This window comes from Dendrobates tinctorius, unplaced genomic scaffold, assembly GCF_039654945.1.
Source record: "Dendrobates tinctorius isolate UK_male_01 unplaced genomic scaffold, ASM3965494v1 ptg000070l, whole genome shotgun sequence".
Lineage (NCBI taxonomy): Eukaryota > Metazoa > Chordata > Amphibia > Anura > Dendrobatidae > Dendrobates > Dendrobates tinctorius.
The window spans coordinates 74,084,060-74,372,417 of record NW_027361738.1 but is presented as its reverse complement, the minus strand read 5'-3'; the positions used below and the strand labels follow the sequence as shown (position 1 = coordinate 74,372,417).

Here is a 288,358-nt window from a genome sequence, read left to right as displayed (position 1 = left end):
ATAGGACATTTGACTAGCATCAAAGTTGAAGAAAGAGGTAGGACAGGATGGACAGATAAGACTAGGTGTGAAGAGCATGGGTATATTTTGAGTTGGAGCTTGGTCTTCTGCAAAACTACACAGTTGTTGGTGGCCATAGACTAGATGAGACAAGATTTGGGAGCAGTGTGGTAAATTAAAGAGAACCTTTCTCTAGATTCATACTGACCGAATCACAAGCAGCATGAATCAGAGCCTGCCTGAACAATTGCAGACCTGACTGGTCCGGCGTTGCCCCCAATTGACTTTCCCCCAGTTGATTGACAGTTCTCTATCATGTATTTACAGAAGGAGAGACCTGTCAGTCACTTGGAGCAGTGTGGGGAGGAGTCGGCCGAGGACTACACCGGATTAGTCATGTTTTTCCTCATAGTACCCATCTTGCTGTTTTGGATACTTGGATACAATCGAGCAGTCCGGCTCTGATTCATGATGCCCTTGGTTTGGGCAGCAATAATCTAGTGACAGGTTCTCTTTAAATGGTAATACACGTATATTAGAAAATGTGCTTTATTTTATTATTTAGACATTCATGACACAACCCCAAAATATGCCATAAATTTCTGATAGATGGAGGTTGAGAATGGTTTCATGTGAAGCTCTGACTGCACCATTTAAATGGCTGGGTGGCCGGTGTATATACTCCCACTGGCATCCATCACTCCGTCTACAATGCGATCATGGAGGGCATATGGCATGGCAGCTAAAAAAAGATCAAGAAGAGCAACAAAATCGAAACATCATAATGGCTATTTTTTGATCGCAGCAGTTCCCCCAAAAATGTAATAGAAAGTAAGTAAAACATCATAACTACCCCAAAATTGAGTCAATAAAAGTGTTCGCTTGGCAGCCAAAAAACAAGCCCTTACACAGCTCCATTGATGGAAACTTATAAAAGTTATGAATTTGAGAAAAAAGGCCAGTTTTTTTTTATTTTTAAGAATTTGTTTCAAGCAGTACAATATGAAACCAAAATAAAAAAACATATAAGTTTGGTATCCCCATATCCGTACTAATCGGAAGAATCATATTGTCACTAAACGAACTCTGTTCTCGAGAAAAAGATTTGCTAGGTAAAATGCAAATTTGCTTGTTTGTACAAGCACCTTGTAATTGTAGCCATTAACAAAGTTGAGACAAACCCTTTAAATGTAAAGTCTACTGGCGAGCTGTCTGGTCTGGGAACAGAAAGGGGAGATATTTTACCAGGAGATTAAAGGGGCCTTTACACATAGTGATATCGCTAAAGCGTCAACGATTTTGTGACGCAGCAGCGATATCGCTATGTGTGATACTTACCTCCGACCGGCTCCCCCGCTGTCTGTCGCTGATCGCGCGAGATCGTGCAGCTCCATTTCTCGTCGGGCGCTTCCTGCTGGACTTCCTGTGGCGCCGGCGAGCGACGCGTGGACGCGGGTGGGAGGATGTCAGGATTGCCGCGTCTGAAAGGTAAGTAACGACCGCTGCTGCGTCGCTACATCGCTGTGAGATCTGCCTGTGTGGCAGCTCACTAGCGACCATTTAGCGATGCACCAGCGATCCTGACCGGGTTGTATCGTTGTCGGGATCGCTGGTGCATCGCTAAATGCAAAGGGGCCTTAAGTTTTAGAGGAAAAAAGGTAAAATGGCTAATAAATTAACAAATGTCGATTATCGATGCTTTTATTATAAAGTGAATTATTTAGGGTTCCCGGATAAAAACATGATTGCATTTCCTTTCTGCAGGACTGGATTTGGGAGAATAGAACTTTTCTATATAGACTAAGCACACGGTGCCTATTTTTACACCGTGACCATGTACCATGCCTCTACCAATAGTCGAATTCCTGTAGAGATATGAATCCTGTTACCTTGCCCTGGGCCTCTACCAATAGTCAACTCCTGTAGAGATATTGATTTACGTAAAGCAAGAAACAAAAAGCAACTGAATACAGTCCAGTATTCCGGATCTACTATTGGCATCTTCTCAGTTTTCCCAAAATCAAGAATAGCATACAAAGAGAATGTCCTGTTCTTTTCTCCCTCTTTCTTTGTCTCTCCTTTATTTAATAGGACTACTCATTGTGAAACATCTGTAAAGTAATCAGTGCTAAACACAAATTGTATAATTTTCTACTCCACACTGGGTGGGATAGGACCATTGGAATAGAACAAGTCACGTCATGCCTTGCCCTATCAGAGCCAAAGTGTCCCTAGGAAAAGTTTTAATATATTAGTAACTATTAATATGGATAGGACCATTGCATGGCGAATAAGTCTCCTTACATTGGCATGCCAGGACCAGTATGTCATTCTCCACAAGGAAAATTGTTACCCCTTATACCTGATTAAAACCAAACACAGCACAAACACCTCAAGTGAAGCACGGTGGTGGAGGGATGATGTTTTGAGCTTGTTTTTTAGCCACAGGACCAGGGCACCGTGCCATCATTGAGTCAACCATGAACCCCTATAGACAACAAACCGTTCTAGAGTCGAATATGAGGACAACTGTGCAAAAGCTAAAGCTTGGCTGAAACTAGGTCATGAAACAGGACAATTCTCCCAATCTTACCAGTAAATCTACATTAGAATGGCTGAAACAGGAAATAATCAAGGTGTTACATTGGCTGAGTCACAGTCCAAACCAAAATCTGATGTAGATGCTGTGGCGAGACCTTAAGATGGCTGTGTGGAAATGAATGCCCACAAACCTCAACGTGCTGAAGCAACGCTGTAAAGAATGGCGGGACAAAATCCCTCCAGAAGGATGAGGGCAACTGATAAAGTCATACTGAAGACATTACTTAAAATGATTGCCGAAGAAGATTGTTCTACAAGCTATTGGTAAATGAGGTCTACTTCATTTTTCATACACTGCTTCTGTACTTTGGATTAATTGGTAATTAAATAGTGACTTGGTGTATTCTGCAATGTGCTGTTCATCCGAGGTTGTATTTAAATTATTTTAAGATTTTGTAAGGGCCCAATTTTTTTCTTGATGTTCTGATATGCAAGGCTATTGACTTCAAAGACGGTCCATTTATATATGTAAATAGTCACAAGAAAAACTATCCATCTATTATCTATCTATCATCTATCTATTATTTATCTATTATATAGCTATTATCTATCTATCTATTATCTATCATCTATTATCTATCTATCTGTCTATTGTCTACCTATCTATTTATCTATCTATTATCTATCTATTATCTATCTATTATATATCTATTATGTATCTATCTATCTGTCTATTGTCTACCTATCTATCTACCTATTGTCTATCTCATCTTTCTTTTTATCTTTGTGTTATATGTACCTTCTATCTATGTCATATCTTTCTTTTTTCTATGTATCGATCGCTGTGAACTATAATATTATTCCAAGCAGCAGTACATATTGAGCAAAAAAAAAAATAGGTTAGTTCATCAATATCAAATCAGTGGGGGAACCCCCACAATCAGCTTTTTGTAGGAGACATGGTGCTAATACAAGAAGTGCAGCCCTTTTAATTTCACATAGCTCTACATACCTGCATATCATCTACTTAAAATGGTTACCCGGCACTATTTTTTTTCTCCAACATGACTAACTATCTGCCTTTTCTGCCCAGCGCCGATGCGGAGTGGCCGGTAACCACTCCTGCATGCAATTCATCGGCAAAGGAGCTGCTTCTCTTCTAGTCTGCTCTGTTGATGTGGCAAGATTGCCAACATGTTGCTAATTGACAGTCGGCACCCTGCTGGCTAATTCTGGGCATCCTGGATGCCGAAACGGTTCAAAATAATGATGAAAGAGGGGGAGTCCATTGAAATTTCCTCCTTGATCACTTTTCCTCTGCAATGATGTGTCAGTGCAGCTGAAATGTGCGGCACATCAGAACGCTGGCTGCAGAGACTGGAGCATGGAGAAATGAGGAGGAGAGGTGAGTATTGTTATTTTTTTTTCAATTGTGGTGGCCTTAATATTGTATGAAGGACTATGGGGAATGCATTATACTGTATGGAGGATGATATGAAGTCCATTATACTATGTGGTGAATTATACTATATAGAGGACTATGGGGTGCATTATATTATATGGAGGAATATGGGGTGCATTATATTATATGGAGGAATATGGGGTGCATTATACTATATGATGGACTTTGGGGTGCATTATACTATTTTGAGGACTATAGGGAATGCATTATACTACATAGAGGACTATGGGGTGCATTATACTATATGGAGAACTATGGGGAGCATTATTCTATATGGAGGACTATGGGGTGTATTATTCTATATGGAGGACTATGGGGTGCATTATACTATATGGAAGACTTTGGGGTGCATTATACAATATGGAGGACTATGGGGAATTATACTATATGGAGGGTATAGGGTGCATTATAATTTATGGAGGTCTATGTGGCAGCTATTATATTTGAGGAACTATGTGGAGGCCATTATAATATTTGGAGGGCTATGTAGGGGCCATTATAATATTTAGAGGGCTATGTGGGGGCCATTATACTGTATGCAATCAATTATACAGAGTGAAGGTGGGTGTGGGGTCCATTATACTGTGTGGAGGGCTCGCGGGGACCATTATACAGTTGAAGAATCATACTGTGTTGGGGTCACCATACTTTGCAGGGGGACTTGAGTAGGGTCATCATACTGTGCGTGTGGAAGGTACTGTGGAGGAATTAGTTGTGGGGGTATCATACTGTGTTTCGGGGACACTATAGTTGGCATCATTCTTTATGTGTGCAATGAAGGACTTCAGTAGGAGGACAATTACTTTGTAAAGGCTGCAAAGTTTTGAGATATTCTCTTCTGTGACCCAGCCAAAAATGTATTATTATTATTATTATTATTATTATTATTATGGAGGGGAATTAGAACTTCTGCTATGGGGCCCCATGATTTCTGTGTGAGGCTGTGTGCACACGGTGCGGTTTCTGCTGCGTTTCCGAAGCGGTTTTGCCGCTGCGGAAACGCAGCAGTTCCGCTGACCAAGTACAGTACAATGAAACCCTATGGGGTTTCAAAAACGCTGTGCTGACGGTGCGTTTTTTTCCGCGCGGTTTTGCTGCGGTTTACAAACCGCAGCATGTCAATTGTTTGTGCGGTTTCCGCAGCGGTTTCATACCTCTACCATAGTAGAGGTGTGAAACCGCAGGGCAAAACCGCAGACCAAAACGCAGGAAAACCGCAGGTCACTTTACCTGCGGTTTTACCTGCGTTTCCGCGCGGAAAAAAACGCAGCGGAATCCGCAACGTGTGCACATAGCCTAAGCATTTGACTGCCCCATTTACTTTCATGGCAAACTGTTGCAAAATCTTGCACTGCTGCCACTTGAGCCCCATCTTACACCACTGGGAATGGAAAGATGACCGTAATTGTGTGTCTCCCTTCATTTACAAATGCTCTTGCTTATCAATCTTCATAACTGCCATAAACGTGAACAGGGAGAAACTCTCATGTGATGCTGGAGCAAAACCAAGCGGCAATAGAAGAGGGACCTAGAGGTGAGACCCCAATCTACCGCACATTTAGGCCACATACTTATATGCTATAGATACCTTAGATGGAAATACTCTTTAAGTTCCCAGCTCAATTTCTCATTAAACTGTATGGGGCAGAGTTACTAAAACTGTGTCTAAGCGAAACTGTCTTTGCTACCCATAGCAACCAATCATAGTGCAGCTTTTATTTTTCAAGAGGACAATAAGAAATGAAAGCTGTGTTGTGATTGGTTGCTACGGACAACAAGAGTATTGTTTCTTTTAGACAGTTTCATCAATCTATCCTGTATATTAGATCTGGAGATATGTATTTCCACTGTCGCAAAGATATATGAAGAAATTATTTTAATATGTCTTGGAAAAAAATGAAGATTTTAAGTACAAAAATTAATTAAAGACGTTGGCCCAAGACAAACATTTCATTATTCATCTATCCACAATATAGTGAATATATTTATAATCACTAAGAAAAAAAGAAAAAGGTAACACTCACCGTTCCTGATGCACTCCTTTTTTCAAAATAATTAAAGCATGGCGGTGGGAGAAATGTACACAGACAAGATAGGACTACATCCATTTCTGTGCATGTGTGAGACATGTAATGACTGACAGTCTGCTCTCCTGATCTACATGTCTCACACTGGTAACAAACTCTTTCATTTAAAATAAGCTCTGGAGGCAGATTCTACGGAAGATTTATGTCCTGTCCATAGATCTTAACAGCTCATTTACATATTAAGAAAAACGTGTATTTCTTGGGAATCAAGCATCAGATCCCAGATATCAAGGTATCATTTTTAGGTTATCTTATATGCATCCTTTATCTTTTTTTCCCCATATTTTGAAAGATTTTAGTTGATAATATTTTTACAATATTTTACAATATTTTATATATACAGTCATATGTAAAAGTTTGGGCACCCCTATTAATGTTAACCTTTTTTCTTTATAACAATTTTGGTTTTTGCAACAGCTATTTCAGTTTCATATATCTAATAACTGATGGACTCAGTTATATTTCTGGATTCAAATGAGGTTTATTGTACTAACAGAAAATGTGTAATCTGCATTTAAACAAAATTTGACCGGTGCAAAAGTATGGGCACCCTTATCATTTTCTTGATTTGAACACTCCTAACTACTTTTTACTGACTTCCTGAAGCACTAAATTGGTTTTGTAACCTCATTGAGCTTTGAACTTCATAGCCAGGTGTATCAAATCATGAGAAAAGGTATTTAAAGTGGCCACTTGCAAGTAGTTCTCCTATTTGATTCTCCTATGAAGAGTGGCATCATGGGCTCCTCAAAACAACTCTCAAATGATCTGAAAACAAAGATTATTCAGCATAGCTTTTCAGGGGAAGGATACAAAAAGTTGTCTCAGAGATTTAACCAGTCAGTTTCCACTGTGAGGAACATAGTAAAGAAATGGAAGAACACAGGTACAGTTCTTGTTAAGCCCAGAAGTGGCAGGCCAAGAAAAATATCAGAAAGGCAGAGAAGAAGAATGGTGAGAACAGTCAAGGACAATCCACAGACCACCTCCAAAGACCTGCAGCATCATCTTGCTGCAGATGGTGTCACTGTGCATCGGTCAGCAATACAGCGCATGCATAACGCCTTTTTGTATGACCAAACAACTCAATCTTTGTTTTATCAGTCCACAGGACCTTCTTCCAAAATGTAACTGGCTTGTCCAAATGTGCTTTTGCATACCTCAGGCGACTCTGTTTGTGGCGTGCTTGCAGAAACGGCTTCTTTCGCATCACTCTCCCATACAGCTTCTCCTTGTGCAAAGTGCGCTGTATTGTTGACCGATGCACAGTGACACCATCTGCAGCAAGATGATGCTGCCGGTCTTTGGAGGTGGTCTGTGGATTGTCCTTGACTGTTCTCACCATTCTTCTTCTCTGCCTTTCTGATATTTTTCTTGGCCTGCCACTTCTGGGCTTAACAAGAACTGTTCCTGTGTTCTTCCATTTCCTTACTATGTTCCTTACAGTGGAAACTGACTGGTTAAATCTCTGAGACAACCTTTTGTATCCTTCCCCTGAAAAGCTATGTTGAATAATCTTTGTTTTCAGATCATTTGAGAGTTGTTTTGAGGATCCCATGATGCCACTCTTCATAGGAGAATCAAATAGGAGAACTACTTGCAAGTGGCCACTTTAAATACCTTTTCTCATGATTTGATACACCTGGCTATGAAGTTCAAAGCTCAATGAGGTTACAAAACCAATTTAGTGCTTCAGGAAGTCAGTAAAAAGTAGTTAGGAGTGTTCAAATCAAGAAAAATGATAAGGGTGCTAATACTTTTGCACCGGTAAAATTTTGTTTAAATGCAGATTGCACATTTTCTGTTAGTACAATAAACCTCATTTGAATCCAGAAATATAACTGAGTCCATCAGTTATTAGATATATGAAACTGAAATACCTGTTGCAAAAACCAAAATTGTTATAAAGAAAAAAGGTTAACATTAATAGGGGTGCCCAAACTTTTACATATGACTGTATGTGTATATATATATATATATATATATATAATGTAAGACAGCTAATTAAATAATACAATCTGATTAAATATCACATGTACAGGTGGCAGTGTTCACCTTTTATGTAAATTAATGAATAATGTGAACATTTTATTAGTTTGTACTACTATGGATGTGGAAATATTTTTTTTTTCCTGACAGCTTTTGATTTGTTTCTCGTCAGCCATAATACATCTGTCTACTCTTCTGTCTGGAAGTCTGCTGACTGTCAGTGATTGTTTCTTTTACTCCACTTGCAGTACAGGTTATTGTTTTGTTTTTTGTTTTTTAATTTTACCATTTTACTAAATTTGGAGAAAAGTAGGCTAGTTTAGGAAAAAAATCACACTCCTAAAAAGTGACTTAAAGGGGTTGTCCAGTCTAAAAATATAGAGGCTATATTCTAGGTGTAAGATGCCCAAGCGAGGTAGTCGTGGGCGAGGTTCGGTCCCCCGCTCACTCTGGCATTCTACAGACAAGCGGTGTCTCAGTCCTGGTGTGCTGCTGTGTATGTGGTGTTTCCCACTTCCTTCTGGCCTGCCGGCCTCTTCTGACTACAGAAATCCCTCTTCTGGAACCAGGGCAGCAAACAATCCAGGAGACACGTGGTTAATAAAAAACAAACTTTTCCCACAGGTACTGAATATAACTTTAGCCCTGGTTCTCGGGATAGTTGGCATATCCCCCTTTCTGGTTTTCCTAGCTCTTGGGGATCTTCCTCACCTCTAGCAGCATTTCCGGATTGCAGTACCTTTTGCCCCATGTGGTCTGAGTTCATCTTTTCCTGTAGCTTCGTAAGCTGAGTGTGTCCCTGGCCCCCAACGTCCATCTCAAGGTTGCTCTTGGTCATTAGACGGAATCACACGAAAGGTATTTACGGATCCCGAATATTGAGCTTACGATGTCCCTAGCAGCCCACTATTCCTGATGCATATGCACTCCTGCCCTTGCACTAACTAACTTGTCACTTCCTGCCTCTATCTGGCCACTTCAGTTAACTGCAGCCTCAGGGGGTATTCTACCTGTACCACATACAAGTACATAAACACATTTAACCCTTTGGGGATCTGGGAACAATCTATGAACTCTGTTATGATTGAGTCAACGTAGGAGGCAAAAATAGTAATGCTAGCTAAGTCCAGAAAACCAGAGAAGTTGGCAGCTATCGGATTGCAGACCCCTGATCCTATCCACAACAACTAACAGTAGCCGTGGGGGGCTCCTACGATGCCCTAGGCCCCTCGATCACAGCCGGAGGACTACATAGCCTAAAGACAGAAAGGGGAAATCTAAACTGCCCCAGAGCAGACCCCAAAGTAAAAGGCAGCCCCCAACATATAATGACGGTGAAGCAAGAAGAAAGAACAAAACACAGACAGAAAGATAGACTGAGCAAAGATGGGGCCCACGCTAGCTTAGATAGGAAAGGACAGGAAGGCTGCTGTCTGCAATCCGTGAAAAGCCCTATGAAAATAAGAGCCAACAAACTGACAGTAAAAAAGGCCCTGAAGACGCTAGGCTTCAAAAAAGCTATGTCAGTACTCAGGAATATTCTGAAGACAGAGCAACAGGCAAAAGGAGGTTCAGCTAACCCCAGCATGGAATGGCAGAATCCAGAAAAGCAAGGAAAACAAAACACTAATGCAAAAAGGCAAGGCAGAAATCTTAGCTTTAGATGAGCAGGAATCAGACTGGTTTCCTAAAAGTCCACAGAGAAATCACCCGCAGGCCAGAAAAGCGTCGGCAGCCTTATATCCAGTCATCAACTCCACTCAGCCAGTCATCATCATCAGCCCCAGGTGTTTGACAATCAGGCTCACTACCTTTCTTCACCAGAAGAGGGAGTTCCTCGGGCCTCAGTAGTGAAGGGGAAAATGAACTCACAACAGTACCTCCCCCTTGAGGAGGGGTCACCGAACCCTCAACCACGCCACCAGGGCGATCAGGGTGAGCCCGATGAAAGGCACGCACCAATCTTTTGGCATGAATATCAGAGGCAGAGACCCAGGAATTATCCTCCTGACCATAACCCTTCCACTTAACCAAATACTGGAGTCTCCGTCTAGCCAGACGGGAATCCAGTACTTTCTCTACCTCATATTCCATGTTACCTTCAACCAATACAGGGTCTGGAGGTGCAACCCCCGGAACAACAGGTTCAACAAACCTCTTCAACAAAGATTTATGGAACACATTATGGATTTTAAATGTGACAGGAAGAGCCAAACGAAAAGAGACCGGATTAATAATCTCCAAAATCTTGTAAGGTCCAATAAATCTAGGCTTAAACTTAGGAGAAGCCACCTTCATAGCAATATTTTTTGATGATAACCACACCATATCACCAAACTTAAATTGGGGACCAATGGTCCTATGTCGGTTGGAAAACCGCTGGGCCTTTTCCTGGGAGAGAGATAACTTATCCACCACTTGGTCCCAGATCTGGTGCATTCTCTCCACCACAGTGTCAACCCCTGGGCAGGCAGAGGGCTCCACCTGCCCTGAAGAAAATCGAGGATGAAACCCAAAGTTACAAAAAAAAAGGAGACATCAAAGTGGCAGAACTAGCTCTATTATTTAAAGCAAATTCGGCCAAGGGCAAAAATGAAACCCAATCATCCTGACCAGCAGAAATAAAACATCTCAAATATGACTCCAAGGTCTGGTTTGTTCTCTCTGTCTGCCCATTGGTCTGAGGGTGAAAAGCAGAGGAGAAGGACAACTGAATTCCCAGCTTGGAACAGAAAGTTCTCCAAAATCTAGACACAAACTGGACTCCTCTGTCAGATACAATGTTCTCAGGAATCCCGTGCAAGCGAACCACCTGTTGTAAAAACAGGGGCACCAATTCAGAGGAAGACGGCAACTTAGGGAGTGGTACAAGATGAACCATCTTAGAGAACCTATCACAAATCACCCAAATAACAGTCATCCTTTGAGAGACAGGCATATCAGAGATGAAATCCATTGAAATATGGGTCCATGGCCTCTTGGAGACAGGCAAAGGCATCAACAACCCACTAGAGCGAGAACACGATTTAGACCGGGAGCACGTCCCACAGGACTGCACAAAATTCCTGACATCACGAGACAAGGAGGGCCACCAAAAAGACCGACTCACCAGATCTCTAGTACCAAAAATACCTGGATGACCAGCCAAAGCAGAGCACTGAACTTCAGACATCACTCTCTTCTTCCACTGGTCAGGAACATACAACTTTCCACTGGGACAACGCTCAGGTTTGTCCTCCTGGAACTCTTCCAGAGCACGTCTCAAATCGGGCGAGATGGCAGAAAGAACTACCCCTTCGCCTAAGATGGTAGCAGGCTTGGTCACCACAGGAGAATCAGCAAAGAAGCTCCTAGAGAGGGCGTCAGCCTTGACATTCTTAGTTCCAGGAAGAAAAGAAACCACAAAGTCAAAACGTGTAAAAAAACAAGGCCCACCTAGCCTGTCTAGGGTTCAAGCGCTTAGCTGACTCTAGGTAAATCAAATTATTGTGGTCAGTGAGGACCACGACTTGATACTTAGCTCCCTCCAACCAATGTCTCCACTCCTCAAATGCCCATTTCATGGCTAACAGTTCCCGATTCCCCACATCATAGTTACGTTCAGATGGAGAGAACTTTCGGGAAAAGAAAGCACAGGGATTCATTTTAGATGTTACAGGATCCTTTTGGGACAAAACAGCTCCTGCACCAATCTCAGAAGCATCCACCTCTACATGGAACGGAAGTGAGACATCAGGTTGCCGCAAAACCGGGGCGGAGGTGAATCTTCGCTTCAGCTCCTGAAAGGAAGAAACAGCCTCCGGAGACCAATTTAACACATCAGCACCCTTCTTAGTCAAATCAGTCAATGGCTTGGCAATACTAGAAAATTTTGCTATAAATTTCTGATAAAAATTAGCAAAACCCAAAAACTTCAGGAGGGCCTTCAAAGAAGTGGGCTGAACCCAATCGTAAATGGCCTGTACCTTGGCCGGGTCCATTTCAATAGTTGACGGGGACAAAATAAATCGCAAAAAAGGAATCCTCTGTACTCCAAAAAGGCATTTAGATCCTTTGACATACAGGGAATTCTCCCTCAAGATCTGGAACACAGTCCGAATATGTTCCACATGAGAATCCCAATCCTTGGAGAAGATCAAAATATCATCCAGATAGATAATCAAAAATTTATCGACAAAATCTCGGAAAATATCGTTCATGAAGCACTGGAAGACAGAAGGGGCATTAGTGAGCCCAAAAGGCATCACCAGGTACTCAAAATGTCCCTCCGGAGTATTAAACGCCGTCTTCCATTCATCCCCATGCTTAATGCGAATAAGATTATACGCCCCCCTGAGGTCAAGCTTGGTAAACCAGCAAGCACCTTTAACTCTGGAGAATAGATCAGAAATCAGGGGTAACGGATACTGATATTTAACAGTAATTTTGTTGAGAGCACGATAATCAATACAAGGTCTTAATGATCCATCCTTTTTGGCTACAAAAAAAAAACCCGGCACCTAAGGGTGAAGAGGATGGTCTAATATGACCCTTCTCCAACGCTTCCTTAATATAGGATTGCATAGCCTCGTGCTCGGGTACAGATAAATTGAAGAGCCGACCCTTGGGAAATTTACACCCCGGGCTCAGTTCAATAGCACAGTCATAACTCCTACGAGGAGGCAGAGACGCAGACTCATTCTCACTAAATACATCATAAAAGTCCGCCAAATAATCAGGAACATCATGCGACTGAGGAGAGGTGGAAAACACCGGAGCCTCACTAAAGGCACACCGACAACCCCAACTCACCACAGACAAAGATTTCCAATCCAAAACTGGATTATGAATTTGTAACCAGGGAAACCCCAGAACAATAGTATCATGCAGATTATGTAACACCAAAAACCTGCAATTTTCTTGATGGTCTGGGGCAACCCGCATTACCACCTGGGTCCAAAACTGAGGTTTATTTTTAGCCAAAGGAGTAGCATCAATCCCCCTCAAAGGGATAGGCGTCTGCAGAGGTGTCATCGGAAATCCACAACATTTAGCAAAATCCAAGTCCATTAGGTTTAGAGCTGCTCCCTAATCCACAAAAGCCTTGGTGGAAAATGTGGACAGGGAGCAGATCAGAGTAATTGCCAGAAGAAACTTAGGTTGAACACCACCAACAGAAAACGTGTGTGCAAAGCGTTTCTCGCGTTTAGGACAGACAGAAATAATATGCGAGGCATCTCCACAGAAAAAACACAACTTATTATGCCTTCTGAACTCCTGACGCTGCTCTCTGTAAAAAACTCTATCACATTGCATAGGTTCAGACATCTGTTCAACAGGTGGCAACACCTCTCGTGCAGCTCTGCGTTCGCGTAAACGCCGATCAACCTGAATAGCTAAAGACATAGAATCGCCAAGACCAGAGGGAACAGGAAATCCCACCATAGTATCTTTTACGGCTTCTGACAACCCCTTCCGAAAGAGAGCAGCCAAGGCACTATCATTCCAGGTAGTAAGTACCTCCCACTTTCGGAACTTTTGACAGTACCACTCTGCAGAATCACGACCCTGGTTCAATGCTAGCAGGGTCTTTTCAGCCTGAGCAATGGCATTAGGTTCGTCATACAACAACCCCAAGGCCTGAAAAAATGCATTCACATTAGTCAGAATAGGATCATCTGGTTTCAAAGAAAACGCCCAATCCTGGGGATCGCCACGCAGCAAAGAGATGACAATTTTAACCTGCTGCGCGGAGCTCCCTGACGAGTTAGGCTTCAAGGCAAAAAATAATTTACAATTATTTTTGAAATTCAAAAATTTAGACCGATCCCCAAAAAATACATCAGGCGTAGGAATCTTTGGTTCAGCAGCATGTGAATGAGCAAGGTAGGCGGAAATTCCCTGCACTTCCGCAGCGAGCTGCTCCACACGATCAGACAATTGCTTTATCTCCATTGAGAGAAAAAAAAATTCCCCCTACGGCCTCAGAGATATAAAGGAAAAAATATACACACTTTTTTTTTTTTTTTTTTTATACAATTCTTTCCTGCTATTGAGTACCCTAGAATCTGCGGTATGGCGGGTGATTCTGTTATGATTGAGTCAACGTAGGAGGCAAAAATAGTAATGCTAGCTAAGTCCAGAAAACCAGAGAAGTTGGCAGCTATCGGACTGCAGACCCCTGATCCTATCCACAACAACTAACAGTAGCCGTGGGGGGCTCCTACGATGCCCTAGGCCCCTCGATCACAGCCGGAGGACTACATAGCCTAAAGACAGAAAGGGGAAATCTAAACTGCCCCAGAGCAGACCCCAAAGTAAAAGGCAGCCCCCAACATATAATGACGGTGAAGCAAGAAGAAAGAACAAAACACAGACAGAAAGATAGACTGAGCAAAGATGGGGCCCACGCTAGCTTAGATAGGAAAGGACAGGAAGGCTGCTGTCTGCAATCCGTGAAAAGCCCTATGAAAATAAGAGCCAACAAACTGACAGTAAAAAAGGCCCTGAAGACGCTAGGCTTCAAAAAAGCTATGTCAGTACTCAGGAATATTCTGAAGACAGAGCAACAGGCAAAAGGAGATTCAGCTAACCCCAGCAGGGAATGGCAGAATCCAGAAAAGCAAGGAAAACAAAACACTAATGCAAAAAGGCAAAGCAGTAATCTTAGCTTTAGATGAGCAGGAATCAGACTGGTTTCCTAGAAGTCCACAGAGAAATCACCTGCAGGCCAGAAGGGCGTCGGCAGCCTTATATCCAGTCATCAACTCCACTCAGCCAGTCATCATCATCAGCCCCAGGTGTTTGACAATCAGGCTCACTACCTTTCTTCACCAGAAGAGGGAGTTCCTCGGGCCTCAGTAGTGAAGGGGAAAATGAACTCTCAACAGAACTCCCACCACTGTTACATAGGGATAGGTCATCAGTATCAGATAGGTGGGGGTTTGACTTTTTGGCATCCCCACCAATCTGATGTTGCAAGCTCCAGCGTCGGTCAGATGTAAACACATTGAATTAGATCTGGTCTGCAGTACCCATCAACAGCAGCTACACTTTGAATTGATCTGGACATTTCAGCACCATGCAATGTGTTTACATCACGCCACCGGAGCTTATTGTGGGGGCTGTGGGTGTTGGATTCCAAAGATCTGATATTGATGACCTAATCCTAAGGATAGCTCATCAATGTCTTTAGACCAGATAACTACTTTAAAAAATTCCTTTGATACTACATGACCACCTATGTTTGAGAAGACGTCTCAGCATTATTTCATGGGGTAGTATTTACTAAGACAGACATGTCAGGAGCGGTGACAGGTTTCCATTAATAACATTTTCTGGCTACCATCCCAGTAGCGGACACAGATTAGATCAGGGTTTTGCGTACAGAAAGTGTCCAACTGTTCTAAACACAATTGGTTTTCCGTTTTATAGTTGATTCTGGCAGGAACTTATAAAAGGGATGTGCAGAAACAATATAGTTATTTCTGAGTCAAAATATTCATTCCCTAATATTATTTTAATACTAGGCTGTGTCGTGTCTATTTATTTAGGAAACACTGGAGGACTTTCTTTGGTTCACATCATTGTAACATCGTTCTGAAAAAAATAAAGAGTTCTCTCCAACATAGTTACCCTCTTCTGAGGCTGCCCCCCAAAGGTTAGACAGCAACACTTATCACCATAGAGTGCAGCAGCCATTGTGAGTGCCAAAATCTGTCTATCAATCTATGAGTAGCACAGTTTTCAATTAGGGCTGGATCCGCCTCCCATTCAAATTTGTAGGCTTTTAGCCAGAGATTCATGTTTATATATATTAGGTTTAGGGTCCTATCAGAAAAAGGTATGCCTAGTCCTGGCTGATGGGCTCTCATGAATTGGCCAACTTGTGCTCTAATACTTTAATTTTATAAGTATGTTCTATATAGCAATAATACAGCCCAAACTTTATATATTCAATGCTTGCATGCATCTTATCTGACGGAGTGCTGCTGTATTATTTTACTTGTATATTTTACAGTCACAGAAGCTTTCAGCTGTTTCCATTTTCCATAGTCTGTTCAGAAGTGCTAATCAGTTTTTTTGTACTATACTCTAGAAGGTGATGACTGTCCTTATTTTGCTGAGAACTTCTCCCATCATCCTAAGGCCTCATTCACATATCAGTAATTTACATCAGTATTTATATGTCAAAACAAGGAGTATAATAAAAACTATCATTGAAAGATTGACACCTGTCCCGTGTTTTGCAAATACTCCTTGTTTTGCCATACAAATGCTGATGAAATACTGATACAACATACCTCTGAGGTGTGTGTAAGGGGTTGAGATAGAATTACCTCCTTGCTTCCCTTCCTCTAATTGTCTTCCATCTGTTGATGTTTACATATGCTAATATTGAGGCTGTGTGCCCACGTAGCGTTTTATAAGCATTTCTGCAGCGCTTTTAGACAAGCGATTCTGCTGCAGAAACGCTTAGGAAAAGCATCCAATTGATTTTTAATGAAAAACGCACATGTTGTGCCAATGGTGCGTTTTTAACCGCTGCGGAAACGCTTAGCGATTAAAAACGCAGCATGTTCATTAATTTTTCGGAATCGCACGCGATTCCGCATACCAACGATTATATGGGCAAAAACGCTTAGGAAAGCGCATGCAAAAATGCTTGACCAACGCTTACAAAAGCGCGTAAAAAAACGCATGCGCTGTCCCGGGAGCAGGGTGTGCAATTCTGCTCAGGTTTATTCTGCTTCAGAATCACTACGTGGGCACATAGCCTAATAATGTCTATGATAAATATTTGTGGTACTGCTACATAGTAAGATGTATTATCGCTCACATTTATGGTACTGCCACATTCATACATGTGTTACCATTCTTTAGAGAACTGTATTATATTGTGCTGTGTTCCTTTAGTGCAGAGTTCCCCAACTCCAGTCCTCAAGGTCCACCAACAGATCATGTTTTCAGGATTTCCCTTGTATTGTACAGGTGATGCAATTATCACCTGGGCTATATTAAGGAAATCCTGAAAACATGACCTGTTGGTGGACCTTGAGGACTGGAGTTGGGGAACCCTGCTTTAGTGTAATACTGTATATATTATACTGTATATATGCTGTCTACTGCTGTCTACTGCAACATTTCATTTCATGGTAGAATCTCTGCTACAATCCCTGCTTGCTGTCTACTGCCACATTTCATTTAATGGTATATAACAGTGCCTGCTGAATGTTTGCTAAATTAATTTGTTGCATGTAACTCAATACTGCTGTATAGCCATGTTGGGGCCAGTAGAGATGTTATCAGGTGCAAGGTGTTACTAGCATATGGATGTAGCCAGGGCCTGTACATATGATTGTCTAACTGTCTAACATCCCCTGGTGTGCTAGCCAATTGGTAATTTATCCCAAATCAGTTCCCACAATCCCTCTCACCTGATCCTCTACTCAGTCCTATATATTCAGATGCCTTCTAGGGGGGCACGTGTGTGGGTCAGGCACGTGTCTCCCTGCAGCATAAGTATCACGACAGCGAAAGTATCTTGAAGATGCAGTTATTACTACGGCAGTTAGTCACGGCAGGAGTCAGGACCCCACACTATATACCTGTCTCCTTCGGGTATGTCTGCTGAGTAAGCACTTCTTATTACTTGAATCAAGCTTTTCTATTAACCCTCCTACTCCTTCACCATGTTTACATATGCCCTCACGGTGTTTGCTCCTCTAATCCTCACTCTCCTTCGCTATCCCCAAACCCCAGCACCCTCTAACCAAATAATCATCTCCCCTTCCCCCTTTCCTCCCCACCTGCCCTCCTCTGCTGAACTGTTCCTCAACCTCAAATCTGTCCGAATGAAACATAAAACAAGCTGTCCACTCTCTTTCTCACATCTGCTCTCCCTTTCTCTGCTTCTCCTCACTGCTGGCGACATATCCCCCAATCCTGGACCCCCACAGCTCATACCCCCTATTACTACCACTTCCTACTGCTCCCTATCTAATAAAAACCACCGCATTCTTTCCAAATTAAAACCTGTGCCATTGACACCCAACCCCCTTCTCCCTCTCTCGGGAGCACTTTGGAATGCCCGCTCCATCTGCAATAAGCTCCATGTGATTCATGACCTCTTTCTCTCTCGCAATCTTGTCTTCCTCGGCCTCACAGAAATATGACTGACACCTTACGACACCGCCTCCCCTGCTGCGCTGTGTTACGGCGGCCTGCACTTCACCCACACTCCTCGCCCTGGCAATAGACATGGTGGACGAGTGGGTCTTCTCCTTTCTTCCAACTGCACCTTTAACCCAATTCCACCTCTTCCCTCCCTAATCCTCCCCTCTTTTGAAGTCCACTCTGTCCGCATCTACTCTCCCTCCAAGTGGCCATCATATACCGAGCTCCAGGCCCCACCACTGCCTTCATTGACCAATTCTCTACCTGGCTTCTTCATTTTCTTTCAACTGACATCCCCACTATCATCATGGGTGACTTCAACATCCCCACTGATACCCTTCAGTCAGCAGCCTCCAAACTTCTGTCCCTAACTTCATCCTTTGGACTTACTCAGTGGTCCTCCTCAGCCACCCACACAGACGTACACAGATTAGACCTGGTCTTCACCCACCTCTGCTCTCTTTCTAACTTCACCACCTCACCTCTCCCTCTATCCGACAACCATCTACTCACTTTCTCATCCCTGTCCTCCTCTCCTGGCACCCATGTCCAGCAACATGCGTACCCCCACAGAAACCTCACACACCTAGACACCCACACGCTCTCTGACTCTATTCTACCACTGGCATCCATATCCTCACTCCATGACACAGACGGTGCCACTGCTTTCTGCAATGCCACGTTCGCATCAGCTCTTGACACGGTCACCCCTCTCGTTCATGGCAGAATGCGACGTATCAACAGACAACCCTGGCACAATAACACCACTAAAAAGCTCCGGCAAGTGTCCAGGATTGCAGAGCAGCGCTGGAAGAAAACAAATTCGCAGTACGACTTCACTGCATTCAAACAGGCAACACTCGCTTTCAAATCTTCCCTCACCTCTGCTAAACAGGCCTACTTCACAACCCTCGTATCTTCCCTATCCTACAATCCCAAACAGTTATTCAAAACTTTTAACTCCCTCCTCCGCCCACCACTGCCCCCTCCAACCTCCCTCATCTCTGCCGAGGACTTTGCCACACACTTCAAAAATAAGATTGACAACCCCTGTGTATACCAGACCAATGCCCAAACCCCATAACCTCACTCTCCAACATCACTGAAGGGGAGCTTAATTGTCTCTTCTCCAAATCGCACCTCACAACCTGTGCACTCGACCCTATCCCGTCCCACCTCCTCCCCAACCTCACCACCACACTTATCCCATCCCTAACCCACCTCTTCAACCTATCACTAACTTCCCTTCTGCTTTCAAACATACCACAATTGTGCCTATCCTTAAAAAGCCAACCCTCGACCCAACCGCTATGTCCAGCTATCACCCAATATCGTTGCTCCCATTCGCTTCCAAACTCTTGGAGCAGCACGTCCACGCTGAACTTTCCTCCCACCTCTCATCTAACTTGATCTTTGACAATCTACAATCTGGTTTCCGCCCCCATCACTCCACTGAGACAGCCCTGACCAAAATTACTAGCGACCTACTTACAGCCAAAGCAAACGGACAATACTCTATACTCCTACTTCAAGATCTGTCCTCTGCATTCGACACAGTTGACCACTGCCTCCTACTACAGATCCTCTCCTCCTTTGGCATCAAAGACCTCGCCCTATCCTGGATCTCCTCATACCTTTCCAACCACACATTCAGCGTCTCCACACTCCCACACCACCTCCTCATCCCACCCTCTCTCTGTTGGAGTCCCCCAAGGCTCTGTTTTAGGACCCCTACTCTTCTCAGTCTATACACTTGGTCTGGGGCAACTCATAAAGTCCCACGGATTCCAGTAACACCTTTATGCTGATGACACTCAGATCTACCTCTCTGGCCCAGACGTCACCTCTCTACTGTCCAGAATCCCAGAGTGTCTATCAGCCATATCCTCGTTCTTCTCCTCTCGCTTCCTCAAGCTCAATGCGGACAAACCTGAACTCATCATCTTTCCTCTATCTCACAGATCTTCCTTACCCAACCTAGCTATAACAATTAATGACATCACGCTTTCCCCAGTACCGGAAGTTCGCTGCCCCGGAGTAACCTTTGACTCTGCCCTGTCCTTCAAACCGCACATCCAAGCACTTTCTACCTCCTGTCGCCTCCAGCTCAAAAATATTTCCAGAATCCGTCCTTTCCTTAACCCTCAATCTACTAAAATGCTTGTGCATGCCCTCATCATCGACTACTGCACCATCCTTTTCTGTGGTCTCCCTGCTAACACCCTTGCACCTCTCCAGTCCATCCTTAACTCTGCTGCCCGACTAATTCATCTTTCTCATCGCTACTCCTCCGCTTCTCCCCTCTCAAATCTCTTCACTGGCTCCCATTCCCTCAGCATATCCAGTTCAAATTACTAATACTGACCTACAAGGCCATCTATAACCTGTCTCCCCCATGTGTCTCTGAACTAATCTCCCAATACCTTCCCTCACATAATCTCCGGTCATCCCAAGACCTCCTTCTCTCCTCCACACTTATTCGCTCCTCACCCAACCGCCTCCAAGACTTCTCCCGAATTGCCCCTATCCTCTGGAATTCTTTGCCCCAACAAGTCCGACTATCAAACACATTTGAATCCTTCAGATGGAACCTGAAAGCCCACCTCTTCAAGAAAGCCTACAGCCTGCAATGACCCCACTACCTCCTTCTCTCTCACCACTACCGGAGATATCACCTCAACCAACACCGGAACTTCTGCAACCCACCAACCTACTGTCACCTTCCCCACCATCTTGTAGCATGTAAGCCCCAAAGGGCAGGATCCTCTCCCCTCTGTATAAGTCTATCATTGTTAGTTTGTTTACTGTAAGTGATATCTGTAATTTGTATGTAAGGCCTCTTTCACACATCAGGTTTTCGCCGTCAGGCGCGATCCGGCGCTTTTGACAAAAAACGGATCCAGCAAAATGCAATGCCGGATCCGGTTTCCCCCCATTGACTTGCATTTGCACCGGATCGTGCCGGATGGCCATGCGTTTCATCCGGTTTTCCCCGGATCCGGCAATGTGTCGCAATCCGGCGGCTGGAAAAAACGGCTACTGTAACGTTTTTTGTCTCTGGCGAAAAAGCCGGACACGCCAGATCCAGCGCGTCCGGCTTTTTCACACAATGAAAGCCTATGAGCGCCGCAATGCGCCGGATCTGGTTTTTTTGGTCTGAGCATGCTCAGTAGCTCTGCCCACAAGACACATATATAAAAGCATGACAGTGGGACCCTCAGCCACACCCAACATGCCACCCAAGACAGGAACCAGGCGCAGGAGAAGGCAGGAGACCACTGCAGCAGCACCATCAGCACCACCACCACCCCAAATGGAGCAGCATGCTGAACAACAGGAGGGGAGTCCAGCAGCAGATGAGAGATGGTAATTATCAAATCCCCCATTCCTCCAAACTAGGGCCATGGAATATCAAGATATTCATTGGCCCTTTGTTTCTCTTTATTCAACAGCCGCCCAATAGATGCAGCAGCAGCAACAGTGGCAGCACTGGCAGCAGCAGTAACACCACCCACAGGCATGGAGTGTGGCCACCAGGAAGACAGCACATCATCTTCTGGGAGCCCTCCCTCGCATCGTCAGCGTTTGACGGTAAGTTTTTATTTCCAAAATCCATCATCTCTGTAATATATGTGTATTCATTGCCTTTTATTTCAAAACAGGAATCACAAGATGAAGAGGAGCTCCCAGAAGAAGAAGGAAGGGGTGGACAGACACCTGGAGTGGGCTCACAATTGGTAAGTTTTTTGCATCAAACGCAGAAACACAACATCACACTACACACAACACATAGAAAACAATGTTCTGCAGACCACACACAGCAAACAAATGCCTACATCCAAAGACATAACATTTTTTGTTTTCTTCTCTAGTCTTCCCAATCTGGTGCTCGGCCAAGAGGTACTCGCAGTGCCTCCCAGGGTCGTCGGCGACAGCAACGCGGCGGTCACCAGCGTGTAAGTATAAATATTTTTCCTTTTTTTTTTTGCACTTTTTATTTCATTTTTTTTGTGGAGGCTAATTATGTTATTTTTGTCTTTTTCTTTAACAGCCTTCACAGCGTGCTCACGACTCTGACTGTGAGGATGGAGGGATTGACGTGGACCACCTCATCGATCTCGTCAGAGAAAGGGAGCCGCTATGGAATATGGCTGACCGCTGCCATGCTGACCTGATCGTTACCCGACGACTCTGGGAGGAAATCTGTTCGCTCCTTGTGGACCGCTGGGAGGACCTCGATGCTCGGGCCCAGATTAAAGAGCGTAAGTATATACAGTACCGGTTGCTTGATGTAAAGCAGTGTTTCCCGAACTCCAGTCCTCGTGGTCCCCACGGATCATGTGTTCAGGATTTCTATTTACTATGGAAATCCTGAAAACATGACCCCTGGGGACCATGAGGACTGGAGTTTGTGAAACACTGATGTTGTATACTAACCACTCCTTTCTCGTTTCAGGGGAGAGAATTGTGAATCGGTGGCGGTCTGTGAGGGATCGTTTCAAGAAGGAGTTCAATAAAGAGATGCGGGCCCCGAGTGGATCTGGAGGACGCAGGAGCAAGTACAAGTACGCACAAGCCCTGTCGTTCCTCCGGGAAACAATGGTCACTAGAAGGTAAATATTACACAGCACATGTGAAAAAAAATGTTTCTATGTAACTTTTTTTTTTCAGCCAGGGCCATACCATGTCACTATTTTAATTGTTTTTTTTTCTCTTTATTCCACAGCACGGTGAGCAGCACTCGGGAGCCTGCACGATTGGACCCTTCTGAGGCGATCCCTGAGGAGACCGGCACCGAGGGACACTTCGACCGCCCCGGTACATCTGCACCTTCCCAACCTTCCCACACATTCGACCCATCTGTCCCATCCACCAGCACAGGAGCATCGTGGCCGCCTACATTATATGAAGCTGCTGGTGAGGAGATCACTTTCCCTTTACCCCACCCTTCTGCCCCTGCCACCTCTAGTACACCTGCGGGTACTGGGCGGCAGCGGCAGAGGGGTCAGGAAAAGACTTATGCGCCAGAGTTCTTGCATCTGAATGCATCTTTCCAGAACTGTCTAAAAGTCTTGTCCGAGCAAATCTCCGCAGGCTTTCAGCAGATCAACTCCAGCATTCTGGAGGTGAAGACACTTCTGCAAACCATGCATTCAGAAGCAAGATCTTCGCCAAACCACACCTTTTTCAGGTCTGTTGTGGAGCACATGGAAACGCTCTCTCCTACCCAGCAGATGCATGTAATGCATTCATGCCACGATGCTCTCCAGCACGTTACCTCCCAACCTCCTCCTCCCACCACAGTAGTTCCTCCACCTGCACCCCCTCCAGCCACTTTCCATCCTCCCCCTCCTATTACATACCATCCACCTCCCCAGCACCAGCCACCTCCCCAGTACCAGCAACCTCCCCAGTACCAGCAACCTCCCCAGTACCAGACATCTCCCCACTTCCAGCAACCTGCCCCGTACCAAACTCCTTCCCCCTACCAAACTCCTTCCCCATACAACTTGCCATCAACATCATCTGCTCCTACAGTCCCTGCCCAACCCTCCACTCCACCGCCCCCACCTCTTCTGCCTCCCACATGTCCACCCATTCTGTAGTTTTTTCCACACCTTCACCTCTAACTGTTCCTTCCCCACCACGATCCCAGTCCTCTCTCCACACTCCCAATGTCCAAGTGTCCCGCAGCCCCTCCAGCAGTATTTCCACCCCACACTACACAGATTTGTAATGTGTTTTTTAATAAAAATGGCTATTGTTTTTAAAACCTTTATTAAAAAAGTTTTTTGCACATTAAAAACATTTTACAAAAAAAAAATATTTTAAATAAAAGTTAAATTATCGTTTCACAATGGTTGTCTGTCATTTCTTTCTGCGGCGAACTATGTTTAAACAAAAGGTTAAATACAGGGTATTTCAAAGGTAAAAAGGTATTCAAAACCAGGTATATCACTGTGGGTAAATTTTAGCTTTTTGCCACAGTTGTGTTCCTGGTTGTGTTTGAAGCAAAGTATTTCACCTAAAAAGTTGTGTTTATTGTTGGTGATTTCCTAACAATGTACACAACTTTTGTTACAAGGTGAAATACTTTGCATAAAACACAACCAGGTACACACCTGTGGCCTAAAGCTAAAAATAGTAAGACCATGACAAGATAGCCAACTTTGGTTGGCAAAGGTATATACTGTTGGTACAGAAGGTACACAAGTTTGGTTAGGGCACAAATCTTTCACACTCTGTCATCCTGCCAGTGTACTCTGCCTTGAGGTGACATAAAGTATAGTGCAAAATTGTCCCTCATTACTGAAACCGTCACAGAACTTCTAGTGGTAATGTCATGGTAATCTTGCAAGGTGGTTTCTTCAGAGGTGTCCTCAATGGAAATGGGTTCCTTGCAGATAACAAAATTGTGGAGTACCACGCAAGCTTTGATCACCTCGTCCACAGTTTCTGTCTTGAGGTTGATCGCAGTCAATAGGACCCGCCATTTGGCTGTCAGAATACCAAAGGTACATTCAACCATTCTTCTTGCTCTTGTGAGGCGGTAATTAAAAATGCGTTTTGTTCTTGTCAATCCTCTGCTAGAGTACGGTTTCAAAAGGTGTTCTGACAGCTGGAAGGCTTCATGCCCTACACAGACAAATGGCATAGGTGGACCAGATGTTTGCGGCAGCGGTCTAGGGGGTGGGAACTGGAAGGTGTTTCCATACAGTTTACGCCCCATGGCAGACAGTTTGAAAACTTGAGAGTCATTTGAGCGACCATAGGCCCCAATATCAACAGCAATAAATTTGTATTCCGCGTCAGCGATGGCCATGAGGACAATGGAAAAATATTTCTTGTAATTGAAATATTCCAATCCCGATCCGGCTGGCTTTACAATGCGGATATGTTTCCCGTCCACAGCGCCCAAGCAGTTGGGAAACTGACATATCTGTTGAAACTTGTCAGCAATTTCAATCCACCTCTCTGTTGTGGGCTCTGGTAAAAACTCTTCAGCTAAGGAGTCCGACAGTGCACGGCATGTGTACTTCACTATTCCAGATATGGTGGAAATCCCGAGTCTGTACTGGAAATGCAGTGACGAAAGGGATTCTCCAGTTGCAAGAAATCTGTGGGGAATTAAAAAACAATAAATTAGTTTTAAATCACAGCATTACATACCAAAACTGAGCTATAACACTTGGAGATACAAACTACCACCAACAAGATTGCAGTGAAAGTGTGCTCTGATGCGAGCACATCCAATAAATGTGGCTTACCTTAAAGTCACCATCAGACGCTCTGCGGGTGAAACAGAGAAGCGGCAATAGGTGTCTGCTTTTCTTATGAGGTGTGCAATGCGCTCCACCAAGTAATCAAAATTCTCCATTTTCATCCGAACATATCCAAAAAATTTATCCGGGTTTCGTCTAAGGTCCATGCAGAGTGTAGAATAGACCCCACGCGTCATTCTCTTGGCTGTGATGGGGTGGATCCACAAACGTCGTCTACGATGCCTGATGCGCTGCTGTCTCGCTCTCTCCTTCTCCAGAACAATCACCCTCAAACGATTCGCCTCCGCTATAAAATCCGCCAAATTCTTCAAAATATTTCCAATGACAACATCCATCTTCGCCAGTAACTTGCTCTTCTCTCCAACCTGCACTTTCTCCTCTACAACCTGTCAAAGAAGGGCTGTAGGAACATGCTATATATAGTTTTTCAGTAGCCAATCCCGTTCGGAAGGCCACAAGGGTCAATTTTAAAAACCGGATCCGGCGTAATCCGTCAAAAAACGGAACAAAAACCGGATGAGACGGATCCGGTTTTGTCTGTCAAGAACAAGACGGATCCGGCAGAAAAACGGATCCATCACATCCGGTTTTACGAAATATTTGCCGGATCCGGCGCTCCGGCACGACGCCGGATCGCGCCTGACGCCGAAAACCTGATGTGTGAAAGTAGCCTAACCCCTTCTCATGTACAGCACCATGGAACCAATGGTGCTATATAAATAAATAATAATATTATATGTGAATTGTACTAATGTTCATGTACAGTTTTAGGGAAAGTAAGGTGCATCCTTTTGGGACATTAGAGGAGGGCACATTAGTATATAGTTCTTATAGCTAAGGGTAGGTGTAGTTCCATTATGGGCCACTAGATGGGAGCATACTAGTGTGCACTGTAGGTATAGTTTATAGGATGGTTATAGAGGGTTAAGTGTAGGAAGGGCTGCTGGGTGTAAGAAAGGAGTTTCTAGGAAGTTAGTTCAGATGGGGCCAGGGTGCACGTAGTGTCCACATGGGCTATAGGCCTGGACAGCTTGGCAGCCACATAACGTTAAAGCGCTGCAGCCCACGTTATCCACAGCCACTGTGCATCATTGCAGTGGGCCAGAACAGGGAAGGAAAGATGTGGCGACTCATCGCCTGGGTGGATGCCTTTAGGGCAGGAGTTGGTTGGACTGAGGAGATGAAGGAAGTTGGAGCTTCAACGAGATTGGTACAGACGGGCCGGATGCTTTACCAGAGGCAACCAAACCTGGTGACTGATGATTTTGAGTCTGAACAGACAGATGGAATTGTCATCATGGTGAGGTCAGGCCAGGAAGAAACTGGGGAGCAGTCTAGGACGGTCCGGTCCGGGCGTGTGCTGCACAGAAGCGACAGCAAAGCAGGGAAAGATGAGGAACCAAGTGAATTCCATGATGTGCCAACTGTGGATGTAATGTGTGAAATATTCAGTAAAGAGAATGTTAAAGTTATCTTGGCCTGTGTCTCCATTGCTGGGGGTGGCCTGGAAGAGGGACCGTCGTTGCCTGGGAAGTTCCCGGGGGATGCTGAATTTGGAGATGCAGGTACGCTGAAGAGAAGAATACAGTTTTCTGTAGGGGAAGGACTGGACATAGATGTTTCAATAATTCAGGTCACGGCTACTGTCCTGTCCTCCCCTTACATGTGAATAAGGCCTAAGGCTGTTTTTACTTAGTGCTGAATCCTACCTGCCCTGTAAATTTGTATGCTTTTAGCCTAGTTTGGGTATGTCTGATACATATTAGGTTTACGGTCTCATCAAAGAAAGGTCACCTTGTCATGGCTGGTGGGCGCTTATGAATTGGCGAATAAATATTTAACGTTTGCATACATATTAGCGCTTACAGAGTGCTGTTGTATCATTTTATTTGTAGATAGATAGATAGCTATGTAAAAGGAAAACAGCACTCTGTAAGGGCCAAGATATATAGAAACACCGGAAACATTACATCTAAGCTGTATTGTTACTCAGTAAGATGTACATGCAAAAAAACAAAGGTTCTTACCGCATAAATTGGCCAATTCAGGTGTGCTCATCAACTACGGCAAGGTGACACTTCTCGGACGGGTCCTATCATACCATTTTCCTATCCTACTGAACATGCCACTCTCGGGCTAAAACGTCTACAATTAAATGGACAAACATGTCTCTCTTGGGCCATAAGCCTACAATTTAAATGGGCAAGTAGAATTGGTTAAAATCACCTGCAGGTTAATGGGAGGAGTGCAGTGTCAGACTAGATAAGACTCATCAGAGAAGTGTCACCTTGTCGTGGTTGATGGGCACGCATGAATTAGCCAATTTATGCGCTAAGAACCGTTTTTTGTAAGTACATCTTACTGTAACAATACAGCTTAGATTTAATGTTTCCTTTGTTTCAATATATCTTGACCCTCACAGAGTGCTGCTGTGTTTTCTTTTTACATATTGTGCAGTCATTGCAGCTTGCACCTGTTCACACTAAGATGGTGCTGGTCAGGTTTTCTTATTATAGTCTACTATTGGAGGTTGTTACTGCCTCCTGGCCATAAGATGTGAGATATGATTCCACAGTATATTTTTAGTATTTTCTTGTAAAGTGGGTGCTGATGACTTCATATCTTACTCAGATTTGGCATTTCTCCAAAAACTCTATTAGTCTGTGCTAAGTGTAATGTGTATGAGAGCATCGTGCATTTCTTCATTACTAAAGGACAAGAGAAATTGACCCTGTCCCTCATGTCCACGGCCTCCTCTTTTATAACGACAAATGTCCAACCACAATTCCTCGATGCGTCACATGTCACTGAGGAGGTCAGCATTTCTCCCTTACATCAGTGGTGACTAGATGTCTTTCCATTGTCCTTTTTTATTATTTTTGGAGGTATGAGAAAACTCAGTGACAAACAATGGAGCCCTCATGTAGTACGGATTAATTGCATGGATTCTAAACAAAATAAATGGCAAACTATATGGGAAATGTAATAACTTCAGCCGGTATTTTGCTTGTCACATGGCTAAATATCAGCTGGAAATATGTACACTAGCCAGACAGGAGAGGGCATTGGGTGACCCATCCAGGAGGATTTTGGTAAAACTGGAGACCTCCCAGACTCAGAGAAAAGTTGCATATGCAATAAGAAACCTAAATTAAAAAAAACAGCGCTCCTGGATGGATTCTTGTGTGCAATGCTCCATCATCAGGTGGGCTAAAAGTCAGACAAATTTGGTGACGCTTATCTCCTTCATGAACAATGGATGGTAATCCTCAACATGCCAAACCTGGCAGACACTGATGCACATGTAGGAATCGACCAGGACGGTAGTCGTGGCTGGTGACACCAGGGCCTTGGTGTCCTGGCGTCCTCCCACAGAAAAATTGACAGCTTCTGCTGGCGTATCTGCTTGGGGTCCTGGTTCACCGTCAGGGATTCCACTGCGGCACAACTCCTGTACACTCAGTTTCGGTGCATAGGGTGGAAAGAACGGACACAGATACCGGTTCAGATGCCAAACAAACGTTTTTACTTTTCTCCTCAACTGTCCCGGACACATCAGTAACATTACAGTCCACACAGCATTCCTCCTGCATTTTCCCTTTGCTACCTTCCTTGTCCTCACGCACATCACAGGGTAGTAGCGCCCTAGGCGGTACCGCAGCATCACTTCTGTAGGACCTCAGCACATAGGGGATCCTGTTCATCTGTTTCACCCTGGACTTACAAGTTTCAGCCCTATTTAAGATCTGCCACATTGTGCCCCCTGCACAACTCTTGGACCACTTAATTCTCTCCTTTTCTTGCTGCTGTGAGACACCGTAACTTCTGAGGTGCTTTGGTATCATCCAGCACCCGTCTGACTGTGCCTGTGTACTTTTCTTCTAAAGAACGTTGCGTCGCTGCTATGGCGTCCTGGGCCTAGAGCCCTTGTGGACACTTTGGGTGTGCTCACCCTTCTAACCTGTTCCTTTGTCTTACACTCTCTTATCCCATAGCAGCTCCTCCTATAATTAACCCTCTAAGATCTACCTACAAAGCCCACTAGTATGCCCCATCTAGTGGCCCACAACAGAACTACACTTACCCATATCTATGAAAATATATACTAAAAGTACCCCCTATAATGTTCCAAAAGGAAACACTAAATTACCCTAATGTGTATATAAATATGCAAAACATATCACATAATATATTACAATATCTACAACATGGTAACACACATACTCATATAGCAATGCTGCAAGCATTTAGCACATTCAGTACTAACGTATTTAGACTAGGACTTCTTAAAGGGAGGTGACATTATAAGGGCATCATCCTTCAATCCCCTTCAAACAACCAATAGCTTAGCTACTGGGGAGGCAGAGGGGGCGGCCGCCCAGGGCCCCGTGATCTGAGGGGCCCACTCGGAGCTATGCTACCATAACTGTATCAGCATGCACAGCGCTCCCATGAAGTTACACTCTGCGTCAGAGCAGGGAGACTCGATCTTGCTGCTCTGCCACCCGATCGCTTTAGGGTCCTTGACCTGGAGGGGAGAGTCCGGTTGATAGAGAGGGAGCGTCACGCTCCCTCTCCCATATCAATCCCCCTCTGCGTCTGACTACATTGACAGCGGGTCATTACTTGGTGCTCGCTGTCCTGAGATGTGCAGGCGCTCGGAGTAGCGGGGGAACAAGAAGGAGAGGTGAGTATTGTATTTATTTATTTTTTCATGGGGTGCATTTGTGAGCAGATTGTGGGATGCAGTGATGGACAAGAGACAGAGCAAGGGTTAACAATTTTAATTAAAACAGGGATACTCCACGCAGGGAGGTAAACAGTTAGTCATATGTAAAAGTTTGGGCGCCCCTATTAATGTTAACCTTTTTTCTTTATAAAAATTTTGGTTTTTGCAACAGCTATTTCAGTTTCATATATCTAATAACTGATGGACTCAGTTATATTTCTGGATTCAAATGAGGTTTATTGTACTAACAGAAAATGTGCAATCTGCATTTAAACAAAATTTGACCGGTGCAAAAGTATGGGCACCCTTATCATTTTCTTGATTTGAACACTCCTAACTACTTTTTACTGACTTCCTGAAGCACTAAATAGGTTTTGTAACCTCATTGAGCTTTGAACTTTCAAGCCAGGTGTATCAAATCATGAGAAAAGGTATTTAAGGTGGCCACTTGCAAGTAGTTCTCCTATTTGATTCTCCTATGAAGAGTGGCATCATGGGCTCCTCAAAACAACTCTCAAATGATCTGAAAACAAAGATTATTCAACATAGCTTTTCAGGGGAAGGATACAAAAAGTTGTCTCAGAGATTTAACCTGTCAGTTTCCACTGTGAGGAACATAGTAAGGAAATGGAAGAACACAGGTACAGTTCTTGTTAAGCCCAGAAGTGGCAGGCCAAGAAAAATATCAGAAAGGCAGAGAAGAATGGTGAGAACAGTCAAGGACAATCCACAGACCACCTCCAAAGACCTGCAGCATCATCTTGCTGCAGATGGTATCACTGTGCATCGGTCAACAATACAGCGCACTTTGCACAAGAAGAAGCTGTATGGGAGAGTGATGCGAAAGAAGCCGTTTCTGCAAGCACACCACAAACAAAGTCGCCTGAGGTATGCAAAAGCACATTTGGACAAGCCAGTTACATTTTGGAAGAAGGTCCTGTGGACTGATGAAACAAAGATTGAGTTGTTTGGTCATACAAAAAGGCGTTATGCATGGAGGCTAAAAAACACAGCATTCCAAGAAAAACACTTGCTATCCACAGTAAAATTTGGTGGAGGTTCCATCATGCTTTGGGGCTGTGTGGCCAATGCCGGCACCGGGAATCTTGTTAAAGTTGAAGGTCGCATGGATTCAACTCAGTATCAGCAGATTCTTGACAATAATGTGCAAGAATCAGTGACGAAGTTGAAGTTACGCAGGGGATGGATAATTCAGCAAGACAATGATCCAGAACACCGCTCCAAATCTCAGGCATTCATGCAGAGGAACAATTACAATGTTCTGGAATGGCCATCCCAGTCCCCAGACCTGAATATCATTGAACATCTGTGGTATGATTTGAAGCGGGCTGTGCATGCTCAGCGACCATCAAACTTAACTGAACTGGAATTGTTTTGTAAACAGGAATGGTCACAAATACCTTCATCCAGGATCCAGGAACTCATTAATAGCTACAGGAAGCAAATAGAGGCTGTTATTTTTGCAAAAGGAGGATCTACGAAATATTAATGTCACTTTTATGTTGAGGTGCCCATACTATTGCACTGGTCAAATTTTATTAAAATGCAGATTGCCCATTTTCTGTTAGTACAATAAACCTCATTTGAATCCAGAAATATAACTGAGTCCATCAGTTATTAGATATATGAAACTGAAATACCTGTTGCAAAAACCAAAATTGTTATAAAGAAAAAAGGTTAACATTAATAGGAGTGCCCAAACTTTTACATATGACTGTAAGTGGGGGAAAATAAGCAGTTCAGTTGTAAAGGATATACTGATTGAAGGAACAACATATATAGTAGCTGTAATAGTTCTGGTAGGATTAACTTATCCAGTCAGTCGTTTTTCAGGCTGTGGTGGTTGCAAGGCAAGTGATGGCGCCACAACGGCTGGTGTGGGGTTGGTGAGGACAGGTCCTGGAGGCAAAGCACCATTGGAGCCTAATGTGGCTCTGCAAATATACACCAGAGGGTCAGGGCGCAGATATTGGTCACACACCCGGTTTCGCTCAGGTGGCATACGCACGATACTCACCGGGCCCAAAGCGTTTGGCACCTTGCTCTGGGAGGGCCATCAGGCACACTGCACGTCTCTGTACACAGTCTCTGTGGGTGGCAGCGGGGATGCTCGGGCGAGGGCCTGTGCTACTGCAGTGCTTGAGGGACAGAGCACTCACTTCTCTCTGCTGCGCGCTGTCTGTTCCCGCCAAGTCTGACTGCTTCCGCATGCGCTGTGGCTTTTTTAACTTGGCCACATCCCCTGCTCCCGGATGTAAGGGATGATCCATTCCCCTGAGCTTGCCCATGGACAACAGAGGAGACAGCCCCGACAGTTCCGGACCCAGTGCAGAGCAGGTATCCATGGATCGGTCCTTTTCTTACACATTATATTATAGAGGCCTATGGGGAGTGCATTATACTATAGAAGCCTATGGGGATTTCATTATACAATGTAGAGTGTGCCTATGGGAGTGCATTGTACAATATAGAGTCAGCCTGTAAGGGGCCGCATTATACTATAGAGCTTATCTATGGGGAGTGCATTATACTATAGAGTCTGCCTATGGGAGTGCATTACACAATATAGAGTCTGCCTATGGGGGTGTATTATAGAATACAGAGTCTGCCTTTGGGGGTGCATTATACTATATAGAGTCTGCCTTTGGGGGTGCATTATACTATATAGAGTCTTCCTTTGGGGTGCATTAGACAATATAGAGTCTGCCTATGGGGAATGCATTATACTATACTGAGGACTATCTGGTCTTTCTAGTCTATGGAGGCTATTTAGAGGCCATCATACAGTGTGGTATTACAGTGAAGGGACTATCATACAGTGTGGAAGATAATGTGGGGTCTTTGTAAAGTGTGGGGGCCATCACACAGTGTTGGAGCCATCAAACAGTTTGGGGAACTACTAAGAGGTCAGTATACTGTGTGTGGGGTACTATACAGTGAGGAGGCATTATACTGTGTATAAGAGTGCATCATATTCTGTATAGAGGAGCTGTACAGAGGGGAGACTCGGGACATTATTAAATGTAAAGTGAGCACTTACTGTTAAAGGGCAACTCAGGCTATTGTGACTGTCATAGGGGCACACAAAGGACATTATTACTTTCTAGGGGGCAAAATGTGGGCAATGTTTTCTAGGGCACTTGCACCCGGCATTGCTATATTCTAGAGGTTTGTTTTACCATTTAGAGGGCACATAGTGCCACACAGCAGGTGCAGTAATAGGGACACATACGGCAGCAGCGGCTCAGCATTGGGGTATCAGCAGTACAAAGAGTTTGTGCAGGTTGGGAATAGTCCCGTTTTGGACAGTGCTGAAAATATGAGATGTGAAATGAGTTTTTGTTGTAATCTCTGCAGCCGAGTCCTGGCTGGAAGAAGTTGTCATGTCGGTCTGGGCCAGATGGAAAAGACGTGAAAAGTGAACGATTCCATCAGAAAGAACGTCAGCGGTAAGCCATTATCTATAACTGAACTGTAATCACTTGTATGTTCTGCAGGACTGGTAACTACCACTGACCATATGGCGGCAATATCCATGTTGGTCTTTATGTAGCGATTATTTTCAGTGACAGCGCGGTCATCTGCTGAGGTTCTCCTTCACTATTAGTGTGCATGACCCAGTTGAGGTTTCCTGGTTAGGGGTCCACTCAGAAGTTTCGCCCCTCCCCCCCCCCTGGAACCAAAACCCTAGCTATGCCTCTGTGCACAACACAATGGTGTATCGGATCTTACTGATGTCATAAATCATGTTGTTGCAACACAATCACCTGTCGCCGCTCTCGTGTCTGTCACTGGTGTTATATGCCACCACTCTGGGTCTAGTAGTGGCACTGATAAGTGTCCCCTCTGATGCTGGGTGGTGTATATGCTGCCGAACCAATGTGATTGACAGGTCTGCGAATGTCATGATGTCCTTCAGGCTGGGTAATCACTAGATCCAGTCAGTGGGTCAATTAGGGGGTGGGTTAAACAGTCTATGGGAGTGCGCCACACATTATTTAAATCAGTACACCTGTTGCCATTAATTATTATGTTCGGTTGGCTTAGAGCTGGCACCACATTTCCACAATGTGCAGGGGTGTAGTTAGGGTAATGGAGAGGGAGCAGTTACACTTTTGCGGGGCTCAAAAGTCTATTTGAACCCAATAGTTGTGGACCTATTTGCATTGGGGCCCAGAAGTTTTTCGCTATGCATTTCCCATCGAGTCTCTCAGTCGCTCACCTTTCCTGGCTTTAGCGCCAGGCTCACCTTTTTCTTCCTGCCACGCCTGACTACCTCTGTTCTTCAGAAAGTTGTGGGAAGCAGGGTGTGTTGCAGTCCGCGCTGCCGAGATTCACAAATCACCTGGGATACAAGATGTTGTAGCAGTGTACTCCTTTATTTCCTCCTACACGCTTCGGCGCCCTTCCTGGCACCTTCCTCAGGGATATTACATCAGTCATAGGAGCAGGGAATTTATAGCCCCTTACATTAGCAATTATGGGTGTGTTCTGTTTACATGTGATGTCATAATGATCATCACTGGGGGAGGGGCCAGCATTTTTGGCGGAATTTCACATAAATAGCATGATAAAACAAGAAAATGGTCCAAAACACTTGCTAAAATGTACATAAAAATCTTACAAACAGAATGATGTAAAAATTTCCATGAAAAATGCAGCAGAAACGTTGCTAAAATATCCAGACTATCACTGCAGAAAAAATGTTTTATAAACCCATTGTCACCCGACTTTCAGGGTAGTAGAACCCATGTATTTGCTGGTTTCAGTGTTTTCTCTTGTGACTAATGTTGAGCGCCACCATCTCACTGGTATCAGTGCCGTTGGATCAAAGGTTCTATAAACTGCTTTTTCATGACACTATCCTGTTAAATGGTCCTATGGTTGTTATAAAAGAATTGTTATGAAAAATTATCAAAGAAATATGTCAAAAATATTATTATTATGTTGACAAACAATCTTCTTTATTTTTGTTTTAGGCGGGGAGCAAAGAGTGGTGCTGCTATTAAAATAAACTTCATAAAATATAAACCAGATTATTCCTAAGATCAACTGCTTCTTAAAAGATTTTATTTTATTTTAATTATTTATTGTCAATAAAAAATTATCTAAAAAATTGTATTAAAACTATTAAAAATGACTTAAAAACTGTGTTTCTCATCTTCCGTGTGTTTATGGTCACTATTTTATATATTGGTTGTGGTGGTATCACCCATAGATCGTGTGTCTGTTTGTACAGCAAACCTAGGTTCTAATACCCAGGAAGATCACAGGTCTCCATACAGGCGCAAACAATATAGCATAAAGGGGCACTACATACATTCATACCAAGCAGTGTGGATGCTATTACTATGTGGGAGTAGAGACAGATATATTAAACCATCAGTTGATTATTGTGAATTCGTGTATCTTGTGTTCGAGTGAACATTATTCTAACAAATACTAGTGAGTTGTGATTGCTATATACCAGTGGGAAAAAATAAAAGTAAATACAAAACTGTGGGTGAAACAGATTTGAAAATAACAGATTTTAGAAAGGGATTGGGAGTGATCTGGTGTGTATGTGTTTATACTGATAGCATCAATTACCTGTGATTGTGTCACCCACTTAGATAAATGTCAGGAAGTGAGTGTGGTGTGGGAATTCATATCAATTCAGAAATTATATTCAAGCCTTTTGGTTTTAATGTGTCCAGCTTAAACATCCAGTATTTCTCACGTTTTTTTAGGTGTTCGAACCTATTTGGTACATTGTCTGCTATGTGATCAATTGGGATTAGTTTGATTGCTCTTATATCTCTGTTGTGATGGGTGTCATAATGGAGTGACACACCATGGGCTCTATAACCATTCTTTATATTTGAACGGTGTTTATTTAGCCTTTCGTGGAGCGGTCTGATGGTCCTCCCTATATATTGCAATCCGCACGGGCATTCAAGCAAATAGATAACGAATTCTGTTAAACAATTCTTATCATATTTGATGGAAAAGGATTCTTTTGTCGAGGTAGATTGGAAGGTGGTTGTCTGTTGTATACTTAGACAACAGAGGCATCTATTTCTTCTGCACTTTGAGACCTTTTTCAGTGGTTCTTTGCTGGGTTTCGTGGTCATTTTTTGTTTAAGCCGACTTGGAGCTACTATTCCTTTTATATTTGGGGCTCTGCGGAATGTTATCCCTGGTTTCCCAGGTATGATTGATTTCAAAATGGGGTCACTCTGAAGCAGATGCCAATGAGTGTTCAAACATTTCCTGATGGTTTTGTGGCAATTATTGTACGTTGTTATAAAATTCAGTGCTTTCGTTTCCTCGGTCTTTTCCTTATTCTTCTGTGTTAGGAAAATTGCTTGAGGGATTTCTCCACTGTGTCTCTGCGTACTGGATATTAATTCCTTCGGGTAACCTCTCTCTAAGAATCTATCTTTGAGGATTTGGGACTGTGATGTATAATCTTCTTCTGAAGTGCAATTTTTCTTTATTCTTCTGAATTGGTTTGCCGGAATATTACGCAACCATTTTGTGTAGTGTCCACTCATATAGTTGATGTAGGAATTCTTGTCTGTCGGTTTAAAATATGTTTTTGTGTAGATCTGTGTATCAACAGAAAAGATTGTAAGGTCAAGGAAATTGATGTTGTTTTCATGTATTGTTGGCTCGAACTTGATGCCCCAGTTGTTATTGTTCATATTATCAAAGAAATTGTCGAAATTGCCAAGCTCAGTGTCTCAGATGAGGAACAGGTCATCAATGTACCTTTTGTATAGGACCAGGCCTTTCTTATGTTCGTTGTCATATATATGTATTCCTTCAAAAAGACCCATAAATAGGTTTGCATAAGAGCAAGCTGTTTTTGAGCCCATTGCTGTGCCATGTTTTTGATGATACATTGCACCATCAAATGTGAAATAGTTGTTGTTAAGTATAAAGTCCAGCCCATCGAGGATGAAATTGATGGTTCCTTTATCCAATTGTGTATCCTTTTTCAGGTAGTATTCTGTGCACAAAAGTCCTATGTCGTGTCCTATGTTCGTATACAATGAAGTAACATCCATAGTGACAAATCTGTAAGATTTCTTCCATGTCATTCCTTTTAGGATCCTGATCATGTCTGTCGAATCTTTGATGTAGCTGTCTCATGTCACCACATATTTCTGTAGATTTTGGTCAATGTAGGTTGCGAGATTACTTGTGAGAGAGTCAATACCTGAGATTATTGGTCGTCCAGGGGGATTGACCAAATTTTTGTGAATTTTAGGTAGATGGTATAAAAACGGGGTGGGGGGTTGCCTTTTTATCAGAAATTTCTTTAAATCTGCAGTGATTATTTCTTGTTGGAATGCTGTATTTATTTTTTGGTTGTAAAGTTTTGTCAGAGAGGGATATGGGTTGTCTTTAATTTTTTCATAATATTTCGTATCTGATAATAATCTTGATGCTTCTTTTTTGTAGTCATCAATATTTTGTATGACGATGCCCCCACCTTTGTCGGCTGCCCGAATCACTATTTCTCTGTTCTTCCTCAGATTCTGAAGTGCTTCTCTTTCTTTTTCCGTCAGGTTGTTTTTGTCCTTCATCCTGCCTGTGTAGGTGTTGTTATTCTTCATAAGAATATCTTTCTTGAGGTCTTTCAATAGTAAATCTTGGAATGTCTCAAGTATGTGGCCCCTGCTCTCCAGGGGATAAAAACTGGACTTTGCTTTTAAATTGGGATTGGATTGTATTATGTCTCTATTATCACTGTTGTTGTCAGGTTTAAGTAAAAAGTGTCTTTTGAGGGTCAACCTCCTAATAAATTGATGCACATCTAAGAAAAGTTTAAAATCATCTGGCTGGTTAGTGGGGCAAAATAGTAAGCCTTTATTGAGAACCCTTGTCTCCTCTTCTGTTAGTGTATGGTCTGACAAATTGATGATGTTCTCATTATTATTGGTAATTTTTTGTTTCAATCCCGAAAGCTTATTCTTACTTTTTTCCTTGCTTCCTTTTCCTCTTTTTCCCCTTTTTTTCTTTTTCCTGTAGTAGGGCTGAAAAACTTCGTTATATTTTGGTTTGTTCCTTTTACGGCGGCTAAAAAAGGAACTATGCCATTGTTGTCATTTTTCGAGTTGTCCAGTATGACTCTTTGTGTAGGTGTGTCACTGTTCAGTTCTATCGCTGTTGGTGTTGTTATGTTAATTAGATCTTCCTGGATTTGATTGGTGTCTGATTGACCATCAAATCTGGTTCTGGATTTTTGTTATTGTTTGTTGTAATGGCAGGACAACAAACAATACTGGACAACTCGAAAAATGACAACAATGGCATAGTTCCTTTTTTAGCCGCAGTAAAAGGAACAAACCAAAACATAACGAAGTTTTTCAGCCCTACTACAGGAAAAAGAAAAAAAGGGGAAAAAGAGGAAAAGGAAGCAAGGAAAAAAGTAAGAATAAGCTTTCGGGATTGAAACAAAAAATTACCAATAATAATGAGAGCATCATCAATTTGTCAGACCATACACTAACAGAAGAGGAGACAAGGGTTCTCAATAAAGGCTTACTATTTTGCCCCACTAACCAGCCAGATGATTTTAAACTTTTCTTAGATGTGCATCAATTTATTAGGAGGTTGACCCTCAAAAGACACTTTTTACTTAAACCTGACAACAACAGTGATAATAGAGACATAATACAATCCAATCCCAATTTAAAAGCAAAGTCCAGTTTTTATCCCCTGGAGAGCAGGGGCCACATACTTGAGACATTCCAAGATTTACTATTGAAAGACCTCAAGAAAGATATTCTTATGAAAAATAACAACACCTACACAGGCAGGATGAAGGACAAAAACAACCTGACGGAAAAAGAAAGAGAAGCACTTCAGAATCTGAGGAAGAACAGAGAAATAGTGATTCGGGCAGCCGACAAAGGTGGGGGCATCGTCATACAAAATATTGATGACTACAAAAAAGAAGCATCAAGATTATTATCAGATACGAAATATTATGAAAAAATTAAAGACAACCCATATCCCTCTCTGACAAAACTTTACAACCAAAAAATAAATACAGCATTCCAACAAGAAATAATCACTGCAAATTTAAAGAAATTTCTGATAAAAAGGCAACCCCCCACCCCGTTTTTATACCATCTACCTAAAATTCACAAAAATTTGGTCAATCCCCCTGGACGACCAATAATCTCAGGTATTGACTCTCTCACAAGTAATCTCGCAACCTACATTGACCAAAATCTACAGAAATATGTGGTGACATTAGACAGCTACATCAAAGATTCGACAGACATGATCAGGATCCTAAAAGGAATGACATGGAAGAAATCTTACAGATTTGTCACTATGGATGTTACTTCATTGTATACGAACATAGGACACGACAGAGGACTTTTGTGCACAGAATACTACCTGAAAAAGGATACACAATTGGATAAAGGAACCATCAATTTCATCCTCGATGGGCTGGACTTTATACTTAACAACAACTATTTCACATTTGATGGTGCAATGTATCATCAAAAACATGGCACAGCAATGGGCTCAAAAACAGCTTGCTCTTATGCAAACCTATTTATGGGTCTTTTTGAAGGAATACATATATATGACAACGAACATAAGAAAGGCCTGGTCCTATACAAAAGGTACATTGATGACCTGTTCCTCATCTGAGACACTGAGCTTGGCAATTTCGACAATTTCTTTGATAATATGAACAATAACAACTGGGGCATCAAGTTCGAGCCAACAATACATGAAAACAACATCAATTTCCTTGACCTTACAATCTATTCTGTTGATACACAGATCTACACAAAAACATATTTTAAACCGACAGACAAGAATTCCTACATCAACTATATGAGTGGACACTACACAAAATGGTTGCGTAATATTCCGGCAAACCAATTCAGAAGAATAAAGAAAAATTGCACTTCAGAAGAAGATTATACATCACAGTCCCAAATCCTCAAAGATAGATTCTTAGAGAGAGGTTACCCGAAGGAATTAATATCCAGTACGCAGAGACACAGTGGAGAAATCCCTCAAGCAATTCTCCTAACACAGAAGAATAAGGAAAAGACCGAGGAAACGAAAGCACTGAATTTTATAACAACGTACAATAATTGCCACAAAACCATCAGGAAATGTTTGAACACTCATTGGCATCTGCTTCAGAGTGACCCCATTTTGAAATCAATCATACCTGGGAAACCAGGGATAACATTCCGCAGAGCCCCAAATATAAAAGGAATAGTAGCTCCAAGTCGGCTTAAACAAAAAATGACCACGAAACCCAGCAAAGAACCACTGAAAAAGGTCTCAAAGTGCAGAAGAAATAGATGCCTCTGTTGTCTAAGTATACAACAGACAACCACCTTCCAATCTACCTCGACAAAAGAATCCTTTTCCATCAAATATGGTAAGAATTGTTTAACAGAATTCGTTATCTATTTGCTTGAATGCCCGTGCGGATTGCAATATATAGGGAGGACCATCAGACCGCTCCACGAAAGGCTAAATAAACACCGTTCAAATATAAAGAATGGTTATAGAGCCCATGGTGTGTCACTCCATTATGACACCCATCACAACAGAGATATAAGAGCAATCAAACTAATCCCAATTGATCACATAGCAGACAATGTACCAAATAGGTTCGAACACCTAAAAAAAGTGAGAAATACTGGATGTTTAAGCTGGACACATTAAAACCAAAAGGCTTGAATATAATTTCTGAATTGATATGAATTCCCACACCACACTCACTTCCTGACACTCATCTAAGTGGGTGACACAATCACAGGTAATAGATGCTATCAGTATAAACACATACACACCAGATCACTCCCAATCCCTTTCTAAAATCTGTTATTTTCAAATCTGTTTCACCCACAGTTTTGTATTTACTTTTATTTTTATTTTTCCCACTGGTATATAGCAATCACAACTCACTAGTATTTGTTAGAATAATGTTCACTCAAACACAAGATACACGAATTCACAATAATCAACTGATGGTTTAATATATCTGTCTCTACTTCCACATAGTAATAGCATCCACACTGCTTGGTATGAATGTATGTAGTGCCCCTTTATGCTATATTGCTTGCGCCTGTATGGAGACCTGTGATCTTCCTGGGTATTAGAACCTAGGTTTGCTGTACCAACAGACACACGATCTATGGGTGATACCACCACAACCAATATATAAAATAGTGACCATAAACACACGGAAGATGAGAAACACAGTTTTTAAGTCATTTTTAATAGTTTTAACACAATTTTTTAGATAATTTTTTATTGACAATAAATAATTAAAATAAAATAAAATAAAATAAAAACTTTTAAGAAGCAGTTGATCTTAGGAATAATCTGGTTTATATTTTATGAAGTTTATTTTAATAGCAGCACCACTATCTGCACGACTTTCCTGCGTTATTGCTGTTTTGAACTGCTTGGACCATTGCATTTTATGGATTTATGAATAAAAAGAAAAAAAATTTTAACAGCATCCTGGATTGCTCACGTTATTGCTGGACTTTGCTTTGTCGTTGTTCACACATATATATATATATATATATATATATATATATATATATATATATATATATATAACATTTAATTTTGCACAGTTTTTATGATCAGAAGTGTCAGGGTGCGTAGTTTTTAGGTTACTTTGGATTAGATAGCAGTGACTCATCAACACCTGACCTGTGCAGGTAGGAAGCAATGACAAAGAAGTAAAACTTATGCAACCACAAACATAATTTCCTTTTCAGGACATAAAGATGCAGTGTAACAGGAGGAGCTACACTACAAGCAATAGATACAACATTTACTGGATGGTTACCATATTGGGCATGGTTGTGACATGTCTACAGTAATATGTCCCAATTAGGAAGGGTTATTATAATATCACTTATCGAGGAGGCAACATTGGCCTTTACCATTGGTGTGCAGGAAGGATTGAGTGTATATGATTACCACTATCTGTTCCTGGTTAGGTAGAGCAAAGATGCCGATTCCATGTGGACATTTAGTCAATGACCTCCGCAACTGAAGATTTTCTAGCATGATGGTTGTTAAGGCGGTTACTGTCCATGTTGCTTGGCTGACCACGGTCCAATCGAGTAAATGGTTCTGAGGACTCACACTTTAGAGCAAGTGCATGCTTAAATTTTACCCCTTGGTGACCAGCCTATTTTGTTTTTTTTTTTAAGAGGTTGTTCCACATTCATTACCGATCCACAGGATTGCTGTGGATACCATCATCAAGTAACAAGAATGGAGCTCCTGAACCACCAGAGTAGTAGCTGACCATACTTACTGCTGCTGCAGGAAAAGTTCATGTGTTTGATGGATGTAGTTGAGCACAGTTCTTGGCTATCTCCATCATCTCCATAGGCTGTTATGGAGCATGGTCCACTGCCACTCCATTCAATCCCAGGATCCTCATTCGCCTGATTCATGGGGGTCCCACAGGTAGACAGGTGACAAGTCGTGATTGTGGGACTATCCTTATGTAAGGGAGGGCCAGGACTGTAGTCGTGACCTGAGATACTGTACCATCAATGTCAAGTTCTTCCCCTACAGAAAACTGTATTCCTCTCTTCAGCATACCTGCATCTCCACATCCAGACTCCCCTCGGCACTTCCCAGGCGGCGGCGGTCCCTCCTTCAGGCAACCCCCAGTAGCGGAGGCACAGTCCAGGATAACTTGAACATTCTCTTTACTTAATACTTCACACGTTACATCCACAGTTGGCACATCATGATATTCACTTGCTTCCTCTCCTTTCCCTGCTTGGCTGTCACTTCTGTGCAGTACACGCCCGGACCGGACCGTCCTAGACTGCTCCCCAGCTCCTTCCTGGCCTGACCTCGCCATGATGACAATTCCTTCTGCCTGTTTCACCCCAGACTTGAAATCATCAGTCACCAGGTTTGGTTGCCTCTGGTAAAGCATCCGGCCCGTCTGTACCGATCTTGTTGAAGCTCCAACTTCCTTAATTTCCTCAATCCAACTGGCTCCTGCCCTAAAAGCATCTCCCCAGGCGATAAGTCGCCACATCTTTCCTTTCCTGTACTGGCCCACTGCTATGACACACAGTGGCCGTGGGGAACGTGGGCCGGACCCTAGGGCACCCTGGCCCCATCTCACCTAACTTCCTAGAAACTTCTCTCTTACTACCTGGCAGCCCTTCCTACAATTAACCCTCTATAAACATCCTATAAACTATATCTACAAGGCCCACTAGTATGCCCCCATCTAGTGGCCCACAAAAGAACTACACTTACCCTATGTATAAGAACTATATACTAAAGTGCCCTCCTCTAATGTCCCCAAAAGGATGCACTAACTTACCCAAACTGTACATGAATATCAATATACATCACTTTACATTATATACAGTATAACATTAAGGAACGCAGTCTCAAAAGCATGGTGACACATATACAAATGTGGCAGTACCAAAAATGTCAGCGGTAATACATGTTATGTACGTAGCTGTACCGCAAGCATTCAACATAGACATTACCAACATTAGCAATATGTAAACATCAATACACTGAGAGCAATTAGAGGAAGGGAAGCAGGAAGGTAATTCCATCTCACCCCCCTACACTTACACAGGGCTTGCATGGATGTCTGTGGTCTCTCTACTACGAAGCATAAGAGCCTCCTCCATTACCGTGCTTGTTGCGATAGAACTGATAGACCTTGTGATGAGCCGACTTGTTGACTCTGACATTTTACCTGAATGTCCACCTCTTGGCTTCTGAATGAATGAACGGACTTCATTTCATATTCTTCCAACTGTCATGGTGCTCACATGATGCAGTTAGGCAATTGTCTTTGCCGAGTGACCGCTATCAATGAGCTGGATGATGCTGTTTTCCTTGGGAAATTGTCTTCATGACTGCTCCTCGACTGTAATCAGTGATATTTCGCTTGGGAATCAACCTAATAACACACTGAGCTAGTTACGGGATGTGTGAATGAGGTCCTGGGAGAGACAGGATGAGGGGAAACAGAGGGAGAGCGCTATCTAAGCCTAGTAGAGAATCTTATTTGGGGAGATAAGTACAACTTATATCTTGCTCACCTGTTATTGTTGTGCAAGGAGGCACAGCACTGAGAAAAGTTTGCAAACAAGGGTGATCCTTCCACCGGTATGCTGCCCGTCTGTAATAACATGGAGATGATTTTCCTCTCCCAGAAAAAAATTCCCTCCACGTGGATATTGTGAATAAGGATGTTTCAGGGCGCTTCCTTCAGAGGATCCTTAACCTAATTTGGAATAAGAGGGTTATATAGCCAATGAACTAAATATCTCTGATGTTGAATCAGATGATATTTTATTGGCTGTATATAGCTAATACAAAATTTTATAAAAGACAATAAAAACTTATAAAAAAAAAACACAACGCGTGATTCAACATCAGAGATACTTGGTTATTTGGCTATAGAACCCTCCAAACTGGGTTAAGGATCCTCTGAAGGAAGCGCCCTGAAACACACTAAAGGTACTGTCACACTAAGCGATATCGCTAGCAATATCGCTATAACTTGTGACGTTATAGCGATATTGCTAGCGATATCGCTGTGTCTGATACTTACCTACAACCCGCTCCCCTGCTGGTTATCGCTGATCGCGCGAGAACGTCCTGGACTGTTTCTCGTCATCTGCTTCCTGCGGCGCGAGCGACGAGCGTGGAGCCGGGCGGGAGGACGTCAGGATTGCCTAGTGTGACAGGTAAGTAGCGACCCCCGACCCCTGTGATGTCGCTGGTGACATCTGCCTGTGTGGCAGCTCACTAGCGACCACTTAGCGATGTACCAGCGATCCTGACCGCGTCATATCACTGGTCGGGATCGCTGGTGCATCGCTAAGTGTGACAGTACCTTTATTCACAGCTAGTAGGGGATGTGAGAACAGGTTGTAATTTGTAGTATTCAGGAAGAAAAATATATTGCCACCACTAGGAGCAAAACAATAACACTGCAGTGACACAAGAAGAATACAATATGCATAACTAGTCATATGCTAAACAAGTCTAATTTACGTATGTGATAGTCAAGATGATTGTCTATAAATTGATGGCAGTCTCACGTTAGAAGCAGTAGTGTATGTCCCTCATCCTGGTATATATGTCCCCCATCCTGGTATATATGTCCCCCATCCTGGTATATATGTCCCACATCCTGGACCCATCCTGGTATATATGTCCCCCATCCTGGTATATATGTCCCCCATCCTGGTATATATGTCCCCCATCCTGGTATATATTTCCACCATCCTGGTATATATGTCCCCCATCCTGGTATATATGTCCCACATCCTGGACCCATCCTGGTATATATGTCCCCCATCCTGGTATATGTGTCCCCCATCCTGGGCCCATCCTGGTATATATGTCCCCCATCCTGGGCCCATCCTGGTATATATGTCCCCCATCCTGGGCCCATCCTGGTATATATGTCCCCCATCCTGGGCCCATCCTGGTATATATGTCCCCCATCCTGGTATATATGCTCCCCATCCTGGTATAGATTTCCCCCATACTGGTATATATATATCCCCCATCCTGGTATATGTTTCCATCATCCTGGTATATATGTCCCCCATCCTGGTATAAATGTCCCCCATCCTGGTATATATGTCCCACATCCTGGACCCATCCTGGTATATATGTCCCCCATCCTGGTATATGTGTCCCCCATCCTGGTATATATGTCCCCCATCCTGGGCCCATCCTGGTATATATGTGCCCCATTCTGGTATATATGCTCCCCATCCTGGTATCTATGTCCCCCATCCTGGTATATGTGTCCCCCATCCTGGTATATATGTCCCCCATCCTGGGCCCATCCTGGTATATATGTGCCCCATCCTGGTATATATGCTCCCCATCCTGGTATCTATGTCCCCCATCCTGGTATATACGTCTCACATCCTAAATAAAAAATTAACGTCTCTTATAAAAAAAAAAGATTCTACTCCTCTTCTCCATTCCCACAACGTGTGGCCTCCTGTTCAGTAGTTGGCACAGAAGCCGGTAACTGACTAACGTTCAAGCAACGGACACCGCATGATGTCACTACCGCGCGCCACTAGTGATTGCACGCCGATGTCAGTTGCCGTCCTCTGATTGGTCGCAGCTAGTAATACAGTGTAGGGACCCAGCGAGTCTCTGCACCGCAATGCTTTTCAGATTAAAGTGCGTCCTCAGACACGTGTAGCAGAAATATGGTGGGCCCCCTCGGGCATGGGCCCGCTCACCCCTGTTGGGATGCCAATACCAGGGGTCCTCAGTCCAGCCTTGAGGCACAGTTCGTCATGATTTGGAGCAGGAAAACAATAGGTAACATGAAACACGATGATTGTGCTCCGTACTATAAGGCTTGGAATAAGGCATGGAAACTCAGTCTGTTTTACGGTCACATAGCAGCACAATCATAATGTAAACTGGTCAAATGAATGAATGTTTTGCCAGGGACTATCGAATCAACATGTTCCTTTATATGACAAAGCTACGGTAAGTTACAAAAAATCATTAATCGTAATTGTCCACAAGTCATATTTATTTATAACCCAGGGCTGGACATAAAAATGTTCAGAACAAGTACATGATATCTATCGCTGCCAAGACACCTGGCAAGGGGCCGAGCAAACAGGGAAGAGTTCAGCTAAGGCCACGTTCTCGGTCACATTTTGAGTTTTTGCGCTATGGATGGAGAATCCAGACCGTCTATGGTTTAACTAAACAGAACTTAGATCACGGTGAGATTTCATGTGTTCGAGTATTCAAAACTCTCGGTGTTCCTGACTCCCTAAATGCAGCCCTGTTATGATAATCTAACTGTGGCCCAACTCAGTATAACATAATTTTCACTTCGGGGCTGATTCATTAAGACTGCCTTTCCGTACGCCAATCTCAATGAAGAGATCGCTGGAGTATGATGCATCGAACTCATGAAGAAGTGCACTTAATTAGTTCGGCACATCTTCCCAGTAGCATTAACCTTGCCAGAAATGCTACTCCAGTTAGAAACTGGAGTAGCATTTTTTGGTGTAAAAAAACTCACTGAAAAAGGAGAAAAAATGCCAGCAACCTAAAAAGTAAGTATATTAAAACATCACATTTATTATAGTACATAAAAAAACAAAGAGGAGATTAAAAATGCATATAAAGTATGAGACACTGCATGCTGGGAATACCCCACAAGACCTACCATTTTGGAAATCCTCTAACTCAGTCATTCAGCCATCACATTTGCTCATTTTTCCTGAATCTAACATGTCATGTCCCCACATGCTATTTACCCACAGATATGGGGCTAATCTGCAGGTTAACTGCATTCTAAAGCTGTACTGGCTGTTGGGAGGAAATTAACTGTAATCCTCCTGGCAGCCTCCGGCTTTCAGTCATTGATGCCCGGCCGGCACAGCTTCAGTCACCGCTCAGTATATAGTGACCAGCGGTTGTAAGGATGTTCGAGCATATTAGCATATTGATTGACAGCCTTTTCTGTACTTATTCACCGCAGAGCATGAAGCCGTGCTGGTACGCCTCTATGATCTACTGGTCAAGTCACTTAAAGGGACTAAAAAAAAAAGTAAAAATAGTTTAGAATTAAAATCCCATAAAATATATATATATTTTTTAAAACTAAATTTAAATTAAACATAAAAATGTAAATATACATGGTATCGCACCATCTAAAAAAAAAAAAAATTTGAATTTTAAAATAAAATAATATTCACCCTGCACAATGAATGCAGATTTGCTTCCAAAAACAATGGTATAAAAATCAATCAAAAAGCCGTATAAACCTCAAAATGGTACAAATAAAAAGTACATCTCTTGCTGCAAATAAATAAATAAATAAATTTCCCCAACCAGCTCCATCAACGAAAAAAAAAATGTTCATAGGTTTTATGTTTATAGGTATACATTTTCAAAGTGTTTTTTTTTAGCCGTAGTAAAACAGTAAACTATATTTCGGTAAGTTGATAACACAGTAAAATGCTCTCTTTACTACACAATAAATGCTTTAAAAATTAAACTTTTTAACTATTTTTACTCCATGACACCCACATTTTTTTTTCTTTTCAAATTTTTCAGTAAAATATACGGTAAATTAAAACTTATCCGGCAAAAATAAACCCGAGCCATCCATGTTTGGTTTAAGCTTCTCGAAGTTGATCGACATCCGACTTTTGCATTTTATTTATTTACAGTAATGTTACAGAGAGAAGAAGATTCTTATTTACTAGGTGAAATTCACAATACGACTGATTCATAGAGCGGAAGCAGAAGGCGTGATCCTCCCATGGTGATTTCTCTTGTGCAGTGCATAAGGTGAAAGGTTTGGGGACTTTTGTTAATGATTGACTTATATTGAGAGTGATTGTAGTTACTTTCTCAGGTCAAGTTACTGTTTTGTTTCACTGCCTCAGGAACATTGATCTGAGTGCACCAGCAATTAATGCAGCAATAAAAAAAAAACAGTGTTATGAAATTACCAGAAATTCATAAAACCTATTTTCTTGAAAGAACTCCACAAGGACTTGATGGTTCATCTGTGTTCACAGGAGCATTCGGTTCATTGCCTTTAATTGTCCTCCGTCTTTCTATTCTCACTATTCAAACGTTGTAAATGACTACTACGATATATACGTACAAATCAGCCGTGTTCATAGGGTCATCTCTGTTCGTGATGTATTTTTAAAGGGGTTTTCTAATGTAAAATACCCTTGTGGATATACCAGATGTGCCCCATTAGAGACGTTATCCATCTTCTACAATAATGTAAAAACAGCTGCAGATTTAATATAAAAAACAAAAACTATATTCTCTAGAGTTGGTAGTCCATGACCACCAGACCAAACTATGGATACCTTCTCCTACTAGGCCGCATCACTGCAAATGTCCTGATCAGTAGACCCAGCACCAGGGCATGGACACTCGCTGGAGTATTAGAGAAAGAGTGTGCCAGGGACACCGGGAGGTTGTAGGAGGTTTGCAGGGCTCTGGGCCAATGGCCATGGACAAGTGACTAGGCCATTAGATCAGAGTACTGTGAACCTTTTTGAACTTTTTGGTCAACTCTAGCTACCTCTTATTTTTCCTGACCATCATCTGGTGGCATATGGTCCAATATGTCCAATACACATGCATCTCACAAAATTAGAATATCATCAAAAAGTTAATTTATTTCAGTTCTTCAACACAAAAAGTGAATCTCCTATATTCTATAGAGTCATTACAGACATAGTGATCTATTTCACGTGTTTATTTCTGTTAATGTTGATGATTATGGCTTACAGCCAATGAGAACCCAAAAGTCATTATCTGAGTAAATTAGAATACTTTATAACACCAGCTTGAAAAAATAATTTTAAAATTCGAAATGTTGTCCTACTGAAATGTATGTCCAGTAAATGCCTCAATACTTGGTCTGGGCTCCTTTTGCTTCAATTACTGCATCAATGCGGCGTGGCATGGAGGCGATCAGCCTGTGGCCCTGCTGAGGGGTTATGGAAGCCCAGGTTGCTTTGATAGCAGCCTTCAGCTCATCTGCATTGTTGAGTTTGGTGTCTCTCATCTTCCTCTTGACAATATTCCATAGATTCTCTATGGGGTTAAGGTCAGGTGAGTTTGCTGCCAATCAATCACAGTGATGCTGTTGTTTTTAAACCAGGTATTGGTACTTTTGGCAGTGTGGACAGGTGCCAAGTCCTGCCGGAGAATTAAATTTCCATCTCCAAAAAGCTTGTCGGCAGAGGGAAGCATGAAGTGCTCTAAAATGTCCTGGTAGACGGCTGTGTAGGGAAGTGGACTGACCTATGAACCTGTCTGCAGCAGGAAGGTCAATACAAGATGTACCGTAAAAGTACTTGACATGGACTGGTGTATACATGTGGGGAGACAGCTAGAAACAGGGAAAAGATGGTAAAGTACTGGGTTTTGGCCACTAGGGGAAGACAAAGAACAGCAGAAAAAGGAGACAGTGCAGTACTAAGGTTTGGCCACAAGATGGAGGCAGGGAGCTGTGAGAAAAGGGCTTAACAGCAGCTTAAAGCTAGGAAACCACATAGTAATTGTGGGCGAAGTTGTGAGAACTCAAGAGGGGAATTCCCAGGGAGGGGAATAAATAGGGAGAGAGAGTTCCAGAAGGGAGCCAGTCCAGGAGGAGGAGTTCAGCAGAGAAGGAGACTGAAGTAGGAAGAGACTGAGAGAGGAAGAACTCCAGGAAGGACTGGAAGGAGAAACGGTCAGGGGGGTGGCCCTGACAGGAGAGCCGCAGGACAGAGGAAGCCCGGGGGTACCAAACGGACGGACTCGGACAGGTCAAGCTCTGTGGTGGTAGGCCTAGGGCAACCACAGCGATAGAGCCACGAGGGATGTCAATTTCAGGAAAGAGAAGGAGGTGAAAGCTACCCGGGCCTGTGTATGCGGAAGCTGTCGTGCTGCTGTGGTCGTCGGCAGGACGGCCAATAAAGAAGACCTGTTGAACATACATTGGTTTCTGTCTCCAGTCTGTTCGCGGTGCAAAGGGACCACCCCCCAGTTGGCGCACGTACCTACAGCTGCACTGACTTTGGTCTTGATAAAACACAGTGGACCTACACCAGCAGATGACATGGCTCCCCAAACCATCACTGATTGTGGATACTTCACATTAGACCTTGGAAATCAAGGTCTCAGAGTCTGGAGAAAAAGTGGAGAGGCCACAATGCAAGCTGCTTGAGGTCTAGTGTGAAGTTTCCACAATCAGTGATGGTTTGGGGAGCCATGTCATCTGCTGGTGTAGGTCCACTGTGTTTTATCAAGACCAAAGTCAGCGCAGCCGTCTACCAGGAAATTTTAGAGCACTTCATGCTTCCCTCTGCTGACAAGCTTTTTGGAGATGGAAATGTCATTCTCCAGCAGGACTTGGCCCCTGTCCACACTGCCAAAAGTACCAATATACCTGGTTTACACACACCAGTATCACTGTGCTTGATTGGCAGCAAACTCGCCTGACCTTAACCCCATAGAGAATCTGTGGAGTATTGTCAAGAGGAAGATGAGAGACGCCAGACCCAACAATGCAGACGAGCTGAAGGCTGCTATCAAAGCAACCTGGGCTTCCATAACCCCTCAGCAGTGCCACAGACTGATCGCCTCCATGCCATGCCACATTGATGCAGTAATTGATGCAAAAGGAGCCCCGACCAAGTATTGAGTGCACTTACTGAACATACATTTCAGTAGGCCAACATTTCAGATTTTAAAATCTTTTTTTCAAGCTGATGTTATAAAGTATTCTAATTTCCTGAGATAATGACTTTTGGGTTTTCATTGGCTGTAAGCCATAATCATCAACATTAACAGAAATAAACACGTGAAATAGATCACTCTGCGTGTAATGACTCTATAGAATATAGGAGATTCACTTTTTGTGTTGAAGAACTGAAATAAATTAACTTTTTGATGATATTCAAATTTTGTGAGACGCACCGGTATATATCTATAATCTATCTATCATCTATTATCTGTCATCTATTATCATATATTATCTATCTGTCTATTTATCTATCTATATCTATTATCTATCTCTTTATTCGTCATTTATCTATCATCTAGTATCTTTCTAATATCTATTATCTAATTAATTATTAATCATTTATCTACCTATGTATCTTCTATCTGTTATCTATTATTATCTATCATCTATCTATCATCTGTCTATCTTATATTTATCCGTTGATTATTTATCCGGATCACTACTATTTATAGCATGCAGTAACCTTTCGTATACATTGTGTATATCTAATTTTAGGTGACTTCCAGTCGGTGCCATATGTAGGACGGTATAAACTGCCTTCACCTGGACACTTGTTATCAGTTGCACTTACATGTTCAAACACGAAGGTTGTAAAGTTATAACAGTAATGTGTCTGACATTCCACACCGTCATTCATTCTATAAGTTATAGAGGACCAAGAATGAAATGGTAAAGCTCTGTGAATAGTCACATTTCCAAGCCCCCACTTCTGGCCCTTTGGATTATTAGTTTACTTAAAGGGGTTGCCAGTTAAAACAAATTATCATCTATGCAAATGATAACTGATACCTTACTGATCATTGGGGGGGGGGGTAATATCAGCACCGATCAGCAGAAGAGGAAGGGCACTTTTATCCCCAGTGAGGAACGTTTATCTGGATGTCCAAAGGGGCTTTATTCATTCTCTATGGGGCTGCACAGTCCTCATCAGCCCCATAGGAGAGTTATTTCTCGATTCTAGACACTTTAGTCTACATTTACACCACCTATTAGTTAGCTTATTTTGCAGCAAAAATATTGGTGCAACTTAGGCACCCGCTATCCAGTAGTATTTCAGCGCACATCGCATTCCTGTCAAGTCGCATCACTTCTCTCTAGACCTTGGTGAGAGTCTAAAATGTCAATGAAAAGCACAATTAAATGAAAAACACAATATAAGTATGGAGCGCGGCATGGACGGCAGCTTTTGGGGCAAGTTGAGACATATAGCTTGATAAATCTCTTGCAGGTGTGCACAGGAGCCCTTTGATGACGTGGTCAGAAAAGTAAAGCCTGACTTCCTAAGGAGCTTTGCTGGAGAGGCTGTTGACTGGAGTAACATTTCTGGCGAGGTGCATGGAGGCAAATGCATTCGGTGCATCTCATTCTTACATTTTCCTCTGATGTGTGAGGTCTCATTTTTTTTATATTTTGGCAAGTACTTATTTTTTTCCATCCAAAATGTTGTTTTTTTTTAAATTAAACTTCAATTATATTTTTTTTGTTGGTTCCACGAGGGAACTTCTAGGGTATGTGCACACGACATGCTGTGCATGTATCCTGACTTTTGATCGTCTTTTAACAGCTTCAGGTTTTTAAAAACGCATAGCGGATAAAAAAAAAAAAAAAGTGACCTGATCATTCTCCAAGCGTTTTCTCCTCTAATGACGCTCCGTACTTTACAATACAAGGCAATGGAAGAGCTAAAATAATACTAGGACATGTTTTGGAGCGTATGCCATTGCTGTTGTTTAAAAAAAAACTTTCGGTTATTCTTGTGTTATTCATTGGAGTGAAAAAAAGACAGCAAAAAGACATCACAAAAAAACAAAAACCATGGGAAAACTCTCCAAAAAAGTCAAAATTTAAAAAAAAAAAGTTTCAGAAACGACAAAAAAAAATTATCGGGTTTGCTTGAGTTAAAGAGATGTCTTCTGAACACAACCTTTTCTTTCCAATATCATTTTTTTTTCTTAAATACCTTGCCATATTTAGGGGTAACATTTCTCCTTGCAGACATGACATGCCAAGGCGAGGAGACTTTTAATTCTTGCAATGCTCCTCTGGGAAATATACAAATTGTCTTTTCAGAGGAGAAAAGGACTTGAACTCTAGTGCCACCTATTGGAAGTAGCAATCCTAAAAGTCACGATCGACCCTCTAACAAGCCTTGCTACATAACTTAGGATAAAAACCAAAACCATAATCTCAATTTGCAGACACTGTGTTTCGGGGTACTGCCCCTCGTCAGTGCAAAGTGTGAGCTCTGGTTTGGCTGGGTGAGAGGCGTCTGACCGTAATCTAAGGGGTAACATTTCTCCTTGCAGAGAGCGAGATGTCAAGCCTGACATGCCAAGGTGAGGAGACTTTTAAGCCTTACAATGCTCCTCTGGGAAGTCTTCTCACCTTGGCATGTAAAGTACACATTATACACAACAGACGGGACTTTGTGTTTCCTTTGTGGGGTGCCAGGGTGTGGTGACGTAACAGCTCCTCGCCACGACTACCACCCTGGCCTCCTCACATCATACTTCTCAATCATAATAATAATATACAGTATTAATAATTCCAGCGATGTGTCACTTACTGTGCTGTTTGCTGCAGTTTTGATTAAAAGTTTTCTCTGCTGCAGATGTACACACTCAGCTATAGTGTGAGCTTTATAACACTATTCCAAAAAACTCTCAGGGGTTAAATGTTGCACACAGCCTAGAGAGTATCCCAGGTAAAGTAAATTAAAACATAACCTTTAATGAACCATTAAAAGGACATAACACACAAAAACATTACAAAAAAGTGCTCATGTGAACCAGTGCTCAATAAAAAATGGTTTGGTCTCACCATTGGTATTAGATATAGCATTGCAGCATCAGGGCGTATCCTGCTGGAGAGACGATCCACTCATGGGGAGCCGAGACATGGGAAAACCAGTGTTAATGTAAAGTCCCTACACTCCCTGTCGTGCCCCAGCGTTACTCCTGTCCTAACAAGGACAGACCCCAAGTGGATCCTGTAGTGGACATGGGATGCCCTCACACCCAGGGCTGAGGGGTACTCGGTACCGGGCCCGATGGTCCTCAATGGGAGATGTCACGGTAGCTGGGACCCGGCCCGTGGCCCTGGGCGCCCATTGTAAATGTTCAGTGTGAATGTGTAAGTCGTGACGCCACCTGTGGTGTTCGGCAATGAAGATGTTAAGCCGACACTGCAAACAGATCCTCTGGGACAGATGATGTGGTGCAGCAGTGATGATATAGCCCTCCACAGGCAGGGCTGTAGTCCCAGGGCAGAGTAGGTGAAGTGACACTTAGATGGTGTAGTGTCGGGAGCAGGGAATGTAGCAGTGCTGGACGGGTTGACGCAGGAATAAGTGGAGGACACCAGGGCATGTAGTTCCAAAGCTTTACTCACAGTCTGTTGTGGCACAAAAGCCCGCATCCGTGCCGTGTCCTCCGAGTCAGGAGCTCAGCCAACTTCCAGGCAAAATGAAGTACTCCTTTCCAACACTCCGCCAACATATGTGCCTTTTCTGAACGTCTCCCTTTTGCGCCTTTTAGTGAAGTACCCTCAGTACTGAGTTACACTGGAGTTCCTCCTGTCAGATGTTCCTATGAACTCTACTTGTACGGCAGACAGCTGTAGCCTGCTTCGGGGACTCCTTGCTACTAAGTCCCGGCTCACTATCGTTGCTGTTGTGCCCACAAGTCTTGTGTGGGAATAAAGTGGTCACTACTTCTATTCCTCCGGTGTCTGCTGCAGGACCATTAGTATCCATACAACCTCGGGGACCGGACCCCGGCCTTGCGCTCAGGACTTGGGAAGGGTTCTCTCTTCCAACCCTGATCCTTAGGCTGGAGTCACACTAACCAGCGCAAAATACGGTCAGTATTTTACATGCGTAATACGGATGACAGACCCCTAAATAGAGCTCCGTATGTCATCCGTAATCAAGGTGTGGTCGCATATTTTGCGCATGTCAGCATCCGTATGCAATCCGTATGGCATCCGTATGGCGAGATTTTCTCGCAGGCTTGCAAAATGGACATATAATGGAGCCCTATGACAGGGTTTCTAAAAGACACCTGGTGCGTATTTCTCGCAAGTCACATGTGTGGTCCGTGTGTAATCCGTATTTTTTGCGCACCCATAGACTTGCATTGGCGTTCTACGGGCGTAGTACGCTGACAATCGCAGCATGCTGCGAGTGGCACGGAGCGTAGGATACTGAGGAGAAATATACACCTGGTGCGAGTGACCCCATAGAGAATCATTGGTCCGTGTATAATGCGTGCTTTTTGCGCCTCTCACTCTCCCGTATTCCTCGCCAGTGTGACTCCGGCCTTAGTCCTCCTATTCTCCTTACGTTCTGTACTAATCCTTCTTTCCAATGGAGAATCAAGCTTCCTTTCTCAGTCTCCTTCCTGTGCCAGCAGACCCAGATCACTGTGTCCTGCTGCAGTCACTTCCTTCTTCCATCCCTCTCCCAGGGATCTTCTCTTTCTCACTCTCTGTCCTTCTACATCCTCACTCACTGACTGAATGAAAGACTGACTGACTGACTCAATTCTTCCCGCTCTTTTATGTGAACTAAACCTCACCCACCTCCCAGCACACTTCGTGTTCCAAGAACGGAGCCACCAAGGGGTGCTATGCTACACTCCAAGCAAGGAGCCGCAGAAGGTGCTTTGCTACACTACTTTGTGGTGTGGGAGTGCAGGTGTTGGAGTGTGGTCAGGTGTCTCCACCTTACCTGGATAGTGGGGCACCACACCTCAGGAGGAGGTGCAGTACCTCTGTGGCGACTGAACCCTCAGGGGTGCCACATCCCCCCCCGTTAAACACAGCACGTCCGCAAGCTGCAAGAAAACAAAAGTTGACAAATACAGGAACATACAAAATTTTTGTAATGCTTTGTAACAATTCTTATCTAATCTCAATATGAGAGGCACTGTTTCTTGAACGTTGCAAACAATTCTAACTAACTATCTATGTCTCAATACAGTACCTAATTCAAAAGTGCCTTTGACAATAACTCACTACCACTTCAAGTATTCTGCATCAACACATTTCTTCATCATCTTTCTTTTCACATTTTCTACTTTCTATTATTAGCCTTAAGCGATAACCGCTGATGCCTGGTTCATCACCTACATTTTTCAAATCTTTATCTTTATTCAAATTTCTCATCTCTTTATTAAAACATTACTATAAAAGCGGTTTTCTATCTATTAATACTTTCATAAAGCACATTATCAAATACTTCAATAATTCTTGTAAGTGCTGGACACCGCTTCCAGCTGGGATCTCTTGCAGTGTCCTTTAGGTAGGAGCTATGCTCCACGATGAGGTAGTTCTTATCCATAAAAGGGGCTATGTAAAACCAAGAAAGGGCACCTAGAGAGGTGCAACTATTTACAATAAAGTTTTGGATCATTCAGCGTCCATGATCTCCACAGTTCAATAGGAAATATGCTGCCAACGCAACTAGGCAAAAACTTGTAAAACCAAAGAAAACATGACAACAAAAAGAAGGCACTACGGTGCAAATACCCTCCTGGGTAATAACTAGTCAGCTACTGGAGTGTTTCTTTATTAGGGGTCCCCTCCTGGGGTTCTGGAAGCTGGTTGCTTGGGTTGCTTTCAGGGGAGATGCTCTGGGTGTCCACCTCCTGGTGTTGGCAGTCTACAAATTGCAGGTACTCCTCTCCTGGAGTGAGGTTGTCATCTGCTGGTGGTATTTCCGTTACCAGTGATTCTGCAGGAGTTGCAATGGGTACCAATGGATGTGGTTCCTCAATTTCAGGTGGTACTGCTGCCAACAAGTCAGCAAGGGCTGTGGCCGGTACCGATAGTTGCTGCTCTGCAATCTCCAGTGGTACCACAGTTGACGGTACTACGGCCGGTTGTCGCCGGCTGGATGTAATTGGAGTGCCACCACTCGTGGTCCTGACAATCACCGGACCATTTCTGTCCACAGGTATGGTTCCTAGTACCAGGATCATGGCAGGGGCGGCGACCATACCTGGTGCTTCCCGGTGATGTTCTGACTCCTGCTTAGGTACCGGGTGGCGAATGATGGCAGCCGCAACCCCTGGAGTGGGTTGAAGAACGGCCGGTTGCTGCATCCGTGTCGGCACAGGACAGGGGCATGCCGGTAAAAGCCTGCGCGGCCACGCCAGATCCGGGCTGGGACTCAGCTCCTGTCCCACAGCCTCCGGAACCCTCATGTACCTTCTCCTGGCAGGCTGCATCCAGTGACAGCATTGGCCTAAAGGTAGTGGTGGGCGCTGCAAAGGGTGCAGCAGTGGCCGTATGCTCCGCAGGTGTTGCCTGGGAGTGGGTTGCTTCTCCCCGACATTTTCTCCTGGCCTCCGCGCTCCTTCCATCATGGCATTCTCTCCTTTCTCTTCCTGTCTGGCCTCTTTTCCCGCCACCGGCTCTCGCTCCTCCTTCTGGGGGCGGCGTCTTCTTCCTACTCCTCCATACCAGGCCAGTATACGAACCCCTCGGGGGGTGGGCCATGTTGCTGTCGCATAGAAGTTCAGACAGGGGAGGCCCAGGACAGTTCGCGGTCTTAGGACCACCCATGTTGTCACGCCCTTCTTCTCCGCTCTGGTGGCCATTTTTAGCATTCATTTTACAGTCTATCAATTTGGGTCTTTTGCACATTTCCACAAACTTTTTAAGTCCAATAAATCGGAGGTACACAGAACCCGGTGGTACCGGGCTTCGTCATCCTGTTCATGACGCCAAGTTGGGACACCCTCACACCCAGGGCTGAGCGGTACTCGGTACCGGGCCTGATGGTCCTCAATGGGAGATGTCACGATAGCTGGGACCCGGCCCGTGGCCCTGGGCGCCCATTGTAAATGTTCAGTGTGAATGTGTAAGTCGTGACGCCACCTGTGGTGTTCGGCAATGAAGATGTTAAGCCGAAGCTGCAGACAGATCCTCTGGGACAGATGGTGTGGTGCAGCAGTGATGATATAGCCCTCTACAGGCAGGGCTGTAGTCCCAGGGCAGAATAGGTGAAGTGACACTTAGATGGTGCATTGTCGGGCGCAGGGAATGTAGCAGTGCTGGACGGGTTGACGCAGGAATAAGAGGAGGACACCAGGGCATGTAGTTCCAAAGCTTTACTCACAGTCTGTTGTGGCACAAAAGCCCGTATCCGTGCCGTGTCCTCCGGGTCAGGAGCTCAGCCAACTTCCAGGCAAGATGAAGTACTCCTTTTCAACACTCCGCCAACATATGTGCCTTTTTTGAACGTCTCCCTTTTGCGCCTTTAGTGAAGTACTCACAGTACTGAGTTACACTGGAGTTCCTCCTGTCAGATATTCCTATGAACTCTACTTGTACGGCAGACAGCTGTAGCCTGCTTCGGGGACTCCTTGCTACTAAGTCCCGGCTCACTATCGTTGCTGTTGTGCCCCCAAGTCTTGTGTGGGAATAAAGTGGTGACAAACTTCTATTCCTCCGGTGTCTGTTGCAGGACCATTAGTATCCAAACAACCTCGGGGACCGGACCCCGGCCTTGCGCTCAGGACTTGGGAAGGGTTCTCTCTTCCAACCCTGGTCCTTAGTCCTCCTATTCTCCTTACGTTCCGTACTAATCCTTCTTTCCAATGGAGAATCAAGCTTCCTTTCTCAGTCTCCTTCCTGTGCCAGCAGACCCAGATCACTGTGTCCTGCTGCAGCACTTCCTTCTTCCATCCCTCTCCCGGGGATCTTCTCTTTCTCACTCTGTCCTTCTACATCCTCACTCACTGACTGAATGAAAGACTGACTGACTCAATTCTTCCCGCTCTTTTATGTGAACTAAACTCCACCCAGCTCCCAGCACGTTTCGTGTTCCAAGCAGGGAGCCACCAAGGGGTGCTATGCTACACTCCAAGCAGGGAGCCGCCGAAGGTGCTTTGCTACACTACTTTGTGGTGTGGGGGTGCAGGTGTTGGAGTGTGGTCAGGTGTCTCCACCTTACCTGGATAGTGGGGCACCACACCTCAGGAGGAGGTGTGTGGCGCTCCTGAGGCTTCAGTCGCCACAGAGGTACTGCACCTTCTCCTAAGGTGTAGTGCCCCACCATCCAGGTAAGGTGGGAACTCCTGACCACGCTCCACACCTGCATTCCACACACAGGATAGTTCAGTGGGGCCACCTAACAGCTTCATGCTGGGGGTTAGCAGAGCACCCCTCGTGGAACCCTGCTTCGTAACATGAGATGTGCTGGGAGGCGGGTGGAGTGAGATGATATAAAAGAGAGGGAAAGTGTAGGATTTGAGGTCGGTCGGTCAGTCAGTCTGACAGGAGGTCAGTGAGACGAGGGTCTGAGAGAGAGCAGGCTGACAGCAAGTCAGCCTGAGAGGAGCTCAAGGCGGAGGAAGGCAGTCAGTCAGGAGAGGCTGAGGACTGGTCTTAGTGGAACGAGCTCCACAGGGAAAGAAGAGGAGAAAGAGACATAGACTGAAGACTACAGATCCCATAAGAGAGAGAACAGATCGGAACGAAGGAGAATAGAAGGACAGTGGGAAGAAGGTTCAGAAAGAGAGAACCCTTCCAGTCCAGAAAGCACAAAGGCCGGGGCCCGGTCCCCGAGGTTGATTGGATCTTTATGTCCGGCAACAGACACCGGAGGAGTAGTGAGCCGCTAACGCCTTGCTCCGACCATAGACTTGAGGCACAACAGCAACTGAATAGAGAGCCGGGATGCAGAGTGGTGTCCCCGAAGCAGGCTACAGCTGTCTGTCATACAAGTAAAGACTAGGAACACCTAGAGAGAGGCATTCCAGGGTAACTAAGTAGTGGAGTGCTTCGCACCTAAAGGCGCATTGGAGGAGTCGTTCAGTGAAGGTACATATTGGCAGAGTGTGGAAGGGAGAACCCTATCTGCCTGGAGGTTGGCTGGAGCCCTGACCCGGAGAACACAGTACGAACTGCAAACAGTGAGTAAAGCTTTGGAACCGCATACTCGGGTGTCCCCCAGTTATTCCTGCACCGCTACACCTGGCTAACAACATCCATACCATTCTGCGCCTCTCCTCATCCATTGCACCTACGCTGCCCTGGGACTACAGCTCCACCTGTGGGGAGCTACACCATCTCTGTTGCACCACACCATCAGTCCCAGCGGACCGGCATGCAGCGTTGGCCTAACACCATACTTGCCAAATACCACGGGTGGCGTCACAAACTATCTTAATAAACTAACACCATTAAAATCACCGCCATTGATATTGGGCGCCCAGGGCCACGGACCGGGTCGCCGCTGCTGTGACACATTCCCGCCTTGACACCGGCCCGGTACCGAGTACCCCACAGCCCTGGGCGAGCCCTGGGAGGGCGCCCCAGGTGCAGTACCTCTGTGGCGACTGACCCCTCAGGGGCGCCACAGACACCCCCACTGATAAGGGGAAAAATAGACAAAACTCCCTTCTGCTGCAGATGTAGCAGTTCTCTGAATGCTGAGCTGTGTATAACCCCGCCCACACTGCTGATTGGCAGCTGTGTACCCTGCACATAGGCAGAAAGCCACCAGTGGTGGAGGCGTGGTTATACCGAGCTCATGAATATGGAGGGCTACACGGCAGTAGCTTTACTAGTCCTCCAATGATAATCTCCTGCTGATAAAACTATAATTTAATCAAAACTACAGCAACATGGCAACATGGATCTAAGGGTTAACTGCTCTCCTTTTGGAGTCGCCGTCAGAGGCCTCTCATCCAGAAAATCAGACCTATTGATTTACACTGATGAGCGACAAATATCCCTAAACATGTGTCTGAAAATAGAGGGTCTGGTTTGGCTTTTATGCTAAGTTAAGTGGCAAGGCTCATTAAAAGGGTCGCTTTTAGGATTGCTGTGCCCAATAGGTGGAGCTAGAGTTCAAGTCTTCTACCTCTCTGAAGATACAATTTGCACACAGTTACATGTATTTGTATGGTGCTCATCAGGTAAATGGAGCAGGCTCAGGAGGTTTACTGAAGACCCCTATCCCTGCCATGACAGTAGTCATGTGAGAGCTCGCCTGCGACAGGGTTTCAGAGGTGACCATAATTTACTTATGTATTATCTACACAATGACCTTTCGTGTACACTGTGCACCTCTAATTCTAGGTGAATTCCGGTCTCTGCCTTATGTAGAGCTGTATAAACTGCCTTCACCTGGACAGACTTGTTATCAGTTGCACCAGCAGGTTCAATCATGAAAATCATAAACTTATTAGAGTAATCTGTCCTCACACCGTCAGTCATGTAAAGTGCTTTGTTATTACAAGTCTCTGCCAGAATGGCAATACCCCTTTGAAATGTTCTTACATGTCTTTTGTGGCTTATATGTATGTGGTTTTCCTCTACGTATAATAAATATTGGATAAGGTGATCTCTAGTGTGTGCATATCTCTTTTTCTTTTGCTTATGCTATTTAGTATGCACTAGATTGATCCCTGTAGTATATATATTTAATTTTGTGGTGCCCACCTTCACAAGAATCCGACACGACTGCGGTGATCACAGTGCCATACAGGTGCTTCTCACAAAATGAGAATATCATCAAAAAGTGAATTTATTTCAGTTCTTCAATACAAAAGTGAATCTCCTATATTCTATAGCATCATTACACACAGTGATCTGCCGTATTTTTCGGATTATAAGACGCTCCGGATTATAAGACGCACCCCCAATTTTGAGGGGAAAAATAGGCAATTTTTTATTTTTCTTTAAATAAAATGGTGGTGCATCTTATAATCCATGCGTCTTATTGTTTACTGGGGGTGGTGGCTGCAGTGAAGCAGGGTCCCAGGGTCACTGCTGGAGGAGGCAGGAGTGGGGTGATGCTGCAAGCCGCAGGCTGGGATGAGGGAGTGTTCCGATGTGTGGTGTGCCACTGCAGGTGTCCGGCGCGTTGGGGGTGTCCGGCGATGCTGCCCAGTGCTGCTGCGGCTGTCTCCGGTGCTGTGAGGGGCTCTGTCGACTTTTTGTGAAAGGCCAGAGCCCCCCGCAGTTCCATAGTTTCCTGTGCGGTGGACTCCAGGAAAATGGCAGCCGGGGCAGCGCATGCGCAGATGGATATTCTCGGCACCAAGATCTCAGGAAATGAGATCTCAGCGCTGAGAATCTATGGGGTATTGTCAAGAGGAAGATGAGAGACACCAGACCCCAACAATGCAGACGAGCTGAAGGCTGCTATCAAAGCAATTTACTGAGATAATGACTTTTGGGTTCTCATTGGCTGTAAGCCATAATCATCAACATTAACAGAAATAAACACGTGAAATAGATCACTCTGTGTGTAATGACTCTATAGAATATAGGAGATTCACTTTTTGGATTGAAGAACTGAAATAAATTCACTTTTTGATGATATTCTAATTCTGTGAGAAGCGCCTGTAACTCCATGATGCTGGGCACTAACCCCATGCTTTTGGCACTGCACAAATAAGTAAAAGGCGTTTAGTTTTGTTTTCTAGATATTTTGGTAACTAAAACCTATTTACGATATTAATGATAAATAGGGAATTTTCTAATAAGCGTTGTTTTGCTTCCTTACAATTTTTTATAGATTTATTTGCTGTCAGTGAATGAGAACACTCTTGTTTACAAGCTGCCAAAGACCAAGTCCCCGGTCCTGCTCTTAGGCTAAGTTCATGTGTCCAGTAATCATCCAGTAGAGGAACAAAACAATCAAAAGGAAAAAAAAACGGATGGTTATTTAACAGATCCATTTTCAATAGACTTCAATGAAATAAAAAAACAGATCCAGTTAAAATCCGTTTTTTTTTTAGCTGGACGCACAACTTTTTTGTCCAGCTAAGATAACTGGAACTGTTTTGAATGAATGGTTACTGGACATATGAAGTCTGGTGGGAGGAGGATACGACTACATCTAGTTTAGGCAATGCCCTGATAGATTCTAACAAATGGGAAGAGAATCGTTCAGCTGATGTAATGCTACAGGCAGGACATGGTGCAGAGCTGGTTCTAGCCGTATAAGGACTCGTGCACACGACTGATTTTCTCTTACGAGTGATATCTGCGGTTTTCACAGATAGCACTCGTACCTATGACATTCTATGGGGCTGAGTACATGTCCGATTTTTTTTCCTTGGAGTCTGTGGTCAACTGAAAAATTGGAGACATGTCCAATTTTGATCCGAGGGGTGGGATCAACTTCGGCAAAGCAAGTCTATGGGTGCTTGAAAAAAAACCGTACCGCACTCAGATGACATTTAACTGTCGTCTGATTTTCGCAGACTGACACAAACGACAAGGTGGAGAAATTTTTTTCTCTCTCCACATACAAGAAAAACTGATGCTACTCCGATCAAAGTCTGATCAGAATAATTGGTCAGTGGAGAAATTGGTCGCGTGGACCTGCCCTTAGGTCCAGCGATCCCGACAACGATACGACCTGGTAAGGATCGCTGGTACATCGTTACATGGTCGCTAGTAAGCTGTCAGACAGGCAGATCTACTCAACGACACAGCAACGATCCGTATAACGACCTCGGCGGTCGTTGGGACCTTGTCACACAGCAGCTGTTCTGATGACTCACGCCTGCGTCCATGAGTTCTGAGTCGCCAACGAGGTCGCTCGTCATTGTTATGGTGTCAAACTCAGCGATGCATGCTGGCCAGCGGGACACCAACGATCAAAAAATGGCCTGGGACATTCGAGCACGATCAGCGATATCGCAGCCGGGGGCCGGTCGCCGCTATGGGTCATACGTTGCGAGATCGCTGGCGAGGTTGCTGTTGCGTCACAAAACCTGTGACGTTTCAGCAATCTCGCTAACGATCTCGCTATGTGTGAAGTACCCCTAAGAGTCATGACTGGGGTCATCTCGGTCACCCAACCTGAGACTAGAACACCAATGTGCCCAGAATAAGACAAATTATCAGTGCGACTCGGCGCCTCCTCAGATCTGTTAATTAAGTCAGGGTCAATGGTGTTAAATGATGTAAGTCTGTTATCTGCTCCATCTTTACAATTCTTCTTGTCATTCATAATATCAAGACATGCATTGCTCAGCACTTACAGAGAACTTACTTCACCCGACTACTGCGGCGGTGTGTGCTTTACATACCTAACATGGCTATTACCTGCCAACTTTGTACTGCAGAGAGATAAGATATCATTCCGCTCTTTATTGCCAATCTTTGATCCATTGTTTTGCACACATAAAATATATTTTCACCCATCTGTGTGTGGCCAAGTAAATAAATGACAGCGTTCATAATGTGCAAGTTACTACATGACCCTTGTGAATGCCGCGTATCCTTGCAGTAGTGTTGCTGGAGAAAGCTTTACAGTTATCCAGTTCTGAAAATCCGCTTTTTTTTTTTCAGGCAACCTATAAAAAAAACCATTAATAAATAGAAGTACTTTATGAAAATAGTGTCATATTTAATTTCCTGTGTGGTAGCGCACCAGGGAAACTTGCTGTAAAGTAGAGCCAGACTAAGATGAGGAGGAGATGTAGGGTGGTGGACAACTATGGAGAGATTTGTGGGTGAGAGAGATAAGTTTGTATTGTATTTTGTGGAGAATGGGTAACCAGTGCAATGACTGGCACAGGGTTGGAGGCATCGGTGTAGCAGCTGGACAGAAATACAAACCTGGCTGCCACATTCAGGACGGATTGCAGAGGAGAAAGTTCATTTAGAGGGAGACTGATTAATAGAGAGTTGCAGTAGTCCAGGCAAGAATGAATAAGAGCAATCGTAAGAGTTTTTGCAGTTACAAAAGTCAAAAAAGGTCTGATTCTGGAGATGTTTTTAAGAAGCAGGTAACATGAACGAGTAAATGATTGGATATAGGGAATAAAGGAAAGTTCTGTGTCAAATACGACCCCAATATAGCGAGCGTATGATCAGCGTGGACAATTTTCCTTTTCCTATTTATTATTTCCAAGATCCCAATAATTATTTTCTTGTAGCCTCAGCTCTGCTGTACTTCTCCACCCACTGACGGCATCTGGTCACTGATTGACAGCTTACTCTTCCCTCAGTGACCTGCCTCTACTGGCAGGCGCCAACACTGCTCGGACTTGTGTGTGGAAAAATAAAAAAAAATTATTGGTCTTGGAATTCAGTAACCCCAAAATTATGTTTGTTTATTACATGTAATTTTTTTTTTGAGTAAAAGAAGTAAAAAAATATAAAAATTACAAAAACTTGGTCATCGTCATTATTGTATCGACCTGAAAAATTATGTAAATGCCAATTAAACTGAATAGTGACCAGTGTTAAAAAAATAAATAAATCCAGAATTTCTGATGTTTTGTTCATTATACCTCCGAAAAAATGTTATAAAAAAAATCAAAATGTCAAAAGTTTCTACTTTTCTCCAAAAGGGTGTAGGAAATTTGTGTAAACATTATGTATTCCTTCTGGAATCTTCTGATTGGAAGGTCTGCCATGGCGTCATCATGATGCAAAAATCACTATGGCGGCAGGCGTAGATCTTATAACATTATTAAAATTTTTAAAAAATAACATTTGGCATCTCCACATGTAACCATATATTTATTTCACATGGTAAATGCCAAAATGGAGAAAAAAAAAATCGAAATGGCTGAATTATTGTTTTTTGGTAATTTAGTCTCCCCCCCCCCCCCAAATGGAATAAAAAAGAGATCAAAAAGTCATATAGAACCCAGTATGGTAATAGACAAAAACTACAGCTCATATGACAAAAAAAACAAGCAGCACAATCCTGGAGCCGGCCTGGACTGTCTGGTCTGGGTATTACTCCACTGTATAACAATGCGTTATATAGGGGTCACCATGAGAAGGTTCTGTACAGGATATCATCAAACATAAGGTATGAAACGGACCCTCTCGTGCTGTTTATACCAAGAATCCATCTCAGGGACATGTTAAATGCTGTTTCGTTTGTGTTGCAGAAAGTAAAGTTGCCATAATAACATAAGAGCGTCCCTTACTAACAGGGCTAGAGTGCCCCCCATTAACTGCGACACACAATAGGTTCCAATTCTCCTTTCCATATTTTCTCTTTTTTACTCTAGACTCCAGGACAATCCAGGCTGGACAGAGACGGACTATTGGAGCTCGCTGACACGAGCGTATAACTCGGCCGAGAGCTGCTATCTGATGTCTTGTCTGATAGCAATCAGCCCAATGTTATACTATCAGGCAGTGCTAACCAGCGCTTTTTGCTCATGCATTAGAAAACGATCGAGTGCGTCTAATAATCGGACCATGAGCACCCATACAAGTCTATTGGTGCGTGGGAAACATCGGACTGCACTCAGATGTCATCCGAGTGCAGTCGATTATCGCAAGCTCAGGGAATGGAGAAGATGGAGAAATTAAGTTCTTTGTCTTCTCCGCACCGGTGATCTGATGTGAAAGAATCGGATTAGGAGGGGCGTCCACATATGTTCAAGCTACAGCTGCAACATGAGCTCACACTCAGCGTAAGAACTGGCTCTTCCCTCACTCACCAGACTCCTCTATCTGCACCATTTCTATCTGTTGTCCCTTCCAAAAAGATCCAAGCAGCAGTTGCATGATATCACAAGATCCATGGAATCATTGGGACATGTAGATCAGCGAATTCCTGGTGCATGTCTCAATTCTGCACTCAGCTACAATGACAATTGTTTTTTTTATTGTGTTTTCTTTTTTTCTTTAACCAGTAATTAGTATTAGGCTGGAGTCACACTAAACGCTAAAAAAAATCGGTCCAATTTTGACGGACCGAAATCGCACAAAGGTTTCTTCACCAGGGATCCGTCTGTCAGCCGCATCTAAGCATCCGTTTAACATCCGTCTGGCGAGATTTTCTCGCAGGCTATCAAAATGGACATCTAATGGAGCCCAACACAAACGAAAGAATGGATAGAGACATATATATATATCTTATACATGTCATTGAGACACATTTATATATATATTTCTAATTCATACAGTTCTTCATAGCAGAATAGCCGCTGAAACATTTCCCGGCTTTTGTAAAATCATTCCCCTACCCGACATGAAATGACACATGGTTTACATACAGTTAACCATTTCATTTCATGTTTTTTTTTATGTCTATCACTAGTAATTAGATGAGGGTTTGTGGGTAAAATTGTGGAGTTGTAGGGGTTAATTTAAGGGGTTAATTCGTTGTATAAAATTGCGGGGACTCCCGCTGACGTCACTGAGGCTGCAGGGAGTCCCCGTAATTTTTAATGAAATGGTTAATGTATGTAAACCATGTGTCATTTCATGTCGGGTAGGAGAATGATTTTACAAAAGCCGGCAAATGTTTCAGCGGCTATTCTGCTATGAAGAACTATATATATATAAATGTGTCTCAATGACATGTATAAAATATATATATATATATGTATTCTATGTGTCTCTATCCATTCTTTCGTTTCTTTATTTAACCGGTCAGTGTGATTTTACTGTATTGTAAAAAGAATTGCCGGCTTTTTGTAAAGGACACCGGGTGCGATTTTATCGCAACTCACATATCTGGTCCGTTTGTAATCCAATTTTTTCTCTCCCCCATAGACTTGCATTGGCGAGTCCGATCCGAAAATCGGTGACAATCGCAGTATTCTGCGATTGTCTCGGTCCGAGGAAAAGATCCGACAAAAAATCAGATAATGGGAGCTGCCCCATAGAATAACATTGGGATGAATGCAATGCGATTTTTTTATCGCATTGCATTCGTCCGATTTATTCGCTAGTGTGACTCCAGCCTTAATGTGATTTTCACCAACTGGCTGCAGTTAGAAAATATACCACTAGATGTCACTCTGGTCATTCTTTGTAGAATTCTGTAACAAATTTTCATTTACATGGTCAGAAGTATGTGAACCCCTGACCCTCATACCTACACAGAATAGAGCTTCTTACATGGTCAGAAGTATGTGAACCCCTGACCCTCATACCTACAAAATAGAGCTTCTTACATGGTCAGAAGTATGTGAACCCCTGACCCTCATACCTACAAAATAGAGCTTCTTACATGGTCAGAAGTATGTGAACCCCTGACCCTCATACCTACACAATAGAGCTTGTTGAATATAATGTACCATTCCAAAATCTTGTCTGTAAATATGAAGTCGGTCCCCTATTTTGCAGCAGTTACAGCTTCGGCTCTTCAGGGGAGACTTTCTACAATGTTTTTGGAGGTGTTTTTTGGGAATTTTTGCCCCATCATCCAGAAGAGCATTTTTTTAGGTCAGATACTGATGATGGGGAGAGGCTTTGGGCAGCGTGGCCCACCAGTCATCTGCAGTTAGGCAGATGACCAGTCCAGACCTGGAAGCCATCCTTATAGAAGAAACAAAATAAGCTAAATTTACCACCAGAGTCCACCCCTTGCTTCAGAGCTAAACTCCACTAAAAGTCAGGACACCATCACTTCTGGTCTGGTGCAGACCTTCAGAGAAGCAGCACAGGAGCAAGAGATGGTGTATTCCAACTTTTGTTTTATAACTATGCCTTCTCTTTCTTAAATGGGTTTTCCAGGATTAAAATATTGATGACCTATTTTTGGGATCAGCTAAATAAAAGATCAGTGGTGCTTCAACATCTGGCATAAAGGTCGCTCTAAGCCTGCAGTCTACAGAATGGTGGAGTCAAATACATAAAAACACAGTAAAACAAACATATAAAAATACTCTGCTGTAAAAAAGTAACAGTAAATAGCAAATGCTAGTAAAAAGATAACAAAATAGCGTATTTGGTTGATACATTTTTTGCAAAAAATGTACACTTAGCCGCTCTACCAAACGTCAAGGTAACCCCATCAGAGCAATCCCTAACCGATGTATTTAAAAACCTGATCATGTGTATAGTAGCTATATGAGCAGGATTCAGACAGGTAATGTCCGATGTGGACACGCTGTAGAAGACAGCCTTTATGTGCATGGCCCACAAGGGAGGGGTGGAGACCTCCCTAATCTTTCAAAAACAAGAAACCAATTGAATATAAACACATGGGCCATGCACACAGTGAACAAGTCTGTAGGACAGTGTTCAGACCACCAGAAGACTGAAACACATAAAAACACAGTACAACAAACGTATAAAAATACTCTGCTGTAAAAAAGTAACAGTAAACTGCAAGTGCTAGTAAACAGATAACAAAGCAGGGTATTTGGTTGTATTAGAATGGTGGAGTCGCTGACGCACGCACCGGATGTCAGAGTCCCGAAGCGGTGATGTCAACGCGCTGCGCATGCGTCGGCACTATCACAGCGTCTTGCCTTGCTACTGGACTCGTCATCATCCTGGGATAGGTGAGTAAATGATTTTTTAACGCCTTAGTGACCGAGCCAATTTTGATCTTAATGACCAGGTCAAGTTTTAAACCAAAACACAAATGCAAAAAGCAGAACAGAAAACTTAGCTTTTGAGGAGCAGGAATCAGACTGGTCTCCTAGAATCCCTCAGAGAGATCACCAGCAAGGCAGAAGGGCGTCGGTTGCCTTATATCCAGCCACCCAGTCATCATCTAGCTGCCCAGGTGTTTGGTAATCAGCCTCACTACCTTCCTTCACCAGAGGAGGGAGTTCATCAGACCTCAACGGTGAAGGGAAAAATGAACTCACAACAGAAGACTTCCATTGAAGGAGAACTCACCACCTCTCATGGCAGCCTGTTCCATCACAGTCTGCAGATCTTAATCATGTGGATGATCTTTAAGATGAAGTAGAGCATGTCAGTACCTGTATATAATTTGTGACAACTACTAGAAGCGATCGTGCCCACGGGGGTCAATATTCCTTCTGCATGGTATCAACGCCGAGTGTAGTCTATGCCACAATGAACTGCTTTGGTTCTGAAGGTCAAAGAAAGTCCAAAGTATTACTGGCTATTCTAAAGAAAGTCAGACGGCCATATAAATCAGAAAGCAATGCTCGGACTGGCCGGCAGCACTGTCAACCCGAGTGTGACAGCTTCATGTATTTCTATCTGGTCAGGTCTACCAGGTAGGGAGGGTGAGCCGCCGGCCAGTCCGAGCACTGCTTTCCCATCTCCGTCCGATTTATACGGCCGTCTGACTCTGCCCTAATAATGTGGCCATTAAGTGTGCACAAGATGCAAAAGTATAAAATACCCTTTAAAGTAGAACAAAACATGATGGAAGCACAAAATAGTGCAGCAAGATAGAAATGAAAAGGAATAATAAAAAGTAGCAATAATTAAATCCAGTACCTCCTCTGAGAACAGCCGGTACCAAACCCTCCAGCACTGAGCGCCCTGTTATCATCTGTACGGCAGCTTAAACACCCACTCAGGTTTTTAACATGAGATTTCCATCATGTACAGACCCGCCTGTGCTGCGCCTAAGTGCAGCTGGAAGAATAGAAATCTAACTCTATGTATGAAATTGTTTGCTAGACTGAAGAGCACCTCTCCAGAGACGATAGCACTTAACGCTGCACCTTAATTATGCCGATTGTTCAGCTGGAACGTGCGTTACAGTCTCAGCGTAATATTCGTGGAAAATATGAATAAGTCGTCTATGAGAAAAATTCACATTTCACGATGCGTCTACGAAAACTGCGATAAGGCAGAGAGAGATGAGTCCTGCAGCTCTTTACTGCCGGCTGTGGGGTTTACGTACAGGCAAAGAGTTATAGATGGAGATAAGATGAACAGAAGGAGACATTACAAGCAGAGGAGGATAACAATTTAGCATTAAAGGAAGAGTAAACCGAGAAATTACTGTTTAAATATGCATAAAATATAGTTGTCCTCACTGTTTGTTAGTTTGCAGTATTTTCTTCATGATCTTAAAACAGTCATGGAGGCGGGGCTTAGCAATCTGCAGTCAGGGCAAAGGGAGAGGCTCCTGCTGCAGCCAAATGACTTACAATCACAGACGGGACAGTGGGGATGGTGAGAGAGAGTTTGATCTCCTGATTTCTTTATAGAGTTTGTATATTGTTCTGTTTTTATTGCAAAATTCGACAAAATACGATCAAAGAAAAGGAGAAGATGAAAAAAGGAAATACTTGGATATTTTCTGTTTTTTTTGTACATTTTTTGTGTTTAGTAGAAAAGACTCAACTTGGTCAAGTGGCCATGACGATAGTCCATTGCCCCTGGGATAGAGCCCTATAAGCCTCCTTCTTCCTGCTGACATTCCCACTACTAATTAGAAGAGAGGCAGGGATGTCGGCAGGTAGGAGGAGGCTTGCAGAGCTCTGGTCCGGCAGCCATGGACTACCGACTTGGCCTCTAGACCAGGGTCCTGCAAATCTTTTGTCTCAGCTCTAGTGTTTAGTGTTGCTTTAAGGCCAGTTTCACACAACCTTTAGGAGTGACCAGAGGTCTCCTGACCTGAATTTGGCAACCTTATGTATGCCTATGAGGCTATCAAGTTCAGGTCAGAAGACGTTATCCCCATATGGACCGAGAGATTTTTTTGGTTTTGACCTCTTTTTTTCCCTCCCCTTCTTCCAAGAGCTAAAAATGATTTATTTGTCCATCATAACCATATGAGGGCTAGATTTTCATGTTGTTGAATTACACCACGCCACCATAGCTTTTTGCAACGTTCATTGTGCAGTAACAAAAAGACTTGACAAAATTATTTTTTTTAGGTCAGTACGATTACAGCAATACCAAGCTTAAGGGCTTGTTCACATGTTGCATTTTTGCTGTGTTTTTTCCCACACATTTTTGTCACAGGAAAAAAATCAGTGTTTTACAGCATTCTGTTTATTTTTTCCCTGTAGATTTGAACCAAACTTTTTTTTTAAATTCTACAGCTTGTCATCTCTTTTTATCGTCTTCGCAGCATTTTTCACCCTCTCAAATGATATTATATAGAGCAAGTTTTCCTACCAACACTCTGTATTTGTTGAAAATATTCAACGTGTGCACATAATAAGGTTTTATATATATATATATATATATATACATATATATATATATATACACACCGTATTTTTTGGATTATAACACGCACTTTTTTTCCCAAAAATTTTTTAGGAAAATGGAGATACATCTTATAATACCTTACCGGCCGCGGTGAAGCGCGGTTTCAGGGTCGCTGCTGAAGAAGGCAAGAGTAGAGCGTTGCTGCAGGCTGGGATGAGGGGGTGTTCCGATGTGCGCCGCTGCGGGTGTTCGGTGGTGCGGGGGCTCTGCAAACATTTTGTGAAAGCCCAGAACCCCCACACTTACATGGTTTACTGTGCGGTGAACTCTGGGAAAATGGCTGCCGGGGCATGCGCAGATGGAGATCTCGGCACCAAGATCTCGGGAGATGAGATCTCAGCGCTGACAGCTGGCAGCCACCACCCCCGGAAAGCAATAAGATGCATGGATTATAAGAAGCAACACCATTTTATTACAAAAAAAAGGGTTTTTTCCTCTTCAAAATTTGGGGTGCGTCTTATAATCCACAAAATACGGTATATATGGATATTTTTTAATGTAGTTTTTATTGATACCATTGTGGGATACATATGATGTTTTGATTGCTTTTTATTTTATTCTTTGGTGAAAGTGCAGTGGCAAAAAAAATGCAAATTTGGAGTTTATATTTTTCATTTTGTTGTTGTTTTGGATAAAGATTTTTATATTTTACTAGCTGAAGAGCCCGGTGTTGCCCAGGCATAGTAACCAACTTTGGTTAGTTATAACAAATTCTAATGATTATATTGCACATAAAAACATTTCACATCATATATTCAACACTACAGATTTGCAACACAAATTAACTAAACGATTACCCAAGTATTGATAGTATTTTATTTTCAACTCATTCAAGAGCCTTTTGAGGAATAACATTTTTGGTTTTTCCTTTCGATGCAAAGATGAACAGATTTTTGGCAGTTCCAACTCTTGAACAGACCAGGTAAAGTTGATGATGAGAAAAGCATGGAGATTGCAAATCGATCCCTACTACTTTCAAGGACTGTCCCTGAGCATTGTTAATGGACATTGCAAATAGCAGTTGAACTGGAAACTGGAGGTGTTTAAAATCCAAAAACAAATTAGATGGAATGAGTGCAATTCTTGGAATGAAAATGTCCTCTCCTTTGGCACATCCTGTTTCTGAGCTGTGTATCTAACCCTATCCTGTGTGATAATGTCTGCTGAGCTGTGTACCTAATCCTCTACTGTGTGATACTTTCTGCTGAGCTGTGTATCTAATCCTATCATGTGTTACTGACTGCTCAGCCATGTATCTAATCCTATCCTGTGTGATACTGACTGCTGAGCAGTGTATCTATTCCTATCCTGTGTGATACTGACTGCTGAGCGGTGTATCTAATCCTATCCTGTGTGATACTGACTGCTGGGCCATGTGTCTAATCCTCTCCTGTGTGATACTGACTGCTGAGCTGTGTATCTAATCCTATCCTGTGTGATACTGACTGCTGAGCCGTGTATCTAATCCTATCCTGTGTGATACTGGGCTCCCCCTGCAGTCTGTGTCAGAGGGTGGTCTGTGTTGGCACGGTAATAAATTGTGTTATTTCCAGCTTTACAGAAGAACGATAACACCATAGAAATGATAAGAATAATAGGCAAAATTGTTTGGTGAATTGGAACGCGCAGGGTTAAAATTTCGCCTCACAACATAGCCTATGATGCTCTCGGGGTCCAGACGTGTGACTGTGCAAAATTTTGTGTCTGTAGCTGCGACGGTGTAGATGCCAATCCCGGACATACACACACACATTCAGCTTTATATATTAGATTACACTGGTAAATGATGCATGCCAGATTTTTTTTTTTATTATTATTATTTTTTTTTTACATTATATTATATATGTTTCATCTGAAAGGTGGGTAGTGTTAGCATTTTTATTGTTGTGCTTTTCTTTTAATATATTTTTTTTCAGTTTGGGGCCTTGAACCTTGCTTTGATCATGTCAGTTGCTCTCAGGTGTTGGCTACTTAGTGTAGTCAGTACTCTCTTTCTGCCGTACATGGACTGTGGATGTCACTAACAGTTAAAGAGATTTTCTGGGATTGTAATATTTGTGGAAAGTACCTAGTCCCACATGACTGGGACTGAGACTACCAGAAAATATGGGAAGCAAGGTGTGCCACAGTCCGCGCTGCTGGAAGGTGCCAGGAAGGTGCCAGGAAGGGCGCCGAAACGCGTAGGAAGGAATAAAGAAGTACTTTGTTACAACATCTTGCATCCCAGGTGATTTTGTGGACTCAGCAGCGCGGACTGTGGCACACCTTGCTTCCCATATTTTCTGGCAGTTTTTCCACGTTGGAGTGGTCGGTGGAAGTCCTGCAGCAGCTGATACTGTGTTATGTCTTCAAGCCAGTTGTGGGTCACACAACTGGAATAGGTGAGTGGAACTGCATTACACCACTCACATTGTAGTGTCACTAGTGATAGGGCACTATTGCGCCTCTTGTTCCCCCACCCTTTTTGTATTGGGACTGAGACTAGGCTCATGTGTAAACCCCTTTACCCAATGATGTACCTTTAAACTTGTGGACCCAAATGCAAAATCTCAGGAGCCCCAATAGATCTTCAAAGTACTGTATAGGTCAAATAGACTTACAGACCCCCCCAGGCTCCAGAGATCGGGTGCAATTACAACCCCTGCACCCCCCCCCTTTAACAAACCTTATAACGAACTGTCAAAAAAAAAAAAACTATCTGGACTGCTCACACAGATCCAGCAGAGGGGACACAAAATCCCACTGCAGTATATCTCATTTATCTGCTGACTGATGTATATTTAACAAGGTCAGAAGTGAATTAAATAGAAAATCCATTCAACCACAGATGGACGGTCATTTTTCATCCAGATGGCCTAGATTGATGCCTGCACTGTTTTGGAAAGATAATTCTGAGCTTTGTAATCATTTTCTTCTACATACAAAGCATTAGCATAGACAAATCTGCTATACAGTACATGTATGGTATCATTATGTATTTGGGGTGTCACATCGGATTTTTTTTTTATCAACTATAAGAGCTGACATGGAATTATTAATCCAAGAGATATTAGTACATTTTCAATATATTTCCTCTGCAGGGGAAATGCCCTCTATGAGATTTCACTGATTTTCCTCCTGATATGGATGAATACAGTCACAAGTGTCTGCTACCGGTCCTTTTGTTACCCGTCACTAGGGGCCGTTTGCGCAATGTCCTTTTCTCTAGGCCATGAGCTGATTCATGGGGACAGCAGTGTTCGGGCTGGCAGCCGGCCCTCTAATTGCCACTTGCAACACAAACACACACATGCAGCATTCACTGAACGCTGCGACACATGCAAAAATGGATTACTGGCCAGCGACAGTGTGAGGATGTACTTTGTGGGCAGACTCAGTGCTCTCTGCGCTCTGGTCCTACTAACAAAGACTGCAGAGACAGCCCAGCAAACCCTGTGATGTACATACCCCAGGCCCAGCCCCTCCTGTGATGTACATACCCCAGCCCCTCCTGTGATGTACATACCCCTGCCCCTCCTGTGATGTATATTCCCCAGCTCATCCTGTGATGTATATACCACAGCCCCTCCTGTGATGTATATGCACCGGTGTCTCTTATGTTGTATATCTCTCCAGCGTCTCTCATACTGTATATATCTATATATCCCAGCTCCAGTGTCTTGTGTGCTGTATACGGCCCCACCGTCACCTGTGATGTATATGTGTATATGGCTCCAGAGTCTCCTGTACTGTATATGACCCAGTGTCTCTTCTGATGTATATGCTGCAGCCACAGCATCTCTTGTGATTTATACACTGCAGCCCCAGCATCTCCTATGTGATGTATATACAGCAGTCTCAGTGTCTCCTATGTGATGATGTGATGTATATACAGCAGTCTTGGTGTCTCCTATGTGATGTATATACAGCAGTCTTAGTGTCTCCTATGTGATGTATATACTACAGATCTCCCACTGCTCGAGTTCTATAAATGTAATGTGAACAATGATTTCCCCTGCAAGGAGACCTGAAGTGTAATATACATCTGTGTCCAGAACATCTTACTGCTGTGAGTTCTTTTCAACATGCATCACAAAAAAAATCGTCTGCTCTCCAGACCGACACAAATCTGGAAAATTAGCTGGGGGTAACAACATCACAACAATCTAACCTCATACCACCTCACCAAAGAGAAGCAAATCCAGCTATCTTGCTAGGGGTGAATTAATTAAATGTTTGACCAAATATAGCATGATAAATGTCAAATTGATAATTTTGTACAGTCCCCGAAGGATGGTATAAATATGCAAATGGTCCCCTGGCAGAAAAAAAGTTTTGCACCCCTGCCCTACTCAGCCTGACTGTGCCCAATAGGCGCTAATTGTATGCTCCAAAACTAATTCCACCAGACTCATCTGTGAACAAATCCAAAAACCCATTATCCACTGTCTCCTCAATGAGCATTGAGCGACCGTTGTACTGCTCCAAAAAGGTATGCCAAACCCTCTCTGTGTTCAGCGGAAAGCCGAATAAAATGATGAGGAGCAGAAACACCCGCAGTGGCACTGGCTAACCTCCTCGAAAAACTCTCCCCATCGGGATAATCCGACACGCAAAATTCAGCTTTCCTAAAAGCGACTGCAAAGACAGCTTTTTCAGGCTGATGGGGTTCATCTGAATGGTTTGGGCAGTGACATTTGGGCACTTGGCTTACAGGAGGGTATTGAAAGGGCCATAGCTGTTCAGTGTGGTGGGGCCTCGGGCCTTCAAGGTGTTCAAAGGTCCGCGTTATGGAGGTTGGGGGGAGTCCTTGAAGTTGGTTGGAAATTGGTACCGTGGATCCATGGGCATATGGTTTCCTCCTTTTTTGGTATTTAATATGTTTTGGGTCTGGTGAAATGGGGTGGGGAAGTCAGCAAGGTTGTCGGATCCCCAGGATGTTTGAGTGAACATTGGAACCCTTGTGGTTATGGTGATCCTGAGCCAGTGGGGTAACGGCTGGGGGTAAAATTGGGGACTGATTTGTGTTCACTTTATATATATTTGTTAATCACCAAATTTTGGAAGCTTCAAGGACTCCTCCCAGCGTTAATGTTATTTATTCTTGAATGTTTTCCTGTTTGTTGTTTTAAATAAAGGCTGCTGTGGCCATAATTATTCCAAAGAATTTGGTATCCTGGTTTTATTTTAATAAGTTTATTTTCGGGTGGGTTGGTGTTAAGGTGGGGGTCGGTCAGTGGTTATCCCCGCGATACTTCACCAATACCAGTGTCAAGGGCTACAGTATTTCAGATTTAATTGGGTTGTCCACTACTCGGACAAACACTTCTCAATTACCACATCCCCCCCATGTTAAAGTAAAAACACGCTATACTTACCTTCCGTGCCGGTGCCCTTTCAGCGATGTTAGCTCCGGGTTCCCCAGGGCTTGTGTGACGTTATGTCACGTCATCGCTGCAGCCAATCAGTGGCCATTAATGGGCTGTTTGACTCTCACTGCCTTTGGACAACACTGAAATCTGGAGGAAGTCTTAAAGCAGCCTTTCCCCGGATGTCAGTTTCATCTGAAGGAAGTGAGAGTGAAGTGGCTCATTAGTGACCATTTATTAGTTGCAGGGCTCATATGATATAACAATGTAACTTAAGCCCTGGAGACCCAGCGCTGACATCTCTGGAATGGTGCCGGCAATGGAGGCAAGTACAGGCTGTTTTTTATTTCACTTCGGGGAATATAGTAATTGAGAAGGGATGGTCGGGGAAGCAGACAACCTCTTTAAGGGCTATGGACTGTATTCAGTTCAGATATGGGAACCAGTTCATAGAGAGGATCTGCTGTGTTTTAAAAAGTACAAAGAAGAGCCACAAAACTGATAGAGGAACACAAAGGATCTTAGTTACGAGGAAACAAGATTGAATTGTATTTAATCTTCAGAAGAGACGTCTAAGGGGGGACATGATTACCTTCTACAAGTACATAAATGGCCCATATAAAAATATGGTCATAAGCTGCTTCATGTAATGCCCCCTCAAAAGATAAAGTGTATTCCCTCTGGCTGGAGAAAGAAAGGTTTAATAGGAGGCAAAGCTTCTTTACCATAAGAACTATTAATCTATGGAACAGCCAACATCAGGAGCCGCTCACAGCGGGATCTGTCAGTCGTTTAAAGAAAAGGCTTATGGTATACGGTTTTTTTTAGAAGAAGAAAATAAGAAATACTTATGTAAATGTAAAAGATTCTTGTTCTGAATGTTTATACAGTTGATCAAAATTCAGGATCACAAGGGAAAATCTTGCGCCATAGACTGGACCATGCATTATGGATGTTCTTAAACATACTTAAACCCCATTCCTTTATCCTTTCCCATCCCTCGAAAGAACATGTGTCTTTTTTTTTCAATCGTAAATGTATCTATACCATATTTTGCGGATTATAAGACACTCCGGACCAAAAGACCCATCGAGGCACCACAGCATCGCCCCTCTCCTGCCGCCACCGCTGCTGGTCTCCTGAAGCAGCAACCCTGCCTCCTGGGACCCCACTCTACTGCCGCTGGACCCCGGTAAGCTCACTTTGGATTATAACATGCACACCCATTTTCGTCCCAAATTTGGAGGGAAAACAAGTAATAATCCGAAAAATACGGTGTGTACATACTGTATATAATTATAATCAATATCTAACTAAACACAAGAACAAAATTTTGACAAGACTGAATTTTGTAGAACATCTTTTTTAACCCATAACATGAAAAAAAATAGCAGGGGCCTAACGATCACAGCGGTCGCAACCGCATGGGTGAGGGGTCGGCCGACACCAGAGCAAACTTCAACTGGTTGTGCATATGTAGGTTCATGTGCCGACTGGGGGGGTGGTCCTTTTTTCGCCGCGAACAGACTGAAACCGCTGTGCGTTCAACAGGTCCTCTTTATTGGCCGTCCTCCCGATGACTACAGCAACACAACAGCAGCACGACAGCTTCTACGCACAGGCCCGGGTACCTTTCACCTTCTTCTCTTTCCTCTACAATGACGTCCCTCGCGGTTCTTTCACTGTGGCTGCCATTAGGCCCACGGACACAGTGCTTCCCCTGTCCGAGTCCATCCGTCTAGTACCCCCGGGCTTCCTCTGTCCTGCGGCTCTCCTGTCAGGGCCACCCCCCTGACCGTCTCTCGCCTCAGTCCCTACCGGAGCTTCTTCTATCCGTCTCTCCCTTTTGTCTCCTCTTCTCCTGAACTCCTCCTCCTGGACTGGCTTCCTTCTGGAACTCTCTCTTCCTATTTATTCTCCTCCCCGGGAATTTCCCTCTAGAGCTCCTGTAACTCCACCCACCATGACTCCGCGGTTTCGTCGCTTTAAGCTGCTGTTAAGCCCTTTCCTCACTGCTCTCTGAATCCATCTTGTGGCTAAACTCTAGTACTGCACCATCTCCTTTTCCTGCTGTTCTTGGTCTCCCACTAGTGGCCAAACCCAGTACTTTACCATCTTCCACTGTCTCTAGCTGTCTCCCCACATACATATACAGCAGTCCATGTCAAGTACTTTTACTGCACATTTTGCATTCATCTTCCTACTGCAGACAGGTCCATAGGTCAGTACACTTCCCTACACATACATTCAGTTTAAGTGTATTGCGGTGCAGCGCTGCAATGCATGCTCCCAGGATATCAAAGGCTAGCAGCTGTCATCAACAGGCACATGATTGGACCCATGGCAGTGACGTCACGCACTTCCATCGCTTGCACGCTGAAGTCAGCTACAGGCTTCAGAAGAGGACGCCGTGCGGTGGGGCAGCGGAGGGAGGTGAGCAGAATCTTTTTTTTTATGCATTAAAGAAAAGCAGCAGAACAGGGGATATTCCAGGAAGGGGGCCAGGATGAGAGACATATACACCAGGATGGGGCCCTGTATAAGGGACATACAGTATATACCAGGATGGGACCCAAGATAAGGTACATATATACCAGGATGGGGGACATACTGTGTATACAAGGATGGGGAACATATATCTTAGGATGGGCCTAGGATGGGGGACATTACTACATGGGGGAGGAGGTGGAACACGTATGTCCTTATATGATTTAGAATGCTACAATGGCCCATACATCTGACCAATATGCGGCAAATCTTGCATCGGGGCCCATTGGACTCTAGCTATGCCTCCGACACTAAGGTACAAATTTCATTATAAAATCTTCAGTTTTACTCAAATTAGTTGATGCAAAAATAAGTACATCCCTCATCAAAACTACTACATCTTGTATTTTGTATGACCTCTATGATTTTTAAGGATGGCATAAAATCATCTAGATATGGAACAAACAAATTGGCAATACATGTATATTGCAACATCTACCGTTGTGGCCAAAAGTATTGACACCCCTGCAATTCTGTCAGATAATACTCAGTTTCTTCCTGAAAATGATTGCAAACACAAATTCTTTGGTATTATTATCTTCATTTAATTTGTCTTAAATGAAAAAACACAAAAGAGAATGAAGCAAAAAGCAAAACATTGATCATTTCACCCAAAACTCCAAAAATGGGCCAGACAAAAGTATAGGCACCCTCAGCCTAATACTTGGTTGCACAACCTTTAGCCAAAATAACTGCGACCAACCGCTTCCGGTAACCATCAATGAGTTTCTTACAATGCTCTGCTGGAATTTTAGACCATTCTTCTTTGGCAAACTGCCCCAGGTCCCTGATATTTGAAGGGAGCCTTCTCCAAACTGCCATTTTTAGATCTCTCCACAGGTGTTCTATGGCATTCAGGTCTGGACTCAGTGCTGGCCACCTTAGAAGTCTCCAGTGCTTTCTCTCAAACCATTTTCTAGTGCTTTTTGAAGTGTGTTTTGTGTCATTGTCCTGCTGGAAGACCCTTGACCTCTGAGGGAGACCCAGCTTTCTCACACTGGGCCTTACATTATGCTGCAAAATTTGTTGGTAGTCTTCAGACTTCATAATGCCATGCACACGGTCAAGCAGTCCAGTGCCAGAGGCAGCAAAGCAACCCCAAAACATCAGGGAACTTCCACCATGTTTGACTGTAGGGACCGTGTTCTTTTCTTAGAATGCCTCTTTTTTTCTCCTGTAAACTCTATGTTGATGCCTTTGCCCAAAAAGCTCTACTTTTGTCTCATCTGACCAGAGAACATTCTTCCAAAACGTTTTAGGCTTTTTCAGGTAAGTTTTGGCAAACTCCAGCCTGGCTTTTTTATGTCTCGGGGTAAGAAGTGGGGTCTTCCTGGGTCTCCTACCATACAGTCCCTTTTCATTCAGACGCCGACGGATAGTACGGGTTGACACTGTTGTACCCTCGGACTGCAGGGCAGCTTGAACTTGTTTGGATGTTAGTCGAGGTTCTTTATCCAACATCCGCACAATCTTGCGTTGAAATCTCTTGTCAATTTTTCTTTTCCGTCCACATCTAGGGAGGTTAGCCACAGTGCCATGGGCTTTAAACTTCTTGATGACACTGCGCACGGTAGACACAGGAACATTCAGGTCTTTGGAGATGGACTTGTAGCCTTGAGATTGCTGATGCTTCCTCACAATTTGGTTTCTCAAGTCCTCAGACAGTTCTTTGGTCTTCTTTCTTTTCTCCATGCTCAATGTGGTACACACAAGGACACAGGACAGAGGTTGAGTCAACTTTAATCCATGTCAACTGGCTGCAAGAGTGATTTAGTAATTGCCAACACCTGTTAGGTGCCACAGGTAAGTTACAGGTGCTGTTAATTACACAAATTAGAGAAGCATCACATGATTTTTCGAACAGTGCCAATACTTTTGTCCACCCTCTTTTTTATGCTTGGTGTGGTATTATATCCAATTTGGCTTAAGGACAATTCTTTTTGTGTTTTTTCATTTAAGACAAATTAAATGAAGATAATAATACCAAAGAATTTGTCTTTGCAATCATTTTCAGGAAGAAACTGAGTATTATCTGACAGAATTGCAGGGGTGTCAATACTTTTGGCCACAACTGTATCTTTTTCCATTCTTAAAGAACAAGCTCTTTTAGAGCCTGGCATGAAGAGTGATGACAATTTGACTCTACAGAACACTGAATTGTGTTCACTCTGTTATTTTTCAGAATTGCAACTGTGGCGCCCCTGAGGGTCAGTCGCCACAGAGCTACTGCACCTCCTCCTGAGGTGTGGTGCCCCACCATCCAGGTAAGTTGGAGGCTCCTGACCACACTCCAACACTCGCATCCCACACAACGCAGTAGTTCAGCAAAGCCACATTGCGGCTCCCTGCTTGGAGTGTAGGAGAGCACCTTTGGTGGCTCCCTGCTTGGAACACGAAACGTGCTGGGAGGCGGGTGGAGTTAGAATACATAAAAGAGTGGGAAGGTTTAGGATTTCAGTTCAGTCAGAGGTCAGTCAGTCAGAGAGTCACTCAGGAGTGAAGAGAGAGGATCCCTGAGAGAGGGATGGAGGAAGGAGTGCTGCAGCTGCCTCAGTGATCTGAGCCAGCTGGCAAAGGAAAGGAAAGAAGGAGAAAAACATTGAATAGAAACCTGATCTTCCATAAGAAGGAAAGACAAGTACGGAACGTAGGAGTAAAAGGGAACAGAGGACGTGGGTTAGAGGAAGAACCCTGCCTAGAAGTTCTAAGCGCAAGGCCGGGGCCCGGTCCCCGAGGTTGTATGGACACTAATGGCTCTGCAGCAGACACCTGTGGAGTAGTGGGCTGTAAATGCACTACTCCCATCTAAGACTTGGGTCACAACAGCAACATTGATAGTGAGCTGGAACTCAGGAGTAAGGAGTCCCCGAAGCAGGCTACAGCTGTCTGCCGTACAAGTAGAGTTCTTGGGAACATCTGTTAGGAGGCACTCCAGTGTAACTCAGTACTGGGAGTACTTCACACCTAAAGGCGCTATAAGAGGAGACATTCAGAAAGGCACACGTTGGTGGAGTGTTGGAAGGGAGCATTCCATCTGGCCTTGGGGTTGAATGGGTCCCGGACCCGGAGGACACAGCACGGAGGCAGGCACCGGTGTGTACTACAGACTGTGAGTAAAGCTTTGGAACTGCAAGCCCTGGTGTTCTCCATTCATTCCTGCGCCAACACCCCTGGTACCGCTACATCTGGGTACCAGCTTCTACACCGTCTGCGCCTCTCCTCTACCCCTACATCTACACTGCCCTGGGGCCGCAGCTCCACCTGTGGTAGCTTCACCATCTCGGCTGCAACACACCACCAGCCCCAGAGGATCTGCATGCAGCGTCGGCCTAACATCTCACTTGCCGAACACCACAGGTGGCGTCACGAACTATTCATTTAACCACATTCCACCACTATTGAAATCCCCCCTGTTTGCCATGGAGCCCCAGGGCCACGGGCCGGGTCACAGCTTCCGTGACAACTCTCATTGAGATCAACAGGCCCGTACCGAGTACCCCGCTAGCCCTGGCGGGCGCTCCACAACAGATGTGTAGATCATTGTCTTGTTGGAAACGTGCAGATCTACCAAAGGCACGAAGTGATGGCAGCATCTTATCTTTCACTATAGAGCAGTACATCTGTGAATTCATGATCAATGAGATGTAGTTCCTCGACACCAGCAGCTCATGCAGCCCCACATAAGAACACAGCCACCACCATGTCTCACTGTAGGCACCAGACATTTTCCTAACTTCATATTTCTAAATAGTTGTTTTTTTTATTTAGTTGTTTTTTTGAAGATTATACAACATAATAAGGTTACATCAAAGAACACACAACATTTCGTATTACTACTGCCTAGCAATGTTAACCTTGTCCTTATCATACCATGGGTCTAATATATTACCCAAAAGCATAAGACAATCATGTCAGGCACTAAATATCACTCACTTTATCATGAGAGAATACTCCTCACCATCTGGGGACTAACGTGAGATACAGGGGAATCAAATCAAAGCTTCCACCACTTACCAAATTTTTGAGGACAATGTATTTTTTTAAAATATTACCCTCTCATGGGAAGCTGCAGTATTTACCATATTGATCCAGTTTAGACATCACATCACCTTATCTTGTGGGTCTTACTACAAAGCATCAAAGAGCTCAAGTTGGAGCCTGCTGTATCCCGAGCGTAAGACATCGGAGTGGAATCAGTGGGACGCGTTCCTGTGCAATGACCAGACAGTGAGCCTTGTGGTTCAGCACATCGTCTGCTGGACAGCTCCACATCTAAGTTCTCATTCAGAGGCCACAGAGCTCGCAGCTATCAGCCATTAGTGTCTCCATGTTATCAGATCAGCGTCTCATCTGATCATTTATGCTCTTAAAGGACTGGAAACCTAAATAACATCCTATTGTTTGATGTCTATATTTCATAAAAAAAGAACCTTCTATACTTGCCAACATTTACATTGCAACACCAAGAAGTAAAAGCCGTGGATTTATGGAAATCACGGAAGGAATAGACATGTTACTGATCTGCCAATTATAAAAAAAAATGGAAACAACATTTTCTAAATATCTTGACTTATTCAGTATCAAGTATGAGCATCACACATAGAAATCCCAGCATTTACAGCCACGGCTGCTATCAGGGAGGTTAGTAATGGTCGTCTGTGGAATGTTCTGCCGAGCTGAATGCACTGAGGCAAATCATCAAGATCCACTGCTGGCAGCTCCTTTGTACTAGCCAACCAATGACGCCCCAGATGTGCTCGATGGGAGACAAGTCCGGAGACTGCTCACAGTAGCATGAGCAACATTAGTTAAATAGGTTGAAAAATTACCTAGGTCCATCAAGTTCAACCTGTGGGCTGGCATTGTCATGTTGAAAAATGGCTCCTGAGGCACTTCGGAGAAATGGCTGAAATAATGGATCTATCACAAATCAATGTCATTCTGACCTGTTAGTGGAATGAAGACTAGAGGGGTCCGGCTACCTACATTATGCCACCATACACAGAGTTATGTGGGTAGTGCTAGGCAATGGCTGTCAGTCATATGGCTGTCAGTCACCGATTAGGACCACCCACTAGAATAAATAAAACATAAGTAAGTGCTTTATCACATGGAGCTTTATTTTGTGTTTTTTTTTCTCCATGCAGAAAAAAACTGTGTTTAACCTTGCTGATATTACCACTCATCATAATTGCCGGGACTCGTGGAGCCGGGAGTTGCCACAGAACGAGTCTCCATAGCCTTTCATCTTCGGAGTCGAGGAATGTCGAGGGAAGTGCTGGGCTACATCTTTAAATAAATTGGTGAACCAGGGAAAGATTCAGGGAGTACTTTTAAATAATATTGTTATGTGCGTGTTTTTTTCTTTTCACAGACTGTGTTAGTAATGGTAACACCAGGGCTTGATGTCAGACAATGCACAGCTAACGTAAACCCCAAGACCCATTACCACGATTGCCACTGCATCAGGGCGATCGGGAAGAGCCAGAATTGGAGCATCTCCTATGATTCAGTACTTCGGTGGTGCCTTCAGGCTGGTGTTTTTAGTCTTGGAAGGGCCCAATAACCATGGACCTTCCCAGCCTGATAATATCAGCCCCGAGCTTTCTGCTTTACCTTTGCTGGATACAAAAATAGGGGGGAACCCCACATCATTTTTTTAAAATTATTTATATATTAGGTTAAACAAGCATACATTGCTTGACAATAAACTCCGCTTGAAAGGCCCTAAAGGGTGAAAGTTAATTATATAATTACAGGATATCTATCCTATCTTTCTTTCTGTGTATCTGTATGATATCTATTTATTATATATCTATCATACATCTAATATCTATCATCTACCTATATCTTTCTATAAGATTGCTTTATTATTTTGGCAAACTAGATTTAATTTATATAAAGTATTGCAGTATGTAAAAGATGATGTTAAAAATGCCCATCATATAAATTCTAGGCGAGAAAAAAAACCACACACTCGTATGCCAAAAAGAATGACATACACATGACTCTCACCTGACACTTGCCAACTTTTCTGGCTGAGGATCTGAGTGAACCCTTAAGGAATCCCTCCTCCTCCCATCAAAATTTGTATCCTCTTATCATATTGCAGTCATCACATTATATGACACAGCGTACTTACAATCAGGGCCGGCTCCAGGTTTTCATGGACCTCGGTCGAATGAGTCTCAGTGGCCCCTTTAACACATACCAAGATTCATCATGCACACATACGGCAGAGAAATATAGGTATGGTACGATGCCAAATATTTCACTTACTTTTTATATTACATGAGTGATATCTATTGTAAATTCTACAATAGATCAGAAACCGGACAGTATAGTCCTCCATACAGAATTATGGGCACACATAGTCCTCCACACAGAATAATGAGCCCCATATGTTGCTCCAAACAGAATAATGAGCCCCATATAATGTTCCATACAGAATAATGAGCCCCATATAATGCTCCAAACGGTATAATGAGCCCATATATTGCTCCATACAGTATAATGAGCCCCATATATTGCTCCATACTGAATAATGAGCCTCATATAATGCACCATACAGAATAAAGAGCCTCATATATTGCTCCATACAGTATAATGAGCCTCATATAATGCTCCATACAGTATGATGAGCCCCATATAATGCTCCATACAGTATGATGAGCCCCATATAATGCTCCATACAGTATAATGAGCCCCATATATTGCGCCATACAGAATAAGGAGCCCCATATATTGCTCCATACAGAATAATGAGCCCCATATTCTGCTCCATACAGTATAATGAGCCCCATATAGTGTTCCATACAGAATGGGCCCCATAAAATTCTCCAAACAGTATATGATGGGCCAGATATATTCTCCATACAGTATATAATGGGCCCCATATAAAGCTCCAGTATATGCTCCAAACATTAAAAAAAAAATGAAATGCTCACCTCTCCTTGCTGGCTGTTGCTCAGCTCCGAACTCCTCAGCGTCGCCGTCTTCTAGCTCTCTGCACTGTGACTGTTCAGGCAGAGGTAAGTATTGCAAGTACCGGGACCCTGAGCAAGCGGGCACTGGCACCGGGCCGTCAGAGTGCGTCAGTGTTCCAGGGCTCTGACACATGCCTAGGTGCTGACACCAGCTCTGCTTACAATTGCTCATTTTGCCTTTCTATCCAGTTAATTCTTCTCTTTTCCATTAGGTCTATGACATCACTTGATTAAAGGGAATCTGTCACCCCATTTTTCGAATATTAGCTGCCGGCACAGTCATCAGGGGCTTATCTACAGCATTCTGTAATGCTGTAGATAAGCCCCCAATGTAACCTGAAAGATAAGAAAAATGAGTTATATTATACTCACCGGGGGGCGGTCCGGTCTTGGTCTGATGAGTGTTGGTGCGGCGCCTCCCATCTTCTAACGGTGACGCCCTCTTCTTTGCTGCCTGTCGTGGCTCCTGCGCAGGCACACTGCTCTACCCTGTTGAGGGCAGAGCAGAGTCCTACAGTGCGCAGGCGCCGGACCTCTTCCGGCGCCTGCGCACTGCAGGACTCTGTTCTGCCCTCAACAGGGCAGAACAGTGCGCCTGCGCAGGAGTCACGACAGGCAGCAAAGATGAGGACAGCATCGTATGAAGATGGGAGGCGCTGGACCGGACCGCGACACCCATCGGACCAAAACCGGACCCGGACCACCCCTGGGTGAGTATAATATAACTCATTTTTATTATCTTTCAGGTTACATCGGGGGCTTATCTACAGCATTACAGAATGCTGTAGATAAGCCACTGATGGCGGTGCCGGCAGCTGATACTCGAAAAATGGGGTGACAGATTCCCTTTAAACACAGACTACTGTAGCTGAATCCTTCTAAGTTCTATGTAGAAACAGGAAGTCTATGCTCCTTGTATGAGTCATCACTCACTGCAAAGGTCCCTGGCAGGGAGAGGAGGGAGCAGTTGGGTCAGAAGTTGAAGAGGGGAATGATTTATGCATGGACAAAAGACTTTGGTTTCTACATAGAGCAGAGAAAAGAGAAGAATTAGCCAGGTAGAAAGGCAAAATGAGCAATTGTAAGTACACAGTGCTGTATAATATGATGACTGCAATATATTAAGAGGATAAATACTTTGGGGGGGGCGAGGACTTCTATCACTATTATTCCGTTCCTCCCCTTCTGCGCATGCCCAAGAAGATATAGTACAGCGCAGGCGCCAGCATTTCAAAAGAAAACTGAGGAGGCGGCGCCAAATACGAAATGAGTGATGGATGTGAGGCGTCTGTCAGAGAGCGAAAGACCTGCCCCCCGGTCACATTTCAGGTATTTTTGATCAATTTCATAAACGATTATTTTTGCGGTGGAACGGAAGCTAAGTAACAGAGTGACAGAATGCAGCATTAGTGCTGCACAAGGTGGCTCTTTTACTTAAAAATGCCTGGAGGGGGGTGACAGGTTCCCTTTAAATTCGATTTTCCACTTTTTGGAAACCCATTACTCCACCAGGAGCAGTTTTTTTTTAATCAAATTGTGCAAATTGTGCCTGGGTCTAGAGCTGATTCTCTGCCGCTGGCGTCTTTTATTGTCAGCAGTGCTGCTGTCACATAGACAACCCTGCAGCCAATCAGTGAGCTCTACTCTTCCGCTCTAGATGAGTTCACCAGCTGCTGATCGCACCGATTGGCTGCAGCTCTGTCAAAGTGATATTGGCCCTACAGACAATAACAGACATTGGGACTAGATTTGGAGGCTCAGTGTCTCTGGACCTGTGGACGATGTGTAAGGCACTTTTTTTTTTTTAACAAACAAACTGAGGGACGGGTCCCCCCAAAAAAAATTAAAATCAGAAAACCCCTTGAGATCCCAAATGAGGATGCGGTACTTTTGCATATGAACATGTGTGAAACCCAGTAGACAATGTCCAAAAAAACGATGCAATAAATGAGATTATGGACCTGCTCATGAAATAAATTGCTTTGTGAAACCAGGGGAGAGGGAGTTAGGGACATCTATCCCATTATCTTACAGCTGGAAACCAAGTAATATTCCTATAATTCTAGAGTTCCCCTTTAAGAGTTCAGCTGCAGTGGGGCTGGAAGGCTGCAGCGTCCCTGTGATGTAGCAGAGCTGCACACACTGGCAGTGCCTCCATCTCCCAGCTGGCACTGCTGCTTCCCCAGGAGCCCCCATTGGGAGCTGTCCTGTGCTGAGCTCTGGCTGACTGCTGCTGCACTTCCGCTCCAGTCACATGAGGAGGAGAAGGAGCTGGCTCCAGCTGTATGACTAAGGAGCAGCTGCTCTGTGCAAGGAGAGGAGCAGTCACTGGGGGCTAAGCCATTACCACGGAGGAGCACCTGCTGCCCTGCAAGTGGCACCAGAAGGAGTGTGCCAGGCTGCAGCCCTGTGCCCAGCTGGAGGTCCCTGAGGATCTGCGAGCTCTGACCCCCTCCCCAGTCTTCTGCTGCACCCCAGCCTGTGACCAGAGTGACATCAGCCGGAGAGGAGGAGGAGAGGAGCAGCTCATCAGTCAGGACTCTAATATTCCTACAGAGGAGACAATAGGCTGGCAGTCCAGTGTGGAGATGGCTGCCCTCAGCCTGGCCAGGAAGAAGAATGCCTCCAGGAATGCAGCAGTGGAGAGGAAGAACCTGATCACAGTCTGCAGGTAACACTGTGGGGGGTGTCAGGTGCCCCCCATTGTTTGCATTGTATCATGTGCAATGACATGTAGCAGAGTTGAATGGGTAACTCTTTGTGTGCATTGTTGTAACTATTACCTGCAGTCCTATGTAAAGCTATAGGTGACAGCTGGGAGTTGGGGAAACTTGGCTCTGGTTCTCCTAGAGCGGTGTATGGGGCTGATGTTACCTGTCCTGCTCCCTGACCATGCATGGAACCATTAGGGGTAGACAGTCATTGCAGATGTGATCAATAATTAGCAATTGCTATTGGCTCAGTGATTGGTGGGATTTGTCAGGGTCCTGACTTTGTCGTTGTTACATTTCATCCTTCTGGTTATAGGATAATTTTGCCAGACTTTAGAGTAGATGGAGTTTTAGTTATGTGAGTTGGGGGACACTTTTTCCACCCCATATCTCTTCTTTATAAAGGGGTATTCGTCATTTGTATCCTAGATAGGTGGTAAATGCCAAGGTGATTGTCTGACAGCTGGGACCCCTAAATGAAATCCACCCCTATTCCCCCCCCCCCATGGAAACCTGTAAGAGATCATGCTGGGACCCCTGCATGAAGTCCAGCTACCCTACCTTAATGTGACCGCTAAGGGGTCCTGCTGGGACCCCTACATGAAATCCATTCCCACCCCCCACACACACACATACCAATGGGGACCCCTAAGGGATCATGCTGGGACCCCTACATGAAATGCAGCACTAACCAAGACCCAAGGGAACCCCTAAGAGAAGATGCTGGGACCCCTGCATGAAGTCCAGCTACCCTACCTTAATGTGACCGCTAAGGGGTCCTGCTGGGACCCCTACATGAAATCCATTCCCACACACACACACACACACACACACACACACACACACACACACACACACACACACACACACACACACACACACACACACACATGGGGACCCCTAAGGAATCATGCTGGGACCCCTACATGAAATCCATTCCCACCCCCCACACACACACATACCAATGGGGACCCCTAAGGGATCATGCTGGGACCCCTACATGAAATGCAGCCCTAACCAAGACCCAAGGGAACCCCTAAGAGAAGATGCTGGGACCCCTGCATGAAGTCCAGCTACCCTACCTTAATGGGACCGCTAAGGGGTCCTGCTGGCACCCCTACATGAAATCCATCCCTACCCCCCCACACACACCAATGGGGACCCCTGAGGGATCATGCTGGGACCCCTACATGAAATCCAGCCCCCCCCCCATTTACCTCCAGCCAAAGTCAGGATGGAGCAATGGTGAGGGATGCCCTCTGCTGATCAATCAAAGTCTATGGCACTGACGGAAAAATAAATGTCATTTCATTATAAGTCTTTGTTGTCGTCTCGTCACTGCAAGGAACAGGATCTGGTGATTGGTGGTCCAACAGCTGGAACCTCCGCCGATCATTTATCACTTGCCCAGTGGATAGGTGAACGATGCGTTAGATCGGAATATCCCTTTGATATTTTTTCATATTTGAGATATTTCTATAAAAAAACAAACAAACAAAAAAAAACTTGTAACAGAAATCCCATGTGTGATCTACAGTTAGTTACATTGTTACATCTCAGTAATGTGGAGTCACTGACCCTGGTAGTGTTTGCCACTAAAACATTCTGCGTAGCGTCCAATATACATCCCATACCCGCCAGGGCTCATCCACACGACTGTATTTTCGGTCTGAGTGCTGTCGGTGGATCCCACTCGGACCAGTGTTACTCAATGGGGCCGTGCAGATGACTGAGGTTTTTTTTTTTTTTACTGACCAAATTTGAGTGTGAAAAAAATGGCTGCGTGTAAATCGGATGAGACTCGTCCATTCAAGTCTATGGGTGTGTGAAAGAAATTGGATGCCGTACGACGCCGCAGTAAAGCATCAGAACAGTCAAAAGTGTTTTTGCCCACCAGACGCCCCACAATCTGCTCTATGGTCTCCAGTGATTTCCTTAGTTGTCTACGCAGATGTCTCGTTTTTCAAAAATGACCAAAAAAAGAGTTTTAAAAAGTTATTCCCATTTTAGCTAACTAATCCCTATCCTCCACCAATCCCCAGAACGGGAGCCTAAAATGCCCCATTACACGACAGCAGCGGCCATTGCCCATGAACTGATAACTTACTGACACGGATTCACATCAAAGGGGGTATGTTCACACACGCAGAAAAACTCTTCAGGAAACTAAAGTTTTTAGTGGTTTTTTTTTTTTCATTATGCTATTTTTGACATGTGGTTTGTTTTTTTTATTTCAGTTGATTAAATTGTCAACTTTACAGCTTTTTTTTTCCGCGCGGTTTTCCTGCGGTTTCTAAACCGCAGAAAGAATTGACATGTCAATTCTTTCTGCGGATTCTGCTGCGGTTTGCCATCTCTTCCATTGTGGAGATGAAAAACCGCAGAGCAATCCGCAGATAAAACCGCAGGTATTTTGACCTGCAGATTTACCTGCGGATTTTACAAAATCCACGCGGCCAAATCCGTAACCCAATCCGCAGCGTTGTGCACATACCCTGAGAATTGAACATGTCCCTTCTATTACCACATTGGGGGAAAAAGCATGAACTAAAATAAATATAGTCATTGAATTTGGATTTTAGTGCATAATGTGTGTGTGTGTGTGTGTATATATATATATATATATATATATATATATATATATATATATATATATTATATTTGTGTGTGTTTTTTGTATACAAGTGCAATTTTTATTATTATGGTAAGTTTTTTGTTTTTGTTTTTTGTTTTTTTCCTTATCAATATGTAACAATTAACCCCTTAGCGACAGAGCCAGTTTGCAGCTTAATGACCAGGCCAATTTTTACAATTCTGACCACTGTCCCTTTATGAGGTTATAACTCTGGAACGCTTTAATGGATCCTGCTGATTCTGAGATTGTTTTTTCGTGACATATTGTACTTCATGTTAGTGGTAAAATTTCTTCGATAAGTCTTGTGTTTATTTATGAAAAAAACAGAAATATGGCAAAAAAATTTAAAATTTTGCAATTTTAAAACTTTAAATTTTTATGCCCTTAAATCAGAGAGATGTGTCACATAAATTTCTTAATAAATAACATTTCCCACATGTCTACTTTACATCAGCACAATTTTGGATGCAAAATTTTTTTTTGTTAGGAAGTTATAAGGGTTAAAAGTTGACCAGCGATTTCTTATTTTTACAACAAAATTTACAAAACCATTTTTTTAGGGACCACATCATATTTAAAGTCATTTTGAGGGGTGTACATGACAGAAAATACCCAAAAGTGGCACCATTCTAAAAACTAGACCCCTCAAGGTGCTCAAAACCACATTCAAGAAGTTTATTAACCCTTTAAGTGCTTCACAGGAACGAAAGCAATGTGGATGGAAAAAATTAACATTTAACTTTTTTTTGGAAAAAAATTACTTCAGAACCAATTTTTTTTATTTTCACAAGTGTTAAAAGAGAAAATCAACCACAAAATTTGTTGTACAATTTCTCCTGAATACGCCGATACCCCATATGTGGGGGTAAACCCCTTTTTCAGCACACGGCAGAGCTCGCAAGGGATGGAGCACCGTTTGACTTTTTCAACGCAGAATTGGCTGGAATTAAGATCGGATGCCATGTTGTGTTCGGAGAGCCCTTAATGTGCCTAAACAGTGGAAAACTCCAACAAGTGACCCCATTTTGGAAACTAGACCCATTAAGGAACTTATCTAGATGTGTGGTGAGCACTTTGAACCTTCAAGTGCTTCACAGAAGTTTATAACGTAGAGCCGTGAAAATAAGAAATCCATTTTTTTTTCCACAAAAATGATCTTTTCACCCCCAAATTTTTATTTTTACAAGGGTAACAGGAGAAATCATACCCCCACAGTTATTATGCGATTTGTCCTGAGTACGCTGATACCCCATATGTGGGGAGGAACCACTGTTTGGGTGCATGGGAGAGCTTGGAAGGGAAGGAGTGCCATTTTGGAATGCAGACTTTGATGGAATGGTCTGCGGGCATCATGTTGCGTTTGCAGAGCCCCTAATGGGCCTAAACAGTGGAAACTCCCAACAAGTGACTCCATTTTGGAAACTAGACCCATGAAGGAACTTATCTAGATGTGTGGTGAGCACTTTGAACCTTCAAGTGCTTCACAGAAGTTTATAACGTAGAGCCGTGAAAATAAGAAATCCATTTTTGTTCCACAAAAATGATCTTTTCGCGCCCAAATTTTTATTTTTACAAGGGTAACAGGAGAAATCATACACCCACAGTTATTATGCAATTTGTCCTGAGTACACTGATACCCCATATGTGGGGGGGAACCACTGTTTGGGCGCATGGGAGAGCTCGGAAGGGAAGGAGTGCCATTTTGGAATGCAGACTTTGATGGAATGGTCTGCGGGCATCATGTTGCGTTTGCAGAGCCCCTGATGGGCCTAAACAGTGGAAACCCCCCACAAGTGACCCCATTTTGGAAATTAGACCCCCTAAGGAACTTATCTAGATGTGTGGTGAGCACTTTGAACCCCCAAGCGCGTCACAGAAGTTTATAAACGCAGAGCCGTGAAAATAAAAAGTCTTTTTTATTTCCACAAAAGTGATTTTTAGGACCCCAATTTTTAGACCCCCAAAGTTGGTAAATAGTGGAAACCCCTCAATTCTTGCTCCAACCCTAACCCCAACACACCCCTAACCCTAATCCCAACCCTAATCCCTAATCCTAACCCTAATCCTAGTTCGCCCTAACCCTAACCCTTAACCCTAGCCCAACCCTAACCCTTAACCCTAGCCCAACCCTAGCCCAACCCTAACTCTTAACCCTAGCCCAACTCTAACCCTATCTCTAACCCTAGCCTAGCCCTAACCCTAGCCTAACCCTAGCCTAACCCTAACCCTAGCCTAACCCTAGCCTAACCCTAGCCTAACCCTAACCGTAACCCTAGCCTAACCCTAACCGTAACCCTAGCCTAACCCTAACCGTAACCCTAGCCTAACCCTAACCGTAACCCTAGCCTAACCCTAGCCTAACCCTAACCCTACCCTAACCCTAGCCTAACCCTAACCCTAGCCTAACCCTAACCCTAACCCTAGCCTAACCCTAACCCTAGCCTAACCCTAACCCTTATGAAAACTGAAAAAAAAAATATTTTTTTTATTTCATTATGTGTGCCGGAATAAGGGGGTGATAAAAGAGGGGGTTATGTACTATTTTTATTATTTTGATCACTATGATCGTTTATCATAGTGATCAAAATAATGAATGGAATCTGCCAGCCGGAGCCAGCAGATTCCCGGCGGGCGCACTGCGCATGCGCCCGCCATTTTCAAGATGGCGGCGCCCATCGGATGACGCCGGCGGGCGCGGGACCACCGGGAGGGGACGGAGGACAAGGGAGAGGTACCGGGAGGGGACCGGGGGGATCGGGGACCCTATTTCTCTATCCTCTGATGTGCGATCACATCAGAGGAAAGAGAAATTAAATGTAAAATCGCGGCTTTTTTTTTTTTTGCGGTCGCCGTTATAGGGTTAATAACGGCGATCGCAAAAGCGGGGGTCGGTAAAAACCGACCGATTCATGTTCTCTGGGGTCTCGGCTACCCCTGGCAGCCGAGACCCTGGAGAGAATCCGACACTGGGGGGCGCTATTCACTTAAATCACAGCGCCGTGAATTAACGGCGCTGTGGTTTAAGTACCCTTAATTACCGCCGTTAAAAGGCGTATCGGCGGTCGTTAAGGGGTTAAAATAAGAACAAAGTGTTTTTTTTGTTGTTGTTTTTTTCCATGATGTAAATGCCACTTTTTTGTTTGTTTGTTCCTGAGATATTACCCCTTCTTCCCTGAAGTTAAAACTGGTCTAGGCTATGTACACATGTTGCGGTTTTTTTCCCGCAGGCAAAGCATGCTCTCTTGGCAGTAAAGAAGCTGCTTACAAAAAGTAGGTTTTGCTGCATTTTTATTTCTGCACCAAAAACTGACACCTGCATTTTTGCTGCATTTTTGCACTTACTCATTGTTTTCTATGGGTAAAAAAACCGCTGCAGATACGCTGAAGTGGTATGCCGCAGTTGGCAAACACCCAGTAGTTTTCCAAATCAGTCAGGGGTAAAAAAACAAAGCAATGTGTGTGTATGAGATTTCTGAAATCTCATAGACTTTGCTGGTACTCAAAATTTGCAATGCAGCAAAGAAACTGCTGCAAAAACCCAACGTGTGAACATAGCCTTAGACAACCATGCATCTTGGTCCTCATGTAGATGCCAGCAAAAAAAAAAAAAGTACCACACCCGCTTGGATAACAAGACTAGTATATTTCCATACAAGGAAGATGGGGCTGTATCTCGGGAACGTAGAAACACAGGAACAAAAGAAGAACACTTCTGAATTTACACCAGAGAAAGAAAATGACGTATTTTTGGCAAGTGATTAGGTTCTTTTTAATTGATGTCAAAATCCAGTCCCAAAAGTATCTGGGTGCGACCAGTATTTATTAATTACACACATGGCATACAAAGAAGAGCAATAGATCCCTCCTCTGTAAGTTTAAAGGGGTTGTCCACTATTTGAACAATCCCTTTTGTAAATGAAATACTAACCTCTTATTAAAAAAAAAAAAAAACATATACCTTCGTCCCTGCAACATTCCAGCCATGTCAGCACCGGGGCTTACGTGACATTATCGTGTCACATGAGCCCTGCAGCCAATCACTATTGTTGGAAAAGCAGAACTGCTGACAGCGCAGTAACCCAATATCGGCCGCTAGTTGACTACAAGGCTCACATGGCAACTTGTGCCAACTTTGCTGGAACCGTGCCAGGGTGGGAGGTGCATACATCCTCCCTGCACTGATACATTGTAGCAAGGTATCAGTCCAGCAATCATTTATGAGAATGATCCATCCTGCAGTCTTTCTTGGCTCACAGAGGATTGTATTAGTCCATATTAAACAATGTGTCTGCAATGCATTTTTTTTTGCAATGATTTTCTTGAAAAGGCAGCAATTTTATCATGTTTCCGCAGCAAAAATCACGCCAGTAGCACATCGTGTGAACACGGCCTTATGTCTTTACAAATTATGCATCTTCTTATGTAAACAAAAATGTTTTTTTTCTGTCCACTAACAGCAAGCAGATGTCTTCATAATGGGGAATATTTCAAAGACAAAATATATATTATAATTAAAACATTTTGCAACTTTCTAAGATGAGTGAATTAAGGAAAGCACAACTTCTTCCCGTGGTATCGGCCGATCTCACGTTGAGCTTCTGCTCCTTGTAGCAGTGTATTTTCCTTGCAGTGGACACAACAGGAGAGATCTAAACCCCTTTCTGCTGCGGCCAGTTTTCGATTTTGCACTTTTTTTTTTTTTTCCTCCGACGTTACTTACTGTGTGAGGGTTTTTTTTGTTTTGTTAGATGAGCTGTAGTTTTGATTGAAACCATTCATCTTACCATACCATATAAAAAACATTTATTCATAGTGATGTGAAATGGGGTTTAAAAAAAAACTTGTATGCTAAGACATGCCTGCCAACGATATGCAGAAAAGTCCCTGTTTTGGTATATGTTGGGTACACAAGACCCCATAGATGTTAAGTGGTGGCAAGAAGTTTTATTGGCGCACATTGAACGCATTTACATTACTAGATGCGAACAGAGCCTAACCTGTGACTGTATTGCAGGGAGTAGCAGAGTGTGAGTGTGACGGATAGTTAACAACTCAAATTTTATAAAATGGAAGGTGTGCGACACTTGGAGGAGTACTGAATTCTAGTAATCAGTTGGGACCACAGTGCATCAAAGTGTCTCCATTTTTGGACCATCCATATTTGTTAGAGTGGCTCCACGAAAATAAACTGTTTAGAGTGTCTGTTGGTACTGTGAGGGATCAGCTCTCATTTATGGGAAGGCATTTTAAAAAGTGCTCAATTTCTCTGCAGCACCCCCGCAGGCAAAAAGAGCTATTACACCTCTGGCTATTCAAATGAGTTGTCTCTAAAATGCAGGAAAGGTTCTTCAGACTTTGACTACTCCCCCCTAAAAGTGAATGTTCCTATAAGGACAATTCCAAATTCCATTGTTTCCCTCTCCCTGTCTTGTGACGACTGATGAACAGTGGGTGCGGATTCCAGGTGGCACGGTGCTGTTATGTTTTGGGAGGTGGGCTGAGCGGTAACACTAGTGGAATTACAGCACTTTGGTAGTGCCAGTCAGTTCTTACAAGCTGTAACGAAGCATCAAATGTGAGGTGAAGCCACTCCGCATGGAAACTGCTACTCCGCCAGAAAGATGTTTGCGTTACTAAATTGTTAGTAAGGTTTTGCTATGTAATGTGAGAGCTGCATAATGTAGGGGCGGAGACCCTGATTCCAGTGATGTCACTTACTGGGCTGCTTGCTGTCATTTTGATACAATAACAGTTTTCTCTGCTGCATATGTAGCAAAGTTCAGAATGTTGACATCTGTATAACCCTGTTCACACCATTGCAGAGCTGGGCAAGGGGCGGCCCCCGGGCTGCATCAGGCCCGCCCACTGCCTGTGACCGGCCCGCGGAGGGGTCTGGGACTTCGGTTCCTGCTTTCCTCATGAATCATTCATGAGGAAAGCAGGAAGCAGAGGAGTCCCGGCAGACACGGCGGTGAGCGGAGCGGACCCCGACCTCCTGAGAGCGGCACAGAAGCATTGTGTCAGGAACAACGCACTGCACTTGCTCACTGAGCCAGTGCGTGTGTCCTGAGTAAAGCGAACTGTGTTCAAAGATACCTGTGGAGCGGGCAGCAGTCGAGTAGATGCATACTTCAGAGCTGCAGGACCTGAAGCACGTGACTGCTAGAGGCGTGGCCTAAACTCCAGAGAGCTAGGAGCTGCAAGAGAACTCCTAGCAGGGTAACTGCGAGACAAAGTTACCAAGGGGCATAGACAGTGAGAATAGTCAGGACGTAGCCAATGAGTCACACACAGAGATAGCTGCAGGGTACAAGAGGGGCGAGCAGAGAGTAGTCAGGTCACAGGCAATGAGTCATACACAGAGAGGGTAGCGCAGTACAGAATCAACAGGCAAACACATCGGGGAACAGAACCGGGTCAGAACCATATAAACAAGCAATAACAACGAACAGGCACAGGCACACGGGGGTCACCACACTCGGCCAAAGGCAAAAGTATAACTGACAGGGATTGGAGCTTCCCAGGGGTTTAAGAAGCTCTCCCAGAACCAAAGAGAGGCCACAATCATTAACCCCAGGTGTGCAGGTCAAAACCTGCACAGAGCTCCAGACATTAACCCCTGATGTGCAGCTCAAAACCCTGCACTGGGATCATGACACATTGCCTCCAGAGCACCGCCCACACACCAGACCTGCGGCGCTGACTGGTCGAGGCTGGAGGGGGGCGTGGTCTGAGAGAGGGCTGCGTAGATGCCGTTGGTGGCGTCTGCTTGCAGCAGTACACATCACACCACGCCTCCAACTCTGTGCTAAAACGTGCGGGCGTGGAGGCGTGGTGTGATCTATACTGCTGCAAGCAGACCAGTGACACTGTGGTGCTACGTAAGGCTAGCATCAATTACTTTAGACTGGGTCTGGACTGGGTGTTTACATCAGGCCAGGGTCTGGGACTCTGGGTAGAGTGGTCAGCGCCTAATAAAGCCCCTTGTTTATGAAAAGATAGCATATGTATACTATATATTCTATACATATATAGTATTGGGTACAACTAAGTTAATTATATTAGTCCGGCCCTCTGACACCATCCCAATTTCTAATGCGGCCCCATGGCAAAATTAATTGCCCACCCCTGCACCACTGGCTGCTTTCTGTGTAAACTGTGCATAGGCTGAAAGCTGCTAACCAGTGGTTGGACCAGGAGGCATGAGATACCTAGTCCTTAAGTGATAAATAATCTTCTGCTAATAAAACTGACTTTATTGAAACCACAACACACAGCCTAGTAAGTGACACATCATTAGAATCAGGGTCTGCCTCTACATCATGCTGCAGTGCTTTCAGATTACACAGCAAAACCTGCTGACAGATTCCCCTTTAAAGGGGTATTTCCAGCACTGTACTCTGCTTTCTCCAGCAGTTCCAGATGCCATAAATGGAGTGAAGGTCGAACATACAAGACAGGGCTCTGCCCTGATCCTGATTCTTGGGTTTCAAAGTGTCATCCTCAGGATTAAGGCACCCAGCGATCAGCAAGTTATCACCTATCCCATGTATAAGGGGGTAACTTAATATCTTGGGAATTGCCCTTCATAATGCATGCCCACCCCCTGAGTGTATAGCAGCCACAGGGGCAATGATTAGCCACAGCGGAGGGGAGCTTGTAGGCTTATTCCAGATTGTCAAGATTGCCACACTACAGACTCCTGAAGACTGATGCTTGAGGGACTGTGACACTGTGAGTAGACCACAAGCGTTAATATTAGTCGTGATAGAAAAGCAGTCAGACGGCTGAACAAGCACTTAAATCATCCTCTCTGTGTAAGCAATATTACCATTTGTCATGTCCCAAGACTTGGGAATGATACTGTAAATTGTTGCGTTTCTATGCAATAAGGTTTGCCTTTTAGAAATTTGTCCTCCCTTGCTTCCTGTCTGCCTCACTATCTCTGATGTCAGTAACCCCTCCCTTCTTCTTCCTCATTCTCTGTATGTCAGCCATGTACAGAAACTCATGTCTTGAAAACCTAGAACAGAATTGTGTTTTTTTTTTTTTTTTTTTTTTTTTTCTTTTTTATCTACTGGAATTGTGCATAACTACAAGAATTCAGTTTGAAAATAAACCTTCTTCTGGAATCTTCATATGTGCCTCTGCAGTCGAGTCAAGCTATCTGATGATATTTCTTTGTGTGAGTACTGGTACATAGAGAGAGACAAGAAACGGAGTCTCAGGAGCCCCACACTCACAGCCTAGTTATGGACTCAGAATAGGGTTTGGACCTGATTTAGGGTGATCCCAGCTCTACAAGCCAGAGAAAGGAGAGTCTGCGCTGGTGCATGTAAGTGCTGATATGTAATACTACTCTTCGGCGGAGGCAGGGCCACCATAGAGGCAATGTGGTCAGCCTCAACTCATCCCAGAAATAACAGCAAGAAGTTGCCTAAATATTTTGGCACATATAAAAGTGTTAATATCCTGTTTTACTTATCTACATGATTGAATTTACTTGTTTTCTGTGCTACCGGTATTTTTGTGCCGTTTGGATCTATTCCAGTGTTCGGCCCTGAGACGGGCGACACTGACATTGTACATTTCTCTGCAAGAACGGTGATTTGAATTTTTAGCCGTGCTGGTTGCAGTCTAATTACCCCACAATACGGTGTAATATATAAAGTCAGTGGAAACTTGTGGGGAATTTCTACGCGGCTGTTGCCAAAGTTTTATATTCCTTTTTTTTTTTAATCTGTTTTTGTATTGCAAACAACAGTGAAAGCAATAGCATAGGATTTGGAGAAAGCTAAATATCTTGGGGCGATATATACAGCTTTTTTATGGTTTGGGGTCCTACAGCTGTAGCTTGTCACCTATCCCTACAGATGTATATTCCACTAGAAGTGTTAATTTTTTTTTTTCAGGGACGAACTCGGTGCTTCAGCTGCCCAAAATTTGCCAGCATCACATAATTTAGCATTTTCTCACTTCTGCTCAAATTACCTTGCTTAGAAAAGCCATTATTATATACCTATTAGGAAAGTGTGAGTTTAAAGTAAACTGTCACTTTTCCTAAATATATAATGTTTTGTACTTGGTGTAAATGCCGCTGTTCCCCTGAATTCAGCGCTGATTTTCTTTTTGTTTTGTTTTTTTGCGCCTCTCCGTTCCTGAGATATGGCCACCTCTTCTTTGTCTGTAATTCTAATATTTTTGGTCAACTGGGTGGAGTCCTTAACGCTTCTCTGCGGGCGTTTCCTTCAGGACAACGCCCAGTTGGCTGATATGGCCTCCTCTTTCCCTCTTAGAAATTAGTCCGATCTCTCAAACAGAGCGGTGCAAGAAAAAAAGAACATTGCCGGAATCGGGAGAACAGCAGGATTTATTCTAGCTAAAAAATTGAATATTTATGGCAAGTGATGGGTCCTCTTCAATAGACTGGGGGAGGTTCTCTGTTTAGTATCTTCATCGCTTGATCAGAATAGAAAGTGGTAATAAAGAGCGTCTCTTGCTTTTTGGAGGACCGTCCGATCCTGCATTACACAGATGGCCTATAGCTATGAATGGCCACTATGTAATTCATCATTTACCCTGTGGAGGCTCTGCAGGGAAATGAAACCATTGCTGTCAGACTTCCTCACTTGGAGTCCCAGTAGGACCGCCCTTAGTTATCAGCTTTTAGTCGAAAGACCGATATAAGAAATAGAGATTGTCCATAGCACAAGATCCCTTTTACTATAACCCAATAAAACAATAAAAAGTTATGACAAGGGGATTTCTGACCTTGATTTCCATGTTCTACTGCTCAGTGGTGACATGCTGGCCATGGTGTTCAGATCTGTAAAGTGGGGATGGTACTAAAACAGTAAGGTGGCATTATTGTAAACTTGACCCTATTTTTTTTTTTTAATATGCCATTCAATCTTTTAAGACCACCTACACTTAACTTGATTTTTAGAGAATAACGTTTTATCCCCTATTTATCAGATCTCTGGATGTCTGAACGCTGGTTTCACCAAGATCCCAAGTTCCCAAGAACAAGACTCTGAAGCTCCATCCTAGGTGCGCAGCATGCTCGGCTTCTGCTCCACCTATTGTCTGTGGGACTGCTGAAACTATCTGAGCACTGCACTCAGCAGTCCCATTGATAATAGATGGAGCAGGGGCCGAGCATGCACTTTTCCGCTTCATTCAGGATGGAACTGCCGAGCACCGCTTTTAGGATTGCTATCCCAGAGGTTCCCGTGGATATAACCTTAATATCTGTGATGGTAATACCTCTTTAATGAAACAAGACCTAATTTGTAGAAAATGTATGCATAGACATGATGAAGAATTACTCATCAGGTGAATGCTGGAAATTGATGCTTATGTCCCAGATTACAATAACGCTTACAATGGCGGGATCACATTGACAAGGCCAACGCTGCTCGTTACAATTTGCAGCTTTATAATCTGTCGAGCGCTAGTACAATCATGTTGAGTACAGTCAGCTCTCAGCTCGATATGTGAATAAATGCACTTGTAGCACAACCAGCAGAAAGTACTTCATCCCTTGGAAAACCTAGTCGTGGGGTATGTGAGAGGCATCACTAGGGACGTATTCCTGCACCCTACCGGAATGTCTGTACATCTCATTGATAAAATCTATCAGGCCTAGTGGGGACAAGCGGCTCAATGGACCCTTCAATTTGCTCAAATGGAACATACTTTAAGGACCTAGCACCACGGCTACTAAATGTACAAAGGTCTGGTATATGAAGCAATGAAATGGCCAGAGTCTCAGCCGAGCTTCATGGCTCCTGGTAACAGCGGATCAGCAGTGGTGCCAAACTTTGAACCGCAACCGATCTGATATTTGGTTAAAACAACAGTTTTACAAACCTGGAAAATTCCTTTAATTTCTTGAGTCCGAAGCGCCTCATTCAGTGTCAGGACAGTGTCATCTCTGGTTAGTGAGGCACGTTTCACCATAACAGTTTGGTCAGATTTTCTTGGATGAAAAATAAAAAATGAAGCTTTCTCAACCCTCTCATAAGCAGTGTGAAAAATGAACACTACATGGATAACATCCAAGAGCTGTCTGATTTTTTTTTTTTTTTTTTTCCATGTACCCATAGACTCCCATTGGCGATATTGATTCCATGATCTTGTGTAGACCACTCAGTCTGGAAAAAAAATACACGAACATGTGAAAAGCCCCATAAGCTATAGTATGTATGGGTTCTGTCAATGTAAGTCTTCAATCACAGGCTGGACAGACATCTGTCTGAGATGGTTTAGTGAATCCTGCATTGAGTAGGGGGTTGGACACGATGACCCTGGACGTCCCTTCCAACTCTACCATTCTAGGATTCTACCGTGGAAAACTATGGGAAAAATTAACATCTGAGTGAGGCCTCAGGCTGTCAAAATTCACGAGTATTCTTGTGGAAACTGCTTCAGGAAACTCTTCTCCTTTTGAGGAGATTTTGAAGTTTTGCTTTTCCTCGGGTGGTTTTGTAGAGTTTCTTTTTCTGAAGCTTTTTTTTATTGTTTTGCAGTCTTTTGATTGAACAGTACCTAGTTGATGCTGTTTTCCGTCAGTAGCTGCTTCAAAGAAGTGACGTACACCATCTTTCCTCCAACCAGGCTTTTTTTTAAAAAAAAAAAAATAAAAAAGCCTGAAGCATTTAAAGAACTCTCAGAAACCTGAACATATGACCAGAAAGTCATCTTTTGATAGAAATGGTCAGGAAGAATGCTTTTGAGCATTTTGTGAGAGCTTTTTCTAGCATCCAGATGCTCAAAAACCAATGGGAAAAGACCCTGTGTCCTCACACCCGAAAGGGAACTCTCGCCTCTTTGCTGCCAGTGTTTTGTTTTTTTTCTTTCGAAGGGGCTCTTTACCGTTTATACTGTTTGTGGGTCACTTTATTAGTACAGTTGTTTATGACGGACATTTATAGGATGAGTATATCTCTCATATATTCCAATAGAGAGCACTAGCACCTGTGAATTATACATGGATCATCCATCAGCGTGCAGCGGAGGTTTCTTTCTGATCTTGACCCTGCATTGTTTGCTTCCAGCTGTGCTCTGAGTACATTGCAATCACTGAATCATATCCTGTTGTGTCTGCCGGGCTCCGTCACTCGGTGATATCCTCAGATGGAGATAGGAGGCTGTAGACTTCAGCTAGGTTGTATTGTGGTATCACAATGATGAGTTTTTCTCTCTGTGAACGTTCGCCTCTCTGTTCCAGGAATTTTACAGTGTGCTTTATTGTAACTGCATGGATAGCACTAATCCCAAAGTAGCCTAGGGCAAAAAGTGCTAATTCTGATGCTCACTGGGGTCTGAACCCCCATTATTCCTGGAAATGTTGGGACCGTGTCAGGGACTTCCCTCTGCACAGGAGCACAGCCATGCATCTGTAACAGGGTGGTAGCCATGGATGAGGTACTCGGCTCTTGAGCCCTAGAACGTTACACAAATGTGGGGTCCTGGCGGGGTGTGTTGTTAGGCTTTGGGTTCCTGTCGCTGCACAGCAGGAATCCCGAGCCTTGCATCCGGCAGTCTCCCATTCCTCTTCGGCCGCAGAGGAGCCTGCTCAGCAGATTCGTCGATCCCGGCGCTCCGCTCAGACCAGCTCTGTGGGTTTGGTTGCTGCTGCCACCTCTGGTCCAGCTATAGCAACGCATGCTGCTCAGCAGCGAGATTCTCCAGGAACTAAGTCCTCCTTTCAGTCCACTGAGCATGCCCGTGGGACGATCTCTCATTGGAGATCGGAGGTCACATGCTCAGGTCCTTCTCCAGCTCGGATTGGACCATCAGAAGGGTCAGGAAGGTCCCGGAAGGACGCGGCTATAAAAGGTTCACATGGCCTCTCGGCCATGCGCTAGTATAGACTGCGAAGAGTGAGTGTCGTATGCATGTATGAATGTCTCTGGTGAATGACTCATTAAGAACCCCCTACCCTTGGTACGCATGTGTTGTGCAGCCTAGCCTGTTAAGCGCCCAGGCTTAGGTGTAGGTAGGTCAGAGGTTGAGACAGGCATCAGTGTCCACGGTGCACGTGCTCAACACTCCGTAGTCAGCGTCTATAGTGGTGTCCGCAGGTGCGACGCCGCACGCTCAGAAGGTCTAGAGGGATCTGACCCCGTGTCCTTGGGGCAGAGTCCTGTGACCGCTTTCTGTGCGCTCCGTGGCTGGGCTTTGTGAGCTAAACAGGCACCGGCATTTATGTTCTGTGGTAGCGCAGCTCTGTGAGCTAACAGAGTTCGCTTCTGTTCACACTGGGTGACGTTAAACGTTAACCCACGTTTGACCTCTTGTACACTGCTTTATACTTCCGCCGTTACTAAGCAGCAGTTTACCACCCCTGCACGATGGACCCCGGGCTGCGAACGCGCCTTACTATTATTTTATTATTTGGTGCGTTCCGCCAGCCCTAACGTGTGTGGACTTGTGCTGTGAAGGTATTTCAACCATGCAAGCCGCATGTAACTGATGTTGCTGGCTGGTCAGGACCAGATGTTTCACAGTTCAGTGAGGGAGACCACCAGTTTAAAATAAACTTTTTTTTTTTACTGAACAGTAACTTGTGCAGGATTATATACAGTAGATAGCAGGTACATAATTTCCCAAACATTTCCTTGACAATGTGTAATATATTCTTCAGACAAATTCAGTCCCTTTATCTTCTCTCTTTACTTGTCCTCTGTCTTCACTGCTCCACACTACTCCTCACTACTTCACCACCACCCAGCTCAGTACTACAGTTCAGCTAGTAAGAGTCCTTTACTCAACCCGCACTTCAGCATCTTCTTTCCCATTAGGGGAGCTACTTTGCCAGTATGGCCGGTAAGTACGGTATCTTCACTAATGCTGACACTTGGGAACTCTCGCCCGGGGCACTCTTTGTCTTGCATACTCCGTCCTGTCTTGGCTCTTTACCTTTACTAGTTAGAAGCTTTGGACTGGACCTTACTGCTGTGCATCCTCTCCCAGGACCTGTCTCCAATAAATCACTCTGTATTTATGTCACTCTTCTTTTTCTTTGCGTCAGATCACACTAGCTCTCTCCCGATCTCCTCTCCCTTCTAGGGACACCCAATAAATGTGGCACTGCTAACACCAGACCTTAGATCTCGTCTCTATGCACTCTTGCACTCTGGACCTTATCTGACATCTCAACAGGAAACTGTCTTCTCTTCAGCTTTTTCCCCTTTTACTCTGGGCTAGTCCCAAACTTTAACCCTTACTATTTCTACTGTCAAGCAATTCACATTTAGAAAATCATTATCGCACATCACAATTCACATCAAAGAGCATAACACTTATTTCTTCACCAAATTTGGGCTATACGTCCATCTCCTTACACATCTGCATGTGAATGGGGTTGGCTTCAGTTCCATGGACAGCCAGTTGGCTGGGAAAAACTGTGAAGGGGATGCAGGATAGTGCTGCAGTCCCTCACATCAAGGCCCTAGAGATAAAACCCCAGCGATCCTAAAGTGACGGCATTTTCTAGTGATATGCAAACTCTTACTAACATGGAGCAATCCCCCCTACCCATAGTCCCCATGTATCAAGTAGTGTGTAGCCTGGAAGAACCCCAAAAACACCCCATCAATCCCAATGTTGGGTGCAAAAGTGCTCACAATTTTATTAAAGGTCATGAATATACATGATGCAAATTATGTATTGCAAATGTATAATTGACCTGTTATAATGGTGCACGTTAGGTATTAACTTTTAAAGGAACAGAGAAAATGCTCAAAAAAAAACCTGCAAGAAATCTCCTCCCTTTTCTATAATCTTTTTTTCCAGGACGTCCACCTGACAGCACCATGGAGGACGTCCTCCTCCTCCTTACAGGGACAGGAAGCACACGAGAGGTTAAAGGTCACGTCCCACCTCCTCTCCCTCAGTGTTTTTCCTGTCCCTGCACGGAGGGACACACGAGAAGCTTACCGGAGGGGCTCAGGGGATCGTACGGCTAGTCCAAGCCTTCCCCTGTCAAGAGGTCCCGGGGCCGAAACTCTCCAGTGGGGAGTCCCTCTGCCCCAAAGGCCAGGAGCAGGACGACGCTCCTGGAGGGAGCCGTTCCTCCCTATGAGAGGCTCTCGGCTCCAAAAACTCACCGCCACGGCAGGTGATGGTCGGCTCCCCGCAGGCGGCTGGCCGGGCGGGCACCGACGGACGACTGGCGCAGCCGGCGCTGGGAGGCAGGAATGAGGCCTCCGCAGTCCGCCATAGCAGGCGAAGAGGCCGGAGTGGCAGTCCGCCGCATATGGATGGGGGTTGGCTCCCCACGGCGGCTGGCCGGAGGAGGCCGCCATAGTCACGCGCAGAGCAGGAAGTGGAGGAGGCGGCCTAGCGCGAGAGGCCGCGCGTCACATCCGGTGACGTCAGACACCGGCCTTTGAATCCCAGCGCGCGCTTCTGAAGCCACATAGCGCTCGCTGCTGAGGCCAGACAGCGCTCGCTACAGAAGCCAGACAGCGCTCGCTACGGAAGCCACAGCGCTCGCCACTGAAGCCACACAGCGCTCGCCTCCGGGGTCCACAGCGCGCGCTCCTAAGGCACAGAGCGCGCTTCTGGAGATCCAGGGAGCACGTTTCGGAGGTCCATAGCGCCCTGCGGACCGCGCCAGGATGGAAGGGGTCGCTCCAGCAGGCGGAGGGGTAAGTGCGCATAACGCAGACCACCCTCTCCCACCCATTACCCCAACCCAGATCTGAGTAGGTGCCCCTTCTGTATTATTAGGAGAAGGGAGCCCCGACAGAATCCCCCTCGGGGGCGAAGGACCCGGCAAAGGCCACCTCCAAATCGGTCAGATGCCCAGTATGCAGGGTAAAGCTGCCAGACACATATAACAAGACCCTATGCGGATCCTGTACCTCAAGGGTCGTAGGCGAGGAACAGCCATCCCTCCTAGCCGAAATGAGATCGCTGATAAGGGAGGAAGTTCGGGCCTCTACATCCAGCCTCGCACGGCGTCAGTCCCCCAGCCCAGGGCCGAGTCGCAAACGTCCAAGGTGGGAAGCGGACCCAGAGTCGGAAGAAAGCCCTAGTGAGGAGTCCGAATTCCGGGATTCGGATCAGGAAGAAGAAGGCGAGATACGGGGGGATAGACAAGATCAGAGCAGGAAATACCTATTCAGACTGGAGGACACGGACGAGTTGGTCCAAGCAGTCAGAAATACTATGCAGATAGAGGAGGTCCCTAAACCACAGTCCAGGCAGGACTTAATGTTCGGAGGACTGGTGGCCCGTAGACAGGTAGTGTTCCCTGTAAGTGAACACATCAAAACGATGGTCCAGGAGGAGTGGAAGGAGGCAGAGCGTCGACTGACACTCTCCCGAGACTTTAGAAGCAGACTGCCTTTTGATCCTGAGGAAACCCGGGCATGGGAAGAAATTCCTAAAATAGATGTCCCAGTCGCTAAAGTTACCAAAAAGACGGCTATCCCATTCGAGGACTCATCAGGTCTTCGAGACCCGTTGGATAGAAAGTTAGACGTCTTATTAAAAAGAGCATGGGAGACGTCGGCGGCTCTTATTAGGGCCAACATAGCAGCCACCTCGGTGGCTAGGTCTATGTTTTTGTGGATGGGGCAGTTGGAAGAACACCTAACCAACAAGACCCCTAGATCAGACATCCTAGCATCCCTTCCGCTCATGAAATCGGCTACGGCGTTCCTATCAGATACGTCGGCCGAATCGGTAAGATTTGCAGCCAGAAACAGCTCCCTCTCCAACGCGGCCCGAAGAGCAGTCTGGCTCAAATCCTGGTCGGGGGACAACGCTTCAAAAACTAAGCTATGCGCCATCCCCTTCTCGGGCCTGAGGGTATTCGGGCCAGCCCTAGATAACATTCTAGAGCTGGTGTCCGATAAAAAGAAGGGATTCCCGGAGGAAAAACCCAGACAACCCAGTCCTTTCGGAGAGGCTCCTTTTCTAGGAGGCAGACCGAGTTCAGGGGTCGGGCAAGGTCCAGTAGAGGCTCCTATAAGGGCTCCTTCAGCCAGACCGGGAGGGACAGAGGTCCTCCATTCACATCAACCTCTAGATCGAGGAGGCAATGACGCCATAGGTATTGGGGGGAGACTTCGCCACTTCGCAGCAAACTGGTCCCGAGTCACCCACAATCAGTGGGTCCTCAGAACCATCGCGGAGGGCTACAATATAGAGCTTTATTCACCTCCCCCCGAAAGATATATTACCCCCACTGTCGTCCTGGAGGACTCCGCAATGTGGACGGATCTACAGGACATGGTAAAATCAAAGGTCATAGTACCAGTTCCCCCGTCAGAAAGAGGGAAAGGGTACTATTCGTCCCTGTTCTCGATCACAAAACCATCTGGCGAGGCCCGTACCATCATAAACCTGAAACCACTAAATGCCTGGGTCAAGTACAAGAGATTCCGGATGGAATTGGTCCGATCCGCAACCCTCCTGATAGATCGGGACGCCGTCATGTGCACCCTAGACCTAAAGAAGGCCTACTACCAGGTCCCTATCCATCCCTCATCCCAGAGACTGCTAAGGTTTGCGGTCAGTTTACCAACCCGGACCTGCCACTTCCAGTTCCAGTGTCTTCCATTCGGGTTGGCCTCAGCTCCCAGAATCTTTACAAAGCTGGTGGGAGAAGTAGTGGCCTACCTGAGAGATCAGGGTATCGTGATCATACCCTATTTAGACGACTTCCTACTGGTGGCAAGATCCAGGGAAGCGCTCGTTCGCGACAGAAACCGAGCAACTACGGTAATGGAGTTCCTTGGATGGGTGATCAATTGGGAGAAGTCGAACATCAGGCCAGAAAACAGGAAAATATTTCTCGGGGTCCTCCTAGACTCAACCGACAGAATATCCTGGCTACCCGAACAGAAGCAGAGGACTATTCAGACCAAAACCAGAGACCTGTTGAGACGTCAGTGCTCCATAAGAGAGGCAATGGAGGTCCTGGGCCTCATGACCGCCTGCATCCAGTGCGTCCGATGGGCCCAATTCCACTCAAGATCACTGCAGAAAGAGATCCTTGCGACGTGGGACAGAAGTCAGGCGTCGCTAGACAGACCCCTAAGGCTGCCAGAACGAGTAAGAGAGTCCCTTCAGTGGTGGACACGGTCCAGAAACCTTCAGGTGGGCGTATTTTGGACAGCCTCTCCATACGTGGTAGTCACCACGGACGCCAGTGTGTGGGGTTGGGGAGCCCACATAGAAGGGAAAATCTTCCAGGGGAGATGGCCAGTAGACATCAAGACCAGATCCTCCAATTTCAGAGAACTCTACGCGGTCTGGGAAGCGCTACGGCGGAACCAGTCGATACTAGAGAATCGTCATGTCCGTATACTATCCGACAATATGACGACAGTGGCATTCCTGAAGCACCAGGGATGGCCCAGACATCAACCACTACAGGACCTAGCAGGAAAAATATTCGCTTGGGCAGAAAGAACAGTCCGATCAGTGACCGCAGTACACCTAGAGGGTTCCCAGAACGAAGTAGCAGACTACTTGAGCAGACAACGGATTCGCCCGACAGAATGGGAACTGAACGAAGAGATCTTCAACCATCTTTGTCAGCGTTGGGGGACCCCCAGTATAGATCTCTTTGCAAGCCGAAAGAATTCGAAGGTCCCCAGATTCTATTCCCTGAATCCGACGGACCACCCAGAAGGCGTGGATGCCCTGAGTCAGACCTGGGGAGAATCCCTCTCCTACGCATTCCCGCCACTGGCCCTTATACCGGCAGTGCTCAGGAAAATACGCGAGGACCACGCACGAGTGATGTTGATCGCTCCATACTGGCCGAAGAGAAGCTAGTTTCCCCTTCTAGGAGCCATGGCAGTCGGAAATCCGGTCGAGCTACCCCTGTGGAAGGACATCATCCACCAGGGCCCGATCTACCATCCAAACCCAGCAAGACTTCATCTATCGGCCTGGATCCTGAGAGGGACATCCTGAAGACAAAGGGATTGTCGGACCAGGTCATATCCACCCTACTGGCCAGTAGGAAACCGGTGACATCCGCAATCTATAGGAAGATATGGAAGAGATTCTGTCTGGAGGGTGGCAGGTCCGATCTCGTGGCAGGCACCCCTGACCTCCCTAGCATACTAAGTTTTTTGCAGGCAGGTTTTAATAAAGGCCTTAAGCCTAGCACGCTAAAAGTCCAGGTTTCAGCCTTAAGCGCCTTCTTCGATTACCAGCTAGCTGCTCATCCCTGGGTAATAAGATTTATAAAGGCCACGCAGCGCCTGCGTCCCACGATTAGGCAGCTCACCCCGCCGTGGGATCTGGGTCTGGTACTCAGGTCCCTCTGTACAGACCACTATGCTCTAGGGGAGAAAATAACCATCACTGCCCTCCCCCGTAGAACGGCCTTCCTAGTAGCCATTACCACGGCCAAAAGGATAGGGGAGATCCAGGCCCTGTCCACTAAGGACCCATATCTACAGATAAGAGGGGATAGTATAATCCTAAGGTTAGACCCGGCATTTACCCCGAAGGTAGTCTCCTCAAAGAATCTAAACCAGGAGGTAGTGTTACCATCGTTCTGCGACAATCCCCGTAATAAAAAAGAACAGCGTCTTCACTCGCTGGATGTGAGGCGCGCGGTGCTAGACTATCTAGAAGCCACCAATAGCTGGCGCATTGACCCAAACTTGTTCATCCTTTTTGGGGGTAAAAATAAGGGGAAGAAGGCCTCTAAGGCGTCTATCGCGCGCTGGATTACCTCAGTAATCTCTGACGCCTACCAAGCCGAAGGCGTTAGCCCGCCAGGGTCCATAAAAGCCCACTCTACGAGGGCGGTATCAGCCTCATGGGCCGAACGGGCGGGGGCCTCGGTTGACCAAATCTGTAGAGCAGCAACCTGGGCCAATCTGAATACATTCTGCAAGCACTACAAGCTTGACGTGTTGGCTGGTCAGCAGACCGCATTCGGAAGAAAAGTTCTCCAGGCGGTAATCCCACCCTGAGGAGGTGCTTTGGTACTCTCCATGGTGCTGTCAGGTGGACGTCCTGGAAAATAGGTATTAGACCTACCGGTAATGATGTTTCCAGGAGTCCATCCTGACAGCACGGGTACTTCCCTCCCTGTTATGTTATGCTATGTTGTATTTTGATATGTCATATGCTGTAATATGATTGTTTCATTAAACTGTTACTAGCATCATCCACCTTGCGGTACTTGTTAAATCACTGAGGGAGAGGAGGTGGGACGTGACCTTTAACCTCTCGTGTGCTTCCTGTCCCTGTAAGGAGGAGGAGGACGTCCTCCAAGGTGCTGTCAGGATGGACTCCTGGAAACATCATTACCGGTAGGTCTAATACCTATTTTGTCCCATATAACAAATACATAATTATGCAGTGGCTTATGTATGGCTGTAAGACAAGACAACAGGCTACAGCAGAAGCCAAAAGCTAGATAAGTGGGGGCAGGATGCCATACCTTGGGGGCAGGATTTCAGATATAGGGTACAGAGACCTCCTGTTTCGTTCCCCCTTGGCACTTTGCATCCTAAAAAGATGTCCCATATACACCCCTGACGTATAGTGTGTGCACATGTACAAATGGTTTTGTAACATGCATGAACCCTATAATGCCAGCTGGGTTCTATTGATATAGTATATTGATTGCCTACACTGCCTATAGTTCCAGTGCCCCATGTGAACCCGACCATAACAACTTGTGGTATTGTTGTATCTTCCACCTATGCAGCATATTTGGGCTTGATGGATTTATATGACTGTCCCGAATTACGAGACACCCATGTCTTTTCTCTAAGAACTTTATTGACCATTGATGGTTTCCTGCAGTAGGCTTTACGTGGGCTTTTATGTTGTTTACCCCTCTTCTCATTTATCTTTTGGGTGTATTTTTATCCAAATGTCATCAGTTTGCGTGCAGCATTTTCCATGACTGGCTGCGCACAAGGAGTTGGTGACTAAAACATTCCTATATTAGAATATTTCCCTTGGATGTCTTTTCGTTTCTCGTTCTAATCACGAGTCGTTTGTCTGATTACCATATTTTCCATCTCTGGTGCGATTGTAATGCCAATAGGCAGACATTTAACTACAGAGGTCTTCAGTCTGATTTTCTTCCCTCCTTCACTTCTAGCAGATTCTATTTTGTCTTGTCGGAAGGTTGATGGAAGAGAACTGAATGAACAAAAAGAGCTCCGAGTAAATGTTGTCTCCTGATCCTTCTCCTTCTTTACTCATAAGAAATTCACTCTGCCAAGAGAAGTTCTATCTTCTCGCTGACCCCAGTGACATGTCCAAAGGCACCCACCCAATGAAAAAATAAAATCCATTGATTTAAGGGGAATCTGTCAACTTCTCCAAACAGCATATATGGATGGGCATGCTGGTTTTTGAAAAATAAACTCATTTACACTTTTATATCTTCTATCATTTCTTTGCCTACTGGCTAAGATCAAGTAGTATCTTTCGAAACGGTGGCTATGGCCTTGGCTGCCTTAGTAGATTCATGCAGTGCACACTGGGTGGACGCTTTGGGGTCTGTGCAGGGAAGCTTATGTAGTCATCCGGTAGGTGACCCTGACCCCAAGGATTGAAGCCAAGGGCAAAGTCATTTGAGAGCCAGGGGTGAAGAAGGGCTCTAGGTGTGGTGACCCTAGGGTGCCTTAACTCGCTGGAGGTTGGATCCCGCTTGAGTTGTTGGCACATTTGCACAAGTCTTCAACTTCATACTATAATGCTGTAGATAAGCCCCCGGTCCGGCCTGCAAGATAAGAAAAATAAGTTTTATTATACTCACCAGGGGGGGTGGACCAATGCGGTCCGGTCCGATGGGTGTCGCATGTTACAGTCCGTCGCCTCTCATCTTCTTGCAACACCATCCTCCTGCTTGCTTCATCGCTCCCGGAATCGCACTTCTGCGCAGGCGTACTTCTCTGCTCTGTTGAGGGCCTCTCTGACCTTTCCCAGCGCCTGCGCACTGCAGTACTTTGCTCTGCCCTCAACAGGACAGAGAAGTACGCCTGCACAGGAGTGCGATGCCGGGGAGTGATGAAGCAACAGGAGGGCGGCATCTCAAGAAGATGGGAGGCGCCGAATGTGGACCTGCGCCACCTGTCGGACCGGAACGCCCCCCCCCCCCCAGGTGAGTATAATAAAACGTATTTATTTTTTTTTATCTTTCAGGTCGGACTGGGGGCTTACCGACAGCATTATAGAATGCTGTAGATAAGCCCTGAAAGGCAGTGTCAGTGTCTTATAGCGGCCAAAACAGCTGACAGATTCCCTTTAAGTGCACTCGGGTTACTGAGCACAGCACTCAGGCTCTTTTGTAAAAAATGAAAGTTTTTTTTTTTTAAATCCGCATTTAATTCATATGCAAATGATACATTAAGTGCTCTGGGCGTGGCAGAGCACTTCACAAGATTGTTTCCTCACCAGCATCTTTAAGCCCCCGTCACACATAGCGATCTCTCTAGCGAGATTGCTGTGTGTGACACTGACCAGCGACCAGCCCCCCTGCCGGTATCGCTGATCGTCCTGGAATAGCCAGGACATTTTTTTGATCGCTGGTCTCCCGCTGGCCAGCACGCATCGCTGCGTGTGACAGGCGGGAGACCAGCGATCAGCGCGTTGGTAACTAGGGTAAACGCAGGGTTTCTAAGCAGCGCGCGTTACTTAGAAACCCGATGTGTACCTTAGTTACCAGCGCGCTGATTCAGGGAGCTGGTAACCAAGGTACACATCGGGTTTCTAAGTGACGCGCGCTGCTTAGAAACCCGATGTGTACCTTAGTTACCAGCTCCCTGCACCAGGGCGCTGGTAACTAACGTACACAGCGATGCCGCGCGCTCGGCGTCGCTGGTGCTGATCGCTGGTGAAGCTGTCTGTTTGACAGCTCACCAGCGATCATGTAGCGACTCACCAGCGATCCTGACAAGTTGATATCGTTGTCAGGATCGCTGGTGAGTCACTATCGCTGGTGAGTCGCTATGTGTGACGGGGCCCTTAGCCTGAGATCACCTTACTACAGGTGTTAGGCAAGGATATCATACAGACAGTTATCAACCAAGCTAAACAGGCTGGTGCGGGGCAGGAAAACAACCTGAAAAGGCAGAAACAAAGGAATTGCTTTATGACACCCAGAGCACTTAACGCCTCATTTGCATATAAATAAAAAAAATGCTGATTTCTCACCAAATCAGCAACAGGAGATAAAAAGCAGCTCTCGGGAAAAAGTTTTTCCTCTTCGCCACGACAGCACCCACTGAGAGAGGGGATCCGCCCCCGGAACAGGAAACCTACAGAGAGATAAATGGGGCGGTCACCCTCGCTCCCTCAGTTTGGTTTCCTGTTCCTGGAAAGGAACCCGCAGAAGAGGATGCCTGGTCTGGTAGCCGCCTGCGCGCAGAATATCAGCAGCAGGGGCCCCAGGACCGGAGGCAGCGTCGGGCGGAGAGGTGTATTCCCCCCCCAGAGCTGGTGTAATGCAGATGAGGCTGGAGGCGACAGTGGTGCCAAAGCTCACTGGGGGTATTACTAGCGCCATCTGGGCGTACTGAGGCCGCGCGCCCCCCCCTGAGTGGCAGAAGGGCTTGAGCGTGTGTGCTGAGCGGCGCCGCTGGGAGTCATACCTGCGGCAGGAGAAGGACCCCGTGCATGGAGGGGGGGCGCAGACGTGCGGTGTCGCCGGCCGCATCACTATTTGCGGTGACCCAGCGCTCCAGGAGAGGCAACCCGGAAGTGGAGGAGGACTTCCGGGATCAGGCTGAAGGCAGAGACCGCAGGACAACGCCCGCGCATGCGCAGTAGGGGGAGAAAGAGAGAAAAAAAAAAAAAAAAAATGGTGGACAGAGAAAAAAAAAAAAAAAAGAGAAGGAGGAGCAGCTATGGCAAAGGCTTTAAAAGGAAGTCACAGACACAGCGCTAGTGCGCAGTCATGTCGTCCTTAGACGACCCAGCTTCGCTCCCATTAGGTCAGCTAGTGGTATCCCCACTTGGCAGTAGACAGAGCAGTGCTACAAGGAGAACCAATAGCACCAGAAAAAGTGGCAGCTCTAGGAAGGAATCCAGTGGACCTTCCAGGCAAGATGAGCCGTTAGAGAAGAAACGTAAGGAAAAGAAGTCGTCCCATGCCTCGCCTCAGCCTGGGTCTCGGACACCGAAGCCGGTAGTTGCTGACGAAATTCACGGGTGAGTGTTTTTTTGGTCAGGATAGATAATTGATAGCCTTCTCTTTCTGGTCCATACCCCCTTTAGGCTAAAAGAACAGAGAAGGCGAAACATAGAGAGTGTGCCTTATGTTCGCAGCCCCTCCCGGATGGCCACCCAAAGAGATTATGCCAATCATGTATTGAGGAGGCCTTACAGGAGGAATCCTCACGAAAGAAGGAGGATATCCGGGCAATGATAAGAGAGGAACTACGGGCCTTAGGCGGTTCCAGTAGTCTAGGGGGTCACTCCTCCGTGAGAGAAATACGTTCGCCTAAAGGAGGAGTCTCGCTGGCGTCAAAGTCGCCGTCAGATACCGGAGAACTAGATTCCGATAAGTCCCAGGAATACCTTTCCTCAGAGGACGAGGATCAGACGTGTTTCCCCACGGACAGTGTCAGTAATCTTGTGAAGTCTGTCCGAAATACCATGGGGTTGCCGGAGAGTAAGGACCCCAAGACCCCTCATGACATAATGTTTGCGGGTATTTCCCGTAAAAAGGTCCGAGCATTCCCAGTGGTCCCAGCTGTAAAAGACCTAGTTAAGAGGGAATGGGAGAAACAAGGTCAGAGAACCTTCCTCCCCTTAACGTCAAAGCGTAAGTATCCCTTTGACGATGAGGAGTTAACAGCCTGGTCGAGAGCCCCCAAGGTGGATGCGGCAGTGGCCTCTACCTCCCGTAGATCCTCCTTGCCGGTAGAGGATTCGGGAACTTTGGCTGATTCTTCGGATCGTAAGACCGATACATTCCTCAAAAGATCTTGGGAAGCTTGTACGGCAGCCTTTAAGCCCGCAATAGCAGCCACGTGTACGGCAAGATCAATGTTGGTGTGGCTGAACGACTTGGAGGACAATATTAAGAATGGAGTAGCTAGGAGTAGACTTCTTTCCTCTATACCCCTCATTAAGGGAGCAGCGGCCTTCCTCTCTGACTCCTCCGCGGACTCTCTCCGGTTGTCGGCTAGAGCGGCAGGACTGACCAATGCAGGCAGGCGGGCCTTATGGTTGAAGGGGTGGAAAGGAGACACACAAACAAAAACTAGATTGTGTGCTATACCCTGCCAGGGTAAGTACCTGTTTGGTACGGAACTGGATGAGATTTTGACAAAAGCGGAGGAGAGGAAGAAGGGGTTCCCTAACCCGTATGTTCCGTTCAACAGGAGGGCCTACAGGAAGCCGCCGTTCGGTAAAAAGAAGGACTTTAGACCCCAGGACCGCTGGGGAAATAAGGACCCCAAGCAAAGAGGCAACCTATTCGGGAAACGTCCCTTCAGGGGAGACAGATCCCGATAAAACCGTTACACCGGTAGGTGGCAGGCTATTAAGATTCAGCCGCCAATGGATGAAGGTGACATCAAACCCGTGGGCCCTAAATATTGTATCATCAGGCCTAAAATTAGAATTCGTTCGGTATCCACCGAACTCCTTCTTATTGACTTCTATGAAGTCCCGATCACAGCAGGAAGCACTGGAGATGGAGATTGCGGTACTGCTAACTAATCAGGTCCTAGTAGAGGTCCCAGACGACGAGATAGGGATGGGCTTTTATTCTCCTCTATTCTTAGTCCCAAAACCAGATGGCTCTTACAGGACTATAATAAATTTAAAGAAACTTAATACCTTCCTAAGACTAAGGTCGTTTAAAATGGAGTCGATTAAGTCTGCAATAAAGCTTTTGTTTCCCAGGTGTTATATGGCAGTCTTGGACCTAAAGGACGCCTACTACCATCTCCCCATATATCGAGGGCACCAGAGGTTCCTGCGGGTAGCAGTCTGGTTCAGAGGTCGGATTCAGCATTTCCAGTTTGCGGCAATGCCATTCGGGCTATCCATGGCTCCTCGGGTATTTACCAAATTAATGCTGGAAGTAATGTCGTATGTAAGGCTGAATGACACCCTAGTTGTCCCTTACTTAGACGACCTACTCATAGTGGGGAATTCTGTTACACAGTGTGAAGCAAGAATAGCTAGGATTATCTCATCCCTACAAACACTGGGTTGGCTAATTAACTGGGAGAAGTCCAGACTAGAGCCAGTGACCTGTCAAAGGTTTTTGGGCCTGCAAGTGGACTCCGTAACTGAGGAGTGCTTTCTGCCAAACGCCAAAGTAATGGCCATAATCGATAAAGTACAGAATACTACAGGAGGACCTGTAATATCATTGAGACAGGGCATGTCCTTGCTGGGGTCTCTGATATCGTGCATTCCAGCGGTGCAATGGGCTCAGTTCCACTCCAGAGAACTACAGTGGGCTATTCTGCAGGAGACAGACTGCAGGGGCGGCTGGAAGGGAAGATGTCCCTATCGCCCGAGGTGGTTGAATCCCTAAAATGGTGGTTAATTCCTTCCAATCTATCGAAGGGAGTACAGTGGTGGGTGACTCCCTCCAAGATACTCACCACGGATGCCAGCCCCTTAGGTTGGGGATCCCACCTAGAGGAGCACATGGTACAAGGCTGGTGGCGTGAGAATGAAATAGAGGCCTCCTCTAATGTAAAGGAGCTAACAGCGATTTTTTACGCGATATCCTACTTTCTCCCGCAGTTAAGAGGCGCCCACGTAAAGATCCAGACAGACAATACCACCGCAGTGGCCTATATAAACCGGCAAGGAGGCACGCGGTCAATGCCACTGATGTCTATCGCGGGAAAGATTCTGGAGATGGCCGAGGTCCATCTTCTCTCCTTGTCAGCGCTCCATATAAGAGGAGTGGACAACTCCCGAGCAGACTATCTCTGTCGCCAGGCCCTATACCAGGGAGAGTGGGTCCTCAGCAGAGACGTCTTCGAAATGATAGCGTCAGAATGGGGCAGACCAGAGAGAGACCTATTCGCAACCAGAGCCAACAGGCGCGTAAAAAGGTTTGCTTCTCTCTACAGGTCGGACAACCCAGACATTCTAGATGCCCTCCAAGCACCCTGGGCATTCCAACTAGCCTATGCCTTCCCTCCAATGGTGCTACTACCAACAGTAGTCAGGAAAATAAGACAGGAGAGGGCGAGGGTCATCTTGATAGCCCCGTTTTGGCCAAAAAGACCATGGTTTTCATGGCTGAGAGCCATGTCGGTAACCGACCCGTGGATCCTGCCGCTGCACCAGAATCTTCTCTCGCAGGGACCCTGACACCATCCACAGGCCAAAGCCCTGCACCTAGCGGCCTGGAATTTGAAAGGGAGCTACTGAGGCAGAAGGGTTTCTCAAAGAACCTAATCAATACCCTGCTACAAAGCAGGAAGGAGTCCACGACAAAAATATATGCTAAGGTGTGGAGGAAGTTACTGGCCTTTCACCCAACAAAACTAGCTGGTGAAGTACCCATTACGGCCATTCTAGAGTTTCTACAAAAAGGCCGAGAACTGAGACTCTCAGTAAACACTCTTAAGGTCCACGTGTCAGCCCTAGGAGCCCTGTTTAACTATAACGTGGCAGCAAATAGATGGGTGACTCGGTTTATCTCGGCTTGTCAACGAGCAGAACCGGTGCATGTGCCTCGGCTACCAGCGTGGAACCTTACTCTAGTTTTGGATGCCTTCACTCAGGCACCATTTGAGCCCATAAGCTCAGCATCAGTAAAGTGCCTCTCATTGAAAACGGCTACGCTGGTGGCCTTAGTATCGGCCAGGGGAGTGAGTGATCTTCATGCTCTATCAGTAGACCCACTGTTCCTGTTAACAACACGAGACAGTCTCATTTTAAAGACGGACCCGTCCTACCTGCCCAAACGGGCAACTAAATTTCATAGGTCTCAAGAGATATGCCTACCTTCATTCTATGAGAACCCGTCAACACAGGACGAGGAGAAATATCACACCTTAGATGTGAAAAGAGCCGTGCTAGCCTATCTAGATAGGACCAGTCCCTGGAGGCAGAGTAGGTCTCTTTTTGTCTCATTCCAGGGCAGCAGGAAGGGGTCTGCAGTTACATCAGGCACGATATCCAGATGGATTAGAGATGCGATCACAATGGCGTATCTGACAAAAGGAGAAGACCCTCCACTGGGGATTAAGGCGCACTCCACTAGAGCCATATCATCCTCCTGGGCCGAGAGGGCGAACGTCCCAATTGAACAAATATGTAAGGCTGCAACCTGGTCTTCTCCGTCTACCTTTTATAGCCACTATAGACTAGATTTGTCCTCTACCGAGGATCTAACTTTTGGTAGATCAGTCCTTAACACGGTGTGCCCGCCCAAGTGATTATCTCTGGAAATCTCTCAGTGGGTGCTGTCGTGGCGAAGAGGAAAAACCGGATTACTTACCGGTAATACTCTTTTATAGAGTCCACGACAGCACCCGCTCACTTCCCTCCCGTAAGAATTTTTCACACATGGGTCTCCTTGGTGGTGGAGATTGTGATTTAAGTTAGATATGTGATTAAACTTAGTAAACATAAAACTACATAGTGGTAAGATAGATGAATTGCCCAAATAAATTGACTAAAACATGTATGGCGGTTCCTCTGTTGTTCTCGGTAACACAAACTGAGGGAGCGAGGGGGACCGCCCCATTTATCTCTCTGTAGGTTTCCTGTTCCGGGGGCGGATCCCCTCTCTCAGTGGGTGCTGTCGTGGACTCTACAAAAGAGTATTACCGGTAAGTAATCCGGTTTTTGCACCTTCATTTTTGCAGCACCTTCTAAACAAAACTTCTAATATGTTGAAAGTTTAGCAAAAGTATCTAAAATTCATTTGGTGACTTCGTAATGTAAGGATATCCCAAAGGAAGCAAATCTCTGAAGTTTTCAAATACATCCCGCAATGTTGTTTGTGTGTTTTACTTTCCTTGGTTGCTGGAGGATAGTTTGTGTTATTCCAGTTTTCTCCTTAATATTCAACCGGCTCATAATGTAAAATAAGTCAAAAGTCACATCGGAATGCAATCTGTAGAAAAGATGGCCATTTCTAATTGCGACATAGCCATGACATGAAGAGCAGTATCCTCTGAAGCTCGGCCTATACAGTGGGTACGGAAAGTATTCAGACCCCTTTACATTTTTCACTCTTTGTTTCATTGCAGCCAATTGGTCAATTCAGAAAGTCATTTTTTTTCTCATTAATGTACGCTCTGCACCCCATCTTGACCGGAAAAAAACAGAAATGTAGAAATTTTTGCAAATTTATTAAAAAAAGAAAAACTGAAATATCACCTGGTCATAAGTATTCAGACCCTTTGCTCAGTATTGAGTAGAAGTTCCTTTTGAGAATGGGGAATGAGGCAACAAGTTTTTCACCTCTGGATTTGGGGATCCTCTGCTGTTCTTCCTTGCAGATCCTCTCCAGTTCCATCAGGTTTGGATGGTGAACGTTGGTGGACAGCCATTTTCAGGTCTCTCCAGAGATGCTCAATTGGGTTTAGGTCAGGGCTCTGGCTGGGCCAGTCATGAATGGCAGCTATACTGATTGGCAGCTATGCACAGTGTACACAGAGAGCTGCCAAACGGTGATGTGGGCGGGGTTATACAGAGCTCAGCATTCAGAGAACCGCTAGATCGGCAGCAGATAAAACATGGATTTTAGCAAAACTGCTACAACCAGCCTAGTAAAGTGACACATCGCTGGAATTGAATTCTCTGCCCGTAAATCATTCTGGGCCCTCAGACAGATTCCCTTTAACACTGTTATTTACAACTTGAGCCAAATCCGTCCAGATAAAAGCAGCAAAACGTTCCCAGCCTATTTCATTCATGGCTCCTATGTTATTCCGGCGTTTATTAGACTTGGTTTTCTCTGTGGGCTCCTTTTTAAAATCTTACACCTGTAGCTGTCAATATTTAATACACCCGAGACCCCGAGATTGTTGTCGGATTTAATAGACAAGTGGGTACAGCTGGTGCTCATGTTCTAGCGGTCCTTGGCATTCTGCCTATCTCCAGATTATACTCACTGCAAATAGAAAGCCAGGGAAATGTGAATAATTTTGATTTGGAGCTGGATTTCAGGCTCGTCCTACAGAGTATAGCTTAGTCATCAAGGTTTTTTGTTCTTTCTTTTTTTTTTTTTTTGTTCCTAAAAGCAGACTAAATCTTGTAGTTTTTACTATATAAACCTGGCATCCACCAACTCATGAAAGGAAAAATCCCCCAAAAGGTATGAACTGGTATATAAACTGGTGTGCATGCAGCCTGTAAGCGCACGTTCACACTTGGCCACTGAACAGAAAAAAACAAAGACAGAAACATAATGGTTAAATACCCTGCAGTAAATAAACAGCATAGTGCATGAAAATAATATACGGTACTTATGTTAACATATTTTTTAAATAAAAAAAATGCAAACGAAATCCCACCACTTCACGGTGACCATAATTGGGATAGCCCTAACTCTAATATTTAAAAACCTTACCATTTGTCAAGTGACATGCATGTGGATAAGGGCTGAGAAGGACTGGGTCTAATAAATGGACACACACCCATGGGAGACAACTTCAAAAAATAATGCTCAGCTCAAAGAAAAGGAAGGCCACACCTTTATGTGCACTTGATGCAAACAGACTGATAAAAATCCCAGAGGTATGAACTGGGATATACACTGGTGTGCATGCAGCGTGTAAGCGCACGTTCACATTAGCCACTGAACAGAAAAAATTAAAAAAATGCAAAAGCCATCATACCACATGCCCTCATCCCCATATGCATGTCACTTGACAAACTTAATATTAGAGTTAGGACTGTCCAAATTACGGTCACCGTTGAGTGGTCGGATGGCTTTTGCATTTTTTTTTTTAATCAAAAAATATGTTAGCTAAGTACCGTATGTTATTTTCATGCTCTATGCTATTTATTTTACTGCAGAGTATTCAATCATTATGTTTATGTCTTTAGTTTTTTCATCTCATAATGGGCAGAGGATTAATCTTTGCCTGACTCGCGTCTCTGTGTTATCTTTTTCTAGGAAATCTACATGGTGCTGATTATTTGCACCTTTTAGAATTTTTGCAACTTGAACTGTGCAAAATTGACGACGACATTGCACAGAAGAGGCGTAAAAATTTCATTAATAAAAATTTTGATTCTACTGGCAGGAAAAATGGTCACTCGGTGCTAGTAGCGGGTCAGTAAACGATCAGGACTCGATTTGTTTCAACCGCTCGACTGACCGAAGTCTGCAATGATGTAATGACTTCTAGGAATGTGTATTAAAATAATCGTTCTTTGCGGTTCCAAACAGAGATTACGGAGACAATGTGGCTGACAGTTGCAAATTTTGGAAAATTCCTTTCCCATCTTAGTGTGGGTCCCTATACGAGAAATACTGAAGTTTTCTATTTTGGGTCCATTATCGGATTAGTGTCGCAGATCCTTATGTAAATGGGGAAAGACCATGGAGTGTGGCATTATTTTTTTAGCTCCTGGATGTCCTGTTACTTCTGAGTTTACAGCTATCTAGCTTTTGCTTCACTTTACTTTTAATAATTGCATCTAACAAGAAGTTGATTGTTTGCTGAAGCAGGAGACGGTTTCCAGCGCAACTTTGAGACCTAATCAGCGGTATTGTTGCCCACGGAGAGCGCCATTGTGCCGCTATCAGTCTCATCTGCAGTTGCTTTTCCGGCTTTGTGCCGTAGTGTCGTCTATGTACCCTGAGATGGATGAATTGCAAGATTTCTCAGTACTTTGCTGGTATGAGAAAATTGTTAAATAGACCTCCATTATTTTCTTTGTGTTTTCTGCAAATAGCAGCATGTTTAAAAAAAATAAAAAAATTTCATGTTGTAAATTTTGGAAAAGACATTTCTGTTGGGAGCAGATAGAAGAATGGAAGGGAGAAATGAGCAAAAAAATGAAACGCGTTTTGATGGCAATCTTTCGGATTATAGAGTCCTTTGCAAAAGTTTCTGTGCCCCCTTGCCAAATTGCATATTTTTTTTTAAGTGGCGTTAAGACAATGCAGTTACACCCAACATATGACTAGGATGGAAGGAAGAAATGAGGTGTGAGCAGAGTGTACCTGTCTTTGCATTCTTGATTTTAGAATTTTTCCACATTTCCTTGCAGATCACTTCCTGTTTAAGAATTTTTTTTTAGTGATCAAAGTCCTCCTGACCATTAGGCATCTTCCGTCTGTGCAACTTGCTTTCCCCTGCCTGTTGTCAAGTGTAATCTGTCTGTAGCAGAGATTGCAAGACTGATTTACAGGAAGTGGGGTGGGGCTTTATCACTATATAGAAAGTGGGGTGGGACTTTATCACTATATATAGGAAGCGGGGGTGGGGCTTTATCACTATATAGGAAGTGAGGGTGGGACTTTATCATTCTATAGGCAGCGGGGGTGAGGCTTTATCACTATATATATATATATATATATATATATATATATATATATAGGAAGCGGGGGTGGGGCTTTATCATTCTATAGGCAGCGGGGGTGAGGCTTTATCACTATATATATATATATATATATATATATATATATATATATATATGAAGCGGGGGTGGGGCTTTATCATTCTATAGGAAGTGGGGTGGGGCTTTATCACTATATAGGAAGTGGGGTGGGGCTTTATCACTATATAGGAAGTGGGGTGGGGCTTTATCACTATATAGAAAGTGGGGTGGGGCTTTATCACTATATAGGAAGTGGGGTGGGGCTTTATCATTCTATAGGAAGTATGGGTGGGTCTTTGTTTCTCTGTTCATGCTCTCTTGTCTGTCAAACTGCTTAAAGCCATAACAGACAAGCAGGCTTTTAGTTGGGTAATTAAAGGAGAAGTTCCTGCACCTATTGTTCTGGCAGAATGATTAAAAGAGTGGAAGGCATGTTACAGTGCAGAAGAATCAGGACATTTCCTGGATATATTAGACTCGTACCTGCACCAGAATCTGTTTTAACTTATCATGAGGCTTGAAGACAATAATGTTTTGTATGAAACGACAGGTACTGTTAAGTATAATGTGAAATATCCTATATATGAATTTTGATTAAAGGCGTTGTCCAGGCTTGGGTCTCAGGTCTGTAGTTACCTTATGTGACTGCAGACTTGTGACTTCTTACAGCGCACAGTGTGCGCACTGTCAGGATTCTCCGGTGCTTGGTGTGCCACTGCAAGTATGCGATTTGCCTACTTGCGGTCACGTGCAGACTAGATGTGCACGACCCAACTCAATTCAGTTGTACTTGTCTAGTTGGAATGTGGCCGGAAGTATGCAACACGCTAATGACACCGGAGGAACCTGGAAGCGCGCTCATTGCATGTGGCCATATTAATTTTTTTTCCTAATGACCATTGTACTTTCAGGAGCCTGAGACACCGGGTTGACAACAAGTCTCGTACAAAATGCAATTTTTGCAATATTGGTTGTCAGGTCAACTGCACTTTTTAGGCCAGGCACTCGATAAGGCTGCATATTTTCCATGTTAGAATATTAATGCGTCTTGCTTGCGTTCGATGCTCGGTGCATCAGCGATTAGCTCATTCCAGTATAAGATGCTGAATTCAGAGGGTGACTCAGTAGTGAATGGTCCAGCGGCTCCTACGTCAGCGGCATTGACAAGTCATCCTGCCATGTAATGGTACAGGCTGTGAGTTATGTTCTGCCTTTAACCGTTTACATTCTCTTCGGGTTTTATAGATTAGCACTATAGATGTTCGATGCTAAAACATTGTTTTAAAATAGCATGGCCTTTATAGGGTAACGTGAGATTGATGTCATTGAAATTGGTTTTATGAAAGTAAAAACAAGATCTATATTCTTGACCCAGAAACGGCGCCACTTAACGCTCACAGGCTACTCCTGGTATTGCAGGCTCCGCACCAGACACAACCCTTGGACAAGAGTGGCGCTATTTCTGGAGAATTAAACTGCCCTTCAGATCAGTGTCATCAGCATCCGACTGGGTACTGACGAAGTCACATGACTATTCACGTGACTGTCAATCACAGTTTTGGTCGATCATTCTAGACGACCCAGTACCCGGTGAAAGTATCGTCATACTTGCCAACATATGGCCAAGTGGAAGCTACTGTAGTGTCAAAATGTTTGGCATAACCACACACTCTTTTAACAAGTCTCGCTCTTTCATGCCCCACTTCTCACCTAACTGGACACTTAGGCTTCCCTGAATAAGTTCCAGAAGTGCTGCCTGCTGGAAGGTTTCGGGAAGCTTTTGCAACGAAGATTTTAACTTTTCAGTAGTCTCTCAGAAGTTTCATGAGAGTTTGTAACTAAAAGATATTGATGACCTTTCCAAAGTTGAGATACAGTCTTGGCTGCCAGGACCATGCCCAGATAAGTCAATTTTCTAGCATTTACTGCAATACCTTTTGTTGGATCACCCTACTTGAGGATGGTAATTTCCAAACTTCATCCTGCTCACGAGCGGCACAGCTCTAAAGCAGAAGGTGCATCAGTTACTCTAATAAAGGACACCAGTCACTGGCAAAATCTCTGAACAGGTCCCCTCCAACTTTTGGAGGTCTTATAAGGTGGTTCTACTACAATGATTTTGATGACCCAACCCCATGATTGGACTTCAGTTTCAGATTGTTTGGGGTCTGACAAATCTTGGGTGCAATTGATACTTCTCCATCCACTATAGTTGCAACCTTGATAGCGGGGATAGTCAGGTGAAAGCTGGATTTGCAGAAGTCTCCGAACCTGATCTTCCACCCACTGGAAACCACATCTCCATGAATCACATCGATCCTGCTATGGAAAGATCCATTTTGGGCAGGAATGGAGTAAGGAGATGGATAAAGTTCTTCCAGCCATTAAAATGTGTTTGGAAATGAAACGCACATTGTTTTTCCGCTCCATTTAGCTCTATGGCTAGTGATGATCTAGCGCCATGAAAAAAGCATGACATTTACCGTACTTGCCACAGTAATGTGGTATAGCAAAGCAATACGTCCTTCCTACTCGACAAACACTTTGTGTATCTTGAATAGTGAGTAAAGCTGAAATGCAACAATATTCATATGTTTTTCTAGTTTATTTAAACGGGAACTCCACACAAAAAAAAAATTCTGTATAATTTTCCTATCTGGTTCAGGTCCAATTTATTTTGAATTTTATTTAAATAATTAAAAAAAAAAAACGCGTGGACACCTCTTCTATTCTTGATAACCAGCCTTGTTGAAGCTGACAGCTAAGGGTTGCAGCCCCCAGCTGTGAGTATTGCCTGGCAAGTTATCAAAAGTACAGGGGAACCCATGCATGGTTTTTTTATTTATTATTTTTTACAGTGCAGGAGCAGCTGATGAATACTCCCATCTGCCTCTTCTGCTCTCAATGTTATTAGCAGCAGCATGCATCGGCTGATGGGAGCTATAGTCCCATCAGCTGACACCGGTGACCAGAGGTAAACTTTATACCTCTGATCACAGCTGAACGCTCCCGCTGTCTTTTGACAGCGTGGGAACCGCGGCTCTCTGACCGGCGGGGAGGATTTCACCGCCAATCAGAAGCGGTGTTTGCCGCACTGCCATGCACATGACAGCGTGGCAAACACTGGATGTTCGGGCCCCCCCATTCAAGTGAACGGGGTTCAGGTCAGGGGACTGTTCTGGCATCCGAATCCAAACTTTTTGTAACTGTTTGTCCGAACCGGCTGGACCCGAACATCCAGGGGTCCGCCCATCTTTAGTAACTTTTCAGCTATTATTTTTCAGAGTGTGATTCCTCGGGAACTGCATTCTGCCAGCACTATAAGAGTTAGAACTTCCTTTCCTTCACTTCACAGCATGCCTTACTGCTGCCATTATCCAATGCCTTACCAGTCCTGTTATGCACACTGGAGAGCAGACAAAGATGCAGTACTTCCTGCAGAGGATGAAAGACCCGCCGCCGCTTCCTGCAGAGGGGAAAGACCCGGCAAATCCATCTCATTGTTTCTGCTACTAGAGAGGGTTTTCTTCTCCATATTGCTTTTCACCAAACTCTTTCTTTTAGTTAGGGTTACCATCTTTACATTAATATCATTGTTTACTTAAAGGGCTAGTCCACCTCTATTACAGCCTTCCCTGCACATTCAACTTTGATGTGGACTATGGTCATAAATTATCTGAGAGCTTAAGAAAAAAAAACAAAAAAACAAAAGACAGGATAAAAAGTTGCAAACTCTCACATTGGACTAATAGAATGCGTTTATGGATGGAACTTCAGTTAACTCCTTGTGCAGCCTGGAATAGGGCACTAAAGAGGTTTTAGAAGACCAACAGTGCAAGATTTTTAAGGCGACCCAATTTCAAAAATGATTTTTAGCCAAAAATGAATTAATCTTAATTGAGAAAAAAAAAATGCCCCCAGAGGTGGACAAACCCTTTAAAATCCTACCATATTGTGTCATTTAAAAAAAAAAAAAAAATGTCCTCTGCTGGGCGACTTTCATTAGCTTTTAGAAGACTATATGCTGTATTGTTGGTCATTTGATGCTTAATTAGCTCCTTGTGTCGTTTATTGAGACAGCGTAGCTAGAAGAGGAGACTTACAAATGAATAGGCACAGACACTTCTCTTTAATTTACCTAACATTTTAACCTTTTCCCATTTAAACTAAAAAGTGTAAAATGTTCCGACTGTCTTAGTCACTATAATTATATCCAAATCAGAACAAAGCTCCGAGGGTGTCTCACGAGGCTCCTGCGGGCGGGAATCGACTGCGCTGGTGATAAACGTGTCTGGTGGGACGGGAGAAACGAGCTTAGAGTGGAACCGCCACAGGATACTTAATAATTTCATTAGTGAGCAGGAAAAATATGGCGGAGCTCTGACTAATGCCAGATAATGCAGGGACATGGTTTGGAGGGTTCCTATAGTCAATTGATAATTAATTTTAGTAACTGACATAGTGATTACTTTTTTTTTTTTTTCAACAATAGATTTTTATTGAAGAATTATTCAGATAACAAACAGGTACAAATAACAAACAGTGATCAAAAAGAAAACAAACATTTAGATGGGTGGAGTACAAGGTGAGGGGCTAACGTAACTAATGGAAGAAGTAGAGGGTAAAGGAGGGGAAAAAGGAGCCCGAGGGGAGGGGGGGTTAGTTGAGACTAAATTTAATATATCGAATTAGGACGAGTCTGGGGAGTCAGGAGCATGTAAACAAAGTGAAAGTGTCACGAAGAGAGTGTGGTTGGCGTATTCCGCCCAGAGAAGCCAATTTTTTTCAAATTTACAGACTTTGTCCATAAGGCAGGCAGGCAATTTTTCATTGCTCATATACCAAGAAAGGCGTCTCTTGACTTCTGACAAAACTACACCAGATTTTTTTCACGACAATGCTATAGTTTGCTTGGCCATTAGGAATAGAAATGAGATGAGAATCTGGGTGTGTTTAGGGATGGTAGGAGTGCGTTTAAGTAAGGCCTCCCAAGGTTTTTTTTTTTGGTTTTTTTTGTAAGGTTAGTGTTTGTGATTGAGAGAGTTAGGTGATATACCCTAGTCCAAAATCTGCGCACCATGGGGCACAACCACCAAATATGGTACATATTCCCGGCAGAATCAGAACCTCTAAAACACTTGGTAGAGTAGCCGGGAACTGCCTTGGCAACTCTAGCTGGGGTTAAGACCTTATAGTTTGTCTGTAGCATTAAGGTATTTAAAATTCCACCGGTTGAAGGGGACCAAATCTGAGACCATTCTTGGTCCATAAGGTCAGAGCCAATATGAGACTCCCAAGAAGAGATATAAGTTAAACTACACCTATGTGAGGTGTAGTTATGTGAGTAGAGGAGTGAGATGGTGCCTGGGACATGTGGATTCTGGTGACACCTTTGTTTGAGAGGAGTGAAGTGTAAGGCAGGGTGGAGTTTCTCAGAAGTGTGGTGATAAAGTTCTTCAATTGTAAATAGCGGAATATTGCTCTAGGAGGGCGTTTGTACTTTTCTTGGAGGGCTGGGAATGGAATAATACCATCAACAATAAATACGTGGTGGACTCTCGTAATCCCTGCGGCGACACAAAGGTGAAAGCTCCAGAAAGACTCATTTCCTGGGGGGGGGGGGGGGGACGATGACTGCGAATTGCCCCATAGTGGGGCGAGAGGCAGGAAGGGGGAAATTAAGTTCGAGGAATATTTTAGGGAATCCCATATTTTGAGAGCATGTGATAGAATTGGATTGATAATTTGCTTGTGTTGTGCTGGGAGTATCCATAATAAAGCGTCAAGGGTCATTGGGTGACACTCAGGGGCTTCTAAGGAAAGCCATAGTGGGGGTCCTGAATAAGCATGGTTTAGAGTTAACTGGGCTGCCTGGTAGTATTTGGAAAGGTTTAGGGACTCCCAGACCTCCTCTTAGGTGGTGTCGGTATAGAGTTGCTCTTCCTACTCTGGGGAGACCACCCTTCTAAACAAAAGTGTTGACTAGACGTTGTGCTAATTTGAGGTAGTATGATGGAACAGGGATAAGCAATACACGGAATAAATAGAGTATTCTGGGGAGAAAAGTCACCTTAATCGCCCGTATCCGACCCAGCCAAGAAAGATTCAGCATCTCCCAATTCTGAAGTTGTGAATGAAGTTTGCGAAGCTTGTGAAGATACTTGGCAGAGAAAAGGGACTCTAAGTTAGCTGTTCAGTTTACACCTAGATATTCAAGGTGATTGGTGGTCCATTGAAAGGGAAAACCTAGCTTGGGCCGCAATATAATGGTGGCAGGGAGCGATATGTGCAAGGCGTGTGATTTTTGAATGGTTTATCTGCAGAGTGGATATGTGTATGTTGTCTGCAAACATGAAAAGTTTGTGTAAAACTGACGCAATTTCTATACCTTGTATATTTGGGTTGAGACTAAGGTGAATTGCTAATGGTTCGATTGCTAAGAGAAATAATATTGGAGATAGGGGGCATCCCTGACGAGTACCTCTCTTGATGGAAAATATGCTGAGGAGAAACCGTTATAGCTGACATACGCCAAAGGGGAACTGTACAAGGCATGGATCCATGAAAAAAATTGATTGGGGAATTTCCATTTCCTCAAGACTGCAAACAGATATGGCCTTGAGATAGAATCAAAGGCTTTTTTAATATCAAGTGATAGTAGCGTACTTTCAATGTTACGTAGTTTCTCATTGATACAGAAGATGAGAAACCCTCCGGATATTATCAGACGCTTGCCTATGGGGCACAAAACCAACCTGATCATTGTGAATGAGAGATCCCAGATCTGAATCTAGACATTGTGATGACTTTCTAATATCGTGCCCTGTCCTTGTATCATGGCACCGGACATGTGACCAGAATTTGATCTTGAATACTTATCAACATCTGGGTTGGTAAAATAGAGAAGCTTAAATCCCATCCACCGGATAATAGATGAAAATTTGCATTCGGTATCGCCTTTTAGCCGCGTTTAATTAAACCCTGTTTCTTTTTGGACCAGAACATGCCCAAATTGACAGGACTTGTTTTCGAAAATATGGAACAATCCTGGCAAACTTGGGACTGTTGGCAACTATACAACTCTGGCAAAAATTAAGAGACCACCATATCAAATCCCTGTCATGGGCAGCCCCTTCTCCAGACCTGAACCCCATTGGAAACCTCTGGAATGTAATCAAGAGGAAGATGGATAGTCACAAGCCGTCAAAGAAGAACTGCTTACATTTCTTGCGCCAGAAGCCGTGTGAAAGACTGGTGGAAAGCAGCCAAGACGCATGAAAGCTGTGACTAAAAATCATGGTTATTCCACAAAATATTGATTTCTGAACTCTTCCTAAGATAAAACATTAGTATTGTTTCTAAATGATTATGAACTTGTTTTCTTTGCATTATTTGAGGTCTGAAAGCACTGTTTGTTTGTTTGTTTGTTTGTTTGTCTTTTAAATTGGACAATTTTTCTTTGTCAGAAAAAAAATACAAAATTTATTGCTTGGAAATTCGGAGACATGTTGTCAGAAGTTTATAGACTAAAAGAACAATTTACATTTTACTCAAAAATATGGCATACCTATAAATAGAAAAATCAGACAAACCTAACATTTGCAAGTGGTCTCTTAATTTTTGCCAGAGTTGTATAGGTTGGCAGAACCAGGGAGTCTGCGCTGCAGTAAAGTTTGATAACCCATCCAAGATCAATACTGGGGAGCGATTCGGGGGGGGAAAAAACAAACAGAAAAACCCACAAAAAATGTTGGCAAAAACAGGTGCCGGTAATTTTACACTTATTGGAATTGGATACTTCTTTTTGTCTGACTTGACCAGCTATGGGCATCCATGCAACAGCAGGACAATCTCTGTTGTCAGATGATGATTGTAATGAGCATGGCTCTTGTGGTTTATAAAGGAGAGGCGGGCTGTGGAGAGGCGAGGGCTGGCCCCGCAGCTCCTGTGCTGTGGAGAGGCGAGGACTGGCCCACCACCTCCTGAGCTGAGCCGAGGGCTGGCCCCCCACCTCCCAGGCTGTGGAGAGACGAGGGCTGGCCCCCCACCTGCTGGGCTGTGGAGAGGCGATGGCTGGCCCCCCACCTCCCGGGCTGTGGAGAGGCGAGGGCTGGCCCCCCACCTCCCAGGCTGTGGAGAGACGAGGGCTGGCCCCCCGCCTGCTGGGCTGAGGAGAGGCGAAGGCTGGCCCCCCCACCTCCCGGGCTGTGGAGAGGCCGAGGACTGGCCTTCCACCTCCTGAGCTGAGGAGAGGCGAATGCTGGCCCCTCACCTCCCAGGCTGAGGAGAGGCGAAGGTTGGCCCCCCCACCTCCCGGGCTGAGGAGAGGCGAGGGCTGGCCCCCCATCTACTGGGCTAAGGAGAGGCGAAGGCTGGCCCTCCACTTCCTGAGCTGAGGCGATGCAAGGGATGGCCCCTCACCTCCTGGGCTGTGGAGAGGCGAGGGCTTGCCCCCCACCTCCTTTAATCCAGAAATCTATAATCTCAACATCTCTGGTGCTAGATACATATTACATCTTGCAAAAGGCAGTGGACAGCAAGTTAGCCAGAAGGGATACAGCTAGTGGTAGCTATTTTGAATTGAATTTCCAGTCATAGGATGACATTGACTTTACATAGTGATTTGCAGGTTGTCAATTTATCTCATAATCTATCAGATTAGATCAGGTAAAATTACCATTTGCTATTTTATTTGGTGTATACAGAAGTGTTCTAATCGTTATATAGCTCTTCAAGAGTCATTCAGGTGATTTAGGTGTAGAGCCCCCGACATATATCATTGAGTTTTTAGTAAATGCATCTTTTTTCTTAGAATTCTGCATTGTGATATTTCTTTGTTAATCCTTGGGGGAGTAACCACTCGGGGGCGTGTTGTGACACTATCCAATCAGTGCTGCCATTGTTGACAAATGGAATTGTAATGCCCATTTGTCAATTTATTCATACATTTCTAGGAGGAATTACAGAGAAACTTTAATAATGCTCCATAATTATTATTTTACGGGGAATATATGGTATATTAGATCAGTCATGTAAGGAAAGATGACAATTCCTCTTTAAATTAGGAGGGAATATGCTAAAATAGCTTTGTTTTTGGGTCACTAGTAGATGCTCCAGTATAGAGATTTGCCTGGTGACCTGATGACAGATCCTTTTATATGGACCATCATTCTATGTTCTCCAAAAATCATTTTCTTCTTGGTAATTGACTTTCTGAGAGTGTGAAATACTCTCAGGGGAGCTGTACTTATGGCCAATAAGACAACGCAGCAGAACTGAAGAAACACAGAATGATTATAAATGGGAGAAATGTGATATGCACATGGCAATGATTTTGTGAGGATGAATCATCGGCCAGCAAGAGTCCAATTGTGCAACTAATTAACCCGGGTCACATAGGCAGTCCAGCTACAGAAAAAGCTTCTCGGACAAACGGTCCTTACCGGAGCGTCACATATATTAGGGAATTATTGTTTATTTCCTTATCTGTGCGGCAGACTGTTTTCTTGAGAGGTTTCTGAACGCAGTGGAACACAAGACGTCTCCAAAGAGATGCAATCAGGCCGGGTCTGACAGCGACTGTGGATGAGGAATGCAGAGCACATGCCGCACCTCCAGCTCGTAACGCGTCTCCGATTCGGTGACAGATAATACATCTCGTTTTAACCCACTTAGCTCATTTTATGTGAAATAATGGCCATTTATATGGTGTGGGTTAAAGGGATATTCCACTAATTTATGCCTAATTTTGCCATTAGTTAAGGTCGTAGCACCAGGACTCGCCGACAGTGAAGTTCACTGCTTGGTTGGACATCTGGTCAATGGGGTCTAGGAAGTTGTCACACTCTGCCTCAAAATCCTAATTTTCTTGCAATCCAGAGAAAGGCAAGATGAATTGTGAAAAATATAGACCAGGAGTGGAAAATGATTGGAAGCATGACGGAAGCGGTGTACATAAGATACATGCCGGTATTTTGGGGTCGTTGCCGTTGAGCAGTGAGCGCACTGCCACTGCTGAGCTCCTGCTGTGGCTGAAATACTGGAAATGTTCTGTTTGTTGAGAGAAGAGGCAATGTAGCTGCACGATTACTGGAGAATTATTTTCCCACTAGTTCTGCCTCTTTTTTTTTTTTTTTTTTGTAGACACTGCACATTTTTACAGACAAATTCCTCATTTTTGCAGCACAGTGTGACACTATGCTCCTGCATATAATGCGGTCACTTGCTCCCTAAATATGTGGGTTTACGAGCCGCAGCATGTCAATAGCGTTTTCGTGACCGAAATTTCCACAATAGATATGTATTGGATGCTGTAAATCGGCATTGTTCAGTGAACGCATGCGGACGTACCTGCGGGATTAGAACGCAGCGAAAATACACTGCGGCCAAAGCGCTGCTACTTCCTGATTGTGGGAACGTAGCCTTACAAAAATAATAGCCACAACCTGATTAAAGTAATTAGCTCCACTGTGCCCACTGATCGAAGAAATCAGCCATAATGTGTCTACGGAACCAATAAATTAGGCACACTGTGCCTCCTGATCAAATAAATCAGCCCCATTGTGCCCCCATAATAAATTAATTAGCCACACGTGACCCCTAAACTAATAAATTAGCTGCACTGTTCCCACTGAACAAAGTAATTAACTCCATTGTTGCCACTGAGCCACTATGTTGGCCTCCCTGTGCCACTAAGTTGGCCTCCCTGTGCCACTAAGTTGGCCTCCCTGTGCCACTAAGTTGGCCTCCCTGTGCCCCCTGAGCCACTAAGTTGGCCTCCCTGTGCCCCCTGAGCCACTAAGTTGGCCTCCCTGTGCCCCCTGAGCCACTAAGTTGGCCTCCCTGTGCCCCCTGAGCCACTAAGTTGGCCTCCCTGTGCCCCCTGAGCCACTAAGTTGGCCTCCCTGTGCCCCCTGAGCCACTAAGTTGGCCTCCCTGTGCCCCCTGAGCCACTAAGTTGGCCTCCCTGTGCCCCCTGAGCCACTAAGTTGGCCTCCCTGTGCCCCCTGAGCCACTAAGTTGGCCTCCCTGTGCCCCCTGAGCCACTAAGTTGGCCTCCCTGTGCCCCCTGAGCCACTAATTTGTTTGCACTTTACCCTGTTCTCAAATAAATTAGCCGCACTGTGCCTCACAAAGACTTAACTCTTTTGGGAGTCTAGAAGGTCTCCCCTTTTTCCATGACCTTCAATAATATTCTGGGACACTTGAAGACTATATGCTACCCCATTATTGTGCTATGAATGTTCATCCGGAAGCTAATGACGTTTCACTACTAATAATACTCCAACATTGGTCCCTGACATGTTTCTTTTTGCCTTTCTTGCAGGTTTTCTGTGAAGACGCTGATTGACCGTTCCTGCTTTGAAACCATTGATGATTCTGCACCTGAATTTTTAAACTTTGCCTCTATTTTAGAACAGATCCTAAGCCATCGCCTCAAAGGTAAGAAGTGATGGAGGTTCAGAATTATGTGTCTCATTCCGGTGAATGATGATAAATGCAGAGCAGGAGGTTTTGATCATTTTTTTTTTTTTACCACCGACTTTATCTCTATGGCATCACACAATACAATACTTACTGCTTATCTACTGTACACAGCGTATAAAATAAACGTTCTAACACGTTGACTTTGTGGATAAAATTGTCCACAGCCTTTATGTACAATTAATACTCCTACAAATTCAACATTTTATATTCAAGAACGTTTGTAGACTTCCCATATCCAACAGTTTACCACCAATCACCGCAGCTTAGAAACAGCTCAAGCCCGTTAACCAAAAAATTTGCTGTCCATTTATTGAATGACAAACCCCACCAGGCCATCTTGCCTAACCAAGCAATCATGGACCCACCTCACGAAGAGCTATTTCCACCATTGCTTGTAAGTAAACTGTGTTCCAAATTATTATGCAAAAAGAGTTTAGAAGTGATAAGGTTAGAATTTTTTTGTTTGTCAATTAAACTCATTGATGGTGATGTGTGTCAGGGCTCTTTATATCACTGAAAGCAATTGCAGATACCTGTGCACATTAGTTTGGCAGGTGTGTCCAAATAAAGGCAAGACTACTTAAGAAGGCTGTTCCACATTATTAAGCAGCCTACATTTTTTGCCAAATTGGGAAAGAAAAAGGATGTGTCGGCTGCTGAGAAGCAACAAATTGTGGAGTATTTAGGTCAAGGCATGACTGCAATCAACATTGCCAAGACAAATCGTGATCATCGCACAATCAAGAAGTATATAGCTCATTCCCAGCTCACACATGTGCGTGCTGACAAGGAAAAATTGAGGACTGTTTCCAACAGGCAATTGCGTCAGGTTAAAAGAGCAGCTGCAAAAATGCCTTGTCATAGCAGCAGACAAGTTTTTGAAGCTGCTGGTGCCTCCAACGTCCCCCGAACAACAAGATGCAGGGTCCTTCAGAGGTTTGCAGCTGTGCGTAAGCCATCCTGTCGACCACCTCTATCCACTGCACACAAGCAGAAACGGCTCCAGTGGGCCAAACGATACATGAAGACTGACTTCCAAACTGTTTTGTTCACCGATGAGGGCCATGCAACGCTCGATGGTCCAGATGGATGGAGTGGAGGATGGCTGATTGATGGACACCCCATGAAAACACGGCTAAGGCGCCAACAAGGAGGAGGTGGAGTAATGTTTTGGGCTGGAATCATGGGGAGAGAGATTGTCGGCCCCTTTAGGATCCCTGAAGGGGTAAAGATGAACTCCATAATCTATGTGGAGTTTCTAAAACAGCACTTCCTGCCATGGTTCAAGAGGAAGAACCGTGCTTTCCGCAGCAAGATAATTTTCATGCATGATAATGCACCGTCTCATGTTGCAAATAACACATCTGCATCTCTGGCTGCTATGGGCATAAAAGAGGACAAACTTATGGTGTGGCCACCATCTTCCTCTGACCTCAACCCCATTGAGAACCTCTGGAGCATCATCAAAAGGAGTGTCTATGATGGCGGGAGGCAGTACACATCTAAGCAACAGCTCTGGGAGGGGATTCTGTCCACATGCAAAACAATGGAAGCACAAACCATCCAAAAACTGACAAATTCAATGGACGAGAGAGTTCAGAAGCTTCTTTCGAACAAGGGGTCCTATGTGCAAATGTAACATCACCTAGAATAAAGTTTTGACTTGAAAACTGTTTGATTTCATTTTGTAATAAGCTGATAATGCTTCTAACTTCACAATTGACCATTTTTTTGTTCAAAATAAAAAGGTTGAAAACTCTGCTGTGCATAATAATTTGGAACATGCATTTTGAGTGTTTCTTATTTTTAAAAATATACTTTTTCATAGGCAGTTTGTTCAAAAACATTGCAATTATACTAGAATATTAGATGACTCGAAAATAACAATGACTGCAATTTTTTGCATAATAATTTGGAACACAGTGTATAGGTTTAAAATATCGTTACCAAGTTCCGATAAATGTACTGAGTCATCTCTATAAAAGTCGGGCAACCAACCTTCCAAGTCAACGTGACGAAGGGAGAAACCTCCAATTGTTGGCAAAATTTACAGATTGGATCTATTGAAACGTTTCCTTATTTTCTCACAAAATTTAAGATACACTGACTTAACCCAGAGTAACATAAGGATAATTCCAGAAAACTTAATCCTAACCCTTAGAAACCACCTTCTGACCTCTGACAGACCTTTTTTTTTTTAATTGGAAATGGTAACTCCACCGGTCCCAATTTTCTGATATCGCTTCCTCCAAGGTGGATAATAATGATATCAGGGGCTGGAAATCTGTCGCTCATCATCATCACCTGGTCGATCAGGCCATCACATGTTTGCCCTCTGATCCCCAGCCAACACACTTTCATTCAATCAGGAGACCCGTGTCACTGATGTTGTGCTCTGTTTTCTGCCCAATGGATGAAGGGGTACTCAAGAATCCAGACAATATACCCTGTTAAAACTATATAAAAAGACGATTATCACCAACTTTCTTTTTAATGTACAACTGATAACAGTTAGACTCCCATCTCCTTTGTCTTTTTAGTATCTTCTTACTTGACCCTAATCTGGCAGCCTCCATCTCCTCCCCGATACAAAATGAGTGGGTTGAAAAATACCTATTCCCTTAGCCCAAACTAAGCAGACATTTCCTTAGAATACTTCAAAACTGATACTGCGCTAACTGCTTGCCAGGCCCTAGTGGGGGTCAACGGTGTTTCTCGCTAGGCCGCAAGTCCCAGATAGGTTTGTTTCTTGGTATATTGTACGCTCCTCACACTGGCCGCCTTCGTTCCTTGAAGTACGACCCCGGTCCCCACTCTGTGCCGTACATCTACGCTGAAAGTAACAGCTCACACGAATGTCTTTCCTCTGTGGCCTGGACTCTCTCTCAGCCCTGGCTAGGCTCACTCGGCTTGGATCTGGTCTTTCATCTCTGGCCTTGGCTTGGATCTCCCGAATCTGGTGTCTCGTCTCTGGCCTTGGCTCAGAACTTCTTATTCTAGTCTCTCATCTCTTGCCTCTGATCGCCGGGTTTAGTCCCTGAGTTCACCATTCGCAACTGACTACTTGAGTCAGCTCTTTACTTGCTTCCTGTCTCTCGTAATGACAGCTATAAGCCAGCTCGCTGTACTGCTCATCCGTCCTACTACAGGTTTTGGCGCTAACTCATCCCCTTCATTGCTCTCCTGGGCCTTTTATACTTACTAACTAAGCCACAAGTGTCACCTGACCTGGTGTCTTCTCCAATCTCCTCTGTTGTGAGTTCATTTTCCCCTCCGTCACTGAGGCCTGGTGAACTCCCTATTCTAGTGAAGGAAGGTAGTGAGCCTGATTATCAGACACCTGGGACTAATGAAGACGATTGGCTGAGTGTAGTCACTGACTGGATTTAAGGCAGCCTACGCCCTTTCTGCCCTGCGGGTGATTTCTCTGTGGACTCTTGGACACCAGTCTGATTCCTGCTCTCCTAAAGCTAAGTTTTCTGTTTTGCCTTTTGCATCTAAGATTTGTTTTTGTTTTTCTTGCTTTTTGGATTCTGCCACTCCCTGCTGGAGTGTGCAGTGTTCCGTGAGATCTGTCTTCTGAAGGTACCTGAGTGCTGATTTAGTTTTTGAAGCTTAGTTGCTTCAGGGCCATTTTTATATCAGCTTGTTGGCTTTTGTCTCTGATAGGGTTTTGGCAGATTGCAGACAGCAGCTTTCCTATCCGTTCCTATCTAGGTAGTTTTTGGGCCCCGTCTTTGCTCAGCCTGTCTTTCTGTCTGTGTAAGTGTTTCCATCTTGCTTCACCGTCATTATATGTGGGGGGCTGCCTATTGCTTTGGGGTCTGCTCTGGGGCAGTTAGATTTCCCCTTTCCTTCTTTAGGCCTAAGTAGTTCTCCGGCTGTGATCGAGGGGTCTAGGGCATCATAGGAACCCCCCACGGCTACTGCTAGTTGTGTTGATAGGTTCAGGGGTCTGCAATCTGATAGTTGCCAACTTCTCTGGTTTTCAGGACTTAGCTAGCATTTCTGTTTTTGCCTCCTACGGTGACTCAATCATAACACTCCTCCCTGAGGGAGCATACATTTCACTTTTCGGTTCCTACTAATGCAATGCTCTTTCAGCAGATGACAATGTTTATTTACAGATACTCTGCTGAAGCACTATTATGTGCATCACTTCACTCCTTTGTCCCCTTACATATACAGCCTCTGCCTGCTTCATTTATGGGACTGTCGGAAATAGCTGATCGTTGTACTCAACAGTCCTATAGGCAATGACTGAAGAGGAGTTGACCACGCTTGGAAAATTCTATTCCATTCAGGACAGGATTGCAAATGGGATCACTGTGTGTCCCAGCAGTTGCACAACCAACAAACAGCAAGTTATCTATGGATATGGGATAACTTTATTTTTTGGGGAATAACCCATTAATGTTTCTAACCTTCCATACCAGGGGTTCTAAGTTTGAGTCCAAGTTTTCAAAGTATGATCTAACAGTGTCCTGTGGAAGATAGAACTGTGAACGCAGAAGTCTCTCAGTAGCGTGCCTTAGACATTATGTGCTATGGCTGCAGAGAAGAGATGTTTCCTCTGTTTGGTGGTGGGCTGGACAGAATTTGGACTGATCGGAGTCAGCTCGGGAGCTGCGGTTGCACATGTGCGCAGCTTTCCCATTTTTTTTTTTTTTTTTTGCTGGGGGGGGGGAATTTGTCATTAAGGATTTTCCAGCAACATTAGGTTGATCCAAAATATTAGTAACATATCAATACGCTGAGGCATGGTGACATTTGCACTCGAGCTGACATTTCCAGCAATTTTCAGTAAGTTGCCTTGTACATGCAAATAATTATTACAGACAAGGTCTTCTTGGTGCAGAAAATAGGAATAGGTTGAACATATTTCCCAGCAAAAAAAAAAAAAAAGATATCGGCTCCTGTGTCGAATTGTATTTCAGGTAGAAATGCCTGAAATTATTACAGAATTTAATGGTCTGTCAGCAGTAAGAATGCAAATCAAAATGTGTGAAACTAAAAAAAAAAATAAAGTGGTTTCTCTGATCTCAAAGCCTGAGCAGTATGACGAGGTCTAGGGTAGGGTCATAGAAATAGGGCTCCATTGGTTGCCAGTGGTATTATACACAGTTGCAGGGTGCTCATGGTTCGGCATGTGCTCCCATGAAGCCCAGGCCGTAGTATATACAGTATATAGTACGAGCAATTGCGTTATCGCAAATTCAAGTTCCCTGTGAAGACCAAAAATAAAATGGGGGTGGGGTGCGTTGGAAAAGTTTTAGAAAAAGTATATTTAATAGTTTTACTGGCCTCCATTTTTCCCCATCCAATAATAAAGAAATAAAAAAAAAAACAAAAAAAAACAAACAAATTTTGGTATCACCGGGTCAGTAAAAGTCTAATCTTTAAAAATATAAAAGTAATTGACCTTTTAAAGTAAAAAAAAAAAAAATGTCAGAATTGCTGTTTTTCGTTCACCAAACTGCCTCCAAAATGCAATAAAGAGCAATATGACACACCCTGAAAATCGCATCAGATAAAAGTATAGCTCATCATGGGAAAAAAATGCAAGCGTTCACATAGCCACATGAACAGAAAAATCAAAAACTTATAGGTTCACAGAAACATGGTGACACAAACCATTTTTTTTATTACAAAAAGTTCAGAATTTTTTTTATCACTAAAGTATATACGGTATGTAAAAAAACAACAACATAAAAGCTTATTACCATAATTGTAATGATCTGAAGAATAATATTGCCACCTCATTTTTTTTTACCGTGTGATAAACGCCATTAAAAACAAAACTCAAACTATGACGGAATAGCGTTTATTTTACTCCACTTGGATTTTTTTTTTCTTGTTTTTCAGTGCAATAGATGGTAAAGTGAATGGAGAGCATTCAAAACTACAATTTTTATCCTGCAAAAAACAAACCCTTTATTATGCCTATGTTGCTTCAAAATTTAAAAAACTTATGGCTCTTAGAAGAAGGATATAAAAAATAAAAAAAAAAGTGCAAAAAAATGCAAAATGGCCTTGTGATGAAAGGGTTACATTTTATATTAATTCAATTGAAAAACACACAGATGTATAAATAAAAAAAAAAGTGTGTCTATGGAGGGGATAGTCACTTGTAGGGTTTATGCCTTGTTTTATGGCAAATGACCCTTTTCCTTTAAGACTCCTATTGACGACCGTGTAGCTCTAGTTCACACCTTGCAGTCTGCTAAGTGCTGCGCCATTCTTCTGAACGGCGCGCACCATGAATGTCAGCTACATATTATTGGCTATCCAATTACTCTATATTGAGAAAATCATTATATTGAGTGTAAAAAGTAAAGCCCCCCCCCCCCGGCTTCACACCAGGGTCTTTAAAGTTTAATAAAGATCTGTCCATTATAAACTCGATGATCTGTGCTGTACTATTTCCATCTCTTGTTAAGAAGATCGATGGCTGCCATATATACTGGTATTGATTTCTTTTTAGGGTTTGTTTCATCCTCAAGGACCTTTTTGAATTATTTGTGCCGAGGTCCATTATATTGATAAAGTAACGTTCTAGACTTTAGGCAAGCTATTCTGTTTGACCGCCAAAGCCCAAACATTTTCATATTTTTACAGACCCATTAAAACATTTTATAGATGAGCACCTAAAGGGGTATTCTGTTATTCTAGGGGATAATATTTTGATCGCTCTTCTCCTTCCATTAGTACAGAGGAATGTATATGTTTGTAGGTTCCTGCTCAAGCAATTGGTAGGACTGGGGTCCGGCATCTATATGGTTCATGGTGTGTGGGGGATCCTTCTTTAACCCCGTGGGCACCCTGAAATCATGATTGTGTGGTCCTGGTGGTTGCAATGGCAGATCACGGCCAAATGATTGTCTTAATGTTTGTCAATTATAGTCGCCTATGAAAGTAAAATTTTTCAATTTTTGTCATGCTGCTTTGCGTTAATTCCTGAAAAGCATCTGGAGGGTTAAGAAACTACCTGACAGCAGTTTTGGTCCCCCAGAGTCACTTCAAAATTTAAAGGGTGCTTTAAAAAAAGTTTTGTCAAAGTTAAAAAAAAAAAAAAAAAAAAAACAAACAAACTTTTTAAACCTTCTAACATCTTAATAAAATAGAAGTGTCGGGGTAGCTATTTAGAGGGGGCTAAATTAACCCTTCACGGTTGAGCCAGTGATTTCCAAATTATTCCAGTGTTGCTAGCAACTCAAATGACCACACGGAGACGGGGGTCTCTGTACGGGAGGATCGAGGCAGATCACAAAGCCCCTTTATTTTAGTCACATCTTTTATAATCTTTTGCTTAATTATGCAAGGTTCTCAAGTACCAATAGCATCATTTCACTTTATAAGCCAATAATATTGCAAGAAAACCAGAAACTACATATATGTCCTTCATAGAAAGTAGTATAGTGGCATATTCTTCAGAGTTTTACACCCCCGCCTCCCTTATCTTTGCACCTGATGGGAACAGTCTGGTTTCATGACAGTTTGAACTTTTGCCTAATTACAAAATTTATCTTACATCAACAAAAACGGAGAAACGAAACCTTCAGAGAATGGACAAAACGAAACTTCAGCTCTGATTTTAGTATTAACCCTTCACAAAAGAAGACTTTACAAATGGTGGAGATGTGAAAATAGACATTAGGTAAATGTTGTTTAACGTTTTTTGAGGGGTATGACCGTCTGGATTAAATGGACAATCTTTCAAAATGTGAAAATTGCTAATTTTTTTTTTAAAAAATTCTCAAAGTTTTGTCAATTTTTGTTTTTATAAATATTTTTATAAATAAACCCAAAACATATTGAACTAGATTTACATTTACCATTAAGAATAATAATTCACGAAAAAACAATCTCAAAATCAGTGGGATACTTTTGAAACGTTCCAGAGTCACAAAGTGGCACATGTAAGATTTGAAAAATTTGGCCTGGTTATTACGAGGTCAACCCTTTAGATGCCAAATCCTGTAACTAACAACCACAGCATTTAAGCAATGAGAAAGCGGGAGATGACTCCCTCTTTATCCCTATCCACCTCCCACAATGTGATCACCGTTTGCAGATCTGTTGTTTAAGGCCAGGCGGCTCATGTACGTCTCCTGCACTTCCGGTCGTGAGCAGTGCGTACACAGCACAGATGCACAATGACTTTGTCGAAATGAGCTTTGCAGGGAGCTGTTGTTGATGTCGGCCCTTGCAAATCATGTTGTGACGCCCACGGGGGGCGGTGATGCGTTGGGGTGTCAGAGTGGGCTACTCTGCAGGAGAAGCTTGGTGAGACGTGACACACTTGGTGGTAGCCCGATGGTGATGAATGTGGGGACGGTGTATGAGAGGCGGCACTGCAGGAGATAGCGGCAACGATGAGCGAGGTGGTTCTCCAAGAGGCCGCACAGCAGGAGATCACAGCATTGGAGACCTCGGGGCCCCATTGATAAGTTTACCATGGGACCTTGAATTTTCTCGTTAACCCAATGGGCTTTAGGCGGTGCTACAGACTCCTCATTACTAAGGCTCAATTGCCTCTGTAAGCTATACTTTATATTTTTCCGCCATATTTTAGCCTTGATTTGTGACTTGAATTATCCCAAAAACCATCTTGCGTCAATTTGGAGCGTCACATCCTAGTATTCGATTATCTTGCCTCCACATCCATGCTGTAATGAATCCTTGGCTGATAAGGGAAGGAGAGACCTTTACTACACCAGATAAGATTTGTGCTCGGAGATACAAATATGAGAAGGTCTGATCTCGAAGGGAACACTGACCATCTGAGGATTTAGTTATCTGTGGATTTAATTACTCGGATTAATGTTTCCTTTTATCACAGATCATGTCAGATTAATGTCCGTCTGACCTTCCACAACATAAAACCCTCATTAATTCTTCTGCTGGCGAATAGTGATAGAATGCTGTATTACAGCTATTCAGTTAGACATCGTCACAGCTTACCCTTTAAGGGCAGCTTATAGGTGCATTGGTGCCAGACTAAGTTGACAAAATGTCCCTTTTTTATTCCCTATCAAACTTCTTCATGTTTACCACCGAACACGAAGTAGTTTAGAAGTTCTTGATTATATTTCTGGTGATCTCAGATTATTTTCATTGTTTATACGCCAGGGAAGGTTAGGGGTTAATAACCCTGGAGATCTAAGGTGGCTCACAGATTAAAATCTACCGTAATAGTTTTAATAATTTGGGATGTTCAAAGGGGATAATGTAGGATTCTAGGGCACAGGTATCTAAGCCTACCTGTTACTTCACGTAAAACCTGTTGAAACTTCTTGCAACACTCATCCCCCATGACAAGTTATAACTGCTTTTGGGGCATATACTCATCTACTGTGCCCAAGAACAATCCCAATTCTCTGTAACTTGCTTTTCACTTCTCTTCATTGTGCAGTTCCTCTTCATCAGTATTTTGCAAGAACTATTGGTGCTAGAACTTCCTTCCTCTCTGTTACCAGAATGTATTGTACATGCTGAAATTCTGCTTCTCTATTTCACCTGAATGCAGTTTGGTAGAAAGGAGAGCGGGAGCAGAGGCAAAGCACCACCCAAACTTTCTGTAAAGAGAGACAAAGCTCCTCCCCCGCACTGTCTGTGGTGACCAGTAGCTCCGCCCCCGCACTGGCTGTAGAGACGGAGCTCTGCCCCCGCGCTGTCTATAGAGACCCAGAGCTCCGCCCCTCGCACTGTCTGTGGAGACCTAGAGCTCCTCCCCCGCACTGTCTGTAGAGACACGGAGCTCCGCCCCCGCACTTTGTGGAGACCCGGAGCACCGCCCCCGCACTGTTTGTGGGTTTGTGGAGACTCAGAGCTCCACCCCCGCACTGTTTGTGGAGACTCGGAGCTCCACCCCCCGCACTGTTTGTGGAGACTCAGAGCTCCACCCCCCGCACTGTCTGTGGAGACCCGGAACTCCGCCCCCGCACTGTCTGTGGCGACCTGGAGCTCCGCACCCAACCTCCCCCACACACACCCACACAATGTCTGTGGAGATCTGGAGCTTCGCCTCACACTTCCTGTAGTTGACTCGGGACCCTCCTCTGCTACACACAGATTGCATTTAACAGGCAGTATCCAGTAAGTTACACAGAAAGGAAACTCCTAGTGGCCGTCATTTTAAAATCTTTTTTTTTTTTTTTTTTTCTGGTTGGAAAGCAACATAATTTTTAAATAACTTGAGGTAATCTGGAAATCACCTTATCTGAAAATACAGGGCTTATTCCATTTTTTATTTAATTTTAGGGCCATAATTCAGAGTTTTGATTCTGTTATACACTGCTGCAATTCTTCTGATAGCTGCCGCCCAACTTGGAGTTACAGGGGTTCTTCACAATTTCAGTAGGAGATAAGCTGCAGTACCTGAGCACGGCCACTATGGTTTACGACGCTGTGCTGTTTTGGCTCCGCATTCTCTTTATACATGTATATATGTGTCCTTTCTTGTAGAAAACATTGTCTATCCTCCTCCTCCTCTATATTGTGAAACTAGCCAATACCTGAGACCAGTTATATGATTACACGCAATGCTACCAGACGAGTGCATTATGTGTAATCTGCTCAGTCACTAAGAGGACAACCCCTTCTTGAACTAAATGTTTGGTCCCCAATAAAGTAAAAGAACCTATACTTCACTCCCGTGCCGGTGCCGTTCTAGTGTTGTCAGAACTCGCGGCCTCCGGGCTCTTGTGCGGTGTTGTGACACTTGGTGCCTGGCGTCCAATCAGCACTGGCGTCACTGTCTCCCCTTTGTACGGATTGAACATGAAGAGTAAGTCAGGGATCAGCTGCAACGCTTGCAACGAGTGCTGACAACGCTGGAACAGCACTGGCATGGGAGATGAGCATAGGCTTTCTTATTTTATCGGAACCAAACATTTAGTTCAAGAAGGGGTTGTCCTAGTCGTGGATAACCCCTTAAGGAATTTCTTCTAAAGCGGGTCAATAGGTTAAATTTTATTACTCCATTGGCAGCATTGTACCCATCCTGGTGTGGTGGGTACGGAGATCACAGGGGATTCTGATTCTTCTTTTTGCATATTTTGTATATTGACTCCAGGGAGTCCCCATTTGGTCACTTTGGACAGAATTGCATATGTTTGTTTTCCTCTCCACACTCTCCCTTTGGTCAGTCCAAAATTACTTCTGTTTATGTATATATGCCTAGAATGCTACTCCAAAAATATCCACGGTGCCCCATTATGGCCCATCAAAAGCCAAAAAAGTGTCATTTTGGTTTACGTCAGGCTGTTCTGTGCAGTGCCTTAGCGTGGTAAGAGGATGACAAAGGTGATTTACCTGGGCATAGAACTCTATGGCAACGCAACATTTTTTACCCCAACCCTTCAATGTTGACTGCAATGGGCAACGTTGGCAAGCCCACTTCTTTTGGAAGTGATGGCCATCTGCTGCTTTTTCATCCCAGTCGCTGCCACCAGGTGAGTTTGATATCGACTTCTGCATCTTTCACATGTAAATACTGAGTTTTGTCGGGTTTCAGCAAAAAGCTGAATAAAGTTGGATGGCCAAAAGCCAAATTATTCTTACATCAGTATTTTCTTAACACAAAATATTTAGAGGATAAGAAATTTAGTAGTGGGCTAACGAAAGAAACTCAATGAGCGCTAACTGTTCCATAGGTTAAGGGGTGCAAAATGCTTATTTTTCCCAGGGTATCGACAACCCACACTACTACGCCACTGGTTCAATGAAATGCCACCTTACCTGTAGTGAAAAATTTAGTTGAGTAGACTTTTGTATGCAGAAGCATCCATGAGGAAAACAATCGCTGGGAAAATGACCTAAATAAGGACAAAATGTGCAGGAAAAATTCAATACTTATCCCATACAGCGCAGACTAGGTATAATATCCACTAAGTATCTCAAATTGGGGGAGCTTGTGGAGATGCCCAACGCATGTCGCCACCGCAGCGCTTGTTTGTATCTATTTGAGGATATTCGTTCCTCTATTTCTTGGACTTAGCCATATGCCGAACATGCAGTTTTTCCTCATGTGAGGATTCTATCTCTGCGGTGTTTGTTCTTACTGGTCCTTTTATAGGTTCTATTTTACAGGTGCCCGTTTGATTCAGGCAGGTTTGTTGGCCACTCACCTTTGTAGCAGCACTTTTCCTGTTTATGATTGCACTATTGCAGTACATACTTTGTGTTTTGGCTTCTTTTTACCTGGGTGTGTAATTAGAACATAGCCATTGAATACTACATGGTTTGGTTCCTTGAGGGGAGCTTTTAGCTCTCTTATGGGCCAGTAGGGTTTGTACATGTGTCATGTTTGACTTTTAAGTGTTTTTAATTGGTTATGTTTTTGTGTATCCAACAAAGTATTATTTTGCATATCATAGGTGATTCTTGTTCTAGTCTGTAGCTTTTCTCCCTATTATTTAGACCTTCTTTCTAGATTATGAAGGCAAGAAAATTGTTTATGGCTCGGATATGTAAATCATTTGGCAATCGATTGGGTTGCCCAATAGTATTGAGCAAACGTGCTCAGATAAGAGGTATCTGAGCAAACTCTGGCGCTAATGGAGTGTCTTCGGCATGCTCGAATACTATGTTCGAGTCCTTGCCGCTGCATGCCTCGTGCAGAGGTTGCTTGTTTGTTCGGCATTCCCTGCATGTGTTGCGGCTGTTGAACAGCCGTGAGCCATTCAGCCACAGCGACTCGAACATAGTATCCGAACACGCCCAAGACACTGGTAGCTCCCGGGAATGTGAGGATAACACCTTATCCCAGCACGTTCTTCTCATCACTATTCCCCAACATTCCTGAGATTAAGGGGCTACCGGAGTTGATGTTGCACTGGGTCCCCTTCGCTGTGTTTCCCTGCATAGCAGCCCCCCGGCTGCCCACTGCGCAGTGAAACTGCACCACAACTCTGCACAAGGGACTGGATTATCTACAGTTCCTGTCTGCGCACAGAAAAATTAGAAGAGGCTGTAGCGCTGTTGGCGATCCCAAAGGTCGATCCCCCACTGATTATAGAGTGATTGATAACATATCCTGTATTAGATGGGAATACCCCTTCAACAGTCCGTTGATTCCTCCATAAGAAGTTTCCCGCTGTGTTCTTCCTACCTGACCTTGGTGCGTCTTCAGTACATATTACTACTGATTCTTCATAACTGTTCTCTTTCATGTGTTTTAGATGTTTCTTCCTTTGATCAAATGCAAATCAGAAACATTCATTGAATTACCCCCAACCCCAGAGAGGTCTCCTTTCGAGTCCAATCTTCAGTAGTCGGTCATATTTGATGACACCAGCGGATTAGGCGCCGGAAAGAAAATCTAATTATGTATATGTACTCAGAATAACACACGTTTTATAGCAAGTGAAGCTGACGGCCCCAATTTGTCCCTACACGTGTCTTATTGGCCTTTTTTAAAATGATGGCTTTTATCTCTGGAAATCAAGGGTTTCTAATCCTGCCCTCTAGGGAGGAGGCCGACCGCTCGCTAACATAATTTACTAATTAAGTCTGTCATATGTTTCATATAGCAATGTATTCCGGAATCAATTACTGTCCCATTCTGGCAGAGTGTTGTTTTTTTTTTGGTTTTTTTTTTACTGGACATCATCATTTGATACAATTATATAGAAACTTGTTAAAATAGTGCTTAATAAAACATACAGCTTTTTTATCACTAGAAATGCTTATCGCACAAGTGACCTAGAACGAGTAAAGTAGTGTGTGATTAGATCCATTGATATACGGTTTCCAGGATCTGAGATTCAGGAGATGGAGACTGCCTTGGTTCCAGCTGAAAAGGACTTCTGGGAGGAGTCTTCTAACCTGAACCCTTTTTCAGCCAGTCAGTATTGCAGAGAATATTTTGAAAGATGCTGATTGGCTAAGGGCATCTGAATGACAGCAGCTCGTTCCTGTTCAGTTGAATGCCAAGCTTAGCACCCACTAAATAAACAATTTGTGGTTTAGCTAACAGAGATGTAGGACCTTTTTTTTTATTTAATGACCACTGAGAAGATATCATGTTACTAAAGGTTTTCCACCTATCTACCAAGAGTTCACGTTTTTACAGTATGACCGCTTTAGGACTGCAAACTGTTTTGTATGGGCAGTCTCTTGAAAAAGAGAAGAAATTTACATGAAGCAAGAAATAAGGGAACCAAAGCCTGTCATACAAAAATGTGGTCAACAAGAAACATCATGATCTTCTTAAAGGGAACATGTCACCAGGTTTCCCTAATATAAACCAAAGCCACCATCTTTAATCGCAGTCCATGAACCTGTATGTAAGCCACTAATGCCCCCCCCGCATAACCCCCCAAAAAATTTAAGTCTCCCACGCCATATGCTAATTGACGGTAGGGTCCATTGGGCTTCAGTGGTCTGCACTGTCCTCTGTTGGCTAAATCTTTGTCCAGCTTCCATGAATGATGTGGCTGACTCGTCCTACGTCATCCACAGATCGTTGTGACTCTTGCGCCTGTGCAGATGCAGTATGTTCTGCCTTCCTAAAAGAAAGAAGTGTGCTGTACTGTTAGTAGGGCAGAGCAACGTGCGCCTGCATTTAAACTGCTCAGTCGCAAGATTTGCAGCGATCTGCGGATGACGTAGGATGGATCATCCACATCAATAACGGCAGGTGGACGACGATTCTGCTGGTAGAGGAGACACAGATCATTAACCAGCTCCACCCATCGGACTGGACCTTACTGGAGACTTATAAAAAGGTATTTTGGGGGTTATGCAGAGTGAGTTACTGGCTTGCAATAATGATGATGGACAGCAGTACAAGAATAGTTAAAGGTGGCATTTGTTCATGCTGGGAAAAACTGGTAATCGGTTCCCTTTTAAAGATGTACATATCAATATTTGCAATGCAAAATCAAGGATGTTAGAGGTTCTTACCTCGAGCTGCCTGGGAAATCTTGAAAACGCCCACTTTGGGCTTGGTTTTATTAAGCCCATCCCTTTTATTCTGTCCCCGGGGCCTGTGGCTGCAAATATGGCTCTGTGAGATGCTGGATCTCTTCACCTTACTTACAATTGGCGACGGCAACAGATAGCTCAACTCAGCTGCCGGCACACATGTTATGAAGAATCCAGAAGAGGCTTTGATTTCTTTAAGAATTCTTGTTGCATGCATACAAACAGCAGCAGGTAAAAAAGACTTTCTTCAGACAGGCTGAAAAGCGCATGTGCCTCTAATGAAGCCAAAATGGAGAATCAGACACAGGGGGAAGAAGAAGGAAGTGACATCACACCCAGAAGAGGGAGACAGAAGGGACAAACTTGATGGAAAGGGAGGATTTCAGCTATGCAAAACACAGGAACACATAGCAACAGTAAAACAATATGAGAGACTGCAATACAGCATGTAAAATGCACAGGACAGTCTGTAAAATGTCTCATTCATGGGACATGACACTCCCCGTCTGAAATCTCTATGATGTCCTCTGGAGATGTCACTGTAGACCTGAAAAACAAAGGGAAAACAAGCATGCAAGTAAATAACAACAACAGTTGTAGTCCGATTGGCATGGTCCAATCTTCAATTGGAGGCATGAAGTCCTCAGCAGCGGAATAGTCCAAACTTAAACCCATCTTCAGATTGGGGAAGCCGCAACGTGCAAAGACTTCCACAACCCAATAATCCGCTGGAGAAAGTTCAAATGTTAGAATGTTCCAATACAGCTGGAGGAATATATGGCGGTAGGCTCCCCGCAATGAGCTGTGTCCATAAACAACGACTTTCATGTGATGTCTTCTGACCATCTTGAGAAGCGCTCAAAGCGGAGAGACCTCAGTTTCAATTTTGGCATCACAGAAGTGTAGTGGGTAGAAAGGATTGGTCTGATCTCTTTGTCAGACTCTGGTTCCACCAGCTCGTAAATGTTGTTGCAGGCCCTTGAACTGGAATCCTCGTACAGGAGCCTTGAAGGTGACACCCATATGTTGTCATTGAATATAGACGCGACGGTGAGTCTCGTCCCTCGGTCAGCTGGATTCATGTCAGTAGGGACGTAGTACCACTGGTCAGGGGTAGAAAAGCTTCTGATACGCTCTACTCTATTGCTGACATAGACGTAAAATTGTTTTGTTTGGTTATAGATGTAACCAAGTACCACTTTACTGTCTGTGTAGAAGGTAAATGAATCAATAGCAATGTCCATTTCATCCTTTATACCTTCAGCTAACTCCACTGCCAGAACGGCGGCACAAAGTTTGAGTCTTGGAACAGAGTGAGCAGGTTTCGGAGTTAGTTTTGCCTTACCGAGGATGAATCCATAATGCACCTTGTTACCTTCTTCCAAAGTCTTCAGGTAGGCCACGGCAGCTATAGCCTCTGTAGAAGCGTCGGAGAAAATGTGGACTTCTCTTCTGATGGTGGCTGAAAGGGTGCCTGGGGAATAACAACGTGGGACTTGGAAATGCTCTAAGACCTTGAGAGACTTCTTCCACGCCTCCCACCTTTGTTGTTTCTGGGACGGTAGCGGAGTGTCCCAATCCGTACTCTCGGCCGTCCACTGTCTCAACAGTATCTTGCCTTGAATGGTGATGGGTGCGATAAACCCGAGAGGATCATAGATGATGTTCACAGCAGATAGGACTCCTCGTTTAGTGAAAGGTTTATCGCAAGCTGACACCTGGAAAGTGAACGTGTCCTGCTTAATATTCCAAAGCAGATCGAGGCTGCGTTGCGTGGGAGGAACGTCAACTCAGAACAAGATCCCTTACACCAGCAGCGTGATCCTCAGATGGAAATGCTTTCATTACTTTTTCACTGTTGGAGATGATTTTGTGGAATCTAAGGTTTGCTGTTGACATTTCCTGAGTCCTAGAGAGCAGATCGATAGTCTCTTCACTTGTGGGAAGAGACTTAAGCCCATCATTTACGTAGAAGTTTCTTTCCACAAATAGACGAGCATCAGACCCATACTCTCTCTCACCTTCCTGTGCTGTCCATCTTAGTCCATAGATGGCCACTGCAGGCGAGGGGCTGTTCCCGAAGACGTGCACCTTCATCCTGTAGTCTATGACCTTGTTGCAGACGTCGTTGTCTTTCTTTGTGCCATAGGAGTCTGAGGTAGTTTCTGCTATCTTCTCTCATGGTAAAGCAATGAAACATTTGTTGAATGTCAGCCATTACTGCGACAGATTCTTGTCTGAAGCGAATCAGTACTACTATAAGGCTGTTGTTTAGATTGGGCCCAGTGAGGAGCAGGCTATTTAGGGAGATGCCTTCATGCTGAGCACTGGAGTCAAACACCACTCTAATTTGGTCGGGTTTGCGAGGATGGTAGACACCAAAGGATGGAAGATACCAGCATTCTTCACCTTCTTTTAGCGGGGGTGCGGGTTCCGCGTGACCTCTATTGAAGATATATTCTGCATGAAGTCGACAAAATGTTTCTCCATCTCCGTCTTTCTCTTTAAGGTGCGTTTTAGGGATGAAAACCTTGCCGTTGTTTGTTGCAGATTATTAGGTAGCCATGTTCTTGGAGAACGAAAAGATAAAGGTGCTACCCAGCTATTTGAATCGTCTTGGGCGAATTCCTTTTCCATAATCTTTATAAATTCTTTGTCCTCCCTTGCAGGTGCTAGCTGGTTGTCTTCTCTTGTAGAGATGAACACTGTTGACCCGAGGTCATCATTACGGGACAGGAATATGTTTGTGTCGTCAGAGGTTTCTTTCTTCCACTTGTCGCTTATCATCTCTTTCACCCAGTAATGATGTGGGCATGGTTGAAAGTAAGTGCTGCGACCATTCGGTAGGACGTGAGTCTTAAATGAGGAAATCCTCGTGGGACTCTTCATCTTTTCTATACAGACATTGCCTATGATAACTCAGCCTAGGTCAAGGCGTTGAGCAAATAGAGCGTCGTGTGGCCCGTTGATTTGCTGACGTACCTTGTGAAGTCGCAGAATGTCTCTGACAAGCAGGATCAGGATGTTTGCGCTGTTGTCCAGAGCTGGTATCTTGCCTGCCAAAGTCTTAAGATGAGGGTGATGGAGTGCAGCCTCTGGAGTTGGAATTTCCTCTCTGTTGGATGGTATCTGGTTGCATTTGACCAGAGTGGGTAAGGGTATCTCCACATTGTTCTCAAGAGAAGACACCATGAGTCCATTGGCTCTTCTCCCAGAGACCTCTGTAACACCGCTTCAGGTGCCTAGGGTGTAGGGGTGAGAGTTTCCCTTTAAGTCAAACATATCAAAGAGTTCTGACCTTGCAAGTGCCCGGTTGCTCTGATCGTCCAGGATAACATACACCCTTGCGGTTTTCTCTGGTCGACCCTTGGGATACACATTCACCAGGCAAATCTTTGCGCACGACTTGTCCCAGAGCCCTTCTCCGCATGAAGAAGATGAAGAAGATATTGAGATAGAACTCACTGTTTGAACAGCGTCCTCCCCGCCTTGTCTCATGGTGGGGGAAGGTGTAAGCTGTGCAGTGTTAGATTGGTATGGATGGAGCGGTTGCACATGCTCTTCACTGTCGCACTCCAAACACTTAATAGATATTTTACAGTCCTTAGCAAAGTGTTCAGTAGAAGCGCAGCACCTGTAACATATCCCAAAGTTCTTCAGAAGCTCTTTGCGTTCCTGGAGTGGTTTCTTTCTGAAGTCGATGCACTTCTTTAAGGGATGAAGTTTCTTGTGAATGGGACACATACAATTAGGATTCTCAACCTTCTCACCTTTGTCGCTCTTATCTTGTGATACTGAAGGTGTGGGAAGAACATCAGTCTTCTTGACGAACATTGGAGCTCGATGGTTCTTGTAGTTAAGACGTGGACTGTCGTGTTTAGGAGATGAAACGGTCGCTGTGTTCTCCATAGGAAAAACTTAGATCGGTCTTACACTCTGCAATATTTTCGATGAACTCGCAGAAGTAGGAAAATGGAGGGAAGGAGACTTGGTTTTCCCTTTTGTATTTTGATCCAAGCATGGCCCACTTATTTTGGATATGGGCCGGCATCTTGGAAACTATTGGGTTTACCCCATGAGCAGTGTCCAAGGAGCTGAGGCCAGACAGGTACGGGTCTGCATTGGCCAGCTGAAGCTGTAACAGGAGGTCGCTGAGCTCTTGGAACCTTGTACTGTCCTTATTAGATACCTTTGGAAAATCCTCTAGTCGCTTGAACAGGGCCTTTTCTATGACCTCAGGACTGCCATAGCTTCTTTCTAGCCTCTTCCATGCAGCGGTGAGACCCGCGATGGGATTACTGATGTGGACAGATTTAAGTCTCTTGACCCGATCCGTGGATTGTGGCCCAAGCCACCTGATTAGCAGGTCTAGCTCTTTAGCGGCGGTGATGCCTAGGTCACTGATTGTGGTTTCAAAGGTACACTTCCAACCCCTGTAGTTCTCAGGTTTATCGTCAAACTCTGTGAGACCGGTCTTAGTTAGATCACGCCGAATTATATACCTTGCAAGGCCAGTCATATCAGCATTCTCTGATTTTGGAAGGACCGATGCTTTCTGGGTAGCATTGTTCATACAGTCTGTGCTTTGACCTGGGAATGCAGGTACATATGGGGCAACGTAGGCGTTCAGTCCATTAACTGGCTTAATGAGCTTGGTTTCTGCCACACATGGGACTGAAATTGTGTGACTGACCGGAGTGTGGTGACTTGCCTGCATATTGGCCTGCACGTATGTTTCTGTGTATAAGGTTTGGTGAGGTGCAGGTTTCCGGTACATTTCGGTGCATAGAGGAGGATCAGGATGCAAGGTTGGCAGCACATTGTACTTACATTAGGTGCAGAATGCGGGTAAACACTCTGTGTCCTGTTGTCTCAGGGGAGCATCTGTGCGGTCAGGAAGGATTGCAGGAGCAGGGGTAGCGCTGTATTGGCTTTGTACTTAGTCTCTACTACACTTAAGAGGATCTTCAGTATCAAAATCACTTAAACTGATGCTGTCTCTTTGGCTGCCACTGATGGCTTGTTCCAGGACCTTTAACCTTGCTATGGCTATGGTGTGTTCGCGTTCCTTCTCTAGGGCCTCTATTTTCATCTCAGTTTCCTTTTGAGCGAAGGCAGCTTGTATTTTAGTGGCCTCGGCTTCTGCACATGCTTTTACGAGTTGTTTGAGGGTTGAAGATTTTGAGGAGCGTAACTTAAATGATCGCTTTGACTGGCTGAGGCAGAAATACAAGATGACATCTCGGCTATTAGCGCGATTCTTGCCTCTGTCTTGCTTTTATGTTGAGCACCATGCTTTCTCTCTGATTTAAGTTGTTGGAAAGCTTGTAGCTCTTTGCAGGTAACTAATGGATTTAAGGGCCTGTCACACTAAACGATATCGCTAGCAATATCGCTATAACTTGTGACGTTATAGCGATATTGCTAGCGATATCGCTGTGTGTGATACTTACCTACGACCGCTCCCCCGCTGGTTATCGCTGATCGCGCAAGAACGTCCAGGACTGTTTCTCGTCGGGCGCTTCCTGCGGCGCTTCCTGTGGAGAGACGAGCGACGAGCGTGGAGCTGGGTGGGAGGACGTCAGGATCGCCTCGTCTGACAGGTAAGTAGTGACCCCCGACCCCTGCTATGTCGCTGGTGAGATCTGCCTGTGTGGCAGCTCACTAGCGACCACTTAGCGATGCACCAGCGATCCTGACCGCGTCATATCGCTGGTTGGGATCGCTGATGCATCGCTAAGTGTGACAGTACCCTAAGTCTCTTTAACACTGAGATATACTGATCTGCTATTATTACATAATGTTGATAGTCTGAACACAGTTGTGCAAGGGTTCCCTCTGGTGGTCGTTGGAGAGAAGCAGGCTGAGACAGGCTGTCTATGTGAATGAGAAGATCATGTTTACTGGATTCTAGATTCTCCCTTATTTTCCATGTTGGCTTTGTGGGACGTCTAGCCTTCTCACTAAATGGAGGATCAAGTTCTATGCACTCTTCCTCTAACAATAGGTCTGTCAGAGACCGTGTAGTCATTCCTTCAGCCATCCTGATTCACAGGGAGAAGGGGTAGTCTCTTATATGCTGAGGGTGCTCTGCAGGAAGTTCTGTAGCTTTATAGAGGCTGTGGGATTTACAGATGAATCTGGTAAGTCTTTTTTACTATTCTGTCCACGGGGCCTGTGGCTGCAAATATGGCTCTGTGAGATGCTGGATCTCTTTACTTTACTTACAATTGGCGACGGTCACAGATAGCTCAACTCAGCTGCCGGCACACATGTTATGAAGAATTCAGAAGAGACTTTGATTTCTTTAAGAATTCTTGTTGAATGCATACAAACAGCAGCAGGTAAAAAAGACTTTCTTCAGACAGGCTGAAAAGCGCATGTGCCTCTAATGAAGCCAAGATGGAGAATGAGACACTGGGAAGAAGAAGGAAGTGACATCACACCTAGAAGAGGGAGACAGAAGGGACAAACTTGATGGAAAGGGAGGATTTCAGCTATGCAAAACACAGGAACACATAGCAACAGTAAAACAATATGAGAGACTGCAATACAGCATGTAAAATGCACAGGACAGTCTGTAAAATGTCTCATTCATGGGACAAACCACCTTTTGTTTACTAGTTCACGGGCTTGACCCAAGAAAATCACCATGTTAAGGTTAGGCATGGCTCCCTGTTATGATTGGGTCACCGAGGAGGAAAACAAAGCCAAGCTAAGTCACAGAAAACCAGAGCGGTTGGTAACTAGCGGATTGCAGACCCCTGATCCTAACCACACAACTAGCAATAGCCGTGGAGCATACCTACGATGATTCTAGATGCCTCGTCACAGCCGGAGGACTAAATAAGCCTAAAGCAAGAAAAGGGGAAATCTAAACTGCCCCAGAGCAGACCCCAAAGGAATAGACAGCCCCCACACATGTATTGACGGTGAAACAAGATGAAAACACAAACACAGGTAGGAAAATAGGCTGAGCAAACGATGGGGCCCACACTAACTAGAAAGGACAGGAAAGGAAAGATACTGTCTGCAATCACGCCAAAAAACCCTGCAAAAAATGTCCAACACTTCTGATAGCAAAAAAAAACCCTGAAGTCACTAGACTTCACCTACTATATCAGCACTCTGGCATATTCTGAGAACAGAGCAAAAAAAGGCCAATCTAATAAGGGACAAAAAGCAAACTGGCACATTCAGTGACATAAGAATGGAAATTCAGCACAGCCCCAGTCAGGGCTGGCTAAGCACACAAAAACAGAATAGACCAAACCAAATCAAGTGTGAACAATAGCAGAAAATACTTAGCTTGAGAAGGCAGGAACTGAACTGGAAACTAGAACCTCAGGAGGCAGGAAAAAATCACCAGCATGGGAAAAGGGAGTCGGCTGTCTTAAACCCAGTCTGAGACTCCAGATGTCCAATCCTCGTCCTCATTATCAGGTGGCAGGTCTCTGTTAATTAGATCAGCTTCATTACCTCCTACCACCAGCAGAGGGAGCCCGGAAAGAGAACTCAAGACTGTCAACACAACCAGCTCCTTCACCAGAAACCAGAGGCAGACCAGAAAATGAGTTCACAACAGCTCCCATACTAACTTGGGACCTGGATCCTAACTGGCACCCTAGTCATAGTTACATATAGTAAAGATGGCAGCATTTGTGCTTAGTTCTCTTCACTGGAGTTATGGTGACAACAATCAGTGTGTCAGGATCCGAACCCAGCAGCTCTTGTGCACCAGGCTGCAGCTCTTCCCTTTGAGCTATTCAGCTCACTGGACACTTGCTAATCTAGATACTAGTACATGTGTTGTTCCTGATTACCTCCACCCCGAGTTCCAGATTACCTCTACCCTGATTGGCACCAGCCAGGAATCTGTGGATTGAACTACATGCACTTCCTTCCTTGCGCGATTATTGACCTCCCAGCCAATCTCTCCTTTCATCTGCTGCCTCCTTCAAACTATACTGCTGTTCTCATGTGCCGACCTCTGTCTGAATCCTGACTACGCTACCTGCCGGTGCCGCCTCTAGTGGTTACAATGCCACTACTCCAATCCAGGTCTTTTTATACTACTGAGGAGAGTCCGCAGCAAAGATTTTGTAGATCTCCAAAATGTTCAATCAAACAATAAGGAAAAATAAAACAAGAATAACAAAATAGGAAGTAGAGGTCGATTTTCCTTCTGGCAATGTCTTTGCTTGCGAAACGGCCGGTCAAGATTTGCTCACCGAGGCAAGCTGCCCATTGTGAGGATGTCATTGTGTCTATCAAACAGTTAACATTTCCTGTGGTTTACTAAAATGCAGAAATTATGTATTTTATGGCAAAAGAACTTTTCAACTACGAAAAAAAGCCTTAATTCGAAAACTAATTCAATTCCTGTAATTAAAGACAGAGATAAATATATTATCTGTGGAATACAATTTGTTCTGACGTTCCCTTTCTTTTATATTAAAATCTGAAAAAACATCGGCTTGTTTGGCATTATTACTAGTTAGCATCATTTATTCCATAGTAATTTATTTTCAAGGTTGTACGAGACTGTCGTTATGGTGCAGTGTACATAACCATGTGACTCTGGTTCTTATAGGGCAGGTGTGGGCAATTAATTTTCCTGAGGGGCCACATGAGAGACCGTGACTGTTGTGGAGACTGAAGCAATAGGCTGAAATTGATCTGCTTAATATTAATATTAACATATTAATTATTTTATATTAGTTGTATCACGTAATATTGAGCAGAATTAAGTATGATCCCACATACAACTCCCCTACATACAGTTTGACCCACTGCACACTTATATACAGTATGAGCCCCCTTATAGCCTCCTATATACTGTGTAAGCCCCCATATAGCCTCCTATATACAGTATGGAGCCCCCTTATAGCCTCCTATATACTGTGTAAGCCCCCATATAGCCTCCTATATACAGTATGAGCCCCCTTATAACCTCCTATATACTGTGTAAGCCCCATATAGCCTCCTATATACAGTATGAGCCCCCTTATAGCCTCCTATATACTGTGTAAGCCCCATATAGCCTCCTATATACAGTATGAGCCCCCTTATAGCCTCCTATATACTGTGTAAGCCCCATATAGCCTCCTATATACAGTATGGAGCCCCCTTATAGCCTCCTATATACTGTGTAAGCCCCCATATAGCCTCCTATATACAGTATGAGCCCCCTTATAACCTCCTATATACTGTGTAAGCCCCATATAGCCTCCTATATACAGTATGAGCCCCCTTATAGCCTCCTATATACTGTGTAAGCCCCATATAGCCTCCTATATACAGTATGAGCCCCCTTATAGCCTCCTATATACTGTGTAAGCCCCCATATAGCCTCCTATATACAGTATGGAGCCCCCTTATAGCCTCCTATATACTGTGTAAGCCCCCATATAGCCTCCTATATACAGTATGGAGCCCCCTTATAACCTCCTATATACTGTGTAAGCCCCATATAGCCTCCTATATACAGTATGAGCCCCCTTATAACCTCCTATATACTGTGTAAGCCCCATATAGCCTCCTATATACAGTATGAGCCCCCTTATAGCCTCCTATATACTGTGTAAGCCCCATATAGCCTCCTATATACAGTATGGAGCCCCCTTATAGCCTCCTATATACTGTGTAAGCCCCCATATAGCCTCCTATATACAGTATGAGCCCCCTTATAACCTCCTATATACTGTGTAAGCCCCATATAGCCTCCTATATACAGTATGAGCCCCCTTATAGCCTCCTATATACTGTGTAAGCCCCATATAGCCTCCTATATACAGTATGAGCCCCCTTATAGCCTCCTATATACTGTGTAAGCCCCATATAGCCTCCTATATACAGTATGAGCCCCTTATAGCCTCCTATATACAATTTGAGCCCCCTTATAGCCTCCTAAATACATTGTTAGCCTCCCAAAAAGCCTCGTATATACATTATGAGCTCCTCCATAGCCCCCCATATACACACACACATTCACACATCTAAAAATTCAATAAAATATCCCTGGCTCTCCTCTCTGATCTTTGCCTTGTGCACTGACCTCCACACTGCAGCCACGAATTTGTGATGTCAGCGCGTTTGCTCTCTCAGTTGCACATACTGAATGATGGAAGAAGGAGCCGGCGGCTCCCTCCTCCACCATTATACTCATCACTATGTACATGCTGGGAATACAGATATAGGAGTGATATTGGGATAACAGCCCTTGGGTCAGTGGTTTCAGCTCTTAAGCTGTCTCAGTCCGTAGGCCAGACTGGAACAGCCAGAGGGTCAAATGTGACAAGCAGGTCATACTTTACCCAGGTCTTGTTTAGAGGGATTTATTAGCACCTGGAAATCCCCTTTAAGCTATTTAAATCTTCCTTTCACCACTAGGGGGAGCTCACTGCATACAGGCTTGTTAGTTCATTCAATGGAAACAGCTAATTCCTTGTGCAGTGTTCTCCCCCTAGTGGTGATTGCAGGCAAATAGAATTTTACCATGTATTTTAACCCCTTCATGACAAACCTCTTTTTTTTTTTTTTTTTTTGTTTTGCGGTTTCGTTTTTCGCTCCCCTTCTTTCCAGCGCCATAACTTTTTTTTAATTTTTCCATCAATATGGCCATGTGAGGGCTTATTTTTTGCAGGACGTGTTGTACTTTTGAACGATACCATTGATTTTACCATGTTGTGTTACAGAAAACGGGAAAAAAATTCCAAATGCTGTAAAATTGCAAAGAAAAGTGCAATCTCACACTGTTTTTTGTTTGGCTTTTTTGCTAGGTTCAATAAGTGCTAAAACTGACCTGCCATTATGATTCTCTAGGTCATTACGAGTTCATAGACACCAAACATGTATAGGTTCTTTTTTATCTAAGTGGTGTAAAAAATTTCCAAACTTTGCTTAAAAAAAACAACAAAAAAAAAAAGCGCCATTTTCTGAGACATATAGCGCCTCCATTTTTTGTGATCTGGGGCCGGGTGAGGGCTTATTTTTTGCAAGGCTAGCTGATGTTTTTAATGACACAACTTTTGTGCATATACGTTCTTTTAATCGCCCGTTATTGCATTTTAATACAATGTTGCAGCAACCAAAAAAAAGTAATGTAAGTAAGTTTTGCATGCTTAGAAACTGCCACAACCTGATCGGCTCTGCTACATAGAGGTGATGCTCAGATCACCTCTATGTAGCAGAACTACTGACATGCTATGAGCGCTGGCCACAGGGTGGCGCTCATAACAATATGGCATCAACAACCATAGAGGTTTGACAGCAGCATTTAACTAGTTAATAGCCGCAGGCACCACTGGAGCCCACCTCAAAGAGGAGGATATTGTCATCGGATGTACTATTCCGTCCAATTGCAGTAAGGGGTTAATCCTAACTGAAGGGAAGCTGGGCATTGGGAGCCTTGTTTCAAAACAGCTCTAAATGCTGCAATTCCTTTGAAGGTAAGCTGCCTTAAGACACTCTGCTTTAAGTAATACTTGCCTATATACACTTTTAATACTAGATGGCACCCTCCTAAATGATAGGTAGAGTATGTGAGTGGATTAGCATTTTTCCCCTGCACAGTCTCTCATTTAACCCCTCTTTGCTCTTTGGCTTCAATGTCAACTTTAAAGGCTTTTTCTGACCTCGCATGTTACCCCCTATCCATAGAACAGAGTATAACATATTGATTCGTACACCCCGTTCCTTCGGCCATTTCAGTAAACCGTGACTGCAGGACGGGAGCCATGATAACCGCCTGTTGACTGACGGTATCCGCAGTTCTTTTTTTGGTTAGTCGGCCTTGTGAGATATCATCATTGTGCCTTGATTTACATCTGATGTTGCTCCAAGCCGGCTAATCAAAAGAAGAGCTTGTAATGCCATCACATAAGAGGAGGTTCTTACTCTCCCCTCTAGTGGCCACAGATTACGGTCGTGGCTATTGGATTGGGTCCTGAAAATCGATTCATACAAACTTTCTAATCATCACTGGGGGTGCGACTGTTGAAATCCTCAGAAATCTTAAAAAAAAAAAAAAAACCACTGAGAACCTCTTGATCGAAGAGGACGTTTACCTGTTCAACCTCTACTCCTCTGTCACACACAACTGCAGCACAAGACAAGAGCTGGCAATCTAGCTGACACTCTTAGAAACAGACTTACAATGGGCATAAAGAAGTAGGAAATTAAAATGTGTGATGTCCTTTTGAAGCCCAAGTGCCAACAACAAGGATGTCTTTTGTGTGCAGACAAGAGTTCTAGTTTGGACAGGTAATTGAGATTTGGAATAGACAGGAGAACTCTTTTCAGAGGATTGGACAGTTTGTTAAGACAGGAAAAGGCTTAAGTTTTGAGAAGATTTAAGCGACTATCTAACACCGTTTAGAAATATCTATTGTTCATCACAGGTGCACATTCTTTTCATCCACACATCTTTGCCAGATGCCGGTAGAAAAGTATGAATATTGGGGAAGTATAAATCCGATGGTGACATACATTTTCGACTTAAGGGCTAATCGGGGGAACAAGATGCATATTTTTTCATAACTGTAACCCCTGCCTATAAGCCCTAAATCCATAGTGGCAAGATAACTGACAAAAGCCATGTAATGTTTGATCTCTGGGAAAAGGTAAAATCAAGACGAAAAATATGGCAGTGATCTAAAACTTCAGCGATCATCAGGAGTGAAGTTATCACATAAGTTGGGAATTTCAGAAAATCCCAAAGGGCTGAGGATATCCCACAACCTGGCCCACGTGAGGTCATCACAAGGTGTGTTGGAGGTGTGGGTGTAACTCAGGTACTGATAAAATGTGAAGCCGAATTATGATCTTGGTTTCTGGAGAGAGAGACATTTCGGTTTATCTATGATTCCCGTCCGTTGGACTTTCTTGAAACGGAGCACTCTCCTTCGCTAGGCTGAATCATATCTGTGATTGGTGTAGTAAGTTTCTTTTGGTTTATCTGTTTTATTTTATGTAACTGTATGTGCTGTATTGTTTTGTCCCCTTTGTAAAATCTTTTGTCCTTTTTTTATAAGCACTGCCTATCGTTTGGATTAAATATAAAATGTAATAGTTCTGCTTCTTTTGTTCTGTATACCGCCCCTCAAAGCCATACGCTACCTTACAGGTGTTCAGTCGGTGGGATATTAAAAGTAAAAAAAAGACTGGTGGTGAAAGCTAATGATCTTTCTTGGGTTATTGTGGAGTTTGCCGTGACCATATCTGAGGTATATACATATATTCTATGCGTAGGAATCGGTGGTGTTATATACCATGTGCTCGCTGTTAGTATTCTGATAAGCAGCTTATTAATAGAAACAGCCTGTGGCCTTCTCCAGTGATCGTCGGTCAATAGCGTAATTGTCCGGATGATAGGGGGCAGAAGAGAGCTGTTCACTCCACTCCAAAGATACAGCTGGTGGAGCTGAGATTTGACCACCCCCCTCTTCCCCCGGCTGCGATCTTGGACAAATTGGTGGCAGGGGTGGGACACTGAGTGACCCCTACGGTGTCCCCTCCTTGACACTCTGCTTTAACCATCCATCCTTACCAGGGATATAATCTAAGAAATATATAAAATGGACTGAATTACAGAATACAAATAAAAATCCCTACATGTGAGCAGCAATCACCGAACCCCCTTGTCATACGTTCCGTAGCTGACTCAGCTACGTATGTTCCTAGGTTAGCCTTCGTCTCTGCTTCCTGCTGGAAATTGTACCCTACAGGTGAATCGTTAAAACCCCATCGCATTCTCCATATACAACAGCACAGAAAATCAATAACCATTTGCTAACCATTTAAGAGAGGCAATAATCTTATGCTGTTTCCAAAGCACAGGCAATACGAATGGAGCAGAACTTAATGATTCATTTAACTCTTTGGGGCTAAATTGTTTATTCATAACATATATGTCAACAATATAAAATGTTCATGTTAAGTAACTTTGGAAATGTATTGTAGTGTTTATCCTGTACTGATCCTGAGTTACATCCTGTATTATACTCCAGAGCTGCACTCACTATTCTGCTGGTGCAGTCACTGTGTACATTAGGGTGACCGCAAAAAATCGATGTCGGAATTTTGTCCGTCTGGACCCCACAAAACGATTCCCCTTTCCAGATATTGAGATAGCCAAAATTTGAGCTCGATCAAACGACGTTAACCCGTGCCGCTCGTCGCTCAAAGTTTGAAAAAATCCAAATTGAGGTATTTTAAGATTTAGGTATTTTGCATAGTCTGTTAGACTATAAAGAATGTGACAACAACATTGCAGAAATAGCCCTGACCAAATTTTCGAACCATTTGTGGTATTTGAATGCAGAGTTGGTGGGATTATCGTTTTTTGATCCCACCATTACAGACTATGAAAAGTTGTTAATGGCTAATAAATTGCTCAGTAGCACAGATGAACCATCAGAGCACGCTAGGGTTGTAAAGCCAAAAGTTAGGAAAGAAAAATTAAGAGGTAGGAAGTAACCGACTTTAACGACCTTCTGACAAAAGATGAAGAACAAAAGCAATATGTCCTGCAAGTTGTAAGCAAATGCCGAGCATTATATTCTGACGTTTCAAAAACTACTTTAACAAAAGCTCTAGAATAGATTAGATAACTATGTAAAATTATCAACTCATGTAGGTTAGCGTGCTCTGATGGTTCATCTGTGCTACTGAGCAATTTATTAGCCATTAACAACTTTTCATTGTCTGTAATGGTGGGATCAAAAAACGATAATCCCACCAACTCTGCATTCAAATACCACAAATGGTTCGAAAATTTGGTCAGGGCTATTTCTGCAATGTTGTTGTCACATTCTTTATAGTCTAACAGACTATGCAAAATACCTAAATCTTAAAATACCTCAATTTGGATTTTTTCAAACTTTGAGCGACGAGCGGCACGGGTTAACGTCGTTTGATCGAGCTCAAATTTTGGCTATCTCAATATCTGGAAAGGGGAATCGTTTTGTGGGGTCCAGACAGACAAAATTCTGACATTTTTTTTCCCCCCCATATGAGATCCGGTCACCCTAGTGTACATACATTACTGATCTTGAGTTACCTCCTGTATTATACCCCAGAGCTGCACTCACTATTCTGCTGGTGCAGTCACTGTGTACATACATTACATTACTGATCCTGAGTTACATCCTGTATTATACTCCAGAGCTGCATTCACTATTCTGCTGGTGCAGTCACTGTGTACATACATTACATTACTGATTCTGAGTTACAGCCTGTATTATACTCCAGAGCTGCATTCACTATTCTGCTGGTGCAGTCACTGTGTACATACATTACATTACTGATTCTGAGTTACAGCCTGTATTATACTCCAGAGCTGCACTCACTATTCTGCTGGTGCAGTCATTGTGTACATACATTACTGATCCTGAGTTACAGCCTGTATTATACTCCAGAGCTGCAGTCACTATTCTGCTGGTGCAGTCACTGTGTACATACATTACATTACTGATCCTGAGTTACATCCTGTATTATACTCCAGAGCTGCACTCACTATTCTGCTGGTGCAGTCACTATGTACATACATTACATTACTGATCCTGAGTTATATCCTGTGTTATACTCCAGAGCTGCACTCACTATTCTGCTGGTGCAGTCACTGTGTACATACATTACATTACTGATCCTGAGTTATATCCTGTGTTATACTCCAGGGCTGCACTCACTATTCTGCTGGTGCAGTCACTGTGTACATACATTACATTACTGATCCTGAGTTACATCCTGTATTATTCCCCAGAGCTGCACTCACTATTCTGCTGGTGCAGTCACTGTGTACATACATTACATTACTGATCCTGAGTTACATCCTGTATTATACCCCAGAGCTGCACTCACTATTCTGCTGGTGCAGTCACTGTGTACATACATTACATTACTGATCCTGAGTTATATCCTGTATTATACCCCAGAGCTGCACTCACTATTCTGCTGGTACAGTCACTGTGTACATACATTACATTACTGATCCTGAGTTATATCCTGAGTTATATTCCAGGGCTGCACTCACTATTCTGCTGGTGCAGTCACTGTGTACATACATTACATTACTGATCCTGAGTTACATCCTGTATTATACCCCAGAGCTGCACTCACTATTCTGCTGGTGCAGTCACTGTGTACATACATTACATTACTGATCCTGAGTTACATCCTGTATTATACCCCAGAGCTGCACTCACTATTCTGCTGGTGCAGTCACTGTGTACATACATTACATTACTGATCCTGAGTTATATCCTGTATTATACCACAGAGCTGCACTCACTATTCTGCTGGTGCAGTCACTGTGTACGTACATTACATTACTGATCCTGTACTATACTCCAGAGATGAATTCACAATTTTATCCCTGAAGTTCTGCATAATAGTGCAGCTCTAGAAAATCATAAAGATTATTATTCTTGTATTTCATATACAAGATAAGTAATACAGTGCAGGTGCTAATTTACTCCCCTTTTTCAACTGTGTTATTTTCCATACTGGGCCAGCCATCGGCCTATGAAAACCACTGTGATTAGTGGCTTCATGAGAATTCTGCCACAACTTGGCAGGAGATCGCAGGCATGGGTAGGCCATCAGAAATCTCAGCAAATTTTGTTGCTTGGAGCGCTATTTTAAATTGTTCCTCTAATTCTCTTCTCCTGCCTGATCTGACATCTGATACACTTGAGATACGAAATTCTGTGTACAAGACAGATTTTAGTAATTAGGAGCCATGTCTTAGACTAAGACTTTTTAAAGGCGCTGTTCGTTGTTTTTGGGGTTATTTTCAGTTAACCACTAACAGGTGGAATTTTGACCAAATAAAGTGAATGATGGATATATATATATACACATACAGTACAGGCCAAAAGTTTGGATACACCTCATTTAAAGCATTTTCTTTATTTTCATGACTATGAAAATTGTAGATTCACTCTGAAGGCATCAAAACTACGAATTAACACATGTGGAATTATATAATTAACAAAAAAGTGTGAAACAACTGAAAATATGTCTTATATTCTAGGTTCTTCAAAGTAGCCACCTTTTGCTTTGCACACTCTTGGCATTCTGTTGAAGAGCTTCAAGAGGTAGTCACCGGAAATGGTTTTCACTTCACAGGTGTGCCCTGTCAGGTTTAATAAGTGGGATTTCTTGCCTTATAAATGGGGTTGGGACCATCAGTTGTGTTGTGCAGAAGTCTGGTGGATACACAGCTGATAGTCCTACTGAATAGACTGTTAGCTGCTTTTTTCTTGCCATAATACAAATTCTAAGTAAAGAAAAACGAGTGGCCATCATTACTTTAAGAAATGAAGGTCAGTCAGTCCGAAAAATTGGGAAAACTTTGAAAGTGTCCTCAAGTGCAGTGGCAAAAAACATCAAGCGCTACAAAGAAACTGGCTCACATGAGGACCGCCCCAGGAAAGGAAGACCAAGAATCACCTCTGCTGCGGAGGATAAGTTCATCCGAGTCACCAGCCTCAGAAATCGCAGGTTAACAGCAGCTCAGATTAGAGACCAGGTCAATGCCACACTGAGTTCTAGCAGCAGACACATCTCTACAGCAACTGTTAAGAGGAGACTTTGTGCAGCAGGCCTTCATGGTAAAATAGCTGCTAGGAAACTACTGCTAAGGACAGGCAGCAAGCAGAAGAGACTTGTTTGGGCTAAAGAACACAAGGAATGGACATTAGACCAGTGGAAATCTGTGCTTTGGTCTGATGAGTCCAAATTTGAGATCTTTGGTTCCAACCACCGTGTCTTTGTGCGACGCAGAAAAGGTGAACGGATGGACCCTACATGCCTGGTTCCCACCGTGAAGCATGGAGGAGGAGGTGTGATGGTGTGGGGGTGCTTTGTTGGTGACACTGTTAGGGATTTATTCAAAATTGAAGGCATACTGAACCAGCATGGCTACCACAGCATCTTGCAGCGGCATGCTATTCCATCCGGTTTGCGTTTAGTTGGACCATCATTTATTTTTCAACAGGACAATGACCCCAAACACACCTCCAGGCTGTGTAAGGGCTATCTGACCAAGAAGGAGAGTGATGGGGTGCTACCCCAGATGACCTGGCATCCACAGTCACCAGACCTGAACCCATTCGAGATGGTTTGGGGTGAGCTGGACCGCAGAGTGAAGGTAAAAGGGCCAACAAGTACTAAGCATCTCTGGGAACTCCTTCAAGACTGTTGGAAGACCATTTCCGGTGACTACCTCTTGAAGCTCATCAAGAGAATGCCAAGAGTGTGCAAAGCAGTAATCAAAGCAAAAGGTGGCTACTTTGAAGAACCTAGAATATAAGACATATTTTCAGTTGTTTCACACTTTTTTATTAATTAAATAGTTATATTCATTCATCGCTCCAGTATGTACTCCCCTGTGGTCCCTGCTGTTTTCTGTTTATGCGTTGCCAATCACTGGCTTCGCCAGTTAAGCCAGGGATTGGTTGCAGCGGTCACATAGATGTATGTGATGTCATCACTACAGGGAAGTAAACAAAGAACATCTGGGACTACTGGAGAATCCACTCTGGACCTTCGGGGAAATGAACAAGTGAGGATTGGTTATTTTTTGATATCACATTTCCACCTTTTTAAAGGGGACTTGCATTAAAATTGATGCCTATACATTGTTGAAAAGGGTTGCTCACTACTCAGACAACCCCTTCTCAATCACAATATTTCCCCCATGTATAATAACATCTGTACCTCCCATGCTGGCGCCGTTCCAGCGATGTCTGCAGCCAATCAGTGACCGCTTCACTCGCTTTCTTCGAACAAAACTGACGACCGGACTAATTTAGAGCACGATGCTTGAGAAGAGGTTGTCCGAGTGGTGCTTAACCGTGTGGTTCCAACATCTCCAATAGTGATAGTCTTATGATGTCTTCAGGAACACTTCAGGCAAAATTGTTCTATTGAGGCAAGTTTATTATTACTGTGTTAAATTTAAGACCGCTTAAAATTTGGACAGATGAGGCAGAAGATGCGCCAGGTATACCACAGTGGTGCACGCTGTGTTACAGATGTGCTACATCTTGAATAACATGTTAGACACTTTCCTTACACCACCTGTTGTTTAGTTTACTTTACGCATACGTTAATTTTTCACCCAAATTTGGTGCAATTTTGTCACAACTTGTTGCGTTTAACACCACACTTCCTTTTTTTTTTCTTTTTGCAAATCCAGGTCCTTTTGAAGAAACTTGTCAAAACTGTTCAGAAATGCACAAAAATTGTCTAAAACTCAAAAATAGATATTTGCAGTTTTTTGGTGCAAGTTGAACCAGAATTCTGGCACAATTGTCTTCTATGTCTCCTCGGATGGTGGTACACCTCGTGAAAAGCATATGGCCCTGATTCATCAAGACTGGAATTTTGCACACCAGTTTTTATTAGGTGTACAAAATGGAAGAGAAGGTCCGTGAGGACTGGGCTCCAGCAGCTGAATAAGGGGTGCTAACCCGAAACGCGTCAGCTTATGGATCCTTAATCTTTTTGTTAGCTTTTTGCCTTTTCTCCCCATGTTTTTTATTGTACAGTAAAAATTATGTTTTGAAACTTTATCAATTGGTGCCGGAGCCCAGTCCTTAAGGACCTGTCTTCCATTTCTGACCTGGATACCAGCTTGGCTTGTTTCTACGCTCCCTGCACCACACCCTGACCAAACAAGGTCTGCCAGGGCTCCTATGTGAATGCAAGTGTTCACACTGAATTGTCCTCACTGGAAGATGAGCAGATTGCTATTATTTTCTCTTTCCCTTTGGTGGAGTGAAAGACACCAAATTGGTTTAGGCACATGCCTCTAGTATTAATTAAGGCTTGTTTCACATTAGCGTTTTTTTGCACAGCGCATTGTGCGCTTCCATGCGCATGCGCACCTATGTTTAACATGGCGTGCGCATGGTCTAGCGTTTGCACGCGTTCGTATGCGTTTTAGTGCGCATGCGTTTTTTAAGGTGTGACGCAACCTGTTGCATTTTTGCGTCCGTCCAACGGCGTAAAAAAAACCCCACTTGCGCATGGAATGCGACAAAATAACGCATTACAGTCTATCGGAACACAGGTGTGCGCATGAACATGCGCACGCCTGCGTTACAAAACGCATGCGTTTTAAGAGTTAACATGGCTAGAAACTGGTTAAAACGCATGGTCCTAAAAAATGCAAACGCATGCAAAACGCATGATGCGTTTTTTGCATGCGTTTCTATTGCGCACAAAGCGCAGCGCTAAAAACCGCTAATGTGAAAGTAGCCTAATTTGGCGCATCTTTTATCTGCCTTGCACAACCACAAGAATTATAAGCCAGAGAATGGCTTACGTTTCTGTCGTAATTTACCCCACTTTTGGGTGCACTCGGCCACTTTCCTTCCGACTAACGTAAAAAAGCCAAAAGTCGACAAATTATTTCATAAATACAACCTGAGCAAAAAGATGTTTTATGCTAGAAAAACTGGTGTGGACTGATTTTTGAATCCTTTGAGTCTTGGACCCCGATTCTTCCCGCACCCCTATCCTCTGGCACAGAAATAAGCATAACATTGGGTATCCTTTTTACTAGAATTTTCCTTTAAGGAAATTACTGATGAAACCCCTTTTTTTTTAAAGCTGAACAAATGTATTTTTTATTATATTTGTTGTTTTCTGCGTTTAGGTACGTATATATAACATAATTGTACTTTAGGAAATAAACCTTCATATTTTCCTTTCTCAGCTTTGTGTTCGCAATTTCAAGGTCACATGAAGGTGAAACCTAACTTGTTGTTTTACTGCTGACGGAACATGGTGTATTCATGTATAGTAATCTTCCCCCAAGGCCAAAAGAATGGCAAGCACTTGCCCCTGGTATTTTGTTGAACTTTCAAATTTTCTTTCTTCCACTCATGACCCTTTTGAGCTAGAGAAAACAAGCTCTCAGCATCGACTTATTGTAAATATTTGTCCTCTATTAATATGATTAAAGAAGCCCTTTAACAAAAGCTTGCGCCCTTCTTGTTGTTTATCTTCTTTTCCACCCGACAGGAGCACTCAATGGTATAGCCATATGATGAACATTAACCATTAATATATAGATGTAATAAATATACATAAAAAGTAGGATAACTGTAAATATGATACAATACAATTTATGAAGTATCGTATTAGAGAGCTACACTCACTATTGTGTACATGCAGTACATTACATTACTGATCCTGAGTTACACCCTGTATTATAATCAAGAGCTGCACTCACTATTCTGCTGGTGTAGTCACTGTGTACATACATTACATTACTGATCCTGAGTTACATCCTGTATTATAATCGAGAGCTGCACTCACTATTCTGCTGGTGCAGTCACTGTGTACATACAGTTCATTACTGATCCTGAGTTACACCCTGTATTATTCTCCAGAGCTGCACTCACTATTCTGCTGGTGCAGTCGCTGTGTACATACATTACATTACTGATCCTGAGTTACACCCTGTAGTATTCTCCAGAGCTGCACTCACTATTCTGCTGGTGCAGTCACTGTGTACATACATTACATTACTGATCCTGAGTTACACCCTGTATTATACTCCAGAGCTGCACTCACTATTCTGCTTGTGCAGTCACTGTGTACATACATTACATTACTGATCCTGACTTACATCCTGTATTATACTCCAGAGCTGCACTCACTATTCTGATGGTGCAGTCACTGTGTACATACATTACATTACTGATCCTGAGTTACATCCTGTATTATACTGCAAAGCTGCACTCACTATTCTGCTGGTGCAGTCACTGTGTACATACTTTACATTACTGATCCTGAATTACATCCTGTATTATACTCCAGAGCTGCACTCACTATTCTGATGGTGCAGTCACTGTGTACATACATTACTGATCCTGAGTTACATCCTGTATTTTACTCCAAAGCTGCACTCACTATTCTGCTGGTGGAGTCACTGTGTACATACATTACATTACTGATCCTGAGTTACATCCTGTATTCTAATCCAGAGCTGCACTCACTATTCTGCTGGTGCAGTCACTGTGTACATACATTACATTACTGATCCAGAGTTACATCCTGTATTATACCCCAGAGCTGCACTCACTATTCTGCTGGTGTAGTCACTGTGTACATACATTACATTACTGATCCTGAGTTACATCCTGTATTATAATCGAGAGCTGCACTCACTATTCTGCTGGTGCAGTCACTGTGTACATACAGTTCATTACTGATCCTGAGTTACACCCTGTATTATTCTCCAGAGCTGCACTCACTATTCTGCTGGTGCAGTCGCTGTGTACATACAGTTCATTACTGATCCTGAGTTACACCCTGTATTATTCTCCAGAGCTGCACTCACTATTCTGCTGGTGCAGTCACTGTGTACATACATTACATTACTGATCCAGAGTTACATCCTGTATTATACCCCAGAGCTGCACTCACTATTCTGCTGGTGCAGTCACTGTGTACATACATTACATTACTGATCCTGAGTTACATCCTGTATTATAATCCAGAGCTGCACTCACTATTCTGCTGGTGGAGTCACTGTGAGTTATATCCTGTATTATACCCCAGAACTACATTCACGATTCAGCCGGTTCCTTTTGGAAACCATCAGCAAGTTCCCTGATGGCACACCCGTAACCACTTACCTGAGCTCCTATAATGCATGGGGGACAATTGGATCTGCCGATTTCAGATTCTTCGAATTATTAGAAACAGACCCATGTAGATTTTGAATTGACAAAGATTTCAGCTACGAAGCCTGACTAATTATAAAGGCAGCTCTCGATTATACCATAAGCCATTGCCTAAATTCAGCAGCTTTGGAACCACAGAGAAATCAGAATGATTTGCGCCAGGTAATATAATAACCTAGGCACTGACATATTTGTTAAAAAAGAAATTCTATGTGTCTGTACAGTTCTGTGTTCAGCTTTTTATTGGCTCACAGTGTTGATCTCTGGCTCCGTTCCCCTACAGGTCAGCTTACCTGGTTTGGATATGAAAGTCCTCGAAGCTTTTGGGATTACATACGGGTCACATGTTCTAAAGTATCCCACAGTTGTATCTGTAGTATTGAGAACATGGAAAATGTCAGCTCCTCCAGGGCAAAGGTAAGAAATTCTAGGTGACACCTTGGGACAGGTGAGATAATTCTGTCCTGGGGTGCACAATTCAGCTCCATAACAGGAGAGACCACCCACTTGGCTAAGGGTTCTTTTCTGTGTACTAATCGCTGTACATTTCTTGATGTCTGTTCTTTCATTTTAGGGAAGGGCTTGGATCAGGGTTGCACTTATGGAAAAGCGCTTGTCTGAATATATTACAGCTGCACTAAGAGACTACAAAACCACAAGGTAAAATGAGACACATTTCAATAGTGATTCATTTTTTTTTAATATTATTACATTTGATTTTTCCAACTAGTGGTGTGGCTATATTAGATATTGAACAACATTTAAAATGGCACCTATCTTGTAGTAATCCAATGTGCCAGGGCTGAGAAATCAAGCTTTAAAGACACATGCAAATTAGCCTGGAAGTGCCTTGGGGGCGTGTTGGTAGGAGTGCATTTGACACGCCCCCATTACACTTCAAGGCAAATTTCATGTGGCTTCAAAGCTCCATTTCTCAGCACTGGCGCATCATATTATTACAATATATTGTTTTTATTGTTGTACCAGGGCTTGTACAGCCAGACCAGTATTTTTTATTCATCCTGATGATACTTGCAATAGATGAGTCCCGTGCACCGCTCGCTCTGTTGTCCGTGCACACTTGGTGCAACCCTCTACAAGGTTATTGCAATACAGAGAAATCCAGGACCCAGGGCACCAGACGTCCTCCTTTTTGTAACTTTATTAGTGTAGAAAAATCACAACGTTTTGGCCACGCAGGGCCTTTATCAAGCCCTAGAAAGTCACATACTTAGTTCTCTTTTTCTATGGCTTGATAAAGGCCCTGCGTGGCCAAAACATTGTGATTTTTTTTCGCACTAATTAAGATGCCAAAAGGAGCACGTCTGGTGCCCTGGTTCCAGAATTTCTCTGGGTACCCTTTAATACTTTTACAACCCAATGTAATGGATACAAAGAAAAAATACTATGACGCTGATATCTATAATATCATCGATATAGCCACTAATTGCCTGAACATAGAGGCCATTTCTATAATACAGTGCAGTATTTCTGTATTGCAGTGTCTTATACCAGTCAGTGTAAAACTAACAGGTAACCTAATAGTCCCTACATCCGGGTCTAAAAGTCATACACCTGTAACCGCCTTGGGGCCTTCATTAGCCCCCATCTATCATGCCATCCCATTGAATAAGAGGTGTCCCAAAAGTGGAAACAGAGGAAACCCCTTATCTGTGTCTAACCACCGGTTGTCACTGTTGTTATTGAGAGGTTTAACAGCCAGGATCAGAGTCATCTCTGATCCCACTTGTTCCAGCAGAGTTTCATCAGCGATATACACTTGACTCCATCTGCAAATGGTGCCGGCATGGCTCCTGTACCCAGACCATAACCTAGCCCATATTTAAAGTTTGCCTGGGATTAGAAAAAAAAAGTTGTTGTTTTTTTGTTTTGTTTTTATTTAATCCTACACAATCCTTCAAAAAGAAAAGCTAATAAAAAATAAATTAACTAATACCATGTAGTAAATAAATTAATAGTAATAGTTTGGATCAAATCAATGTAAAAGCCATCCAACCACGGCAAGGTGACCCTACTCGGGATGGTCCTAACTATTGTCGTTCACCTCACTATGCGTCAGCAGATGTAAAAATAGATAACGGAGGTGTCTGAACAGTTGGGACCAAGGTAATACCCTGCCCTTATCTATTTTGAGCTAGGTACCATCCTGATTGGGTACACCTTGTCGTAGTGGGATGGGTCTTTTTTTTTTTTTCGTTTTTCTTTTAAATATCCAAGCAATGTTTACTAAGTACCCTGTGTAATTTACATGCACTGTTACTATTTATTTATTTACTACAGGGTATTTGCTTCATTTTGTTTCTTATTTTAGGTTCTGCTTGTTTAATGGCCACAACGTGAATTCACACCAATGCATTGCACTCATGCCAATGTATGCTTTGGTTCCATTTTTTTTTTATAGGTTTCATGTTTGGGAAAAACTGCATAGACTGCCATTCCCTGTCTGCCCGCTGTAGCATATGGCAGGCCGGTCGCGATATCTGCTCTGTAATTTCCTCTAAATAATATGCAAATTTAGTTTTGTGCAATTTTTTTTTTGCTCTCTCTCTAGCTGAGAAAATTTCCTCCGTGCAATCTGTGAGCGCAGAGCATTAATCACAATGTACTCTCCCGTACAGATAATGCCATAAAAATTCAATGAAATGCACAGTCGGGGTTTGCGCTGGCGGTTATGTCATAATAATGTATTGCAGACCTGCTGTGTTACTGACAATCTGTTTGCTAAACTGAAAGCTGTTTTCTGCCCCATAGGAGGTTTTATGACGACGGAGCTATAGTCTTAGGTGAAGAAGCAAACATGCTCGCGGGTATGCTGCTCGGACTCAATGCCATTGATTTCAGGTAGGGTTATCACGGTACTAATAGTGCACACAGAGGCCGCGCGGAATTCGTTAAGGGAATACATTACCAATGCGTTGCGGAGGTTGAAGAAATATTGATCCTCTTCCAAATACCCCGATTCCCTTCACACAAGCGTAGAATAAAAGGGAAACTGTCAGCAGGATTAGGACTTCGCATTGCCACAAGAACAGTTTCCAATAATGATCTCCTGTCTTATGACTGATTCGTCATAAAGGAGAAAAACCACTTTGATCATGGCCTGGCCCCACTCTTGACTTGATAGAAATCTCACACGTCAAGAACTAAATCAATAGCCGCCTCCAGTGATATCCGTTGCTTGTACATACTTGTACATATCATTTTCATTTCGCATGGGACATCAATAGAGCCTGGAAGGAGATCAACCAGACTGTTTACTGGATTTATCACCTCTGATTTGATACAATAATAAAAAACAAAAAATTCTCACTCTTGTCAAATCTGTCAGAAGATGATCGGTTCCCTTTTTAATGGTAAAATACTATTTACTTGCAGCCACCACTAGAGGGAGCTAATCGAAGACTGGATTACTATTGAATTCAATAAGAGGTGTCTAAATCTCTTTATCCCTCCCCCTAGTGGCAGCACCTGTCTGTGATGATATTGCCCTGTTTGTTTGTCGGTCATTCGATTTGTTCTGATGTTAGAAGTTTAATGGTGTTGTCCAGGCTTTGGGGTTTAATTCTGCAGTCACTCTATGCACACTATAAGGATTCTCCAGTGCCAGCATCGGGAGCGGACGGGCGTGTGACCACAAGTATGCAATTTGCATACATGCAGTCACGTGATGACAATAGCGGCAAGTGAATAGAGCAAGGTTGGAAATGTTTAGTTGGAATGTGGCCGGAAGTATGCAAATACTTGCAGTCACATGACTGGATAATCCTGACAGTGTGACTGCAAATTTGAGCCCCAAGCTCAATTCCTTTTAAATCAGACCTGTCGTTTACTTGATAAAAATTGTAAAAAAAATACCTGGGCTCCCCTGATTCTGACACTTATATCCATTTTGCACTTTGTCGCCCTATTGCAGTGATAATCACAATAGCGCAGCATGAGAAATCCCTGCTTTGCAGTCCAACTGAGTGTTTTGGTTTTTTTTTAGTGTCCTCTTGGAATGGGCGCTCTAACTCCTCCCTTCTGGATGTAGCCAATCACAGCTTTGCCGCTTATGAGACTGATAGGCTGATAGCTCGGCTGCTGAGCTGTGATTGGCAGCATCTGGGAGGGAGGGGTGAAAGTTGCATGCCTTCAGAGAAAACTATGGAGAAACACCCAGTTGTTCTACAGACAGAGATTTCACATGCTGCGCTTCATAAGAAACAAATATGAATATCTCTGCACTATAGCGATGCATGATAAAACGGAAAAAAGTGTCAGAATCAGGGACGCGCTGGCATTTTTACCAGATATTTAAATCCATAGAGTCGAGGATAACTAACTGATGACTGGGAGTCCATCTGATGGGAATAGATTTTTGGATCCAGCAAATTATGTTCTTGGTCTTTGGAGATCTCTGCCAGTACAGTATGTCTAACTAATCATTAACGGATCCTAGTAAATAATTGGGAGGTGTGTACGGTATTATTCTGCCGCTAATTGTTTCTGCATATTCCCTGTAGCTTTTGCCTTAAAGGAGAGGGTCTGGATGGGAGCTACCCAGCGGTTATAGACTACACGCCATATCTCAAGTTTACTCAGAGGTGAGCTAATGCATCACATTTATTGTTGGGTTTGGTTACATTATTGGATACTGTGAACGGACATGTTTGTTATGTTTTAAATGTTATTTTACACGTGGATAATATTTATGTAAAAATTGGCGGAACTGTTGTAAATACATCACATTATTCAGTTAATTGTCCTCCCGAGTTGCGGCAAGTTACAGCAAAACTCCTTAGGGCCTGTGCACACGTTGCAGATTTGTTGTAGTTTTTTTTTCTGCACAGATTTGTCACAACAAGCTTGAAGGGTTTCCCGATATTAGCAAAGAGAATGAGAATAGAAGGATTCAAGGCACTTGGGCATATAGGATAAACTATGTCACAATAATGTACTGTGCCCGAGTAATGACTGCATTTACCAACTTGCAAAACATCAGAACGAGCTTTACAACGGGCAAAATAAGTATTGAACATGTCACCAATTTTCTAATTTAATATATTTCTAAAGGTGCTATTGGCATGAAATTCTCCCCAGATGTCAGTAACAACACATCCAATCCACACAGGCAAATAAATAATCCATAGATGTCCATAAATTATGTGTAATAATGAAAAATGATACAGGGAAAAAGTATTGAACACACTTTCTGAAATGCAAAATCCTTTGTTGGTGATGAAGCTTCAAGTGTAAGGAGAAACTAGTCACAGGCATTGCTCAGGTGTGATTTTGGCCCATTCTTCCACACAAACACTCTTCAAGTTCTGAAAGTCCTGTGGCTCGTTCTATGAACTCTGAGCTTTAGTTCCTTCCATACATTTTCTTTTGGATTCAGGTCAGTGATTAGCTCGGCCATTATAGCAGCTTTATTTTTTTTTTTTTACTACTCTGAATACAATTGGGAGTTTCCTTGGCTGTGGCTGTGTGTTTGGGATCATTGTCTTGCTGAAATGTCCACCTTCATGCTTCCTAGATGCCGGTGTATCCACACATTTTAGAGTTAGGAAGCAAGTCAGAGTCACCAATGTTATTCACAGTATACCAAAAACGTTTCCTGCCACCCCCAATCTTTTGATTATTGACTCGTTCTGCAGTCCGATATCTGAAAACTGAGAATCCATCAGCGAGCTTATTCTCACATTAGTTGGTGACTATTTTAAGTGTCTTTTTATGCGTTCTATGATCACATCAAAGTTGGGCTCAACTTTTCTGTGGTTTGTGGTAATAAGTCAGCACAGAAGAATTAAAAAAAAAAAAAAAAGCAGATAAAAGAGTAACAAACTCAGAAAGAGCTCACTGATGGATCCTCAGTTAACTCGTTCAGTAGTCAACAAGTTGCAGGGAAGCTAAAAGTCTGTAAGAGCTAAATAGTGAAACATTTTTAATAAAACTAGATAGAAAAATAATTCGTCTTTTTTTTTTTTTTTTTAGTACAAATGTGACCAGAGCTTGGAATGGAGGCGTAATTATTTCATTACATGGAACTCGCAGTACAGAAATAATGCGTCTATAGCGAAGCATACAATTACCGTGGTCATGTCACGTATAATTCCTGGCGTAGGAAAATGCAGAAAGAAAGCCGGCTATTTTACTGCTCGTTTAAAAACTTAATGGAATTAATGATTGGGTTTCGGAAGGTTTTAATCCCGTTCTGAATTCCCGCACTTAGCCGCACGGTGCGGACGCCCCCTGGGGATCTTTACATTTGATTGCCACAAGCAAAAACGTGTTTACAGCGATTTCACAGTAATTGATTTTTCCTCTAAGGAAAGATTATAGCTAATTAAATAATAATAAAAAAAATATGAAAAAAGTTAGGATATTTTAACCAGACCTGTGATACGTGCACAGGTGAGGCAGAGTTCAGTGGTCTGCACACACGCACTAATTGGACAAAAGTATGTGACCCCTAAACCGTGCACCTATGGGAGCTTCTATGGCCTCCCAGGCATTAATATGGAGTTGGTCCTTCTGCCGCTATAGCAGCTCCAGCTGTTCCGGGAAGACTTTCTACAAGTGTTTGGAGGTGTCTTGGGATTTTTGCTCCTTAATCCAGACGAGCTTTAGTGAGGTCAGACCCTGATGTCGGAGGAGGCCGGTCTCACAATCTTTTTCTAGTTCTTCCCAAAAGTGTTGGATGGGTTCACGTCTGTGCTTTGTTTGGCCGGTCATGTTCTTCCTTGCCAAACTCTCCCAACTATGTCTGTATGGACCTTGTGCACTGGACACAGTCATGGGGGGGAAAAGAAAAGGATCTTCCCTAAATTGTTACCATAAAGTTGGAAGTTACAATTGTCCTATATGTCTTGTGTTGAAACATTAAAATATCTCCTCACTGGAACTAGAAGCCGACCCCTGAAAATCATCCCTATAGTATAATCTCTGCTCCGTCAAACTGTACATCGGGCACCGTGCAGTCACGGAGTAACATCCTCCTGGCATTCAGCAAACCCAGACTCCTCCATCAGATGCCAGATAGGGAAGTGTGACCCGTAACTGCACAGAACATGTATCGTCCAGAGTCCACTGGTGTCGACATTACACCACTCCATCCGACGCTCAGCATTGTGCTTGGTGATGTACGGCTTGTATGCAGCTGCTCGGTAATGAAGCTTCCGGCGGGGGCACAGTGTTTGTGCTAATGTTAATACCAGAGGGTGGACGGAAAGGTTTGTGGATGATTTTCCGATGAGATAGATAAAACTAAATGGTGATTTTTTTTTATCGACGCGTTTCAAAGTAAAATTACCTTCTTCATTAGGAAGGATCACAAGTCTACAGCAAGCAGAGAAGGTATCACCTAAATAGGTAGGACATTTCAAATATGAGCACCAAAAAAAACACATGACAGATGTCAAAGTTCGGTCAGGTACTATATGAGATGGCGCGTGACATACATGTGATATTCAATCCATGTTTATCTGTCTCATCCGACTAAGTCAACTTTTTCCCTTCATCTTCTTACTCTAACGAGCACGCTGTGCTGAGCATTCATCTGTGTCCTTGCAACTTCCCTTTGGAATTGATGAAATCCATGATCTGATAAAGCTTCTTTGTTTCTGGATCTCACTATGGCTCAGAAAGACAACTGTAAAAGACAATTTATTTTTCCTCTTTTATTTTTATTTTTTTTTTTTTTTAAGCTCGTTTACTTTATTCCCAACTTCATGCCAAAAATTTAAAAATTCCATTCATTATTTTTTATATATATTTTTTTTAATCTTTCAAATGAAATAACAGTATTTTTTTTACAGGAAAGATGTATGTCTTTGTACCATGTTAGCCAGTAGATAGAAAAATATTCAGAATTGAGAATCCTCAGTGGTTGATACCTTTTAATGACTAACTGAAAAGATGGTAACACATTGTAAGCTTTCAGACTACTCAGGTCTCTTCATCAGGCATTGACTAATACAAAATCTGAAGGGTCACATATTTATGCACAATACAGCACAGAAAAAATGCAATAGATGAGACAAGTGACGTGAAGCAGAATTATGATTATGGGAGAGGGAGAAACATAAATATTGGACCAGTTCATAGATAAGGAGTCTTTTCAGTTAGCCATTAAAAGGTATCAACCACTGAGGACTCTCAATTCTGAATATTTTAGTATTTTTTTAATGATTTTTTTTTAAATGAATCTTTCAATCATGAATAAGTTCATCACGTTTTCACCCTATTTTCTACCAGTGGATACATCTTTTCTGCTTCTCCTGACCCCTTAGATCGATTCATGATCAGTGGCAGTATGGTACAGCAAGATAACTGGCGGTATATGCTCCGGTGGTTTCCCACGTCAGATGATAAACACAACAGGGCTATTATTAAATGATTCAAGCCCGGGAATAATTCCCACGCAGAGGAGCCACGTGAGCTTATGAGGACAGCGTCCGGTGCCGAGTCAACAGGATTTCTTGCGGCGGGGAGGAGGATCCACAGCACCCGCAGAGACAGCAGCAGTGAAGGGAGTCCACAAGCTCCCACAGTAATGGCGCCAACGGGTATAGCGAGTATAACAGTAGGGGGGGAGAAAACGCAGGGCTCAATCTTTCCGGGCACTCACCGCGCGTCCCCTCTAGTCCTCAGAATGGATGTTCACTGGTGCAGGCCCGCCGTCGGTCCCGGCCTCCCCAGCAGTTAGCTCACCAGAGCCGCTCCACGTCCTCCCACGGGAGTCCAGGGGGGTCCCGATATCCAGGGGTCCAAGTACCGCCAGGTATATTGCAGTAATAAGGTCTTAGTTGCAGGATTCTTAGGAGCACTCCCAACATGCGTCCTCTCTTCAGCTACATAGCCACGCCCCCCCTACCAGTGGATATATATTCTTATAATATATTCATATTTTTATTTATCACAATTTTTAAACAAAATAAAGATGGTTTTTATTTATATCATATCATCAAGAACTAATTAATATTTCCAGTTATTCAAAACCTTTTCTAAGGGATTTTCTGAACCACAGTAACAAGGTAGATTGAGCTAATCACCATTTTCCTCTGATGATATGGGTCATCAGGGAGGGGGATTCCATCCAGACCTAGTTTTTCTCTTAGGATTCATGTCGAGATACGTTCTCCTCCGTTTCCTTGCTCTGATAAATCCACTCATCATTTTCTTTTTCTCATGACTTGACTTTTTTCTCCTTTTATTTCTTTTCTCCTTCCCAATTGTGTATCCTACAGTTGAACAGATACTTATATAGTCGTGATATTTTTATGTAAATTATATATTTTTTCCCTTTCATATCACATGTATGTCATGTGCTATCTGATGTGGTACCTGACCGAAGTTTGACATTTGTCATGTGTTCTGTTTTTTTGTTTTTTTTGGCGCTCATATTTGAAATGTCCTACCGATTTAGGTGATACCTGCTCTGCTTGCTGTACATTTATGATCTTTCCTGATGAAGAAGTAATTTGTACTTCGAAACGTGTCGCATAAACCAACATTTCGTGCCAGATGTTATACACCGGGGGGGCAAGGGGAAGGAGGTTATACACCGGGGACAATGGAACTGAACAAAAAAAAAAACTAAATGCAATGAGTAAGACGTGTCTTCAAATACTTGTCTCCGTACAGTGTGTACAGTTCTCCAGGCCATCTGATCAAGAATGAAAATTTCCATCAATAATCTCTGCTTCTGGTCAACAGTCCTATTGTTGTGTTATCACATTGAGGTGGTGGTTCTCATTTTAGCTACTTTTAAAGGACACCTTCAGTGTTATTGATGGTCTCGTCTCCTACTAAAAGTGCTAATCTAATGTGCTGTGGAAAAGAAGCTGCTTCTAATGCACCGATTATTGATTTTAGCAGCAATCGCTCCAACACCCATATTCCAGGGGGTTTGGGCTACTGAGCATGTGTGACCACCAGTGCTGAACATATTAGGTGGACGTTCTCTAAAGGACCTATAAGAACACTAGTGCAGGGCCGGCTGCAGGTTTTCATGGGCCCCAGGCAAAAGAATCTCATTGGGCCCCTTTAACATTTACCACAACTCATGATGCACAGATGCAGCAGAGAAATATAGGGATCGTACAATGCCAAAGATTTCACTTCTTATATTACATGAGTGATATCTAAAAAATTCTATTGTAAATTCTACAATGGCTCAGAAATCGGCGAAACCCCTCAGTCTGCGCTGGAGGGATTCAGAAGTCTGCAATTACACTTCCTTTTTGGAAGTGCATTGAGCAGCAGGATGGTGTGCTGGTAAAAGGGAAAAAAAAATCTTTTAAATCTTCTGCCTGAGCGAGTGTGAACGAGCTGAGTGTGACTGAAGTGTAAGTGTGACTTGTGATTCAGTGACTTTGGATTCAGGGAGTTTCCAAGGGAGGTATTACTCAATTGCTGTCATATTTTCTGTTATATTATATTAATACTTTGTATTTATTTTTGCTTATCTTATTGTCTGGTGCAATCCCCACTAGGATGTGCTCCACTATTGCCAATTCCATCCAGTGCACGTCTTGCCGCATGTATGAAACCCTTGAACAGCCGGTCAAGGGTGCATACTGCTGTGCGAGATGTGAGCACGTTGTGCATTTGGAAGCCCAGATACTGGATCTAAATGTGCAGCTGGCAACACTGAGATCCATAGACAATATGGAAAGGAGTCTTCTGCTCACTTAGCAGACGCTCAGTGGGATAGATGGGGGGGGATGCTAGGTTGGAGCTGCAGGACAATGAAGCAGCTAGCTGGGTGACAGAAGGCGGGGTAGAGGGAAGAGCACCAGGGAGGCTAGTTCTGATCTGGCATACCCCAATAAGTTTGCTAAGTTGGCAGATGAGGGGAGTGTTAGTGCAGGAGTAGCACTGCTGCAGCAAGGCATGTCCTCTGAAAGCCGGAGGAGTGTCTGCTCCAGTAAGGGGGGAAATAGGAGAGCAGGGCAGGCCAGACAAGTTCTGGTAGTGGGAGACTCAGTTATTAGGGGAACAGATAGGGCAATCTGTCACAAAGACAGGTATTATCGAATGGTGTGCTGCCTACCTGGCGCTCGAGTCCGACACATCGCTGATCGGGTTGACAGATTACTGGGAGGGGCTGGAGAGGATCCAGCGGTCATGGTGCACATTGGCACAAATGACAAAGTTAGAGGTAGGTGGAAGGTCCTTAAAGATGATTTCAGGGAATTAGGCTGTAAGCTTAAAGCAGGGACCTCCAAGGTGGTATTTTCGGAAATACTTCCTGTACCACGTGCCACGCCAGAGAGGCAACGGGAGATTAGGGAGGTTAATAAGTGGCTCAGGAATTGGTGTAGGAAGGAGGGGTTTGGGTTCCTGCAGAACTGGGCCGACTTCTCAGTTGGCTACAGGTTCTACGCTAGGGACAGGCTGCACCTCAATGGGGAGGGTGCAGATGTGCTGGGGGAGAAAATGGCTAGAAGGTTGGAGGAGTGTTTAAACTAGGGACGGGGGGGGTATTCTTTTTATAGGAGGGGAAGACAGTGCAGATAGAGACCTGGGCACAAATAATGAAATTGGGGATGGGGGTGGCATGGGGGGTGGGGTTAGAACAGTTAATAATTTAAGAAAGAATAGAGGTACAGAGAGATACATAAAGTGCATGTATACTAATGCCAGAAGCCTCGCCAACAAAATGGAGGAATTGGAGTTAATGTTGTTGGAACATAATTATGACATGGTGGGGATATCTGAGACATGGCTGGACGAGAGCCATGACTGGGCTGATAATTTACAGGGCTATAGTCTGTTCAGAAATGACCGAACAAATAAGCGAGGGGGAGGTGTGTGTTTATATGTAAAATCATCCTTAAAACCCATCCTTCGTGATAATATATACAGTGCCTACAAGTAGTATTCAACCCCCTGCAGATTTAGCAGGTTTACACATTCGGAATTAACTTGGCATTGTGACATTTGGACTGTACAGATCAGCCTGGAAGTGTGAAATGCACTGCAGCAAAAAAGAATGTTATTTCTTTGTTTAATTTTTTTTTAAATTGTGAAAAGTTTATTTAGAGGGTCATTTATTATTCAACCCCTCAAACCACCAGAATTCTGTTTGGTTCCCCTAAAGTATTAAGAAGTATTTCAGGCACAAAGAACAATGAGCTTCACATGTTTGGATTAATTATCTCTTTTTCCAGCCTTTTCTGACTATTTAAGACCCTCCCCAAACTTGTGAACAGCACTCATACATGGTCAACATAGGAAAGACAAAGGAGCATTCCAAGGCCATCAGAGACAAGATCGTGGAGGGTCACAAGGCTGGCAAGGGGTACAAAACCCTTTCCAAGGAGTTGGGCCTACCTGTCTCCACTGTTGGGAGCATCATCCGGAAGTGGAAGGCTTATGGAACTACTGTTAGCCTTCCACGGCCTGGACAGCCTTTGAAAGTTTCCTCCCGTGCCGAGGCCAGGCTTGGCCGAAGAGTCAAGGCTAACCCAAGGACAACAAGGAAGGAGCTCCGGGAAGATCTCATGGCAGTGGGGACATTGGTTTCAGTCAATGCCATAAGTAACGTACTCCACCGCAATGGTCTCCGTTCCAGACGAGTCCGTAAGGTACCTTTACTTTCAAAGCGTCATGTCAAGGCTCGTCTACAGTTTGCTCATGATCACTTGGAGGACTCTGAGACAGACTGGTTCAAGGTTCTCTGGTCTGATGAGACCAAGATCGAGATCTTTGGTGCCAACCACACACGTGACGTTTGGAGACTGGATGGCACTGCATACGACCCCAAGAATACCATCCCTACAGTCAAGCAGCGTGGTGGCAGCATCATGCTGTGGGGCTGTTTCTCAGCCAAGGGGCCTGGCCATCTGGTCCGCATCCATGGGAAGATGGATAGCACGGTCTACCTGGAGGTTTTGGCCAAGAACCTCCGCTCCTCCATCAAGGATCTTAAGATGGGTCGTCATTTCATCTTCCAACAAGACAATGACCCAAAGCACACAGCCAAGAAAACCAAGGCCTGGTTCAAGAGGCAAAAAATCAAGGTGTTGCAGTGGCCTAGTCAGTCTCCTGACCTTAACCCAATTGAAAACTTGTGGAAGGAGCTCAAGATTAAAGTCCACATGAGACACCCAAAGAACCTAGATAACTTGGAGAAGATCTGCATGGAGGAGTGGGCCAAGATAACTCCAGAGACCTGTGCCGGCCTGATCAGGTCTTATAAAAGACGATTATTAGCTGTAATTGCAAACAAGGGTTATTCCACAAAATATTAAACCTAGGGGTTGAATAATAATTGACCCACACTTTTATGTTTAAAATTTTTTAACATTTAACTGAGCAACATATCTTTTTGGTTTGTAAGATTTATGCATCTGTTAATAAATCCTGCTCTTGTGTGAAGTTTGAAGGCTCTAACTTATTTGCATCTTATCAAACCTGCTAAATCTGCAGGGGGTTGAATACTACTTGTAGGCACTGTATGAATCTAATGAAAATGTAGAGTCCCTGTGGGTAGAGATAAGAGGAGGGGGGAAAAATAATAAATTACTGATAGGGGTTTGTTATAAGTCTCCAAAAATAATGGAAGCAACAGAGACTATCCTCATAAAGCAAATAGATGAAGCAGCGACTCAAGGAGAAGTCATTATTATGGGGGACTTCAACTACCCTGAAATACATTGGGGAACCGAAACCTGCAGTTCCAGCAAAGGTAATAGGTTTTTGACAACTATGAGAGACAATTACCTTTCACAACTGTCACGTGGACCCGTCCTGTGTGACACGACCCGCAGGCCGGTAACTAAGACAACAAGAAACGGCACGTGTAACTGTCCTGTGTGACACGACCCGCAGGCTGGTGACTAAAACGACAAGACACGGGGGAAGGGGAAACAGTTACAATGGTGGGCCCTGCGATAGGGAACGGGGACGTGGAGACCTCCTGCACTCCCCTGAGTCAGTGTCCCTCACACTCCTAACGTTCCCTATACAGGCTCCTCACCTGTCGCCGAGCCGGAACCTGTCACCCTAGCACACCCTACACCTATCCCTTGCTAGGGAGCTGGGTGGTGCAGGTACTGGCCCCACCGCTGTACTAATACACACCAGGGAAAAATACAAACAGGGAAACACCACTTAGCTTTGCTGTGTTGCTCTTGCTCCCAGCAACAGAGTCCACCACCAGAATGCAGCTTTCCTCCTGAATAGCTGCCACCAAGCTCTGTCCGAGCTGCAAGGAAATCCCCTCGGTGACTCCTTCCACACCAGGACTCTGACTGTGCTGCAAGGAACTCTCTCTAGCTCCTTTCTCCACCAAGGAAGGTTGGAAATGACCACTATCACCAACCGTGATTGCAACACCTGACACTCTTTTATAGCAGAGCCAGAGCAATCACACCTGCTTTATAATCACATGCACTAAACTAAAGAAACCAGAGTGCAATGACCGTAACGGCCACCGGGGGGCAAAACTAGAACTGAAACCGCCACAGTGCAATGACCCTAATGGCCACCGGGGGCAAAACTATCTTTAAGCACCACAGCTTAAGGAAAAAAAAAAGGTTACCTAGTGCATTTTATCTGTCATGATCCAGCATGGATCATGACAACAACTGGTTCAGGACCCAACAAGAGGGGGGGCACTGCTAGACCTAATATTAACCAACAGGCCAGACTGCATATCAACTATAAGGGTTGGGGGTCACTTGGGTAATAGTGATCACAAATTAATAAGTTTTCATGTATCCTTTAATAAGATGTGTAGTAGAGGGGTTACAAGGACACTAAACTTCAGGAAGGCAAATTTCCAATGGATGAGAGATGATCCTGGTACAATTAACTGGGACAATATCCTGAGACATAAAAATACACAAAGAAAATGGGAGACGTTTATTAGCATCCTGAATAGGACCTGTGCACAATATATACCATATGGGAATAAACATGCTAGAAATAGGAGGAAACCACTATGGCTAAATAGAGCTGTAAGGGGCGCAATAAGAGATAAAAATAAAGCATTTAGAGAATTAAAGCAAGTAGGTAGTGATGAGGCATTAACTAAATACAGAAGATTAAATAAACTCTGTAAAAAGCAAATCAAGACAGCAAAGATTGAGACAGAGAGACTCATTGCCAGAGAAAGTAAAAATAATCCCAAAATATTCTTTAACTACATAAATAGTAAGAAGCTAAAAAATGATAGTGTTGGCCCCCTTTAAAAATAGTCTGGGTGAAATGGTGGATGAGGATAAAGCCAATATACTAAATGACTTTTTTTTCAACAGTATTTACACAAGAAAATCCTATGACGGATAACATGATCAGTGATAAAAATTCTCCATTAAATGTCACCTGCTTAACCCAGCAGGAAGTACGGCGGCGTCTAAAAATCACTAAAATTGACAAATCCCCGGGCCCGGATGGATACACCCTCGAGTACTGCAGGAATTAAGCACACTCTTAGATAGACCATTATTTTTAATCTTTAAAGATTCCATAATAACAGGGTCTGTACCACAGGACTGGCGTATGGCAAATGTGGTGCCAATATTCAAAAAGGGGACAAAAACTGAACTTGGAAATTATAGGCCAGTAAGTTTAACCTCAACTGTGGGTAAAATCCTGGAGGGTTTTCTAAGAGATACTATACTGGAGTATCTGGAGAAGAATAACCTCATGACCCAATATCAACATGGGTTTACAAGGGACCGTTCCTGTCAGACTAATCTGATAAGCTTTTATGAAGCGGTAAGTTCCGGACTGGACCAAGGGAATGCAGTGGACGTGGTGTACATGGACTTTTCAAAAGCTTTTGATACGGTGCCACACAAAAGATTGATACATTAAATGAGAACAATGGGGATAGGGGAAAATATGTGTAGGTGGGTTAAGAGCTGGCTCAGGGATAGGAAACAAAGGGTGGTTATTAATGGAGCACACTCGGACTGGGTCACGGTTAGCAGTGGGGTACCACAGGGGTCAGTTTTGGGCCCGCTTTTTTTTAACATATTTATTAATGACCTTGTAGGGGGCATAGAGAGTAGAATTTCAATATTTGCAGATGACATTAAACTCTGCAGGGTAATCAATACAGAGGAGGACAATTTTATATTACAGAAGGATTTTTGTAAACTAGAAGCTTGGGCTAATGGCAAATGAGCTTTAATGGGGATAAATGTAAGGTCATGCACTTGGGTAGAATGAACAAGATGTCTAATTATGTGCTTAATTGTAAAACACTGGGCAAAACTGTCACTGAAAAAGACCTGGGTGTATGGGTGGAGGACAAACTCACATTTAGTGGCCAGTGTCAGGCAGCTGCTGCAAAGGCAAATAAAATAATGGGATGCGTTAAAAGAGGCATAGATGCTCATGAGGAGAACATAATTTTACCTCTATATAAGTCACTAGTGCGACCACACTTAGAATACTGTGTACAGTTCTGGTCTCCGGTGTATAAGAAAGACATAGCTGAACTGGAGCGGGTGCAGAGAAGAGCGACCAAGGTTGTTAGGGAACTAGGGGGTCTGCAATACCAAGACAGGTTATTACACTTGGGGTTATTTAGTTTGGAGAATCAAAGGCTTAGGGGTGATCTTATTACAATGTATAAATATATGTGGGGACAATACAAAGACCTTTCTAATGATCTTTTTACTCTTAGACCTGTGACGGGGACAAGGGGGCATCCTCTACGTCTGGAGGAAAGAAGGTTTAAGCATAATCATAGACTCGGATTCTTTACTGTAAGAGCAGTGAGACTATGGAACTCTCTGCCATATGATGTTATAATGAGTAATTCCCTACTAAAATTTAAGAAGGGACTGGATGCCTTTCTTGAAAAGTATAATATTACAGGGTATATACACTAGTTTCCTTAATATTGCGTTGATCCAGGGAGCTAGTCTGATTGCCGTATGTGGAGTCGGGAAGGAATTTTTTTCCCCAATGTGAAGATTACTGTTTGCCATTGCCACATGGGGTTTTTTTTGCCTTCCTCTGGATCAACATGTTAGGGCAAGTTAGGATAGGATATGGGTTGAACTAGATGGACTTAAAGTCTTCCTTCAACCTTAATAACTATGTTACTATTTTACACATTAGACCGGACAGTATAGTCTTGCATATAGTATTATGGGCACCACATAGTCCTGCATGCAGTATTATGGGCACTCCATGGGCCTCCATACAGAATTGGCCCCACATACTCCTCAATACAGTATCATAGGCCCCACATACTCCTCCATTCAGAATAATGAACCCCACATAGTCCTACATACAGTATAATGACCCCCACATAGTCCTCCATACAGTATAATGGACCCCACATACTCCTCCATATAGTTTAATGGGTCCCACATAGTCCTCCATACAGTAGAATGGGCCCCACATAGTGGTGCAGACAGTAAAATGGGCCCTACATAGTCCTTCATACAGTATAATGGGCCCCATATATTGCTTCATACAGTATAATGGGCCCCATGTATTGCTCCATACAGAATAAAGGCCCCATATATTGCTCCATACAGTATAATGGGCCCCATGTATTGCTCCATACAGTATGATAGGCATCATATATTACTCTATACAGTGTAATGAGCCCCATATATTACGCCATACAGTGTAATGGGCACCATATAGTGCTCCATACATAAAAAATAATTAAATACTCACTTCTCCCTGTACCCAGGCCTCTCCTGTCTCCTCAGCGTCTTCTGGCCCTCTGTACTGCTCTGCACAGAGGGCACGCTGTACTGACGTCATTGCGCCCTCTACACTGAGACGTCATGCAGCTCAGGGGGAATCATGGGAGAGGGAGCTCAGCGGACGGCTCCCTCTCCTATCATTGTTTTCAACTGTATCAGCATCCGGGTGGTGACGCCGGCCCTGCACAAGTGGGCACCATAACAAGTTGGTAACATCAATATCTATACACAGGAGTATTTCTTAAGTGTTGATCTATCAATACAACCTTTTTAATGGTCTGTTTTGAGACTATGTCCTGTATGATGTGTGTGTGCTCCGCCTCGTATTACTTAGCCTATCCTGGCGGGAAAGACTTAACTGACTGTTTCCATCTATTCCCTACATGTGTGAATCTACCTTCTAATTCACTTGATCACCTTTACGAATACGTTTTTGCGTATTTATTTTTTTTCAACCCCTTCTTGCAAGTAATAAAACATCAAGGTCCTAAGGTAATTTGGGCTCATTGACATATATAATACATACTTTACCCAAAAATGGAAAATATAACTTGACTTGGATAAAATTAGACTTCATATAATGGTATCAATACCTATCTGAAAATTATACATTTTGTGCCTAATGATAAAAATTCTTCTAGGGGGTGATTTTCCAGTCCTGCCATTAAATGGGTTTTCCAACCTTACAGCTGAAAATGGTGTAAAATGACAAAAACAGTGAAAAAATTGTAAAATTTTTCTTTTTCCCTGTCATAAACCAGATCCGGTGATACATATAACTGATATTTTTTGTCATCTTGCACAGCTCTGATAGTATCAGCAGTGATGAAGAAGAGCTCCGGACACTAGGGAGCAGCGGTAGCGAGAGTAGCACTCCAGAAAATATCGGCCCTCCATTCGCAATGGATGAAAACAGCTGGTACAACAAGTGCAAGAGGGTGGAGCAGAAGTACCGGCTAGCCTTGGAGCAAAAGGTAACGCTAGAAAAGTTCGTTTCCCAGCAGTGTGGGTGTGCTTGATCATTTTATACCTGCTGATCAAAGGGTTAAAAATTAAGGTGCACTGATGGGCAACTTGGAAGGTGCAAATATTGGATTGCTCTGAGCATGTGCAACATTGAATATCCTTATGATAAGCCATCAATATCAGAACGGCGGGGGTCTGACTCTCAATACCCCCATGGTCAGCTGTATGAAGGTGCCGCCAGTGAATGCTACACCCCTATTGATTGCGAGACACAGCGCCGTGCACTTCGTAGTGGTTGCGCCTGGTATTGCAGCTCTATGTCCCCAATAAACCCACCATGGATTTTATTGTATGAGTGATAGTTTTAAATGCCACCATTTAATTAACCGTATAATATACTGAAGAATGGGGGAAAAAAATCTTCATTGGGTGGAATGGAGAGAAGAAAAAAAAAACGAAAAATAAAATTTAGATATTTTTTATTATTTTCAGTTACAGTACCGTTTTTTTAGTGCATTAAATTATAAAATGAATGGTGTCATTCAATAATAAAACGAAAAAAAAAATTACAAAATTATTGCTTTTGGAAAACAAAGAGAAAAATAAAAGTGAATTTTTTTCCTTTACAAATGCAATGATACCCATTACGTTTGTTTGATTTGATATATTTTATAGATTTTTTTTTTAAATTTTGTACCGATTTTGTTATATTATGTCACTCTAGATACAGATCGGTTCAGTGGCCGATTCATCTCCTTTGTTCCCGAGTGGCGCCTGTACGTAGTGTTCAGCAGCCTTACCGCGGAGCGGAGAGGACTGTCATATTCGGGCTCTCCGTATCCGGATATTTGTGTGAGGAAGAATGGATTTTGGATAGATTTTCTTGCTGTAATTCTCTTACGTCCCAATCCCTTTTCCCTTCCTTTCTTCCAACTGCAATTGAATATTTTGAGATTCAGAGTCAGAAAAGTAAAATGAGAGCGTATGGATAGTGCGATAAGCTGCTCGGGTGGCGGTAATGCCGGCACGTGTCGGCTGCCGCTTCCGTGAGCTTTCTCTGTCTACACGGCCACAATCCTATTACAGGAAAGCATTAGCGGTAGATGCATACTTCCACACAATGCAGGTTTTATCCCATACCGAAATATCAAGATTCCCTGCAGCTTTCAAGGAACACTAAGCCGTAAATCTATCTTTTTTTACATGTATTACGCCATAAAATAATTTTTTCTTTCCTTGATGTCAGCTTTTTCAGGCTGGAGAGAAGCTATTCATCATTTGATCCTGTCCCATTTTTAGAATCGGCGGTCAATGACAGATACGTAGTGCGTAGTTCGCGACCTTTCAATGGTTCTCGAGAAAAATAGAGGACTTGAAAAGCCACACAAAAGGCGAAATATAAGGTCAAAAATACAGTGCCATCTGGAAATGTACAGGTACAGACCGTGCATCCGTCCAATGCCAGAGGATTTTCATATAGTGCTGTGTATGAGGCCGCACAACTACTTCTGCATATAGAAAAGGGCTTTGCTGTCTTTACTTTCCAGTGATTTAAAGGGTTATTCCCAACATTTAAAGTTATCACATATCCAAAGGCCCGGTGGGAATAGTGCGGTGCCCTCACAGCCTCACCATTGCAACTTTCATTGTATATGGGATTGACAAGAATGGCAAAGTACAGCACTTTGTTTTCTTCAGCAGCCCCATAGAGCAGGGGTATGAAAACTTTTTTTCTGCCAAGGCCCAATTTAATATTTAAAATCTCATTTCAACTTGAAAATTATGCTGGTACATATACATCACATAGGAGACATCGGGGCTGCTGCATATACATCACATAGGAGACACTGGTGCTTGTGCATAAACGCCACATATGAAACACTGGGGCTGGAACATATACAGTCATGGCCAAAAGTGTTGCATCCCTGAATTTGTTTCAAAAATTGAAATATTTCTCCCTGAAAATGATTGCAATTACACATGTTTTGTTATACACATGTTTATTTCCTTTTGTGTGTATTGGAACAAAAGAAAAACAATGAAAAAAGGGTAAATTGGACATTTTCACACAAAAATGGGCTTGATAAAATTGTGGGTAAACAGATTATTTCAAGCATGCGATGCTCGTTCAAACTCATCTGTGGCAGGTAACAGGTATGAGCAATATGAAAATCACACCTGAAAACCAGATAAAAAGGGGAGAAGTTGACGCAGTCTTTGCACCGTGTGTCACACTAAGCGTGGAGAGCAGAAAGAGCACTGTCTGAGGACTTGAGAACCAAAATTGTTGAAAAATATCAACATTCTCAAGATTACACGTCCATCTCCAGAAATCTTGATGTTCCTTTGTCCACAGTGCGCAACACAATCAAGACGTTTACAAGCCATGGCACTGTAGCTAATCTCCCTGCATGTGGACGGCAGTGAAAAAATGATGATAGGTTACAGCGCAGGATAGTTAGTGTATTGAATAACAGAGGAAAGACACAATGTAGGTGTTCTAAAATTGTTTTATGGTGAATCAAAGTATGTACTAAAGCACACGCCAGGAGAGATGAGAGTTCCCCTTTAACTCCGCCATGAAAAGCTCTAACCTCTGTAAAGAGTTATTAGTGAATTGTTTTGTGCAGAATATGGACATAGGTTGGCGTGGAAACGTGGATGCTCACTTTAAATGTATGCTCTTGCTGTAGCAGAAGTGTAGGAGGCAGAGTAGACTTCAGTGACTTTCAGTGGGAAGCTTTTCTTCTGGATGTAATTAGTATTCTGTGATGTTTCGAGTGGATACTTCAAAAGAGCTTTTTCCTGTTCTTTTGTTGCGCCGCTGAGTGGATGATGAGATGAGGAGCGGATTTCTGAGCTCCTTCTGTATAAGTTTTATTCTAGAATATTGGAACCTAATTACAGAGGAATCTTTTCATATCTGTTCGCTGCTTCTGCTGCTGACTTTCCCTGGGACTCCCCGATGCATTGGGATCATGTCACACCTTGTCCTCACCAGCTCTCGCACAATGCCAGACGGTTGTAGCACAAGTTCTTATTTATCTTTACTTTTGTTATTTCTGTATATACGTTGTATATTGTATCTCACAGTTATTAGGTTCTTTAGAAGGACGTAGATCTGGGGATTTATTCTGACTGGAATATAGGCTGAACTGGATGGACAAATGTCTTTTTTCGGCCTTGCTAGCTATGTTACTATGTATTTTGATATCGAGTGTGACGATAGGGATGTAATGAACTTGCTTATGAACTTTGGAAAAGGAGACGAAACCTGTGTTTCAATACCATTTTAAATTGAGTCTGTCAGCAGAAAATGACTGTTCAAACAAAGCACAGCTCTTCCGTGCACCCTTGGTGTGGCTGAGCAATTCAGTTCTCATTCCCTCCTACTTGTCTTCCATCTGTCTCTGGACCCCTATTCCTTGATTGACATCTCTTGCTTTTCAGGAGCTGGTTGAACTACTTTTGTTTTAGGTAGTCACCCCAATAGCATTATTACAGCATAAGTTACTTTTCAGGCAGATATGTGTATTTTTTATGCATTTTCGGAAGGACAATCCTTTTAAGTTACTGTTTTGTAAAAAAAAAAAAAAAAAGTGCTCTGTTGATTACAGTTATTTAAAGGGAATCTTTCTGCACAAAATGACTGTTCAAGCCAAGCACCGATGCTCTGTGAACCCTTGGTGTGGCTGAACAATTCAGTGCACATTCCCTCCTACTTGTTTTCCATCTATCTCTGGACCCCTCTTCCTTGATTGACAACTCCAGCTTTACACCAGCCAAAGAAGGACGGATATATGAAAATCAAGAAGTTGCAAAAGTGCACTGAACTGCTCGGCCACACCAAGGGTGCACGGAGCAGCTGTGCTTGGTTTGAACAGTCATGTAGTGCTGAAAGATTCCCTTTAAAAATAGAAAATATTTACTTGCTGCGAAAAAGAAGGATGAATTAGAGTAAAAAAAAAACCTTCATGAAGTGGTTATCTAGTTGCTCGCTGAATTCAGTGATTGGCCGCAGCATTGTCGACGAAAAGAATAACAGATACCAGGAGCAGTGGTGGAGGATCAGCACCGGACCTGGGAAGGATGAGTGAAGGACAGGGTTTTTTTTTTTTTAATTTGTGCTTTTTGTCATTTTTAACAAACTGCAGCAGGGGGAGAGGGGGTTTCTGAACGGAAAAAAACCCCTTTAACAAAAGTGCAGAGGTGGTCCAGCCACCAATCTGATATTGATGGTCCATGGTCTAATCTAAAAAAAAACTAAAACTTCAATGTAGAAAGAAGGCTTGAACTACATTTTTTAACCCCTGCATTGTTCTGTTTTCAGGGTTACCTTGAAGAGTTGGTCCGTCTGAGGGAAGTTCAGCTCTCGGATTCTGGGACTCAAAACAAATTGTTACTTCAGAGGATTAAAGATATCGAACAGAACCACAAACTGGAGAAGGAGCAGCTGGAGTACATCATTGTGGAGCTCCAGGACCAACTGTGAGTATCAGAAAACATTTCTTAAAGGGAATCTGTCACCAGGTTTTGGCCGCCTAATCTGAGATCAGCATAATATGGAGAAGGGGACCCTGATTCCAGCAATGTTTCACTTACTGCTTGCTTTAGTTTTTATAAAATCACTGTTTTATCAGCAGGAGATTATCTCTAGAGGACTAGTAAAGCTGCTGCCAGGAAGTCCAGCCACGCCCCCAACACTGATTGGCACACTTCTGCACAGTTTACACAGAAAGCTGCCAATCAGTGGTGTGGGCGGGGTTATACATAGTTCTGCATTCAGAGAACTGCTAGATCCGCAGTAGATAAAACAGGGATTTTATGAACACTGCAGCAAGCAACACATTGCTGGAATCAGGGTCTCTGCTCCTACATCATGCTGCTCTCAGATAGGGTAGCATAAACCTGCTGACGTATTCCGTTTAAAAAAAATTACCAATGAGAAGCCATCCTGATGAAAGAAGCCATAGTTGCCTGCAGAACCGGCCCTCTGCTCCACGGCTGCTGCTACTGGAAGTAATGATATCACACCCACCAATAAGCTGACCCCAGACTGGCTGCAGGGTCATGTGACTTGTGGCCCTGGGACCTTATTACTTTATTACTTTTGGTCCGGCAGACACTGTCAGGACGACTTCATATTGGTAACTTTTAACAAAGAGCTCAAATCCCCTTTAATGATCTTTATTCGGTTGCTTTTCTCCGTCCCATAGACCATGAATGGTGGGCTCCACTGCTGTGTTCAAACTGGGGACATGGAACCCCCATTCTCATGACAGTTTGGACCCCCAGTGATCAGGCACTTCCTATTTCACTAGGAACATAGAATTGTTGATAAATGTATTATCTGAGATCTGGGACGCCCAACAAATCCTGAAAAAGTTCATAACCTCACCATTCAGATGTGGGTACAGGACCCCTGCTCTCATTGATCGGTGGGGGTCCCATTTGTTTTAGCTCACAACTATAGCAACATCTCAGCGGTGCGAAGCAGTTTTGCTGCGCTGGTTTATAAGTCGCTGCGAGTAATGAGAACATTCATTTTCAATAACGGCAAGCAGAGATCTTACAAATGGGGAGACATTGAAGAGCGGAGTATGCCACGACTGAGGCTAATCTGATAAAAAGTGAAAATCCTTTTCCATTAGTGTCGCTGTGCCGCAATTTTACATTTTATTTATTTTTTCTTTTATTGACGTTTCCTTTAAAATAGTTTTCAGCGCTCTTTTGTATAGATGTGCAGCATAAATGGTATTTTCCTCCTATTTTATTGCTATTATTGCAGTGAGTTACGGTAAACTTTTGGGAACTTTATTGTCAATTGTGGAACATTATTATACTTGTGCATCAATCTACTAATTCTCTTCATTTTAGTCTCTGGGCACATTTACCGTATGTATATATTGCGCTTGTGTGTGTGTATATATGTATGTGCATATTTATTATATTATTATATTATATTTGCAGTTTCTTATAGGGAACTTGTCTCCTAAGCCGTTGCATGTGATTGATTCCATAAGTGTCCCTCATAGCCCTGCCTGTTGTCCCTGGCCGGATCTTTAAAGCCAAGAGAGAAAGATTTAATTCATGCTGCCTGTAGTTTGGGCAGCATGAATCTGGTGATAAATTTACTTTAGACAGAACCTAAAATTCTGTATAGAATAATCTGATGCTGTGTAATACTGTCCTACTAATAATCTTGGAGATGCCTTTTCCTGTTATGCTTCCTTTTGTAGTACATGATATACGGTAATTCTTTTACTGCCGAAATCACCACTAGGGGAAGCTCACTACACATGAAATTGTACAACTTCCATTAAAGTGAATGATATACCAGTATGCAGTGAGCGCTGCCCCTAGTGGTGGAGGCAGAATCTAGAGATAAAACACCTCTAAAGCCTCATTCATTAAGAAGTCCGTGTATGGAGTTTAGTGCACAGACAGGAGACTTGCGGCCAGACTTGGACAGCCTCATAGGAATGTATAGAATCATAGAATCGTAGAGTTGGAAGGGACCTCCTGGGCCATCTGGTCCAACCCCCTGCTCAAAGCAGGATTCGCTAAATCATCCCAGTCAGATGTCTGTCCAGCCTCTGTTTGAAGACTTCCATTGAAGGAGAACTCACCACTTCTCGTGGCAGCCTGTTCCACTCATTGATCACTCTAACTGTCAAAAAGTTTTTTCTAATATCTAATCTGTGTCTCTTCCCATTCAGTTTCATCCCATTGCTTCTAGTCCTTCCTTGTGCAAATGAGAATAAAGTTGATCCTTCTACAATGTGACAGCCCTTTAGATATTTGTAGACAGCTATTAAGTCTCCTCTCAGTCTTCTCTTTTGCAAACTAAACATTCCCAAATCCTGCAACCTTTCCTCATAAGACAGGGTTTGCAGACCGGTCACCATTCTGGTCGCTCTTTTCTGAACTTGCTCCAGTTTGTTGATGTCTTTTTTAAAATGTGGTGCCCAAAACTGGACACAATATTCCAGATGAGGTCTGACCAAAGAGGAGTAGAGGGAAATAATGACTTCACGTGATCTAGACTGTATGCTTCTGTTAATACATCCTAGAATTGCATTTGCCTTTTTTGCTGCTGCATCACACTGTTGACTCATATTCAATCTGTGATCTATTAGTATACCCAAGTCTTTTTCACATGTGCTGTCACTTAGCCCTATTCCTCCCATTCTATATATGCTTTTTTCATTTTTATTGCCCAGATGTAGTACTTTGCATTTCTCCCTGTTAAAAACCATTCTGTTAGTTGCTGCCCACTTCTCCAGTTTATTTAAATCTTTTTAATGCTCTCAAGTTGAGGTCAGGAGATCCACAGCCAGTCAGTGCATCCCATATACGGACCATGTTGCATGGATGTATTAATGTGGCTTAAGCGATAGAAATAAATAAGCCATTACAAAACCACAGGAATAAATGCTAAAATAATGATTTCTTGCAACCACCACTAGGGGGAGCTCACAGAGTACAGATTTATACATCTGTGGCTGCAGACGGACAATTTTTAATTTACGGAGTTTTCGGACAGTGGTGTAATTTGAAATTGGGTCCCAATAAAAATGGTCCAACAGGGTTCCCAATTATCACTGCGCGCTGTGAGAATTTTCTCCCGAGGCGCTTGGGGCGGGCAGTCATGTGACTGCAAGTATGTAATTTACATATTTACAACGACATTCCGAGTAGACGTGTCTGGTCTCGCTTAATGCAAGTGCACATGTCTAGTCAGCACATGACCATTTGTATTCAAATCTCATAAGTGAGGTCATGTACCCGCCACTCCTGGCAGACAGGATTTACAAGTCTGCAGTCACAGACTTGTACCCCAAGGCCGGAAAATCCCTTTAAATCCCTTTCTGCTCCAGCGCTACCATGTTGGTTGACTTAGGCTGGTGTTTGGCTGCAGAGGTCAGGTGAGGGGGGATTATGACTTCCAGTATTTGGAGTATACCTAGCGTAGTTAGTATAAACCTGAAAAACCCCTTTAACTCTAGAGATGCGTAAAGGGAAGCGGGGCACATCTGTAACAGAAAACGTCAACACTTTATAAATGTATATTTTCAAATTAAAAGGGTTTTTCCACCCATTTTCAATGGGCCAGTAGTAAAGGGGTAGACAAAAAAAAAACAGAAAGAAGTGATGCCAGTACAAAGACCTAATGCTCCAGTGGCGGCGCACCAGGACCGGACTGATGGGCGGGACGTCATCACTTCCAGTACCAGTTTCACTGGAGTGGCGGAGATTTTTTGGGGCCTAAAAAGCATTGAATGTGGTTATAGGTAAATAGAAAGTATAATGTGTGACCTTGAAGTTGCCCATGTTCCCGGAGACTTGCCAGTACTTGGTATGCAGCCGGTATGCGGTCCACGTCTCTCCCGATGGCTGCAGACCATCTTTTATAGCCTCATCTTGTGTTTGTGGACTCATGAATTGGTCTGGTTATTGTTATTTCTTAGTGTAGGGTGTGGGAGTATTTTTCTGCTTAGTAATTATCTATCAAAAGTCAATTTCCTTTCTACCTCTCTTAAAACGATGTTTCATCTTCGTAATTGGCCTGGAGGGATGCACGAGCGCCGTCGCGTTATCATCCAAACCCGCTCCGGATGAAGAGAACAGACGTAATACTATATACATAATCGACTTTATCTACCGTGAAATAAATGTACATCCGAGTCCTCGCCTCGGTCTCTCACGCAGGTTGGATGCACACCGCAAATAAGAGAGATCGCTCATCTTGCCATAGGCGCTGAACGGCGTACAAATCGGTATAGTTACAATATCGTATGCCCCTCTCCCGTATTGCGTCTCAGTGCCCATGAAGGGAGTAGAGCTGAGTTGTAATACCACTTGCGACCTGCGCACAGATGTGGAGCTGATTTTGGTGATAGGCGGCCATTTTTTTCTAATGCTGTTCGGTTCTTTTAAAGGGGTTCTCCGCTCTGTTGTAAAAGTTTAATATAGGGGATTATAGCCGCCGGATCGGACGGAAGTAGTGACGTCATGACCACCAGTGACCTGACCACAGAAATCACTGATGCTACCGTCGGGTGACTGGTGTATTGGAAGTCATTGATTTGGGTCTGATGGACACTTGGATCGCGAGAATTGGAGCAGGGAGGTGGATTTTGATGCTAGGTATGGCTTCATATTTATTTTAAAAGGATGGCGTCTTTTTAAAGTTGGGTTTGTGCTGTGATAATCATTTGCAGTCAGGTTATTGTAAGGCTCTGTACACACAGGTGTTAGTCCAGTTTCTATTGAAAGTCATTACGCAGCAGATCCATTATAATGGACATGGTTTTGGTAACATTGGAAGCCATGACACTAGAGGAAGCCGAGCCTAAACCTGATGCTTTATAAGTGTCCTGTAATGTAGGTCATCCCAAATCCCACATAGCATATAGTTCTGTCTTCATCAGGTTAGAGCCGCCTTACGTATTGGTTGAGAGTATTGCCAGATGTTGTACGTCGCCCAAAGAATCCAAAATACATACCTTTTATGGTATATTTTTTTTTAATGCCTCCGTTTGGATAAGCATACTCAACTTTTCTTTAAAAAAGATGCTTCGCCAATGTATAATCCTCTGACTGAGACCAAACTGCAGTTTTTGATCCCCTCATGGTGAATGGAACCCTATGAATACGGTAGTGTTTCCCGACATGCACCCCAAATGTAGGGCTGAAGGTGATGTACACAGAGTCAAAGTGGATTTGTGATTTTTTTTAGACCCTTTGTCTAACATTTGGGGGTTGACCTAAAATACATGTAACAGGGCAGCAAATATAACCTCTAAGATGGTGATGGAGGCTTCCATTCTGAGGCCCCATAGGTCCACAGAGTGGTGAATTCCCAAGTGCACGCCCTTTATTTTGCCCTTTACTATGGACTTAATCGAAGTCTGATGGGATTTGAACCCAGAACCCCAGCGCTGCAAGGCTACAGTGCTAACCACTGAGCCAATACACAATACACTCAATATAACATTTGCAATGATATGGCATATGCAGAATAAATAAAATGCCAGGTGCTATCTACTTCTATAAGGAGGTGGTGGACTCGTTTTGAACCTTCTTACAACCACCTAGTGATCTACTCTCCCACTTAGAATGAATATTCCTGTCTATAAGAAGCAATTGAAGATGAAGATTCCGGGCCAATAAAACACTTAACCTTTTCATTCTGAAAGTTCCAGAGAGAAATGTTTCCGACAGCACTTTATCTCGTCAGTGCCACTGATTGATTCAATGTATTTTTTTTTTCAATGTCTGAGTCATCCAGGTCTAAGAAGCATTTCCATTGTATGAATGGACTTTATTCTCAGTGGCTGAAGTGCGGCGTTCGGGAAATGGTTGCCAATGGATTTTATTTAAGATTTGAGAAAAAGTTTTGTGAAGCCCTACTATAGAAGTTACATAGCATGCCGAGTGTAACCCAGGCCAGATTTACCAATAGGCTTGGTAGGCCTGTGACTATAGACCAGTGGTTCCCAATCTCCAGTCCTCGCGGACCCCAACAGGTCATGTTTTCAGGATTTCCATAGTGTTACACATGTGAGAGAATTCCTGATGCCTTGATGATACTTCCATCACCTGTGAAATACTAAGGAAATCCTGACCTGTTGGGGTCCTCGAGGAGTGGAGGTGGGAGCCACTGCTATAGACAGTCCTGTGGGAAGGGAACCGGCTGAAGCGAAAAGTTTCTCATCTGGTCAAGTAGATTCTTGAAGCTGTAAGCTCGGATTAGCAGCATGGACTAGTTGCGATGGTGCAGCAGAATGATCAAGTTGGGAGAACAGAGGTTGCTGTTCCTGGATAACCCCTAGAAAAGCTGAGTTGGAACCTCAGGAGCCGATGCAGCTGATAAGAAGCAGCAGTAACCGGCGTAGTACAATTGTAGTCCACAAGAGAGACGAAAAGACATCTATGAAACCGATGTAGCCTAGCTGAGCCACACAGAAGGGTCAGAGACCGATCTCGTTTTATGATATAGCAGAGTTGTACAGGAGGGTCAGAGGTAGAACTGGTTCAGCGATATGGCAACATTGACTTGGAAACATAGCAGAGCTCAGTTTGCAGGAGAGTCCAATATTATAGAGCATACATAGCGATGTATCAGAGTTACCCAGTGACTTGAGCAGGAGTAGCAGAGCTGCATTTGCTCTAAGGTTCAAGTGTCAGAAGCAGGTACAGCGATGTGGCATAGCCACCCAATGATATGAACAATTGTAGAAGAGCTGAGTTTGTCATGAGGTTGAAAATGTCAGAGCAGTCGCAGCAGTGTGTTGAAGTTTGTGTGCTAACTACCTGAATTGTCAGCGCCTGATCATCTGAGCCTGGCAAAATGGCAACCAGACATGGTGAAGAGCAGAGGAACCTGGCCAAAGAGAATGGGCTCAGAATCCAGGACATGTGAGTAACAGAAACGCTTACGGTAGCTCTGATTATTATTATTTTTAGAACATGCTGGACTCTGTATCAGAGGATCAGTAAGGTGTGGGCAACCCCTTCAAGTGCTGTAGGAGAACTTCAATTGAGGGACTAACTGGAATATGCCATGAACAATTTGACTTTTTGAGAAACACATCACAATATTGTTATTTTCCTATACTTCTGTTTCACGCACAGTCCACACTTCAATAGCATTGGGGGTTTTCTAAATAGCTCCAAAATGTTGGGGGTTAGGTAAATTTAAATATATCTTTGCACCACCAGTAGGGAGAGCTTACTGCATACTGTGTTATTATAGAGTTCAATGTGTAAACCGTATACAGTCACCTCTTGAGCTCCCTCTAGTGGTAGCAGAATATTATCAAATCCATGGGAAAATTATCTAACTGCAGGGGGGATTTTTAATGGTCTTAAGTAAATTTAACCCTATGTCTATGGTGGAGTTTTGTAGCTCTCCAACAGAAACCTACAGCTTCATCCACTTAAAGGGTCCAATACTGTCCCTTACTCTAATGCCTTGTATTACTACTTTTCTAGCATTTAAAAAAAAAGGTTCTATTCCATGCATATGAGCTATCTCACCAAGGCCTAAGACATATGAAACATTTCTCATTTCATAGACTCACGCTGGGCAATTGTCTGTGTCACAGCACAATCTTTTTCTATGAGAAAATATAAAGAGGCATAATTACGATAATCAACAACTGGATGGAAAGTCTCATGGCTGTGAGCGTCTAATTATCAGAAGTGTTTAATAGCGGCTTCTATCTAGCATAGAGTGTTACCTTTTGAACATCTTTTTACATCTACAATGCCAATTCCAAAAAAAATTGGGACGCTGAGTAAATGTAAGATAAACCATGCCATGAGTTGGAAAATTCGTATTCTAATCACCACAGAACATACAACACTGATGAAAAGTTCAATATTGGACATTTCTCCATTTAATTAAAAAAAAAAAAAAAAAACTTATTTAGAAATTGATGGCAGCAACAAATCTCAAAAAAGTTGTGACTGGGGCAAGTCTTTATCTAGATTTCAAGATTGTGATTTGTCCAAGGAAGGAGTCCAGATATTACATAATCTTTTTGGACTTGTCTTCTCCTGAACTGTTGTCTCCGCTTAAATGATAGAGAGATTAGTATTATAACCTAAATTCTTCTTAAGATGTCCGAGGGACAGTGAGCTAAACCCTTAGATGGGGAATTAATGGACATAATATGCGACGAGAAGAGTCGGTGGTGAAGTGAACGGGAGAGACATGTGCCAAACTTATTACCATAGTCAAAATAACCTTTATGGATTTCATCACGTATACATAAAGATTTTGGATCCAATATTTGGAGAATTTGTCTTTTGTGTGTCTGATATCTCAGCTTTGGTGCTTTCAGAGGGTCTAGTTTTATTTAAGATCTCCAGAGAAGTCAAAAGCGCTGTATGGGTTCTTCTGTCACGGGTTTACTGCGACAGAGAGGAAACAGAAGACCGCAGCGTGTGATTTCTCCTACTCCTGCACAGATTAGAAGCACTTCACCTTCGTATTAAATGGTGCAGGTTTCTTTTAACAGTGCATGGGTTAATCTGCTCTGTTGAGAACTCTTGGAAGTTTTCCTGCATTAAGGCTCTCAGCTGTTCACTGTTAGCCATTCCCCTCTCCTTTATAGGTAGCTCATGCTGCATGGTTAATAGATGGAAAAACCCAGGATCAACCTCCAATTGAAGTTCAGACCAACACCGGAGCATTCAAATAGTAAAACATCATTTCTTTTATTAGTACAAATGTCAGAAATTTAAAAGACATACATGTTCACAAGATTAGTGCAAGAAAAAAGGGACCAACAACTCCCATTATATGTATTTTGCTGCATAGTATTGAACCTCATAGCTAATAAACAATCAAATTGTATATGCTGATAGAGACCTATACTAAAGTGTCTGCTGTTCAATGAAGCATGCACAGTATATTCACTACACAGCTCATGCCCATCGGCTAAGATAAACACTAGCCTGGGCTATCCTAATACTAGACCAAAGATATGTTTATAATTTATAACTAACTAGAAGGTATATCTATATTAACTAATTAGCGATCTAGCTACTGAGGCCATTACCTGGATCCTGGCAGCGTTGGTAAAAGTCCCATGGGAGACAAATCCCTCCACCCCGACGTGCACGTTTCGCCCAGCTTCCTCGGGGGGCATGTCTAGGCCGTGGGTGTGTGAAGTTAAAATACAAGCCTCAACCAATCAGAAGGAATCTTTCTCCCACGCTTCAACCAATGAGCCAGGCTCTTTCAAAAAGGTTAATAGATGGTGGTTGGAGGCTGTTGTTTGAAAAGGCGTTTGGATTTATCTGAGACTGTTAATAAGTTTTAGGTATGTGCTGATTCCCCTTCTTTTCCTACATTGGTTTGACCCCATCCTCCACTTCCCGGTGCATTCCTCTGTTGTTTGTGTGGGTATATTTGCATGACTGGTATTTTCCTTAATCCTTGTTAGTCTGGTTTGTATACAATGGAACACTACTACTCCACTCTTACCTGGGTGGGAGAGGGGTAATGACTGAGGGCAGATTCAGGAGCTAGGCAAGGTATGTGGCCCCCGCATCTTCACCATCACAAATAATCCGGGGCACAGGGCAAGCTAGAGTGCCCCTAGTGTTGGGGACAGGGGAAGGAGCCCTGGTCTCTGGACACCTGATAAGTCATGACCGTTTCAGAGTCTTCTTTTTCGTCTCTAGAGCCATGGGCTGTAAAGATACCTCTTGGTATGCACTTCAATTTTTCTCACTTAATGGTGGTGCAGGTGTTGTCATTTTTATGGATTTCAATTAATGTGGTCATGGCTTCCCCTATCTCCTTGGCATGGAGATGATCTTTTAAGAGATGATCATTAAGTGTCCAAGAGAAATCTCTAGAAGGTTATCGGAATAAGTTAAGTGCCCCTAGAAGAACTGGAGCATGATCGTACCATATAAAGGAGCCTAGGGAACAGGTGGGAGAAGTGTCAAGAAGATTATGAAAAATATTCAGAATTGAGAGTGACGCAAATATGTACCGTAATCTATACGGCTGTATGTGTTATGTATGAGGAAATGGTGAGTGTAGTCTTTCTGGCCACGATGAAGTACACGCCATAAATCTACTAAGTAAAGTTGTTCTAGCTTTTTTTTTTCCTTACGAACTCACGAAAAGGGAACAGACAACCTACCGTGGAGGAGTCAATTGTGGGATCCAAGAGAATATTAAATCTCTGTCCAAGTTGATACAGGACCCCCCTGCAAACTCGTCCAGAGTCTGTAGGACACACCGAATGTCCCCTGACCTGAATGAGTAAAGTAAATGTTAGCAATGACAAAAGTTTTGTTAACCGTAAATATCTTGGGAAAGATTAATCTGGTTTCAGTGTGTATCTTATTGGGAGGGAGGGGGAGACAAAGACATGGACATACGACGTATATGGAGGAAATATACTTATGAGTAGATACCAGGAGGTAAACCCTCCGAAAGACAAACTAAAGTTGCAATTCCAAACAGGAAACTGTTGAACCTAAAATTTTGGTCCATCAACCTATGTGTGGAGGAGGAAGCCATGACAGGAAGAGGCATCCCTTATTGCTCAATAAGTCATATGTATTTTACATGACATCAGGATCTGTAGAGTGAGAAGAGTTTGAAAAGGTGTTTGAAGGTAGAAGGAGGTTATGAAGGAGCTGGGTGGTAGGGAGGATGCCATTATATGTTTGATCAACAGACAAAAATTTTAGAATTATTATATGACAGAAATGGGTGACAGTAGGTACGAGACACAGCAATGCATTCATAGAAATAAGCAAAACACAACAACCAATCATCCTAGGGAGGACATCATACCTTCTAGATGGCCTCGGCGTTGTGATCTAGGCGGTTGTGCTGTCTCCCACTCCCACAATTCCTTGGTCTCAGGCTAGTTTCACATTTGCGTTTAAGGCTAGTTTCACATTTGCGTTTAAGGCCGCAGCGATGGCCTGCGCACGGCCGCCGCCAAGCCCCGCCCCCTGCCGTGCCTCCTCCGGTAGCTCCGCCTACGGGCGCATGACGCTGCATGCGTCCTGCATCCCCTATATTTAGCACTGGGGACGCAGGCCGTGCGCAGGTATGCGTTTGGCGGCGCAAGCGTCATTTTGACGCTGCGCCGACCAGCGCCAAACGCAACCAAGCTCTTTCTCCACCTCCTGTCGCCTCCAGGTCAAAAATATTTCCAGAATCCATCCTTTCCTCAACCCTCAATCTACTAAAATGCTTGTGCATGCCCTCATCATCTCCCACCATGACTACTGCAACATCCTTTTATGTGGTCTCCCTGCAAACACCCTCGTACCTCTCCAGTCCATCCTTAACTCTACTGCCCGACTAATTCATCTCTCTCCTCGCTACTCCTCCTCTTTTCCCCTCTGCAAATCTCTTCACTAGCTTCCATTCCCTCAGCGTATCCAGTTCAAATTACTAATACTGACCTACAAGGCCATCTATAACCTGTATCCTCCATATATCTCTGAACTAATCTCCCGATACCTTCCCTCACATAATCTCCGGTCATCCCAAGACCTCCTTCTCTCCTCCACACTTATTCGCTCCTCACCCGACTGCCTCCAAGACTTCTCCTGAATAGCCCCCATCCTCTGGAATTCTTTGCCCCAACACGTCCAACTATCAAACACATTCGGATCCTTCAGACGGAACCTGAAAACCCACCTCTTCAAGAAAGCTTACAGCCTGCAATGATCCCCGCTGCCTCCTCACCAATACCGGAGATATCACCTAAACCAACACTGAAACTGCTGCAACCCACCAATCTACTGTCTCCTTCCCCACCATCCTGTAGCATGTAAGCCCGAAAAGGCAATGTCCTCTCCCCTCTGTATCAGTCTGTCATTGTTAGTTTGTTTACTGTAAGTGATATCTGTAATTTGTATGTAACCCCTTCTCATCTACAGCACCATAGAATCATTGGTGCTATATAAATAATAATATGGTAAGGTTGAATTGGGAAATGAAGAGCTGTCATAGCTATAACAAATCCTTGTGTCTTTCAGAAGCTCGGCAGGCATGCGTTTTATCCCGCCATTGGCAAGCCACGCCCCTGGCTAAATCCATTATAAATTAGTTTTTTTTCCCAGAGAAGATGACAGCGTTTCTGAATTCTTTTTATGTTCAGCTTCTTCTTTGCATACTTGCACTTGTGGATTGCATGATAATTATTTCTGGAAATATTCTTGAACTCATGCAGTGATTGGCACGACCAAATCATGCCTCTTTTTAATGCAGTGCTACCTGACAGTTCATAAATCACGAGCCTCCAGCGTTGACCGCTTGTCTTGTCCCTTGTGCACATGGATTTCTCCATAATCTCTGAATCTTTTGATGGTATTATGTACTGTAGTTGGTTTATATTCAAAGTTTTTGCAATTTTATGTTTCAGAACACTTTTCTGAAATTGTTTGACATTACTTATCCTGGCTTACACCCTGTATTATACTTCAGAGCTGCACTCACTATTCTGCTGGTGGAGTCACTGTGTGCATGCTCCAGAATTGCACTCAATATTGTCAAATGCATTACTTTACTTGCACTCTTTCACCGGTTTTCCAGAGACAGAGACTAGCTATTCACGGGGCTTGTCCTGTAACATAGCCCAAACACCTAAAGTGGTCTAAGCCACAGAACCCGACACAATCGACAAGGCTGAAGTGATCACAGTGGTCTATCAAGCACTGCAGTCCCTTCTTTGTGCACATTAATGTAGGTTTCATAGGGAAGACACCCACGATCACACTTTCATAAACTAAACCTGCGGCGGTCCATCAGTGGAGGTAGAGCATGCAGTTGCATATATGGGGCCTATTGCCAAACACCCGTGCCCTCTGAATGGCGTCCACCCACTTTCATTTTATGAAGTTTGGAGAAGTTTGATGCAGGCTTATGTACAGAGCCTGACCCCTACCCGACTGGTGCAGTCTGTTTTGCCCAGCAGACACCGACGAATTGTATTTAGTTCTCATGACAGCAGTGCAACTCCTAGATGCTGTGGTGAACATTCATCTAAATGGTTAGATAGAGGTCGATCCAGTTTCACTCTCATGTGACCCACACGACGTGATCGTGAACCCGTTGGGTTATACTGGCAGCCAGGACCCAATTCGGACCTTTGCTATGTGTCCACAGGACTTCTATGTACGCCCTTTCCTTGGTTGTGATTGGGACAGAATATCACCTTTTGTAGTTTAGCTGTATGATATCAGCTATTGAAAAAAAGTTGTGTCGCCGGCACAGTCTGAACTTCCTGAAGCTCTAGGGAAATAATAAGGCTGTCGTACTGCCTCTTTGAGAAATGAGTCCACTTAATGGCAAGAGAGGAGTTTTTCTACTTCTTCAACTCGCTTCACCTCCAGTAAATTCAACCTCAAAAATTCAGCTTCTGTTGCCGTGAACTAAAGGAGTTCCTCTCTCGTGAAGAGTCTAGGAGTTGTCAAAGCCCTTCACGACGAGAGGTGAAAAGTTGGAGAGCAGCGATCCTGACCGGAACAGCAACCGCTTGTGATGAGCAGAAAATGCTAATTACTATCGCCTCCAAAAACCATTAGCGTTTTGTCTATAGACATCAAAGAAATGAGTAATGATTCCCTCTTGTTAAAATATTGAGCAGAATAACTCTGCTGCTGAACAATAATCCAACGGTGCCGTATTCTGGATGACCGGGGGAAAAAGATCTGTGACTATTACTGGTTACATGCCTTGTGGATAATTGACCGTCCTATTTGATCCCTTGCTGATTTTGTAAGTTTGCCCACTGACAAATACATGAACAGTCTATAACTTTAAAGGTAGGTTAATTTTAACATTTTGAGAAATAGAAAAATCCAGAAAATCGCATTGTATAAATTATATAAATTTTATTTGCATTTTGCAGTGAGAAATAAGTATTTGATCCTACTGGCAAAGAAGACATAATACACGGTGGCAAAACCTTTGTTGGCAAGCACCGGAGTCAGACGTTTTTTGTAGTCGTTGATGAGGTTTGCGCACATGTCAGGAGGAATTTTGGTCCACTCCTTTCCTTTTTTTAATAAATTTGCAAAAAACTCTTTTTTTTCAGTCAAGATGGGGTGCAGAGTGCACATTAATGAGAAAAAAATTGAACTTTTTTGAATTTACCAAATGGCTGCAATGAAACAAATAGTGAAAAATTTAAAGGGTGAGGAGGGACGCTGTAGTCTCCGTGTGGCTGCCATTTCCTTTACCATATCGCTACTCTGGTAATATGTAATATTTACTTCTTATATGATTGCATGTTAATTTAGCCTTCATTTAGCCAGGCAGCATAGGTATGAGATATGCCTATAAACCTTCTTAGTTATTCACTAGATTTTAAATCTTTCTGCTTAGCTATATGATATGGGTTTCTACTAATTTTTACCGTATACCACAGCCCAACGTCCCCCCTAGTTAGGGCGCTCTTGTACTTTATTACATTTTTTTATACATGTACTTTGATTTTTTTTTTTTTTTAAATATTATTAATAAAGCATTGTAATTTTATTTATTATCTGGATCTCTTCATTCAGCAATTTGACATGTTAGCCCGAATATTGTGACTATTTGATGTGAAGTGCCAGCTACTATTATTTTTGGATACTTTATGGATCTAAAAATTTAAAGGGGTCTGAATACTTTCTGTACCCACTGTATCTATATAAAAGAAAATCCTGAAAAAAACTGTAAATTTCAACGCTGACCTTTAACTTACACTAGGCTCACACTTTCTGCCCTGTACAGATGACTTTTCAGCAGTCTGAGTATCATCCCAGACAGGATTATAAATAATGAGGACACCTATATAATACAGTAGCTAAGGATCAACCATTCACATTAAAGGGAATCTGTTACCCTATTTTTGGCCTATAAGATGCGGCCACCGCCATCAGGGGCTTATCTACAGCATTCTGTAATGCTGTAGATAAGCCCACGATGTAACCTGAAAGATAAGAAAAACAAGTTAGATTATACTCACCGGGGCGGGGGCGGGTGCGGTGGGTGTCGCAGTCCGGTCCGGCACCTCCCATCTTCTAGCGATGACGTCCTCCTTCTTACTTCTGCCGTGGCTCCTGCGCAGGCGTACTTTATCTGCCCTGTTGAGGGCAGAGCAGAGTACTGCAGTGCACAGGCGCCGGGAAAGGTCAGAGAGGTCCAGCGCCTGCGCACTGCAGTACTCTGCAGAAGTAAGAAGGACGTCATTGTATGAAGATGGGAGGCGCCGGACCGGACCGCAACACCCATCGGACCGGCCACCCGGGTGAGTATAATATAACTCATTTTTCTTATCTTACAGGTTACATCGGGGGCTTATCTACTGCATTACAGATTGCTGTAGATAAGCCTCTGATGGCAGTGGCTGCAGTTCATAGAGCAAAAATGAGGAGACAGATTGTTGTCACAACTCGCCTCCTCCTCCTGTATAATGACTGATAACACTTCTATATACAGTAGATAACACAGGATCCGACATCCACAATAGATGATGTCAGAGCTCACCTCCTCCTTCTGTACAGTGACTGATAACACCTCTATATACAGCAGATAACACAGGATCCACCATCCACAATAGGTGATGTCACAGCTCATCTCCTCCTCCTGTACAGTGACTAATAACACCTCTATATAAAGTAGGTAACACATGAACTACCATTCACTATAGGTGTTGTCACAGCTCACCACCTCCTCCTCCCTTCATAATGACATTTTCCTAGATTAGAGTATACTCAAATAACGCTCCTATACAAACAAGTAGAGTCTGAATCGGTCTATTTCTGCTAATGTTCATATGAGGACAGAATATTTAATGATCAGTAGAAAGTTCTCCGAAGTACCGCTCAGCAAGCCAGAGAACACATTAACTCTCCGGCTCACCTTCCCTCTAACGCATAAATTCAGTTGGCTCATTAGCTCAATCGAATCATATTGATAGGAAAAATGTACCCTAAGTCTCAACTGGAAAATTCTGTTTTTTTTTTTGTTTTTTTTTTACATGTATTTAAAACTTCAGCCGACAAGATGGCAAAACACATTGTTGATATTTTTCGACCTTTCAGTCTAAGGCTGGGTTCACATCATATTTTACCTTTCCGTCAGTGGCTCCTCTGGGGTTATATGTCTGCAGCCCTGAAGAGCTGGATTCAGGTGTATGCATTGACAGAGCTGCTGTCTGTAATGGTGCAGATGGCCACTGTGTATTATCTCAGACATCATTTTCGTCCATCTCCACCTGTTCGAGGAGTGCATCTAAAGATCGTTGGCCCTGTCAACAAGTACACCCAAATTCTTTTTCCAGGGCTTCAGACGTACGCCCCAATGGAGCCATGGACGAGCGGGAAAAATGAAATGTGATCATAGTCGTAATTTTAGCATAAATTTTTAAAGATGGTCAATCACAGAAGTTTCATTGACCTGTTTATCCACAAACATGAAATCCTAATATCTCTGAACATTCTGCTAAATGTAGGACTTATTAGCCCTCCTGCATTCAGAAACTCCGCTCTGCTACTCCCGTATGTGCCTCTATCCCCCCCCATGTATAAGCAAATGTTCTTGGATCTTGTCTCTTACATTGCCAAGAGTGTTTTTTTCCTGTTTGTGCATCTTATGTAATACTGAATATCAGGTTTGCAAACAAATCACATCCTTTCCTCCATCTGAAGAGTGCCATCTGTTTCCTTATGTTCCCTTGTGATTTCATCATTGGTTTCTTGATGACTAAACCGCCGTGTATTTATTATGCTGAGGGCCGTATATATATTATAATGTAGAATTTGAAATGTCATTTGCCACACACAGGAACGCATGTTGATCTATCAATTAGTACATAGTATCTACAGTAGCATTTTTGCTCAACCTGCAGTTCTGTGTGATCCTCATCCACTTTTAGGACTATATGACTGTAAAAACTAATGTCTGGGTATAAAAACCTAGAAAAATTAAGACAATCTGCCATAGATCACATCCAGTAATCTCAGATGCCAACCCTTCTGCTAGTCCCAAAGTTGTGTTGCCCTGATCCTTCTACTAGACCCAAAGTTGTCGCTCTCCAGTCCTTCTACTAGACCCAAAGTTGTCTCACTCCAATCCTCCTACTAAACCCAAAGTTGTCTCACTCCGATCCTTCTACTAGACCCAAAGTTGTCTTGCTCTGATCCTTCTGCTAGACCCAAAGTTGTCTCACTGCAATCCTTCTACTTGACCCAAAGTTGTCTTGCTCTGATCCTTCTACTTGACCCAAAGTTGTTTCACTCCAATCCTTCTACTTGACCCAAAGTTGTCTCACTGCAATCCTTCTACTTGACCCAAAGTTGTCTCACTGCAATCCTTCTACTTGACCCAAAGTTGTCTCACTGCAATCCTTCTACTTGACCCAAAGTTGTCTCACTGCAATCCTTCTACTTGACCCAAAGTTGTCTCACTGTAATCCTTCTACTAGACCTAAAGTTGTCTCGCTGCAATCCTCCTACTTGACCCAAAGTTGTCTCACTCCAGTCCTTCTACTGGCCTCAAAGTTGTCTCACTGCAATCCTTCTACTAGACCCACAGTTGTAGATCTCCAACTTCAACCCTTCTACTGGCCCCAAAATTGACTCGCTCCGATCCTTCTCCTAGGTCCACAATGGTCAAGCTCTAACCTCAACCCAAAAGGGCACCAAAGTTTTCACATTTCAATCCTCCTGGCTCCAAAGCTGTCTTACGTCAACCTTAACCCTTCAACTGCCCCCAAAGTTGTCTACCAGCAGGTAACATTGACAGATTAAAAAAAAGCCACTAATAATAAATATGGCCTTGATAATCATGCATCTCACATTCCCCTTGTTATTGAATCATTGCGCCAGAATTTACACTACTGCTATGTTCAAAGTCTATGGGACCAACTGAGTTAATCAATGCTGTTCTCATCTATATTTTTCAGTCCTAAAGACAATGAATAGATCAGCGGCGCTCCTAATCAGACAGTGGCTTTCTTAGAAAAATGGGATTCGAGACCCCCTTCTCGTAAATCATCACATAAGATTTTCCTGTAGGACCAAGTGATCTGTCAGCTGCTAAACGTTAGATTTATCGTTTAAGAATAACTTTGGCCTCCACAAAGGATTCTTTGGTGGGCCAGTTGTACCCTGCTACACCTAAGTAAAAGACTGAAAGCATAGACTCACTGTAGGACTCAATTCCCCTTTTAAAAAGAAGAAAAAAAGTGGAAAATAAAGCATCGACTGTCAGTGCACCGAGAAATACAGAAAGGAATTTTCCAATCTTTTCTAATTTTTATTGAATTTCCCTGCAAGAAACGCAATTAAAATTATACAATGCTTAGAGAACTCCTACACAGAATGTATGACAAAAGCTTCGCCCACGTAAAGAATTGCTGAAAGCAGATTGAGGTGAGGTAACAGCCACAATTTCGTGTGCCAAAGGTGAATGCGGTCATCCAATGGCTCCTACAGCTCATGCAGTGCTATAATTCACCTTGTCCTATAGTTACCCCTAATGGCTGAAGTCCCAGGCATCTCATGGGCTTATATATGCTCTTTCAGCTCAATAGTATAGGCTGGGGCCACTGCTGACTTCATTGTATTTTATGGACATATAATAAGGAACCCTTAAGCTTATATGAACATTTACGGTAATTGCTATGATTTCACCTCCCGTCATCTTGGTGTTTTGGTTTCGGCATCCATTGCAACAAAAACGAGTATTGCCAAAAATTCCATCCAAGCAATGGGACAAGTGTACTAACCGTGTCTAAAAAGCCTAATCTGAGACTAGACTGTCCTACAATGCACCTAAATTATTACGGAAGTCCATGATGGATGATAAATTTTAAGGCTATTTTGACACTTTCTATTGGTTGACTTACATTGAACCAAATTTTGTTCCAAAATTTTGCTGCATGGAGTTCTATTTTAATGCTCACACCCTTTTCCCTCTAAATCGTTTTTCTTGTTGCGTGAGATGCAAAAGTATATAAAATACAAAATAACCATGGGGCAAGGATTATAAGCCGGTAATTTTGTACTGATTGCACCGGAATTTTGACGCTTTTAGCTTCGTAAATCTATTGGGTCTACGCTCCATTTTTAAAGGTTTGTTGTGATTTTCTTGGAAAAACAGGATTCATTATTAGGTTATAATCCGCATCTATAATAGAAGCTAAAGCAACTTTGTAATCTGCCTTGGTTAAAAAAAAAAAATACTCTGCCTGTTGTGTATGCAGCAACAATACAGACCTATACGTCTCCAGGGTGACAGACTACAAACAAACCCTGTGTGTAGTCTGACTCCGCAGTCATCTGAAGTTTATTACGATGACCCAGCTGTTAGGGCTCAGACGTCATTGTATTTTTTCACAAGTTCTATCCGTGGTTCTCTGTTGGACTGTTCACAGTTGGTGGTGATTTTTGGCGGATTGAGTGATCCGCACCAAAATGCGGAGATGTGTCCAATGGCGATCTGCTTCGTAGATCAAAATCATCATTGCAAGTCTATGGGTCTGTAAAACATCAGACAACTTAGAATGCCACCCGAATGCCACTTACTGACTCTTTAAAAGAAGCTTGAGAAAATTTCATGATTTTCCTTTTTTTTTTTAATTTTTTGGGCGCGCAAGAAAAACTGATAAAGCTTTGACCAAATTCTGCTCAAAATCTGATCCAAAACATTTATGAAACGCTGATTCAAAACACCTGTCCAAATCATTTTGTTAACATGAAAACTCTCTAACGTCTGAATTTGGGCTTAGACTTTGGGCATCAGTCACCTGTCAGGTTTTTTTTTTTTCATGTACAACAAAAACAGACTGAGTTTCATCAGTGACTTTCATGGAAGTTTCATCAGGCTTTGGTCCCATTTTTATCTGTTTATCCTCCATCTTTTTCCATCTTTCCAGACCGTGAAAACTGGACTGCACTCGGATGGTTTTTGTTGCTTTTTTTTTTTCACAGCCACATAGATTTGCACTGACGATTTTGATCTGACACTCGCTTCAAGATCACATATGTCGCCACGATTTTTGTGCTGAACAACTGTTCTGCCAAAAATCAGGCATGTGAACAGCCCCATAGACTGTCATAGGTACCAGTGCTAGCTTTGAAAAACGTAGTTTTTGCTGACATCTGAATGAGACCTTGCTCACTATGTGTAGGACTGATTTACAAGCGGCAATATTCTTTTTAGACCTAAAGAAAATGTCTGATTTTTTTGGGGGGATGACACAGTTTCCAAGAGGATCTCAGAAAAAAACACTTCTTCAAAAACGATGCTGGTACACCGAGGTCTAGTAAACGCTGTGTGCAAATACCAGTAGAGTTACACAAAAACTTTTAGGTCAGATTTTTTTATGCCTTTTTTTTTTTGTCAGTGTAGATGTGATGAGCTGGCCTTGGACTAAAGACATTATAATCCTCGGCTCTAAGGGATACAGACATTTTTTTTTTCAGAACGGAGCATCGGTTACGTCCATCTTCTTGTTGTGTTTCATTTTAGATTTGGTGCTCATCAGTCTAAGGGCAAAATCTCTCCCAGAAAGTGTTCAGCCTCAAGAAGCGATGTTTCCATTCAGTGATAGTAAGCAGAGGAAGACGTACAGGCTGGATCTTATGAATGCATAAGGCTAGTGACAAGATTAGTAATTGGGTAAAGCAATCATTCCATTACTCTCGTTAGTGTCTCAGGGGTCTCAAGCCATTGTTCTTCTAGTCACTAGTCCTGTTATGTTTTTGCTGATGTAATAACCTGCAGGAATGCGGGATGCAGTCACGCACGTGGAGGCAGAGCAAGGGTTAAACAGGTTTATTTACAGGGAGATGTGCTCCACGCAGGGAGTGAGGGATTGTAGGGTGACGCGAGGAATGGGGCAGAACTGGAAAGTTGTCAGGGTAGGTGAGGGACGAACGAGAGTTCAGTAATAGAGGTTAAACTTATCGGACTGTAGTTTTCTGTTGTGAGGGAGTACAGGGTTCCAACGGTGGCACCGGCAACTGTGGCACGGGTCGTTTCGTCGCAGTCTCTGACAGGCAGGAATCCAACGGTGGCACCGACAACAGCGGCACATGCAGTCTCTCAAGTCTCTGTCCACGATAAGGAAACAGCCTCTGGGGAAAATAACAGGATGCTGGTGGAGAGCTGGGGTCCTGCTCTCACCACGCTTAGTCACAAGTCCACACTCAGAACGTGTTACCGCAGGGACAGTGCCACGCTCCTTGGTCAGTCCAGCTACTACTCTCAGGGGCTCGGATCTGTCACTGCGCACTCCAGCCTGCAAGCACTAGCAACTGTCTCAGGCTTGTCAAGGGGGTCTCCTCCGGTCACCGAGGCTGGCGGGTCCACGTTTACGCAGAGGGCGCTCGCCATGTACTGCCGGTCTGTCTCAGTCCTCAGCAGGAGGTCTCTTTTGAGTATACAGTCACTCTTGGGCAGAGCGGATGCGGTACTCACTGCCTACTAGTGTACAGCACCTGGCCTAGCTCCACTCTGCTGGCACAGCTCCGCACACTCCGCTCTGCTGGCAAGTGCGCAGCAGCAGCACGACCTGTCACAGGGCCAACACACTCTTGAGGCGGAAGCAGAGTGTGCTCTCCTCTGCTCTTCCTTCTTATCCCCCTGTGTCAGCGTGCTCTCTGGGCTATCCCTGCCCCCTTCTGTCAGCAGGAAACTCCATCTCTCCTCTCCTTCCCTCCTGCAGCAGGGGAAGGTCCGCCTCCCTCAGGCTTCCCCCCAGAAACAGAGGATGCAGCCCCTTCAGTTCCGGACCAGGCATGCAGGTACCCACGGTCCGCTACAGGGGTAGTAGACTCAATAGAGCTATCATCACAAGGGGTCTCACATTTAGTCCCAGGTGATGAACCCGTGATCAGGAAAATACCTAAATCAATGCACAGTTACATATTTTTTTTGGAAGGGGAGTGTTTCCTGAGTGCTGGGCTCAATTGCGGGAGTGGACAGTTTGAGGTATTTAGGACACTGTCGATGGAATGGGGGGGTTGTTGCTGGCTGAAGCTGGATACATGTGTTACGGTTGTGGTATCCGTCGTCTGGAGGAGCATAGACTGTGACTGCAGACTATACCGGCGGGAGATACAAAAGCTGTGGGTAAATCAAAAGTTGGGAGACTGTGGGTATCACCTGGCACGTGGGCAGTGGAACTACCGGTTCTGGATTGGGATCTTGTGGACTGGGAGCATGTCATTGTGGCCATCTACCTGGAGCTTCTGTATGACTGTGGACGGAAAAAATCAAATCAAATTGCATTGCTAACCTGCCTAGATGATTAATACAAACCACAACCACAGATCTTCACAGTAGAAATTGGGAAAATATGAACTCTTAAATCTCATTTGGTTTTTCAGCTTTTATACCATTTTTGGTATAAAAAATGACTGACATATGTGAGGCGTCTCTGTCAAAGGGGGAAAGACCTGCCCCCCTGACAAACTTCAGGTATGTCTGACCAATTTTAAAAACGATTATTTCGGCGGTGGAAGGGACGCCAAATAAAAGAGCCACCTTGACAGAATGCAGCATTATTGCTGCACAAGGTAGCTCTTTTACTTAAAAATGCCTGGAGGGGGGGGTGACAGGTTCCCTTTAAGAACTTTATCCACCATAAACTGCTTTTATCGGTGTGACTCATGGAGTCTAGTTTCCCAGGGCATATTACAGTCCACAGTGTAACATCCCCAAAATAGTCTTTTCTTTCTTCTGTTTCGAGCATCAGTCCTTTTTCTGGATTTTACCCCTCATTAAGTTATCCTGTAAAGATGATGTCCCCCCCACCACCACCACCACCTCGCGGCCATTGCTGAATCTTCCAAGCGTGTGAGCAGAAACATCACAAAAAGTACCGTAAATGAAAATGTCAATAAAAAATATTGTGAAGTGTTGGAAATTACATGACTGTGATTTATGAAATAATTGCAGTGATGACTAAGCAAAGCACGGAGGCCTGCGGCAGCAGATATCGCCAAACGTGACATTGCATCCATTGTAGATTAATTGCATGGTTCCACAGCCCGTTCACCCTGGGCAGGCTCTGCCACCCCACAGAGATGCTCTGAGGGCTTCAACATGGAGGACATCAACCAGTATGTGACCATATTAATTCCACATAATACATTGATATTCTGGTAGCATCCTAATGACTATTGTGTCTAAGGCTTTTTTGTTTTTTATTTTTCTCAGTTTTGCTAATACATTATAAACATCGCAGAGCATTAAAGACTGGACACTTATTGTTGTCCTATTAGTGATCTGTAGTATAGATATTTGTAAAGATAAAATTACATTTTCCTCAACTATTTTGGAGTTTTGTAAAATAAATCCGTCCTACTGTGTATCCCAGTTACATTTCAGGTGTTATTTACAGTCATATGTTAAAGTTTGGGCACCCCTATTAATGTTAACCTTTTTTCTTTATAACAATTTTGGTTTTTGCAACCGCTATTTCAGTTTCATATATCTAATAACTGATGGACTCAGTTATATTTCTGGATTCAAATGAGGTTTATTGTACTAACAGAAAATGTGCAATCTGCATTTAAACAAAATTTGACCGGTGCAAAAGTATGGGCACCCTTATTTTCTTGATTTGAACACTCCTAACTACATTTTACTGACTGAAGCACTAAATTGGTTTTGTAACCTCATTGAGCTTTGAACTTCATAGCCAGGTGTATCAAATCATGAGAAAAGGTATTTAAGGTGGCCACTTGCAAGTAGTTCTCCTATTTGATTCTCCTATGAAGAGTGGCATCATGGGCTCCTCAAAATAACTCTCAAATGATCTGAAAACAAAGATTATTCAACATAGCTTTTCAGGGGAAGGATACAAAAAGTAGTCTCAGAGATTTAACCTGTCAGTTTCCACTGTGAGGAACATAGTAAGGAAATGGAAGAACACAGGTACAGTTCTTGTTAAGCCCAGAAGTGGCAGGCCAAGAAAAATAACAGAAAGGCAGAGAAGAAGAATGGTGAGAACAGTCAAGGACAATCCACAGACCACCTCCAAAGACCGGCAGCATCATCTTGCTGCAGATGGTGTCACTGTGCATCGGTCAACAATACAGCGCACTTTGCACAAGGAGAAGCTGTATGGGAACGTGATGCGAAAGAAGCCGTTTCTGCAAGCACGCCACAAACAGAGTCGCCTGAGGTATGCAAAAGCACATTTGGACAAGCCAGTTACATTTTGGAAGAAGGTCCTGTGGACTGATGAAACAAAGATTGAGTTGTTTGGTCATACAAAAAGGCGTTATGAATGGAGGCTAAAAAACACAGCATTCCAAGATAAACACTTGCTACCCACAGTAAAATTTGGTGGAGGTTCCATCATGCTTTGGGGCTGTGTGGCCAATGCCGGCACCAGGAATCTTGTTAAAGTTGAGGGTCGCATGGATTCAACTCAGTATCAGCAGATTCTTGACAATAATGTGCAAGAATCAGTGACGAAGTTGAAGTTACGCAGGGGATGGATATTTCAGCAAGACAATGATCCAAAACACCGCTCCAAATCTACTCAGGCATTCATGCAGAGGAACAATTACAATGTTCTGGAATGGCCATCCCAGTCCCCAGACCTGAATATCATTGAACATCTGTGGGATGATTTGAAGCGGGCAGTCCATGCTCGGCGGCCATCAAACTTAACTGAACTGGAATTGTTTTGTAAACAGGAATGGTCACAAATACCTTCATCCAGGATCCAGGAACTCATTAATAGCTACAGGAAGCGACTAGAGGCTGTTATTTTTGCAAAAGGAGGATCTACAAAATATTAATGTCACTTTTGTGTTGAGGTGCCCATACTTTTGCACCGGTCAAATTTTGTTAAAATGCATATTGCACATTTTCTGTTAGTACAATAAACCTGATTTGAATCCAGAAATATAACTGAGTCCATCAGTTATTAGATATATGAAACTGAAATAGCTGCTGCAAAAACCAAAATTGTTATAAAGAAAAAAGGTTAACATTAATAGGGGTGCCCAAACGTTAACATATGACTGTATGTGTGTGGTACACTTTGTCCACAATGATCTCGAGCATGGAGGTCTTACAGGGAATCTGACAGTAGCATAATATAGGGCAAGAGAGCCTGATTCCAGGGATATGTCACTTGCTGGGCTGTCGTAGTTTCAATACAGTCAGTGTTTTATCAGTAGGAGATTATCACTGCCTGACTAGATCTCAAGTGCCAGGCAGTCCAGCTGATCTGTGTAACCCCGCCCCCACCACTGATTGGCAACTTCCTGTGTACACTGTAAGCAAGCTGCCAATCAGGGATCTGGGAGGAGTTATACAATCTACATGACATAAAACAGTGATTCTATCAAAACTGCACCAAGCAGTTCAGTAAGTTACATTTCGCTGAAATCAGGATTTCTTGCCCTATGTTATGTTGCTCTCAGATTACATAACAAAAACCTGCTGACCCATTCCCTTAAAATTCCGCTATTTGAAAGGAGTAGTAATGCGCAGGCATGTCCACCGATATGTTCACTTTTACGGTACTGCCGGAGAGAACTATTACGTCGGTTCCATAAAAAGTGGCGCAGTGGTCAGGTGTGCCCCACTGCACCAGTATTGAAGGCAAGCTATACTCTGAAAATTATCTATTGATTGATTAAATCGGGGTTGTTTTTTTTATTTTGGCAATTTTTTTTTTTTAGTTTTTTCTTTTAATTACATAGTACAATTTGTATTGAAAATACAAAATCTAAATCTTGCTATTTTTACATTGACCACTGGTGCTTTTTTTAGATGCTAATTTCCTATTGTTTCAGGAAATAATAAACGTGCCGCACATTAGTTACTTTTGATGAATTCCAATCCAATTTTTTGTACTGAATCATCCAATCAGTGTGTGCAGAGGTCATTGTGAAGGAAGGTGGAGCAGGGTGAGCTGTGACATCACCTCTTGTCATCGGTGGACCCTGTGTTATCAGTTGTGTATAGAGGTGTTACCTGCTATGGTAACCCTCCCTCTGATAAGGAGCCTGATGTAAACTCTTCTTGAAAGGGCAGGAAGTATGAGTTTAAAGAAGCATCAGTGGTCATTGTGAAAATTGCAATATTACGATTGGTTTACATTTTTTTTATAAAGATATCTTGATATGGGAAGAGAAAAAAAAAAGATAGATGGATATATCCATATACAGTCATATGTAAAAGTTTAGGCACCCCTATTAATGTTAACCTTTTTTCTTTATAACAATTTTGGTTTTTGCAAAAGCTATTTCAGTTTCATATATCTAATAACTGATGGACTCAGTTATATTTCTGGATTCAAATGAGGTTTATTGTACTAACAGAAAATGTGCAATCTGCATTTTAACAAAATTTGACCATTGCAAAAGTATGGGCACCTCAACATAAAAGTGACATTAATATTTCGTAGATCCTCCATTTGCAAAAATAACAGCCTCTTGTTGCTTCCTGTAGCTATTAATGAGTTCCTGGATGAAGGTATTTGTGACCATTCCGGTTTACAAAACAATTCCAGTTCAGTTAAGTTTGACGGTCGCCGAGCATGGACAGCCCGCGTCAAATCATCCCACAGATGTTCAATGATATTTAGGTCTGGGGACTGGGATGGCCATTCCAGAACATTGTAATTGTTCCTCTGCATGAATGCCTGAGTAGATTTGGAGCTGTGTTTTGGATCATTGTCTTGCTGAAATATCCATCCCCTGCGTAACTTCAACTTCATCACTGATTCTTGCACATTATTGTCAAGAATCTGCTGATACTGAGTTGAATTCATGCGACCCTCAACTTTAACAAGATTCCCGGTGCCGGCATTGGCCACACAGCCCCAAAGCATGATGGAACCTCCACCAAATTTTACTGTGGGTAGCAAGTGTTTTTCTTGGAATGCTGTGTTTTTTAGCCTCCATGCATAACGCCTTTTTGTATGACCAAACAACTCAATCTTTGTTTCATCAGTCCATAGGACCTTCATCCAAAATGTAACTGGCTTGTCCAAATGTGCTTTTGCATACCTCAGGCGACTCTGTTTGTGGCGTGCTTGCAGAAACGGCTTCTTTCGCATCACTCTCCCATACAGCTTCTCCTTGTGCAAAGTGCGCTGTATTGTTGACCGATGCACAGTGATACCATCTGCAGCAAGATGATGCTGCAGGTCTCTGGAGGTGGTCTGTGGATTGTCCTTGACTGTTCTCACCATTCTTCTTCTCTGCCTTTCTGATATTTTTCTTGGCCTGCCACTTCTGGGCTTAACAAGAACTGTACCTGTGTTCTTCCATTTCCTTACTATGTTCCACACAGTGGAGACTAACAGGTTAAATCTCTGAGACAACTTTTTGTATCCTTCCCCTGAAAAGCTATGCTGAATAATCTTTGTTTTCAGATCATTTGAGAGTTGTTTTGAGGAGCCCATGATGCCACTCTTCATAGGAGAATCAAATAGGAGAACTACTTGCAAGTGGCCACCTTAAATACCTTTTCTCATGATTTGATACACCTGGCTATGAAGTTCAAAGCTCAGTGAGGTTACAAAACCAATTTAGTGCTTCAGGAAGTCAGTAAAAAGTAGTTAGGAGTGTTCAAATCAAGAAAATGATAAGGGTGCCCATACTTTTGCACCGGTCAAATTTTGTTAAAATGCAGATTGCACATTTTCTTTTAGTACAATAAACCTTATTTGAATCCAGAAATATAACTGAGTCCATCAGTTATTAGATATATGAAACTGAAATAGCTGTTGCAAAAACCAAAATTGTTATAAAGAAAAAAGGTTAACATTAATAGGGGTGCCCAAACTTTTACATATGACTGTAGACAGATATACACGAGACATCAATTCACTGATCCACCTGACAAGGATCTACAGTGAAGACATCGGGATGTCCTTTGGACTGGAGAAGTGCGGCCAGTTGGTAATAAAGAGAGGCAAGGTAGTTAAGACCGATGGAGTGGAATTACTAGCAGGGCACGTAGCAGTTGTACAGCCATGCTACAAGCTACAAGTACCTCGGCATCCCACAGGGATACGGTAACCATGATGATTGGGTAATTCCCTCATCCTCTTAATCAATTTTGTTGCCCTCCTTTGTTCTCGCTCTAGTTCTATTATATCCTTCCTGAGCACCGGTGCCCAAAACTGTACACAGTACTCCATGTGCGGTCTAAGCAGGGGTTTGTACTGAGGCAGTATAATGCTCTCGTCATATGTATCCAGACCACTTTTAATGCACCCCATGATCCTGCTTGACTTGGCAGCCGCTGCCTGGCACTGGCTGCTCCAGGTAAGTTTATCATTAACTAGGATCCCCAAGTCCTTCTCCATGTTAGATTTACCCAGTGGATTACACCCAAAGATTGTATACCAACAGAAAGGAGGGTGGTCGAGGCTTAATAAGCATCCAAGCCACCATCACAGATGAAAAAAGGAGTATCCAGGAATACATCAGAAAAATGGCACCAAAATATGAGATGGTGAGAGAAAGCCTAAGGCAGCAACAACAACAGATCTGGAAGGAAGAACAGGAACATGAAGCGCCATGGCAAGACAAGTCGCTGCATGGGATGTACCACCGACAGATAATGGAGGTGGCTGACATGGAGAAATCCTACCAATGGCTGGAGAAAGCTGAACTCCGAGACAGCACAGAGGCACTAATTATAGCGGCACAAGAGCAAGCACCAAGTACCAGGTCCATAGAAGCTGGAATCTACCACACAAGACAAGACCCAAGGTGCAGACTATGCAAAGAAACCTCAGAAAACGTCCAACACATGGTGGCAGGATGAAAAATGCAATCAGGAACAGCGTATACCGAACGCCACAACCAAGTAGCGAGAATTGTATACAGGAACATCTGCACAGCATAATGGCTAAGCCCCCCCCCCCCGAAGTCCAGTTGGGAGACCCCAGAAAAATTGGTGGAGAATGAAAGGCTAAAATCCTGTGGGACTTCAAGATCCAGACAGATAAGCAAGTGTTGGCTATCCAACCAGACATTGTGATAGTAGACAAGGAGCAGAAGACAGCAATGCTAATAGATGTGGCAGTGCCAAGTGACAGCAACATCAGGAAGAAGGAATATGAGAAGCTGGAGAAATACCAGGACCTCAAAGGAGAACTGGAGAAGATGTGGAAGGTGAAGGCAACAGTGATTCCAGTGGTGATAGGAGCACTTGGAGCAGTGACCCCGAAGATGGGAAAATGGCTACAACAGATCCCAGGAGCAACATCTGAGCTCCCTGTCCAGAAAAGCGCAATGCTGGGAACAACCAAGATCCTGCGCAGAACCCTCAAACTCCCAGACCTCTGGTAGAGGACCTGAGAATGAGAAAGGACAACAAAGACCACCCCCAGTGCTGGATGAGAAGGAAGTTAGGTGGGGTTTTGCTGTTGTGAATATAATTATTTATTTTTCATAGCACTATATTAAAATAAAAATGGATAAATCTAGACTGAAATCTAGCAATTTTCGAACTGTTCATTAGGCATTATATAAGACACATTCTTTCAGTTCTATCCAGAAAACTTTTCAGCAGTCTTATCATCACAGACAGGATTACAATTAGGGATAGCAAAAAAACAAAACTGTTGCATTTCGGAAAACAGTGGCATTGAGACCAGATAAAAAGTATATTATGGCAAATGACAGGTCCACTTTAATTCATAACATTTTGACTTTCTGCAGTCACTACTAAAGGGGGTTTTACACATAGTGATATCGCTAGCAATATCGCTAAAGCATCACCGATTTTGTGACGCAGCAGCGATATCGCTATGTGTGATACTTGCCTCCGACCGGCTCCCCCGCTGTCTGTCACTCATTGTGCGAGATCGCGCAGCTCCATTTCTCGTCGGGCACTTCCTGCTGGCACTGACGAGCGACGCGTGGACGCGGACGGGAGGACGTCATGGTCGCCGCATCTGAAAGGTAACGACTGCTGTATCGCTGCGTCGCTAGTGAAATCTGCCTGCTTGGCAGCTCACTAGCGACCATTTAGCGATGCACCAGCGCTCCTGACCGGGTCGTATCTTGGTCGGGATCGCTGGTGCATCGCTAAATGTAAAGGGGCCTTAAGGAAAGCTTAAGACGTTCGACTGCATATTATTACCCTTGAGTTTTACTAAAAAAAATTTGCACTATGTGAGTTGGGATTTTTTTTTACAGCCTCTGTTTTCACAGCACATTCAACTTTGATGTTGTCTGTGGTTATAATTCACTCAGAAAGAGACAGAGGAGAGTTACAAACTCAAGTTGAATGAGCTCACTGACTGTTTCTTAGTTAATTCAGTCAGCAATAGACAGTGCAACACAGGAGCTAAATGGTGCAAAAAAAATTATAGTAAAATGGTGTAAAAAAAAATATATTTTTTTTTTTTTAGCAGCAAATACATGCATGTAAGAGAAAAAAAAATTGTCCCCAAAAGATTGTGAATCCGTATAGGGTTAAGGTTTATAAATCTCACCCATGTCAATAGGATGATGATGAAATGACATGTATTAAAACTGACTGTAATCATTATACCAGATCTTATCTGGTGTCTCATGTTGCAGATATTTTCTTTTTTCTGAAAAAAAATAAAAAGTAATTTCCAAGAGACTTAAACGGCGATAAACACTTGCGGCGATCAAATGAACAATACCATGGTAACAACCAGATCTAGCAGATAATGGGCTGTAATATGGATTTATCATCAGAGCGGCCTGGTAGGAATCCTATAATTTAGACAACTCATTTCTATACTTCCTATCAGGGTATTTGAGGCCACAGTGCCCTGTATTAGGAAGCTCTCTCTGCTCGGGAGTATCGCCAACCATTTCTCACCGGTTGGCAGGTTCCCAAGTTGACTAAGAAAGGGAGTTATACTGGTTTTCAGGGACATAAAGGGTTTGTTCATTTTTGGGGACAACTTTTTTTTTTTATGGAAATGCATATTGTGGGGTCTAAAACTTCATTTTGGCAACAGGTTTTCATTACAAATGTACCCCTTTTGGCTTTTACAGGCTCTATATTCCACTGCAGGTTCAACTTTTATTTGGCCTGTGGTAATAAATTAGCTAAGAGGAGCTAAAAAAATTATAATCATTACAAACTCTTTTGGCAGACCGCAAGAGAAAGAGCTCACTGATGAATTTTCAGTTAACTCATTCTGCTCCTAGTATTTGATAGTGTAACATAGGGGCTATAGAAGACAAACTGTACAAATTTTAATAAAATCCAATTGCGATAGAGATTTTTAACTCAAAAGACATTTACCGTATATCACTCGTATACGTCACTGAGGCTGCACAGACTCCCCGCCTGACCCGCGGTGAACTGCCAGTGTGGGAAAATGTTCAGAAACTTTCCCACGCTAATCAGTTCATCTCTGGTCAGGCGGGGAGGCTGCGCAGGCAGCTTTTCCTTCATTCCTCCATGGTTTACAGCCGAGTCGGTCGCATTAGCACCGCTCCCGGTTGTAAACTATTTAATCCCTTAAAATGGATTGCAGCGTGGGACTTGACTGTACGGCGGAGAGGTATGGATATTGTTGCTTGTTTATTTTGGATTTTTTTTACAGGAGAATGATGGCTTCGTTTGGTTTGGGAGTTAAATAATGATGGAAAAAATGTCTGTTTATTTTATTAAAAGTCTTTATTCTTAATGTGTGCGCGTTTTTTTTTTTAACCCTTTCAGACTGGTGGATAAATAATGGATAGGTGTCTTATTGACGCGGGTTTGTTCAATATATCTGTACCTGTGAGGTTACCGTCACACTTGGTGACGCTCCAGCGATCCCGACAACGATCCGACCTAGTAGGGATCGCTGGTGCGTCGCTACGTGGTCGCTGGTGAAATTAGTATTGAGGTCGTTTGTCGTTGTCCCTGTCAAACACACCGATGCATGCTGGCCAGTGGGAGACCGACGTTCAAAAGATGGTCCAGGACGATCCACCATGATCGGCGATCTCACAGCGGGGGCCTGGTCGCTGCTGCGTGTCACACTGAGCAAGGTCGCTAGCGCTGGTTGGGATACTTCCGCAGCCAGGAGAAGACTGGCTGGCGCCGGTCATCTCCCGGCTGCGTTGCCGCTGACCTCCGGGCGTGACCAATTAGCGACACGGGATTTCCGTTACAAACAGAGAGACAGACCGAATTAGACAATTTTATAGTAGATATGCCACCCGCTACAGGGCAATAGGAAGAGAGAGGGTAAATGCCAGAATTGGCGCATCTTACAGATGCACCTTTTCTGGAGTGGCTGGGGGGGGGCAAAAACAAAGGTCCCTCTCTAGGCTATTAATTTCTGTCCTCAGTCACTGGCTTGCCCTCTCTGGCGGAGAAAATTGCATGTGAGCCCATGCAAGTTTTTTCCATGAATTTAGTCCTTTAATTTAACACCTACAGCTCCAAAATTTTACACAATCACACACTACTAACATAATTAGTGAGGGACATAAATAAATCTAACCGATATGCAATGGTTTACTGTATGTAAACCATGTCTCATCCTGTCTGGTTCTGTAATGATTTTAGAGAAGCCGACAATTGAATTATCGGCTATTCTGCTATCTACCTGTGTATGAAAAAATTATATGATTATTTGGTTTTTAAACGATGTGTACAGTTTTTTTTTACAATGCTATTTTAACATGCGTTTTTACATAGAGAGAACTGCTGTATGTAAAAACTTATGTTAAAATCACATTGCATACGGATTGCATACGCATGTCATACGGATGTTCCGTGGAAAAATCGCACGGAAATCGCATTACACTCGTATGGCACTCGCATAGCACTCGTCCGTTTCTTCGGTCTGGAAATCAGGCCGTTTTTTATTCTCGCAAATGGGTATGAGCCCTAAATGTCACTTCCTGAGTGTACAATAGCAAGAAATAAGGACAGAAAAAAAAGGGAGAATAAACTGAATAATCTGACTACACTGGGTTTGTTTGTAGTCTGTAACCATGGCAACATAGGTTTGCAAAAAAAATTATATTAAAGGTTATTTGGAAAGTTGCTTACATTTTATTTATTTTTCCTTTAAAAAGTAGATGTAGCATTTGAGATGAATTCCCAAAGGTGACGGAGATCAATATCAGCCATTACTAGACCGATGATAAGGTTTATGAGCTGAATAGCAAATACTGAATACATCTGCGTTGTCATGTGTGGAAATCTCATTGGGTGTGCTGATATATATGTCATCTAATGTTTGAGAAATCTGGGTGATGGGGGATCGTATTTGGGGGTTTAGGAGGTTCTTCTTTATATATACACTGCTCAAAAAAATAAAGGATACACTTAAACAACAGAATATAATTCCAAGTAAATCAAACTTCTGTGAAATCGAACTGTCCACTTAGGAAGCAACACTGATTGACAATCAATTTCACATGCTGTTGTGCAAATGGAATAGACAACAGATGGAAATTATTGGCAATTATCAAGACAGCCTCAATAATGGAGTGGTTTTGCAGGTGGGGACCACAGACCACATCTCAGTACCAATGCTTTCTGGCTAATGTTTTGGTCACTTTTGAATGTTGGTTGTGCTTTCACACTCGTGGTAGCATGAGACAGACTCTACAACCCACACAAGTGGCTCAGGTAGTGCAGCACATCCAGGATGGCACATCAATGCGAGCAGTGTCAAGGTTTCCTGTGTCTGTCAGCGTAGTGTCCAGAGGATGGAGAAGCTACCAGGAGACGTGAAGGGGGCTGTAGGAAGGCAACAACCCAGCAGCAGGACTGCTACCTCAGCCTTTGTGCAAGGAGGAACAGGAGGAGCACCGCCAGAGCCCTGCAAAATGACCTCCAGCAGGCCACAAATGTGCATGTCTGCACAAACGGTTAGAAACCGACTCTATGAGGATGGTCTGAGTGAGCGACGTGCACATATGGGGGTTGTGCTCACAGCCCAACACCGTGCAGGATGCTTGGCATAGGACACCAGGATTGCCAAATTCGCCACTGGCGCCTTGTGCTTTTCATAGATGAAAGCAGGTTCAAATTGAGCACATGTGACAGACGTGACCGAGTCTTGAGATGCCGTGGAGAGCGATCTGCTGCCTGCAACATCCTTCAGCATGACCGGTTTGGCAGTCGGTCAGTAATGGTGTGGGGTGGCATTTCTTTGGAGAGCCGCACGGTGTTGGGCTGTGAGCACACACCCCTTTTGTGGACGTCGGGCACTCAGACCATCCTCATGGAGTCAGATTCTAAGCGTGAAATTGATTGTCAATCAGTGTTGCTTCCTAAGTGGACAATTTGATTTCACAGAAGTTTGATTTACTTGGAGTTATATTCTGCTGTTTAAATGTTCTCTTTATTTTTTTGAGCAGTGTACATCCAGGCTGCAAATTTAAGGAATATGCCTATATTGCCAATACTGAGGATCTGTCCTTTTTTTTGAGCAGTGCACATATAGGAATGTTAGGCCATTGGGATGACAGCCAGCCGTAATATCCCAGCCATTCTTCATCTTCATCCCCTTGTGAGCCTCCATCGTGCCTCCATTCATTGTTTGGCCTCTATTGTGATAGAAAATGAAGGAGTTCCCTGTCTGTATCTTCACAGGACTGTACTAAAGAATAATGACTTAAGATCGAGGCAGGAGTTAACCACACACCTCACCAATCAGAGGCCTTCCCCAGGAGCTCTGGATGTTAAAGCTGTGGCCCTGGAGACATTGCTCTACCAAAAGCACAATGAACAGTGGGATGAGTAAGTGAAATATGTCATTGTTGCCGAAGCCATGCCAACCGGAGACCCAACGAAAATACCCCGGCGCCCCATGCAGAACGATCTATGGCCACCTCCTGAGACTGCGCCAGAGCTGGTGAAGACGTGTCAACTTCTGAGGCCCCTAAAATACATAAAATATATATTGGGGTTAATCGATAATATCCTTGTTCAGTGGTTGTCACTGGGATCATCTAATATTAGTTACCGTGTAGTTACCATACATTGCTTTACAAAAAGTAGAATTAAAGGAGTTCTCACCGTACACCGGATGTACTGGGGCAGAATTACTACAACTGTATTGTTTAGAGAGTGAAACGTAAACTAGACAGTCTAAAAATGTGCCAAATTTATTAAAAGGTCCCATGGATGATTTATGTGGTGCATCCTAGGATCAGATTTAGCCATAACTTTTTTTTTTTTTATGTCACTTTTCTTTTTTTTCTGTCTTCAGAATGGCACATGCCGTTCATTATTTTTTTCACGAAATAAAAAAATGCTCTTTATTTTTGCCTGTTAACCTATTGTTGTGTCTTTTTAGAGCCAAAAAAAGGAAAATGTGCCTGTAAAATGTTAAGGCGTAGATAAAATCACACCCAATCGGGGACCTGAGTAGATTTGCTCAAACATTTTTATGATTTTGTAAGGCTGGAGTCACACTAACCTGCGCAAAATACGGTCCGTAGTTTACATGCGTAATGCGGATGAATGACCACTAAATAGTGGTCCGTAGGTCATCCGTAAGCAAGGTGTGGTCGCGGATTTTGCGCATGTGTGCATCCGTATGTAATCCGTGTGGCATCCGTATGCAATCCGTATGGCGAGATTTTCTCGCAGCCTTGCAAAATGGACATTTAACGGTTTTGAGTCCTGCTAACAATTTAAATCATTAGCCTGCACCCTATTTAGACACTCAGAAACAGGTGGCTGCCTACATTCTGTACATTTCTCACCTTGCTTTCATGAGGTGTGTTGGTGTTCTTTGTGCAGCATGGCAGAGGGTCTGCGATTCAATACAACTGAGCAGGTTCTCTTTACCTGGCTTTTGTCACGGCGCTTTGGGCAACCATATCCTGTGATAGTGGATCCGCGGAGGAGGAGACGCATGTGGGTCCATCCACTTTTGAGGCAACGACTCACAAGAGGGCATTTTCACCGCCTCTATTCTTCTCTGCGGGAGCATCCGGATAAATCTTACCAGTACTGTCGCATGAGCATTGCCACATTTGATCGCCTCTTGGAGACAGTGCGCCCTGGGATAACCTTCCAGGACACAAGGATGCGCATAGCCATATCTGCAGAGGAGCGACTTCTACTCACAATACGGTATGTACTACACAACCACATTCTCTATGTTCATAATGTGTGTGCTAAATTATGTTTTTTGCCCTTCTTGGACAAAGTTTAATACCCTCATCTTACTCCAAATATGAAGCACCTGACACAGCAGAATGTTACATCTAATATGTCCTGCATATCACTTAGTCATTGTGCCACCAAATATGTGTATGTTCTTCTCTATCATTTCCTAACAAGTTTGGTCGGCATGTAAATGATTTTTTTTTACTTTAGCCATTCTAACCTGTACTATTTCTGTTGTTCTACAGCTTCCTGTCCACTGGCCTGTCTTATGCCGCCCTCCACCATGAGTTTCTCATTGGAAAGTCAACCATTTCAGGCATAGTGAGGTCTACATGTACAGAAATCTGGACAAGACTCCATCAAGTGGTCCTACCCGAGCCCAGGATGGAAGACTGGTTAAGGATATCAAGGGACTTTGAGGAGGACTGCCAGTTTCCAAATTGTATTGGGGCCCTGGATGGCAAACATATCAGGGTGCGTAAGCCGCCGAACTCAGGCTCCCAATTCTTCAATTATAAACAATACTTTTCTGTTGTATTGTTGGCTCTGGTAGACCCTCAATACAAGTTTATAATTGTTGACATTGGGGCCTATGGAAGGACGGGAGACTCTAGAGTCTTCAATACTTCCATAATGGCTCGCCGGCTACGCACCAACCAGTTGGATCTACCACCACCACGCCAGCTACCAGGCTCCCCCGAACAATCAGTCCCTTATGTCCTTGTGGCAGATGAGGCCTTTCAGTTATCGCGCAATGTCATGAGGCCATATCCCCGGCGCAACCTTGACCACAGGCGCAGAATTTTTAACTTGCGCCTATCACGTGCTCGGCGACTGGTGGAGTGTTCCTTTGGGATTCTTTCTGCCAAATGGCGGGTACTCCAGTCTGCCATTCAGTTGAGTGAGCAAAATGTGAATGAAGTTGTGAAAGCCTGTGTTGTTCTGCATAACTTCACCAGGATACATGATTGTTCCTCCTCTGATGTTGTTGTGCATAGGCCGGACAATGTGCGCAGGGTGAGACCACCTATCATCCCTCAACGTAGACCGCTCTCTGGCCTCAAAGTGCGTGATATATTCACGAATTACTTTATCTCACCTGAGGGGGCAACTTCTTGGCAAGAGCATGCTGTGTCTATGTTATAATTTGTTGCTTTAAGTGTGTCAAAATATATATTACTCAACCCCTTATGATTCTATGAGTGTTTCAGTGCATTGGTTGGTGTCTGTTAGTATGTTGTGAGGGATTGTGAAAAATCACACAGAGACGTTAAGTAGAGTAGACAAATATTTAGTTTTGTCCTTTTTTTTTTTTTTCGCTTAAAGGCAAACATAATTTTGCCATAACACAAATTTGGCAATGGCCAAAATGACCCTTTGTGCTTTCTTTAACTTGTTGTAAAGTGAACATAACAGAACAAAACAGCCACAAACATTAGGCCAAAAAAACATTGCTGCATCACTAGATTAACCTAGATTTGCCAACAAAAGGTGAGCTCCATCACCAAAATAAAGGCAACGAGATAACACTCACATTTCCACATAATGTTAGCCAAACATAGAAAGATTCCACCATGACAGGCAAGGCTACCTCACAGCTTTCACACAGATATTACCTGTCTGTACACCAGACAATATTTAAGCATGCTATACCGGAAAGGATGAAAATACAAAACTCACTTGTTAAGACATAGAGAGAGCGGGTTATTCTGAATGCTTGTCGCCTAGAAATTTTGTCCTAGAGATTGCTAACAAAAAAGGTGACTACTTAACTAAGGCGAGCACGCCTTTCCTATGCGTTTCAAAGTGAGTAGTGTATTTTCATCCTTTCAGTTTACAGCATAGCGCATTTAAAGATTCTCTTTTCTACACACATGTAATATCTGTCTGAAAGGCGTGAGGTAGCGTTGCCTGTCATGATGGATTGTTTCATATGTTTGGAAAACATTGTTTAAAAATGTGAATGTTACATTATGTTATAAATGTTGGTGAAGGAGAACACCTGTTTTTACATTTAGATTAGGAGCACCAGTTACATCTGACTGGACATCTCCAACCATCAGAATCATAAATCCTCATATGTTGGGGAAGGGGAACGTGGATCAACAGCCTGTGGGTGCTGCTGGACATTGTGGCCAACATCGCCCTGTGTGGGGCCATACTGGTGCCCATGATGCTGGAATTGTCCAGCCTCCTGGGACTGTTGGGGATACTGGCCAGAGTACTGATGATGGTGAGGGGCTTCTTGTTGGCTCTGGTAGGCCCGTGGCTCATACCCACCAAGATAGCCAGATCGTCCCCAACCAGGTTGGGACCAGCCTCCAACACTGGGTGGGTACAAGTGGCCATATTGGTGGGGTTGGCTTGAGGAAGACATTTGGTGCTGCGGTATAGACGGTTGGGTAGGGGTAGGAAGGGGTTGAGGTGTTGGCCCATGTATTAGGGGCTGTTCAGACCCTGCTTGAGCAAGCATCTGTGTAGATGGTCTCATGCGCATTAAATTTCGTGGTGAGAGCTGCCACCTCTCCAGAAATTCAAAAACCTCATATGGGGTATTGGGGGGGGTGCTTGCATCAAGCAGGATCTGAATACATCCCCTAATACGGAGCCTGACCTCACGGGTAAGGGCACGGAGATAAAGGGTGAGGCTACGTGCATAGGCCTCCTCACCATCATCTGTTGTTACTCTGGACAAATAATTTAGCACCCCTGTGTCCACATTGGTCCTACTCTCTTGAAGAGTGACCTGGCGCCTTCTTCTTGTTCGCCGTGATACTACAGCAGCCTGTGGGGAGGACCTGATCTGGGCAGTTGGGCTGCTGCTCAAGTTGCCCGGCTCTTCCAGGATGGGTGAGGTGGCAGCAGCAGACCGTCCTGGTGGTGTGGTGTGTAGGGCAGCCATTGTGTGTTCTTGTGATGCCTCATCTTCAGCCATCCTTCTTGTAGGGGGAGAAGATGGGCCAGCCACCTCATCCCCTACAGGATCTATAATGGGCTCTGCCTCTGAGGCCGTTCCTCGATCCGTAAGGTTGGATTGAGTTCTATTATGAAATAGAACAGAGGCAAAAATACATCAATATTTTTGTCCCTGTAATGTGTTTGTGTAATGTGGTGTGAGCTATGTACTTACGGTCTCAGATCCAGAATTGGGGCGAGGAAGTTCAGCCGGTCATAGTAGATATATTTTCTCTTGACATGCCCAGCATCCCCACTCCTGGACCGCTGCTGGCGTTCCCGGCAGAACTGGTCCCTGATGCTTTGCCAGCGTTTCATCACATCTTCCACTGCAATGTGACAGGAAAGATTGTCAAAATCACATATTTGAGAGGTCACATTTTCTAACAGCAGTCTAGGCATGGGGCCTTCTGGGGTGTGCTTTCTACCCATGGTGGCATATGTAATTGTGCCGATACCCAGGGTCTCATTAGCTACACTGAAAATAATTTTATTGGCTAGGAGGATGAGGAGCTTGTGGCCTAACCCCTAATTATGGCTGTGTGAAGCCACGTGTCACATCCTAATGTAACGGCCTCATGATGCTAATACAATTACATGCCCAGGAAGGGGGGGGGGCTGATTGTAGAATCATTTTGAAGCGTGCGCTAAGATTAATGATGTTTTTATGGTTGCACTTACGAATTTTATGCTGCTCATCACGTGGTCTGTCACCAAAGTCATGGTACATCTGGCGTCAGATGCGCCTCCATGACGCCTCCTTTCTTGTGCGGTTCGCATAGTTTGCGTCGCGTGGGTCCCATATTTCGGGACGCTCCTGCACCAGCACAATGAGCATCTCTACATTAATATATGTGGACGCCATGACACTGCTGTACTCCGTGGAGGCGTACTTCCTGGATGTCTGGAGCGCTTTTTGAGCTCATTTGCATGTCTAGGCTTCCTGATGATGGATTGGCCCATTTCCTGTCACCAGCCAAAAGACCTGTGTATTGCTCGCAGGTCACACGTGTGTTCCGTGTGTAATCCGTATTTTTTGCGCACCCATTGACTTGCATTGGCGTACTACGGCCGTAGTACGCTGACAATCGCAGCATGCTGCGATTGGCACGGAGCGTAGGATACGGAAGAGAAAAATATACGCCTGGTGCGAGTGACCCCATTGAAAATCATTTGTCCGTGTGTAATGCGTGTTTTTTGCGCCTCTCACGCGCCCGTATTCCTCGCCAGTGTGACTCCGGCCTAAAAGTCACAATTAATTGCCTCAAACATCTGGAAAGCAAAAATCCCTTCCACAATGGCGAATAAATAGAAAAAAAATATATAATATGTAAAATATATATATATACTTATTTTGTGAAGATATTTTAAAAATTGTGGTACTTTATTGCCTGTAATGTGCACCAAAATTTTGGAAAACATTTTTGAGTGACATTGTCGCTCTTCAGGCTTTGGACCCTTTTTGCTAGGCTATATAACCCTTTCAAGCAACTCTATATATAATTTAAAAAAAAAAATCACACCTGTGTACCATGTTTGTGTGTTTTTGACACTTTTTTATTATATATAGGTGTCCAAAACACACAAACAGATGTGGTATGCAGGTGTAGTGTTTTTTTTTATGGCACATTGAGCCAGAATTGTGCAACATTTAGCTTAGTAACTCTTAACTCTTCCCCATTATCTGTATAAGTAGTGTCGGGCCTGACACGAGAAATCACAAAAAAAGACAAAATCCCTGTGCCATGCTTTGCCACTTCAGACATAGCACAATAGAGCAGATTTATGAATACTGCTACATTCCCAGAATGTATTTGGTGCTTTTGAAGTTGCAGCTTTTATGCAGCATTCCTGAACCTATTACAGTAGGTCACTTGCATTTTTATTTTTTTATTTTTTTTTATTACATTTTTTTTTTGCATTTTTATTGTATTGACAAAAGCAGTGGCTTTTATCTCTTTTTGGGTATGTCATGTTTTAAATAAAGCTGCTTTGTTTTGATGCTTCCTGGTATTTGGCTTTGACAGAACTTTTGAAGTGACTTTTTTACTTTTTTTTTTAACAAAATTTTCCTTTTAGACCCAATTTTGTTTACTTTTACAAGGGTACCAGGAGAAAATAGACCCCAAAATTTGTTGTGCAATTTCCCCTGAGCACACCAATACGCCATATGTGGAGGAAAACCACTGTGTGGTCACACGACAGGGCTCGGAAGGGAAGGAGCACCATTTGACTTTTTGAGTGCAAAATTTGCTGGAATAATTAACGGACACCATGTTATGTTTGGAGAGCTCCTGATGTGCCTAAACAGAGGAACCCCCCCAAAAGTGACACCATTTTGGAAACTAGACCCCTGAGGGAACTTATCTAGATGTGTTGTGAGCACCTTCAACCCCCAAATGCATAACAGAAGTTTATAACATTGATCCGTGAAAATAAAAAAAAATTACATTTTTCCCATTAACATGTTTTTAGCCCCAAATTTTGCATTTTCATAAGGGTAAAAGAAGAAATTGCATCATGCAATTTGTTGTGCAATTTCTCCTGAGTACGCTGATACCCCATATGTGGGGGAAAACTACTGTTTGGGCACACGTCAGGGCTTGGAAGGGAAGGAGCGCCATTTGACTTTATGAATAAAAAATTTGCAGAAATAATTAACGGACGCCATGTTGTGATTGGAGAGCGCCTGATGTGCCTAAACAGTGGACACTCCCCACAGAATGACACCATTTTGGACACTAGACCCCCTCATGGAACTTATCTAGTTGTGTGGTGAGCACCTTGAACCCCCAGGTGCTTCATAGAAGTTTATAATGTTGAGGCGTGAAAATAAAAAAAAACAACAATATTTTTCCCACAAAAAAATGTCTTTTAGCCCCCAATTTTTTTCACAAGGGTAACAGGAGAAAGTGGACACATATACCCCATATGTGGTTGAAAACTACTTTTAAAGCACAGTTCAATGTTCAGAAGGGAAGAAGCGCCATATTGAAGTTCAGATTTAGCTGGACTGGTTTGAGGGTGCCATGTCACATTCGTAGAGCCCCTGAGGTGCCAGACCAGCAGAACCCTTCCATAAAAGACCCCATTTTACACACCACACCTTTCAGTTAGCCCCTTTCTGCCATGTGACGTACTATCCCATCCATGTGCCCTGGGACTTAATTCCCAGGGATGGGATAGTACGTCACAGCGATCAGCGGCGCCCATGTGGTGAGCGCCGCTGATCGCGGCCGGGTGCCAGCTGATTATCACAGCTGACACCCGGCACAATGTGTCAGGGGCGGTCACGGACCGCCCCCGACAAGCTAGCCCCTTGCACACCGCGATCAAACACGAGCGCGGTGTACCGGGGGTTAAAGGGACGCTTCGGGAGGGAGGGGGCTCACGCTATGCTTCCCTGAGCCGCCCACGGCAGCGCAATGTGCAGCGCTGCTGCGGGGGGCTCCTTCCCTGCAGGTCCCCAGATCCAAGATGGCGACGGGGACCTTCGGGGGGCCTGCAGGGAGCTGGCTTCCTCAGTGCCTGCAAAGCGCAGGCAAGAGGAAGTCTGCTTCAATGCCTGTGACAGATCGCTGATCTGTCACAGTGATCTGTGATGTGACAGATCAGCAATCTGTCACAGGACAGTGATGTCCCCCCTGGGACAACCTAATAAAGTTAAAAAAAAAATAAAAAAAAAAGTGTAAAAGTAATTTTAAAAAAAATCGCTAAATAAAAAAAAAATAAAAAAAAAATTTCCCTAATAAATTCATTTTTTGGAAATAAAAAAAAAACAATAAAAGTACACATATTTGGTATTGCCGCATCCGTAACGACCTGCCCTATAAAACTGTCCCATTAGTTAACCCCTTTAGCGAACCCCTTAAAAAATAAAAAGCGAAGCAAAAAATAATGATTTATTATCATACCGCCGAACAAAAAGTGTAATAACGCGCGATCAAAAAGACGCATATAAATATCCATGGTACCGCTGAAAATGTCATCTTGTCCCTCAAATAACGAGCTGCCACACAGCATCATCAGCGAAAAAATAAAGTTATAGCTCGCAAAATAATGCGATGCAAAAATAATTATTTTTATATAAAATTGTTTTTATTGCATAAAAGTGCCAAAACATAAAAAAATGACATAAATGAGGTATCGCTGTAACCATACTGACCCGAAGAATAAAGCCGCTTTATCAATTTTACCGCACGCGGAACGGTGTAAACGCACCACCCAAAAAAATTCATGAAATGCTGGTTTTTGTTCATTCTGCGTCCTAAAAATCAGAATAAAAAGCGATCAAAAAATGTCACATGCCTGAACATGATACCAATAAAAGTGTCAACTTGTCCCGCAAAAAATAAGACCTCACATGACTTAGTGGGTCAAAATATGGAAAAATTATAGCTCTCAATATGTGGTGATGCAAAAATTATTTTTACAATAAAAAGCGTCTTTTAGCGTGTGACAGCTGCCAAAAATAAAAACCGCCATAAATAGTAAATCAAACCCCCCGTTATCACCCCCTTAGTTAGGGAAAAATAATAAAATTAAAAAAATTCATTTATTTCCATTTTCCCATTAGGGTTAGGGCTGAGATTAGGGTTAGGGCTAGGGTTAGGGCTAGGGGTGTGTTGGGGTTAGGGTTGGAGTTATAATTGGGGGGTTTCCACTGTTTGGGCACATCAGGTGCTCTCCAAACGCAACATGGCGTCTGATCTCAATTCCAGCCAATTCTACGTTGAAAAAGTCAAATGGTGCTCCTTCCCTTCCAAGCTCTGCCATGCGCCCAAACAGTGTTTTACCCCCACATATGGGGTATCAGCCTACTCAGGACAAATTGCAAAACAACTTTTGGGGTCCTATTTCTCCTGTTGCCCTTAGGAAAATAAAAAATTGGGGGCAAAAATATCATTTTTGTGGAAAAAAAATCTGATTTTTTTATTTTCACGCCTGGGCGTTATAAACTTCTGTTAAGCACTTGGGGGTTCAAAGTGCTCACCACACATTTAGATAAGTTCCGTGGGGGGTCTAGTTTCCAAAATGGGGTCATTTGTGGGGGGTTTCTACTGTTTAGGTACATCAGGGGCTCTCCAAACGCACATGACACCCGCAGACCAATCCATCAAAGTCTGCATTCCAAAACGTCACTACTTCCCTTCCGAGCCCCGACGTGTGCCCATACAGTAGTTTTCTCCCACATATGAGGTATCAGCGTACTCAGGACAAATTGGACAACAACTTTTGGGGTCAAATTTCTCCTGGTACCCTTGGGAAAATAAAAAAATTGGGGACTAAATGATCATGTTTGTGGAAAACTACGATTTTTTTATTTTCACGCCCGGGCATTATAAACTTGTGTGAAGCCCTTGGGGGTTCAAAGTGCTCACCACACATCTAGATAAGTTCCTTAGGGGGTCTAGTTTCAAAAATGGTGTCATTTGTGGGGGGAATCCACTGTTTAGGTGCATCAGGGGCTTTCCAAACGCGACATGGTGTTCGATCTCAATTCCAGCCAAAAACGTCAAATGGCGCTGCTTCCCTTCCGAGCTCTGCCATGCGCCCAAATAGTCGTTTACACCCACATATGGGGTATCCGCGTACTCGGGACAAATTGCACAATAACTTTTAGGGTCCTGTTACCCTTGAAAAAGTAAGAATTGAGGGTGAAAAGATCATTTTTTTGGAAAAAATATGATTTTTTAATTGTACGGCTGTACGTTATAAACTTCTGTGAAGCCCTTGTGGATTCAAAGTTCTCACCACATATCTAGATAAGTTCCTTGGGGGGTCTAGTTTCCAAAATGGGGTCACTTGTGGGGGATTTCCACTGTTTAGGTACATCAGGGGCTCTCCAAACGTGACATGGCGTCCGATATGAATTCCAGCCAATTTTGCATTGAAAAAGTCAAACGGCGCTCCTTCCCTGCTGAGCTCTGTCATGCGCCGAAACAGTGGTTTCCCCCCCACATATCAGGTATCAGCGTACTCAGGACAAATTGCACAATAACTTTTCCAGTCCAATTTCTCCTTTTACCCTTGGTAAAATAAAAAAAAATTGAACCTGAAGTATTTTTTTTGTGAAAAAGTTAAATGTTCATTTTTTTTTTTTTTAAATATTCAAAAAATTCTTGTGAAGCACCTGAAGGGTTAATAAACTTCTTGAATGTGGTTTTGAGCACCTTAAGGGGTGCAGTTTTCAGAATGGTGTCACTTTTGGTTATTTTCTATCATATAGACCCCTCAAAGTGGCTTCAAATGTGATGTGGTCCGTAAAAATAAAATGGTGTTGCAAAAATGAGAAATCGCTGGTCAACTTTTAACCCTTATAACTTCCTAACAAAAAAAAATTTTGGTTCCAAAATTGTGCTGATGTAAAGTAAACATGTGGGAAATGTTATCTATTAAGTTTTTTGTGTGCCATATCTCTGTGATTTAAGGGCATAAAAATTCAAAGTTGGAAAATTGCGAAATTTTCAAAATTTTTGGCAAATTTCCATTTTTTTCACAAACGCAAGTTATATGAATGAAATTTTACCACTAACATGAAGTACAATATGTCACGAGAAAACAATGTCAGAATCACCGGGATCCATGGAAGCATTTCAGAGTTATTACCTCATAAAGGGACAGTGGTCAGAATTGTAAAAATTGGCCCGGTCATGAACGTGCAAACCACCCTTGGGGGTTAAGGGGTTAATCTAGGGGTGCAGTGGTCATATTTACACCACGTGTGTCACAGAAATGTATACCATTGGGCAGTGAAAAAAAAACTACATTTTCACCAGCAAGATTTTGTGTTGGCCCCAGATTTTACATTTTCATACTGGGAAATGGGTAAAAAATGGCACCTAAATTTTTCTCACAGAAATACTCCAATATGTGGCTGTACAGTACTACTTTGCCATATAGAGTGACTCGGGAGAGACAGAGCACTATTTGCCTCCTGGAGCAGAGCTTTTCCTAGAATAGTTTGCGGACTCCATATAAGTAGAATCCCCATCAAGTGACCATATTCTGGAAATTATACCCCTTTGGGAATTTATCTAAAGGTGTAGTGACCATTTTGACTCCATGGGTGTTTTCCAGAAACAAGCAGCAGTGGATGTTTGAGTGAAAATTGCAAACTACCACTGTACTAATCAGTATATTGTAGTGTCCAGAACTTTGTAGTGACCAGCTCAGGCTCCTGGAGACACGCAACCATAAATTAGGTGGATTCTCATCGCTAAAGAAATGGCTAACATGTGGACGCTAAATGTAGTTTAGACACACTGGGGCACAGAAGTGAGGGGACATTTGGATTTGTGAGTGCAGAATTTGCTGAAAATCTTTTGGGGGGCTTTTCCAGAGCCCTTGTACTACCAGAAATGTGGAAGCTCCTTATATTTTCGTTAACAGAATTCGTTAATTGCCTTTTTGTGGATTAAGTTGAAGCTTTTATTAGGAACATTTTACATAACATTTAGGATCACATTTATAGGATCACATTTATCCGGCGCTGTGCCCTTACATCAAGATTTCCATGTAAGTCTCTGATTGATGTGACAGACGAAACCCCTGATTTATCCATTCACTATAATGAGGCAGCAGAGTTACACTCGACTTCGTCTGGCCTCTATTCAGCGGTGTACTTCTTTTTAGAGGTCCACAAAACTGACCGCGCGTCTATGCACACGTGAAAACATGGACACCACTGGATCACAGGTTCTACGGCATCTACAGTGTCTCTATCTGCCTCATTATTGGAACTCTTCTGCTGGGGGTTCCACCTTAATCATGTGTTTCAGAGATTTACAAGGAAACCTCAGTGTAAGCGCTCAGCTCAGAGTGCAGGATAAATGTGAGCCAAGCCTTACTGTAATCTTTGGGAGGCAGAATGAACAAATCAACAGCAGGTGAAGAATTGGTTTTATTGATTTTTTTTAATGCTGTTCCTCATGTGGTATAAGTGACTAGGCAACTTTATTCTTCGGGTCATTGCGATTACAGCGACACCAGATTTATATTGGGTTTCTATGTTTGGCTGCTGTCACACACTAAAAGATGCCTTTTATTGCAAAAACTAGTTTTTGTATCACCATATTAAGACAGCTATAATTTTTCCATATTTCGGCTGACAGTCATGTGACAGGTTTTTTTGCAGGATGAGTTGATGTTTTTATTGGTACCATTTTCGGGTAAATGACATTTTTTGATCACTCTATTTTTGGGAGAATAATTAACAAAATACAGCAATTCAGGAATTGTTTTTTGGGCTTTTTTTTAATGCCGTTTCGCATATGGTAAATTTAATAAGGTAGCTTTATTTTTCAGGTCAGTACGATTACAGCAATACCACATTTTTATAACTTTCTTAGTTTTTATTGTGTAAAAGCACCAATACATATTTTATAGAAAAAAAATATTTTTGCATCGCTTTATTCTTTATTCTGAGAGCTATAACTTTTTTTTTTATTATTATTTTTCCGCTGACTGAGCTGAATGGTGGATTGTTTTTTTTGCGAGACAGGATGACATTTTCAGTGGTACTATTTTTATTTACATTTGATTTTTTTATTGTGTTTTATTATTGCACTTTGTTTGGCAGTATGATGATAAAGCATAGGTCTTTTTTTCTTAATTTTTTTTTATAGTGTTCAATGAAGGAGTTATTTTGTACAGTATTACAGGTTGGGCCATTCCAGACACGGCGATACCAAATGTGTTTTTTTTTTTTTTCACATAAATGTATTTATTGGAATAATATACTGTGTGTATATGTGTGTGTGTGTATATATATATATGTATGTATGTATGTATGTATGTATGTGTGTATATGTGTATATATATATATATATATATATATATATATACACACACTTACTGCTTTGCACACTCTTGGCATTCTCTTGATGAGCTTCAAGAGGTAGTCACCGGAAATGGTTTTCACTTCACAGGTGTTCCCTGACAGGTTTGCTAAGTGAGATTTCTTGCCTTATAAATGGGGTTGGGACCATCAGTTGTGTTGTGCAGAAGTCTGGTGGATACACAGCTGATAGTCCTACTGAATAGACTGTTAGCTGCTTTTTTCTTGCCATAATACAAATTCTAAGTAAAGAGAAACGAGTGGCCATCATTACTTTAAGAAATGAAGGTCAGCAAGTCTGAAAAATTGGGAAAACTTTGAAAGTGTCCCCAAGTACAGTGGCAAAAACCATCAAGCGTTGCAAAGAAACTGGCTCACATGAGGACCAGCCCAGGAAAGGAAGACCAAGAGTCACCTCTGCTGCGGAGGATAAGTTCATCCGAGTCACCAGCCTCAGAAATCGCAGGTTAACAGTAGCTCAGATTAGAGACCAGGTCAATGCCACACAGAGTTCTAGCTGCAGACACATCTCTACATCAACTGTTAAGAGGAGACGTTGTGCAGCAGGCCTTCATAGTAAAATAGCTGCTAGGAAACCACTGCTAAGGACAGGCAACAAGCAGAAGAGACTTGTTTGGGCTAAAGAACATTATACCAGTGGAAATCTGTACAAATTTGAGATCTTTGGTTCCAACCACCGTGTCTTTGTGCGACGCAGAAAAAACCATGCCTGGTTCCCACCGTGAAGCATGGATGAGGAGGAGGTGTGATGGTGTGGGGGTGCTTTGCTGGTGACACTGTTGGGGATTTATTCAAAATTGAAGGCATACTGAACCAGCATGGCTACCACAGCATCTTGCAGCACCATGCTATTCCGTCCGGTTTGCGTTTAGTTGGACCATCATTTATTTTTCAACAGGACAATAACCCCAAACACACCTCCAGCCTGTGTAAGGGCTATTTCCGGTGACTACCTCTTAAAGCTCATCAAGAGAATGCCAAGAATGTGCTAAGCAGTAATCAAAGCAAAAGGTGGCTACTTTGAAGAACATAGAATGTTGTGAGTTCATTTTCCCCTTCGTCACTGAGGTCTGGTGAACTCTCTATTCTGGTAAAGGAAGGTGGTGAGCCTGATTATCAGGCACCTGAGCCTAATGATGATGACTCGTTGAGTGGAGTCACGGACTGGATATAAGGCTGCCGACGCCCTTCTGCCCTGCGGGTGATTTCTCTGTGGACTTCTAGGAGACCAGTCTGATTCCTGCTCCTCTAAAGCTAACTTTTCTGCTTTGCCTGTTAGCATTTGTGTTTTGTTTTTGTTTGCCTTGCTTTTCTGGATTCTGCCATTCCCTGCTGGGGTGAGCTGAATCTCCTTTTGCCGGTTGCTCTGTCTTCAGAATATTCCTGAGTACTGACATAGCCTTTTTGAAGCCTAGCGTCTTCAGGGCCTTTTTCACTGTCAGTTTGTTGGCTCTTATTTTCATAGGGTTTTTCACGGATTGCAGACAGCAGCCTTCCTGTCCTTTCCTATCTAGTTAGCTTGGGCCCCGTCTTTGCTCAGTCTATCTTTCTGTCTGTGTTAGTGTTCTTTCTTCTTGCTTCACCGTCATTATATGTTAGGGGCTGCCTTTTGCTTTGGGGTCTGCTCTGGGGCAGTTTAGATTTCCCTTTCTGTCTTTAGGCTATATAGTCCTCCGGCTGTGATCGAGGGGTCTAGGGCATCGTAGGAACCCCCCACGGCTACTGCTAGTTGTGTTGATAGGTTCAGGGGTCTGCAATCCGATAGCTGCCAACTTCTCTGGTTTTCTGGACTTAGCTAGCATTTCTGTTTTTGCCTCCTACGGTGACTCATTCATAACAATAGAATATAAGACATATTTTCAGTTGTTTCACACTTTTTTGTTAATTATATAATTCCACATGTGTTAATTCATAGTTTTGATGCCTTCAGAGTGAATCTACAATTTTCATAGTCATGAAAACAAAGAAAACTCTTTGAATGAGAAGGTGTGTCCAAACTTTTGGTCTGTACCGTGTATGTATGTGTGTGTATATATATACTTTTGGTTTTTTTTTAAATATTTTTTGGAATTTTTTCAATAACATTTTGACATTGTCCCACTATGGGACATCATCTTTACAGTGATCTGATACTTTGCATCTGACAGGTAGGGAGGAGGGGTGTCAGTGCCTGCTGTGAACAGGCGCTCACAGACCACCTTTCATGAAGGACCCCACAGCCATATTGCAGTGCTTTAAAATTTCCTGGTAGACGGCTGCGTTGTCTTTGGTCTTGATAAAACACAGTGGACCTACACCAGCAGATGACATGGCTCCCCAAACCATCACTGATTGTGGATACTTAACTTTTTGACGATATTCTAATTTTGTGAGATGCATCTATATATGGTATGCATACTCCTGGGCAGAAACCATCTAGTGAGCGTGAACGCATCCAGTACACTGATATGGAGAGAGGCCGTGCCACTGGATGGCAATGCCTAATTGTAAATTGCACAACCCATGTGCTGCTGTCCATTTTCGTTGTCATTGTGCTATCCGTTTGTTAAAAAGTCTACAAACGGACACATTGTAGTCTCTGGATCCTTTAATTCTCCCATTTTTTTTGTGAATCAATGGTTGAAAAAAAAAAATCACTTTGTTCAAATTTGTGGATCAAAATACACTTTCTAATGAATTGTCAAACAAAACCAAAGCACAGACCGCAAGCAAATTACATCAATTTTACATTTTTGGGCGTGTGGATAAGGGCTTAATCTTTTTGGCTGAACCTGTTTTTTATGTTGGGATGAGGACATAACAATATCACAATCTATAGTGCATATATAACACCTAATTACCCCACTTTCTTTATACATATTTATGGAGTTGATAAAACAACTTCAATATACGCTACATGGAGAAAAGTATTTTTGGGGGAATGGGGAAAAAAAACTAAATGTAGTTAAAGTTTAATAGAAAAAAAGTCTCCCTAAAAAAATATTTTGAATCCTTTTAATAGAGTTTGTTTTAAAAAAGATAATCTACAATATACATATGCAGTTATGGCCAAAAGTGTTGGCATCATTGAAATTGTTCTTGAAAATGAAGTATTTCTCCCAGAAAATGATTGCAATTACACATGCTTGTTTCCTTTTTGTGTATTGGAACAACACAAAAAAAAACAAAAAACAAAGGAAAATTGGACATAGTTTCTCACAAAACCCCCAAAAATGGGCCGGACAAAATGGTTTGCACCCTCAACTTAATATTTGGTTGCACACCCTTTGGAATAAAAAACTGCAATCAATCCTTTCCTTTAACCATCAACGAGCTTCTTACACCTCTCACCTGGAATTTTGGACCACTCTTCTTTTGAAAACTTTTCCTGATCTCTCATATTTGAAGGCTCCTTCTCCCAACAGCAATGTTAAGATCTCTTTACAGGTGATCAATTTAGATCCGTTCTCATTTCTACCGCTTCAGAACTCTCCAGCCCTTTGTTTCCATCCATTTCTGCATCCATTTGAAGTATGTTTGGGGTCATTGTCCTGCTGTAAGACCCATGACCAAAGACACAAACCAAGCTTTCTCACACTAGGCACTACATTGCGATGCAAAATCCTTTGGTAATCTTCAGATTTCATAATGCCTTGCACGCAGTCAAGGCACCCACTGCCAGAGGCAGCAAAAGAACCCTAAAACATCTTGCAACCTCCATTATATTTGACTGTATGTACTGTGTTCTTTTCTTTGTAGGCCTCATTCCATTTTCGGTAAACCGTAGAATGATGTGCTTCACCAAAAATCTCTGTTGTGGTCTCCTCTGTCAACAAGACACTTTCCCAGAAGGATTTTGGATTACTCATGTACATTTTGGCAAACTGCAGTCTAGCTTTTTTGTCTCTGTGTCAGCAATGGAGTACACACTAAGGAAATAAACATGTGTATAACAAAAAGTGTAATGGTAATAATTTTCTGGGTGAAACATATCACTTTCTGGAACAATTTCATTGGTGCCAAACTTTCTACCTTGACTGTGTAGTGATAACCTATGCAGTAAAGATAGCTGGCTGCAGTGGTCAAGTTTAGTTCCCCCCACTGGATGAAGAAGCGGGAAGCTTGGCAGGGAAAATAGGCAGTGGTGCAGAGGATCAACAGGGATCTGGGAAGTATATTGTTTTTTTGGCAAAAATGGAAGCTGTCAGATTTAGGCGGGCTGTGATGCGGGAATGAATAGCTTTGCTATTCTACAACGGTTATGTTCTTTTTTCTGTTTTATGACCCCCTCACCTCCAAGGGCCGATTTTTAATCTAAAAATGTGTTGTGGCCAGCCCCCAATTATAACAAAAGAAAAAAATGTTACCTTTATATTTTATTCTGGGTTGACTAGGCGCGATGTTCTGATTCTGAGCTAAAATTCAGGATGTTCTTGCAGTTCTGTCCGGAAAACACATGGATTGTTGTGCTGGACTGATGCGACATTGAGGCTCTCTATTACCACCACCAATGCGTCGATTTACTGACCTGCGATATGAGAGACTAGCATCCACCGACGGGTGACAATCCAGCAGCTGTCGGCTGTACATTATAGCTGACAATTTGCTGAATCAGCCACAATCAGTTTTTGCACCGACTATGGTCATTTAACCCTTTAAATGTTGCTGTCAATAATGACTGCAGCATCTAAATGGTTAACAGAGGGTAGCTTCTCCCTCTTTAACCCCATCGGCACCCTGATTGTGTGGTCCTGATATTTGCCATGGTAATTCAATTTTGAATATGTTGAGGGGTTCTGTTTATAAAATGGTATCACCTTTGGTGGGGGGGGTTCCAATATATAGGACCACCAAAGTCACTTCAAAACTTAATAGCTCGATAAAAGAATAAGTTTTGCCAATTTCCTTGAAAGCTTACTGACACAATTTTAAATTTTCTAAAAGGCTAACAAAATAACGGAACGTTTTACAGATGGTGCTGATGTAAAGCAGACATGAGGGAAATGTTATTTATACGCGTTTTTTTTTTTTTGTGTGGTATGACTATCTGGATTTAAGGGATAATCAGTAAAACTTTGAAAGTCGGTAATTTGTTAAAATTTTTGTAAAATTTCTGATATTTCTAAATAAAAGCAGGAAATATCGACCTAAATTGACCATCAGCATAAACTACAATGTGTCACCCAAAAAAAGGGCTCAATATCAATGGGCTATGTTGAAGAATTTCAGAGTTATTAACACATAAAGTGACATTGGTTAGATTCCAAAAAAAATTTGCCGTGTCACTAAGGCGTTAAACAGTATCTAAAAAGATTATCACCCATTATCATCTGGTACGGCGCTATGACAGGTTGGTGAACGATGGGCGCTGACGTCACCCTTGCTGCCGTTTTGTAAAACCCCTCAATAGACCGTCAGCCGTCGCTGTTAGGATCGAGATGTTTGCGGGGATGAAAATGAAAGATGTTGATTTTCTAGAACATCATAATGGCTAAAATGACATGTGCTGCTCCAGGGAGAGAGGCGGAAAATGCTTAAATTAGTAGTTATTAAACAGCTCTTCTGCCCACACACGCTGACAGCTGGTGCTCCGCTCGTCAGTGCGGCCGTGGGATTTTCATCTGTATACTTAAAGCGGAACGGTCATTTTAATTTTTATTTCCTGAATCAATAGTACAAGTGAAAATAAGAAACTTTGTAAGATCTGTTGGCAGAGAAATCGGCTTCTTTCTCTGCCAGAATTGATCATTCATTCTCAACATTGTCAATTCTGAGATCAAATCTGTATTCAGTGAAGACTTTCCCAATACTGAGAGGAAATCGACGGATACACGTTAAAGGAAAATCGTGTGTGTTTTATGCCTGATGATCTACTATTTATATGTGCAAATACTCAGACATGGTCTCGTCGATCAGCCGTAATCTTCCTGCCTGTCCAATGGCTGCACCCTCAGATTTCTGGCGTGGATTTGCTGTGGGTGTGCACGAGTATTAGCTACATTGTCATGTAGTCAGGCTAATACTTGGAGTTTTTTTGGTGTTTCTATTTTTTTGTGTTAGTTATTTTTGTATCAGATTTTCTTTCCAGCAAAAAGCCAGAAATCAACCCATTGTGTAAGTTCAGGTTTATTTGCAGCATGTATCTTGTAAAAATTTATATAATGTTTTTGTTGTTTTTTTTACTTTTCATATCACTTTCTTAAAAAAAAATATTTTTTTTTTTATTCTGACAACGTAGACTGACTTACTGCTCTTCACATGGACATTAGCAGCAATAGATTGATTAGCACCATATTTGTTTGTATAGAAGTGTTATCTTATCTGATCATACTCTAATTTGGGCAAGGGTTTCTATGAAGGGAGAAGGCGGAGGTGAGCTGTGACATCACCTACTGTGAATGGTGGATCCTTTGTTACCAACTGTATATAGGTGTTATCAGTCATTGTACAGGAGGAGGAGGTGAGCTGTGACGTCACGTAATGTGATTAGTGGATCTTGTGTTACCTATTGTATATAGAGGTGTTATCAGTCATTGTACAGGAGGAGGTGAGCTGTGACATCACATAATCTGAATGGTGGATCCTGTGTTATTTACTGTATGAAGAGGTGTTATGAGTCATTGTATAGGAGGAGGTGAGCTGTGACATCACTTATTGTGAATGGTGGATCCTGTGTTATCTACTATATATAGAGGTGTTATCAGTCATTGTACAGGAGGAGGAGGAGGTGAGCTGTGACATCACCTATTGTAAATGGTGGATCCTGTGCTACCTACTGTATATAGAGTTATTATTAATTGTACATGTGGATCCTGTATTATCTACTCTGTATAGAGGTGTTCTCTACAAAACTTCTGAAAAGTCACCAGTAAAGAACAAATTGAGTCTAGTATCTCTCCCTCTCCAATCTATCTTGAAAGCAGCAGCTGGGGTCATATTTTTATCCAACCACTACATTGAAGCCTCTACTCTGTTCCTGACTGTGGCTTTCAGCCACCATACCCCAGCGCAGACATACTTCTTACCACCTTCAGTCCATTTAAGAGTCATCCCCTATGAGTATTCACTACTCATCTTCCACTTCAACACCACAGCATTTATCTGATGAAGGTCCATGCGGATTGAAACGTTATCTACTAGCTGTTGATCCCCGGACTGTAAATAAATTCACCTTGTTTTGCAACATATCCTTTTGAGTGCCGAATTTCTTTACTACTTCTAATACGATTTGGACTCTGGCCCCTCTTCTCTTGTATCCCCTCTGGAGTGCCACTTATGATTTTTCTACCCTGTTCCAGTCATTGCAGTGGTTATCCTTCTGCTACAAAATAGAAGCTAAACTTATCACCCACAAATTTCTCCACAGTTTGGCACCGCCCTACATCTTCTCTTTAATCCTCCTTTCTGACGTTGGGTGTAGTAGTACGCCCATGTCGGAATCCCTCCCTTTGATGTGGGCTCTGGCACTGAGCCCTCATTTTTCCCAGCTGTTTTGTGATCCACCCGCAGTTGTTACCTATTTAAATGCTGCTACCCTGGAACAGGGTAGAAAAATCATAATGCTGCTCAATCTCTGACAGCAGCATTTAACTCGAAATCACACCCATTGGTGACCCCGTCCCGTGATCGTGAGTGACCGGTGGGTGGCATGACTCATATCAAGTGATCTGATCATTGTCTGTATGTAGCAGAGCCAAAGTACTGCAGCTTGTAGTCTCCCATGGAGACTTTCAAAGAATGTAAAATGTATTAAAAAAAAAAAAAAAATTAAATGTTAAAAAATTAAAACAATAGAAAAAATCAAATATACACATATTTGGTATCGCTGCATTCAGAATCTCCAGATCTATGAATCTAAAAAAAAGAAATAACCCAATCGCTAAACGAGAAAAAAATTCAAAACATCAGCATTACATATTTTTGGTCGCTGCTACATTGCAATAAAATGCAGTAACATATCTACACCAAAATGGTATCAAAAACATCAGCTCAGCGTGCAAAAAATAGCTCCTCACCCAGCCCAAGATCATGAAAAATGGAAATGCTACAGGTTACAAAAAAATGGCGACTTTTTTTTTTTTTTTTGCCAAAGTTTGGATATTTTTTTTTCACCAATTAAATAAAAAGGAACCTAGACTTGTTTGGTGTCTATGAACTGGTAGTGACCTGGAGAATTATAATGGCAGGTCAGTTTTTGCATTTAATGAACATGGTAAAAAAAAAAAAAAAAACTAAACTGTGGAATTGCACTTTTTTTTTTGCAATTTCAACGCACTTGGAATCTTTTTCCCGTTTTCCAGTACAAAATGTTAAAACCAAAGATGTCGTTCAAAAGTACAACTCGTCCCGCAAAAAACAAGCCCTCACACATAGCCATTTTGACCAAAAAAACAAAAAAAAGTTATGGCACTGGGAAAAAGGGGAGCAAAAAACGAAACCACAAAAAGGGCGGCACGGTGGCTCAGTGAATAGCCTGGGTCCTGGGTTTGAATCCCACCAAGGACAACATCTGCAAGGAGTTTGTATGTTCTCCCCGGGTTTGCGTGGGTTTCCTCTGGGTTCTCCGGTTTCCTCCCACATTCTATACACATACTGATATAGGGAATTTAGATTGTGAGCCCCTTAGCGGACAGTGATGATAATGTGTGCAAACTGTTAAGCGCTGCGGAATATGTTAGCGCTATATAAAAATAGATTATTATTTAAAGAATAAAAACAAAAATACCTCCGGCTGTTAAGGGGTTAACCTATATCTAAAACCCTACCCCTGCTCTCCATTCCGCTAATGATCTATGACTTGTCCAAACCTCACACTCCTGTCTGCATTACATTTCAGGGCTTTTACAAGATCTATGCGAAAGAAATGCTGAAAAAATAAACCCATTATTAGGCTGCATTAAAATAAAAAATACCACTCTCTCTAAAAACACCAAGACACTAAAAAAACAAAACAGGTTGTATGTTGCATTGTTCTTAAAAAATAAATAAAACCAACACAAAACTGTTTTTTTGTTCAGAAAAAAAAAGGCCTAGAGCTATTCTAAGTCACAGTCCCTAATTCATCCATAATCCTTTTAATTCCTAGTCCATAATTATTCTAGTCCCTAATGATTTACAACATAACAATAATCATAATCCCTAATGCGTCGATAATCCTAATATGTCCATAATCCCGACAATCGCTAGTGCATCTCTAATATGTTAATACATTCTTGGTGATAATCCCTATGGATATGTGCCACATCTGAGACCAAGATGTATGGAAGCTAGCAATGGATTGTGCAGTTATTTTCACTATAACTCTTCCGGAGATTCCCTTTTAGATTGGTTCTGATGTATGTCTACATACATACTACGCACTACCATGTGCCCGCATGTACATGTCATGTGTGCTGTCTTTGCACACAATCTGCCTGCAAGAATAGGTCTTCAGTATATTTGCCAGATTGCAAGGTGTTAATAGATTTTAATTTTAAGTTGAATGTCAGGCAATCTGCAAAGAACAAGCTGAACATTGCTATTTCCATATGAATAGGCATAAGCGCTGATGAAAGAGCACAACGTGACGCCTCGGGTCAGACAGTCTTCTTTGGAATAGGATTCCTGCCCGTGGCACGGTAAATTACTGCCTAGTCTGTTGTGCGCTGTTTCATCACACTCACATACAGGGATTGTTAAACTCGAAGAATTCGGAATGTATTTTGTCTTCAAGATTATTGGGAGAGAGTGGTCATCGTGCCCGCTGTGATCCAAGCAGATGGACGTTGTTGCTGTTGTCCCAGGCAGTATAGTAATAATACCGTAATAATATTTATTTTATATAGCGCTAAAATATTCTGCAGCGCTTTACTGTGTGCACACATTCTCATCACTGTCCCCGATGGGGCGCACAATCTAAATGATAATGATATAATGATCTCTCACATCAAAAAATAAAAATCGAGTGTAATATGAATTCCTCTTAGGCAGATGTAGATTTGTGTTGGATGTAATGCAGCCAGAAATGTGATGTGTAATCTGCATAAATTGGGTCTATTCCCTTCCCTGAATGGTTCTGCCTCACTATTCATGGTTGGTAAGTGGCATCTTCCAGGTGTGAAGTCCTAGCTGTGCTATCTGCTTTGAGAAAAGCCAATGTTTTTCTCCTCTCCTATTTCTCTTATGCAGTAAACCGTGTGGAAGAAACTGCAGTTGCATCCCCCTCCTCTCCCCTACTTACAGCTTACACCTACTTTATGTAAATCAATCGTACAAGCAAATATAAGAAACTTTATTATATATCTTATCAGAGAAATATACTTCTTTCTCCTCGGAGTCATTTCTTCTGCTAAACTTATTCACTCTAAGGGAAGAGTCAGATGGCCGTATAGCTCGGAAGCGACAGCATGTACCGTATTTTTCGGACTATGACGCACCGGAACATAAGATGCACTCCAATTTTCAGAAGGAAAATAGGGGAAAAAAATAATAATGTGTCAAATGGGGGTCCGTCTTACAGTCCGAATTCAGCTTACCTGGGAAGGGATCCTGCACAGATGGAGGAGTGGTCACAGGGGTCATTCAGTGGTCCAGGCTCGTGCAGTGGCGGCTCTGTGCTGGGGCAGGTTGGTTGTGCTGGAGCAGCTGGGCTGGGCTGTGCTGGGGCAGCTGGGCTGTGCTGGGGCAGCTGGGCTGGGGCAGGTGGGCTCTGTGGGGTGAGGGTGGCGGCTTTCTGTGCTCCGGTGCAGGACGAGATCTGAACCTGCGCATGCGCCGTCCCCGGACCGGCGGCCATCTTCCCGGCATCCATGTTCCCGGAGGCCACCGCAACAAGGCGGCGGCCAGCAAGGGATGTGCGGGGGCCTCCGGGCTTGGAGGAAATGCCGGCGGAGCCGCCGCCCCTGCACTGGAGCACAGAGAGCCGCTACCCCTGCACCGGAGCAGAGCCCGCTGCCACCACCGCACTACAGAGCCCCGCGGCACCCGCACCAGCCTCGGAGGTTAGTATATTGCGACCATAAGACGCACCCACCACTTTCCCCAAAAATTTTTTGGGAAAAAAGTGCGTCTTATGGTCCGAAAAATACGGTATTTCTATGCAGCTGTCATGCTCGGGTCGGGAGAGCTGACGTCCAGTCCGTGCATTGCGTTTCGATCCTCTTTCGAGTTATATGGTGTTCTGACTGTTACCAAAAAAAAAAAAAAAAGAGAGCTAAACTGAAATCAGATGGCCTAAAGATTGTGGCTTTAAAACTAGTTTTAGGGTTTAACAAACTGGGAAATTGCAAAAGACCTAATTTACTAGTGAGCCCCAGAAAACAGGAACCCCAGGAGCGAAGTAAAACAAACCCCTTATTATTAGCTTTGTATTGCAGAATTGTGAGGGCACTATATTATGTGGGAATGCTACTGGGGTGCGTCCGGATGGCAAAACAGGAAGTGTTTCCATTTTAAAGTCCATGCTGGTTTATTGCTGCTTCATAAATCAACTTTAAGCCTGAATACTTTCCGTATCCACTGTATGCTTACAATCCAAAGATGAAGTCAGCTCGTCAGGTGAGAATATTGGGATTTTTTTTTCCTGCTCTTCAAGAAAAGCAGAAAAAGGTTAAGTGTGTGAGAGAGAGCAGAACACATACTGTCTTATGGCATTTCAACAGGAGTTAAATATCAGCCGATTCATTAGTGAAAATGTTACATTCTGGTGAAATAATCTCATCTGCAGAATGCATACACATAGCTGGAATAGAGTAATAGCAGCAATTATAATAATGAGTTTTGGGTAAACTTTTTTTTGAGTGTTTCCAGAGTAGGAAAACTGGAAAGATTTTAATAGTTTAAAGGGTTTCTTCTAGAGACAGATCTGCTCTTGTCAATAGGCTATATACAAATGTTTCAGAAAGAAATGACAGTTTAAAGCTAGTTTTTATGCCAACATGTTTTTTTTAACAATTCAAGTGATTTCATTTTTTTTATATATAATTTTTGTATTTTTAATATTCTTTGTCATTACATTAGACTGACACGGATGATGATGATAAGAATTTGGAGAAGTAAAATCTATCAACCGGGAGATAGATATTCTCTAAATTCTTATCATCATCATCACTGTCAGGATTATAATGTATAGTAGTTGCTGTATATAGATAACACAGGATCCACCATTCATAATAGGTGATAGTCACAGCCATAGCCGGACTGTCCATCTGACAATTCTCACAAATGGCAGAGGGGCCAGTGCCGACCCTGCCGGAGGCTGCTCTCCTCTTCTGCAAGCTGTGAGGAATCTCTGGTGCAGGGGACGGTGATTCACATTCTGATTACGACATGTCTGGCCTCGCTCAATACACTTGCATTGAAGGAGGCAGGGCACGTCTAGTTTATATGCGACGGCATGTATGCTAATCACATACTTACGGTCACAGGCCCCCTGCTCCCGGCCCAGTGACCCCTACGTGAGGAATCAAAAGGCTGCAGCCACACAGTGACGCAGACTTGTAGCCTAAGGCTGGAGAATCCCTTAGAGCTTTTTACAAAACCATAATCTATATTATTAAAGGGTAAATCTAGCTTAGGAAAAAGAAGATACTTTCCAATATGCTCCTAGAACTATTTAGTGGAAAGCTGCTCATCCACGTCCTCCAAACCTAGTCGAGAGCATGTACAAAGAGTTCCTCACTCCCCGGAAGACCTGTTCATACAATACTTTACTTTATTTCAGAACTGGGTAAAGTGTGACCCGCGGGCCACATCCAGCACGCGGACCGAGATAGCCGATGGACTGAAAACGGTGGCCTACAAGGCCGCACCTTGCCCTCCCCAGCCTGTTCGACACTGCCTACTGTCACCCCTATCTACATCCTCGGGATGCAAGCAGCGGTGAATGCATTGGTGGAGGAGGTGCGCTGTACCCTTCTTCCACCAACCAGTGTGTGAGACAGCTGATGCTTTGACTTCATTTTATCGTGTCAGCTGTGCACTGCGCAGAGTCAGTGCTTCGGAGAGTGCAGAGGCACTTATCAGAGCGTCGGGGGAACAAGAACGAGGTATGTGGTGGTTTTTTTTCATGTGTATTTGGTACAGTATTTGTGGTATGTCCTGATGAAGGGGTCACCTGAACCCTGAAACGCGTAGAATAAACCACGCTGAAACCTCTACAATTTTTGGAATTCTTCTTGCGGCAGCGCGGGGATGATCCTTCCTTCCTACCTAAGTGTATGCTTCAACCAGGTCCTGCACTGACCTGTGGATCTGCAGCAGCCGCCATTAATATATGTCTTTCCTTCACTCTCACCAGGTGAGTAGTTCTCTTGGTGGGCAACTCTGTGTAACGTTTGATAAGACCCTATTTGCGCTTTTGTGTCTCTATCTTTTCTCTGACATGCTGGACAAGGGGAGACTGTATGGGGCTCTCATGCTGGATAAGAGGAGGCAGTATGGGGCTCTCATGCTGGATAAGAGGAGGCAGTATGGGGCTCTCATGCTTGATAAGAGGAGGCAGTATGGGGCTCTCATGCTTGATAAGAGGAGGCAGTATGGGGCTCTCATGCTGGATAAGAGGAGGCTGTATGGGGCTCTCATGCTGGATAAGAGGAGGCTGTATGGGGCCATCATGTTGGATATGGGGAGGCAGTATGGGGCTCATGTTGCACAAGGGGAGGCTGTATGGGGCTCTCATGCTGGACAAGAGGAGGCTGTATGGGGCCCATCACGTTGGACAAGGGGAGGCTGTATGGGGCTCTTAGTTTGGACATGGGGAGGGTATGTAGGGTCTCATGCTGGACATGGGGAGGTTGTATGGGGCTCTCAGGTTGGATATGGGGAGGCTGTATGGGGTTCTCAGGTTGGATATGGGGAGGCTGTATGGGGTATCATGCAGGACATGGAGAGACTATGTGGGGACTTTAACGGTATATAGGGGGCTGTGTGGGGGCTCTTATGGTATATAGAAGAGGCTGTATAGGAGGATGTCAGCGTACTTAATTCTGCTCAATATTAAGTGATCCACTTAATATCAATATAAAATAATTATAATTAATATGTTAATATTGAACAGAATTAATTTCAACATTGTTTCGGCTCTCCACAACAGTCACCGTCTCTCATGTGGCCCATCAAGAAAATTAATTGCCCACCCTGCATTATTTGGCAACCGTTAAATTCAATGGATACCGAATAATGCACAATCTCTCCTATGGCGGCGCTGCAGGGAAACTCTACACTTACTGCCATATTATTTCTACAACTTAGGATGCCCGAGCATTAGAGAGGTGTCATGGACTCTTTTTTTTTTGAGGACCTTTTGCGATCCTCATTGTTTATTATCTTTAACTAAACTTGGGTACAAATGTACATTCCAAGGGTCTGAAACTTGTTCTTTTTTTTTGTCAATCATTGATAAGGACCGCCTGCTGGACTCTTAATAGAAAGTGCAGAGATGTAAATTAATAAAAATTGCAGGAGCATCTGCGTCTACTTGCAAAGTGTATCTTAAGGTACTGTCACACTTAGCGATGCACCAGCGATCCCGACAAATATATGACCTGGTCAGGAGCACTGGGGCATCGCTAAGTGGTCGCTAGTGAGCTGCCACACAGGCAGATCTCACCAGCGACATAGCAGCGGTCGCTACTTACCTGTCAGACGAGGCGAAGAAGACGTCCTCCGCCCGCGTCCACATGTCGCTCGTCTCCACAGCAAGAAGCCCAGTAGGAAACGGACGACGAGAAACAGCCCAGGCCGTTCTCGCGCGATCAGCGATAACCAGCGGGGGAGCCGGTCGGAGGTAAGTATCACACATAGCGATATCGCTAACAATATCGCTGCTGCGTCACAAAACCAGTGACGTTATAGAGATATCGCTTAGTGTAACAGGCTCTTTACTGTCCAGGCTGAGAAGAGTAATTGCAAAGGTGTCTGCTTCCTACTTTATCCTTATGCCTATTTACTTAGAAGATATGCTTTTGTCTGTCACAGTATGGGTGGTTGACTATACCTACTCCCCTGGATAGTCTGGGTCGACCTTCCAGCTGAGTGAGCGAATCTCCCATTAAGTAACACAACTATCTGGGGGCGCTGCATAAAATAGGGTGAAATACTCTTGTAGATACCATGATATTAAGTATAGACAGTAAATATCTTGGCACATTCTTATTTTTCAGTAAAACGTATCATCGCTTTGGGCACTTATCTGCTGATGCCAGCCTATCTCAGATTTCATTTGACCCTGGCCATTCTCAGGATGGAAATGGAAAACATGACTGCTCCCGCCTAAGTGGAGGTGAATATTTTCTCAATTTTGTAATTTTTTTTTTTTTTTTAGGAATACCACCCTTAGTTGTGATATAAGAACTTAAAAAAAATCTAAACAAAATGTAAAAAAAAAAAAAAAAAAAATCTATCTAAACCTTTGCACGACCCAGTATTTTACTCAAAGCCACAAATAACTCTCACCCTCTAAAAAGTTGCCTTATGGTTTTTTTTTTTTAAATTGCTATAATGTGTACTTGAATGCAAATGTTCTAGTATTCCGTGTATGCAGCTCCTATGTGTCTCCGTAGTAACAGACTACTTTGTGTAGTCTGATCCTGAAGTTATTTTATTAGTCTCCCTACTTCCTGCAGCCTAAATTTACGTTTGTAAGAAGTAGGGGGACTAATAAATGGCAAATAGCATAACATTTTGGAAAATTATGGCTCGAAAATGGGTGGAAGCCAAACCGAAAACCAAAACTGGGTGAAATTTAAATAAGAAAGTAATGGAAAAAATCCATTGTGATCGTTAAAAATTAGAAGTCTTTATTGAAAATAATTAAAGTCTCAACAATGTGCATGGGTAAGAAAAAAAAAATGTGCAAAACTAGCAAATTTTGCACAATTTTTTTCTTACCAATGAACACTGTTCCAAATTTCTAATTATCTTCAATAAAGTCTTCTAATTCTAACCTATAAGGCTGGATTTTTCCCACTTTTCCATATGATCTCCAGACTGCAGGTTTCCTTGCTTGGAGCCTTCTATGAAGGTGAGCTGACTTTTTTCCTCTTTTTTGGAAGTTTAAATAAACTCAAGTTGCCAGGGTTTTTTTTTCTGATCCTGGGTTGGTCTAGACCAGTATTACCCAACTCCAGTCCTCAAGATCCACCAACAGGACATGTTTCCAGGATTCCCTTAGTATTGCCCAAGTGATAATTGAATCATATGGATAGGCAAGAATTCCATCACCTGTGCAATAATAAGGTAATCCTGAAAACATGACCTGTTGATGGCTCTTGAGAACCAGCGTTGGGGTACACTGGTCTACACTTAAACACCCGTCTGTTGGTAGGTACGGAAAGTATTCAGACCCCTTTACATTTTTCACTGTTTCATTGCAGCAATTTGGCAAATTCAAAAAAGTTCATTTCTCATTAATGTACAATCTACACCATCTTGACTGAAAAAAACAAATGTAGAAATTTTTGCCAATTTATTAAAAAAGAACAATATTACATGGTCATAAGTATTCAGACCCTTTGCTCAGTATTGAGAAGCACCTTTTGAGCTAGTACAGCCATGAGTCCTCTTGGGAATGATGCAACAAGTTTTTCACACCTGGATTTGGGGATCCTCTGCCATTCTTCCTTGCAGATCCTCTCCAGTTCCATCAGGTTAGATGGTGAACGTTGGTGGACAGCCATTTTCAGGTCTCTCCAGAGTTGCTGAATTGGGTTTAGGTCAGGGTTCTGGCTGGGCCAGTCATGAATGGTCACGGAGTTGTTCTGAAGCAACTTCTTTATTTTAGCTGTGTGCTTAGGGTCATTGTCTTGTTGGAAGGTGAACCTTGGCCAAGTCTGAGGTCCAGAGCACTCTGGAAGAGGTTTTCATCCAGGATATCTCTGTACTTGGCCATATTAAGGTTTCCTTCAATTGCAACCAGTCTTCCTGTCCCTGTAGCTGAAAAACACCCCCATAGCATAATGCTGCCACCACGTTTCACTGTTGGGAATGTATTGGGCAGGTGATGAGCAGTGCCTGGTTTTTCTCCACACCTACCGCTTAGAATTATCACCAAAAAGTTCTCTCTTCGTCTCATCAGACCAGAGAATCTTATTTCTCAGTCTGGGAGTCCTTCATGTGTTTTTTAGCAAACTCTATGCGGGCTTTCATATGTCTGGCACTGAGGAGAGGCTACCGTCGGGCCACTCTGCCATAAAGGCCCACCTGGTGGAGGGTTACAGTGATAGTTGACTTTGTGGAACTTTCTCCCATCTCTCTACTGCATCTGTGGAGATCAGCCACAGTGATCTTGGGGTTCCTCTTTACCTCTCTCACCAAGGCTCTTCTCCCACGATTGCTCACTTTGGCTGGACGGCCAGGTCTAGGAAGACTTCTGGTTGTTCCAAACTTCTTCCATTTAAGGATTATGGAGGTCACTGTGCTCTTAGGAACCTTGAGGACTGCAGAAATTCTTTTGTAACCTTGGCCAGATCTGTGCCTTGCCACAATTCTGTCTCTGAGCTCCTTGGCCAGTTCCTTTTGACCTCATGATTCTCATTTGGTCTGACATGCTCTGTGAGGTCTTATATAGACAGGTGTGCGCCTTTACTAATCAAGTCTTAGTTTAATTAAACACAGCTGGACTCCAATGAAGGAGTAGATCCATCTCAAGGAGGATCACAAGGAAATGGAGAGCATGTGACTTCAATATGAGTGTCTGAGCAAAGGGTCTGAATACTTATGACCATGTGATATTTCAGGTTTTCTTTTTTAATAAATTTGCAAAAATTTCTACTTTTTTTTTCAGTTAAGATGGGGTGCAGAGTGTACATTAATAAGAAAAAAACGAACTTTTTTTTGACTTACCATTTGGCTGCAGTGAAACAAGGTGAAAAATGTAAAGGGGTCTGAATACTTTCCATACCCACTGTATGCATTATGACTGCAGAACTTGTAATGTGTTACTGTGGAGAAACATAGATCTAGATAGGAGCTGTTGATATGCAACAGTAGATTCTCCATGAAATTTTTTGGGAGAAGTGGAAAGATATGTTTACAGAAGTGGACATACCCTTTAAAATTTTTAAGTGCGCATTACTAAATTTCCAACGTGAGCCTTTCTGGTTAGCGCATGTTTAACTTTTTATCGGCTTTGTGTTTGGCCAGGTAAAGAAGAAACGCCTTCATTACTTGGCCTCTGTGGATCACTTACCTCTGTTGCAAGCTACAAGTCCCTCACAAGCCTCAAATCCAGCGAATGTCTTGCCAGTCCCACCACAGAGATGACAAGCCCGGGCCTGACCCCATCATGAGCCAAAGTAATGTGTACAGGAAAGGACAAGCTTTTTCTCTTTTTTTCATATGCAGACTATATTCCATATCTGGACGACAGCAGAAGAAGGCACGACGTCATAAACCAATTTTCCGTCCAGAATACATTGCTGCAGAATTTTTTTCCCCTAAATTAAGAGCGTTCTTACTGGCAGTTGCACATTGAGATGGTATAAAATGGTACGGCTAGTCACAGTGCCTCGGTCTGCTTTTGATTAATGCCCAAGTATGTTGCCAGTATTTGCCATTCCATCTAAGTATTCAGCTTAGCACTGGAATGAAACGCGTGTACACTAAACCAATGATTGTTTCACATGGTGATGTGGTGCCATCTGCTTGTCCTTGCGTTGTTTTATTTCCGGTTGTAAGCTTTTCTTCCTTTTTGTGCCATCTGCGGGTCTACACGGCCGAACACATGGGCCTTTTTTTCTATTTTTGTATGTGCAAGATTAAAACTTCCATTAAAACGTACAAAACACAAATAAAACTTGGGGTTGACAGCAAATATTTCACAGTTGTTTATGCAGACTTTCAACTTCTATGGTTTGGTCCAGATACCAAATAGAAATTGCCAAAATGCATGTGATAACCTCATCACCTCAAGGAAGCGTATCCTTTTTCAGAGTCCAGTAGGACTTAAGGCTTTCATCCTTTCACACTATACAGGGAAACTGGCATTCCCTACCGTTGGCCTCCGCTGCAGGGCCCCTTTGGTTATGCCCTGTGGAGTAGCTACTGACTGGTTGAGCAAGCTAAGGGATAAGACACCAGGACAGTATCTAAGATGGGGACAAAGACAAAATTTGATCCATATAGGTAGTCTGGTAAAGGCCCTCTTGGTTGAAGGGTCCTGTGGAGTAGCTGCTAACTGATATCAAGTTGTCAGGTCAGTATCTAACATGGGGCAAAGACAAAACGGGATCCAAATCTGAAGTCTAATGAAGGGCCTCCTTTGTTAAAGGGTCCTGTAGAGTAGCTGGTGACTTGCAGAGTGAGCTACAGCGCCCCCTTGGTTGCGTCCTGTGGAGTAGCTGCTGACTGGTGAAGCTAACGCATAACAAGTTGTCAGGTCAGAATCTAAGATGGGGCAAGGACAAAATGGGATCCAAATACGTAGTCTAGCGAAGGGCCTCCTTTGTTAAAGGGTCCTGTAGAGTAGCTGCTGACTGGTGGAATGAGCTACAGGGCCCCCTTGGTTGCATCCTGTGGTGTAGCTGCTGACTGGTGGAGCAAGCTAAGGGATAACAAGTATCTAAGCAAGGGGCAAGGACAAAATTTGATCCAAAACATAGTCTGATGAAGTACTGTCAGACCTAAGAAGATCAATCAAAAGGAAAAAAAAAAAGTTAGGCAGTCCAACGGATCCAACCAGGAATTTATCAGACTATTGAGGAACACAGCTGGGTCAGAATACAGAAATTCAGTTAAAAAACAAAACAAAACAGGGTTCTATCGAAAACAGAACATTGGCTGCCAAACCCCTTTTCTGATTATTACACTGACCGGCTATTTTAATTTGCTAGACAGCCAGACCAAGTAAAGTTTAAAAATATTTTTAATTACATTCTCTCCTAAATATATAGAAAACCAAAGTAAAAAAAAAATCCTTTCATATAGCTAACTGATCCAAAAGTCTTTCTAACTAATGACGTGTGACCCATAAGACATAGCTATAATTAACGCCTCTCCATTGCGCATGTATCATATTTGCACTGTGTAGTGATCAGGTAAAGCGCATTTAGCAACTAAGGACGCTTCCATGTTACACATGCTGTATGGTTCCCCCCCCTTGATGCCTTTAGAAAAAAAAAAAAAAACACCACACCCACCAAGGAGCCTGAAACTTCCATCTCGTATTAAATGTAGTGGACTCTTAGATCATCATCTAACGACATCGCCAGTGGCTTTAGTAAGCAGTTGCTCTTTATCGATCCCTTCTAGAAGAACTTTATCCACATATCAAAAAATTCATCTTGTATGATGGCACCATACACTTTTTTTTTTCTGTTCCCTTACCTTTATTTAGGCCCACTCTCCTCAAAGTAGGGACTCCTATCGATCACATGGAATAGTATCTGACGTGAAGGCAAAACGTGCCAAAAAAAATTTGACCTTGCTCTCTGATAGGAACAGCCTTGACATTATTGCCGCTGGTCCCAAGGGGCGGCCACAGAAGAGGGCAGGCCAATAGTTCATCATAATACACCCATTTGTGACAGAAGCTGCTAGCTACTCTGGAGGTGAAAGTGGGCACCCTTACTTCTTGGACCACCCTGTCTGGCTGCACCATTCAGGGGCGGACATATCGTTTGTGCAACCTGTATGACTGCACAGGGGCCCAAGATGTAAGGGGGCCCATTTCTAACCCCTAACTATGTGGACTTATTCATTATGAGCTGCTGGACAGCAAAGGGCCCACATATTCTTGTACAGGGGCCTTTTCTGTCCGTGTCCGCCAGCGGCACCATTGGTATGCTCACCCATTGCTGGTCCTATTTGAGGCCAGGGGCAAGTGACCTAGACTTTCTAACAGATTTCCACAGTGAAGTATGAGAAGATAGCAGCAGCAGCACCATTATAATAATTTTATTTCTATAGCGCCAACATATTCCGCAGCACTTTACATTTCAGAGGGGACTTGTACAGACAATAGACATTACAGCATAACAAACAGATCAAAACAGATACCAAGAGGAATGAGGACCCTGTTCACAATCTATGAGGAAAAAGGGGAGACACGAAGGGTGGATGGTAACAATTGCTTTTATTGTTTGGACCAGCCATAGTGTAAGAATCGGGTGTTCATGTTGCTGCATGAACCAGTTAACAGCGTAAAGTATAACAGTACAGACAAAGAGAGCTATTAAATGCATAAAGCATGTGAGAACATGATGCGAGGAACCTGAATATGATTAAAAAAAATTTGAATGGGCCACACAGGGATAATAAGATTAATGAGTTGAGGCGGTAGGCCAGTCTGAACAAATGCGTTTTTAGATCACGCTTAAAACTGTGGGGATTGGTGATTAATTGTATCAACCTGGGTAGCGCCTTCCAAAGAATAGGTGCAGCATGTGAAAAGTCTTGGAGATGGGAGTGGGAGGTTCTGATTATTGAGGATGTTAACCTCAGGTCATTAGCAGAACAGAGGGCACGGGTAGGTTGGTAGGCTGAGACGAGGAGATGTAGGGTGGTGCTGATCCATGGAGCACTATGTGGGTGAGGGTAATAAGTTTATACTGAATTCTGGAGTGGATGGGTAACCAGTGCAATGACTGGCACAAGGTAGAGGCATCGGTATAACGATTAGTGAGTAATATGATCCTGGCTGCAGCATTCATGACAGATTGGAGAGGGGAGATTTTGGTAAGAGGGAGGCCGATTAGTAGAGAGTTACAATAGTCCAGACGAGAATGAATAAGAGAAACAGAGTTTTTGCAGAGTCGAAAGTAAGAAAAGGTCGAATTCTAGAATTGTTTTTGAGGTGCAGATAACAAGAGTGAGCCAGTGATCGGATGTAGGGGGTGAATTAAAGCTCCGAATCAAGCATGACCCCAAGACAGCAGGCATGTTGCTCGGGAGTAATGGTGGAAACAAACACGGAAATGGCAATGTCGGGCATAGGTAGGTTAGTAGACGGAGGAAACACTAGGAGTTCAGAGTTTGACAAGTTCAGTTTCAGATAGAGGGAGGACAATCACTGGTGTTTTCTAAAAAGGCAGGCGAGATATCGGGAGAAGTGTATAATTGGGTGTTATCAGCATAGAGATGGTACTGGAAACCAAATCTACTGATTGTTTGTCCAATAGGGGCAGTATACAAAGAGAAGAGGAGGGGGGCCTAGGACTGATCCTTGAGGAACCCCAACAGTAAGGCTGTGTGCCCACGTTGCGTTTAAGCGTTTCCGCCGCTGCAGAAACGCTAACAACGCATTCCCATGCAATCCTATGGGATTCCAGTTGCTGGGCCAAGCCGTGGATTTTTCCGCTGCGGAATTGCATAGCAGTAATATCCGCAGCATGTCCATTAATTCTGTGGAATCGTGGCGATTCCACCGCCATAGGATTGCATTGAAACGCTCGCTTTACATGTGGCTATGCCCACCATGCGTAAAGTGAGCACTTCATGTGCAGATGGTACCCAGGGTCTGGAGGAGAGGAGACTCTCCTCTGTGCCCTGGGTACCATATTCCTGTGAAAAAACCACCATGGTTACTTACCGGTAGCCGGTTTTTCCGGAACCCATGACAGCACCACATGAGAGAGGGATCCGCCACGCCAGGACAGGAACCTACTGAAACATAAGGGGCGGCACCTCTCCCCCGCTTCAGTTGGATTACAGAGCATTGAGAGGACTTCCCGGTTAGTGACACGTTTATCCATCACCACATCACACAAATGCACCCGACTATTGTGCACACCCATACGGTGAAAAAAGGGGGGGGGGAATATACGGGTGCTGTCATGGGTTCCGGAAAACCCGGCAAGTAACCATGGTGGTTTTCCCTTCACCCATGACAGCACCACATGAGAGATTTTTGGAGACTTCGAAACACCTTAGGGAGGGACCACCGCTTGCAGCACCCTTCCACCAAAGGTTAAGTCAGCAGAGGATAGGTTTAATCTATAGTGTTTAAAGAAGGTTGAGTGTGAGGCCCAAGTAGCGGCCTTACAAATTTGCTCAATTGATACCTCTGCCTTTTCAGCCCAGGAGGTCGCCACGGCTCTGGTGGAATGAGCCTTGATGCCGTCAGGAATCGGAACGCCACTAGCTGAGTAGGCTACACTAATGGCCTCCCTAACCCATCTGGCAATAGTCCCTTTTGATACTCCGTAACCCTTCCTGGCACCCTGGAAGGCTACAAATAGGGACTGGGACCTCCTCCACTGGCTAGTCACTGGGGCTCTTTTGACGTCTAGATTTTGGAATTTTCTCCTCACCCCTCCGAAAGATCGGCCTTGGATCTCCCATAAATCTGGGGAAGCCCTTCTTCCTATCCCCAGCTTTTTCGAGGTAGTTTAAATTTTTTCCGAAAAGAAATTGTCCATCACACGGCAGAGAGCATAATTTAGCTTTTGACTGTATGTCTCCTGGACAGCCTTTAAACCATAATGCCCGCCTTGCAGCATTTGATAACCCCGCTGCCCTCTCCGTCAACCTCATGGAATCTGCAGAGGTGTCAGCCAAAAAGGCGGCTGCTCCGTGTAGCAGATACATTTCTCCAAAAAATGTTTCCCTTGATACCTTGGATGCGAGTTTTTCTTCCAGCTGCTGTAACCAGATCATTAAGGATCGGGCTGTGCAGGTGCCGGCTATTGCCGGTTTCAGGCCCCCTGCCGCTGCTTCCCATGTATGTCTTAGGTAGGAGTCTGCTTTCTTATCTAGCGGATCTCTCAGCACTCCTGAGACTTCTACGGGCAGAGCCGACTTTTTTGATCTGGATAATGCCGCATCAATTTTTGGGACCTTGTCCCAGATGTCTGTATCTTTAGGCTCAAAGGGATATCTCCTTTTTGAGGAGGAGGGAAGACTACCCGATCTTTCAGGCTTCCTCCACTCTCTTTCAATGAGTGCTTGGATTTTGTCGTTGACCGGAAAGGTGCACTTTTTCCTTTCCTGCAACCCGCCAAACATTACGTCCTCTAGGGATTTAGTTACTTTCTCCTCCTGTAGGCCCATTGTTGTCCTAATGGCCTTAAGGAGAGCATCTGTATCCTCTACTGGGAAACATGGCCTGCCCCCCGTATCACTATCCGAGGAGGAGGAAGATCCGTGTTCAATTTGATATTCAGACGAGGAAGAGCCTGATGAAGAACTTGGGGAGACTCTTCTACTTTTTTTCTTTAATATTTTCAGTGACCCTTCTACCTCGGACCTTATGACCGATCTGAGGTTAGTTGCCAGGCTCGGCACCTCCTCCGCCATAATCTGCTGGATACAGCTGGCGCAAAGGTCCTTTTGCCCATCTTTTGCTAGGGGGCTCTGGCATATAGCACACTCTATTATTTCTTTTGCTCACTGCTTTTTTGCCTTTTCCCTAAGGAAAAAATAACACACAAGACGGACCCTATTAAAATTGGTCTAACATTCACTGAGATCACTCACCACCCAAAAGTCGGATACCGGACTCGGAGGCAGTGTTGGAGCATGCGGCCTGCGCTCTCTTGACCTCGAGGAATCCCTCGATCTATGGCTCGGGCGGCTGCTGCTCTTGCCCTTTGAACGGCTCCCATGCTTGCGTGCAGAGGTCTGCGATGGAGGCAGAGACACTGGAGACTGTGAACGCTCCTCCTGAGACTCCATTGTCACACCTGGCCGTCCTGCTCCCTGCTCTCTCTTTTATAGATGCCTCCGGTGAGCGGTACCCCTCCCCCCTGCGACCACCAGTTGTCATCTTCTGTGGCCGGTGCCGCACCAGGCGCCATGTTTCGTCGCATCTGTGACGTCAGCGGTCGCATTCCCAAGGTGCACCGCGCCGCTGACGTCAGATGCCGTAAACCGCCCCCGGCTTCCCCTGACGCCCATGGAGGAAGGATCGGGCGCGCGCAGGGGGAGGGAGGCACAGGAGAGCCCCCGCACTGAGGACGCCATGCCGCACCCGCACGAACCCGGGGCCTGCAGGAGGAACCCCGGGGACTGCGCTTCCATGATACCGATGGCCGGCGCTGCAGGTAAGCTGAACCTGCTCTTCCCGCACCGGGACGGCCCTGGGTCCATCTTCATCCATGACAGGCACCGCCGCTGTCAGACTGGGATCCCGTTCCAGGACAGGAACCCAACTGAAGCGGGGGGAGAGGTGCCGCCCCTTATGTTTCAGTAGGTTCCTGTCCTGGCGGGGCGGATCCCTCTCTCATGTGGTGCTGTCATGGGTGAAGGGAAAATAGAATTAAAAATAGGGATATACTTACCCTCTGTTGGCCCCCGGAGTCCTCCTGGCAACTTCCGTTCCCAGAGATGCATTGCGCGAATGACCTCTGGTGACCACTACATCAGAGGTCATTCACGCAATGTATCCCTGGGAACGGAAGTTGCCAGCAAGCCCGATGAGGACCAGGAGGACTCCGGGGGCCGACAGAGGGTAAGTATATATCTCTTTTTTATTATTTTTAACATTCTTTTACTATTGATGCTGCAAAAAAATATTGTTTGTCCCTAATTTTTTGGTAAGCCAAAAATCCACCAGAAAAAAAAATAAAGTGGCTCCCTTACCTCTTTGGCCCCTGTACAACTGCACAGGTGGAAGCAATGGGATGTGTGGCCCTGCTCCAGCAGCTAGAGGTGTGCATGTTTCTGAGAAAACTGTCAGCCTTCAAGAGCAGCAAAAAAAAGGCAAATGCAATTCTGGGATGTACTAACAGAAACATATACAGTCTAGACCACGTGAAGTCATTATTGCCTTCTACTCCTCTTTAGTCAGACATCTGGAATACTGTGTCCAGTTTTGTGCACCACATTTTAAAAAATACATCAAACTGGAGCAAGTTCAGAGAAGAGCGACCAAAATGGTGACCGGTCTGCAAACCATGTCTTATGAGGAAAGTTTACAGGATTTGGGAATATTTAGCTTGCATAAAAGACAGAGGAGACAATGCAAATATCTCTAGGGCTGTCACATTGTAGAAGGATCATCTTTATTCTCATTTGCACCAGGAAAGACTAGAAGCAATGGGATGAAACTGAATGGGAGGAGACACAGATTAGATATTAGAAAAATGGGTATTAGACCTACCGGTAATGATGTTTCCAGGAGTCCATCCTGACAGCACCATGGAGGACGTCCTCCTCCTCCATACAGGGACAGGAAATCACACGAGAGGTTAAAAGGTCATGTCCCACCCCCTTTCCCTCAGTGATTTAACGAGTACCACAGCGTGGATAATGCACATAACTCTTTAATAATACAATCATATTACAACATATGACATAACATGAACAGGGAGGGAACTACCCGTGCTGTCAGGATGGACTCCTGGAAACATCATTACCGGTAGGTCTAATACCCATTTTCCAGGATGTCCACCTGACAGCACCATGGAGAGTACCAAAGCACCTCCTCAGGGTGGGATTACCGCCTGGAGAACCTTTCTCCCGAAAGTGGTCTGTTGACCAAATAGCACATCAATCTTGTAGTGCCTGCAGAATGTATCAAGCCTGGCCCAGGTTGCTGCTCTACAGCTTTGATCAACTGAGGCGCCCGCTCGGCCGATACTGCCCTTGTTGAGTGGGACTTTAGAGTATCTGGCGGGTTAGCGCCTTCAGATTGGTAGGCGTTTGAGATTACGGACGTAATCCTTCTTGCGATGGATGCCTTAGAGGCTTTTTCTCCTTGTTTTTTACCCCCAAAAAGGATGAACAGGTTTGGGTCAATACGCCAACTGTTGGTGGCCTCTAAATCTATAACTGCACGTCTCACATCCAGTGAGTGGAGACGCTGTTGCTGCTCATTACGGGGGTTGTCACATAAAGATGGTAACTATCTCCTGGTTTTAGATTTAGCAAGAGGCTACCTTTGGAATAAATGCCGTATCTAATCTCAAGATTATACGATCTTCTCTGATCTGGAGATATGGGTCTCTGGATTTCCCTTATTCTCCATGGTGCTGATTATGACGTCGGCGCCTGCCCGGAAGCCCAGCTACCTGCGGGGAACGTCTCCACACCGCTATGGCCGCGGTCCGATACTTGGAGCAGAGAGCCTCCCACCGGGAGGAGCAGCTCCCTCCAGGCGCGTCGTCCTGCTCTCTGGGCTTTGGGGCAGAGTGACTCCCCACCGGGAAGTTTCGGCCCTGGGCTTCTTGACAGGGGGAAGGATTGGACTGGCCGCCCGATCCCCCTGAGCCCCTCCGGTAAGCTTGCGCAGCGATCTCTCATGTGTTCCTCCATGCAGGGACAGGAAAAACACTGAGGGAAAGGGGGTGGGACATGACCTTTTAACCTCTCGTGTGATTTCCTGTCCCTGTAAGGAGGACGTCCTTCATGGTGCTGTCAGGTGGACGTCCTGGAAAAACTTTGACAGTGAGGGTAATCAATGAGTGGAACAAGCTGCCACGAGAGGTGTTGAGTTCTCCTTCAATGCAAGTCTTCAAACAGAGGCTGGACAGACATCTGTCTGGGACGATTTAGTGAATCCTGCATTGAGCAGGGGGTTGGACCAGATGACCCAGGAGGTCCCTTCCAACTCTACCATTCTATGATTCTAGGACCCGATGTTCTTTAGTTGGACCTACTGCTCACAGCCTGAACGGGATTAGCCAGAAACAAAAGGTCCTTCCTTAGTGTCCCATTCACTTCACAAATGACAGCAGATTCATACAAAGCACATGCAACAGATCTGAAAGTGTCTATAGACGTTGTGGTGAACCTTATGCTGCCTGCAACATCATCCAATATTACTGTTTTTGTTGGTTTCGGGAGGTATATGCTTGGAGGGGGATTGCAAATGGTGCCCAGTCTGCTGTTAGGCACTGCATGAAACCTCAGAACCATATACCTTCGCTTAGTGCTCTGGCCATAGGTTACTCCTGCTACAGGACAAAGCGCGACCTCATGGGGTCAGAGTGTACCTCAGACACTGCCAATTAGTGCCACCCACCATCCAGGCGCCACCGATGCTCTGATCCAGAGGGGTGACGAGATGCCTGCGGGGTCATCACGAGAGTGCCCAGACATCAGGAATCCACACTGCCACGTGAGGGACACCTCAGATTACAATGTCCCATTATGAGATGCTGTAATTAAATTCACATTGGATTGCTTGTGATTTCTTTTTTTTTTTTTTTTTTTACTTTGCCTTTTTTTTTTTTTGGGGGGGGGGGGGGGGGAGGAGAATCCCAGTTAGTTGATTATATTTGTCTCTATTGATCATTGAGCGATTTGTTTTCAATGAATTACATGATTTTTAGCTTGAATCTTTTCTTCTTTGTCATCTGATGTGTAATTGACATGTTCCCTTTGTTTTTTTCCAGAAGTGTATTGAGATTAGAATAGATTAATGTAATAACAAGTGGTGAGCAAACATGCTAGGATAAGGTGTTATCTGCGGATGCATGGGTGCTGACTAAGTGTATTCGGCGTGCTGAAAGTATTAAGTTACGTACCGGTAACGGTATTTTTCGGAAGCCCATGACAGCACCACGAGAGAGGGGATCCGCCCTTTAGGAACAGGAAACCTACAGATACAAAAAGGGCGGCACCTCTCCCACGCATCAGTTGGTTTACAGAGCTTGAGAGGCTACCATGGTTAGTACACAACATATAATATATACAACCTATCTACCCTATATAGCAGAAATATATATATATATTTTTTTACACCTTCTCCCACATACCGTAAATTGTGGACAATCTTCTAAAGGAGTGCACCCCTATATGTGAACAAGGGAGGGAACTAAGGGTGCTGTCATGGGCTTCCGAAAAATACCGTTACCGGTACGTAACTTAATACTTTATTCGGACTCCCATGACAGCACCACGAGAGAATTACAGAGATGTAAACTAATTTAGGGCGGGACTACAGCCTGCAGCACCCTTAGCCCGAAGGTGAGATCTGAAGAGGCACCCATATCTAATCGATAGTGGTTAAAAAAGGTGGAAGGAGATGACCAGGTGGCCGCCTTACATATCTGATCAATTGACACTCCAGATCTTTCTGCCCAAGATGATGCCATGGCACGAGTGGAATGCGCCCTCAGGTTCTGCGGAGCCGGACCTCCACCTGCTGTGTAGGCAAGAGAGATAGCCTCCCTAATCCACCTCGCTAATGTGCGTTTTGATACCCTACAACCTTTCCTGGGACCTTGGAAGGATAGGAATAATGCATTCTCCTTCTTCCAAGGATCCGTGGCTGCTAAATATTTAAGTAAGCATCTCCTAATATCTAATGCCTGAAGTTTTTGCTCCTTAGGGTTGGTCGGATTAGGGAGGAAGGAAGGCAGAACTATCTCTTGTGTCCTGTGAAATTGTGATGCTACCTTGGGAAGGTATGCTGGATCTGGCCTTAGGATTACTCTATCCTGTAAGAACTCTGTGTAAGGGGGCAATCTGGAAAGTGCCTGTATGTCACTCACTCTACGTGCGGATGTTATCGCCACTAGAAAAGCTGCCTTAAGAGATATAATCTTTAATGAGGCCGAATCCAGAGGTTCAAATGGTTTTTCTGTCAAGGCCGTAAGGACTAAATTTAAGTCCCAAGGTACACATCTGTCTGTGTATGGGTCTCGATCTAGCCGCTGCTTTGATGAACCTTGCTACCCAATAGTTATTGGCAATATCACATGCAAACAAGGCCCCTAAGGCTGAAACTTGTACTTTTAATGTACTTGTGGAGAGACCCAATTCGAGACCCTTCTGGAGAAATTCCAGAATATGTTTCGTGGGAATTCCGTCTCTGGCGTCAAACTGAAAGGTGGACAGGAATCGCTTCCAGGTCCTAGCATAAATGTTAGTGGTAGTCAATTTCCTGCTTTTTAGGAGGGTATCAATTAACTTCTTGGAGAACCCTCTATCCTCTAACAGTGACCTTTCAAAGACCACGCCGTCAAATGGAGTCTCGCTACTTGTGGGTGGCTGACTGGCCCCTGGTAGAGGAGATCCGGAAGGTTCGGCAGCACCCAGGGATCGCATACAGACATGGTCCTCAACCATGCAAACCAGGTCCTCCTGGGCCAAAAGGGGGCAATTAATATGACTCTTGCCCGATCTTCCCTGATCTTCCTTACTACCAGAGGTAGAAGATTTAATGGCGGGAAGGCGTATGCCAGAGAAAAGTTCCATCTTATCAGGAGGGTGTCCACTGCTAGTGGATTTTCCCTGGGATTCAGAGAGCAGAACGATTTTTCTTTTCTGTTTTCCCTGGTGGCAAAGAGGTCTACCTCTGGCCGACCCCATCTGCGGACAATCTGGTGGTAAATATCCCTGTTCAAAGCCCATTCTCCTTGCTTTAGAGCCTTGCGACTTAGAAAGTCTGCCTTTACGTTGTCTTTCCCTCTGCTATTTGAAGGAGACGTTCTGTTGTCCGCATCAGGGCGTCGGAGCGGGTTCCACCTTGGTGGTTGATATATGCTACCGCTACCTGGTTGTCCGAGAGTATCCTCACGTGATGGCCCTGTAGGTACATAATGAGTTTTTTGACTGCCTGCTCTATCGCCAATAGCTCTCTTTGGTTGGATGAGATCTCCGTATCCGAATCCCACTGTCCCTGTACCACTATGTCCCCCATATGGGCCCCCCAACCGAAGGGACTAGCGTCTGTGGTTATAACACGGGTTATCTGCGTTATCCAGGGCACCCCTGAGGCTAGGTTCTCATCATCGAGCCACCATCTAAGCGATGTGACAGTCGAGGGGCTTAGCAACAGTTGACCTTGTAAGGAGTGTCTTAAGGCCCTGCTATTAAATAGGACATCCTTCTGAAGGGCTCTAGTATGGAATTGTGCCCACCTAACTGCTGGGATGCATGAGGTTAGAGATCCCAACAGGGACATGGCCTGTCTGAGGGTCATAGAAGGATTATCAACCGCCCGAAGAACCTGCTGCTGTATCTTTTGCATTTTATCCAATGGCAACAGACACTGCTGAGTTTCTGAATTTAATAGTAAGCCTAGAAACTTTTGTATTTTTGAGGGCTGAAGTCGGGATTTCTCGTAGTTTAATATCCATCCGAGGTTTTCTAACCTGGACTTAGCTCTTTCTATCTGGGATGTACAATGGCCCCCTGATTTTCCTACAATTAAAAAATCATCCAAATATGGAACAATCAGGATGTCCACCTCCCGTAAATGCGCCATCACTTCGGCCACTATCTTTGTAAATACCCGGGGCGCTGCTGAGAGACCAAAGGGAAGGGCTCTATATTGATAATGACGGACTGTGCAGTCTAATGAAACCGCCACCCTCAGGAACTGCTGGAAGTCTGCATGGATAGGTACATGATAGTACGCATCTTTCAAATCTATGACTGCCATAAAACACCCTTTAAACAATATTTTTATTGTCGTATTGATGGACTCCATCTTAAAAGTACGGTTCACCAAAAACTTATTAAGGAAACGTAAGTTAATGATCGTTCTAAATGTCTTATCAGGTTTTTGGATCAGGAATAAGGGAGAGTAGAACCCTCTTCCTCTCTCAGCTTCCGGAACCTCTATCAAAACGTTTTTCTGGCATAGGCTCAAGACCTCCGCTTCTAAAGCTGCTTGTTCAAGGGGTGAAGATCTTAAAGGAGTGGATTTAAAGGTATCCCGCGGGACCTGGGTAAACTCCAATCTAAGCCCGGTGGATATTACATTGCGCACCCAGTCACTATTTGTAATCTGTGACCATGCCGGAAGGAAGGATGATAGTCTACCTCCCACGGGAATTGCTAGTCATTGATTCTGTCTCTTTTGATCTCTAGACGAGCGTCTAAACATGTAGCCCGTACCTCTTCTCCTTCTATCTTCCCATCTGGGACGGTCTCTAGTAGGCGAAGAATTGGGCCTTCTCCCCAGACGGAATCTCCTTCTACCAAATGGGCGTCGGTAGGATGTAGGCCAGAGATTTGGGAATTTTTTCTTGTCGTCCCCAGCCTTCTCAAGCAGTTCGTCCAGGACTGCGCTGAACAAATATTCCCCCTCACACGGAATAGTACAAAGCTTCGCCCTGGTCTGAATGTCTCCCTGCCAGCACTTTAGCCACAGGGCTCTACGAGCCGCATTAGAGAGACCTGCTGCTCTGGCTGCCATTCTTACTGCATCCGCCGAGGCATCTGCTAGGAAGGCTGCTCCCTCTTGGATTGTTGGTAGGGCCCCAAGAATTGTTTGTCTTGACGTACCCTGTTTTAATTGTGACTCCAACTGGTCCAACCAGACCATCATGGACCTGGCTGTACATGTTGACGCCACTGCTGGTCTTAAGGAACCAGCTGCCATCTCCCAAGTATTCTTAAGGAAGGTGTCTGCCTTCCTGTCTAGGGGATCTTTAAGGGATCCCATGTCCTCAAAGGGCAGCGAGGATCTTTTCGATGCCTTTGCAATGGCCGCATCTAATTTGGGGGCCTTGTCCCAAGTATTTACTGCCGGATCGTCGAAGGGATATCTGCGTTTGAGGGCTGGTGGTAGTGACCCTCTTTTATCCGTTTTTTTCCACTCTGTGGATTAGATCCTGGATCTTCTGATTTAACGGGAAGACTCTATGCTTCCTCTGCTCCAGCCCCCTGAACATGACATCCTGCATGGATAATTGGGGCTTAGGCTCCTCTACTTCCATTGTCCCTCTGACTGCTTTGACCAGCTTGTCTACCCGGTCAAGAGGCAGACAAAACCGCCCAGAGTCCTCTTCTTCTGAGGAGGACGAGGGAGATGAAGCCTGGGAGTCTCTACTTCTCCTCCATTCTGCCGAGGAATCGGACTCCACCGGGACCCCGCCCTTTATAGTTTCCGGCTGGGACAGTGACTTTAGGGTTTCCTTCATTTCTGCCCTAACAATGTCTCTCAAACTCGCTGCTACCGCGGGCGACTCTTCCGCCACTGTCTGCTGAATACAGGGGGGGCACAATCTTTTGGGGCATGAGTCCGGTAATGGGCATGCACAGAGTGCGCATTCCCTGTGTTTAGTTTTACCTGAAGCCTTCTTCCCCTAGAATAAAGCACAGAAGGGGGGCCCCGTCACTGAGTGAACTTTCACGAAGATCACTTACCAGTGCCTTTATCAAGTACCGGAGGATGAGGGGGATTCTTCTCAGACGATGCTCCTGTCTGCTTAGAGGAGCTTTTATGGCTGGACTGGTCATTTCGTCCCGCACGTTCACTGTCACGTGACTCTTTCTTTTTCTGCTTGACCTGCCGAAGGTCATCCAGGGGCGGCAGAGATGTTTGTCGCTGCTGCTGCCGCCGCTGCTGCTCCTGCTCGCTCTCCATTACTGCTCGCAATAATGTGGCCAAGGCAAGGCACCCTGCCCGGGTCCTGCCTATATACCCCTCCTCCGGACAGCAGTATGCGTGCCGCGCCCCTCCCCCCCTAATAGGGCTCCCTTCCCCAGCTGGCGCCGCACCGGGCCGGAGAGCCGACGCTCATCGGCGTTTGCGATGGGCGCCGCCATCTTGTTTTTCTCGCGCATGCGCAGTGGCGCCGCCGACCCGGAAGCACCTCCTCCGGCCGCCCCCTGACGTCACCGCGACCCCGCCCGACCGGAAGTCACGCGGGACGCCCGGGAGCTTCGGGATACCGCGCTCCCCGGTCGCAGCGTCCCCCGCAGCGCGCCGGCCACCGCACCAGCGCCGCCGGATCCGGGGGCCCCCGGGGGGAAACATACTCACCGGCGGCAGCCTTAATTCTGGAGTCGGACATACTCCGGACGCCGCTCCCTGCTGACTACGCCACCGCCGTGCTACCCATCCTGGGCCACCGTGGCGTCTTCCAGGGATCCGCACCAGGCCGAGGTAGGAGACCCCCCCGCTACCTGTATCGGCCGGCCGGCCTGGGATCCTGGTCTTCTGTAGGATCCCGTCCCTTCAGGAACAGGAAACCAACTGATGCGTGGGAGAGGTGCCGCCCTTTTTGTATCTGTAGGTTTCCTGTTCCTAAAGGGCGAATCCCCTCTCTCGTGGTGCTGTCATGGGAGTCCGAATAAATTAGAAGTTCTGCATGTCTCATGCAATGCATGCAGGGATTGCTTGCTGTTTAGGCAATCCCTGCATGCGTTGCATAAGACATGCAGCCGCGGGGTCTCAAACTTATTTGAGCACACCAAATACACTCGGTTAGGATCCAAGCACGTTCACTCATCACTAGTAATAACCATTGTAATGTTTTTGTTTTTAGATAGAGCCTTCTATGAAGCACTAACCTAAAACTTCTATGACAAAATAACTCTTATTCCTCCAGCAAACCTGTCTACTGTGGGGTCTAATCTTACCCCATTATTGATAAAAGGTTGATAATTGGAGCAATGGGAGTCAGCAGCATTCACATTGTTCAATACCGTGGTCAGTATTGCCATCTAGTGGACACTGGAGTCAAGCACAGGGTGCAAACAAAAGCCCCTCTCTACAGATTAGGTGAATAGTGGGCATTGCTTTTCCTGCTACAATTGTGAATTTTATTAAAGAGCCAGTTTCAAGAAAGGTCTCTTCAATAAAAATCCCAAAATATCCAAAAGGTGTAGCTCTGAAAATACCGTGTGCTGCCGTGAATATCCTGTGATCTGATCCGCCCACTTCATAGCGTCCACGCACTTTCATTGAATGCAAAACCTGCCAAAACACACACAAAAAAGGCCAAGAAAGACTAAAGAGAAAGAAAAAGGCACTTTATTTTTAGAGCGAATCCAACTAAAATTGAAAGCCGCTCATATTCCATTGCTTTTACAATCCAAATTAGACATTTTAGAAGGCACGCCGAGGTTTCCAAGCATTACACAATGGTGCATAAGGTGTCCCTATCACCAGCACACAATGGCGGCAGCTATTTTGGAGAAGCGTAAACATTTCCCATCCAATTTTTCTTCCCCCTGGTATTTTGTGATAGATGTGCCTACAAGCCCAAGACACCGACCCATCGTTGTCCCCTGTTAGGTTGTGAAGACGACCCCTCTCTAGATGCCACATTAAGGCATAACGACTGCCATTAACGTATTCTGTTATTTCTTGGCTACATTTATTGTACAAGCGGATTCATTTCAGTATATACTTCAAAAGGAGCCAAGCTGCAATTCCACAGACATCCCATGGCCTGCAGTGGAGCTGTTTCTAGAAACACAAAAGCAGCCATGTTTTTCCTCCTTCTGTACCACATCTGATTGCTATAGGCCACAGTCACTGGAACAGTTGGCATGTACTTAATTTTTCTTCATAACTTTGTCGAGGGCACTGAGGTCATAAGTTCCTGACAGATACATATGGGGCAGATTCATGGGCGACTCAAAAACAGAAAAAAAAAGAAGAAAAAAAAACAAAAAACACATTGCGACACCTAGCAACCAATCACAGCACAGCTTTCATTTCATATTCTGCTTTTGAAAAATGACATCTGCACTGTGATTGGTTGCTATTGGCAACAAAAACATTGTTTTCATAAACCTGCCTTATAGGCCTCAATTTCACAAAATACATGCAAAGAAATGACCTTCCTCCATATAGTGGCCTTGTAGTCACACAAAGTCACTATAACACAACCCTTATGCTTCTTTACATACCCGCTTACACATCACTATAGCTATATGCACAAAACCACCATGGTTACTTACCGGTAGCCGGTTTTTCCGGAACCCATGACAGCACCACCTGAGAGAGAGGGATCCGCCCCGCCAGGACAGAAACCTACTGAGACATAAGGGGCGGCACCTCTCCCCCGCTTCAGTTGGGTTACAGAGCACTGAGAGGACTTCCCGGTTAGTTACATGTTTAATCCAACACCACAATCACTCAAAACACCCTACTAATTGTGCACACCCATACAGTGAAAAAAGGGGGGGAATGTACGGGTGCTGTCATGGGTTCCGGAAAAACCGGCTACCGGTAAGTAACCATGGTGGTTTTCCCTTCACCCATGAGAGCACCACCTGAGAGATTTTTGGAGACTTCGAAACACCTTAGGGAGGGACCACCGCTTGCAGCACCCTTCTACCAAAGGTTAAGTCAGCAGAGGAGGATAGATTTAATCTACAGTGCTTAAAGAAGGTTGAAGGCGAGGCCCAGGTAGCGGCCTTACAAATCTGTTCGATTGATACCTCTGCCTTTTCAGCCCAGGAGGTCGCCACAGCTCTGGTGGAATGAGCCTTGATGCCGTCAGGAATCGGGACACCACTAGCTGAATAGGCTACACTAATGGCCTCCCTAATCCATCTAGCAATAGTCCCTTTTGAAACCCCATAGCCTTTCCTGGCACCCTGAAAAGCTACGAATAGGGACTGTGACCTCATCCACTGGCTAGTGGCAGATATATATTCTACGAGAGCTCTTTTAACATCCAGACTATGGAATTTTTCCTCCCCCAGATTTTTTGGATTTTCGCAAAAGGATGGAAGGACAATTTCCTGACCCCGATGGAAATCTGATACTACCTTGGGCAGATAACTGGGGTCTGTTCTTAACACTACCCTATCCTGAAAGACTTGCGTATAAGGAGGATTTACTGAGAGAGCCTGTAAGTCGCTTATCCTACGGGCTGATGTGAGGGCTACTAACAGGATCGTTTTTAGGGTCAAAAACTTTAGGGGTAGCTGATGTAATGGCTCATACAGATCTTTTGTAAGGGCTTCTAACACCAGGTTTAAATCCCAGGGGGCTATTCTGGGTATTGGAATAGGCCTAGCTCTATGGCAGGATTTAATAAATCTGGCTATCCACCTATCTGATGCCAGTTTGCAATTGTAGAGCGCCCCTAGTGCCGACACCTGAACCTTAAGTGTGTTTACTGCTAACCCCATCTGCAATCCAGATTGTAAGAACTCTAGTATGGCCCTAATCGGGGGTTCTTTTCCTAACGGCTTACCCAAGAACTGTAGGAACTTATCCCATGTTCTGCCGTAGATGTTAGTATTCACCGGTTTCCTGCTTTTTAGCAGAGTGGCCACCAGCCCAGGGGAGAACCCCCTATACATTAAAAGCTACCTTTCAAATTCCACGCCGTCAGATGGAATCCTTTGACCTGAGCGTGCAATATTGGACCCCGAGCTAGTAGGTCCGGGATTTCATGCAGAACCCATGGATCGGAGAGGGACATCTTCCGTAGCAGAGCGAACCAGGGCCTTTTTGGCCAAAATGGAGCTATTAGAATTACCCTGGCTTGATCGTTTCTGATTTTTCTTACCACAGTTGGGATCAGAGCTACTGGGGGGAACGCGTAAGCCAGTCTGAAGTTCCACTGGATGTGCAACGAGTCCACTGCCCATGGATTTTCCCTCGGGTTTAGAGAGCAGAACCTTTCTGTTTGCCTGTTGTGCTTGTTTGCAAAGAGGTCTATCACCGGTTCCCCCCAAAGCTGAATTATGTTTTGAAAGATGGACCGGTTTAGCGCCCATTCTCCTTGCCTCAGGGTATTGCGACTCAGGAAACCTGCCTCTATGTTTTCTGCTCCTTTTATGTGTAGGGCTGTCACGGAGTGTAGGTGTTCCTCTGCACTGCTCAGAATGTCTGTTGCTGCTTCCATTAAGGAGTTTGATCTTGTCCCTCCTTGGTGGTTGATGTATGCTACTGCTACCTTGTTGTCTGACATGATGCGTACATCTCGACCCTGGAGTAGCGGAATGAAGTGGCTTAGGGCCAGGGCTGTGGAGTCGGAGTCGTGGAGTCGGTGCTCATTTTGGTGGAGTCGGAATAAAATGGACCGACTCAGACTCCTAAAATATATAATAAATTGGGTACAGTAATTCAATGCAGGATGTGCTGAATATTTTTTCATAGGAGTTTGGGAAAGTTATGAAATGTCCTATAAATGGCTGTTCTATTCCTGATCTAAGGCTACATTCACACACAGCGTTTTTCCTGTGTTTTTTGAGGATACGTTTTTCAGCTTCAAAAGCTGATCATCTTTTTAAAAAAACTGCATCACCTGAAAGGTTTTTGAGCTCATAGATAATGTTTTCAATAGCAAAAGCAGATTAGAAATCTGCTCTATCCATTTATCCATATCTGTCTATCCAAATCGTATCTGTACCAAAAAGAATGAAAACCGGGTAGCACACCAATATATATTCTGTTCTATCTAAATATCTTGATTATTGGATCATAAAAATGATTAAATGTCTGAGGTTCACATTGTACTACAATAAATTTTTCACTTAAATATAAGCAATATGTGTGGGAGTCGGAGTCGTGGAGTCGGAGTAAGGGAAATTGAGGAGTCGGAGTCGCAGGTTTGGCTTACCGACTCCACAGCCCTGCTTAGGGCCTTGCCCACAGTTCTCTCAGGTTGGAGGATGCCTTCCTTTCTTGAGGTGTCCAGGAACTCTGACCTATGAGGCCCCTTAGGTGTGCCCCCCACCCCGAGGAGCTTGCATCTGTTAAAATTATATCTGTCGCCTGTCTGTCCCATGGTATTCCTAAGGTCAGATTTGTCTCGTTCAACCACCAGTTGAGAGAGTCTCTGGTTTTCAAGGAAAGCTCCAGCTTTCCTTCCAAACGCCCTCTTAGCGATCTTTGTGCTCTTAGTATCTCCCCCTGGAGTTGCCGGGTGTGAAACTGAACCCACCTGACCGCCGGAATACAGGATGTTAGGGTACCTAGTAGGGACATTGCTTTTCTTAATGTCATACATGGTTGGTTCCGGCCCGCCAAGGCCAGATTTCGCACCTTCTCTATCTTGGACTCTGGGAGCAGACACTCTTGCCTTTCTGAGTCCAGTATAAATCCTAGGAAGGTCTGTTTCTTTAGGGGTTGTAATTTTGATTTTTTGAAATTGACTATCCACCCTAACTCTTGCAAGGTGTTGATCACCTGAGTCAACTGTGCTGTACAGTGGTCCTCTGAACTGCCCACTATAAGAAAATCGTCCAGGTATGGTATTATGACCGTATCGTGAATCCGGAGAAAAGCTGTCACTTCCGCTATGACCTTGGTGAAGACCCTCAGGGCTATGGATATGCCAAACGGAAGAGCCCTGAACTGAAAGTGCCTTAGTGTGCCCTGAATATAAAGCGCTACCCTCAGATATTTCTGGTAATATGGATGGATAGGGATGTGATAATACGCATCCTTTAAATCGACTACGGCCATGAAGCAATCTTGATGTAGCAGCTTCACTGCCGTAGTTACTGATTCCATCTTGAAGGTCGGGTTCCTTATCCATAGATTGAGGCGTCTGAGATTTATGATTGTCCTGAACGACTGATCCGGTTTTTTTATTAGAAAAAGGGGTGAATAAAACCCCTTTCCTTCCTGTAAGCGTGGCACCTCGGACAGTACCCGCTTGTCTATCAGGCTCAGGATTTCTGTTTCTAAGGCTAGTTGTTCTTCGGTCATCTTCCTGATAGGTGTGATGACGACCACGGGTTTTGGCTGACGAATAAAGGGGATTTTCAGGCCTTCTTTTAGGATGCTCAGAATCCAGGTATTGGAGGAGATCTTTTCCCAGGCCTGGAAAAAGAGTGCCAATCTCCCTCCTACTGGAATACCGGCATCATTGTGGTGACTTTTTTGAGGTGGAGGTGCCTCCACCAAACATAAACCCTGATTCTTTCTTCCTTTTATCCTCCCATCTTCTTCTGTCAGCGGGAGGACGCCCTCTATTGAATCTCCCCCTCCGAAAGGGCTGTCTCCTCTGATCCATAGGGAATCTGGGGAAGCCTTTTTTCTTGTCGCCTGCTTTCTCCAGAATATCGTCCAAGTTCTTGCCGAACAGGAATAGACCATCGCAGGGGAGAGCACAATTTGGCCTTGGACTGAAGGTCACCCGGACAGCCCTTAAGCCATAACGCGCGTCTAGCAGCATTTGATAGTGACGCTGCTCTGGCTGTCAATCGCATAGAGTCCGCCGAGGTATCTGCTAAAAAAGCCGCTGCCCCGTGCAAGAGATACATGTCTGATAAGATCTTCTCTCTTGGGACCCTTGACGCCAGCTTCTCTTCTAACTGCTGCAGCCAGATCATGAGGGAGCGTGCCGTGCAGGTGCCCGCTATCGCCGGCTTTAGACCTCCTGCTGTCGCTTCCCATGCGTGCCTCAAATATGAGTCCGCTTTTTTGTCCAGTGGGTCTCTAAGAACCCCTGCGTCTTCCAAGGGCAGGGCCGACCTTTTGGAAGACCTGGACACCGCTGCATCTATTTTTGGAACTTTGTCCCATATCTCTGTATCCTTGTATTCAAAGGGGTATCGTCTCTTAGAGGCGGATGGAAGGGCCCCCGATTTTTCAGGCTTTTTCCACTCTCTCAATAAGCACCTGGATCTTCGCGTTTACTGGAAAGGTTAGTTTTTTCCTCTCCTGAAGCCCCCCAAACATGACGTCCTCTAGGGTTTTAGCTGCCCTTTCTTCCTGTAGGCCCATTGTGGTTCTAATGGCCTTTAGGAGGGCATCTGTATCTTCTACAGGGAAACATGACTTACCCCCTGTGTCACTATCTGAGGAGGATGATTTTTCCGCCTGAGATGATACTGACGCGGAATCTGAAGGGGAACTAGGGAAATCCTTCCTGCTTTTTTTCCCTTTTTTCAATAAGGACTTAATTGAGCCTTCCATTTCTGACCTGAGGGCAGATATTAGATTGGCTGCGAAACTAGGCGCTTCCTCTGCCATAGTCCGCTGAATGCACGAAGCACAGAGATCTTTTTGCCAGTCTCTTGCTAGGGGAGATTTACATATAGCACAATCACTATTGTTCTTCTTGCTTCCCGCTTTTCTGGGCCTTTCCTACAGGGTGAAGCATACAATAGAAAACCCCTATTAATATACTGCTAACATTCACGAAGATCACTCACCACCCGTAATCAAGGGTACCGGACTTGGAGGCTGCGTCGGAGCACCTGACCCGCGCTGTTTGGACCTTGAGGAGTGCCCCGACCTGCGGCTGGGGCGACTGCTGCTTGAATGGCTTCCATGCTTTCTGCCAGAGGGCTGTGAGGGAGGCAGGGACGCTGAACGTTCCTGCTCGGACTCCATTTTGCACCGCCGATCTACAGCTGTCTTCCTCCTTTTAAATTGCATGCCTCCGCCTGGTGAGCGTCTTCCTCCCCTCCCCCCTGCGACTGCCGGCCCAGCGCTTCAGAAAGCCGGCGTCGCACCCGGCGCCATTACACAGTCGCCTTCTGCTGACGTCAGCCGGCGCACCCAGCATTCCAAGCGCCGCTGACGCCAGCGTCTCTCCCCTACCACGGGGATCGAGATGCGGCGTGTGCGAGGGGAGGGCGGAGCGGTGGGGGCTTCCCGGAGCCACCGGGATCCCATCCACGCCCGCACGAACCCGGAGCCCCAGGGACCCCAGGGACTGCGCTTCCAGGACCCGACGGCCGGCGCTACAGGTATGCTACCTGTTCTTCCCGCGCCGGGACGGGCCTGGGTCTTTATCTTTCTCTTCGCCCATGACAGGCACCGCCACAGTGGGATTCCTTCCAGGACAGGAACCCATCCTGGCGGGGCGGATCCCTCTCTCTCAGGTGGTGCTGTCATGGGTGAAGGGAAAAACCGGATTACTTACCGGTAATACTCTTTTGTAGAGTCCACGACAGCACCCACTGAGAGAGGGGATCCGCCCCCGGAACAGGAAACCTACAGAGAGATAAATGGGGCGGTCCCCCTCGCTCCCTCAGTTTGTGTTACCGAGAACAACGGAGGAACCGCCATACATGTTTTAGTCAAACTGTTTGGGCGATTCATCTATCTTACCCCTATGCAGTTTTAAGCTTACTAAGTTTAATCACATATCTAACTTAAATCATAATCTCCACCACCAAAGAGACCCATGTGTGAAAAATTCTTACGGGAGGGAAGTGAGCGGGTGCTGTCGTGGACTCTACAAAAGAGTATTACCGGTAAGTAATCCGATTTTTCCTCTTCGCCACGACAGCACCCACTGAGAGATTTCCAGAGATAATCATTTGGGCGGGCACACCGTGTTAAGGACTGATCTACCAAAAGTTAGATCCTCGGTAGAGGACAAATCTAGTCTATAGTGACTATAAAAGGTAGATGGAGAAGACCAGGTTGCAGCCTTACATATTTGTTCAATTGGGACGTTCGCCCTCTCGGCCCAGGAGGATGATATGGCTCTAGTGGAGTGCGCCTTAATCCCCAGTGGAGGGTCTTCTCCCTTTGCCAAATATGCCCTCGTGATCGCATCTCTAATCCACCTGGATATCGTGCTCGTTGTAACTGCAGACCCCTTTCTGCTGCCCTGGAAGGAGACAAAAAGAGACCTACTCTGCCTCCAGGGACTGGTCCTATCTAGATAGGCTAGCACGGCTCTCTTCACATCTTCACGTCCTGTGTTGACGGGTTCTCATAGAATGAAGGTAGGCATATCTCTTGAGATCTATGAAATTTAGTTGCCCGTTTGGGCAGGTAGGACGGGTCCGTCTTTAAAATCAGACTGTCTCGTGTTATTAACAGGAACGGAGGGTCTACTGATAGAGCATGAAGATCACTCACCCTCCTGGCCGATACTAAGGCCACTAGCATAGCCGTTTTCAATGAGAGGCACTTTACTGATGCTGAGCTTATGGGCTCAAACGGTGCCTGAGTGAAGGCATCCAAAACTAGAGTAAGGTTCCACGCTGGTAGCCGAGGCATATGCACCGGTTCTGCTCGTTGACAAGCCGAGATAAACCGAGTCACCCATCTATTTGCTGCCACGTTATAGTTAAACAGGGCTCCTAGGGCCGATACGTGGACCTTTAGAGTGCTCACTGAGAGTCTCAATTCTCGGCCTTTTTGTAGAAACTCTAGAATGGCCGTAATGGGTACTTCACCGGCTAGTTTGGTTGGGTGAAAGGCCAGGAACTTCCTCCACACCTTAGCATATATTTTTGTTGTGGACTCCTTCCTGCTTTGTAGCAGGGTATTGATTAGGCTCTTTGAGAAACCCTTCTGCCTCAGTAGCTCCCTTTCAAATTCCAGGCCGCTAGGTGCAGGGCTTTGGCCTGTGGATGGTAGCAGGGTCCCTGCGAGAGAAGATTCTGGTGCAGCGGCAGGATCCACGGGTCGGTTACTGACATGGCTCTCAGCCATGAAAACCACGGTCTTTTTGGCCAAAACGGGGCTATCAAGATGA

General features: G+C 43.8%; 1 protein-coding gene across 2 annotated transcripts; it reads left to right on the top strand.

Annotated features, from left to right (window-relative positions):
• Positions 1 to 89,469: 89,469 nt before the first annotated feature.
• RUNDC3B (RUN domain containing 3B) lies at positions 89,470 to 264,189 on the top strand. Of its 2 annotated transcripts, XM_073581919.1 has the most exons (11): positions 89,470 to 90,045; positions 136,549 to 136,664; positions 174,630 to 174,763; positions 174,921 to 175,006; positions 177,119 to 177,208; positions 178,870 to 178,950; positions 192,842 to 193,010; positions 197,333 to 197,490; positions 232,079 to 232,225; positions 260,540 to 260,658; positions 263,520 to 264,189. In XM_073581919.1, exons 1-11 carry the CDS (start codon positions 89,963 to 89,965, stop codon positions 263,663 to 263,665), a joined length of 1,329 nt encoding a protein of 442 aa, XP_073438020.1. In that variant the 5' UTR covers positions 89,470 to 89,962; the 3' UTR covers positions 263,666 to 264,189. The 2 variants fall into 2 exon arrangements, with proteins under 2 accessions (XP_073438020.1, XP_073438021.1); XM_073581920.1 differs by lacking the exon at positions 232,079 to 232,225 and having other exon boundaries at positions 89,473 to 90,045.
• The last annotated feature ends 24,169 nt before the right edge of the window (positions 264,190 to 288,358 follow it).

Excerpts from the sequence above, each read along its gene's own strand:
- RUNDC3B (XM_073581919.1), top strand. The coding sequence starts at position 89,963 with ATGGCTGCCCTCAGCCTGGCCAGGAAGAAGAATGCCTCCAGGAATGCA. Across the intron at positions 177,209-178,869 it reads CTCAATGCCATTGATTTCAG|CTTTTGCCTTAAAGGAGAGG; the intron begins GTAGGGTTATCA and ends TATTCCCTGTAG. Across the intron at positions 260,659-263,519 it reads CTGCTCCCGCCTAAGTGGAG|GTAAAGAAGAAACGCCTTCA; the intron begins GTGAATATTTTC and ends GTGTTTGGCCAG.